Raw genomic sequence first — 287,243 nt, 5'->3', positions numbered from 1 at the left:
TTGGGGGCGTGCCAGAGGCAACCACTCACTGATGTTTCTCTCCATCTTTCTCCCTCCCTTCCGCTCTCTCTAAAAATAAATAACCCTGCCTGAGTTTCCAGCCTGCTGGCCTACCCTACAAACTTCATACTTGCCAGCCCCAATGACTACATAAGCTGATTCCTTAAAATAAATGTATATCTATATATCTCTCTACATATCGTATTGGTTCTGTTTCTCTGGAGAACCCTGCCTGATACAGAGTTCATCTCTCATGCCCATCTGTTGAGTAGCAGCCGCTTGAAAACTGTGTTAAGAAGGATTCTGAGACCCCAGCTAAGCTCAGCGAGTAAAAGTACAGTGAATGCAAGTCCCACGGAGCAGAGAACTTCTCTGTCTTGCAGTTAGTGTTGTGCCACCAGGGCCTGAAACGCCACCTGGCTAATTAACAGGTGACGTAGGCAAGTGTTAAACACACCTCTGCTGACTTTCCTGCCCCAAACTCTCTGTTATCCTGCCTGACTAGGGATTGGAAGAGGAACAGGAAGTTCTCAGGAGAGGAGAACCATCTACTGGACAAAGGGGTTCTGTCCCTTATCTGCCAGGAAGGACTCTGAAGAGCCACTTCCAGGGCTCCAGGGGGGACGGGATGTTCTTCCCTTGCCCCTGCACACTGAACCCTCCACACGCCAGAGGCCTTCCCTCCGACGCCCTGCAGGTCCACCTCACTCCCTCGTCCACTGGGAATCCCCTCCTAGGAACATTTCAGGGTCTATATCTGGGGTTGCTGCTCCCCTGGACACCAACAGGGCTTGGTCTTTGCATTGGTCAGCTTCAAACCTGGAGCTGCTCCTGGTGACTGTTAGGTGCCTTCTGGAGTCCCCCCACCCCAGCGTGTGCCACATTGCAGAGTGGCAGTGAGGGGTTCCCCACTGAGGGTCACGATGCCTGCCCCCCACAACTCCAGCTTTGCTCAAATCTGGGGGCTGGATCAGGGAAGTCCATCAGGCCCTTTGGGGAGTAGTGGTTGCCTAAGTGGGGGTTTCTGGTTGCAGCGATGGGGAGGGTACAGGTGATTTTCAGGGGTGACTGACTGCCCAGGGCTTACTTTGGGGCCCGGCATGCTGTGGGATTCTAACGGAGGTTTTTGAATGAGCATGTCCAAGGCAGATGGAGATGGAAATTGGGGGGAAAGAGATACCCAATGCCCACCTAGGGTCGGCACGGTTCCTCCTTCCTCTCCAGGCCTGGGTGTGTCTGGTCTTTGAGTGCATTCTGTCCAGAAGCAGATTTAATGGCGGGTGCACCGGATGCACGCCCTGGGCCCTGATTTCTGAAGGGCCCCACAAAACCCTGTATTTTTATTTTCCCTGTCTCTCTCTCTTTTTTTTTTTAAGGGGTCCAATATTTTCTTCTGTGCCCGGGGCCTCAACCGACCTTACTCCGCCTCTGTCCCTACCTCACCTGCCTGTCTAAGCATCCGGCTGTGTCCGTGCCCTAAGCGCAGCGCTGGCTTCTTGCTAGTGGGTGGCTCCTTGTCCCGCTTTTTATCCCTGTGTCCCTGCTGCACCGTGAGCCTGTGGCACGGCTGTGCCCGGGGCCCCAGGACCTGACATGGTCTCCAATTCTGGCTCTGGGGACCTGGGCATGCTTCGTAAGCACTCTAAGGCTGCCCGTCTGCACGAAGGAGGGCGAGAGTAACAACACTTGCGATAAGAGGTTGTTTAAAAACCCAGTGAGTTAGCGCGTGCAAAGTTCTACAAATAGGGACTTGTGTATAGTAAGTGCTCAACTAACATTAGCTACCATTATGGTGGGGGGTGACTGAGGCGATGCCCACAATATCTTCATATTCACCACCCCTCTTGAAGGTTTTCCCGCAACCTCCTGGTGAGGTAAGCAGACCAGGTGTTATCACCCAGTTTTCAGAAACACTGAGGCTCAGAGAGGTTAAGTGACCTTTTCCAGATAATCCAGCTAATACTGGATAAAGTTTTACCTCCAAGTCCTCTTCTGCTACCTAGAAGGAGGGAAAATTCCTAGTGGCCTGGGAGAAGACGCGAGAGGTGTGACTGGGAGCTCCCGTTCCTCCATTCCTTTGCGAAGTGCTAGGAATTCTGCCTTCAACCAGGGTTCTGAGAAGTTACTTCAGGTCTATAAGTAGCAATTTTGATTTTGATTATTATTATTATTATTATTATTTTTTTTTTTTTTGAGAAAAGCTTCCTATGTATGTGCTCTTGTGCGTGCTGCTGGTGGAAGGAGCTGTTCTTTGTTTCTCTGGAGGCATAGATGTTCACCCAGTGGGGCTTGAGGGCAGACAGCAGGTAGGCCTTTCCAGGGTCTATATCTGGGGTTGCTGCTCCCCTGGAGCCCCTGGGCCCCAACAGAGCCTGGTCTTTGCATTGGTCAGCTTCAAACCTGGACCTGCTCCTTGTGACTGTTAGATGCCTTCTGGAATGCCACCCCCCACCCCCACCCCAGTGTGTGCAGAGGGCTGGCAAACTCATTTCAATATTAGCTGAAGTAAAAGAGGATTAAGAAATAAAATCTGTGGTAGGGGGAAAGGAATAAGTTCATCAAATGCACTTCAAAGCCAAGTAGAAATGACTTCTGGATCCTCCGCTGGTGTGGGATTATCTTTGCCTGGATTCCCATCTGCCTGTGTGGATTATCTATACCTGCGTGGTTGGTGCACGTGGTTCTGGAAGGACTGGGGTGGGGGGCTGAGATGGGCAGGCCAGGCCTCTGGTTGAGGAAAGGTCAAGTTCCTCTGGTAGCCAAAATATGCCTGATGGGTTAGGGTTTCAGGAGGGACATCAAGGTCCTTTGATGACGCTCCAGGTGTGGCAGGAGAGGGACTGATTGGGAGGGACAAGGCATCTGCTCTGAAAGTCAGGCTGGGGAGAAGAGAAAGTGCTCATCTGGCCAATAATGCTGAACTCCAGGCTGGTGTTCACCACGGGGTGGGGAGGGTACAGAAGGGCAGGGTGGGAAGGAGGAAGTTCTCAGAGCAGAAAAAAGCCCTCCCCACCACTGTGGCGAATCCACTAATGGCCCAATGACTCAGGTGAGACAAGCAATTATTGCTTGTCCTGTTGTTTATTCACTCTCTTTTTCACTAGTGTCTATTTATATATCTGTGACAATGTGGCGGGTAATGCGTTAGTCACTGAAGATGTGAGAGTAAACAAGAGAGAAGTTGTCACCTCTGCTCTCAGGGATGAGAAGAGTAAATAGTTACTTCAGTATCACAGTGATGGGTTTTTACCCTAAACATGATACATGGGGCCACAGAGTAGAACAAGTGACTCTGACCTGGGCAGAGATAGTCAGAGAGGGCTTCCTGGAGGGGGTGATGTTTAAACTCAAATCCAAAAGATGATATGGATAATAATAATAGCAATAGCAAATTTTCTATGAGCACTTACTATGTGCCAAACAGTGTTCTAAGCACGGTACATGAAATTTTTCATTTAACTTCCACAAAAATTGTATTGTTACCTTTGCTTCTTGCACAGGAAAACCAAAGCAGAGGGAGGTAACCTGTGAGGGTCACAAACTATGAAGTAAGGGATGCAGGGATATGGTGCTTCAAGGAGAGGGAACAGCATATGCAAAATCATGGAGGTGAAGGGAACAGGGCTGGAATGGAGAGTGTGAGGAGGAGTGTGGTGAGTGGAGTCTGGGGCAGATCCTAGCTTGAAGGGGTAACAGTGTGGGGATTGCAGGGGGTTAGGGGATCTAAGTCCCAGAGATGAACCCCACTTAGGGAGGGCTGTAGCCTAGGAACCCAGAGGTAAGACCATCTCCAGGCCCAGGCCTTCTGTGAATGCCCTGGAGCCCAGGGACCTAGTCCTTAAGAGCATGAGGGTGAACCTCACTTCTACAAGCAGGGACATGTTGGGGAGTGGTTGAGTCATGAACCCCAGTGTTATTGTATCACTAGAGGGGTCTTGCCACTTGTCTGTGTCCTGGGGAGTGTAAAACACTGAACACACCCCTATCCTGGGATCTAAGCAAGCTGGGAGGGCTTAGAGCCTGGTCACCAAGAGGCCTGGAGTCAGAATGGTCTGGACTCAAATCCAGATGTCCTCACCTATGAACTCTATGACCTTGGGCACAAAACCCAACCTCTCAGAGCAGAAGCTTCCTCATCTGTAACATGGGGAGATAGCACTGCCATAGGCCTTGTAGGCTGCCTTCCCAATGTCCACGCCCCACTCCTCCTTCCTAAGGACACTTCTGTTTTGTTCAAGTGCTTACCCCTCTCAGATGCAACCCATTTCCATAAGGAAAGGGACCCTACCCCCGGGCTCATTAGAGTCATCAGACATGGTCATGGTTTCTAGTGATTGGTCAGGAGTCTGGGCTTAAGCTGATCAGCACATGGCATTTTGTTACCGAGCAAAATGGGGTTCTTTCACGTGGTGCCTTGGTGTAAAACCCAACAATTAGTGTTGAGGAAAACAGGTGTTTATTTATAATAGGTCCCACCTGGGGATGGCTGTGAGCAATCCTGCTCAGAGCCCTGTTCTACCATGGATCCAAGCACTTCCCGCGTTCCCCAAAAGGCTAGAAGCCAAAAACATGCCCAGAAGTTCCCCATTTCTTACCTTTCATCTCTCTCCTTCAGGATCTGGGGTATGATGTCATCAGCCTCCATGTAATAGCCCAGCAAAACATGTGCCTTGGGATCATGGTGAAATCCCAAGTTTCAACAGAGTCCTTTCTGCCTTCCCCGAGTTCCCAAAGTCCGCTTTGGAGTCCGCTGAAGGTGGCCCAATTAAAGCAGCAGGAGCAGCAGGCCAGCTTTCTTACTACCCCAGGCCGCATGGCCTCCCTTTCCTTCTTTCAGAATGCACGACTCTGCAGCCTTTCAAAGCTGCATGGTTCTCTCCCAGCAAATGGCTGCCGCCTTATTTTTAAATCCCTGACCGCGGCCTGTGACGCAATGGGCGTGGCGACTGGTTCTGACCATTCGCAGAACCTTGCGCAGGCTCTTTCCTCACCATCCTATTGTCAAAACCCCACCCATTTCCTTGGGGCTTTGGAAGAACCAAAGCCATTTGCATAACTAAGACATCAGCTTCCAGCCAAAGCTGGGCAAAGGCTTCTTGAAAGCTATCTCCTTCCTGCATTCCCAAACCATAGGCTCTAGGGAATTTGGGGGCCCTGCTTTGTAACAGTTTCAATGGGTGACCCAGGCAGCTGGAGGAAGCTTCTGTCTTCCTTTCTCTTCTGATGGGTGGAAACAGGGAAGACTCTTGTTTCCATTGCTCTGGGAAGCCATCACCTGCCTATGAAAGAAGCCAGTCTGAGGATCAATCCCACACTTGGGGAAGGGCTGAGCTGAGATGACACAGAGAAACTGAGCCAGGGCCTTGATCATACTATACCTGAAGCCCACAAAACCTCTGGACCCCATTATGTGAGATAGAAAGGCCCTCAGTGTTTAAGCCAGGCTGGGTCCATTTTCTGCTATTACAGCCAAATGGATGCAAACCCATTTTTCCAGGTCGCTCACTTGTGTTCTCATGTATTCAGTCAATAAGTATTCAGTGAGCATCTCTTAAGAACCAGACAATGCACCAGCACGGGGTGCAACATTCAATGAGGAAAGGAGGTCCCACATGGAACTCATTCTTTCATTGGGAGAGAGGCAGATGGAAAAGGAACAGTGAAACAGGAAAACATCAGTGACCAGGGATACAAAGACCACAAAACAGGGTGATCTATGAAAGATTGAGAGAGGCATTGAAGCAGGGGAACTGTCACCATCAGAGAGACTAACAGAGGAGGAGGAGGGTCTCCAGGAAGGCTTTATGATGTGGTTTTTGCAGGAAAGAAAGAATGAAACAGGAAGAGCAGGCTAAGCAGGTTTAGGACTGGCTAATTTGAATAATTTCACTGAGCTCTGGAGTGTAGGAAATGGCCTTGGTCTCCTGGCACCTGGCCCTGGGGTGATCAGGGCAGGGTGACATGGGAGGGCCTGCTGAAGGAGATGCCTGGGGTTATGGGCCCTGCGCGGTTGGTCAGTCTGTATGTGAAAGAAGCCCTTCAAGAAAGGCAGCTGTTTGCTATCTCTAGGAATCAGCTGGCCCTGGGAGGACCTGTCTGTCCCCTGCCAGCAAGGCTCCCACGATGTCAAAGCATCAAGCACATAATAAGCTAAAGAAAGTAATAAAATGTAGTTCATGCACTTTCTGAGCTGGGAAGCCCTTGCTTGTCTAGAGAGTTAGAGAAGGAAAAAGAAAAATGTTTGTGCTGTAAAACACCTGCCAAACAAGACACTTAGCAGCAGTTTCCAAGTATGAATTAGGCTGAGCTTAGGGGGGGAGGGGACAGAGGCGATCAACACCAGCAGAAACGGCAGGGGAAACAGAGGCACCAAGGGTTACCCCATTTCCACCCACTCTCAGTGTGAACCTGGCTACCAACCTCTGCTTCCTAAACCTGAGGCTCAGGTCAGCTTTGGCATCATGGTTCTGGATTCTGACCCGGATTGCCCTGGTTCAATTTTTCTCTCTGCTACTTGTTGGTATGGTGGCCTTGTGCGAGTTACTAAACCTCCCTGTGCAGCAATTTCCTCATTTGTAAAGTGGGAGTAATGATGGTGTCAATCTAATAGGTAGTTGTAATGAACACATTACAACTAGGCATGTCATGTACATATGGGCTATAAAACCCACGGGAGACACACGTGCAAATGGCTACAACCCAACTGCTATCCGTGGTTGCACCCCCTGACCAGGGCCTGCAGAGAATTAAATGTGGCAGCCAGGCACAGAGCAAGCACCGAATGCATGTTAACTAATTTTATTGTTATGGTAGTTAGACTTTACAGTTATTGTTGCTGTAGCAACAATGGAAGTGGTCAGTGTCCCTCCCTTAGTCATTCACGATGTTGGTGACTCGTGGGAGCTGCCATCTGCCCTCAAAGGAGAGAAAGGAAGGTAGAGCATCGGATGGGGGACAGACTCACTGGTGATGGCTTTGCCTTTTCCACCAGGAGGAACCACTCTAGGAACAGCTGTCACCGCCTTGCCCTGTGGCACCCTCTGTGAAGAAGGAGGGAGACAGGTGGGCGGCGAGGCAGAAAGGGCAGGGCTGGACCTGAGCACACTCCCTGGCTCCGGGCCTTGACCTTGGCACACAGCCTTTGTCTTCTCCATTCCCTCCCTTTTCCTTTTTATAATGCCTCCTGTAACTTGTTTTTAGTTTATCTGTTTGCAAGGCTTGTATTTCTCCATTTTAAAAAACCAAACAAGACATAAGAAAGAAAGAAAAACAATTTTCTGGAGTCCCATTACCCAGAAACACACACACACACACATGCACGCACTTTGACAGGAATTCAATCAAATTAAATACTCTGCTTTGCCATTTGCTTCTTTCATTCATTCAGTATCAGTGAGCACACACATGTATCATCCTGTTTCACGGCAGCGCAGGGCTTCTTGGCCACATCATTATTTATTTCATCCATGTTTGATCAATAGACATGAAGCTGTTCCCATTTTTTCACTGCTATAAACAACGCTCGTTAACTATTTTGCACCTACAACTTGGCGCACTGGTTTGGCACTGATTCTTAGGATCAGAAATAAAGAGTCAGTTTAGCCTACTCATTCATTCATTCACTCATTCATTCAAGACAGACTGAGCACCTATGATGTGCCAAGCACTCACTCTCTGAGGCGCTGGAGTCACAGCCGTGAAGAAAGCAGGCCAGGGCGCTAGCCGGTAACAGACGACACACAAAGTAAATGATCGAGAACGCGGCATTTGACATACATTGTCAAATTTGTCTCTCCCAGAAAGCTGGTGCCAATTTTCATGTCTACCAACAGTGAAAAAGGATGCCACTTTCCCCTGAACTCTTGTCAAAGCTAGACAATGTTAATTTCCCCCCATAAATCTGAGAGCTCCAAAAGTAGGAAATCCTTGCTGACTTTGTTTAACAGTTAATGAGCATTTATTTAGGTGTCAATTACATGCCCTTCTTTAAAGCTGTCATTTACTGCATAGAAGGCACTGGTCTCTGTGGGGCAGGTAGTATTATTACCCTGTTTTACAGATGAGGACACTGAGGCACAAGGTTACATGGTCAGACAATGTTGGACAGGGACTTGAACCTGGGGCTCTCCGTCTCCAGAGTTTAAAGACTAACTAACTCACTTCATAAAGTGCCTCTCACCACACTGCACTGTTGCTTGGGCAGTTCTAGTCCTTCATTAATCTATTGGCTATTCACGCCCCTCATTTTTTCATCAGCATAGAACCTTTCAGGCCCTCCCAATTCTCATTAGCAAGGGAGGATCAGAATGTCCACCTGGCCGGGGAACGAATGGTGGGGACTGAAGGGAGATGGCAGAGCAGAAAACACTCAGCCCACAGCCTGGCACATGAGGGCCACAGCAAGGAAAGGGAAAAAGAAAGACAATGCTTCAGAAGTGCCCTGTCAACAACACTTTCTCTGGCTGCAGAAGGGATTTCTATTAAGCAAGCAGAGAGGCAGGCTTGGAGGCCTTCCTGGGGAGCCAGGTGTGGAAGTTGGAGGTTCAGCTTTGGTTCTGGGATGTTGGGGGCTTGGAAAGAGCTGGAGTTGGCCCAGCTGGGGTGCCCATCTTTCTTCCAAAGAGGAAGGGCCTCCGCCAGGTAGCAGAGTCAGGTGAAGATCCCCACGTCCAGGCCCTAGGAGGCAGGGTGGCCTTGGGGCCAAGGCATTTCTGCATCCACAGACTGGGCACGGAGAGGTAGGGGACCCAGGGGTGGGGACCAAGACCTCACCATGACAGTGCTGCTGAGACAGTGGACTCAGAAGGGGACCAGAGCTGGGTGCGGTCACAGCTCCATTACTTACTTACAGGCACCAGGAAGATGACAGTGAACAGACAGACAGGGCCCCTGCCCACAGAAAAGGAAGATGCCCAGGTTCAGGCCAGGGGCACCTGGGGAAGGTGAGCTGATGCTGAGGCAGAGGGCGCAGGGCACTGGGGAGGACACGAGAGATATGAAGGTGGAAGAGTCCCCAGGGCTGTAGCCCGGATGTGGGTGGTGAGGAAGAAAGGCCAGGATGACTCTGAGCTGCTGGCCTTGCTGGCTGGGTAGAGGAAAGGCATTTTACTGAGACAGCACCTGGGCGAGGCGGGGCGGCTGGGAGGTGTGAAGGGCTTCAAAGTTGGACTTCGAACTAGGCTTGCCTATGGGAACATCCAGGTGGAGACGTCCGCCACTGTTTTCCCGGAATAGGGGCTTCTTCAACCCTCGGTGGTTCTGGGAAACTCCTGATATTAATCAGAGCTCCTGAGATGATCAGCAAGGGCCGAGGGCTTTCCGCAATGGGGCAAGACGGAAATGACTCACGCGGGAGGCGGGAGCATTACCAGGCTGTGCACCGTCCCCTGCTCACAGCAGAGACCCCCCCAACTATGGGTCTGGAGCCCCCTGTGCCCCTCTCCTAACATGCAGAAATCCTTCCTTGCTGGGAAATAAGGGGTGGGTGGTGGGTGGAAGGGAGCAGTTGCTGAGAAAGTCACAGGCTGTGGAGGAAAAGAGCTTTTATGGGAGAGTCAATCTGAGAAGCGTACCACCGCGCGAGTGGGCTAGGACAGTGGTAAGATGGGAGAATAAAAGGGTTGTTAATAAGGTTGGGGACTCACTTTTGGGTCACCTTGAATATGCTACGAGAGACTTCAGTAAAGAATGCAATTACTTTTAATGATCTCTGGCTGTTAATGTGAGTTTTTGGAATCAATATGACTCTCAGATTAGGCCCGGGAAGTAACTGACACACTTAAGAACAGAGCCATTTTTATTATAACTGCTTTCATTTATTGAGGGTTTTCTGTGGTACCTCTGTTTCCTCCACTAGGAGATGGAGGTGATAATAATACTGTTCTGATTGTCTACTGCTGTGTAACAAACCATCCCCAAAACTCCATGGCACAGAACGCCCACTATTTTATAATGCTTCTGGATTCCTTGGGGCAGAAATTTAGGTGGGACGGAAAGGGAACAGTCTGTCTCTGAGGTCTCAGCAGGGAAGATGTGAGTGTCTGGGGGTGGGACTCCTCTAGCACTGCCCACCGCAGCCCCTCCAGGGGGCTTCTCCATGGAGCTTGGGCTTCCTCCCAGCATGGCGGCCTCAGAAGAGTTAGAGTCACATGTGGAGAGTCAGGGTTTCAAGAGTGACTGTCCCCACCAACGAGGTGGAAACGGTGTCTCCTTTGCTGAGCTAGCACTGAAAGTCACACGGTGTCACTTCCCACTGTATTCTGTAAGTCGAAGTACAATTGTCCCTTCAGTCGAAAATCTCCATATTATGACAGTGGGTCCTCCACATATGTGGATTCCCTGCAGCAGAGTTGACCCTTGAACATCACGGGTGTGACCTGCCCAGGTCCACTGAAAAAATCCTCATCTAAGGAGATCCACGCTGTTCAAACTCATGTTGTTCAAGGCCCAGCTAGGTTGCAAGCTCACCCAGACTCAAGGGGGTGGCCGGGGACATATACCATGCCTCTTGATGGACTGAATGTCAAAGAATTCATGGTCAAGTTTAATAACAGCCGCTAGGACTTACCTCACAGAGTTGTTGCGAAAGATTAAATCAATTAGTTGATATATGGAAAGCACCCAGGGCAGGGCCTGGCAGCAAATAGCTGTTCAGTAAACACCAGCTGCTGTGATGATTGTCATTGTTGTTATTAGATATGCCTCGTCTGCACAGAGCGGGGAATGGGCTCTAGGTCAAGTGCTAGGCGTGCAACTGTCTCCTTCCCTTAGCCTGATGGCCTCAGTGCCCAATGACTCCCTTTCAGATGCTCCCTAATTTGTGCCCGCCTTGGGTCTTTTCTTCCCCCTCTCACCCCCCTTTCCAAGCCCTGGGGCAGAGATGTCCTGGGAACCACTCCTGGCTAATGCACTCAGCTCCAGGAATACCCTCCTATCTGCATCGTGGTCACCACTAATTTAGTGCCATTAAAACTCAATCATCATGTGTCTATGGACCTTCTGTATGTCCTCTTCGGGTGGGTGGGGGAGAGAAATTAGGGGAAAAGGGGACAACTGTAATTGAAAAACGAAAATTAAAAAAAACAAAAAAAAAAACTCAATCATCATTGGTAACTTCTCCAGCAGGTGAATGGTGCCGCTCCCATTTCAGCACTGAAGCTTCCTCCTCATGGGCTGCTCTTAGAGGTCCTTTGTCTTGGGCCTCCTGGACTTTGGGAGGACAGGGTGTTCAGACCCTGGCCTGAGCCTGCTGCTGGGGTCTGGGTGGTACCCCTTCTCACCCTGATTCTCCCTGCTGGAGACCACAGGCTCCTGACAGCGACCAGCAACACATCCCTGTGACTTAGGTATGTGGGAGCCTAGACTTTGTAGCTGAGTCTTAGCTACATAGCTTATGAGCTGGGTGACCTTGGACAGGTTCTTATCCCCTCTAAGCCTCAGTTTCCCCTGCTGTGAAAGGGGGAAAACAAGACCTGTCTGAGGTGCTTGATATTGTTAAAATGCAGATCACTGGCTCCCACCTTGTGCCAATGGAATCGGCCTTCTCTTGCCCTGAGGATGGGGGTGAAGAGTAAAGAAGCTGATTGGTGAGAGGGTGGGCAAATGATCAACTCCTGAAGCCTCAGCCTCATCGACATGCCAGGGGTGTGGCTCTAACAGTGCCTACCATGTTGTTGTGAGAATTATAAAAATAGTAACAGAGCCCTGGCTGGTGTGGCTCAGTGGATTGAGTGCCAGCCTGCAAACCAAAGGGTCGCCAGTTCAGTTCCCACTCAGGGCACACACCTGGGTTGTGGACCAGGTCCCCATTTGGGGGCATGCGAGAGGTAACCACTCATTGATTTCTCTCCCTTTCTCCCTCCCTTGCCCTCTCTCTAAAAATAAATTAATTATTTAAAAAAAAAAAAAGATGGAAGTCCATAGCCCAGTGCCAGGCACACAGCCTGTGCTTTATTCATGTTAAGCTGTAGCTGTGGTCGTTGGGAGGTGTGTGGGTTGGTTTTGAGAAGGAAGGGAACCTTCTGGTGAGCAGAGGCACCAGGAAGGGAGCAGAGGTCTAGAATTTAATCAACAGGTATGACGTGGCTGGGGACTTTGCCTCATTTGTGTAGCCACATGGCTGACCTCAAAGTGCTCCAATCATCTTAAATGAGCAGGACTAATTTTTCCAGAGAATTCCCACCCTCTCCCCAGCCTGGCCCTGAGGCCTGGCTAAGTCCTCTGCTGCCCGCCTTCCCCTTCACATAGAGCAGAGTGGCAAAGGCTGTGCGGTCCCAAGGGTTTCATGCAAACCACAGCTCTGCTACCTCTTAAGCTGTGTGACCTCAGGCAAATCACCTTGCCTCTCTGAGCCTTGGCCTCCTTGGTGATGAAATGGGGATAATTATTTCCGGCCTCCCAGCTTCTCAAGCTGCTGTGAGACCCATCAGACAATAGGTAGAGACCCGCTTAGCAAACCGCCCAGCCCCTTAGGATGAGGTTCAGTAGCAGGGACCTAGCTGTTGAGCAGAGGGGCAAGGTGAGGTGTCTTGTAGCAGAGGCTGCTCAGCAAACTGACAATGAGCAGAAGAGTGACATTCTGCAGGCCGAGCTCCAACCCATGGAAGCCCCAGTCACAGGGCAGGGCCCGAGCTCGGGGCCAGCATGTCTGGCTCTCTCTCAGGATCTCAACACACAGCACCCCGGCAGCATTAACCTGGCAGGTGGGGTTCAGCAGAGGCGTGAGTGATCTCCCAGGAACCTGAAGCAGAGGAAAAAGAGAGCCTTGGATAGCTATTGCAGAGGCCGGTGAGTGTAAGGACAGAGCTTGTAAACAGCTTCTTCCAGCCTTGAAGCAGCCCTCACGGGGCCCAGCAGCACCCTCATCTAGTAAGTTCCCACAGAAGTGCAAATGTTCCCCCAGCTGGTGTGGCTCAGTGGATTGAGCGCTGGCCTATGAACCAAACGGTTGCCAGTTCAATTCCCAGTCAGGGCGCATGCCTGGATTGCAGGCCAGGTCCCCAGTTGGGGGCATGTGAGAGGCAACCACACATTGATGTTTCTCTCCCTCTCTTTCTCCCTCCCTTCCCCTCTCTCTAAAGATACATAAACTCTAAAAAATAGTAAACAGAGGAAAATAGAAGAAATTTATTTTTTAAAAAGATATGAATGTTATACGGGGTGACAAAGTTGTCCCAGTTTTCCTGGGAATGTCCTAGTTTTGAAGCTGAATGTCCTCTGTCCCCAGTAAACCAGAACACTTGGTCACCCTAACCTCAGGGCATTTTGGTTAACAGCACAGCTTAGAAGCCAGAGTCCTGGGTTTGAGCCCCAGCTCTGCTACTGTCCATGTGATTTGAGAAATTTGTTTATTTTTTCTGTGCTTCAGTGTTCTTGTCTGTAAGATGGGGGGTAACGTATCCCACCTCATGGTGATCCTGAGCGTTTGGTTAGATCATGAGGGTAGAGCACTCAGCCCAGGGCCTGGCATCTGTATGAGTGTCAGCTTTGGTCATTCTTTCAAGTCCCTTTCCCTGCAGGAGAGATGATGTGTGTGCAGATTCTCTCTCACCTTGACCGGTACCCATGGGGTATAGGCCCTGCTAGTGGGGAGTCCAAAGATGAGGGTGCCCTAGTCTTGCTCTCAGCAGGGAGATGAGAGTTGTGTGTGTGAATAATGACCAAAGCTAGAAATCAATATATGTCGAGTCAGGGCATAAAAACACAGGCTTGATCATTGAATCATTCGCTTAGAAGAGATAAATTTTCTGGCATGTAAATTATAGCTCAGTAAAGCTCTTAAAATATAGCCAAAACCAAAACCAAAACCAAAACCAATAAACAAAAGTTCTAGTGGCCTTCAGAATAGGTAATGTCTGTTAGGGCCAGGGATGTGTTAGTCATGGAAGGCTTTTAGGAAGAGGTGGCAGTTGAAATGGCCCTCCAAGACTGGGGAGAATTTGGACCCTGGAGATGATGGGAGGCAGTGAGACTGGGCAGTGGGCCTGATGTGAAAAGTCTGGGTTGATATTCACATTCTGCTACTGTCAAACTATGTGAACTTGGGCAAATGGCTTTACATCTCTGAGCCCAAATTTTCCTCATTTGTAAAACAGAAAAAGTCTATAGGGAGTGCCCAGAATGGTCCCACAGAGCACCTGACACAACACAGAAAAATTTTCAGGGCCAAGATAAGCAGAGCCAGGCGGCCCATATGAATTTATCCACCAAACGTTCCTGGAACATTTGCTGTGTGCATGAGCCTCACTGGTTCATGGAGCTTACATTCTAATAAGCACCCACCAAAGAGGACCAAATGGAGCAGCGCCAGCAGCTCAGACTGGCTGGAGTTCAGGGGTATATGGGACGGGAGTGGGGGTGGGTAAAGGGAATAATGTTGGGGAGAAGGAGGGGTTTAGTGAAGGGTCTTGAAAGCTTTGATTTCTCTCTGCTTAGACTTGGGGAGCAGAGTCTGGAGTAGAGGAACATTGTAATCAGCTCAAGAGAACACCTTCCCCCCACTCCTCCCTCTTTGTTCCCTCCCTCCCTCCTAAAATGTTCCTGTCCTGGCCCTGGGGTTACCAGGCACAGTCTGTCTTCACCATGCTCACTAGGCAGACTTTAATCAAATGATTCCCTCGAAGAAATGTGAAATTTGTGAAATTGCAGCTCTGATTAACAGTAAGAGGAGAGGGGTCTGGTGCTCTGAGAATTCATTAGAGAAGAGGTCTCACCTCATCAAGAGGGTTGGGGACAACTTCTGGCAGACACGCTCACTGGGCCAGATATGAAGGATGAACATGAACACAGAGCAAAGGAGGCCGGGAAATAGGTCCCAGGCCGCAGGCACAGCGTGGGCCATGGCCCCGTGGTGGGACCGTCACAGTGGACACGAGGGTCCAGAAGGCAGGTCTGTGATGGGGGCAGGATTGGAGGAGTCAGGCGATACAGCTCTTGGAGGCCGTGTCTGAGGCTTTGCTTTTATCCTGAGAGTACCCGGAACTCTTGAAGGGTTTCTGCGGGAGGACGATGTGATTGGACGTGTGTTAGTGAAGATCATTAATGCGGTGGGACCAGTGCGGAGGGGAACAGAGAGGAGCAGGATGCCTTCACTTGGGATCGTTCAAAAGCAGAGCGGAGACAAGGAATTGGCGGGGGGGGGGGGGGGGGGGGCGATAGTTATTGGGGAGTAATCTCCCTGGGAGTGTGAATGATAAACTGGGGAAAATGGGTCAGGATTGTTGAGATCTGCTCTAGGGAACAGGGACTCCATCCTTGGGACCCTCTGAGAATCGAGCCCAAGGCCTCCCAGAATGGCCCATCCACCCTCAATGGGAGCCTGGGACCTCATCCACCAGAGGCATGGATGTTCCCGAACTTCCATGCTGAGCATGAGCACAGGTCCCCCAACATCATACAAGCCCCAGGGACAACCTGGAAAACAATCATGGCCCAACCTTGAGGCCAGACCCTGTCAGAGTCCAGTGAACCGAACCCCACAGGAACTGCCCACTCCAAGTTCAGGTGGAATGAGGCGAGGGGCTGAGAGAGTGAGGCCAGAGTCTGAAAGTATCTGACCCCTGTGCAGAGGCCACTGAAGTCACCCAGGGAAGAGAGCCAGGGGTATGGACCAGAATGGTAGCAGGGAGATAGAAGGCAGGTGGATTCCCAAAATGGGCAGGAGTGAACTCAACAGGTCTTGGTGATGGACTTGATTGAGGGCAGTGCTCTTGACTAAGAAGGAGAATCCTGGAGGAGGACCAGGGATGAAGGCAGGGAGGGTGGAGATGGTTGGGAGGTCATGTGGAGCTGGAGGTGCCTTTGAGACATCCCACTGAAGGGAGCAGCTGTCTATTTGGATGGGGAGAGGCCCAGATTGGAGCCAGAAGTGTGTGAGTCATCGAAGTCTAGGTGGTAACTGAAGCCATAGGTGACCATGAGATCACCTGGACAGAGAACAGAGCTAGAGTGAGGCCAGACTCCCAGAGCCACCACCACTGCCCCACGGCCACCTGCGGCCGCCTCCCTCCTGGACCACCCTCAGCCGGCTTTACAGGAGGGAGTGACATATCAGCACTTGTGATTCTAATTGAATTTAATTGTCTCCTCGGAGTTCCGCTAAAACCTTTTCAAAGTCCCCTGAAATTAGGGAGCGTCGATAACACCACTCCTTGGGGTTTTAATCTGTGTCCTCCCCAAGAACAGCGATTAATTTTTTACGAGCTAATCATATCTCTTAGGCAGGCTGTCAGCAGAGGCCCCGTCATCTCTCATCAATAATGAAGTGATCCCAGCTCCTGTCTCCTCAGCAGCCTCCTGCATAATTCACCAGGAGGGCTTCAGACAAGGAAGCCCAGGGGCAGGATCCTCTTAATTGGTGTCCTTGTAATTATACACAGGGGCTGAGGGCAGGGGGAAGGGGATATAAGAGCTGAGGGATGGATGAGCCTCCACCTGCCACCCCTATTCAACACATGTCACCTGCCTCCTAGGTCAGTCTGCCTTCTCTGCGCTTCTCTTCCAAATACCTCATCTAGATGCTTCTCACTCTTCCCCATCCTTCACCTTCCTCTTCTTTCTTCCTATGACTACCTGACATTATCATGACAGACGTCTACTTGACATCTGTCTTTTGGCCCCATAGCCAAAGTCCCATGAGATGCTATGTATGGGCTCCATTTGACAGATGAGTAAACTAAGGCCTAAGGAGGGAAAGCAACTCACATCAGGTCACAGAGCAAGTTGGTGGTAGTCAGAGCCAGACCTAGTGTGGGGTGCCCCAGACCTGTGCTCTGTGCCCCCAAACCTCAGGCCAGGTGAGTGGAGGGGCTGCCCCATTGCTGCCCCAATAGTGTTTCTATAACTTGGGTGCTAAAGAGAAATTTGTTATTTCCTCCCTATCAACACCTCAGGCGTCTCCTTGGGGACATACTGCCCCCTGCAGTCAGCGTTTGAGGCCAAAGGTCAAAAACAAAGAGCGGCCAGAGCCGGAGTGAGCTGAAAGTGAAGGCACTGCAGAAATGGAAACGGAAACAGAAATGGAACAGCTTTCCCTCTCTCCTCTTCAGTGCTCTTGTCATGACTGTGTCCTCTGGCCAGCTGAGCAGATTCCAGACACAGGGGACAGCCTGATGCCTTGCTCCTAAGCCTTAAGCCAAAGCCCTGCAACGGTCAGTAGCGAAGACAACGCAGAGAGGAGAAGGGTCTTCCTGGACCCCCCCACTTAGCTGGCCACTGGAACCAAGTCCAGGGCTCTCTCCGTGCCTTCTCTGTCCTGAGAAGGAAGATTCCTTCCTCGGGATGGACCCCTCTCTTTAGGCCTGGCTCAGGCCACTGGGCAGGTCCCAGGGGCTCCCCAATTCTTTGTTGGGTGAGCCCCAAATCCAGACCTCTGCCCTGACCTTGTCCCTTTGTCCCATTTATGTCTCATTGCGAGGGTGACCAATTGTCCTGCCTTGCTCAAGAAAAGAGTTTTCAGGGACATGAGACTTTATTTTAAAACTGGAATAGTTGTGAGCAAACCAGGATGAGTCAGTTGGTCACCTGTGTCCATCCCCTTTCTGCCCGGCACTCAGACTGGAGGCTTCAGCGTCGGAGCAGCAGTGCAGGGGTGGGGTGGGGCTTGCAGCCAGCGCCACCTCCCCTGCCTGGTGACCTTGCGAATGGTCCCTAACGCCTCTGAGCCAGGGTCCATTCACCTGAAATGAAGTAATCGTAATAAAATCCAACAAGGCTGCTTCGAGGAGGGAGTGAGATGGGCCGTGAAACTGACTCAGAGCGGCGCCTGGCTCTGCACTCTCACGACACTGGATCCCACGCTCCCCTTTCCCTACCCACCACGCTGTCTGTTGCCAAAGGCTGCCAGACGCATCAGTTTTCATCGCCTGCAAAATGCAGTCCCCCTTTCCCAGCTTGGAATTCAGGGCCTTCACGGCCCTGCCCGAGCTGACCTTTGCACCCTCCTGCCCCCTTCTCCTGTGGGAGCTGCCCAGGGTCAGCCTGGCAGGACCACTGCCCATTTCCTGACTCTGCCTCAGACTGTCCGGTTGGTTGTTCCCTCTCCTGACCCTCTCTCCTGCCCACCCCTCAAGGCCCATTTCAAGGGCTGCCTATTCCAAGAAGCTAACCTTGATTTTGTACCCATCATGAAATCTGAGCTCCCCTTGAACCCCACACAGTGGGCAGCCTGTTCCTCTCTTAAGGTTCTCAGCACCTTTTAAGTATAATTAATAGTAACTGTCACTAATATGCACTTGTTTAATTCTTTCTAAGCATCAGACATTGTTCCCAGTTCTTTGACTTATATTAACTCTATTAATCCCCAGATCCAAGACCCTATAAAGTGAATGTGATTATTATATCCATTTTAGATCCAGAAGCAGAAGCTCAGAGAGGTAAAGTCACTTACAAAAGGTCACACAGAAGCTAGCCGAATGGCAGAGTCCAGAGTGGTGGTTAAGAGCTTAAATGTGGGAGTCAGACAAACTTGGGTTCAAATCCAGACTCTGGTACCTTCTTCTTGAGTGACCCTAAGTCTCAGTTTTCCCCATTAAAAATGAGGATCCCAAAACCTACCTCCTAGGGTCTTGGGAAGATGAAATGGCACCGTCTCTGCCTGGCACATAGTAAGTACTCAATAAAATGGCCCCTGTTGCTATTAGCTTAATTTATGTGGTAGGTTCTTACTTGCTTTCAACTCAATGATAATTTCCTGGGTCTCCACCCAATTCAACTCATTTCCAGGCCTTCTTCCAGAGGATTCAGGTGGCACCACTCAGCATAGAATGTGGCCTTCCTAAGGTTCCAGAGCCAGGCAGACCAGGGATTTAGTCCTGGCTCCAGGATTTTCTATCCCTGCATGACCTTGATAAGGTCATGCAGCCAGGGGTCCGAGTTTAGAGTCTGCATTACCAGCTCAGGTCATGAAGGGCAACTGTGGATGAAGGAAGTCAGGGTATTTACTCACAGTCCATCACCTGTCCCCTGTCCTCCCCAGGCCTGGCTCCAGCAGCTGCCTGGGGCACCCCAGGGATTAAATGGGAGCTCAGAGTTGGTCCAATTGAGCGGGAGCTATGGGACCACGGTGACTTGAATGCCATTCAGATTCTTGGTTCCAGGCGACAACTCCATATTTGCATTTAAATGGAGGTTTGGAAGTCTGTAAATCTCTGTTTCCCAATCACCCAGGCCTAATGGTTAGATGAACCCCCTGGAGCACTGGGGGTTTGTGAATCTTAAATCGCAGCAGAGACAACCAGCAAATGAGGGGTGTTTAGGCAGAGGGCTCTTCCCTCACTTCCCAACCAGCTGGCCCAGCACTACCTTTGAGGCAGGACCACTGTTCCTTGCTCTCCACGGGCCTGGGTAGGTCCTGACCCTGCCTCTTCCAGGAAGGCATCCGGGACTGCTCAGAAGTCACAGTCACTTGATACTCCCGCAGCCTTGCCTTCACTTTGCCCTGGAGGACTGAGATGTGGATTGGAATCCTCACCTGCGGCTGTGGGCAGGTCACTCAATCTAAAATACATATGGAATATATTTACAAATTGTGTGTACACAGTCCCTGGCACACAGTAGGGACTTCCCAAACAGTACTCAATGTAGCTTCAAACTACCCTTAACTTGAGAAGCATTGGCCGTTTGGGAGCCCCTTTATGGCTATGATTCTCAGGCTTTAAGGTGAGTTGCTAAAGAAGTTTGTCTAAAACGGGTACTGACCCCATTCAGATTTAAACCCCAGATGTATCAAGAAAGGGAGCTTTGTCCTGGCCAGTGTGGCTGAGTTGGTTTGGCATCGTCTCGCAGAGCAAAGGGTTGCTGGTTCAATTCCCGGTCAGGACATGGGCTTGGGTTTCCCGCTCAGTCCCCAGTTGGGGGGCGTGCAAGAGGCAGCCAAATCCATGTTTCTCTCTCACCCATCTATGTTTCTCTCCCTCTCTTTCTTTTCTCCCTCCCTTCCGCTCTCTAAAAATAAATAATAAATAAAATCTAAAAAAAAAAAAAAGAACAAAAAAAAAACGGGAAACTGTATGGTAAGTGTTATCAACACGTATCTGGCCACTTCAGCAGCAGCACTGACTTGTCCTACTGTGTGTACATGAATTCAGGTAGTGCTGGCCCCTGATGACATACCATTAGCATGACACAGCCACATCTACTATCTAGTGAGATCCTTGTGAGAACCTCGCGTTACATATATCATTATCCCCGCATTGTGGATGGAGACAAAGGCTCAGAGGGAGCAGCGCTGTCTCGAGGTCACACAGCTGGGAGCAGAACTCAGGGCATGACGGATTTGCCCTGCTCCCCTCTGGGGTTGCTTCCTGTGCCCTGTGCAATGTCACACATTTCCTGGTCCGTGTTAATGGCTGTGACAGGGAGGGGCAAAAGTGCATTTCTGACCTGGCTGAATCTCAGGTTTTGGGCCAGGGCAGGGGACCTTTCCAAGATGGCATTTTCAGCTCTCCTTTGTCCCCTCAAATTCCAGGCTGGGCCTGCCAGCAACAACCAGGTCAGTCCGGAGCCTGGGTAGGAAAATTTCCAATTTCAGAGAAGTTATTCAAATGTTTGCCAGAGAAAGCAGCAGCATCTGGGGCACTGCCACCTGGCCCTGATACCTGCTCCACCCCCCTGCCCAGGAAGGGCGGGGGGACGATGCTGGGAGTAAAGTGGAGTGGTGGTGAATGAAGATGGAGTTTCTATCATTCTCCTCCCCGTCGCCCCCGCCCCATACCTCCCGGAACTTGTCCTCCTGGAATGCTCCCTGAACTTGAACCTCTTAAATGCTTCTGGAACTCTGCCCACAGACCTTCATCCAAGCTGCTCCTTCAGCCTGAGCCGGTCCCCAGTCCAATTCTCCAGCTCAGGTCAAGCCCACCTCTTTGAAGGAGCTTTCCCAGTCGTAATTCATTTTCTTTTTGGGGGACATCATAGAGTTGTATTTGTACATCTCTCTGCTGCCCTTATCCTATGTGGAGCCCTCAGGATGGGGAAGGGAGGTCTGACAGGGGGTCCCCAGGGCTCCCACCCCCCAGTTCAGGCAGACAACTCTGCTTTTGTCCATTCTAAATTTGGGGATTTGACTGCAGCTTTTCTTTCTTTTCTTTTTAATACTTCATTTTTTTTAGAGCAGTTTTAGATTTACAGCAAAATAGAAGGGGAGGTACAGAGGTTTCCCATGTACCCCTTGCTGTGACAAAGGTACAAACTCCCTCCTTGTCAACATCTGCCACCAGATGGAACATTTGTTACAACTGATGAACCTATACTGACACACAATCACCCCCCGGAATCCATAGTTTACAGCACGCAGGGTTCACTCTTGGTTACACTCTATGGGTTTGGACAAATGCACAGTACGAAGCATCCATCATACAGGGTATCATGCAGAATAGTTTTATCACCCTAAACATCCTCTGTGTTCGGCCTATTCCTCCCCTGCCCCCACCTAACAACCACCGGTCTTTCACCGTCTCCATCCTTCCGCCTTTGCCAGAATGCCATATGGCTGGAGTCATACAGCATGTAGCCTTTTCAGACTGGCTTCCTTCACTTCGTACTATTCACTTAATGTTCCTCCGTGTCTTCATGACTTGATAGCTCATTTCTTTCCAGCGCTGAATAATATTCTGTCTGGAGGCATCACCGCTGATATAACCATCCACCTACAGAAGGACATTTTGCTTGCTTCAAATTCTGGCAATTATGAATAAAGCTGCTATAAATATCTGTGTGGTTTTTGTGTGGATATAAGTTTTCAACTTTTCTGAGTAAGTATCTAGGAGCACGAAGCCGTTCTGCGTTCCCACCAGCACGTGGTGTTGCCAGCATTCCAGGTTTGGCCATTCTAACAGGTGTGCCATGGAATCTCACTGTTTGGCTTTAAAAAAATTAATCCAAGTTTTGTGGACTGTAGGATTTCCAGAGTCTCTTCCACTCAGGAGTTCTGTGATCAGAGCCTCCAGGGGGAGTGGGATTTCCGGCAGCCAGGGGCTGACACGCCTCTTTTCTGCCCTTGGCAGCATGATTCAGTCCCCACGAAGGGCGGAACCCACCCCGAGGAGCCGGGACCTGGAGAACGTTTCCTGAATGAGAAACCTCGGCGCTGGGGAGGGCCAGGGCCCTCATGCAGACCTGAGACATTGCAGCCGGACGTGCTTGCACTCAGGATCTGGTAGACGGGGGTCCGCACGTTGGCTCCTCCACCCAACGATGGAGACATCATTGGCAAGCTGCTGCTTCTCTGTGCCTCAGTTTCCCCACCCATGATGTGGGAGTCAGGGTACGGAGATTCAGTGAGATGACAGTCATCGAAGCCCCTCGAGGGGCATGCTCAGTGAGGACTGTGGTTGTTGTTATTATTATTGCTCCTATTGTTGCCGTCCTCTGGGGGAAGCCCACGCCAGGACTGAAGCCACGAGAAGCAGCAAGGGGCACCATGGCCTCTCCCTGTCACCCCCCCACCCCCCCGCTTAGGTATGCACAGAAATGTTTCCTGAAGGGTTTGCCCCTGGAACCCTTGTCCCAGGGGGCATGCATGGATCAGAGGAGGCTTCTGGGGTCAGACAGGTGTGGGGACAGCTGGGCTCTGCAGAAATAAGCCATCTTTCTTTACTGCAAGATTTCCCAGACATCTGCGCAGCTTCTGGAAGCATCCCAAGTGTGTGGTGCTCCCCAGGCTTCCTGGCCCATGGGACCTTCTGGGGCCTTCTGGGAGCATCTCGTTAAACCAGATGACGCTTTGATGCAGAGTGGCACTGGGGATTAGGAGTGGGCCTTTCCCATCATGATGGGACTCCTGCAGGCCTTCCCGCCGTAGTCCCCTCGTCCTCCTCCACGGGCCCCAGCGTCCTGGCCACAGCAGATGGCTTGGCTGGTCTGGAACATGCTAGCTACTGCCTCATGTGAGGGCCTCTGCATGCTCCCTACCACCCCTTTCCCAGTGAAATCCGTCTTAACTTCTGCAGGCAGAGTAAGGAGCTGCTGGTGCTCCCGCCACACCTTGCTTGCCGGCCCTTATCGCTACCGTATTTTGGGTGTGTGCTGCTCTTCCTCATTAAATCCTGGGCTTCTCAAGGGCAGGAACCATGTCTTACACCCAGTCTGGCATGTGGGCCTTGGGGTCCTGCCACAGAGCGAGTCCCCCACAAATAGGAGTCCTGACATGGACGTGTGCAATAGTATTCAGGGACACTGTCTAGCTTCATAATGAAAGACGTGGTCATTGGCATCAGAAAGACCTGGGTTGGAATCCCAGCCTTAAGCTTTATTAACAGCAGCTATTTGGCCTCTCTAAGCCCAGTCTCATCAACTGTGAGATGCGGGAAAGAACTCTCCTCCTGCGTTGGGTCACTATGATCTTTGCACGGGAAGCGGCTGACACAGAGCAAGGGCTCAGGAAACTGGGGGCTTATTGAATAAATAGGCCCTTGGGCTTTGGTTGGGCGAATGAACACTTTTCCCTGCATCTTCAGAACATTTAAGATGCATTTCTATTTGCTCATTTGTAAAGCAGAGATGATATTACTGTCACAGGGCTGCTGAGGAGATTAAATGGTTAATTCAGGTAGAGAACTTCGTCCATTGCCTAGTACATAGTCGTCGGCAGCCGTCCGTCTCGAGAGACAATGGTGTAGCTTCTTAAGAGTCTATCTGCACCGCCAAGAATGGCTGTGCAGTCCGACATAGTCGTCGTCGGCAGCCGTCCGTCTCGAGAGACGATGGTGTAGCTCCTTAAGAGTCTATCTGCACCGCCGAGAATGGCTGTGCAGTCCGACTCGGGAGTGACACGGTATCTGTCTCCTCCCGTGTTGAATCGACATCTTACGATGACGCTGGAGTGTCCTCTCCAGCGAAGCTGAAGCTACAGAGCCTGGGCAGGGTGATATGGAGGGTCTGCTGTTGCCCATGCAGCAGACCCCCCCTCTCTTCGCAGCTGAAGGGTCCCAGGGAAAGACGGAGTCGATACAGCTTGGCTTCAGGTGTGCCGCAGGAGTTGCCGGTGTTGACTACAACGTCAAACCGCCTTAGGGACTCCGGCTCCGGATTTCCTGTCGGGGTTTACTCCCTTAGCCTTTCCCTGAAGAGGTATGCCGCAAGGCAGCGGAGGTTTTTTGGAGCCAGAGTTTTCCTTCTCTGATGTGCCCTGACTGTCTGGTAAGTAATGTAACACTATTTCACTGTGCATTTGGTAAGTGCAGGGGTGCCATCACAAAGTACCACAATTTGGGTGGCTTAAAATAACACATCCATTGACTCAGTTTTGGAGGCTAAATGTTCCGTGAAGCCACTGTGTGGGCAGGGCCATATTCCATCTAAAAACCTTTAGTCCGACATAGTAAGCACTCAATAAATAAATGTGAGATAGCATTATTTCCATTATGATTGTTAAAGATCCAGGTGAGAAGCCCAACAATCAGCCCCCGTCTCCCAGAGTGGTTCAGAGTGTCCTGCACTTGACCAGAACCAACCTGAAGGACAGAGTGGCCCCCCTGCCTTTCCAGGGGACATCTCATGTCTCCAGCATCCCATTTCCACCGCCTGCCTCCACCCCTCCCCCCGCCCCCGATCAGAGTCCACTGTTACCCTCACCATCAGCTCAGCAGCCCTGACAGAGCCGACTGGGAATTTGTTTTATTTCTGTGCCTGCCCCCACCCCTCCTCTCCCCTCTGAAAAGGCAATTAAACTTGTGTTTACCAGCGTGGGCGGCTGTAATCTGCTGTTTGCCCATCTTATCCTGTTGAGCTTCCAGTCTGCTTTGCTTAGGTTGGGAGGGGAGATTTACATAATCAGTAAAAATGGAATTAGGAAGCGGGGGTGGAGATTGGGTTTCAGGCCAGCAAATTGTAGGCACAACTCTGGGGACCTAAATGGACCTAGGGGTCTTCCCTAACTGAGAGGTGCCCTTGTAGGGTCTTGCCTTTCTGTGCCTGTTGGGTCACGTCCCCATCCCTCACCCAGCCTGATCCACCCCTGGAAACCAGGCCAAGGCTTAGAGGGTCAGCAGTGTCTGTGACCATGCCCCTCTCTGCATACAGCTTTCAGTGGCTCCCCAGTGCCCTAGCTGGTGTGTTCCCATCTCATCTTGTCCTCCACCCCTACCCCCAGTCCCTCCAAGGGACCACTTTGGAAGAACTGAACACATGCTTAGGATTCCAGCCCCTGGCTATGTCATGGATCCTGTTCAGGTTTTCTCAAAGTGGACCCTGATCAAGGACTTGGGTGCAGGTAGCGTGGTGAGAGAGTGGGGAAAGTGAGCCAGGGAAGAGGGCAAAGTCCATGATTCAGGGAAACGGTAGTGAATGTGTTATATTTATGGGCAGCTGGGTTCAAGTCCTCTGGAGACTCTCTGAGAGACTGACATACACCTAACAATTGTCCTTGAGGGTTGAGGAACCGGCATACCCGACCACCAGGGTAGATTGCTAATTAATAGTCCCCATGGACCTCCTTCCCCTGTGTCCATACCCTGGCAGAGGCCCCTCCCGCATTGATGTAGGGCTGGGCCATGTGACTTGCTGTGGCACACGGAATGTCAGCCCATGTGATGAAAGCAGAGGCTTGATAAATACTTGCACATTAGGGCTCACCCTCCGGGAACTCTGCAGCCACCCTATGAGGGCCTGGGCTATCCTGATAGGGAGGCCGTTGAAGTGAGACTGAGGTACTGCAGTCTACCGCTGTATCTAATCTCCAGACATCTTGGGGTAATCCCATCCTGGTGACTGCAACTGCATGAGTGACCCAGGTGAGACAGCAGGAGAACCTTCCAGCTGAGCACAGCCTTGTTGCAGAATCATCCGCAGAAAAAGGATTGTGTTAAGACACTGTTTGGGATTGTTTATTACGCAGCAATGGGTAAGTGGAGTTGAAGTTGAGTAGAAATTGACCACATGAAGAGGGGAAGCAGGAGATTTCCAGACAGCACCCACCAAGGCCAGTGTGGCTGGAGCCAAGGTAGAGACTGTGGCAGGAAGTGAGACTTGGGGAGGCCAGATAGGACCTTGGAGACCCCAAGATGGCTCCCCAGAGGGGGCTTCACCAGACTTAGTTTAGGGATGATCTCTGACTGCTACTGTGGAGGGAGCCGGGGAGGAGCTGAGACGGGAGGCGGGAGACGGCACGGTCCAGGCAGGTGCACCCAAGAGATCCAAGATGTGGGAGAGAAAACCCACAGGCCCCGATTAGAGTAGCAGGATGTCAGCCAGGGTTCGCTTATGAGCTCCAGCCCCACCTTGGCTCTTGCCTGCCCTGCTCCCTGACTCATCTTCACCAGGAAGCACCCCCACATCCCACCCCTGGCCACTCGGGGGCAATCCCCTCTGGGTGCCCAGGGCGCTTCCCTCTGGGTGCCCAGGGTATTTTTTTTTTCTGACTTTAATCGTGACACGTCATGTTCTGTGGTCATCATTGAACAGTGCTGGGTTCAGGGTAACTACAGAGTAAATATCACCCTCTTCAGCTGCTTTTCTCATGTGCTCCTCCCTCCCTCCCCCACTCCCTTCTTCCCTTCCCCAGTCACCGAAGCTGGCACTCAGGTCCCCTGCAATATTAAACCGCCCCCATAGCAAAGGGGTGATATGAGAAAAGGGCATTAACATGGTATTTGGGTTCCAAGGCTTCCGAATTTGGATCCAACTGGCTGCGACCTTCGGTCTGGCTGAGCCTCACTTCCCGCTCCTGGAAGACAGTATATACATACACCTTACAGGCTGGTCCAAGGGGAGGCGAGATCGTCCGTAGGTAGCACGTGGTGGCAAGAGAGGCCTGCTTTAGGCTTGGCTCCCCACTCCCCTGGTGGAGAGGGGGATTTATCGGGACAGGGAGGAAGAGGGGCTCCCGCCTCCCCTTGCTTTGTGCCAGGGGTAGCCTGGTTTTCGGAGGCGGTGGCGCGTCTCCTTATTAACTGAGAAGCTGGAGTGATTAGGCTCTTCTCCGCAGCCTGGCTTCCGTCCTATTTTCAAATCTTTCATTTGTGAATCTTTGTACTTATTTATTTATTTAAATTAAATGGGGAAAACTCTGGAAATCTTTGACATGTTCAGAGCTGCGGCTTTCTTTCTTTCTTTTTTTTTTTATAAAAGGGAAGATAAAGGAAACTCTCCCCAGCTTTGGGTCACACAGGAATTGTGTGGCCCCAAACACTGTTTGAAATGACAACCATTTCTGTTATCCAGGGACCCACTTTGTTGTAGAGAGAACCTTAGGATTTGTTACAAGGGGCTTGCCCCGTCCCCTGCCACCCCCCACCCCCCAGCCCTCTCTGGAGAACACTTCCAAGGAGCTGTGCATTTTCTATCCATTAGAGCTTCACTTGTCAGATCAGGGAGGTAATAAAACCAGTCTCCGATGCTTCACAGAGAACGTTCTGGGAGGACGATTTGATAAAGTTAAAAGTGTTCTACAAATGTAAGGTATTATTAGTGGCGGCTGTGAGGCCCCGAGAGGGGAAGTGATGTTCCCAAGGTCACAGAGCGAGTTGGTAGAGGAGCCAGAAAGAGAAGCAGAGCCTTTCATCCTGAAGGCCGGGACTTTGTCTCGTTTTACTCACATGGCCTCCAGAGCGCCGAGAACAAGGGTAGGTAGAAACGAGTGCACCAGGAATGTGGTTCAGTGAATGAATGAATGCCTGACGCTGTAACGGGCCCCGGGGCAGGAAGGACCCCTGTGACCCATCCCTCTGGGACCTTCCAACCCATAACGGGCATCTGGACTGGCTTCCTTGTCTTCTCCTTCCTCTGTCCTCCCACCCCTCTCCCCGGTGCCCACCTGTGGGAGATTGTGATTTAATCCCACTACTCCAGCGCTCCCCACATCCAGGCCCTCTGCAGCTTCTCCCACTGAAAGGTGGAGCACAGTTTCCACCTTCCGACTTTGAGATACAGGAGATAGGACTTGCATTGGCCGATAGAATGAGGTGGAAATGACAGTGAACCTAATCGTGGGCTTAGGCCCTGAGGAACGTTGAGTAGTTCTGCTTGCCCTATTGGTCCTCTGCCATCGTCCCAAGAAGTACATGGCTGAGCTAGACCACTGGCCCCAGGAGGAGGACGAGAGCTGCGGGGAACAGAGTTGCTCTGTTTGAGTCACCCCTGGGGAGCCCTGGCCACTAAAGAGCCCCAGCCAGCTTGCAGATGACAGAGCTTAGTAAATGTTTTCTGTCGTAGTCACTGAGATTTGGAGGTTGTTTGTTACACAGCGTGACTGAGGCCACAGTTCACCAACGTACCATGGAAATCTTTCAAGTCTTTCCCGCCTGCATTAGTACTTACCTCTCCATGGAAGCCTTCCCCAATTAGATTCATTGATGCATTCGGTCATTCATTCACTAAATGCTACTTGATGCCAAGCCCAGTGCTAAAGGGAGGAGTAACAAGGAAATACAATCCGGTCCCCTGGGGATCTCCAGTCCAGTCGGGGAGATGCGTGCCAACAGAGGGCATTGCTATTACTCTAGTTATTCATGTGCCTAATATATTAGCCACCACTTGCTGAACATTTCCTGTACAAGGAACTTTATATACATTATTCTCTGTAATCATCTCAATAATTCTAGGGCAATCATTTGTACTCATTTTACAGCTGAAAATCCTGAAGCTCAGAGAACTGGACTGACTTACCCAAACAGTAAGTCAGTCGAGGAGCAGGGATTCCAGGCAGAGTCAGCGTGACCCCTGAGCCAGTGTTCGCTTCTGGGACCAGCGTGGTGCAGGTATGGCCAGGAGTGGTGCTGGTGGTGGCAGGGAGGGTGTGGCTGGCCCAGCCTCAGCTGGTCCCGAAAGGTGCACAGGAAATAGCCAGGCAGAGAAGGGAGGGCCTTGAGGTGGCTCCAGGGAGCTGACGGGGACGTGAGGTGGGGATAGGAAGAGACAGCTGCATCCATCCCCCGGGCAGCTTATTGAAGGTAGCTTCTGGGCCCTTCTCCAGGACAGCTTGGGGTGGACACCAGGCACCTGAGTTCAGGTTAGGGTCCCCAAGTAATCTGACGCTCCTCCGATTTAAAAACCTTCATCTGGTTCAAAGCCCTTCCACCGTCCCTATGTCAGACCCTCTTCTGGCCTCTCAGGACCCCTTGTCATCGTCCCTCAGCTAGACACAGATCTGGTTGTGCCTGCGGGCATCTCATCTGTAGGCAGATTGTGGGTCCCTGAGAGCAGCCTGGGAGACTCGCATTGCTTTGCAACTTCCCCAGGTACTCATGCGCAGGACAGGTGGCCACACATCTGTCAGTCAAATGCCGTAGCCATGGAGTTAGAAGATCCTTACAGGAGGCCTAGAGTCTGCACAAGCATCATTGTCCTCATTTAAAAAATACCGTAATTAGGAAGTGTATCCCTCCCTGTGGTTTGTTAGGTGCATTTTGCGGGTAACTTCACTTCACCCCCGCTGCAACCATGTGATGTGTGTGTTAGTTTCCACATCTATGAAATGGGGATGACGAAGCTCAGTGAAGGTGAGAGAGTCACCAGCCAAGGCCTCAGAGGGAGGTCGTAAACTGAGAGCAGTGTCTCTTATACTCTGCTCGGAGATGGGGGCTCCAAAGCAAGGGATGTTCTGAGAAACCTTCAGGGTCAAGTGCAATCAGCCCCAACACAGCTGCATCTGGGTCAGTGGGTAGCAGGGAAGTCACCCAAGTGGGGTCAGAGGCCTGTCTTCCAGTCCTGCTGGGGATCTTAACAAGCCCCTCCAGTTCCTGGCCTTGGTTCCCAAATCTGGGACAAAGAAGGTGATGATTCTGTTTCAAGTGCAGGGTCAGTCTTCAGACTCCACAGGAGCACCTCTCAGTCAGAGAGGAGAAGGGGGGTGGTCTACACTGTCCATCTCTGCACTGGACTTGGGTACCCCATCGCCCCCATCCCTCCAGGCCTCTGGCCTGGCCAGCTCAGTGTGGGGAGCTCCCACTGCTTGCATCTTCCATGTCACAGGTCCTGAGCCAGCGACTCTGCCCAGGGCATCACGCCCAGCCCACCCACCTGGCTCACCACAGCCCTTTGCAAGACAAGGGGCTAAGCTTGTACGGGGTGACAGCAATCACTTACCTTGCATGGCATGAGCCTCTGGGTGGGCCATCCTGGGTTCTCTTTGCAAAGGGTGGGATAGGAGCAGAGTGGCATGGATTTGTTGTCATTGTAATCTCTGTTTGCGGAGCTCCTCTGCAGGCATTGACTCAATGTATTGCTGCTGTAATCACGTTCCCTTCTCTCTCCTGCAGGCTCTCTGTCTTCCTCGGCTTGTTTCTCAGGTTAGGCCTGGGGTGCGAGCTACTGGGTCCTTAATGGAGAAGCCAAAGAGCTTATGTGCATGACCCATGGACATGAACTAAGGTGGGGGATTGCTGGAGGGAAGGGGGGGTACCAGGTGGAGTGGGGCAAAGGGGGAAAAATTGGGACAACTATAATAGCATAATCAATAAAACATACTTAAAAAAAAAAAAAGTGGCAGGGAGACCTCACTCCACCACATTACAAGGGCAACCTCCCCAAACTCCATATCCTTCTTCTGGGTTTTATCTTTCTCCATGGAAGGTATTTGCTAACATATGTTTTCTTTATTTATTGCCTGCTGCGGGACTAGAATGTCAGTTTCACGGGGGTGGAGTGGGAGGTGGAGTTTGGTTTGTTTTGTTCCCTGCGGCAGCCCCAGAATCTAGAACAGTGCCTGTCATGTAGCAGGTGCTTGAGGAGTATTCATTGAACTTATCAATGAATCTTCATTGGATTTACCAATGAATCAGCATTGCTCGGGGCGGGGGGATGGGGGGTACTGGTGCGGGTGCCTACTAGCCTAAGACTCACTGAGAAGACAGCTTAGGCTCATTAAGTTAGGGGATCGGGAAGAATTTTGGCACGCACAGAGGTCAGCTGCCATCCAGAGCAAAAGGGGACAGTGACGTGGCCATCTCAGGACTACTGTACATTTCTGTCAGCTGCCATTAGCACCTTGGGAATGATGCCCTTCAGTAGTCCCTGCCCCCCAGCCTGGCCACCACACATGGGTAGGCCTCCTCCTCTTGCCTGCTGAGAGGCTTGAAGAGGAAGCACCATGTCAGACCCCAATTTCCCTCTCATCAGACCTGTTGCCTTGGCAGCCGATGAGACCCCTCTTTCCTTCCACCCCACTCTCCTCCGAGCCTCTCCCTCTGAGCCTCTTCAGCTTGCAGGGTGTGATTACAGGGGCAATCCACGCACTACAGCCATAATGAAGAGCGGCCAGGGCACAGAGGCCATGCGTTCAAACAGCTTCAGGTTCAGGCTCCCGGGCTCTCCCTGGAAGAGAAACAAAGCAGAGAATTGGTGACCTGGTGCCCCAGAGACACCTCCAGCGTTTTGCGGTCCATCCCCTGCCCCAGGTCCTTCAAACACGGCCTCAGGGGAGTTTTCAATGGAGCCAGCTCCCCAGGGTAACCCTTTCCTCTCTGAAGGGTCCACCATCCCAGCGGTAGCGGTTAGCGCAGTGCAAAAGCAGGCCTGCAGGCTCCGGGTCTCAGAACCACCCAGAGTGTGTGCATGTCTGCAGACTCCTCCCCCCAGACCCACTGGGTCAGGATTCATGGGTGGCTGACCCAGAATTTGCATTGTAATACTCCCTGTGTCGGGAGCCCCTCGGCCACCTCCAGTGCGATCATTCACTGGGAGGAGTCATACCCATGGCTATGACTTGTTACAATGAGAGGATACAGAGCAAACCCAGCCGTGGGGAAAGGCAGTGGCGGAAGGCGGAGTCTGGGGGACACCAGACAAAAGCTTCTAAGAGCCCTGTCCCTGGGGAGTCACACAGGACATGCTTCGTTCCTTCATCAGAGTTGTGAGGACACACGTGATGTGTTGTCTACCAGGGAAGCTCATCAGACTCGGTGACCAGGGTTTTTACTAGGGGCTGGGCATGTGGGCATCTTCTTCCTGGTATGCCCCCAAACTCCAGAACCCCCAGCAGAAAAGCAAAGCAGGTGTTTAGCATAAAGCACATTGTTCCCAAACAGGTCAGGCACAGCAAGCCGCCCTTGTCGGCTAGGGCGGGGGAGCCTGCCCACAACCAAATCCCTGCCGGCAGGCCTTGCAGACAACAGCAGTCTCAGGTCTGCTATGCTATTGCTGTTCACACCACCCACTTCCTCCCCAGGGGTTCCTAGGCACTTAATGTTTGAAACTCACTGGTCTGGAGGATAAAGGCCCGGTTGATCAGCTTCATCTCTGGTTACTATGAGACCCAGGATAGGTTACGTCATCCCTCTGAACCTGAAACCCTGATTTGCAACAGCAAAGATATGTCTCCAGCCAAGGAGACGGAATCCAAATCTTAGGTAACCTCCTCCTTTGCTAAGCAAGAAGGAGGGGTCCTGCCATGGCTAGACTGCGGGAGAGGAATTTGACCCTGGCCACTGTGTAATGAGGGAAAAGAGAGATGTTGCAGGGAGTGGCACTTCCTCCCACGCATGAAGGTTTGAGTCCCAAATCGCCCCGTTAGTGCCCTCCCCTGGGGGACCTGCATCCAGAACCCGAGCTTCCCTGCGCTGTGGGGGCTGTGGGAGCACTGGACTGAGCAAGACCCAGGCCCTGCCCTTGAAGACAGGGGCTGGAACCTGGATAGAAAGCTGGCCAGGCCTCAGGATCTTGGGATACTAGGAGGGAAGTCACTGCTCTGCCATTGGTGGGACCTGAGACCTTGGACGAGTAATGTCGCCTTGTGGAGGCCCAGTTGCCTCCTCTTTAAAACAGGGCTTGAATGCCAAAGATTTAGAGAACGTTTGTAAAGATTAAAAATGACGTTGATGTAATTTTTTTAAAAGAATAAAGAATGGTTTTGAAAGAGCACTGTAAATGTCACAGGTGCCTTATAAAGTTATGTGTCTCTGCTGGGTCCTCCTTCCAGGCACGGTAGACAGTGTGGACATCCATCTTTCCCACCTCCAACCCCAGGAAATTGAGCAGATCTCCACCCACCTGACCCTGGGCGCATGGCTGGCTCTGTCACTCATTTCCCTCCCCAGGCCTCAGTTTTCCCATCTGCAAAATGGGAGAGTAATCCTCCTGCCTATCACCTCACCAGCACTGCACGTTCAGGTTCCTGTCTTTTTCATCCTGTCCCGAAATACCCTCGAGACACATCTGTGCTGATGGCCTTGGATCAGCATTTCTGAGGGACTTTCCAAAGGTCAGTGGGAAACGCTGTCTTGGATGGGCCCCCTTGGAGATTCGGGGACGTTAGCACAGTAAGGGCTCTGACAAGTCCTGCAATAAGGACATTGTCTGAAGCTCCTTCGGGCAGAACACCTGTCAGCTTCCTGCAAAGCATCCCATGGAGTTCTCCTGGTGGCTGTCAGGTCAGGAGGACCAGGGAAGCTGAGGCCCAGTTATAGTCACCAAACCCAGATCTCCGAACTCCCCAGCTTGGTGGCTCCTGTCTCACCCCAGGCCTCAGTCCACCTTAGGAGATGACCTTGGAGGCTGAGTTACAGCCATTAGCTCCAGTTCCTCCAGCTGTTCTTGTTCCCAGATGCCTGGTGGTCCCTGAAATAGCTGCTCAAGCTAAAATCCAGAGGATATGATAAACCAGATTAATTTTAATGCCCGTGGCCATGAACAGCAGTCCTCCTTAGTGGGTTGGTTGAATAAATGAGTTAATTTTGTCCAAACTCCAAGTGTCTTGGGGACTTTGGTGCTGAGGGTGTACACATGGTTTGTTGGGGGGAGTAGGATTGGCTTGGAATGCACTCTGGGGTCTGTGGGGACCCAAGGAAGGAGAGGGGCATACTCAGCAAAGCAGTAAACGGTGCCAGTAATGGTCTGGGAGTCCATCCCAGCCAGGGGGCTTGGCAGGTAGATGGACGTTCCTTGGAAAACCTCATGTTGACAGCTTTGCTGGTGGGAGCAGGAGGCGGGGGCCAGTTGGGGACCTCAGTGCCTCATCCTGAGCAAGGCAGCAGAGGTGGGGACAGGTGTCCTTCTAACTGGCCCAAGCATGGTCAGGGGCAAGCGAAGGACTTTGGAGGCAGACAGCATTGGGGCAGAAGCTTGGCTGAGCCCTAAACGAGCTGGCTGTCATCGGGCAGGACACTTGTCTCTCTCTCAGTTTTCTCATCAGCAAATGACATCGATAATCCCCTCCCCCTGCCCTCAGAATGATGAATGAAAGAACCTAGGACTACAGGGCCCATAATAGGTATCCGGCCACTTCTCTCTTTGGATAAGCTCAGGGAGATTGGCAGAGGTTTGTTTTTTTTTTTTTACTTTTAATTGAAGTATACACGAGGGAGTGTGCATAAATCTTTTTTATTCTTTTTTTAATTTAAAATTCATTTCAACTCTTCTGGGGCTGAAATGTTACAAAACCTTAAAATAAAATGTCTTGCTTTCATTGGGTTTTTTAAAACAGCATTAAAAAATTATTTTGAAATAATTTAAGACACAATGAGTTGCAAAAATAGTACAGAGCTCCCAGGGGCCCTTTACTCAGCTTTTCCCAGTGACATGTCACACAGCCATAGAGCCCTGTCACAACCAGAAAGTTGACATGGGTACAATATCATTAACTAAACTACAAAGTGTCTATATCTTAATGGATTTAGCTCAGCGGTCCCCAACCATTCTGGCACCAGGGGCCATTTTCGTGGAAGACAATTTTTCCACGGGCAGGGGGTTGGGGAGATGGTTTGGGGATGAGTCAAGCGCATTACATTCGAGTTCACCTCCTCTTGTGTGGCCAGACTCCTAAGAGGCCTGGACTGTACCTATCTGCAGCTCAGAGGTTGGGGACCCCTGGTTTAGCTCAGGAGTGCATATAGCTCAAAGGGTTCTCACAAAATGGTCACAGCTCTGCAACCAGCACCCGGATGAAGAATGAGAATGACCAGCACCCCAGAAGCACCCTGTGCCCCTCTAGTCAATGCCCCACCCCCGAGGTAACTACGATGGGGCCCGACTTAACAGCATGGATTCGCGTGGCCCATTTTTGAGCTTGGCATGCACAGAATCACACCATACGTGTTCCTCACGTTTGCATCTTCCGCTCACCCTCTTGTTTGGGGCTCCTTCATACTGTGGTGTGTAGTGGTGGTGGGTTCATGCCCACTGCTATGTAGGCAGAGTTTTGAGAAGGACACAACCCTTTGTGATCATAGGACAGAGCCCCTATCTCCTGTCTCCAAGAAGGTCCTTTAAGGCCCTCCTCCTGGGCAGTCAGAGTCTGAGGCAGCCAGAAGAGTGGCCTTAGGGTCTCTCAGTCTGAGAAGCATTGTTATGGGGCTGAGTTGTTTTCCCTCAAGAATCATATGCTTCAGCCCCTGCTGGTGTGGCTCAGTGGATTGAGCACTGGCCTGTGAACCCAAAGGTTGCTGGTTCGATGCCCAGTCAGGGCACATGCCTAAGCTGCAGTCCAAGTCCCCAGTTGGGGACGGGTGAGAGGCAACCGATCCATGTTATCTCGCACACTGATGTTTCTCTCCCTTTTTTCTCTCTCCCCTTCTCTCCTTAAAAAATAAATAAATAAATAAATGAAATCTAAAAAAAAAGTGGATAATCAGTAATTGTTAAAGAAAAAAAAAAAAAAGATTCATTTGCTTCAGTCCTACCCCCCAGTACACCAGAATGTGCCTAAAGATAGTCTTTAAAGAGGCAATTAAGTTAAAATGAGGTCATCAGGGTGGGCCCAAATGCAATGTTCCTGGTGTCCTTCATCTTCTCTTTGTTTGGAAATCCACTGGACAGGTGCCTTCAGATGACCAGGACATGGGGCTGTCTCCTCCCAGATCATAGCCTCCCTGCCTGTCCCCAAGCCTTGTGCAAATGGAGCCCAGGGGAGGTTCCAGCTGTTCTTAAGTTGGCAGTTTCAGCTCAGCAGAAGCTGGAGGAGTGCGAGCTTCTCATGTTCCCTCAATCCCACTCACAGGCAGAGTGTTGGGGGGGGAGCAGAGCTGCCCTGTTTGAGCTTTTGGAAGGTGCCTCAGTGGCATTGAACAGCATTTATTTCTTACTTTTGGTCCAGCTGATCTAGGCTGGCCCTGACCCAGGTCCACTCCAGGAGTCTCTCATCTCTTTGGATCTGCAACCAGGCGTGTCCCCATGGTGGGCACAAGTGCCAGCAGGGAGGAAGCCTCACGGGCAAGCATATTTGGAGGCCTGATCATGGTGGGTTCACTAACACCCCATCAGCCAAAGCAAGTCACGTGGCCATGTCCACCATCAACGGGGCACAAAGAGGAAGTCCACATCACCTTGGAGGTGGGTGGGGAGGGAGAGGATATTTGCTGCACAACCATCTAATCTATTACATTCAATATGCTTTTACCCAAGGAAGGATTTTTCCCCCTAAAAAAAAAGTCCTCAAAACTACTGTTAGGATGATTGCACCCAGTATCTATCTCTGCAGCATCATATTGGGACCTATGTCTGCCCATGGAATGTTCCCCAGGGACATTGTACCAGCTGCTGACACGAACTGACCCAGCCTGCCTGGCCCTGAGCTCCCTCCTCTCTCACTGCTGCCCCCTGCAGGCAGAGGAGGGCAATGGCGAGGCCTGACCTGGACTGGACAACAGACCTCATTCATTCCAAACGGGCTGTTAGGAAAGATAGCTTTTTTCGTAAAGCCACCAGGGTTCAAATACTGACTCTGCCACTTAGTGGCTCTGTGGCCTTGAGAAAATTCCTGAACCTCTTCAAGCCTCAGGTGCATCGTGTATAAAATGGGCATAAATCTAAAACTTTGGTCTTAGAGTTTTTGTAAGGATTAAGAAAGAAGAAGAAAGTAAAGCCCTTGACCCGATTGTGAGAGCTCAGTAAGCATCTGCTATTGCTGCGCCAGGGGGTTGCTGGGTATGATGATACAGCAACACACCTTCGTATCCAGGCCCACCCTGCCCTTAAGCCCAGGGACGGATAACTTCTGTGAGGCTGACATTCAGCCACCAAGGTAACTGGCTCCCAGGGGCTGCCCAAATCAGTCCCTGTCCTCTTAATCCGGAGCACTGACCCCAGGGCAGCCTGACTGTGTGAGTCACCAAAGCCTTTCCCTGGATTCTGGTCACCCATCCAGGGACAGAGCCTCAAATGCCATGTCCACTGCTGGAGCTGCCCCCCTCTATACTCATGGGCCATCTGGTCCCAGCTCAGAAAGAGAAAAGCTAGCTGGAGGCCTCCAGCCACTCGCCTGTGCTCTGTAAGCAACATGGCCTGCGTGCTGAAGTGGGCGGCAAACCCACGTGCCCGGCACGGCTCAAACCTGCTGGCGCACTGCAGTAAAACCGCCTTCGACTTAATGTATGCTAATTAGATTTTAATGGCATTCAGAATTCCAATAGTAGTGCAGCGTTAGCCATAGTAAGTTATAATCATATCTAATTGGTAATTCTAACATAACAAATTTCTTAGATAAATTATTCTTAGTTAATAGTCCCCTAGGAACAACCTCAATGTGCACACACACACTCTCTCTCTCTCTCTCTCTCTCTCTCTCATACACACACACACACACACACACATATATTTTAGGGAAAATTGAGAAAAAAGAACAAGGTGGAAGCAGGCTCCCAGCAAGGCTAAGTTGTGATTTAAAACCTGGACTCTCTCTCTCTCTCAGGACCTTGGCCTGAGCCTCCAGTAGAAAGCCTTCGGTGTGGTGAGACCCCAGAGCAGGGTTCAGAGCGCCCGAAGGCTGGGAGTGGCGACGGTGCATGTGGAAGTCACCACTGTGGTCTTTGAGGGTGAGGTGCCACCTCTGGAGACGGCTCCCACTTTCAGAAGGTGGCACCGGGCTCAGGCCTCTGCCCTTACTCAGGGAGTGGACCCTGTCCCCAGCGAGACCCACCCTGACTTCAGAAGCTCCTTCCCTTCCCTGCCAGATTGGTCAGCCCTGGAATTCTTTCCCAATACAGACTCCAAAGCTCCAAAGGGACAAAACGGGGCCCTACCGGCTGAGTGAATATTTTCCTGACCAGGCAGATGATTGAGTGTATTTTCAGAAAAGGGGATGGGGTCAGTCAACCTGACTCTGGTCATCGTTTTGCCACTAAGCTGCTGTAACCCTGGGCGGGCTGCTCAGGGCCCCTGCCTTCTCAGTGCAGCAGGGTTGAGACTCATCATTCCTTTTTCCCTCTCAGCTGGAAGGCAGAGGCCTTTTCCCTGGTGTTGGGGTGAAAGGGCGGACCTTCTGCGGCACACAGAGGGTCTGGAGTGTGGGCCTGCCCTTGTTCTTTCTCCTTACTCCATTGTGTCACTCTCTGTCCCCTTGAGGCTGTCACTGACCACGGATGCATATGGTTGTCTACTTGCGCTCATTCACCACGTGGGCATCAGTTTAAGGCTTGCAGCCACATCACCCCACTCAGTGGAAAGCAGGAAGGTGGGAGAGATGTGCAAAGGGCATAGGATTCCAGCTGGGTCCTTGCTTACCCAGAACTGTGTGATTCTGGGCAAGTCCCTCCTCCCCCTTGAGTTTCACTCCCCATTTTCTTTATTAAACAAGTACAAAAGTACCTCTCTTCTGCAGGTGGTGTGCGGACTGGTGGAATCAGTCATGTAAAAAATTTGAGTTAGGAAATCTAAGTTTCTCTCCCCTTTTTCTCTTTCTTTTCCTTCTTCTCCATCCTCCTCCCTGTAGGCTGAGATGATGAGGAGGCACAGAGTGATCTATGGATGGTGGATGACTAATGTCCGCATCTGGCGAGTAATAATGACAGGTGATATTTATTGAGCGCAGAATATATGCCAGCCATTTTTCTAAGTACTTTATATGTACTCTCTCATTCAGCCCTAAGAGGTGAGTGTGATTATTACTCTAATTATAGAGACAGGTTAGGCCACTTAAGCACAGAGAGGTTATGTAAATGGCCGGAGGTCACACAGCCAGCCAACAGCCAAGTCGGAATTTTTGAACCCTGAAGGGTTTGGCTCTAGAGCTCACCTCCTTAATTACTGTGTAGTACTGTCTCTTGGACTGACCATCTTGAGATTATGAGAATATTTAGGAGAACCATGTGCCATGGTGGAGGTTCCAGGGAGAAGAGAGGAAAAGGAACCAAAAGTTACTGAATTCTGGGTCTGCCCTTGACACTGTGCTGGGCTACTCACCCATGGAGGAAAATTACCTGGTGCATCAAGCCCTGGTCAGATCTCCGCAATAGGACTTATTTGCTGTGTGACTTCAGCAAGTTAAATGACCTCTCTGAGCCTCTCTTTCCTTATTTGTAAAATGAAGCTAATTCTTCTAACACTGGAAGGTTGTTGTGAAGATGCATGTAGCGTGTCTGACACATAGAGAATATCTGGAACATGGTAAATTCCTAACTACATGAACATTGATATTTATGTAAATTCTGATATGTGGAGCTAATGATATTTAATTTGTTACCCACATCCTGTAACTTAAGTGCAATCATCCCCATCTTAGAGCTGGAGAAACTGAGTTCAGAGAGGTTAAGCAACGCACCCAGGTCCCTCCGTGGGAATGCAGTAAGGCTGCAGTGGGCTATGCTAGCCTTCAGCCCAGTCTCCCAGAGCTCCAGCTGTCACTGCTGATGGGCTGCGTGTGACAGCCGCATCCTCTGCAGCTCATGGCCTCACCCTGAGCGGCTCTACCCAGCTCACCCTGCCTGCCCGCCTGCCTTTCAGCCTCAATGACTTCATCATCATCATGATGCCCTTTTCTGGGTAAGTGACATTCACAGTCCAGCCTGAACTGGGAGCAGGCACTCCTAATGGCCTCCCAGGTCTAGGCTTGGACTGGCCTCCAGGGTCAGGACCTAGTCTGTTGGTCCTCGGGAGCCAGTGCTCACTGGCTGTCCTTCCCCTCTGCCTCTCTCCTGGCACCTCATTCTTCGGTTTCCAGCAACCCCACCCCTTACCCCAAGGGCCCTTTCTCCCCTTCCACGGAGCCTCAGAGTTGACCACAGAGATCCTGTGAAGCCAGAAGACTCAGTCTAGCAGATGTTCTCCTTGCCCTAGTCTTGTCACCCAAGTGTCCCTGGGGGGCCACCTGCCATTTACCAGCCTATAGCTTCCTTGCACAGCACCTGCGTGTCTCTACAGGGGACTCTTTCTGGCTCCAGGGGTGAGCCCAGATCTCAGTGGGTCAGGCCAAAGGAGCTGGAATTAATGGTCAGACAATCAGTGGGTACTATTCCAGCTTCCTTTCCTTCTAGTGGGGCCAGTCTGAGGTCCAAGGTGCGCGGGCACCAGCTTGAGGGCTCCCCTTGGAATAAAGGCCCATTTGCCCAGGCTGGTAACTGTCCCATGACCCGTCCTGGATGGGTGTTCTTCCCCACCGCACCCCCTATCATGAGAGCCTGTTTCTCACTCTGCTTCCTGGGGCCCCTCCCAAATTAACTACTCACACCCAATCCTCGTCTCTGGGTCTGGTTTTGAGGGAACCCAAATTAAGAGCCTCAGCCACTTCAAGCATCAGATTATTTGTGACTTGGTACAATGGAAAGATTGTGAGCTCTTTATCCAGGCAGATGCAGGCTCAGATTTCAGAGCTGCGCCCGTAAGCTGTGTGATCTTAACCAAATAACTCACCTCTCAGAGTCTCTGTGCGCACATCTATGACATAAAGAACATCTGTTCATAGAGCCAGTGAGATGGATGGAGCGCCCGGCAAATGGTCGGTGCTTAATCAAGGCTGGTTGTTCCCGAGGCAGGTGGTCTCAAGTCAGCGTTTCTCCTGAGCCCCAGACCTGCTGGATGCCGGCATTGGCACGTTCCTCCTTCTCCAAGGTCAGCTTGTCCAGCATCAAACTCACCTGTCCTCTGTGTTCTCGTTCCTGAGTCTCCGATTCTGCCGGCCAAGGTCCTCCGGCTTGTTATCATGGCTTCCGCGCCCTCATGTCCCACAGCCACCATTCCTGGAGGACCGGGGGCCTCCTCTGATCCTGCGCTATTGCAGCCCCACTGTTGGCCCTGCTCCCTGTAATCAGATCCAGCACCCGGCCTGGTACGGCCTCACACAGAGGGTTTGTCCCTGCGCAGGTCACCTACCTGCTCTCCTCATTTGGAAAGCGGAGCACAGGATTGTTTTACAGGCTCAAGTATCCAGCACGATGTATGGTAAATAATCAGGGCCTGGCACACCTAGAGCCTTCTCCAGCCAGTGCCATTGACATTCATGGAGACTCTCACCAGAGGTGTTTAAGTGAGCAACTAAACTGCCTCCTTATGCCAAGAGCCAGCTCCTCACACAGATGACCTGGGATCTTGTTCAAATGCAGCTTCTGGTCCAGCAGGTCTGGTGTGGGGCCTAAGGCTCTATGTTCCTGTTACGTTCCCAGGGGATGCTGGGACCACACTGAGAAGTGAGGCTCTAGACCTCCCCACTTGGTCTCCAAGCTGCTCTCACCTGAAGCTGTTTGTTGCTGGCTCCCTGCTGCCTAGTAAGAACAAGAACAGCTAACAGAATACTTACAACCGTCCAGGCACCGTTCTCCAAGCTTTCGATACATTCATTCACTTAATTCTCTGACATGAACAACATAAACACCCATGTACCCATTTTACAGCAGGGAAAAGAGAGGCACAGAGAGGTTAAACAAAGTACCAAGACCCGGGCTGGCTGTGTGTGCTTGACCTTGTCAGCTCTTCTGGCTCCTCTTACAGAAGATGTCTCAACCCCTCAGCTGGGGATCCAAGGGACTTGAAGAAGAACTGTCCTTGTGGTCAGAGAAGGAAGGTCCCAGGGGAATATCAAGTTTGGGAAGGTGGAGTGGGGCTATGTGTTTAGGAAAGGACTCCTTCAAAACGCTTTTTGTCTGTGTTCCTGGGGACTCCAGGCTCAATGGAATTAGAGGCCAGAGGGAATAGCAGCGTTGGGCTGGGAGGGTAGCTAGCTGCCTGGGGCAGGGGGCAGGGGAGGAGGGGAGAGGAGCAGAGGGGAGGCAGGCCGGGCAGCTATCCAGGAAGCTCTGTCACAAGGTCCGATGCAGCTGGCAGCCCAGGGCTCTGCTGTGTGTGCTGACATTTAGGCCTGCCACTGATGATTGGGCCCATTTTGGAAAAATGCATGTACTTTGCACATCTATTTCTTTCCGCCCATCACTCAGGGCTGTCGTACCCCGAGGAGGCCAAGGGCGCAATCACAGACATAATAGCTAAGTGCCTTTTGGAAACTCTCCCTCCTGGTCTGCTTGGAGGCTCCGCCTCCCCATGGGCTGCGAGGCCAGTCTCTCCAGCTCCACGTCAGTCTAGGTCTCTGTCCCTCTCTTTGTCCTTACTGTATCTCTGTGTCCCCCCCCTCTTTATCTCTGTGTCAAGACTGGCTTCTCTCTTTCTCTATCTGCTTGGAGTGGGAAGTTCTCTTCCAGAATCCCTCTCCCTGGGGACCTTCTCTGTTCCCTCCATCCTTCATCTTCAAATCCCTCTGAAGAGCCTCCAGTCTCCCAGGATGTCTGATCCCAGGGTGAGCCTGACCTATAGTGCCCAGAGAGCCTTCCTTGGTCAGGCACCCCTTTCCCTCCCTCTCCAGGCTGATCCCTCCTCTGTCCCCTCCTTGCTCTTTTCCAGGCTCCCCTCCGCCTCCTCTCCTCCTGACTCACCTTCTCCACCCTCAGGACCACCACCCTCCCCACACCCCACATCTCCCTTTTATACTTCTCCCCTGAAATGGACAGGTGCACATCCAGGTTTGGGGCCCACTTGGGGCTGTCAGCTCCCCTACTGGGGCAGAGCCCAGGGGCCTTGTTTTGGGTTTTGTTTTCTCAGCTCTGTGTATACTTGTGCATTTCATAAAACCTGCAGTCTTTCTGAGTCAGGAGGGCTGGGCCCTTGACTCCATAGGACTGGAGCCTCATGTAGGAGCCATGATTCACTGCTCCACATCTCCCCGCAGACAAGGGAATCATGGCCTTGGGTGGAGCTGGATGCTGGCTTCACTGGCAACCGTGGTATAGCTGGGCTCCCAGATCTCTTCTGCTTGGCCGGTAACCTAGCCGGGGTAGAAACAGGAGGGGTGAATGTCTCGATTCATAGAGGGAAGTGGGGGCAGAAGAGCCATATGACTCCCCTCGGGGGTACTGTGGGGCCCCAAAGTTAAGGAGAAGATGGTGAGCCCAGACTTTGCTTCTCTTGCAGGGGCACAGGTCAAGGGACCCCCAGCAGAGTTGCCTCTGACCCTCCTCCCTAGAAGGGGCAGCTCTGGAGTGAATGTCATGTGCTTCCTCACTTCCTGTGACTTGACTGATGGGGGAGTCTCTAGCCGTTCACAGCTCAAATGCCCAGGCCAGAGAAGCATGGCCCATCTTGGAGCTGCCACACATGAGACTGCTAAGAGCTCGACTCACCAGAAGAGATGGGCTGACATCCTGGCCCATGAGCTGGAAGTACGGAGGTCTCCATGAGGCCCAGCAGGAGTCTCTGCATCTGCCTAGTCACCTGAGCACAAGAGTCAGTGGGCATCATGGCACAGTGGTCCAAGGGGCCATTGACCAGCTCAAGGGGCCTCAGCAAAGCCATTGTCCCATGGAAGGTGGGGTGTCAATGGATGGTGGGTGGGGATCAGGCCTCACTTGTGGTTGGAAAGAGTAGTGGGCAGAGATGGAGCTTCCATGGGACCGGGACTCGGTGGTCAGGCCCCAGACCACCCTGCTCTGGACACAGAATCCTCAAATTCAGAGCCAAAGCCGAGACAGTGGCCCTATCCCCTGCAGCACTCAGCTAGCTTTCTCTGGGAATGTCCCCTGCCACTCTCTGTGGTTCATCCACTTGCTGCTGAGATATTAGTGCACCTTAGGGGTCACTGGAGCCCAGTGACTGTGCAGTTAATAGGGCAAAGCAATTTCAATTTCATGCCTACATGGGCTTTCGTCTATTAAGGCAAAGAGAGGGAACAAATCTTCCTTTACTCCTTTTAGAAAAGTCATTGTGCAACAGAGGCTTAGGTAAGATTGCTGGCAGGCAGCAGAGGGGGCAGGAGGCTCATGTGAGACAGAGCAAGGATCGGGGGAAGCAGGAAGTAGGTTGAGGAGGCAGTTGGTAGTATGTGGTTGTTGCCTGCTGATCCAGCCTGGCTGTTTATACTGATGAATGTCTGAGAGCCTTCAGTACTTGAAAATCATCTGCTTCCGTGTTGCTATCAACTTCCAAGGTGCGGGCATGCAAATATTCATTGAATGAATGGATCATTTATTTGTCATATTCGTAGAAGAGAAATTGCTATAAAGAATCATTTGAGCTTCCCAGGTTCAATGAGAGTATGTGACATGGAGGGTGGAAAATCAAGACTCTAGAACATCAAGTTCAGAAGGCGGGGCTGTTGTGAATTGCGAAAAATGGCCCTAATTCTGCATCCTCCTGTAGCCATACATTATGCAATGAGACTCTGCAGCTATTCTCATCAAAAAGTGCGATCTTATTTCTTCACCCCTTGATTTTGGGCTGAACTTATGACTTGCACTGGCCAAAAAATAAAAAATAAAAATAAAAATAAGTAGCAGAAGTTACAGATTGCAAGTTCCCTGAGGCCACTGGAGGCTTCATGTGTTCCAGCTCTCTCTTGCTTCTCCATCTTCACCGAGCTCTTCTGCCGGAGGAGGAGAGACCATATGGGGAGAAAGCCCCGGGGGACTGACCTGCCCCCACCTGACTCAGCAGCTGACTTAGATGCAAGAGGGAGCCCAGCCAACCTGCCCAGATCAGCCGCTGACCATACCCTAATCAGCGATAATAAACAGCTGTTGTTTTAAGCGGCTACGGTTTGGGGATGTTCATTATACAGCATCGTTGTGGCAATAGATAACTGATGCAAGAGCCCTAGGACAGTGTTGCTATTTAGTCTGCAACACTCGCCACACTGCTTGACCCATGGTGAGTGGTTAGAAAATATTTCTTGAGTAAATGAATGGGCTGTCAGAAGTGTTGATAACAACTTGTCTTTTCCCTAAATATATACTAAATTGTCCTCTCTAAGCCTTTGCTTATGTTCTTCTATCTGTCTAGAATATTCTTCTCCATTTTCTGCCAGGTCAAACTCTAATTTTTTTTCAGAGTTCCTCTCATGTGTCATCTGTTCTCTTTGGTCTCCTCTGACATGCTCCTCCCCCACTGCAGAGGAATGAATCTCTTTCGCCCTAATCTCTAGAGCACTGGGGAGGCTTGTGTGCTGAACACTCATCGCTGTTTGAGGTTCCCTGGTTATAGCTGAATAAATGTTCTCCCCGTACTGGGCTGTGAGCTCCTTAAGGGTGGAGGTCACCTCCTACTCATCTCTGCAGCCTGGATGCCTAGCACAGAGCCAGGGGCTTAGCATGTCCTTGGGAGTTGCTTGCTCATTCATTTCATTCATTTACTTACTCACTCACTCACTCACTCACTCACTCATTCATTCGCTTAATAAAACATCGTCGAGCACCTGCCCTGAGCCACATCTGGCCTAAGCACCGAGGATACAAAAGTGGATGATACAGATGTGCTCCCCACACTTACTGGCTGACATTCTGGTCAAGGGCAAGGGAAAGACTGTGAATAAATAAGTAAATGGGAAAAGCATCTGATAGTGATATGTGCTCTGCAGAGAATGAAATTAAGCATGGCCTGATGGAGAGAGGGACGTGGTGGTCAGGTAGGTCCCTCTGAGGAGGGGATGGTTAAGCTGATGTCTAAGTGGAAAGGAGGATCAGCCCTGAAAAAGTCAGGGGGACGTGCATAGAGAATTCTGAGCTGCAGAAACAGGCAGAGCAAAGGTCCTGAGGCAGGAATGGGCTTGGAGAGTCTGAGCAATGGGAAGAGGACTGTGAATGAAAGAGAGAGAGGGAGGGAGAGTGAATGAGACAAAGTCAGCAGCTGGGTTCCATCCCATATGACTTGTAAGGGGTTTGAATTTGTTTCCTGTGTCTCAGACTGTTTGGGCTGCTCTGCCAAAACGCCACGGACTTGGTGGCTTATAAACAACAGACATTTTATTCTCACAGTTCTGGAGGCAGGAAGTCCCGGATCAGGGAGCCAGCGTGGTCAAGTTCTGCGGAGAGCGCTTTCCGGTTGCAGGTGGCCGACTTCTTGCTGTGTCCTCACATGGCGGAAGGAGTGAAGGGGCTCTCTGGGGTCTCTTTTATAAGGGCACTAATCCCATTCATGAGGGCTCCACCCTCATGACCTCAGCATCTTCCAAAGGCCCCATCTTCTAATATCATGACACTGGTGGTTAGGCTTCAACATATGAATTTGGGGGGAACACAGACATTCGATCTACAGCAGGTGGCAAACCATTGGAGGGTTCTGAGTTGGGGGGGCACCACGGAATGATTGATGTTGAAAAGGAACTCTCTGGCTGCTGTGGGGGGACCAGGTTGTTGGGGGTGGCAAGAAGGCAATCTGAAGACCAGAGAAGAGGCGGAGGCAGTTTTCCAGGTGAGAGGTAGCTTTGGGCAGGCTGGTGGCAGTGGAGAAGGAGAGAAATGAGTAAATTCAGGATGAGTTTTGAGAGTAAAGTCAACCAGCCGTTTGATTGGATGTGAAAGGATAATGGAATGAATGAAAGATAATATCTCAGCGTTGGGTCTGGTCAGCCGGGCTGGTGACGGTACTGTTTCCTGAGAAGCGGAAAGAGCATGTCTGGAAGGGAAAGTCAAAAGTTGGGTTCCACCACAGGAAGTTGGACGTGCCATTAGATATCCAATGGGAGAGGGGAAACAACAGAAAGCTGGGCACCTGAGGCCAGCGTTCCAGGGAGAAGCTATGGAGTCAGAGAGCTGGGAGCCAAGGTGGAAGTTTGTTGAATGGGTCATCCAGGTCCTGACTTGGGCAGAAGCCAAGGGGCTGTGACGACAGCAGGAGGACAGAGCCGCTGCTTAATCCCCAGCCGGACATGCCTGGGGCTTGGAGTTTTTGCAGGGATGGGTCCCTATTTCCCAGGGCATCTGCGTGGACCGGGACAGTCACGAAAGTCTCCATGAGGTCCTGTGTCTCCCAGCTGGGGAGGGAGAAGTCCAGAGCACTCTGATGCGGCCTTGGTGGGTGAGGGGCCTTCCTCCCAGCCCTCCCTCCTCTGGCTATCCTGACCCGTGCCTCTCCACGCAGACACAATGCTCCTGTTCACCAGGGAGACTGTCTTTCCAGCCTCCCTTGTGGTTAGGTTGGGGCCTGGGACTGCTTCCAGTCATGGGATGTGGGCGGAGGCGATCTGTGTCACCACCAGGCTTGGCCCTTAAAAGTATCCTGTCATTGTGTGACTTTTGCTGCTGTAAGAAATTGCCACAAATTTAGTGACTTAAAACAATGCAGATGCACTTCCTTAGCGTCCTGGAGGTTAGACGTGTGAAATGAACTTGCGGCGCTGAGAGTGTGGCAGGGCCAGCTCCTCCTGGAGGCTCCAGGGGACACTCCATTCCCTGCCTCTTTCAGCTTCTAGGGGTGCCTGCCCTCCGTGGCTCGTGGGCCTCTTCCTGCGTCACCCCAAACAATCTGTTGCTGCTGTTGTCACATTTCCTTCTAGTGCCCCTTTCCTCCCTTGTATCAGACCCCTGTGATTACATGGGGCTCACTGGGATAATCCAGAACAATCTCCCCATCTCAAAATCCTTAAATCTCACATCAGCCAAATCGATTTTGCCATGTAAGGTACCATGTTCACAGGTTCTGGGGATTAAGACATGGACATCTTTGTGGGGGCGGGGAGAGGGTGTTATTTATTCTGCCCACCCCAGTGGGCAGCCCTCTTTGCCCTGCCCTGGAGAAGATGCTAGAAGCCACGTGTTCCAGCTGGTGTAGCCACAAGATGAAAGAGGGCTGTTCAATCTGCCTTGGGCTTTTCAAAGCCCCAAATAACGTTTTATGGTATTAATGCAGTAAGGCTCCGGGGTTGATGTGTCCCTCCGGCACAGCCTGTCTCATCCAGATATTAATACTGTGTTCCATGAACACTCCTTGGTGACTCTCCAGTCCTGACCACAGCTCGGAGAGGCCAACTCCACCCCTCCCAGTGACACATTCTTTCCCTCAGAGCTAATCATTGAATGACATGGGGAATTTAAAAGTGGTTCAATAGAAAGTTCTGGAACCTCTACCCCTGACTTACATGTGACCTTAATTGATGTTGGCCTTGGCCATGTGACTTGCTTTGGCTGAGGAGTGTTCATGGACATGGCAGGCAGATGCTTTAATGATGGGTGCAGAGTTTGGGTTTTTTTCCTCCAGCTTTGGTGACCTACCATTAGAGGATCAGATGTCAGAGAGCCACCACCCCTTTAGCCAGAGCCCCCGAGCAAACACCCATGGAGGAGACCGGAGCCCAACCCACAGCCTGGAGTCCAGCCCAGTCAATTTGTCACCTGAAGCAGAGCTGTCCACTAAGCCCAGACTGGATCAGCTTTACCACTTGATCCTGAATAGGAATATAATCATAAGTGCTTGTTGTTGCAGGCCACTAGGATGTAGGTTGGTTTGTTATGCAGCATTATCAAGGCGACAGCTGACCATTACACTTGGCCCTGAGGAACCTTTAATTTCCTGAGTCTCTGGCCACTTCCCACATCTCATTGTTAGGATCTGGGTGAGAGAGTGAGTTGCATCTCCACCCCTCATCCAGGGAGGAGCATGTCTTCCATCTCCTTCGTCACCCCCCGGCCCCTGACCCCAGTGCCTCTCCCAATGCTGGATACCAGGTGGCACCCAGCTGCTGTTACAGAACAAATGAAGAATACAGAGCCACAGACCCAGGTGGGGAAAATCATTCTGTTTGTTTTAATTAAACTGACTGAAGAAGCCAAGACACAGACAGAAAGACTCTAAGAACAAGACTGGAAATAGTTTAGAAAAGAAATGAAAAGCGTTCGCAGAGATGTCAGTGCTGGGCGGAGAGTCGGGAGGCGGGGCTTAGCCTTCACGTCAGCTCCAGGACCACTGTCAGGGTGAGCACCAAGGTGAGCCGGACACCAGCAGGGCCAGACGTGGAACCTGTGCCGGGCAGCAGGGAGTAGGATCAGAGCCTGCAGACCCACCATGTGGCTTTCTGGTGGGTTCAGCGGGTGTGGCGCCTGGGAACAGTAGTGATTCAAAGGGCCCAGCAAACAGTCTGGGCTTCGGTGTCAGGATGCACTGGGTTCAAATCCCGGGTCTGCCACCTGCCCTATCTGCGTGTGACCCCTTCTTTGCCCTGGACCTGCTGGGCTGATGCCGGGCTCCCTGGTGGCCATTAGGACCCTCCAGTGGGGACCAGGAGTTGGGGCCTCCATTGTGAATGGTGAGATGAGCCCCATGTAGGGACAGGGGGGCTGGTGGGCCTGGGAGCAGTATCTGGGTCCCTTGGAGAGGTGCCCACGCTGGCGGAAGCCTGGGGAGGGCAATGTGAAGGGTCCCGGCAGAGCCATCTGTGTCCCCAGCTGCCCTACAGAGTGGTCCTGGGCCCTAGAACACAACCCCAATTCCCTGGAAATCCCTGCCGCTACTTTGGGGTGTTGAGCCCCTTTATTGTCTCAGTGCCTACTCCTGACCACCCTGACCCAGACTCTGTGAATTAGAGGACCACCTCCTGCCTGAGGCTCGAGGGAGGGGCAAGGGTAGACAAATGGGAGGTTTGAGGACCAGGGCTTCCCGGAGCCTTGAAAATCACTCTCTTAAGCAAGGAGCCCTGAGAGTGGAGACTTACCATTGGAGTCCTCTGATCCTCGTGGAATATTTGGGTTTTCTGTTGAAGGAACAGAAAGAGAACCAGAGAGTGGATGGTTTGGGGACGCCATAAAGGAGCTCCCCTCTATCCGGAGGGCACTTGCACTGTCTCAGTGCAGGCCCACCTCTGGGCTGGGAGTGTCAGCCCCATTGCACAGAAGGAGAAACCACAGGACGTTAAGTTGTTTGCCCAAGGTTGCCCAGCTGCTAAGTGGTGGCCCTGGGATTTGAACTTACAGAACTCTGGTTTTAATTGCTGAACCCCAGTGCCTCCCTGGGTGGGGCGTACCTTCCCAAGGAAAACATAGGAGACTCAGATCCTCTCTGTTCCCCCCTCCTCAGGACAGTGTCAGCCAGGGCCCGTCCCTGGGTGGTTGTCCCGACCCCCAGTTGGGCGCAGCCTACCAAACACGATGAGCCGGGTGTGTGTGTCAATGGAGCCCAGCGGGTTCTGGGCTGTGCAGCGGTACATGGAGCCATTGAGCTCAGCGGGAACCCGCTCCAACACCAGCTCCTTCCCGTCGAACTCGGTGCTGCCGTCCAGGAGGCGGCTCCCGACCCGCGTCCATGTGAACATGGGCTCCGGGAAGACTTCATTCTGTTGGCCAGAGCAGGAAAGGGTCAGAGCCATGGCCTAGCCAGGCCTGGCAACACATCGTCATCTGGTAGGTTCGCATGGGCTTCCTGGAACACTAGGCAGACAAGGACTCCCGGGCTGGAGAGAATGTCAAGGCCCATGAGCTATGTTCCCTCCGAGTTCTGGATGGGTAAGCGAAAATGCAGGTGTGTCTTGTCATTCGTCATTGAAACCAATTTCGCCATCACCCAGATTAGCAGACTGAGGCCCACTGGCTGGGCTGGACATCAAGGACAGAGTCTCAGAGCATGCTGCCCGGGAGGCCAGTGCCTAGCTGGGCTTTCTCCTCCCTCCCATCACCTTCCCACATGCTCAGAGAGAGGCCAACCTGAAATCCATGGACCAGAATCCTCACTGTGTCCCCAACCCGGGCTCTGCTGGGCATCATCATGATTTTGGGTCCTTTGGGGGCAACTGTAGGGAGAGAAAGGCCAGGTCAGAGAGGTATATGTGTGTGTCGGTGAGGAGGCACTGGGCAGGGGGAATGAAAGAGAAAGTTCCAGTCCAGTTCTAGTCCTGTTCCAGGATTCTCACTCACTCATTCATTCATTCAAGCTTCCTGGTTCATTCACACACATTGAGCCCCGACAATGAGTCAGACCCTGGCCGGGACCTGGGGATTCAGTGGTGTACAGAACGTGGTCACTGCCCTGGGTGGACAAGGTGTGGGGGCATCATTTTTCCCCTTGGGTCTCTGTCCCCCCTGCCTTTCTTCTTTGTATGGCTTTTTCAAAGCCCCCTCACATCTCTGAGCTTGGGGGGGACAAGGCCCCCAAGGACATTGCGATCCTGTGACCAGACAATACCAGGAGTGATGAGCCACTGGGATCACTGGGTCCCTCCCCTCAGGTTCAGATTGGGAAACTGAGGGTCATAGGTAACGTTTCCTGAGTTTCAGGCCTGGACTCTTTTCCCCAGAACCATTCACTCATGCACTCACTCATTCATTCTTTCAACAAGTCATTATTGAGCCAGCCGCATGCCAGGCTTTGGGGCAGCGCTGGGGACACAGAGCTGGGGACCAGGTGTCTGCTGACTGAGCTTACAGTTAAGTTGGGGAGTATATGACAGGTGACCCTGGCTGGTTTGGCTCAGTGGATTGAGCGTCGGCCTGCGAGCTAAGTGTCGCTGGTTCGATCTTCCAGTCAGGGCACATCAGAGAAGGAAAACTCTGACTCCAAAAAACCTCCACTGCCTTGCAGCATACCTCTTCAGGGGAAAGGCTAAGGGAGTAAACCCCGACAGAAAATCCGGAGCCGGAGTCCCTAAGGCGGTTTGACGTTGTAGTCAACACTGGCAACTCCTGCGGCGCACCTGAAGCCAAGCTGTATTGACTCCGTCTTTCCCTTGGACCCTTCAGCTGCGAAGAGAGGGGGGGTCTGCTGCATGGGCAACAGCAGACCCTCCATATCACCCTGCCCAGGCTCTGTAGCTTCAGCTTCACTGGAGAGGACACTCCAGCGTCATCACAAGATGTCGATTCAACACGGGAGGAGACAGATACCGTGTCACTCCCGAGTCGGACTGCACAGCCATTCTCGGCGGTGCAGATAGACTCTTAAGAAGCTACACCATCGTCTCTCGAGACGGACGGCTGCCGACGACGACGACGATATGACAGGCAAACAAGGCCCTAGACAAGAAACTGTCAGAGAGTGTGTGTAGCGTTATGCACACAGTCACACCAAGGGTGAGCGGTGGTCAGTGTCTCTTCCAAGGAGGTGACACTTCAGCGGAGACGTGAAGCCCATGAGGAGGGTTCCAGGCAGAGGGGACAGTCCGGGCATGGCACCGAGGCTGAGGTCACAGGGTAGGAGCTGGGGACAGGCCCTGTAGCACTTTCTGGGCTAGAGGAAGGCCTCAGGGTTTGACCAAAGTGCCATGCTCTGTGGCACCCTCTGGGAACACCTTCCAGGGCTGGCACAGGAGAAACGCTCTGTCCCAGGTCCTGGGGCTGGCCTGGGACGGCCCCCATCAGCCCTTACCTGCTCACCTAGCCTCTCCTTCCCACTCAGAGCTGCTGGCAGCTGTGGGTGGTCTCCCCGGCCCTGCCAGCTTCATTCTCTGAGAAGGAGACCAAAGGACTATTAATTAAATCACAAGCAAGACCTCTGAAGTGGCACATGGGACAGAAGCCTCCGTGGGAAGAGCTGAGCCTGCTTCGAGGTGGCAAACGCGGGAAGGCGGTTTCCGCGGCTGCATCTGTAGTTCTGCTCTATCCTGTGTGCTGCGAACGAGTCACTCCACCTGGCTTCCCCAAGTTCAAAATGGGAACGATGATAAATAACAACCAGTGCCCAGCCGGTGCCCACCCACCGCCTTGGATGTGAGGACTGTCAAGAGGCGGAGGGTCGGGGGCTAACATGTGCCAGGTGCAGGAAGCGCTGGTACTATGTTCACACCTTGTGCATGATCCCATTTAACCTCCTGACCTTTTGCGACTGTCCACATAAGGACATGAAATCTTAGGGGGCTCAAGTCACCTTCCTGCCTTTGTTGGTAACACTCAAGTTCTGTGCAGGTCGGCTGCAGGTGGGAAGCCCTTCCTAGGCTGTGTGACCCTGGGTTATTTTGTCTGCTCCTTTTGTGCTGCTGGGCCGGCACTGTCCTGCAGCGGCCAGCAGAGGGCATGGAAGGGCACCCCTGTACCACAGAAGGGTGAACCCCTGGAGGACAAGGGAGACAGCTTTCCCCTTCTGGGTCAGATTCCTCACTGCCCTGTTTTCTAAAAGCCCTATCTACTTCCTTCCGGCTTGGGCCTGGACACATTGACCCTGAGAGGAGCGGGGCCCGACATGGATCGGGCACCTAACATGCTCTAGGCTACACTGTAGGACCGTCACACCCATCCTGGTGCTTAGTGGCAGGTGACCAGAAAGTTCGTTTCACAGACTTTAAAACTGGTCTTAGAGAGGTCAGTGGCTTGCCCAAGGTCACACAGCAAGGAAGCGGCAGAAGCAGGACTTACCGTCATGCAGGTTTTCAGAGGGAAGCCAGCAGCCCAGGGGTGGAGGAGGAGAGCTGATACTTTCTCCCGCCTGAGCTGCAGTCCCTGGAGGCTCCTGGGTGGAGCTGACCCTGAGACTCTGAGGGGCAGCGGGGGCAGGCGAGGGGTCTGCTCTGCCCTCACTTCTCTAAGCTCAATCCTGGCAGCTGCTGACCAGCAAGGGCCTTACCAGCAGATGGCCCCTCTGACTCCCGTCCTTACTGCTGCATCAAGATGTTGCTTCTGGAAGCTGGGCCAGCTGCTATCACCCTAGCACTTCTGCCGCCACCCTGAAACCCATTAGCAGCTGCTGGCTGTCAAATCTTGGCCCCCTGCCTGCTCCTAGAACACTCACCGAGAGCACCTGAAGGCCTGTTCTCAGCCCACCTGGCTCTCAGTCCTCTCAAGCCCTGGACATACAGAACGAGGAGAGCCCCGAAACCAGGACTGGGGTCTAGCCTTCTGCTCTCTGGCCACAGGAGCCGATTCAGCTTGTTGGGCCTCAGTTTCCTCACCTGTAAGTGGGGAGAATAGGCTACCACCTTATTTGAGGAGTTTCTCTGAAATGACAGTGGTGGGGGCAGATATGAGACAGTAAAGGGGTGTGCTTCTGCTCGGGGACATGCAAGGAATCCTGATCATATAACCTGCCCGCTTTACCTCTCCTGAGCATTCTGCTGCAAGGACAGACTTACGGAATCTCATGGAAAAGACTCCCTAGGCTTTCCCCAGCAACTCTGGGTGTTCACTGAGACCATCACTTACACACCCACCCACTCACCCATGCATCCACCTACCCATCCATCCATCTACCCATCCATCCATCTACCTATCCATCCATTCTTTCTATCCATATGTCCATCCATGACTCCATCGTATCAGCCATCCGTCCACCCATCCATCCATCCATCCAACATCCATCCACACATCCACCCATAAGCCTACCAGTCCACTCACCAACCCATTCATTCATCGGCTCTACCCACCTAGTTCTTTACTGTACACCTAGTGTGTGTCGACCATTAGGCAGGGCAATGTTGAGGACACAAGGTGAATGATGATAATAGTAGCTTATATTTACTGAGTATTTACTCTGTCACTATTCTAAGCACTTTCTATGCCCTGCCAGAAAAGTATTAATTGTTATTAAATAAGTGTTTATTAAGTATGTTAGGGATTATTCTGAGTCCTGTACCATGTGAACTTGGCAGGTAAAGATCCAGCCCATATGGCACTTGAATTCTGGGGTGGAGGTGGGAATCCACGAAATAAAGAACTATATAATATATACTTGTAGATGGAAATAAATATGATGCCAGAAAGCAAAGCAAGGTAAGGAGTTGATGGAGCCTGGAGGAAGGAGCTGTCTGAGATAGGGCAGAAGATTTGAGTAGAAGACTTGAGGACAGACCTGAATGTAGGAGAGATTGAGAATATTGGGGTAAGAGTATTCTAGGCAGAAAGGAAAGTCAATGCAAAGTCACTGAGGTGGACCTGAGCTGGATGTATTCAAGGACGAGTAAGGAGGACCCTGTGGCTGGAGCAGGTGTAGCAGAGGGGAGTGATGGATGAGCACCACCAGGACCTGGTTGTGAATGTGAAGGCGGTCACAGAGGGAAATGCACTGTTCTTAAGCACACAATTTGATGAATCTTAGTAAATATGAATAGCTGTGTGACTACCATCCCAAGCACACTCTAGAGCATTCCTATCCCTCCAGAAGTTTCATTTATACCTCCTTTCAGTCAATGTCCACTCTCCATAGGTAAGTATTGTTTGGATTTATATCACCAGAGATTTGTTTTATATTCTAGGGGTTCATATAAATGGAATCATGCAGTATGTACTCTTTTTAAAAAATACATTTTATTAATTATGTTGTTACAGTAGTCCCAATTATTTTCCCTTTGCTCCTCTCTGCCCAGTATCCCACTTCCCTCCAGCAATCCCACCCCCCTTAGTTCATGTCCATAGGTTGTGCATATAAGTTCTCTGGCTTCACCCTTTCCTATATTATTTTTAACTTCCCGTGTATATTTTGTATCGACCAATTATGCTTCTTAGTCCTTGCACCATTTCCCCATTTCTCCCCTTCCCCCCTCCCAGCTGACAACCCTGCAAATCATCTCCATACCTATGATTCTGTTCCTATTCTGGTTTGCTTAGTTGGATTTTGTTTTTATTTTTTAGATTCAGTTGTTGATAGTTGTGAGTTTGTTGCCATTATAATGTTCATAATTTTGATCTTCTTTTTCTTAAGTAAGTCCCTTTGACATTTCATATAATAATAGCTTAGTGATGATGAACTCCTTTAGCTTTACCTCCTCTGGGAAGCACTTTATCTGACCTTCCATTCTAAATGATAGCTTTGCTGGATAGAGTAGTCTTGGTTGTAAGTCCTTGCTTTTCATCACTTTGGATACTTCCTGCCAGTCCTTTCTTGCTTGCAAAGTTTCTTTTGAGAAATCAGCTGATAGTCTTATAGGCACCCCTTTGTAGGTAACTCTCTGCTTTTCTCTTGTTGCTTTTAAGATTCTCTCTTTATCTTGAACCTTTGGCATTTTAATTATGGTGTGTCTTGGTGTGGTCCTTTTTGGGTCTAGCTTGTTTGGGACTCTCTGTGCTTCCTGGACTTGTATGTCTATTTCCTTTGCCAAATTTGGGAAGTTTTCCTTTATTATCTTTTCACTTAAGCTTTGAATTTCTTGCTCTTCCTCTTCTCCTTCTGGCACCCTTATGATTTGGATGTTGGTATGTTTAAAGTTGTCCCAGAGGTTCCTAAGCCTCTCATTTCTTTTCAGTTCTTTTTTCCTCATTCTGTACTGGTTGACTGCTTTTTTCTTCCTTATGTTCCAAATCACTGATTTGAACCTTGGTTTTCTTCCCTTCATCATTGGTTTTGTGTGGATTTTCCTTCCTTTCATTTAGCATAGCCTTTGCTCCTTCACTCATGTGTCTGCCATACTTAAGCATATCTGTCAAGCCTGTGACCATCTTTATCACCAGTGCGTTGAACTCTGCATCTGTTAGGTTGGCTCTCTCCTTGTCACTTAGTTCTCCCACTGAAACCTTGATCTGTTCCCCATTTTGGGCCATACTTCTCTGTCTCCTCATCTTGACAGGCTCCTGTGTTTATTTGCCTCCGTGTCTTAGGTAGAGCTGTCGCACCTGTTACATTGTAAGGGGTGGAGCCTTAGGAATGCATCAGTACAGGGCGACCAATTTCACTATGTTGTGGCACTGTGTGTGGGGGAGGGGTCTCAGGGAACAATGCTGCTTGCTCAGCGCTCGCCCCTTTTCCAGGAACTTCTCCCACTTCCGTATGGGACTGGCGCCCCTCTAGTTGTTGCCCTGGCCATTGTTCCCAGGGTGGGTGAGTATGCAGATGTTTTAGGACTGTGGGGCCCTTTAAACAAGCAAACTCTACTGAGAGACCAGCAGTTTCTGCCTCTGCCACAACCCCCACTGGTTTGCACAGTCAAAAGCAATGAGGCTTGATTTTCTCGGTGCTGGGACCGTGAGCTGTGCGGTCTGGTCTGGTGCTGGGAACACTCCCCAGGTGTTCCTCCCCACTTTTTAAAACATGTGACTGTGCTTTCCTCTGGCCTGCCGCTGCCACCGCCGCTGCCGCCACACCATGTCCTTTCTGCCCTGGCTCTGCCCCTTCTACCTGTCTGGGTGAGTATTTCTTCTTTATATCTTTGTTTGTTGGACTTCCATACAGCTTGGTTTTCTGGAACTTCTGGTTGTCTCTAGTTTTGAGGTAGTTGTATTCCTTCTTAGTTGTGGAGGGAGACGCAGCATGTTTGTCTAAGCCTCTGTCTTGGCCAGAAGTCCCAGTATGTACTCCTTGCTGTCTGTCTTCCTCAGCTCAGTGTTTTGGGTTCCATCCACATGACTGTGTGTATCAGGAGTTCATTCATTTGTATCGAAAAGAAGTATAGTTCATTCTATGAATATACCACAATTTTTTCATCCGTTTTCCTAGTTATGGACATTTGCATTTCTCACAGTTTCCGTTGTTGCTATGAATAAAGCTGATGTGAACATTTATGTCCAAATCTTTGTGGGTGTATGTTTTCACTTCTCTTGGGTAAATCTTAGGAGTGGAATTAGTGGATCATAGAGTAGGGGTATATTTATCTTTGCAAGAAACTGCCAGTTTCCTAAGTAGTGGTACAGTTTTATACTGCTACCAGCAATACATGAGGATTCCAATGGTTCTACATTTGTGTCAACATTTGGTTCTGTCAGTCTCTTCAATTTTAGCCATTCTAGTGGTTGTGAAATGGTAACTCACTGAGGTTTTCATCTTCATTTCCCTGATGACTAATGATGTTATGTACCTTTCTATATACATATTGGCCATTTTTAGATCTTCTTTTTAAAAATAATTGAGTTTTGTTGTCATTATTAATCTGCAGTAGTTGTTTATATATTCTGGATACAAATCCTTTTTCATATATCTATAGTTAGAGTATTTTCTCTCAGTTTATAGTTTGCCTTTTCATTTTCTTAAAATTGTGTTCTTATGAGCAGAAGATACACATTTTGATTAAGTCCAATTTACCAATTTTCTATTTTTCACCGAGTGCCAGTTGTGACCTCTTTAAGAAATCCTTGCTTACCCCAATATCACAAAGCTATATTTCTATGTTTTGTTCTAGAAGCTTTATGATGCTGTGTTTTACATTTAGGTCTATGATTCATCTCAAATTAAATCTGTGTATGTGAGGTAAGAGTCCAGGTTCATTTTCTCCTTATGTGTCTCCTGGGTCATTTGTTAAAAAGACTTCTCTATCCCCATCGAACAGCCCAGGGTCCTTCGTCAAAAATCAATTGAGTCTATATATGAGGGTTTATTTCTGGACTCTTATTTTGTTCTATCAGTCTATTTGTCTACCTTTAGAGGATTTTTCGGTGGGTGGGGATGTGATTCATGATCTGATTTATAGTAAATAGATCAATCAGGGTGAAGAATAGAAGAGGGCACATGGGGAAGTAGGAAATTCAGTTTGGGGCCAACTGTAATAATTTAGGTGCCTTGCTTGGGTGGTCAGAGAGGAGACCATGAGCCATAGCAGATGTAAGACATATTCTGGTTGAGTTGCCAGGGCGTGGTGATGGCTTGGGTGTGGGACATAACAAGAGTGGGGAGAGGGGGTGACCCCAGATTTCTGGCTTGATGAGTGGGAAGAATGTAGTTATCATCTACTGAGATGGGTTCTGGTACCTGGCTGGGAAACTGTCTTCCTGGAGGAGGGGTGGCACCTGAGCAGGGGAGAGCACCCTTGGCAGAGGGGACAGCAAAAGCAAAGGGCCATCACAGGGAGACATACACCAACCCTCATTGGCATGACCTTCAAAGTCCTCATCAGATGATTCGATTCTGTGCCCAAGGTCATTTCGTCCATCCCACTGTCCCCCTCCCACGCCAGAGCATGGGTCCTCTGACTGTGTGAGGTCCAGACTCTCACTTGGGAACCCCCACAGCTCACACCACTCTCCCCCGGTTCTCTCCACAGCCCCTCCAGGAAGACAATACAGCTCATGGGCTCTGGGGTCAGACTGATCTGGCTGGGTGATCTAAAGAGAGTTACTCTAACCCTGCGTCCCCTCATTTATAAAATGGGAATAGTGATAGCATCTCTCACTGCCTCATAGGGTCACCGCCCAGTTGCAAGAAGATATTGTGGGGAAAGCATCTTACATAGAGCCTAGCTCCGAGCACATGCTCCAAACATTAATGAGGTTACTATGGTTTCCCCCATTAAACAGGTCAGACAGAAAACTGAGGCTCAGAGACCTAAGAGGCCTGAGATCTCACCAGCTGACAGCAGCCGAGGTAGGACTGGGAACCAGCCTGGGGTTCTCTTACCCACCCAATTTGGCCTCTTCACCTTGGTGGCCATGCTATGTCCCCCCACCCCCTTCTCTGGTGTGAGCACACATGTCCTGCTGGCTTGGGGCGGGGCGTGGGAAGGGGTGGAACAGGCCTTTGGCAGTACCCTCTCTGAGGCCAGAAGATGTGAGCTGAAGCTCATCTTCCAGCTTCTTTGAGTCCTTGTCTGGTCTCATTTTTCTCACTCTTGGTCTGGGCAGGGCAGGGAGCCGTCCCATGGGAAGTCAGTGCTTGACCAAGAGAGATGGGTTGGTGGCTTTCGTGGGTGAAGCAGCCTGATGAAGGGTTGAGGCTCCTTCCAGCCTTAGAGCAGATTGTATCTTGAGGATGAGATGGAAGGAGCCCAGGAAGGCTGGAGGGTCCAGAGAGAGGGCTGGAGGGAAGTGGGAGGGCTGGCTCTGGGCTGAGAAGTCCCAGCACCTAGCACAGGGTCTGGCCATAGTGGGTCCTAGTGAAGTCTCTATGGAATGATGAGCAAATGGTACCTGGGGGTGGGAGCTCATGGCAAATGGGTGTCATGAGGAAGCACAGTGACCAGGTCACACTGCCTGCCTTCGAATCTGCTCCCACTTACCTTCAACAACTTACTTAACCTCCCTGGGGCTCAGTTATGTCATCTGTGATATGGGATAATAACAGTGCCTCAGTGAGCTATCGTGAAGATTACCAATTGGGTAATTGGGTTATGGTTTGGGTTACTATGAGACCAGCAACAGTCTGTGGTCTATAGTAGGTGTTCAGTAAATGTGAGCCCTAATTATTACTTTCTATCTGGGCAGGTGGCCTGTGGGAATCAAAGGGCCATTTAATGGGTTTTAAAGGAAGTAAATCCATAGCCAGCTAAAGATGTCTGCTCTGGGGCTGGTGTGTTGAGTTGTTGGTATTGTGGGAAGTGGAGAAGGTACTGAGAGAACTGGCTGGAAATTCCAGCTCTGCTTCTTACAAGTTGGTGACTCAGGGACTCCAGCATCCTGAGCCTCAGTTTTGTTCATCCACACAGTGGGACTACCTGGTAAATTTCTACTTGCGAGGAATAAATGAGATAATCCTTGCAAATGTTCCTGGCATATAGTATGTGCTACATATCCATGAAATCTTTTCCCTTGGTATTTGGTGTAGAGTTGGTGCTGGGCTTTATGGCAAACCAGCAGAAAATAGAAGCCCGTTGGTCCCCGTGAGGTAGGCTACAGTCCCGTCAGTCATTGCTATCTGCCCTTGGCCACAAGGGGCTAGGGGCTGGGAATGGCTCCATGCAATCCCATCACTGCGGGAGATGCAGAGGACAAGACCAGGCATTCTGGGCTCCAGGAATAGCTTCTGGGTGCTGTAGGTCAAGGTCCAAAGGGTTTCAAGCAAAAAGAACCAGTACAGCCCCACAGTCAATACAAAACGTGGCTCGAGGGGTCTCTTGTATTTCCGGAAGAGAAGATGCCACATATCGCCTCTCTTTGCCTTGACCCAGATGGGAGGAGATGTATAAGGGGGAAGGAGTCAGATCTTAAGGAACTGCTCGGGGATGCCCCGAGCTGGTGCTTTAGGGGAGAGGAAGCAGGTTCTCAGGCTGAGCTGGCTCTGGGCATCTAGTTTCCAGTTGTGCCCACCTCCCATACCCCACAGATGACAGGGTTGTCATTATACTTAAAAGTGTTCCTGACCCCAATGTGGCAAAGCTTCCTGACCTGATCCAGCAGGCCCCTGACCTGCCATGTCAATGGGTCTTTTATTTCATATGGAAAATCTTTGTCACCTCCTATGTTCCTGACTGTGATGGAAAAAAAACCTTCTATGACCTTCCTGTGATCTGACTCAGCAACACCCCCTGAAAAGTCAAACTCTGTTCTTCACTCATCCAGCAGGCTCACTACATTGTCCATGTTTCATTTCGAATCTGGAAAACCTTCCATGTTTTTTTTTTAACACTGATCCATATTCTTTTTTAAAAAAAAATTTTACTTATTTATTTTTATAGACAGAGGAAGGGAGGGAGACAAAAAGGGAGAGAAACATCGATGTGTGAGAGAAACATCTATCGGTTGCCCCTCGCATGCTCCCAACGGGGGGCCTGGCCCACAACCCAGGCATGTGCCCTGACCAGGAATCGAACTGACAGCCTTTCAGTTCACAGGTGCACTGAGCCATGCCAGTCAGGGCTGATCCATATGCTTGATCCTGATGGACCAAACTCTCATGACCTCTTGTGTTCCTGACTTTATCCAGCAAACTCCCCTGCCCTTGCTGGAATCTCCCATGTCTTCCTATCGAGCTCTGCAAACTTCCTTAAGAACCCAGACTCTGCCCTTGCTGGGGTGGCTCAGTTGGTTGGAGCATCATCCCATACACCAAAAGGTCTCGGGTTGGATCCCTGGTCTGGGCACATACAGGAGGCAACCAATTGATGTTTCTCTCTCACATCGATGTCCCTCTCTCTTTCTAAAATCAATAAATATATCCTTGGGTGAGAGTAAAAGAAAAAAAAAAAGAACCCAGACTCTGACCTTTGTGCCTGCCCCTGACTCCAGTTTGTCCCTCTCCCCGCTGTCTCCACGACGACCAACATCCCAGGGCCCTTATCCCAAGGCTTCCCCCACCCCAGCTCTGCAGAGGGCCTGTAGATGGGCACCCACCAAGCCTTACCCAGCGTGACCTCTGCCTGCATGGGCATCGACAGCGCTGGGTGCTTGACCTCACAGCTGAAGAGGGCTTCGCTGTCGATCTGCGGGTTCAGTGTCCAGGTGAGCAGGGCACGCACCTCCACAGTGCCATCGCTGCCCGGCGTGTGGCTGTGGCGCAGGAAGTAGACAGGTTCGGAGCTGTGGACCCAGCGGGGGAACTCGCGGCTCACCACCGTCTCTGGGATGTTCTCGGTGGTTGGCTGGAGGAGGATGCTGGGATCTGGGGTCAGGCCGCGGGAGGGCCGCTCAGTATAGGGATGCCCACCCCGGTTCTCAGTGTCCATCAGGGAGAGTGACCTCTGCACCTTGGTGTCATCCAGGTCACGATGCAGGAGGCTGCGGAAGGGCCTGCTGTCCTGGAGGGGGCCGGAGCTTGCAGCTGGCAGCTCTGATAGGGGCACCACGTCAATTGGTTCCCCATCTCTTTTGAAATAAACCTGGAATCACAAGGAGGGTATGCGAAAAGATTTTGTGCGGATGACCTAGACCTCCCAATGGGTTCTCAGAGGATATGGCTGCAGGAGGCCAGTCCTTCTGAAGCCTCCTTTCCTTGGTAGCCTTCCTGATGGATCTTACTCATTCCCCCCCAGCACCCCAAGACTGAGGTCAACTCGGTTCAGTGAGGACATGCAGACCCTAGTGGCAGAGGCTTTAAGCCTCAGTTTCCTTATTTGTGCAGGGGAATAAGAGCACCTACTTCATGGGGCTGTGCAATGCCTAGAACCAATGAGCAGACAGATGGGCCAGGGACACAGCGTGGCAGCCACCTGGGCTCCAAGGGGTGGTCCACACCCACCTGGGGAGAGCGAGCGGATGAGAGAGAAGGTGGAGAGGGGCTGGGATTAAATGAGACGTCAGAAGAACGAGGAAAGAATCTCTGAGTGTGCGGTGGCTGTGGAGGTTTTGGAGACAAGGCAGAAGGCAGGTGTGTGTGTGGGCGGGAGCTAGGTGTGGGGGGATGAGGCGAAAGCGAACGTCTTCTTGCTTTCTCTGCTAGTGAGCAATTTAAGTTTTGAGAGGCGGCATTTAATTTAATTTGCTGTCTTTTTATTTTGGTACAGGCGCCCAGAGGCCTGTGGGGATTGGGTGCATTTTTAATAAATCAGATAAATAAATAGAAGGAAGACGGGGAGAGCGGAGGGCAGGAAGCAGCTCTCAGGATGCTGGTACAGATGGGGGGAGGGCAGAGGGGGCCGGAGGAGGGTGACGTGGGGGAGGGGGGTTGGTCTGGGGGCAGCAAATGAAATGTGCAGCGCAGAGAATCTGTCAGAGTTTATAGCTCTAACGAAAAATCTCTTATGCACATAATAGCCATAGACTGCCTTGGCTTTTTTTCTTTTTCTTTCTTCCTTTTTTTTTTTTTTTTTTTGAAAAATGCTTCAAAAGCACGTTTGTAATTTATATCAAAGAATTTTTTCAAGTTCTGACCTTCCAGGCAAATGTAAAATGCCTGGAATGTGGGGAGATGAGCATCCCATATATATGTCCTTTACTATATATATTTGAATATTTTAGTGTCACGTCTTAAATGGCAGAAGTAGGCGGGCTGGGGGAGGGGATTTTCCCGGCAGCCCCAGGGCTATGAGGAATCTTTCTTTGGGTCCTTTGGAGAAGGAGTTTTTCTTTGGGGGAAAAAGACCAACTTGCTTGATTTTAGGGGGGGCAGACCTCTCAATGGACTCCAAAGGAGGAAAGCTTGGGGCTCTGGCCTGCTCTCCCCAGCGCTGGCTCTGAACTCTGGAGATGTCCCTTCCTTTCTCCTGTGCCTGCATCCTGCTCCATAACTAGGGTGGGGTGAGCATGATGCTGGGCTCCCCTAAAGACCACCGCCACTGTGCTGTTCTAGGATCCCAGGGTCCAGCAGATGTGGGAGGTCCTAGTGCTGGGATATTGGGAGCAAGACAGACGTGTGGCAGCCTGGGCAGGTCGCTGAGGGGACAGGGTCAGGCCAAGGCCGGTGGGGCAGAGTTAATTGCAGACCATGCCCTCCTCCCTTCCTTACAGCAGAGTGCGTGGGTGTGGTGATGACACCTACAGCTGAACAAGCCACGCAGGAGGTGATCCTGCAGGGATGGAGGCAGGGCTGGGCGCTCCAGGGGTACTCACCGTGGGCGCTGGTTTCCCTCCGGACACGATGCAGACCAGCGTGAAGTTCTGGGCTTGGTAGCGGCTGAACCGGGCTGGCGTGTCCGCAGCTACCACCTCGATGGAGGTAGGAGGAGCTACCCAAAGGGAAGCACAGAAAGAAAAAGGCTTACCTGGAAGGTTCAGGAAGAATTCACTGCTTACCTAAGGTGGGCCAGGTTTCATAACGAAGTGCTGGGCAGGGATGGGGTGGGGGGCAGATGTTGCCCAACTCCTGAGGGTGCCAATGTCATCAGCCACAGTGAGACTGACGTCCCTGCTGGGCGTTCAGAGAGCCCCTACCTCACGGGGCTCACAGCCGGGTGGCTAAGACAGCATGAATCAAGAGATCACGTAGTTAATATGCTAAGTACGCCAGGTACTGGGAGGTATGACAGAGTATAAATGGGCCCTGCCCAAGCCTGAATAAGTGACCTGAGGAAGCAACGTGTGCAGGACGAACATGGCAGGTGGCAGGAACAGCATGTGCAAGAGCCTGGGGGCAGGTTGGCCCGGGGCAGGGGGATGGAAGGCAGGGGACATGGTACCCAGCGGGGCTGGTGGATCGCCGCTCATTGGCTCCGGGTACTCCTGGCTCCTGAGAGCCTATGGTGCCATTTTCAGGAATTTCATGAACCAGTTGTTAAATGGTGCTGGCTTGAAATGGGCCACAGGGGGCACGGACATCAGCCACAGCTACAAACCGGGGCTTTTTTGCTTGTTTGTTCCTCCCCCCACGCCAGCCCCCAGAGAGTGGGGTTACTAGCACATCACTGTTCTGAGTTTTCCCCCTTTGTCCCGAGAGCAGTGGGGAGCCACTGAAGGCTTTAAGCAAGAGCGGGGACGTGATCCGAGTTGCATTTTGAAGAGACTGGAAAGAGAATTTAGGCCAGAGAGGCTGATACCTTAGGCCATGGTGAGGGCAGCTGAGAGAAGCCAATGACTCTGCGAGGCACTGGCAGCCAGGAAGCTTCCCACTTCCTTTATTCTGGAAGCCCACTTAACACGGCTGGTCCTGGCTCCACCAGCTCACCTCTCTGCTCTCCTCACCGGGTGCCACGGGCTGCTTTGCCAAAGCCTGTGCTCCAGGCGCCATGGGCTATGGGAACGGGCCCACGTGGAGCCACTGGGCACGCCTGGGTCCAAGTCCCAGCTAAGTCACCACCCCCTCCACGTCCTTGGGTAAGTTACCAGTCCCGCAGTCTATGAAACGGGAATCCCACATGGCAGACATATTTGAAGGACCAGCTCATCGATCTAAAAGGGCTACTTCAGTTGAGAAAGAAAAGCTATCCATTCTAGCTTATCCGGCCTTGGGTCCTGAGCGTTGAGGGAAGCAGAGAAAATGAAGAGGGGTGGGCTTTTCCTTCCAGCTCGGGGTTTTCACCCCCGTTAAGTTTAATTAAACTCGACAAATATTTCCTGACACCTACTAGGTGCGGGGCATGGTGCCAAGTGCTTGCAGTTGGCCCCCCGTGATGGAACAGACTCCACCACGAGCAGCTCACCGTCTGGCAGGGGCGGCAACCGCCTGGCAACTCTATTTTAAGGTCTGGGGAACCGAGGCCAGGTAGAAACAGCTCATTCATTCAGGCAGCGACCACGTTGCATCAGCAGGAGAAGCAGACAAACAGGAAGCAATGGGAGAACAATGGATGGAGAATTGTAATTAAGTGTAAGATGGGTTGGAACAGATGGTAAGTGGGGTAGGAATTCTGAAGGGGAAAAAGACACCAGAACACTTCAATTACCCAGAAGTTGCAGATTCTACAATCTAACTTCTCTAAGATTCAACTGAAAAGCGGGATCCTACAGCAGGAGCCAACAGGGGCTCACGTTTACCAGCCGGGAGCCGTTCTAAGCCGTTACCTGTGTTAATAATTCACGTCATCCTCGCCGATAGTCTATGAGGCCGGTTTATGTGTTCCCGTTTTACGGATGAGGAGGTGGAACAGGTGACGCAGCTGGCCTGGGTTCATGAGTCAGGATTTGAAGCCAAGCGCCCCAGCTGCAGAGCCTAAACTCAGGCATGAAGCTGTGCCTTCCAGATCTTTGGAAAGCAGGAAGGAGCTCATACCTGTAGGCACGGGAGCCCTAACTACACACTTCAGCTATGGGGAACACACGTTCACCTGGCATCTCTCAGCTTCCACAGATACCTGAAATCTTGGTCCCTTAACAGCGGCTCCTGCGGTGGCTCTATTAACTTGTTTGCCCCAAAGATCAAGGGGCCATGCCAGTTAGAGTTTAGCACAAACCTCTGGCATTGCTCATGGTGGCAAATGTACACGCTCCAAGAGTCCCAGAGGCTGAGAACTAGGCAGGCGGCACCTTCAAAACCACTCAGTCATGCTTCCTTACTCTCATTGAGCCAACGGGAAGTAGGCACCTAGAACCTTCCTTATAGGGTTACGGTGAGGAGTACATGAGGTGATGTTTACAAGGTGTCTGGCATGTACCAAGCCTGCGATACAGTTTAGCAATGTTAACTAATAATATTTGTGTCCCTAACACCAGAGCGGAGCCTAGAACAATGGTTAAGAGTATGGGCTCAACACTCAACTACCCAGAGTTCAAAGACCAGCTGTACCACCACTGGGTATGTGACCTGGGGTATGTTTTCTTAACCTCTTGGAACCTCAATTTCCTTATCTGCAAAATGAAATTATAGGGTACCCATGAGGATCCAATGATATAGTACCCCAGAGTGTTTTAAGAGTGTACCCAATACATGTCAGTTGCATTTATTAGCAATATCACTACTAACATTCTTTCTTTGAGGCTCCTTGCTACCAGCTGGCAGAAGGAAACCTGGTCTCTGCTTTTGGGGTGCTCACAGTTTAATGAGGAGACCAGAAAATGCCCTGGACTAGCACTGGTCAATACAGTGATCACTTACTCCATGAGGCTCCTGAGCCCTCAAAATGTGGCTTTTTCAAGTTCAGACGTGCTGTAGTATACAATACACACTGAATTTTGAAGACAGATATAAAAAGAATGTTATAAAGAAAGTTTTTAATGTTTTATATTGGTTACATGTTGAAATAACATTTGGGCTATGTTGAATTTAATAAATAAGTTATAAAAATTGCTTTCACCTTTAAAAACATTTTTCGGTGCGGTTATTGGAAAACTCGCAGTTACATATGTGCCTTGCATTGTAGTTCTCTTGCCCAGCCCTGGATTAGGTCTTCCACTTACAGGTAAGCAAACTGAGGTCAGAGAGAGGGAGAGATTTGCTGGTGGTCACACTATGAGTCAGTGGCAGAGCCTAGATGGGCACCCTAGGTTTTACAAATGCAGGCCGGAGTTCTGTGTGCAGCACAGATGCCCCCAACACACACGCACACGCACATCTGCGTGTGCACACATCCCCATTCTGCAGATCTGCACCCAGGGCACGCATACCACCCACACAGACCCTGATTGGGAGCTGTGTTCCTGTCCCTTGTTATATTTCTGAGCAGGTGTTAGCAATATATACAGTTAATCAAGCTCATAAGACAATAACAGATTTCAGTTGTATGGGCGATGACACAGCAGAGCTGCTAATATCAGCACGGACAGCCCAGGCTTCCCACTCTCTCCCCATCAACATGGTCTTCAGAAAATTGTCACTCTGCCATCTCACCCAGTGCAGGGCTCTGAGTGCACGGTCAGGGAGCTGCTTGCACCTGGGAGTCCCTGGCTGCTTGGGGATGCTTCACCCCACACATCACTATCACCCTCTCCTCTTCCTCCTTCCTTTCCCTTCCTTCAATTGAGGACAGCGCTCTTTCTCCCACAACCCACTGCTTCCTAGGCTACAGCCTTCCTTCACTCCTGCTATTCCCGACCACATCTCATCCCCACCTCCATCGTCACCTCCGCCCCATCTCCTCTCTATTTCCTTCTCCACCCCCATCCTGACCTCCATCCCCATCCCCCTTTCACCCCATCCCCACTTCCCTGCCCTTCCCCATCCTTATCTCTACCTCCATCTCTATCCCCACCCTAACTCAGTCCTTATTTCTGCCTCCATCCCTTCCCCAGTCCCAACTCCATCTCCATTCTCACCTCCATCCCATCCCTGTTACAATTTCTGACTGAGGTCAAAGTGAGCAGTCCCCTTACGTGCCCATCCTGACATAGGTTCCATGGCCTCGGGAGCAGTGTCCTGGCAAAGGCAGATGGCCAACTGCAGGCAGGCATAAAGTGACTTCTTGGACAGGAACACAGCAGTCCCTCTCTACATCGCAGTTCACTTATCGCGGCCTCACTGTATCACGGGATTTTTAAAAACATTATATTTAATTATTTATTGTGGATTTTTCGCTATATTGCGGGATTTTGCGGTACTGTATACGTATGTTGTAAAAGTTACGTAGGCTTAAGAGTGTAGAATATGTTTAAGAACATAAGTAGTGTTTTTAAAAGTGTGGAAAAGGTTAATAAGGGAGTGAGAAAGGTTAATAAGGGACTGGGAACGGTTTATAAGTGTGTGGGAAGGGTTTATAAAGTCTTAAAATATATATAAATACTAAAATAAATGTAAGGTGCCTACTTCGCAGATTTTCACCTATCGCTGGGGGCGGGTCTAGAACGTAATACCCGTGATAAGTGAGGGAACACTGTAGTTCTAAATTCAAAGTTGGGCTCTGGAATGAGCAGTATAAAGCAGAGCCACCTGGCTGTGATCTAAGTGGCATAGAGTGGCAAAGAATCATCAACCAAGACCCCTGGCTCCCTAAGCCCTCCTTGGTTTGTCTGTGACAGTGTCCACACATCTGCTATTGGTGCCTCACTCCTGTGAACTTTGAGATTGTGTCTTCAGAGATGTCTGTGCTAGAATAAGGCTCTCTGGTGGAGGGAGTGTTGCATGCGGTGCCCCTGAGATGACCCTCAGGTGAAGAGACAGTGGGCAGGTGTATGTGGCTTAGGGAAGGGATAAACAGTAGTGAGCCATCATAGTAACAAGAAGAACCTACACTGGGCAGAGTTTCAAGAATTACCTGCCATTACTGGGCACATTCTTGCACTGTGCAACCCCAGTCCTGGGCAATAGGAAGACACCCCCAGCCCCACCGCGCCCCGTTCTACAAGTCCACCATCATGGTCAAACAGAGGTCACCGCCATTGACCCCAGTGACCCCAAATCAAGCGAGTGGACTTTCCAAGTTATTTTTGTCTTTGACGTCAAACAGAGAGGGTTGCTGCTGGAAGTTGCTTTGGTTTTGTCGAGTGTCAGGAAAGGGAACATGGCTTTACAGCTGCACATCACAGCTAACCTCTGTCATGTCTGTCCCACAGCCGTCGGGGAGGCAGGAATTGGTATTTCAGACTCCACAGTTCAGATCGACACAGTGACGTAATGGGTGGGTGATCAGTTTTATGAAGTTTACTCTGACATATCGCCCTGCCTTTCTCTTGAAAGCAGAACTTAGTTTCGGTCATCGTAATTCACTTTGGAGATAACATGATGGCTCTTTGCTCTATAAATCATCCCATGGCCTTTGCAACTGGGGAGCACAAACCAGTTCTTGTATAGACCCTCGCATTCTTGGAAAGAGAAGTCTGCCCCACGCCTGTGTATAAGCGTATCTACTAGAATTAAATTCTCCTCCCACCATGAGGTTCACACGGACTCCACTGGAGTCCTGGCTCTGATAGAGTCAGACCAAGTTTCCAGCCCCAGGCTTGGCTGCCAATCCCCCATGAGAATTTGGGCAAATCAATTGACCCCTCCCCCAGCTATCAATCTCCTCAACTGTGAAATGGGTTCATTAATACATGCCCTGCCAATCTTTCAGATTCTAGAATTTTTGAGAGAAGCAAACGAGGAAATGAACATAAGCCTTTTATAAGGACAGCAAAGTGCTGCGCCCACAGAAAGGGATTATTAATATCACCTGTTCGATTGCCCACACCCATCCTTCGGCTTAGAGGGAAGCACGGGGGAGTTTCGTTCTCTCCCTGGAATGGCCACGGTCTGCAGGAAGGGATAATCTGTCCTGTTCCTTGGGTACCACTCTTTGGTGGTGCTTAGCACACTTCTGCTCTGAGTGTCATTTATCACAGGGTGGTAATCAGTTAGATTTGGAGGAGGGGTGGGGAAGGGAAAAGACAAGTTCAAAATTATATTATTTGCAAAAATCCATTCTTTCCTCTCAGCGTGCCTGCTCTATTGACTGCCTTCCTTTTCAATCAGCTCCTAGTCATTACACTATATTTCAAAAAAGAAAACCACCCTCTTAATATGAAAGTGTCAATGAATATAAATGTGCCTCCATGTTCCCTGTGTTAATTTCTTTCAATTTTCTTTTTTTTTTTTTTATTTTTTTATTTCCACATCTCAGTTTTTCTTTCCCATCTTCTCTTCCAGTCTTTCTCTGCTTCTTTCAGGTACTGCTCAAAGGAGCATCTCCTCCAGGAAGTCTCTGCTCCAGCCACACTGAGCTTTCCAAGGTTCCTCCCTCACCTTGCTCACATTCTCTGTGCCAAGCACATATGAGTCTTTCTGCTAGTTAACTCTGCCACATCCTTTAGGGCTGGCCCTAGGTGATGCCTCCTCCAGGCAGTCTTCCAGGACTTTGCTATGCTCCTTTAGGGCTTTTTCTCTGGGTTCTGGGAGCATCCTGCTCTTGTCCTACTTACAGGTGCTTGTCATTCGGTCCTAGGTCCATGCCTATTTCTCTACTAGACTGTGTGCTCCCTGAAGGCTGGAGCTTTGTCCTTCAGCCTAACCTCAGAGTTCCTGCAGGCCTGCCACACAGGAATTCAATCTCAATTTCTGTTTGTTTCCCTTCTTCCTTGCACAGGCAAGTTCACGGCCTGTTTGTTGAGGGAATCCCACAAGACACTGAGATGCTGTGGGCCCTGCTGCCATATCTAGCTTTGTCTTGATTCTCTCCACATCACCCTGCTGCAAACACACTGATATTTCCTGGGGGGCCCACGAACACCCTAAGGTTGTTCCAACCCCAGGGCCTTTGTGTCTGTTGCTTCCTCTGCAGAGTCCTTAACTCAGCTTTTCGCATGGCTGGGTCCTGTTCATCCTTCAAGTGTCACCCCGCAGTCTAAGCTAGGTCCCCCTGTTATTGTCTGTGACAGCACTTTGTTATTTCTTCATAGAGGTCATCACAATAAATATATAATTATTTCATGCATTGGTTTGCATACTTGTCTTTTTCGCCAACATCCGCACTAGAATGGAAGCGCCACCGGGGCAGAAACTCTTCATGTCCATGGTCGAATCCCAAGGCCTGACACACAAGACTTTGCTCAATAAATACTTGTCAAGTGACTAAGTGGATGAGTTGGGGCGGGGGGGGGGAGGCGGGGCAAAGTGTCCTGCCCTCCAATCTTGCCCAGTTTGGAAGGGCTGAAACCTCCAGCCCCGCCCAAGCCCCTCCCTCCCAACAGAAGCCGGAGGAGGCAGATCCCACAGTGGGAATGGGACTCCAGCAAGAAATAGAGAGAAAAAGAACAACTCTTTGCTTTATGGGAAAATTAAATATTGGACTGAGTAGTAACAGCAGCCAAGGGGAAAAAAAAAACTGACAAAAAGCTCCCAAATGGAGCCGCTATCAGTGACAGGAAAGATAAACACAGCGTCTGGGCTTCTATGGGCTGCAACGGGCTCTTTACGTGACAGCTGCTGAGCTAAGCCCACCGCTCCCTCCAACCTGAAAGCAGAGGGAAGCCTCGTGCTGATGCAATGGTGAGGGTGGGGGATCTGGGGTCTAGATCATGGCCACTGCCCAGGACCCTCCCCGCCAGGAGATGGGAGCCTTTCTGAGTGGTGTAGGGCCACGAGGGAACCCAGTGGCTGCGGGCTAATTCATCCTCCACCTCCCACTCCACGGGAAGCTGGCTGGAAGCACACACTCACCTGCCTCCCTGCCTCGCCCCTCCCCTGACAGCTGTTGTGCTTTTGCAGTGGTGAAAGATAAAATTAACAACCCACTGGAGGCTCTGGCTGACTGCTCTGGGGGAGCAGGGCAGCCGCTAGAGGCGGGCGGGGGGCGGGGGGGAGTTAGTGTGTGAGGTGGTGAGTTGGTAAGGCTGAGCAGAATGGGATTCTACTCAGGTTACTGCTGATGAAGAAATACAACCCTACACACACACACACACACACACACACACACACACACACACACAGTTCTAAGGGGGAGGTGGGGATGCCAGGCTGCAGGTTCTGTGCTGGGCCTGGATTGGTGCTCCAGCACTATTTTGTAGACTATGCCTTTGATCTGGTCAGGACCAGCCTTCCCTAGGAGCTTGTTTTACATGCAAATTCTTGAGCCCCCATTCCAGACCTGCTGAGTCAGAAACCTCAGGGGAAGGTGGGGTGGGGTCCAGCCACCTGGATTTTAACAAGCTTTTTAGGAGATTGTAATGCAAGTGCAGTGTGCAAACCACTGCCTTCACTTCTGTAAGCTGCAGTGTGCTCATCTCTAAATTAGGGATGTGATGGCGGTGTTATGTGAACTAAGGACGTGGTCCATAGTAGGTGCTCAGTAAACAGCAGTGAAGATTATTACTGACCAAGGAGGGCAAACCTCCAGGCCTCAGCAGAGGGCCTTAGATAGATCTCTGTCCCGAAACCCTCTGACTCTCTGCACTCATTGGGTCCAAGGACTTCAAATCCCCAAGGCCACGCTCCCACAGCCAGACAATTCCTCTCTCTCTCTCTCTCTTCCCCTCACCCCCAGTTTTCTGATTGGCCTCCTAGACTGTCAGTCCCATATGGACCCACCCTGCACCTGGGGTTTGCTGGCTAGAGGGAGCCTGTCTATGGCCACCACAGGAGGCTGCCTCAGCCCTTCCACGTCATTGTAGTTTATGTGGCAATAGAGCGAATGTGTTCAAGCCCAGATAGGTGCCGTTTCTGCAGAGATGAAATCTATGGGGTGTGACATGAACTGGTTTTAAATAGCAGCAATGCTGGCTATTTGGGGGATGTTTTCAATGCATCCCAGAGGTATATATTACACACATGGGTGATTTTATCAGGTGCCATAGTTGTAGTTTTGTGAAAGAAGCCTCCGGAAGCCTGCAGAAGCCTGGAGAAATATATTTGAGATCTTGCAAGAGGCAGTGGCACCCAGTCAAGTTCTTCCTGCTCAAGTTCAAGTTCAGGGCTGCTCTGTATTCCCCTCCCACCCCTCAAAAAACAGAGTGCTGAAGCTTGGAGACTCTGGGTGGACCCTACCCCTTCTTCCCCCACCCTGGAAAACTTCTGTGTTTTTTAGCAGAACTTTGTCCCCCTAAACACTGGGCCTTGGTGTTCTGGGGCTCAGAACAGGACTTACCCCTGAACTTCACCACCCAGGACCTGAGACACGTGACTCCAAGGTCACTGCCTTTTTGTTCACAGGCAGTGTGTCCCTTAGGCAGTTGCTAGCCTTCTGAGCCTCACCCATAGAGTGCCTGTCTCATGTGGGGTGCCTGTGAGGCCTGAAACACGCAGCAGGGGCCACCCCTGCCAACCTTACAGCAGAGCCCCCAACCCACACCCCAGGCTCAGAGCCTCCCTTCCAGAAGGAGATTTCCCAGGAGTCTCTTCGTCTGGAGTCTTTCCTGTCCAATCAGCACTTTAAGATTGATTTCTGAGTCAGAGGGCAAGTAAATCATTTTTGCCAATTACTTCTCATAAAGCAATTTCTAGGGGAGATGGGAAGGGAGTAGAGGAGAGAAGCCGTGGGAAGGGGACTTTTGGAGGAAGAGGATTATGCTATTTTTTTCTCTCCCCAACATTTTACAATGAAAATTGTTCAGCCTATCTAAAAGTTGAGGTCATCAGACAATGAGCACCCCTGTACCTGTCGTCCAGTTTCTGCGATGACCATGTCAGTCTCCTTGCTTTGTCATGCCATACATCTATTGCACTGTTTCATTTTCAAGAGCTGCGTGAGACAGAGCCAAGCTTCATTCCCAGTGGGATCCAACTCCTGGCCAGGGCGGAGGGGCTTGCTTTGGGGGTGGGTGTCTCAGAGATCCAGCACAGGTGGCTTCTCACCCTGGCCTTGCCATGGCCCCATGTGCCAGGGCCTTGGCCACCTGTCTCACCTCTGACCTCTCTGGCCTCGTGCGTCGTCAAGTCCACCCCAGCGTCAGTTCTCTCATGTGTAAAACGGGGACCCAACAGTACCTGTCCCACAGGGCTGTTGTGAGGATGAACTGAGCTTACGTTTGTGAAGCTCTTTGCAGGAGGCCTGGTGTGGTGAGTCCACGTAGCTGTCAGCCATGAAATTTGTGAACGGTCATGTCCATCACTGGTCCTGGAGCAGTGTCTGGCCTTTGCCTACATCACTCACTCTGGCTGCTGGCTCCTCACACTAGGGACTCTGGTTCGTTCTGCTGATCGGGACCCAGCACAGGGCAGCCCAGGGAAGATCTCAGTGTGTGCTGGGTTGATGTTTGCAGGGGTCACTGGGGGTGTGTGTGTGTATTTGCTCAGTGAGTGTCCTTCTCTGCACCCTGAGTCTGGGACCCAGTGGGTTCCCAGGTACACAGTGGGCAGGATGGGGCTGAGGAGTGGAGAGATTACCACCCCCTCTACCTACTGGTGGTCACTTTAGGGAGGGTTCCATGGTGCTGGACTAGCAGATTCCTAAAGTCTTCTCCAGGTGCAAAGTCTATTGCCCTGTGTGGGGAGGTCCGGAGGGTTCAAGGTTAGGGAGGAGGCAGACCTCCTGACCAGCTATCAGACAGTGGGATCAGTCAGCAGAAGAGGGCCCAGGATCTCCCTGAAACACAAGAAGGCCCACCAAGAACTTGGTGCAATGCCTGACACATGATAAGCACTCGATGGGAGCCGGCTTTTTGTTATTAAGGGTACCATGATTATTGAAATTGTTGTTAAGGTGATCACTCCTAAGGAGTGAGTGAGGTGGTCCTGCCCTTTCATGTACAGATGAGTCCAGGGGTGCGTGGCAAGTTGGCAGCAGAGCCAGGGCTGCTGACTCTGGGGCTGAGCCAAGCTGGGGGTGCTCTTGGCCTCAGCTTCCCCTAGGGTGCCTACAGGCAGCAGGCCCTTCCAGGGGCCAACTCGTTGCCTCCCATAGTGGCCCTGTCCCTGTTCCCCCAGTTCCTGGCACAGCTCTGTTCATACCTGTAACCTCAGTGCCTGCTTCTTAATCACTGGGCCCGAGGCGCTGCAGTTTCAACAGCCACATATCACTTGTAATTAAGGTCCCTGTCCCAGGGAGGGAACGTTTACCTTCTGCTGGAGACACTAAATCCAGCTCCCAGTGGTGGAGAGGATAAAGCATAGACCTGACCTAACACTTGTCAAGGTTTAACGATGCCCCTGCAAGCCTGCTCTGGCGGAACCAGGGAGACTGGAGCCTAGGGGGTGGGAAGGAGGTAGAGGGAACTGGCGAAGGTCTTGGGGGGCTATGGGCAATTCTAGAGAGCAGATGAATCTACTATAGTTTGACTCAGGAGGGCATGATGAGCTGGCCATTCCATGAGAGGCTGTAGAGAAGCACCTTAGCCAGACAGTCTGGATTTAAAAACCAGCTTTGCCACTTACTTGCTGTGTGACCTTGGGCAAGTTACTTAACCTCTCTGGAACTCAGTCTTCTCATTTCTTAAAATGGGAATAATAGAAGTGCATGTCTCCTAGGGTTGTGAGTATTAAATGAATTAATATATTTAAATTGCAAAATTCACTAATATCGTATGTCCCGACTGTCCCGTATTAAAAGAGATCTCTCTCAGTCGTCCCCCCTTAGCAGGCACATAATAGGTGCTGATAAATACTAGTTAGATCAAGAACTTGATGGTGTGAGGAATGAATGAGCAAATGGTCCTTCTCAGAGGAGGGCTGGTGACGTCTGCTCTGTAGCCCCAGGGACGAGATGCACAGAGCAGCGGGTACTGCTTGACTGAGCTGCCTGCTCCTTCCAGTCCTGAGTCAGACAGGTTCCAAATCACACCCGGTGTGCAGATGTCCTTTGGAAGCCTTATCTCCACCCCCAGCTCAGGGCCTCAGGTCCCCACGGAGGGAGGGCGACCATCAGAGAACGTTCAGGTTCATACTTTAGGCTTCTCTTTAAAAATATATATATATATATATATTGTTTGTTTGTTTATTTCTATTTAGAGAGAGGGGAAAGGAGAAGGAGAGAGAGCAAAACATCACTGTGTGGTTGCCTCTCACTCGTGCCCCCAACTGGCAACCTGATGTGCAACCTAGTCATGTGCCCTGACTGGGAATTGAACCAGCGACACTTGGCTTGCAGGTCGACACTCTATCCACTAAGCCACAGTGGCCAGGGCTAGGCTTCTCTTGATTAGTAGGCTCAGCTTTCTCTTCTGTAAAATGGGGGTACTGATATTGCTGACTCCCCAGATGGCTGGGAGAAGCAGCTGATGGTGCAGCCCAAATGTTCCAAGCTGTCAGTTGAGAGGAGCCCATCTGGCTGCCCTATTGCCCCACACTCGGAAAGGAACGAGGTCCCTCCATCTTCCTGGCCGCCTAGTGTAGCAGGAGAACAGAGGGCTCTGGCTCCCAGCAGACCCGGGCTTGAATCCTGGCCCACTCCCTGCTGTGGGGTGCCGGGCCTATTCCCTGATGTCCCCTAGCAGGTGTTGGTGAGTAGCCTGGGAGGGCTAGGGGGCCTATTGCTGAGCACACAGCAGGCTGCAGTCAAGGGCTAGGTTAGGGTTAGAGAGGGTGGGATGGAAGATTCTAGAAGCCTGTCCAGGCCACAGTTAGTAGGCTCGGGCCTTTGTGGCTGAAGCTGGGAAGTGACTGTCCTTGGTAGATGACCCAGGTAGCTCCAAAGTGTTCCTCTGAGCCCCCAACCATCTGTCTGGCTCCTCTCTGCACTGGCTCTCAGCTCGTGACTTCAGCTGGCTGGGGACCCAAGGGGAGGCAGGAGGGCAGAGTGGGCAGCCTTCCTCCAGGTCCCTAGCCATGTCCAGGCACGGAGGACGCTCTTATGTCCGTCTTGGAAGACCCTGACCACTCCGGCCTCGGTCACTGGGCTGCCAAGTGATGCCCCCAGCAGCCAAGCCCAGCCATCTGTCTCATGTCCCTTCTGCCCATCTAGCTGCCCCCTTGGGGGCTCTGACTGGTATGGAGGAGGCCTGCAGAGGGCATTGGCACTGCAGCCCTGGCCCCTCCATCCCAGTGGCCCATTTTCAGTGGTCACCTCTGCTGAGCGAGGTCACGTGGTTTCATCGGTACCTTCTCAGGGGATTGTCTCATGCCAGGTCCTGCCAGGTCCCTCACATCTGCTCCCATCTTTTCAATTGCTCCCCATGCCCTATGGCTTCTGTGTGGAAACTCCTGTCATGTTCCGCTTCTCCTGCCAGAGCCCTGAGCTGGCTTCTGTCTCTCTTCCCTTCCTAGACCTTTCTTATTTCTATATACCATCTTATTTACTCTGCACAACAGTTCTGTGAAGTGGGAACCTCTATCAACCCCAGTCTCCAGGTGGGGAAACTGAGGCTTGGAGAGCAAAAGTCACAGTCAGACTGTGGAAGAGGTGGGGTTGGACTCAGGGCTGCTGGCTCCGTTCTTTCCTCATTCCGTCTACCAGTGCCCAGGGTGGGAGGCCAGAGCAGTCACCGCCTGGCTTAGGGATCTCCCACCGGACAGATGTCCCTTCCTGCAGTGCTGAACCCTAGGCCCACCGTCATTTACAGGGTGAAGGTTAGGGCAAAGTGGGTGAGAAATAAGAACAGCTACCCTGTTTGTGAGCTCACTGAGAGCTTGGGACACAGGCCTCTCCATCAGGGGAGCTGCTCCTACAACCTCACCCCACCCCTAATGAGCAAATAGGGAAACTGAGGCTCAAGGAACTTCAACAACCTGCTAGTGTGCTCTCTGGAGCCCAACTGCATGGATTTGAGTCCTAATTCTATCCTTCCCAGACCTGTGCCCTTGGGCACCTATTTTAGCATCCCTGTTTCCCACTTATGAATGGGGAAGGGAACTGCAGACCCTACCTTAGAGGGTTGTTATGACAATTAAATGTGTTGACAGGTGCAAAATATTGTAGAATGGTGCCTGGTGTATAGTAAATGTGCAATAAACATTTGCCGCTTTTATTGCTAGTAGTTGCAAACTGGGTTTAAAATTCATGGCTGAATGCAAGGCTCATACCCTTAACCACTCCTCAACTCTCTAAGGAAGTAAACACTGTTTCTAGTCAACCTATTTGGATAGAAGGATAATTCTTCAAGTGGTGACTACCCAGCCCTGTCATTTCCAGTCTGGAGGACCTGGGGTACTTGCTGTGGGCACCCAGAATGGGTGGGAAGGAGGAGGAGGAGGGAGGGAAGATGCTTGAACACGGGCCTGCCCAGACTCTTGCCTAGGCCTGGCCCTCAGAACCCCAGGGCTTCTGGAGTGGGAAGCGCAGTTTGCACTCTCCGGCCCTCAGTGCCCTGGATGCGTCTGCAGCTCTGGCCTGGATTCTAACAGGCCCGCGCCTCCTCCCAACACGTGCTTTCTAGAGTCTGTGGCCACTACAGTCGCCTGGGGCCAGTTCATGTAATTAGTTCAAGCCCAGCAGGAGGCTGCTCTGCTCAGGCTCCAACACAGGGGAAGGAGCTGCTCCTTTCCCACCCAGCGCTCTGGAGAGGGCTGGTGGCTGCTCTGAGTCGTGCCTCCCAGCTACCCTGCCTGTGGGCCTCTGGGATTCTCATTCATTCAAGCAGCCTCGTTCCAGGACCTCACCTGCCCCCTGGGTGGCCACATACACCTGCAATGCGCTGGTTCTGTCTGGGCGCCTCCCATCCCCCGCAGCTGCCCTGTGCTCAGGCAGCCTCCTTGAAAGAGGGTCCTGCAAATGGAAGCCCCTTTCCACCGGCATCCTTCGGACACTGAGTCATGTTCTTCCTGTTTTGTTCAGGCTTGTGGGAGCATCAGCGGGCCTTGGAGGGGCACAGGGTCTCCCCTCAGCTCTCAGCCCTCAGAGGTCCCCGTTCCATGAGGAGCCATAGACATCTCTCCTTCGCCGGTCAAGAGAGGTCCTTGGCCCCCCAATGATTCGTTCTGGGAATGTGCTCCTTTTTCTAGAGAGGAGCACTGGACTGGGAGTCCAGAGAATTGAGTTCAAGAATCTGGTCTAAGAAAGCAGAGCTCCAGGTCTCTCAAAATCCTAGGTTCCTGGCCCGGCCACGTGGCAGTGGGGCTCAGCCTGCCTCACCCCCCAATGTGTGTGTAGCCTCTCTCCCTCCGGGAGCACTCACCAGCGAGATTCACAGCCATGGGAAAGCTGGAGGAATGGGTCCCAGCAGGACTTCCTGTGAAGTCTTTGTTCAAAAGCACACAGCAGGAGCGCAACAGAGCCAGGCTGGAGGTGGCCAGATGGCTTCACAAAGCACCACAAGTGCATAAGGATGGACATATAGATCAAGGGAATAGAATAGAGGGTCCAGAAATAAACCCTCACATTTACAGTCAATTGGATTTCAGCAAGGATGCCAAGACCATTCAGTTGGGAAAGAAGAGTCTGTTCAAAAATCGGTGCTGGGGCAACTGGAGAGCCCCATGCAAATCACGGAGGGAGATGCCTCTCTCAAACCATGTACAAAAAGAAGCTCGAAATAGGCCATAAACCTACATGTTCAAGTGAAAGCTACAAAACCGTTAGAGGAACGACAGGAGGAAATCACGACCTTGGGTTAGGCGAAGCCTCCATAGATACAACACCAAAAGCACAAGCTGCCAAAGAAACAATATACAGACTGGACCTCATCAAAATGAAAACCTTTTTTCCTTTAAAGGACATCATCAAGAAAGTGAAATGATAACTCAAAAAGGGGTAAAATATATGCAAATTATACATCTGAGAAGGCCCTTAAATCTGGGATAAAGAACTCTTACAATTTAATGATAAAAAGACAAATAACTGAACTGAAAATGAGCAAAGGATCTGAAGACATTTTTCCAAAGCAGATATCCAAATGGCCCATAAGCACATGAAAAGATGCTCAACATCAGTAGCCATTAGCAGAATGCAAATCAAAAGACTACTTTACAAGAAAATTAAAAATATATGTTTACACAAAATCTTGAATGTGAACGTTTATAGTACAATTATTCACAATAGCCAAAAAGTGGAAACAACCCAAGTGTCCTTCAACTGGTGAATGGATAAATAAAATGCTGCCTGTCATACAGTAGAATATTATTGAGCTGTAGGAAGGAATGAAGTGCTGATACATGCTCCAGTATGGATGAACCTTGAGGACACAATACTAAGTGAAAGGAATCATAAAAGATCACATATTGTATAATCTCATTAACATGCGATGTCCAGGCAAATCCATACCGGTAGAAGGTAGGCTAGTGTTTGCCAAAGACTGGGGGGAGGGGATCGGATCTAGGATAGGGGAGGGCAATAGTTAATGGGTACAGAGTTTCTTCAGGGATAATGAAAATGTTCTAAAAGTGGTCACACAGCTCTGTGAATATGCTAAAAACCACTGAACTGTATACTCTAAATGATTGAATTATGTTATGTGAATTATGCCTCAATAAAACAGTTGATTAAAAAAACAAAGAGGAAAAAGCACTAGATGCACTTAATAAAAACGCAGTAAAATGTTTTCTCAGAAAGACGAGCTGCACACAGCTCATTACCAACTGCTTCCTGGGGTGGAGGCTGTGTCCCTTGGCCTCAGATTTGGGAAGCACATGGTGTGGTCTGATGCCATTGCAGCCTCACACTCCAAAATTCTACCTTCCTCTGCCACCCTCGCTTGGAAGCCCCCTTAAGAGAGATGGAAATCCCGAGATAGGACATTTTATTAATGCTTATCAACACTTTGTGACTTCTAGTAGAGCTGAGTGGTATAGGAGGCATTTCCCCCTGCTCTGCCACTGCCTGGCTAGGGGCCTGGGCAAGGGATAGGACCTTGGGTTTCTTTACCTGAGAAAGGGGAAATGGTAGTACCCACCTAATAGGGCTCTTGTGACGGTTCATTAAGTTAACTCACGAGGAGGTTGGCACAGTGCCTGGCATATTAGTAAATGCTCAGTGAAGGGTGACCCGCATGGCTGGGAGCAGAGAGCATCAGATTCAGAGCCAGACAGTGAACGCTGCTCTGCTGTGGCATAGTCCAATGACTGCTGTTGGTTGAATTGTCCCCCCACCCCCCCAAAAAATGCTGAAGTCCTAACCCCCAGTGCCTGTCAATGCGACCCAATGTGGAAATACGGTGTTTGCAGATGTACCCAAGTCATACAGTTTGTGATCATGTGTGATGGGCAGCCCTGGGATGGAACACAGTTACCAAGCCTCAGTTTTGGCATCAGTACCGTGAGCTATCTCCCTCGATAGCTGTGCCCTCATCATCTAGACCTGTGCTCGGCGTGGGGAGATGCTGAAGCAGTCGTGGCTGAATCAGATGCATGAAGCCATGACGTCAAGGTGACTCAGGCCTCACCTTCTTTGAGTGTCACCGTGGAGCGGCCTTGCAGACCACATGGTTTAAAACAGCCCCATATGTCCTGACCGGTGCAGCTCAGTTGGTTGGGCATCGTCTCGCAAGGCAAAGGGTGGCTGGTTCAATTCCTGGTCAGGGCACATGCTTGGGTTGCAGGTTCAGTCCCCTGTTGGGGCACGTACAAAAGGCGACCCATCGATGTTTCTCCCACGATGTTTCTCTCCCTCTCTTTCTCCCTCCCTTCCCTTCTCTCTGTCTAAAACATTAAAAAAAAATCTAAAATAGCCAACTAGGCCCACTTCCCTCTGGTTGTACCTGCTTCAGTTTGGCTTGATGACCACCCCTGATATGTCACAGGTTCCAGCTGTCTACCTGTCTGTGTCTGCCTCCCTTCCGGCACCATGAGTTCCACGTGGACACAGAATTTGTCTCATTGCTGAAGCTAAATTCTAGTGCATGCAACCGTGCCTGGAATGTACTCCGTGCTCGATCAGTATTTCTTAAATAAGTGAACAAATGAAGAATGAATGAATGAGATTTAGAATGCTCATGTGTGTGGGCATCCAGGTTACCTTCTAATATGTCTAAGTCTTCATTACCCCCCTGTACCTGTGAATGTGACCTAATTTGGAAATAGGGTCTTTGCAGATGTAACCAAGAGGTGGCATATATATATTCTGCTGGACTCCAAGACCAGTGCTCCTTTCAGAGGGTTTGAGTAGTACTGAGGGATCCTGGGTAGTAGAGGATGGGAGGAGCACCCATGGGGACTGGGGCACAGGAATGGAGAAGGGCTCTTTGTCTTCCTAGACTCCTACAGAAAGAAAAATAGCCACGCTCAACTGTCTCTCGCCTGTTTGGGTTTTCCAGAGCCAAGTGCTCCTAGTGAGGCCTCACCAAGGTGAGGTCCCCCCTCTCTCCACTCTGCGCTGCCCCCCCGCCCCCCAAGCTTCCTGACGTTTGCATCATTGACAGCCTTGTGTCAAGGGTAGGGATGTTTCCCTTGGAGTTCAGAGTTGCTGTTTAGGAGCCCCAGCTCTGGTCTCAGGCAGACCTGGTGGGACCCCATCTTTGTCACTCACGTGGGTGAGCCCTTTAAACTCTCAGAGCCTCTGTCCCCTAATCTGTAAAATGGGGGTGGCAACGCCAGAAGGTCACAGATTAACTTGGTTGACACTCAGCACCCAGAGCTGGGCACACAGACCATGTCTGATGGAAAGTGACCTTGTTTGTTAGCTGTGGGTTGGAAGAGGCCCCCTCTGTGGTGATAGCTCTGTATGGCGCGGGTGGCCGAGGATCCCTGTGCCTTGGTCTTCTGGTGGCACCAGAAGAACCGCATCCTTGGCTTGGGCCGGGTGGGGGAGTCTGAGCCTCACAACATTTAATTGATTGTAACATCGCACCCTCAACATGCTCTCCCACACAACCTGCACCCGCAAGAAGAGCCTTGCCGTTGCTTCTCTGACTGTGTATAATGCGTTCCCGGGGCCCAGCATGCAACTTTGAAATTGGCTTACAATTTATCTGCAGCTCGGATAGAAGCGTTTTAATGACTGCGTGCAGCAAGAATCCTCAGTGTCACCCACGGGGCTCCCAAATGTCTTTCCCCACCACAGAGCAGGGATGTTATAGGCGTGAAATTACAGCCACTCTCGCATTTTGATCTCCACCCGGAGGCCTCTGGAAACAGCACATTAGAATGTGCTGGATGCAAACGCGGTGATGGGAGACTCGATGCTTGATGCTCAGCTCTCCAGAACTGCTCTGTGCTTCTGATGCATGTGGGGCCCAGAGCTGTTCCCAGGTCACCGGCTCCCCCTTCCCCGCTGTCCTGGGACCTTCCTTTCGACCTCCAACATAGACAGGGTACACTTTGCCCCACTGTTGGCAGTCACGGTCCTTCGGATGCCTTGTGGCACAAAGGAGGCCCCGGCTTTCGATGACCTCTCCTTGCTAAGAGGGAGGGTCTTTGCGTGTGCATGTGTGACAAGAAAGGATCTATGCAATGTCACAGACAAGCCAAAACAATGAAGAGATTTTAGTTTTGAAACCTGCCTCGATGTATGTTTAAAGGAGAGAGTCACGGAGGTGGGAGAGAGGGTGGCACAATGTTTTACCTTCCTAATTGTGCCTTCTTTTTAACTGACATGCTTACTATTTGCTGCTACTGTAAGAGATGCTACTGCTTGAGCACTGGAACTTGGCCCAGGCTCAGAGCATTCCGTGCTGTGGATGATCTCATTTAACACCCCCAACCTTGTCCAGGCACTCCTTCTCTGAGCCTCAGTCTGCCTCGCTGCTGACGTGGCTATTGGATTATGGGAGAACCATTCCAGACTTGGTGAGCCAAGGAGCCATGCTCCTCTGGGACAGGGGCAGCCATGGCTCTGTGAAGACCCGAGAAAGTCCTTTCCTTTCCCTGAACCTCAGTCTCCTCCTCTGTGAACTGGGCATAATGGTACTGCCAGCTGCCGTGAGAATCAGGTGAAATGCTCTGTTGAAAGCACATTGGAACTGACACACGTCAGCTAAGTGGGAGGTGTTACTGTCATTACCAAAGTTGGGACATAGCCTGACTCCTCCCCTATACACACGGTGCCAGGACAGGCAGACCTTTGGAAGGAGGTCAAGGAGGCCAGAGGGTCAGGTAGGCAAAGGCCAGCTGCCTGCCACTCCCAGAAATAAGACAGAACTGGGTCCCCTTCCAGGGACCCAGTTGGCATGAGGCTGTGAACATTCATTTCTCAGACTGGCTTAAAGATCCTCAAAGTCATCAGTGGATGAGACTTCTCTGTGCAGAGGCTGAAACCAGGGGCATGAGGCAGTCAGTGATAATGAAGGCAGGTGGGGAAACTGAGGCCCAGGGAGGCTAATGGATGTCACATGGTGGATCTGGAATCTGAATCCAAACCTGTGGGTCCTTAATGTTGTGCTGCAAGGATGAGGCCATTGTCCTGTGTCTGAGTGAAGTGAGGCGAGAATTAGAAGGGTGCGGGGAGGAATACATAGCATACATCTATACATTGTATAGATACAAATGTTGATATTTGTATCAATATAGATAGTACAGAATTAGTATTATTTTTGAATACTTAGAGGTTTAGGTCAGTGTTCTGAAAGTGTGGTCCCAGCACTGAACTGCCTAATATCATAGGAAGATTGTACAGTCCTGGCTGGGTGACCTTAGGCAAGTTGCTGGCTTTCTCTGTGTCCCCAAAACTGTGTCGGTAAAATGGGGATACCGATACTGGTTCCTCCCCTTGGGTTGGTGGTAAGGACGAAATGATGTAACATGGAAAGCACTTAGCCCAGCAGCCTCGGTGGGGTCTTCTCAAGTCCTCTCCCTAAAGGAGCTGCCACCCCACCTGCGGTCACCTGATTGTCTTCCCCGGTACCTATCGCCATCCTCGGCCACCTCACTTATTCATCTTTGCGTGTGTTTTATGCTTGTCTCATGCACTGGATGCAAACTCCTCAAAGACAGAGATGTTTTCCTTTTGAAGGTGTGTGTCTGTTACCTGGCACATAGTAGGTGCTCAATAAACATCTGATGACTAAATGATTGCTTTCATGTCCCTCATGGGACTAGGACCCCCTTGATGGTGCCAACAGAGGATTGTTCCCTGGTGTGATCTGCCTGGGGCCAGGCACCAAGACTGATCCCTGTCCATGTTTTACAGGATCCGATCAATGAATGGGTGACTGCAAGAGGGGAGGTTTCCCTGGCACTGCTCCCCAACACACACAGACCATCCCCCCAGGAAGCCAAGGTGCACCACACGCTGCTGCTGCTGCAGGAATCAATGTCCTTCTGGAGGTCTGGCCTTCGGAGATTTTCAAGTTCCCCTGAAGCAGCGGCTTTCAACAGGGCCTTTATGTTTTCATTGATTGCCCTAGTACCCCAGCTTTGTTTCCCTGATAAATATCAGTCAGTAAGAAAATCAGAGAATGCTAGAGCCTGGAGTTGAGGCCAAGGGCCTGGAGTTCTGGAAGCAGAACCTGAGAGTGTTCCTGGCAAGAATATCCATGCTAAAGGGGCTTCAGCCACCATGGGGAGCAAGGTCCTAGCTTTTACAAAGGGGGGACGGAGGGCGGGGTGGGGATATAGGCAGCCAGAGACAGGCTTGAGCACGATCGTCCCTACGTTGCATATGTAGAAACAGAGGCACAGAGACAGTGTCGGAAGCCAGGAGCCCCGACATCAAGTCCAGTGTGCTTTCCACCTCATTGCTAATGCTCGACGTCTCAGCAGAGGCCTTGGGGGGGGGGGGTCCAGGGAGGGGACCTGCGGCCAAGTCAGAATCATTCTGTCTGCAGCAGGTGTGCATCACCGCTGAGGCTCCTGGACTGTCCTGCCCCAGAGAAGCACCCACCCGACTGCGCTTTCCCCACACGTGTTTCCATGAACGTGGCTCTTGGCTTCAGCATGGGAAAGGTGCCTACACAGCTACTCCCACAGCGCCCTGTGCCGCCTCCCTGTGTCCTCACTGGGTCACAGAGCCCGGAGCCGCCTGGTCTATGAGTGATCCCTTAGGCCAGCACCCCAACCCCATCTTACAGAAGGGGAAACTGAGGCCCAGAGACTGCAACTGCCTCTTGCCTCACGGGAAACTCTGATTACTCCTTCAGTTCCCCATTTGTTCCCATCAACATGCCCAGTACATGAGGACACAGGGAGAGGTGCAGCTCTGTCTTCCTGAGGTCAGGGTCTCAGGGAAGAAGGGGACCCTGAGAAGAAATCCTTAGTTGCAAGGACATACTGGTCACACCTCAAGGGCAAGGGTGGGTAAAAAGAGAGTCTACTTCCAGGACAGTGGGCACTTTGGCAGCCGATGCCCAGGATAGCACCTCTGCGCATGCATGCCCACACACACGCGCGCACACACACACACACACACGCACACACACAGCTTCCCATTGGGATGCCAGGCTCAGGGCCCTGCACTCACCCATGACGTTGAGGAAGATGTTGCCTGATGCCAGGACCACCTTCTCCCTCGTGGCGCGGTCATAGATGCCCACGTGGCACTCGTAGGGACCGTTGTCCGAGACACGGACCTCGGGCAGCCTGGGGGAGGCAGAGGAGCAGGGTGAGGGCCCCGTGATCTGAAGCTAGAAGGCGCCACCCTCAAAGTCTACTGTTCAGCCTTCACTCAGCAAACATGCCCACGTCCTGTGCTGAGAGGAGGAGCACCATTACAGAGCACCGACTGTATACCAGGGCCTGTGCTCAGTGTTGCAGAAGATGGAGGTGAGGGCTGTGTGTTCAGCCGAAGTGAACTCTCTGCCCTTTTTGGCTTCGTGAACTTGGATGGCAGTGGTGCCCATTGCCCCCGGGGACCCGGGGTTGGGGGGGTTGTGAAACAGACAGTGTGTTAGCAAATCAGTGTGGTTGTGTCCCAATAAAACTTTATTTATAACCATTGACATCTGAATTTCAAATATTTTCATGCACCATGAAATCTTCTTCCAGTTTTATTTTTTCCCAACATTAAAAAGAAAAGGTAAAATATGTTCACAGTTCCCAGACTGTTGAACCACAGGTTGGATTTGGCCCACAGGCTGTAGTTTGACAATCCATGTTCTAGATCTTTCTACAGGGGTCTGCAGGTCAGACCACAGTCAGAATGCATTGATAAGTTGTTCTCTCTCCCTGTGGAAAATGCGGACAGGGCAGCTCTTTCCTCACTCCTGCACTGAAGAGCCCTGACCTGGTGTCAGAGAGAGCCAAGTTCAAATCCTGCCCCTGCTGTTTGCCTACTGCATGACCTTGTGTGAGTCATGCTGTCTCTTTCTGAGCCTCCGTTTTCTTATCTAAAATATGGAGCTAATGCTTCCCAGGACTTGGAGGTGGTGTCACTGCAAGACATCTGTAGGCATGAAGGTGTCATTAAATGGAGGAGGCACCATCACCTATTGTTTCTTCATCCTTTGCTGCCCTGACAGCCTGACCTGGAGTTGCAGAGGCCGCGTGGCTGCTGCATCAGGACATCCGCGCGTCCTCCGTCAATTCCAGCCTTGCCTGGGTCTGATCATGCAGCCAAGGGGAGCTATTCTGGCCACGACTTAGAAGCAGGGTCACTGTGATTGGGTCACAGAGGTTCCCACGCTGCAGCAGAAAACTGGGGGAAGAAGCTCAGATTTAAGGATCGCCTAGTAAATGCCAAGCATGGTGCCCTCCCCACCAAACTGGCTCACGGATCTGTCAGAGACCCTGCGGGCAAGGAAGGGGCAGGAGTTAAGAGCACAGGCTCTGATTCTGTCTTCCAGCCCCGCCGCCATGAGAAGGGAGGTTCCTCAGGTCCAGGTCTTCATCCTCACCCCTCCTGGACACTGTCCACTATGTTCAGCTAAGCTTCACTTTCCCATGTTCCTGCTGAGCAGTCTAACCTCAGCTTTACACCTGTTTTCTCTTGTTTGAGCCGTACCACCTCCCTTTTTTGTCTTCCAGCTCTATTTCCTTATGATTCACTATCCTCCACCTCCCTCCCCCTCGCCACCCCCACCCCTGGGCCCCCAGTCTGTATTTCCATCCTGTGGTCTCACTGAGCGGAGCCAGCCCCGCCTGAAGCTCCCACTCCCTCCTACCACCCAGCACACATCAGCATAAACAAATACCTTCATTTACATAGAATGTACAGAGGTTGACATCTGGTCTACCAACTGTCATGAAAGACTCAGAGAACGGGGGAGAGAACAGGGAGCTTTTCATCAGGGAAACTTTGTGGGGAAGCGCTGCCTCCCGCTCCCTCACGCTCTTGGATGAGCACAGTGACAAGTGGAAACAGCAGGGAACTGTCTCCCCTCCGGGAAGGATTTTCTTTGTTTGTAACTCAGCTAGACAAAAAAACAAAAAACAAAACAAAAGAAAAACCCACAAAACCCTCTTGACTGGGTGCTGTTGACAGTGACAGTCACCTCAAGTGACATGTTTAGGTGACACTCGTAGGTGTCAGTTATAGAGGCTACCTGCTTAAGCGACTTGTGCAGGTCACTGCGTGCAAGTGACATGCTCAGGTGCCAGCTCTATAAAGAGACAGGCTCAGGAGACATGTGTAGCTGGAAGCCACCCAGATGATGTATTAAGATAATAACGACATGGTTGACACACAGGTGGCAGTGTTTAGGTAGCCACCACATAGTGATATGTGCAGGTCTGTTTTTGTGATAAGTGCTACACTGATGACATGCTCAGGTGACAGTAACATAAGCAATATGTCTGGGTGACATGTACAGGTGACACAACACAGATGGCATCGAAGGCAGCTCAGGGGACATCGGGACTGGTACTTTATGAAGAAGGCAGCATCTCACTTAGGACTATTTCTACAGCCCCAGGTGTTCCCTCTCCTGGATTCCCTAGCTCCTGCCCCTCCCCCCACCACGGTCCAAGTCACACTCCTGGGCACCATCCTTGACATCTTCCATGTCTGTACCCCCCAGATAGTCAGTGACCACATCCTGAGTGTCCTGCCACCTAAATATACCCTGAATGACCCACTTCCCTCTACCTCCACTGCCTTCTCCTTTCTCACTGGGAGTATGGAATCTTTATCCTGGCCAACAAGTGGGTTCTGCCATGACTCCAGCTACATCTCAGCCTTTCCCTCTGTCCAGCTAGCTACAATGGTGTTCTTTTTGCCCCTCCTGTGTGCCAAGTCCCTTTTTAAAAACATAAACCTTTTATTTTGGAGTTATTTTAGGTTTATAGAAAAATTGCCCAGAGTCGAGAACTTCCCCTGCCCCCAATTTCTCCCATTGTTGACATCTTACATGACCCTGGACAGCCATCAGACCAAGAGACTAACCCTGACATATCACTCTTAACTAGACTTTACCTGGATGTCACCAGTTTTTCCACTAAGGGCCTTTTTTTTGGTCCCAGAATCCCATCAGGGTCCCTGGGAGGTGAACCTCATCATAGGTGCCTTTAGCCAAGTTCCTTTTTTGATTCAACACGTTTGCTGGCAATATTCTCTTTTTCTGAGATTAGGGCATTTTCTTCCCCCGGCACAGGCTTCAAGTTACAAAGCAACAGTCAATTTCTTAGTCATCTCCTGGACTAGGAGGGCATGGCAGACTGATTGCATCGGTGGCCTGGTCCCTGTATCCGTGCCTCCTGGCTTATGCCATTAGAGTTTGTCCTGTCTAGGGGTGGAGTCTATTTCCCCGCACTTGGCCTTGTGACTTGCTTTGACCAACAGTATGTGTTGGAAGTGATGGTGTGCAAATTCCAAGCCTAAGTCTCAAAAGAACACTCCCCACCTCCGCCCTCTTCCTCCCTGCCTCTGCCCTGAGAACTAGCCTCTGACAAAAGGTGAGAACGAACACATGGAGAGAGGCCCCCGTTGGCCCAGCCCTCCAGTCAAGGCCACACTCAGGAACGTGCCTAGCCAGCCCCTAGACTCAGGAGCAATAGTGTCTAGTTGCCGCTTAAAACCATCCTGGTTTGGGATGGCTTGTTATGCAGCAATAGCCAGCTGATACAGCAGTCTAAATTGTAATTTAATCACATATGCTGTGATTCGAATGTCCTCCTCCCCCAGCCACGCTCATTAAGCTCCATGAAGGCAGGGTCTGCATCCACCTAGTTGACCAGTGTATCCAGGCCTTGCACAGTGCTCACCCGCATGGTAGGTACTCCATGAATATTTATTAAATATATGGGTGGTGGCTGTGGTGTGAGCATGGAGAATCCTGTAACCCCACCCTTCCACCCTGTGCTGAAAACCAGTTGCAGCCCTCTACCCACCCAAGGCCAATTCTAGTTCTTATCTTCAGCTCCGGCAGCTTCCAGGTCACAGCTTTGGTTTGGACCAAGCTGCTTCTTGGTGCCTCCTCGGAGTTTGGGCCTTCAGTTTTCTTCCTCCAGTGGATTAAGCGGCCCGAGACCCCCTTCCCCTAGACTTGAGAGGCATTGATCTGCACGCAGACTGGAAGGCCTTCACAGATGGTGGGGCCCCGAGGGGGCTGGGGCGAGGACACCTACTCTCATCAACAATGGGCTGCGGTTAATACATGCAAAGATTTCCGGTGAGATCAGTGGAATGCAGTTTACTGGCTGCAGTTAACCAACCCTGACAGTGGCTCTGAAGGGCAAAGAATTGTGTGTTTGACAAGCTGGGCACAGAGATAGCAGGGCCCACGGATCCCGTGGCTCAGGAGGGTCCATGCAGGTGCTGGTCACTGGGGCTCCTGCCAGGCCTGGGGCCAGGGCTGTGGGCTGCCCACCTTAGGCACAGGTATTTATGCCTATTGGGAGCCACGCCCTATGCTGAGCCTTGGTAGAGGTGGATACAAAGATACTGAGGATTTGATTCCTGCCTCCATGCCTTCACCTCGGCTGTTACCTCTGCTTGGACCACTCCCCCTTTCCTGTCCATGTAGCATGCCTCTAGCCATCTTCCAAAGCCTATCTGTGATCCCACCCCATCAGACAGTTGAGAACATTATATGAAATAATTCAAGGGTTTAGCTCAGAGTCGGTATGGTGTGAGAGTCCAATGAGACTGAACTCACGAGATACAAAGCGGTCTGTAGCCCTGGCTGCTGTGGCTCAGTGGATTGAGCGTCGGCCTGTGAACCAAGTGTTGCTGGTTCGATTCCCAGTCAGGGCACATGACTAGGTTGCATGTCAGGTCCCCAGTTGGGGGCGCCAGTGAGAGGCAACCACACAGTGATGCTTCTCTCCCTCTCTTTCTCCTTTCCCCTCTCTCTAAAAATAAATAAACAAAAAAATAAATTATTAAAAAAAAACCAAAGCGGTCTGTAGGCTCTACACGCAGATGCCGCCTCTGCCAGGCAGGCTGCCCTGACTGCCCACCCCTGTGAAAAGAGAGGTCCTCTCCACCTCCCCAGGGCTGAACTTGTCTGGACCCTCCTACCGGTCAGTTCCATGCTACATTGTTGTCCATCTGTCTTTTCTCCCAGAGAGGCATATCAGCTCCCTCGAGGGTGAGCCTGGTCACGTGGTAGGTGCTCAGGTATAGCTGCTGTGTGAATAAGGACAGTGGAAGCAGCTAAGCCTGGTCAGGCTTTCAGGTGCTCTGGGCTCTAGTCTGGGCTCTGAGCTCGACCAGCTGTGTGAGGTCGAACGAGGTCCTTTGGTTTCTGTGAGCTTTGGTTCTCCATCTGATGAGTTGGTGTTATAATATTCGCCTTGTGGGATACAGCCTTTGGGGAAATGCTGATATTTATAGAGATTTACAGTGAGAGGCCTTGTACTAAGCATGTCACCCTCTCTCACTGGATCCTTGACACTACCCTATGATATAGCACAGTATCTAAAACATGCTCTAATATGCATTAGATTATAAACATGTTCTAATATGTATTATGTAGCAATACTAGTATTATTATACCCGCTGTATAGATGAGAAAGCTGAGGCACCCAGGAAAGAGGTATTGAGACTGAGGTCAGAGAGTGAGTAGGTGGGTGCCATGACTCAAAACCAGGCCTGGCAGATGCGTCTCCCACACTGCTCCTCCCTTCTTCCTGTACCAGCAACTTCATTTGTGCTCTCTGGTTCCGGAATCTGCCCGCGCTGCTCTTGAGTGTATTTCTATTCTAAGCCCCGCCACCCCTCCAGGTAATGAGAGCCATCTGCTTCCTCCCTGCTGGGAGAAACAGGATGGTCTTTTATGTTCCCGAATTCCCTTCCTCTGGCTTCCAGTGGGCCCCTTAATTCTGATGACTCGAGTTTGCTGAGCAAGTCGTGTTCACATTCTCCACACCTGACACGACTTAACAGCCTCTGATTGTCTTTCCTTTCCTGACTCTGTCTTTCCACTGGGAAGAGTCCTACATTCTCATGGAATCGGGATCGCGGACTTGAGCACAGAGGGTGGGCGGGGAGGACCCAGGGATGGATCTTCGAGTTACTCTTCCGTACCGTTGGGGAATCAGATGTCTCACCGGTGACTTTTGCTGAGAACTGAAGCCTAAATTGAGGAACATACGTAAATGCACTTAGAACAGACTGTGCTGTAGGCGCTTGTCAGTTTCATCCCCCCACGCTGTTAATTGATTAACAATGTTCCAGACGTTGTGGTGTTGAGTAGTCAGCAATCCTTTTAAACCACAACACTTAAATATGCCTTTTCAAAATAAAATAAAATAAAGTAAAAGTGCCTTTTCTATGGAGTCTGCATATATCTCTCCCTCCTCTGCAGAGGAAGTTGGCTGGACATTAATTCAGTTACCTCAGGTTCAAGGTCATGAGAAATACCAATCTCATCCTGCTGCATCTTAGGGGTAGTGCAATGTGTTAGGTTAGTTTGCCTCTACGCTATACGTCTCCCGGGATCTTTGTTTTGTTTTGTTTTTTTAAATTGTTTATAACATTATTGAGGTATAATTGACAAACAGTAGACTGTGAATAAAGTGTACCCATTTGTTGGCTTTTGACATATGTCTACACCATTGAAACCACTGCCACAATCAGGATAATGAGCAGATCACCTCCCCAAAGTTTCCTTGGGTTTCTCCCCACCCCCCCCCCCAACCCCAGGCAACCACAGTTCTGCTTTCGGTCCTGTAGACCGTGTTTCCTGGGATTTTGTAGGGACGAATCATAGAGTGGGAACTATTTTACTTTGATTTCTTTCCCTTGCCTTCATTATCTTGAGATTCGTCCATGGGGTCACCTTTATCAAGAGCTGGTTCCAAGTAGCATCCTCTCGCATGCAGGCACCCACCCGCTTTTGTCTATCGGTCACCTGGGGATGGACGCCTTTGGGGGGTTACAAATAAAAGTGCTACGAGCATGTGTGTACAAGGCTTTGTGGGGACACATGCTTTCATTCTTCTGAGGTGAATACCAAGGAGTGGGACGGTTGGGCGAATGTTGAACTTTGTAAGACATTGTCCAGCTGTTGTTAACCGATTGCCTTGTATCCGTTTTTGTCTTTACACACGCGGCTTGGCTCGAGGTACCTTCCTGCAGAAGCATCTCACTGCACGTTGCCACTCACCACCCTACCCACACACCCTATTTCTGTTCAGTAAAGTGTGGCTCGAAATTGGCAGTGAGCTTCAAATCCCAATAGCAAGTCCCGTTGGAACAGGGTGTGCACTGTGGATAAAAAGACTTGGGGGGAGGGGTGGGGGCTGCAGGATTTCTCTATGAGAAGAGTGTGCATGACATTTGAGGGGAGGGACTTAGACCCTTTTTTCCATAATCCTCTCTCTGGCGAAGGGAGGTTGGGGTCAGGGGACACAGGTCACCAGGACATTTCCTGCCCCCCACTCCACTACCTCTGCTCTTTTGGGAAAATCTCTCCACTTGTTTTCATTTTTGCCACCTCTTCTTGTCCTGGGTCCCCCTCCAGTCTGTCTGTCCCTTCCCCGCCCTGCTGCCAGAGTGACCCTATCTCATTGAGGATCTGGCCTGTCCTTTTCCAGTTCAAAACTTTCCCTTCCCGTGGCTTCCAGCCCCTGGAGAGTCAAGCCAAAACTCAGTCTGACAGCAAGTCCTTCCCAGATCTGGTCCTGACCCAGAAAGGGAGGGAGAGAGGGAGGGAAGGCAGTGGGGCCGCAAATCTCCTGTGAAATAAAGCAATCTAATCAGAAGTTTTGTCAGAACCAAACTTTTATAATCCACCCTATTGAAAAAGCATTTTGTAATTCAAACATCTTCATTTATATACATAGTATCTCCTTCTGGGCTAATGGAGGAGATTCAGGTAGCGATTGGTCCTTTGAGGCACTGCTTTAATGAAGAGACTAGAGAGCCTTTTCATTTGTATAACCATTGTTTGCATGGAAACGGAGCTTCTAAAGGGCCAGGAAATAGTTCATTCTTGCAAGTAGGTTAAACACACCCCCTGCAATCTTATTAGCCCGTCGCCTGCTCAGCTCTCCTCTCCCTCATCCCTGCTGGAAAGAGCTCAAGCGGGAAGTAATGAAGTTTTACTGTGTATGCATCTGTCCTGCTTCCCTGCTTGGCTGCACATCCCCTGAGGCCTGAACCTTGTTTCTCCCTCCCTCAGACACCTGCTCATTCTCCACGTTCAGGGTCATGCCCCTTGATGCTGGGGCCACATTCACAGAGGTGCCCTCTCCACCTCTGCCGAGCCAGGAGGCAAAGCTAATAAAAAAAAGGCCATAAAGTCTCTGGCGGCGGCCATGGGTGCCATTGGAATGTTTGCTAATAAGACACTTGAAAAAGGATTGCTGCCCTCTGGATAAAGGGGGGCGGGGTGGGTGTTGAGGTGCCTGGCCCTCCTCCTCACACCTACGCAATTTGCACAGCCTGGCTGGGAGCCAGGCCTGTTCAGCCCGGGGGCCCGGGTGTACACATGCTTAGCCAGCCCGGGTTGTTCATCACCCAGCTGCCCTCACTGTCTTGCTTTCCCCTCATAGGCCCTGAGAGGCTGCATGAAGCCTCCAGTACTAGGAATGGACTAGGTATTGGGGGCAGCCTTTGAGGCAAACGGCAGATCTGGGGAAGCTGGTGGGGACAGGTAAGAAAGGGCCTTGTCTAGACCTAGACTTGTCTTGGGATGGGATCCTCTGCAGGAGACCCTGGGAGGGGCTGGGGAGCATGGCTCCAAGTCAATGCGCTTAAGAATCCCTTGGGCATCTGGGCTTCAGTCCTTCTCCCTTCCCTGTGGGTCCATCCATGTGGCTAACTTCCCCCTCTCCTTCCAGACACAGGGTGGTCCCTTCCCGTTGGTATCACCAAATCCCAACTCCAGCACCTAGAGCTTGGAGGACTCTGACACATGGTATGTCCCTGGTGAGAACAGTGGGATGGAAGTTATTTAAGAATAGATTTTGCAGCTTTGAACGAGTCCTTTGAACCACCCAGGACTGCCACAAAGCCAGCCACACACAGACCGCGGCTTCCCTCACTCTCACGCTGCCCTGACTTAGTGCCCTCCAGGACCTGCCCTGCACCTGCTCCTGGTCCTTCAGCTACTGAAAGAGACTATGCGCTCTTAGTCTTTCCAGGCCCAGAGGCAGTTCTGTGCTCCAGCTCACCCCAGAACGGGGCCCAGGCCCTAGACTTAGACCAAAGGCAAATGGTCTCATTCTGCTTGGTGTGAACTTGGCTAGTCACGTGAAAAGGTGAGACCCGAGCACCTCTCTAGTCAATACATTCTTGGGGAAGCTGCCTGTTTCGACCCCAGTGGAACAGGGACAGAACAATCTGAAACCCAGAAACGAGCCCCCTGCCTCCTTATGGCCAATCCTTGGATTTTCTCCTTCAGCGAGCCCTTTGCAGGAGCAGACTGGTGAGACATTTCCCCTAGGGAGGTGTGGAGCCACGGGGACTGTACCAGGCAGAGATGCTGGTGGACAAAGGAGACCCCTCCCTGAGCTAAGGGACAGTCCTTTGGGCATAGGATGTATGTAGAGTAGGTCAGTTCTCCTTTAATATCACCCCCCAGCCTAACCTGGTTTATCCAGGACTTTCCTGGTTTTGGCACTGAAAGCCCCATGTCTCAGGGACCCTTCAACTCCAGGCAAATCAGGATGGCTGGTCACCTTATATTTAGGAAATGAGAAAACTAAAGAGAGAGGAGTGACTGGCCACAGGCCAGACAGCAGTTAGCAGCCGATCAAGGATAACGGGGCCAGGCCACCTGTGCCGTGCCAGGTGACCCAGTGAGGGCTCTAGAAAATGGGCCAAGGACAGCCCCCTGCAGGTGGTTTGAGGACTGGTGTTGGTGTTACAGAGCCCCTCACCCAGGATGGGGGTGGGGGCGAGGGCACATAGTAGGTGCTCACTGAACTGGAGCTGTGGTTCCTGTGAGCCAGAGGTCTCATTAAATTGGGGTCTCAACAAACCAGAACTATCTGGTGTTCTTTTCACAACACAGAGCTAAAGAGTTTGGGTCCCCCTTCTCCCCTGAGCCACGCAGAGGGACATGCCAGCATCGCTCCATGGCCTGTGCCCACAGCTGGGGCCCCCACCATTTTCTAGCTGTCCCACTGGCTGGGGAGCTAGCCAAGGTCCAGCCAGTCTAAATGTGGCAGGCTTATCAGAGAACTCTGGGCAGCACCAATTAGAGGTGGACAGGCTGTCTGGAACTGGGGCCGGGGACCCAGGGAGGGAAAGAGAGAAATCTCCGAGCAGGGGGCCTGGGCAGCCAGAAAAGCCCCCTTATCTAAGAGGCCCTCCTTCAGCACTAAGAAGTTTATTACCTTCTTCCTTGTGTGTTTTTCTTTTTCTTTCCAGAAACTGTCTGAACTCTTTGTTGTTGGTTTTTTTTCTTTTCTGCTGGCACCTTTAAAAAGCCATTAGCGTGATTTTTAGCCCCTTTTCAACCTGAAAACTGTTTCCATCATAAAACTGCTCAGTGGATGCAATATCTATCTGTCTGTGGCTTCCAATCAAATTCAGGGCTGGTAGAGTGGGCTCACGGAGAAGGGTGGCCAAGAGGGGGAGAAGTTCCAGAACATGCCAGCACCCTTCCTGCCCTGCCTCCCGCTCCCCTCCTTTTGTCTTCCCCTCCTCTGTCCAGGGATCCTCAGATCCATCTCCGGCCCTGCCCTGCCCAGACTCTGTGATTGGCAACGGCATCCCTGAGCAAAAGCGTTATTATTAGGGTTCAATAGCTGCAGCTCCCTGACTGGCCAGTAGACAGTGAGGACCCAGGCGAACCCCATTCTGTCCATCTGTTACCTTTCCAAAGGAGAGGCTCATCTCTCCTGGCCCCTCCTCTCCCCCGCCACCCTGAGCTGCACTCTCCTACATTCTAGCATTTCACTCTGAGAGGGACCCTTCTTGCTGAACTGGAAGGTATGGGGACTCATCCAAATCCAGCTCAGCCTCCGAGGACTATGTGATCTCAGGCAGGTCACTTGCCTCTCTGGACCTCAGCCTCTGCAGGACGGCTGTAGGGAGCCTTTGTTCTGAGGCTCAATGACTCCTGCTCAGCAGGGAGCTTCAGAGATGGCAGTCATGATGTCCCAGTGGGCAAACTGGGGGGTCAACCTGATTCCAGTGTGGGAGAATGTCTCTCAAAAGTCAGATTTTTATCTTCCAGTGATGAATTCCCAAAGAAACAAGGAAACACAGCCTAGCCTGAGGTTCCTAGATCATCCAAGCCCAAGAAGTTAGGAACTGGGCCCCAGGAGGGTGGCAGATTTGGGATCACTGGCCTCTGCCACACTGACCTTCTTGATGCCCACCTGGTGGAAGATGGGTGTCACCACACCATCCATCCTGGCCCTTCCCACTCTGTTTGGCTGTTACCCTGAGCCTCAGGCCCCGAATTCCATTCCTATCCTATCCTATCCCATCCTCCATCTCTCTCTGTGGGCCCCAGTCCCCTGACTCACTGGCTCCCTGCCGCCCCCTCCCGTCCCTCCCATTCTGACCCCTGCCTCTCTTCTCCTCCTCCCCTTACTCCCGAGGCCTCTCTTCTCCAGTCTCTTGCCGCTGCCATGGAAACCACTTTCTCTTCCACATCCTGATTGATCCATTTAGCCCTTCATGGTCAGTCTGCTCAACTCAGGGTCTGGGTTGGGAGGTGGACTATGGGCTACTCATACCATCCCAGGCCTGGCAAGCACAGGGACTGGGGCATGTGTCCCTTGGAAGAAGCCACTGGGTGGTGGGGAACTAGAAACCAGGCAGCGGGCAAAAGGGAACTCAGACCAGGAAGCACAGCAGTGAGCCAACCAGAAGTGAGGCAGAAAGGCTGAAGGCATGTGGCTTTGCCAGCTGCCTGCATTCTATCCCCCTGGGTGCTTTGCTTTCTAACAGGAATCTCTCTGTCTTCTCCTCTCTACTTGGCAGTGGGTGAGAAGTAGCCTCATGAAGACCTTCAGCCCCTTGGAACCAAGCATGCCTCCAGCAGAAGAGGGAAGGTATGGAAGGTGGCTGTCCCAGGGCTCCTGCACCTCCTAGCACCAGTGATCACTCTGATCTCATTCAGTGAACATAGCCGTTTCCCTACTGTGTGCAAGGCCAGAGTCAGGCCACTGGACCAAGAGATTCTAGGGGACAGTGCATGCTTCCTTCATCTCTGTACATCAGTGGTTCACTGAGCACCTACTATGTGCAAGATCCTATGTGAGTCACTTTGAACAATGATCTCTTTCAACCCTCACAAAGCTGTCTGAAATACTAATACTAATGATAGCAATAATATTCTCAGCTGAAGCTATGGTTGATTGACTAGGGAGCAAAGCTCAATCTTCAGAACAATCCCTTGAGGTAAGTATTAGTTTCATCATCCCAACTTCACAGATAAGGAAACTGAGGCATGGGACATGGTTTAGAACTTGTTGACAGTCACTCAGCTAGAGGATGTTAGAGCTGGGATTTGCAGCCTGGCAGCCAGGCTCGAGTCAGTGCCCTGAACCCCTATGCTCTTTGCCTTTGAAGGTGGCCCAGACTTCTGCAAGGTCACTAGGCAGGGGCAGGCTGGAAACAAAGGCCCACAGACTGGGAAGTGTGGACAAGGGGAGACAGGATTAGGGGGTGCTTTGGGGTCGGCAACAGTTCCAGCTCTGGGCTCCCAGCTGGGTTAAGTGACGTGCACCCTGGGTGCATAGCCCGGCTGTGCCTTCTGGTGACCAAGAGCAGATTTCTTTAACAGCAAGGACCCCATTTTTCCTTGAAGTAAACTCCAGCAAGAATCCATCACCTGGATCCCTCTTGGATGAGACCAGAGCTGTCCAGGGGCCAATCCCTTCAATCAGAGTTTGACAGGAGGATCAGAAAGGAAGCTTAAAGGGATGGTTCTTGACCCTTAGAAAAGCAGGTGGCACATCAAAGCATTTCAGTTCGGAGAAGCCTCCTCTGCCGGAGCCAGCCTTGTCTTCAGGGTGGCTGTCAATCAGCGCAGCTTCACGCAGGGAGAGAATTGGGGGAAATAGCCTCAAAGTCTGAGCTGGCATTCTATCATTTAGTACCTAAAACTACCCAGTGAGATCAAAATGACAAACCTCGTGGAACAGATTAGGAAACTGAGGCCCAGAGAGGCCAAGCGATTCGGACAAGGTCACGCAGCTGATGTCTGGAAGAGCTGGGGCAGGAGCTCAGTGCTGTCTGGTTCCGGGAGTCCATCAAGAGGATGAAACGTCTGAGAGCGGCCTAGAGCTCGCTCTCTCCCTTGGGATGGCCTCTGGCCGCTTCTGAGCAGGACCAATTACCCCGGTTGAGTAAAGCGAGCCTTAACATTCCCTGCAAGCCGGCAGCTGGGCCCGGGCCCCACAGGAGGCCTTTCCTAACCAGGTCAGCTGATGGGTGACCCGTGGCCGAACCTGATTCCCGCTGTTTCATCAAAGCTGAGCTAAAAACAGCCTTGCTTTGGCAGTGGAAAATTGAAACTCCCGGCTCCCTCTTAAGGCTCTTAAACAGGTCAGTCCACCAAAAAACCCAATCCTTCAATCTGGGTTCTCTTTAAAAGTAGGGCAGACCAATTACATTTTACCGTCCTGAGCTACGATGGGCTGAGAGCAGGGAGGGTCAGGCCAGGGCGCCCGGGACCACGAGCAGATGGAAGACAGAGGAGCCAGCCAGCCTCTCCCATCAGCCTCTTTGTCAAAACAAAATTAAAATGCCTGGACTCTTGCTGGTCCTGAGATCCCATCCAAGGTAATAGGTGTTTATCTTAGTGTGCTCAGCTTTGGGCTCGATGCCACAGAATGTGAAAACTGGAAGGTATCTTATTCTATGCTCTGTCTCTTGCACCTAGCACAGTACCTAGCATGTGGGAAACACTCAAGAAATACCTGTTCATTTGTTCATTCATTCATTCATTCATTCAATGTATTTTTACTGAGTACCTCCTATGTGTTACGGCCTATCCTGGGTGCTGGGACTATAACTGTGAACAATACAGACAAAAATCACTGTCCTCATGGAGCTGATGTTCTAGTTGAGGGAGACAGACCATAAGCAAGACAAGCTTAAAAAAATAAATAAAGACAAGGCAAGGAGAGAGAGTGCTAGGAATGGAGGTGGGGTGTTAAATTTTAAATTGCAGGGTGGTCAGGGGAAGGGACTTTTGGCAAAGACCAAAGGAAGGGAATGAGCCATGTAGACATCTGGGGGAAGAATGGAAGAGACTGACAGTCACTGAACTGACATTAAGTGCTATGTACTTTGCCAGGCACGTTGACATCCATCATCTCCTTGTGAATTCCTTAGACTTTGTAAGATGAACATTAGCATGAGAATCATCAATGAAGTAACAGAAGCTCAAAGACAAAGTCAAAGACAAGGTCTCCTTTATATGGGTTTATGGTCTGTGTAAGGAAGTTAAATAATTCAATAGCTATATACTCTTTTCATACTAATAGAACCCCTGACAGCTGGACATATGGCTGCCTGAAATAAAGGCTACATTTCCCAGCCATCATTGTAGCAGAGATGGCCACGTGACTATGCTCTGGCCAATGGGATGTAAGTGGAGGTATTATGTACAACTTCCCGAAGGATCTTCAAGGGAGGAGGTGAGTCCTTCTTGTTCTCCTCCCTCTTTCCCCCTGGCTGGAATGTAGTCCTAATGGCTGGCGCTGCAGCAGCCATATTAGACTTTGAGGTAAACTTGAAAATGGAGGCTATGCATAGTGGACATCAAGAGGGAAGGAGCCTGACTCCATGGCACCAAGGAGTACCCTACATGCTACGTGGATTCTTAGGAGAAAAAAGAATAAACTTTTAACTAGTTTAAGACACATTTATTTGTTTTTTTTTTGTTGTTGTTGCACACAGCCCAAACTAATTCTGACTGCTATAACTTCAGACAGCAGAGAGGGGCGTGGGCTGTGGGGAATGGAAAGGTCATTCCCCAGGTTGAATCCAGTCACTGCTTATGGCAGTTGTTTGCTGTAATTTGAGAATAAGCAGCAAAAGAGTCACATCTTCAGCCTTTTAAAGAAAAGCCAAAGGTAAAGATTTGTGTGCCCTATCTCCTGATTTTCAAAAGTTTGTCATTCACTTAACTGAAAACTTTTTCTAATTAAAATTCAGTTTTACAAGCTTTGACCTGTAAGTCCCTGGTCTGTGAGTGAGGTTTCTTGAGAGGAAGGACTCATGGGAGAAACTGAGCCAGGGAGGGGCAGAGATGGGAACATCAGGTGCTCAAAGTTGATCCTTCCATGGAAGAGTAAGGGTGGCAACCACCTGTACAGGTGAGTCCTTACTCTGAGCCCCATTGAGTTTAAGTTCCTAAACTGAGCATCTTGGATTCTCACCAAGTCCAAAACAAAAACAGCCCTGTTTAACCAAACACACACACACACACAGACACAGACAGACGCGTGTGCGCACACACCCCTTATCGGTGGAGACAAGGCCAGCAGAAATGAGCATGGCTTGGCTGACTGGTGCATTTGAATGGACGGATCCTCCGCTGTTGTTTCTTCTGCTAGTTGCTGACATGAGGAGATGTGGTCGTGTCGGGAAGGTGAGAAAGAGGAAGGAGCAACTGTCCTCCCACCCGTGAGTTTGGGAGAGAGGGCCAGGAGCCCCCTCACAGCTACAGCAGAATCATTTCACAGTTGCACTGACCTGGGGAAATGCCAACAGCTGACAGTGGTGGGGCCCACGATCCTGGTTTGGGGCGCACCATCTAGAGCCTCTGGCTCTGAGGAAGATCTTTCATGTGGCAGGTTCCCATGTCTCATGCATTCTCCAGACCTACTATGAGTGTCTGGGTGAAGACCCACTATGAGTCCTTAGGTGAAGACTACAAATGCCCAAGGCAGTGGTGTCAAGGGCACAGACTGAGGAGTCTGGCCTTGAATCCTGAGCAGCTGCATGACCTTGACCAAGTTCCCACTCTGTGCCTCCATTTCCCCACCTTAAAATCTGGGATAGTAATAGGACCTTCCCTGGAACCACTGAGAGGATTCGATGAGAAAACACGGGATGTGCTTAGGACAGTGCCCACTGTAGTTGGGTTTTTGTTTGTATCACTGTGATTATGGTGTTTACGTGTCTTCTGATCAATAGGCAACCCTCTGCTATTTTTTGAGAGGCCTGGGTAGGGGATGTGGATTGATGCCCAGAGACTGGGTGAGGGAGAGGAAAGAACCAGGAGGTCCCAGGAACAAAAGCCCTCAGATGCCCACAGAGGGGATGTGGGCAGGGTCTGGTCTCAGCCACACTCAAGACCATGCACCGAGAATTCACATGTTCCCAATGAGCTGTGGGTGTTGGAAACACCGGCCAGGCTCTCAGGCCTCTTGGGTCCGTTGGTCCTGATTCTCGGAGCCAAGGTGTGGCTCTGGTGGGGAGAGGTATGTCTCAGTGGCCAAGAGTGCAGGGGGTGGCATCTGACAGTCTGAGGTTCAAATCTCAGCTCTGCCACCTATGAGCACCGTGACCTTGGGCAGGTTCCTTAACTTCTCTCTGTGCTATGCCTTCTAAGCTGTAAAATCAATCATATAATGCCCACTTCCCAGGACTGTGGTGAGGCGTGGGTTCACAGTATGGAAAAGGTTGGAATATTCTTTCCCTGCTAATAGACCTGGTAGTAGAGGGGTGACTTGTGGTCCTTAAAAAAATAGCATAAAAAATACTAACCACCACTTACTGAGAACCCCTTGCTTCCAAATCCTCTCCTCATTCCATCTCTAATTTTCACCAAACCCCAGAAGGGCGGACACTGTGTACGTGGGAAACCTGAGGCTCAGCAAGGTTACGTGACCTACCTGAGGTCACAGAGAGGGAGCAGTAGAAGGGGTTGTCATCAGTTCTGCAAAGTGGAACAAAGGCTGAACGCTGTCCTTTCAGGTTAGCTGAATGAGCCAGTCTGTCCACCTGTGCACCTAGTACCTAGAACTTTGCTGGGCACATACTGGAGTTCTATGTCTATTGTTGAATAATAATAATAATAATAAACAACAACACAATACTTAGTGTGTGCCAGGCACTGTTCTAACACTTTACATGTATTAGCTCATTTAATCTCCTGACAATCCTGTGGTTGTTATTAAACGCTGATACTATATTATGTATGGCTATCATCTTTCCTTTTAGCTGAGAAAACTGAGGCACAGAGAGGTTAAGTGATATGCCCTAGGTCACACTGCAAGACTGGCTATTCCACCATCAATGCAAGAGGCAAGATCAGATTGAGGTGTTGCCTGGAAGGAATCAGCATCCTGGGGAGGGAGGGACTGTGGCTGGGACTTAGGAACAGAGGTTCAATTAGAGACCCACTTATAGAATGGAGGGCCAGAGGCTTGCACGCAAGACAGTAGGAGAATTATTCACACCAGTGTTTAAGGTGAGAAAGGAGGAACTGATAAAAAGAATCCACGTGGGGACCTGAGCAGGAGTAAGACCCTCTGAATCCATGAACAAAGGGCACAAAAGACCGGGCAGCTACGGTTTCTGAAATGCACTGAGGGACCGTCGATCCATGGCAGGAGGGGCCCTATTCTTCAGTGTTCAGCTTTGGCGCTCATTCTCTGTGGCCCTGCAGTGGCCAGGACCATGCTGGGAAGGAGGGCACAGATGACAGGACTGGTGTGACAAAGCCCAAGGTCTCCAGGGCTTCCCACCCCCTGTGCTCTGCATCACTGTGCCCAGGCCCAGTGGCTGGCACAGGCCGGGGACCACATTTGGCCCCTGTCACACCTCTCTCTTGGCTGGCTCTGGGTTTCAGTCTCCCATCAGGAGCTCTGCCTTCCAGAAAGTGAGCCTGAGAGGCAAGTTGAAATCTTTGCACTGGAGCAGAGCAGAGCGTTAATTTCCAAGCTAAGAAACACTAAGTGACTTATATGCCAGACATTGCTGGGAGCTTCTACACAGGACCACATAAAAATATTCAGTGCTTCCATCCACCCATATTCATTCACTTATCCATCAATTCAACATCCATCCAACTATTCATTCATCCGTCCTTTTGTCCATCCGTCCGTCCACCCAACTGTGCATCCACTCATTTATCCATCCATTCAGCTACCCATCTATTCATCCACCCACCCGTCATCCATTCATTCATCATCCATTCATCAACAGTTCTGCACTGTGTGTCTGCCACGTTCCGCTCAGTGGTACATGGGGTAATTACTAGAGAGATGACAGTGAACCAGGTGGGCATGCTCCCTGCTCTCACGAAGCTTACTTTCTAGGGCTCCAGACAGGGATGGAACTCACCACGGAAATATGTGTTTACTGAATAGAGCAATGACTTCTATGAGTCATCCAGGGCTCTACTAGAGTTGACAGTGGGGAGGACCTAACCAAACCGCACTGAAAAGTCAGCTTCCCTAGAAAGATACGTGAAAACAGAGGACAGAAGGAGAAGCAGGGTTTGGCAGGTAAGGTAGTGAGTGTGGGGAGACAGATGGAGAGGGTTCTGGGCAGAGGGAACCAGATGTGCAAAACACCTGGGAGAAGTGGTCAGTGGAGAAGTGAAGGAAGGTTCAGAGCGTGAGGAGCAGTGGGACAGGATGCAGGGGGGGAGGGGGGGTGGGGGGAGGCAGGCAAGGGTGGGGCCATGCAGGCCTCCTGGGTCATGTTAACGAGTTTGGTTTTTCTCCTAAGAAGAGTGGCAGTCACTGAAGAAATGTGAGGGGGAGAGAGGACAGAGGCATCTTAGCCCTGCTGAGTGGAGAATGGGATGCAGAAGGGCCAAGTGGGCCTGGGCTAAGCAATTAGGAAGAGGCTCCTGCACTGGCGATGGATGAGGAATGCTGGCGGCTTGGTCTAGCAGGGAAACAGAGAGAAACGAACCACCTTGGAATCATTTCAGGAGGTATCGGGCATGGGACACAGTGACTGAGTGGGCGTGGGGAGGGAGGGAGAGAGGCGTCTGAGTGACTCCTGAGTTTCCAGCGCGGGCAGCTGGCGGGTGGCTGGGTCCTTCCCTAAGAAGGCCAGCAGCAAGGAGCAGCTGACAGGGGACCACGTGAACTCAGTTGGAGTGTAAGTTGCCTGAACGACAGCCGAAGAGAAATGTTGAACAAGGGGCTGGGCATGTGAGTCCAGAGAGATTCTGAGCTGAGGATCAAAGCCCCAGGATGTAGGTATCACCATACCCATTGGACACATGTGCCCAGGTGCTGGGCCTCTTTGAGTTCATCTCTGGGGAGAATAACATTGTCAAACCCTGGATTCAAATGTGGTCAGGCTTCCCTCTTTTCTTGGTTCCATGCGGGCCAGCTTATATCGGCACATGTCAGCTGACAGTGGCATCATCTCCACAGGGCCGAATGGGAAGAACCCCGGACAGTGGCTGGACCAGGGTAGCCACTCCTACGCTCCCCTCCCTTCACTCCGGCCACAGATCTCTGGATGTACCGCCTGGCTTTTGGCCCCGCTGTACCATCCCCCTGGAATGACTTCCTCCTGTTTCTTTGTCTGGCCCTATCCCCTACCCCACCAATCATGATCTTTGATACATCGTCCACGCCCCTCAACCTGCTGTACACCAGCCAGGCTGCACAGGCTCCTCCGGGCTACTGAAGCCCCTAGAAAGCACTGTCTGCGTGTCCAGCTCTCCCCGCCTACACACACCAGGTTGTGACTGCCTCTCACAGCTCAAGAAACGTGTCTCATTGCAGTAGGAGTTCCTAGTGGCTCCCCCAGGCTGAGACACCGTGGGCATCAGTGCTAATTTGCTGAGAGGTAGGAGAGCACAATGGTGAGGACCAAGACTTTGGCCTCGGACCACCCTGACTGGGTCCCAGCTCTGTGTGGTCTCTGGCAAGTCCCTTCCCTTCTCTGATCCCATTTCCTCCTCTGCAAAATAGCGCTCATTAAAGATGCCCTTGCAGGCTTATCGTGAGGATTAAGCAAATCCATGCATACGAAGGCCACAGCAAAGGGCCCAGCACAGCCCCATCACACACTCACAAACGTTAGCACCATTATTATTATTAATTAGGCACAAATCATCTTTATACAGAAAGGATGACCTCCATCAGCCTCCAGAGAGTGAGTCAAATCTCTAAAGCTGGATTTGTCGTGTGTGAGGAACAGCCAGGCCAGGCTGCAGGAGTTAAAACAGACTAGATATTGTCTTTGTTTAAAAAAAAAAAATCATTGGGCTATATGTTCATGAGAATAGGTTTATCAAGGTGGTTTTCAGTTCCACTGTAATTTAAAATAAGTCAATTTAATGTTGATAGAGTGAGTTATGCCTTATTAGGGACACGGTGAGCTGAGGAAACTTGGCCGAGGCAAAATTTGAGAAATTGGCACTGGCGTGAGAGTAATTACAGCAACGCTTTAGTGTGCAGTCTTGCCCAATGATATTTTCATTTTGTCTAATTTATTAGTTTATTAGCTTTATGGTGGGTATAGAAAGTTATGCCACAACAGAGGCTTAATTTGATCAGAGCCAAATTTTCACGTCCTCCCCTGATGGTCATAATAAGGGAAGAGACCCCTGCTTCGGAACTATTTCCAAGATTTCCAGAAATACTCTGGGCCGAGTGCCAGGGCTCTGGGTCCTGGGGCTGAGCTAGAAAGGCAAGAGAGAGGACAGCAGTCCAGCATGCAGGCGGCCCGGTTTTAAACACCAGTTCCTCTGCTTTCGAGTTCGGCAGCCCCAGGTTCTTAGCTAGTCCAGGTCTTGGTTTTCTCGCCTATAAAACGGGAGCAATCGTAATTCGTCCCCAGGTGGTCATCGAGAGCCCTGGGTAATAGCACCTGCACCAAGCTGCTCACCACTGTCTCCCTAACCCAGCACCCTGCCTGGCTGGTCGCCGGCACCCAGTACATGGTGTCAGACGAATGTGACTGAGGCCAACATCCACGTGAGGTGCTCAGCCCCTTGTCATCACTGCCCTCCTATTGCGCGCATGTTGTGCCAGTTCTGAGAGCTTTACCAGCTCCTTTAAGCCTCACAAGCACTCTACAAAGTACGCACTGTTATTACCATCTTGTTTTAGAGATGGGGAAACTGAGGCACGGAGAGGCAGTGACTTGCCTAGGGTCCCATAACCCCCAGGCTGTGGCAGAGCTGGGATTCAGATACCAGGAGCCAAGCTCCAGGGTGACTCTTATCACGTCACCTCCTGGCTTAAGCATCCCTTATGTTTGAGCTTTATGATTCATAACGAAGGTTCAGTTCCATGACACCATGATGGTGTCAAATTCAAGTCTTTTTATTGGGAGCCCAAGCCCTCTATGACCTGGCCACTCCTTCCTCTCCGTCACCTGCCTCTCCCCAGTCTTCTCACTGGTCCCACACAGCACCCTCAGGCGACCTGCCAGGCTCAGCTCTGGACAATGGGAGCACCGGGATCGATTACAGGGGATTTTGCCCTCAAAGAGTTCACGTCCAACTCCTGAGCACCTACTGTGTGCCAGACCCTGGAGACAGAGCTGAAGACAGAGAAGGAAGAAGGGGATGGTGCCTTGCATATGGCAAAGGGAGCTTTGCAGGTGTGAGTAAGGATTGTGGGCTGAGGGGATCACCCTGGACTTGCCGGGTGGGCCCAGTGAAGTCACAGGGTCCTTCCGAGAGGGAGGCAGGAGGGTCAGAGTTGGAGAAGGAGATGTGACGGCAGAGGCAGAGGTCGGAGTGGTGCCGTTGCTGCATGGAGCTCCAGGCCACGGCGTGTGGGCACCCCCAGAAGTTTCAAAAGGCCAAGAAACAGACTCTACCTGGAGGCTCCAGAAGGAAGTCAGCCCTTCTAACAATTGATTTGAGCCCAGTGAGGACCATGTCAGAATTCTGAGATATTAAACATATCTCCCCTTACCTGAGGATATATTTATTGATTTTTAGAGAGCGTAAAGGAGGGAAGGAGAGAGGGAGGGAGGGGGGCAGAAAGAGAGAGAGAGAGAGAGGGAGGGAGAGAGACAGACAGACAGACATCAGCGTGAGAGAGAAACAGTGATTGGCTGCTTCCTGTACCCACCCCGACCAGGGATCAAACATGCAACCCAGGTGTGCGCCCTGACCACGGATCAAACCTGCAACCTTTCGGCGCAGGGGATGACACTGCACCCAACTGTACCACTCAGCCAGTGCTAAACTCATACTGTTTTAAGCCACTAGGTTTATGGTGCTTTATAGCAGAAGCAATAAGAAATTAACAGAACAGCTAACACTGAGGGAGTCAGCTCCTGCTGTGCTGAAACCTAACTAAGCACAATCACATTTAATCTCCCAAGAACCATCCTGCCCCGGCAAGCAGATGCTCTTCTCCACATTCTACAGGGCCAATTCATTCATTCATTGATTCATTCATTCAACAAATATTTACGGACGGCCCCAGATGACCTTGCAGGTGCTGGAGATGGAGCTGTGGGCACGAGATAAGAGGAAACTAATTTCTAGTAGGAGAGACGGTGAACAAGCAAACACATAAGCACACAGCACCGAACGCCAGGGCTGATGCATCCTATGAAGAAACAAGGAGGCAGGGTGAGGATAGTGATGCGGAGGCTATTTCAGAGGAGCCAGAGAAGGTTCCTCTCCAGAGGTGACAATAGGACAGAGACCTGGACAGACCAGAGGAGGGAGCCCAGGAAAGAAACCAACTGCAGAGAAATGGGGCATTTGTTCCTGTGGGTGTGGAGACCAGCTCTGCCTCTCCTGAGCCCACAGCCTCACCTCCACATCATGCCAGGAATCAGAGGGGTCTAGTATGAGCAAAGTGCCCAGGAAGCCAAGGGAGGACTGATTGGTTCAATTTGGCTCAGGCAGAGGTCTCAGAAGAGGTTCCAGGGTGGGGGGGGGGGCAGAGGTGCGTGAGTTTGGTCTACAAGGAGGGGAGGGTTGCAACAGCCAGAGCTGGTGGGTGCCTCTTCTGCAAAGTCAGGGGGCAGAAAGGCAGGGGGGGGGGTGCTTGAATGCTTGAGGAAATGGGAGTCACCCTTAGATCTGAGCCAAGAGGAGGAGCACCCAGGACATGGAGCACCCAGCACTCCCAGTGGTGAGAGTGTGGAAGGGGAAAGGCACCTTGGGAAACCATTAGGCAGTGCTGTGGATTGAACTGTGTCCCTCCCAAAAGATATGTTGAAGTCTTAACCCCTGGTACCTGTGAATGTGACCTTATTTGGAAATAGGGTCTTTGCAGATGTAACCCAGCTAAGATGAGATCAAACTGGACTAGGCTGGGCCCTCATCCCATGTCTGATATCTTTATAAGAAGAGGGACATTTGGGCAGAAACACAGACCCACAAGAGGGAAGATTCCAGGTGAGGATGGAGGCAGAGATCGGAGATGCAAGCCAAGGAGCACCAAGGACTGCCAGTAACACCAGACACTAGGAAGAGGCCAGGAATGATCTTATCTTGGACTGTGCAGAAGGTGTACGGCCCCGTTGACACCCAATTTCAGAAGTGTTGCCTCTAGAATTATGAGAGAATAAATTTCTGTGGTGTTAAGCCACCCAGTTTATGGTATTTTGCTACGGCAGCCCTGGGGAACCGAAACAGGCAGCCTCTATGAAAGCTGAACACTCACCTCGCTGTGTTCCCTAAGTTCCTCTCCCAGGGATACATATAAGAGAAATGAATGCTCATATTCAAAGCAACTTGACTGGTCATTGCTCAAAACTGGTAGCAGCAGCCCCAGTGTCCCTCCACAGGAGAATGGACAAAGCAGCTGTAACAGAGCCATACAATGGAGTACTACACAGCAATGAAAAAGGACAAGCCATTGACACATTGCAACCATACAGACAGCTCTCCCAGGCGTTATGCTGAGTGAAAGAAGCCAGACACGGAAACTGTGACTCCATTTGTGTGCAGAGCAATGACAGGAAAAACTAGTCGAAGCTGATTCAAAAGTCAGCATCACGTTTCCCTCTTGGTGGACGGAAACATCGTGAGATGCTGGAAGTGTTTCATATCTGGGGTGTGGGTGGGCAGCTGGAGTTGTGTGGCTGTGTAATAATTCCCCGAGTTGGACCTTTAGTTTAAGCACTTTCCTATGTATCTGCTAGACCCTAATGTAAAAGGAAAATAAATAGATGGGGATTTCCCAGTGGAGAGCCTCAAAGACTGGCAGAGACATCTGGAGTTGGTTCCGTTGGCCTCCGGAGGCTGGAATGTTGAGCCGAGGATAAAATGTGTGCAGCCATGGGCAGGACTGGGGCATTTAGCGACATCTCAAGAGACTTATCATGAGTCCAGGGGCCCCCAGTTTCATCAGCAGCTAGGGCAGCTGGCAGGGCCTCCATGTGGCCCTCCCCAGCCCGGATCTCACAGGCTGGCACCACCGCCTGGGCGAGTAGGGAGGGACACAGTAGGGAAAGTTAATGGTGCAGAGACGCAGCCCAGGCTGTCTCTCCCTCCCTGCCAGCCTCTCCTCATCAGCTCACTCTGCTGGACCCCACTCTGTCCTCATCAGTTCTGTCCCTCCCGGGGCACCCTGGCATCTGCTCCGTCAGACCTCAGCACCTCCACACTGACTGTTCTGGTGTCCAGACCTCATTACCCACCTCCTCTGCTGGCACACTGCAGAGGCGAAAAAGGAGACAGACCTCCAGCTGCAAGCTAGAGGCAGTAGATGGAATAGCAGCATGCAGTAGGACAGGCCCCTGTCCCAGGAAGTGGGGTACAGGGACTCAGAGAGGCCAAGTGATCTTCCCAAAGTCCCACAGCTCTGAAGGGACAGATTTGGGCTCCTCGATCCTATCTGCTTAACCCTAAAACCTGGCCCTGTCCTCCATACTCCCTGACTCTCCAAGCAAGTGAATGAACTTGTGGGCCAGTGGAGCCCAGAGGTGGTGTGGTCTAGTAGAAAAGCACAGGTACCCTGGCTGCAGGCAGCCTGGGTTCAAATCTTGGCTCTGCCCCTTGCCACGCACTTAACCTGGGGCAAGACACTTAATGTCTCAGGCCTTCATTGTTCCCTTCCGCAAAATGGGACAAATAGTGGTGGTGTCCTGCCTACTTATGAGTTTTTACCTGCACACAGTGAGCCCAGGCAGGTGCTTGCTCTTGTCATTAGTGTTGATGTCATTGGCCTGAGATGGAGGCAAAGATAAAAGGGAAGAGGTCCCATTTCTGCTCAAAAGCCCTTTGAGGGCATCAGACCCGCAGACAGACCCTCTGCAGGCCCCTCCTCTTTCTTCTCAAGGACTCTGATGGGGAGGAGCTGGGGAGAGGGCAGGGTACAGTGAGGGTGGGGGTGAGCTCAGGGCTCTCAGCAGAGAGGAGCCCCTCTCACTGGCTGGTGGGTCTCCAAGGCCAAGCCCAGATCCAGATCAGCCTCAGTGTGGCAGCATGAACATGGGAACCAGTACGCCCGGGCACCGCGGGATCCTGCAGAAGTGGCTCCAGACCTGTTCATGAGCTCTGAGCTCTGGCCACTCATTCCAAGCTGCCTTCTCCTCCTTGATGCCTGCCTGAAATCGTGGGTCTGTCCTGCAGGGTCCTGGGCATAGATTTGGGCTCTGCTGGGCCCATATACACCCTGGGATCATCTGGGCCATCCCCCTGTCTTCCCTCAACACTCACATCCAGGAAGAAAAGGGGGGTCTTGCCCCTTGTCTGAATCCCCAGGGGAGGGCCCATGAGGGAGGTGGGAAGTGGGGACCCAGGACTGTGGGACGGGCACGTAGAGGTCAGGCTTGCCAGGTTGCTGAAGGAGACAACAGAGCAAGATGGAGGCTCCATGTGTGGGGCCTCATACCCCGCAGGTCAGAGCTCACAAAGCAGGTGACCACCTCCCACAACTGGCCCCTGACTTAGGCCGCCCCATCTGCCCTCTCTGCAACCTTGGCACACTGCAGCCTGGGTATGCAGAGACCCCACCCACACGCCATGTGCTCCAGCCTGTCCCGGGGCTCCACACCTTGTCCTCTACCTGTCTCTGTACACGTCTGTCTGGGCCTCAGTTTCCTCATCTATAAAATAGGACATGGGCACAGCCTACCACATGGGGTGTTGTGGGGCTCTGCCAAGAGACAATCCACATGAAATGTTTAAAACCACCTAAGTGCTCAACAGACAGAAGCTCTTCCTTTGGGGGACGACGCTTGGCTTTCTCCTACGATCACATCACCCTGCTCTTTCTACCTGGCAAGCGGCTCACAAGAGGCAAACAAATGAATAAAATAGCCAGCGACTGTTTTCCCTCAATCACTCCTGGAAAATCTCCAGACCAGACTGGGGGTAGGAGGTTCACTTAGGTGGGTCTCCCAGGGGGAGGGGCCAGGAAAGGGTTCCTCCTCTCCCGGGAAAGCAGAAGGGAAGAGCCAGCTCCTTTATTCACTTCCTCTGTGCTGAGCTCCGCAGGACCTGTGGTGGGGGCGGGCGGGCGCCCATGTGGTCCATCCCTCCGGGAGTGATGGCCAAACCATGGGAGAGGGGCGAGAGAGGCTCCTGAGACCACGGGAGGGGGATGTCCTTGCTGGGGCAAGAGAAAACAGCCCCCTGAGACTCAATGACCTTCCCACTCCATTCTTGTTATTACGTGACATTATGGTATAAAATCTGTCTCATATGGAAGAATATATATAGTAAGATAGATAGATATACATTAGAAGCATATTACAAACAAGCACCTGTGCGATTCGGCTGTTTTTTACTTGGCACCTCTATGTGCTAGACGTTAGGCATTTTGCAGATAAGCATTCCTACAGGCCGCACCACAGCTTGGGGAGCTGAAATCATTATTCTTTTCTTACCCATGAAATAGCTGAGGCTCCAAGTCCTGCCCAGAGTCACAGCACGTAGCATCTGGCAGAGGCAAAGCATAGTGGCCTACCTGCCTGCACCACAGCCCAGGGTGAGGGACGTCCCGTATCCCTGTACCCTGAGCCGGTTACAGAGCAGTGACTGAGAGCCTGTGTCCTTCCTGCCTCTCACCTCGCTGGTGGGTTTGAATCCCAGGGTTTGGCCCCTGGCTGGCTGTGCAACGTCAGTCAAGTCACTTAACCTCTCTGAGCTTCACTTTTCACCTACAAATGGGGGAAGAAAGAAATAGCACCTGCGCTGGGCGGATTTATGAGCCCATGCGCATGAAGTGCTTACAGCAGGGCATGGCATGTAGTAAGAGCTTGATAAACACTGGCGTTAGCATTATTATGAGTCCTCAGCTCTCAGGGCTCTGACTATATCATTACTCTCGTGGGGAAGCAAAGGTCCAGGGAAGTTAAATTAAAGTGCTCAAAAGCCCCTGGCAGCCCTGGTGAGCTGGGGGGAGAGTTATGACTTGCTTTAGTCCCATGGTCCCCACAAAATACTCAACATGCCCAGGAACATTAACCTAGCAGGGGGAAAAAAAATAAAAGACACGACTGAACAAATGCCCTGTCAAGGAAGGAAATATGTAATCAATGAACTGAGCCTCCCCAAACCTTTCCAAATAATAATTAGGCGCGCCAGCCCAGCTCACGAGGAAACGGCCACAGCAGGGGCAGGCTGCTCCCCTGAGAGGCCAAGCGGAAGTACCCAGAACCGACTGGCAGGTCCCAGCTTGTTCCAGAACTTGGGGCATTGGTCTCCAGGCCCCAGCCCTGGCTGTGCACGGAGCCCGGCCCCCTCGGGGCTGAGTCCGCTGCCTGGCCCCTTTGATAATGCGGTGAGGAAGGGGCAGATAGGGTTAAAGCTGAGAGGGCTGTCCATCACCCAGTACCCCTTCCCATTATAGAGCATTGGACAAAAGGAAAACTGAGGCTCAGGGAAGTTGGGTGTCTGGCCACATCCCCCTGCAGAGTTGGGACTGAATAGACTCTAGTGCTGAAACCCTAGGGCTTTGGGCTCAGTACTGGGCAGTGGTCTAATAACCTGGCCCTCTGACCAGGAGTTCACTTATCCACTGATGTGGACAGGCCTGGTATCATTCTGGATGCTGGGGAAACAGAAGAGAGCCAGAGGGGCAAAGTCCTGATCCTAAAGGTTTCATAGGAGAAGAAGAAAGATAAAATATTCAGGTACACAAATGAGAGAGTCATACTAGACAGTACTAAACGCTGTATCAAGCAATCAGGTACAAAGGGACAAGCGTGCCTGGGACAGGTGTGGGGACTCCTCCAGATGAGGGGTCAGGGAGGCCTCTGTGGAGGTGACATCTGATTGCAGACCTGGAATGGAAGAAGAGTGTACCTAGCAGAGGAAAAGCATGAGCAAATGTCCTGAGGTAGGAACAAGCGTGGCAACAAAATCAGGGTGACCCGAGGATGGTGAGGGGAGGGCAGAACGGAGGTTGAGAGGTCATGGGACTCTGCAGGCCTGGAAGTAAGTGAGGATTTTCTTGAAAGGGGGGCAGGAAGCCCTTGGAGGGCTTCCGGCAGCAGGTCCACAATGTAATTTTACTTGAGAAAACTCCCGCTGGCTGCTGGGTATGGAAGGAACCCGAGCATCTCGGGACCTGATGTGCAGAGAAAGAACGTAAGCTGTGGGGAGCTGGGAAGAAAAAGGTAGCCCGAGACCGAACATCAGGGAGCCTGGGGCCTGGCTTCTCCACGGCTACTGAGTTGTGTGACCTTAAGCAAGTCACTCAGCTTCTCTAGTTGCTTCTTTGCTTTTTTGTAAAGTGAGGAAGACCTCCCGGCCCCGCAGCTGTGGGAGGTTGCTGCATCATCTCAGTCAAAGTCTGTGTCACTTGCAAATAGAGGGGACAAGCGTCTATTTTGTACAAAAGGCCAAAGGCCCACTGGCCTTTTCTCCTTTAGCCTATCAATAGCAAGTTTTAGGCGATTCCTTTTCCTCACTAAGCTGTGCCACAACTTGGTGGTTGAGCTGGGAGCTCCTCTTCCATTCATTCATTCATTCATTCATTCACCATCCATCCATCCCTCCACCCACTGTTGAGAGCCCAGCCTGAGCTCAGCAGGGCACTCACATCGCCTGCGCTATCCCAGGTGTGTTTTTCCAGGACCCATAGGCTCGCCAGATAACCCCCCCCCATTCTCCATCAATCCTACCCCATCCTCACCTCCCAAAGCATGATTACCTTCCAAGGTGAAGAAGAGACTCCCAGAACCTAGGAACTTGATTAGGCAGCAATAATATAGGAAAGAGGAGATTTGAATCAAATTCTAATGTGGAGAAATATCACAGTGACGAATACTTTGTTCTGAACTGTTTACTAAATTAAGTTTTTCCCAGACATTTTTTAGCCTTCGTTTTTTTAAATACCAGCAATAAACTAGTTGTGTAATTAGTAATAAAGCTGACAGCCGGCTACTGATTTTTTACTTAGAAGGAAAAAGATAATGTGTGTGTGTGTGTGTGTGTGTGTGTAGATAATTTCTAACAGTTGTGTTTTCTGGCTGCGGATATATAAATTATTTTCCATCTCAGCAATTCTGTCCCTCAGACTGTGGCTGGGGCAGGCAGTTGGGGAGCTGCACTGAGCTCTGTGGAGTAGAAATGATTCTGTCTAGAAGTTACACGTTGCGTTTTGGTTCCTTAGCTGACTTGCTGTGTGGCCTTAGTGAAGTCACCCACAGTCTCTGGGCTTTGGTTTTCTCATTTGGGAATGAGAGAAATGGCCTCAGTGAGGCCTTTTAAAGGCTGCAGGCTGTACTGTCCCAAGTCTGGGAGGAGACAGTGACTTAACATGACATCTGTGTGTTGGTGGCTCCCACATTTGTATCTATGACCACAACCTCTCCCTTGCCCTGTGTTTCTATCAACCTACTCACCATCTTTGCTCCAGTGTCTAATAGACGTGCCTTAACCTAGTTCAGACAGAACTTGAGAATTCTGTACCGCCCCACTCCCAGCCCTAGCTGGTCCTCATTGGCCTCCCCATCTCAGGAAGGAGCTCCCCTCTACTAAATGCTATGACCTGGCCCTAAAGGTCATTGTCAACTCATCTCTTTCTGAGATCCCTCCACTTCCAGTCCATCCGTGAATTCTGCCAGCTCTGCTTCCAATGTCTCCCATCATGACTAGTGCTTGGCCAGCCCATCACCCCCTCTCCCCCCTGGTCTCCCCGCCTCCACCTACACATTCTCCCCAATAGCTCCAGTGAATCTTTTAACAACATATAAATAGAAACAAGATCAACGTTGGTGACTCCTCATCAGTCCTAGAATACAATTCAAGCTTTCTTGAACAACCCAGAATGTTCTACAACAGTAGTTCTCAAACTGGCCTGCAGGGCTTTGAAAAACTGATGCCTCTGTCCCTCTGCCTCCCCTGGCTCTACTCCGCCCTGTCCCCCCCACCCCCCCTGCAAAGTTCTGCTGAACTGGCTGGGGCTTGGCTGGAGCATGTGGGCTTTGTAAAGCTCCCTGGGTGTTTTTGTGTAGACCCCAAGCTGCAGCACTGGCCTCGTCTGGGAGATGATCAGAAATGTAGTCGCTCAGGCCCCAGCCCAGACCCACTGACAGAATCCGCATTTTAACAAGGTGACTTCTGTGCATGGCCAAGTTCAGGAGGCCCATTCCATGACATCTGGCCTGTGCTGACTTCTCCCTTCCCCACCCCATACTCCTTACAGGACCCATCCATTCCCCAGGCCCTCTGTGGTTTTTTCTGCTCTCGGCTGGCAGATCGAGTTTACCCCCATCTCAGGTCCTTGCTTTCTCCTCTTCCAGAATGCTCATCCCCTGGCCTTTGTGTGGCTGTTTCATCTCACCATCCAGGCTGCATGGAGCCCCCTCCCCAGACTCTGCCTAGGTTGCTGGCATTGCTCTGGGAATGTCACCTCCGTGGAGACATGGATCTTACCTCCCTTTGGTACCCTTGTGTCTCGAAGTCCACAGTTAACAAAGAAACGCTTTTTAAATGGCAAGTGAGTAATTAGGGCAAGCACTCAACTGAGGGGCTGACACATGTCATGGGACATGGGACATATATCAGAACTACCTCCCCCAACCCTGCCAGATTGCAGCCTGATGCTGGGCTTGCAATTCCACGGGGTGATTCTGGGTGAAGACATGGTCTCCAGAAGGCCCCTGGTAAAAGGCAAACAGCTACCCAGAGGAGAAAATGGATTACTTCAGAGACCCCCACATTCTGTCAGCACTGGGGGCTCCGCCCACTCACCAGGAAGGCCCCAGGGGAAGAACAGTTCCCAGCTCTTGGGCCAGTCACTTTTCCTCTCTGGGCTGAGCCTGAGCCCCATAAATAGGGTCTGAGATCTGCACTTCATAAAATTGTCATTAGGGTTTAAGCAAATGATGGATGGGAAATTTTGCTGAACGTTTGAAATAATAATTCCACATTTGGATAACCTGTCAGCTCATTAATTTAACAAATCTCTACTGAGGCCCTTGCTGGGCACTGAGGCTCTAGAGATAAAGAAAAGAAAGTCCCTGCTCTTGAGGAACAAGACCCATCCTTGGTGAAGGAGGGTGGGTGGGGCACAGGTAAGGGATGCCCCCCTAGTTGCAATACCCTAGTGTATCACCAGAGGGCAGCAGACAGCTTTGCAAGCACTTCCCTCCCCAGGGCAGAAAGACCAGAGAGAGAGGGTGAGTTCTGGAAGTCCTAGACGCCTCCTTGTGGGCTGGAGGGCAAACAGAGAATGAGGACGGTGGGTGGAGGAGGCTGCTTGGTGACAGCTGTGGACCCAACAGAGTACATCTCAGTCCCCTGCATCAAAGGTCTCCACTAACCCAAGACCCAAGGATGGAGAAGTGCCCCGACCCACCTCCCCCACCATGTGGAACAGGGACATCCTTGAGGCTACTGGGGCCTCTGGGGCTTCGAGATCCAGGGTCTGTGCTGGGCCATAGAGGGACTCCAAGCCCAGAGGAGAAGAGAAAGCCCCAGGAGGGGAGTGTGAGACTGAAAGGGGGAGAAATAAAGAAAAGAAGAATATGGCCCTAAGAAAGGAAACCACAGAAGCAGAGGAAAAGACTAAAAATCAAGGAACTGAAGGAAAAGAAGATCGGCCTTTACTGGTGGGCAGGGAGGGGACTCGGGAGGAGGGGAGGCAGTGCCCACCCCTCGGGAACGTGCGGAGAAGCAGCCTGTGTGAGTGAAACTGGGCCCTGCCCGGCTGGGCGCTCGTGGCCTCCATGGGGACAGCATTCCTGGGAGTGGGTCATTGCACCCACTCGAGAGGAGCAGAGGCACAATGCAGACTGCTCCCGGAGCAGGAGGGATCCTGGGAGGTGGGCCATGGGGGGCACTTGGGGACGGCTGTGCCTAGTGGGGCATTTGAACAGGGCCCCAAAAGGCAGAGGAGAACAGGCAACCACTGGGGAAGGAGAGAAGTGGGAAGCTGAGAAGTGAACAAGAGGAGGAGGGTCAGGGAGAGGAGAAGGTGCTGCAGAGTGGGGGGGCTTGGTGGGCGGTGAGGGAGGCAGAGGCCGTCCTGCTCAAGGGGGAGGTGGGCAGAGCAGCAGAGGCAAGTGAGGTTAACTGGTGTCTCAGCAAGTCAACCACATTCAAGCTGGTAGCTGAGGTGGCAGAGGCTCCAGAGCCTCACTTCTGGAGCCAGGATCGGGCGTCATTTGGTCTCCTTGGCCAAGGCATCCAGGGGCCTGGGACTGCCAGGTGGTGGCTATTTTTAAGGTGGGGGCTGACTTTGGCAGCCTCCTACCTGGAGGCACCGAGCATCTCAGGCCAGGGATCCTGTGTGTGTGTGTGTGTGCTCATGTGCACATGCGTGTGTATATAGGAATGGAGATACAAGGTCACATGCCCTCACTAGGCCACCTAACTCTCCAGTGCCTGGCACAGGGTGGGCACTCAAGGACTATTGAATGACCCTGCTCCCAGTAGTCCAGGAACCCAATACGGTTCCACAGCATGGGGACAAACCCAAGCTTCACCGTGCACACTGTGTGACTTCAGCTCTCTGTTCTTCCCTGTTGTCATCTATACAACAATGCAACAGGATTCGATGAGTCTCAGCTCTGCACTCCACTGGATGGTTGGGAGGGTTAAACCAGATGACGGATGGGAAAGAGTTTTGCTGACTGTTTGAAATGGAAATTCCACATTTGGATAACCTGTCAGCCTATTGATTCAACGAACTTTTACTGAGGCCCTGGGCTTCCATCCTAGGCCCTGCGCCAGCCACTGAGGACCTAAAGAAGGGAGGGTCCTGCCCTGACAGACAAGACCTAGGGCGGAAGGCTGGTAGTCTGTGCGGAGCTTTGCCTGCAGGCCTGACACAGAGGGGGTCCGATAACCCTGCATTCCCTAAAGGGTCCTCTGGGGTGGGAGGCCCGGGATTGGGTCCAGCAAGTCTCTGGCTCAGAGAGCATGGGGACGTTCCACCTTTGGGGGAAATGCCTTGGCCAGGGAGTTGCATTATGAGCATCTTGTTCCTGGGCTCCCCTGACTCCAGACATGCCCTCACTTCCTGAGTGGCTCTGCCCAGGGCCTGGCACACATCAGCTGTGTCCTTCTAATGACAACTAGTGGTGGCCGGGCATGGGGGGTGGCCCCGGCTCTGGGACTGGTCGGTACCTGTGAGGTCACTCTGGACTGGGAGATCACTGGCTGGCCCAGCTATTTTTGTCATCTTCAACCCAAACATGTCTGGCAGGGGCGGGGGGCCGGGGGGGGTGTCCCGGGGGGGGGGGGGCCTTAGAATAATCGTCTGTCAGGTACTGGCTGCCAGCAGCACTAGAGTTATCTGTGCCTTGCAGCTTCCCACCGAGTTCTTTGGCCCAAATCTGCACATCAGAGCAGATGGAAGGTGTGTGAGCAGAGCTTTCCAAATCTGGCTGCCAACATCTTCACCTGGAAGACTTTTTAAAAGACTGATTTTCTAGGCCCTGCTCCAAATCACGTGAATCAAATTTTGTCTTGGTGGGGCCCAGGAGTTGGTATTTTTAAGCCACTTTCAAGGCGGTCTTGGGACTGGCCTGTGGGATAGAGGTGTAGACACCACCCGACTGTGGCTCCTTGCTCAGTTAATGAACTTGCCCCCTCTCCTTGCTGAGAAGGGCGAACTGGACTGAAAACTCCCCCAGTGGCTGGAAGGGGAACTGCAGTTCTCGCTCTTTAAGTATCCCCTGGGTTTGAGATAAGGACCTGGCTCCCACGTGGGGTGGAAGACGTGGGGTGTTCAATTCTGATGCGACTGAGAGATATAATCTGTTAGGCACAAAGTGCTGGAAAGGGTTCAAGGTTATCCTTACAATCTCACTCGGGCTCATTCGTATTCCTGGATGATTTTGGGGTGGGGGAGACAAGAAGAGCTTTACAGTGAGTCAAGAACAGGGGCGCAACCTTGACAGTCAGTTCTGCATAGATAGGGCCCATGTTTGTTCTGTTGCCTAGTGCCTAGCACAAGCCCAGCACATAGTAGGTATTCAATGTGTGTGTGCTGAGTGGTCGAATGAATGGAGAAATGAATGGCAATTTCATGCACCAGTAGCATGCATTATGTATATTTTGGAGGGGGAAAAAAAACGTGTATGGTTCATGGCAATATGAAGAGGGAGTAGGGTGCTGTGGAATTCAGGCTTTGAAATCAACAAGGATCAGACGGCATATTTCTTTGTACCAACAGTGAAGAAAGAGTTGGCTCTGCACGCTAATGGATGAGACTCAGAAGGGACATTTAACTTTTCAAAGGGAAACAACCCTCTCGGCTCTTTGGACCAGACAGTTAATGTGTCTGTTTAAAAACCAACTACATTTTTTTTCCCGTTTGAACCGATTCCAGAGGGCGTCTACTTTGAAAGCTCTGTCTGCCTGCAGGACTTCGGCACTCCCCTCCCCGCACCCCCTCCAACTTCGCACATACAGTGCCCTCCATCTAAAGGATCTGCTCCCCGCTCCCCTTTGTCTAAAACCTACGTATGCTTCTAGGGCCACTTCAAATGCCACCTTCTCCGTGATTTCCCCCGTCTCTCCTTCTCTGATTCATCACTGCATTCTATCTGAATCTTTCCTGTGACAGCTATCACTTTATTACTTGAATTGTTTGCTATTTATCTCCATGTTTTATCTCCCCTTTTCTCTCCTTTCATTTCACAAATATTTATTGTTCCTCTCTAAATGCCAAGTCGGTTCTGGGGTTACTAAGATGAAAAAGATATAGGGCAGCTTTTGGAGGAGCTTATAGGTGGGTGGGAGAGGGGGCAGGCTGTGCACTCCATGGAGGCCGGGGCTGCATCTTTAGCCCCCACCCCCACCCCGGGTACGGTGCCCCTAGGTCTGAGCCATGAATGCCACAAAAGCTCAATATGGGCTGTTGAGGGAATACGTGAATGGCTGCATCTCAAAGTAATAAAGGAAGTGGCGTTTCTTTCCATGTCTTCGATCCTCAAGGCTCTTTTTTCATTTACTTGATTTCTCCCACACCTCCTTCCCCTGATCAGTGTGAATTAGGAAAGTGTAATGGTGTTCTCACATTCTCCAGGAAACCCCCAGGCTCCACCCGACCCCACTGTTCTCCAGCTCAGTCAACTTTTGGGAATGGTGTGTGCGCACAAATTCCCAGTCTTGGCAACCAGACCACCCATGAGAGCTGTTTCTCCCACCCCAACCTGCCGGCCCAGGTGGGCTTTCAGCCCCTTGCCCCCCAGCTTCACTCAGATCTGGAAACTAAGTCCTGAGGCCTATGAAGAATCCTCTCTGCCTTCCCAGGCTCCTTTGCAGAGGGCTTTGTCCTCCTTCCTTGTCACCTCCTACCCCCCCCTCCACTCCGAAATCTGGGTGAACTTTATAAAACACATACCACAGTGGCTTCCAGGGCGCTAAGAATAAATGCCAATTCACTTCCTGAACTCTGGTCACGCTGGCCCTCTGGCAGCTCCTAGATCATGCCAGCTCTTTCTCACCTCAGGACCTTGGCACTTGCTGTGCCTTCGACCTGGAGTGCCCTTCCCCCAAACCTGGCAGGCTGGCTTCTTTTTATCCTGTAGATCTCTGCTTAAATGTCTCCCCTATGAGAAACCCTGCAGCCCCCCCCCGCCACGCACACACACATTATTCTCATTCTCTATTACATGACCTTATTTCCTTCACCACACTCATCACCAATTATAAATAGCTTTCCTTATTATTCTAAACATATTTTTATAGTCTGTCCCTACTCACCCGCTACATCGTAAAGCTCACAAGAGCAGGTCTGGTTATGTCTTGTTCACTATTTTATTTCCAGCACCGTCCCTGACAGATAGCAATTGCTCAATTCCCTGTGATGAATGAATGATGCAAATGTTGGGGGAAGGCTCTGAAGCCTGACTTGCTGCTTTGTAATTCACCCAGCACCACAGCTTCCACCACTAGCTCCTCCACCCGACAAGTGTTTGTGTGGGGGTGGGGGCAGTGTGAGAGGAAGGTGGTGATAGGCTGGGGACCGGGGAGACAGTGATGAAGACGTCAGGCCCAGTCCTTGTCCTCATGGGACTTTGGTCTAGTTGAGGAGGCAGGCTATGAACATCTAGTGTCAGGACAATAAGTGTATAAAGGGGAAATACACTGGGGTATCTGACCCAGTGTGGGCAGTCAGGACTGGCTTCCTGGAGGAGGTGCCATTTAAGCCGAACCTGAAAGAATGAGTAGGGCCTTGATAAGGAAAGGTGGGTAAAGTGTGCAAGGGGCAGGAGCACACTTAACTGCTCCAGTCTAGATTTTCCTTACCACCAAATTAAAGCCAGTGAATCCTGCCCAGTGCTCCTCATGACACCTTGAGCAGATGAAAGGGGACAAGGGACTGCAGAGGGCTTTGGGAAATGGAAGGCACAGCATGCAGGGGGTTAGGGTTGGCAGGGGTGGTTGAAGGTTCATGGTGATTCACCATGACCTCCAGAAAGGTCTTGGCTGCCATCTGGGGACAGCCACATTCTGCAGGAATGAATGAATGTTGCCTACACAGGTGAATGGAGGTGGAGGCAGGGCTTGAGAGGGCAGGTAAGGGCAGCGGTGTGCAGGTGGCCAGCTAGTGGGACTGCTGTCCATGTCATGCCTCCCCTCTTAGGAGACCCCTGAGAAGCAGAACCCGAGACAAGGGTTCTGAGTGAGTTGTTTATTTGGGAGGGTGTCCCAGGAAGCTGGGAGTGGAGAGCGAGCAGGAAGGGAAGGATGCCCTACAGGCGCATCATTCAGGTAACTCTTTGTGGAACGTGCAGTGGCATGTTTATTCATGTCCTGCTTTCCCAGATTGCTGCCTGTGTCCCTAGGAAAGTAGAGAACCCTGCCTTTCGTGTACCTCTGGGTCGCAGCACCTCGCATCACATCAGGCTCCAAGAGATGCTCAATTAAATACCTTTTGAAGGAATAAATTACTGCCAATTTCAAGCTGGGAGTTCTGGATTCTGAGGCTTAGAACTAGAAATGCCTTTGACAGGAGGCCTCTGGGGTGCTGGGAGGGGCAGCAACCTGCCCAAGGTGTGCCACACCTGCACCCTCCCCTTCACTGGACTCCCATCCCTCTGGGGACCCCATCAGCAGGAGGAAAAGCTCGGGGAGTCCCTGCTCTCTGCCAGTTCCTGGTAATCTTCTCAGCCTCCTTCTCTCCCCCTTTCCCCAGCTTAAGAGGAAGCTGCTGAGACAGCTGTGGAGCTGGGACTCTCTTTAGTTGGTATGCATTAATTTGTAAATATCTTCATTTATATGTAAATGTGGAGTCCTAAGCCCCTCCGCTAGCCCTAACAGGGCCCTGCAGCCTCAAGGAGCAGCCCCTTACAGCGTGGCTACTCTGGGGAGCGAGCAGGGGATGGGGGGGGGGGGGAGTGCTGGTAGGATCAGATTAGACTCCTATTGAGAGGGTCTGCTCCTTTCTTCCCTTCCGCCCAGGCCTCCTCATGGCTGCTCTCCCTTCATGCTCTCTTCCTGAGACACCAGCACTGAAGCCCAGGCTCAGGAAGAGGAGCCATAGAAAATAATAATAATGCTTGCTTGTGTTCACCAGGTGGTTTGTGACAATCAAGAGACAGAGGACACGTGAGAAGGCTTATGAGATTCATTAGAAGGAGAGGCTTTTTTTTTCCTATGGTGAGGGAAGGAGGGATGTTTCTGGGTAATAACAGCAAACAGGCACCCCCCCGGGACTGTGGTGGCACTTTATGTGAATTAACTCATCAGATCTTCACCAGGCAGCAATGAACTTCTTACTGTGGTCATTCCCTTTAAAGGCTGGAAGCTCAGACACAGTTACACCCAAGATTACACTAAAGCAAGGGGATGAGGAACCAGGACTTGCACTCAGGCCACTGCGCATAAATCTCACCTAAATCCCACAAGTGTACGGAGCAGATCATATTCAGTAAGCTTGCTGAGGAAACCCACCCAAAGAGAGCTTACGGCCTTTCTCCGAGGTCACTCAGCAGGAAGTGGCTGAGCTAGGATCTGAACCAGGTTTTCGTGTAGCAGGGTGAGCACAGGAGGGCGGGCAGTGCTCGGGGGTGTTCTAGTGATTTCTGGGTTTCCTTCCTGGCTTGGGAATCAGAGCCAAGGAGTCATCTAGGGGCCCTACCTGCGGCAGGGGTGAGGCACTAGAAATGATGGGATAGGCTGGGACATGGGAGGCTTCTCAAAGATCCTGCTCACCATGCAGGGCCAAGGAGCAAACCTATCCCACCTCTGCTTCTGACCTGGGGTCCGCTTATTTAGGGTCTATTTTCCTTGCCACATCTGGGGCCCTTGTGGGCTTGGAGAGCTGGTTCACACCCCAACTCTGGCATGCCTGGCTGTGTGACTTTCAGCACATCGCCCACCCTCTCTGGACCTCAGCGTCCTCACTTGGAAATGAGTGGGTTTCCCAAACCCACCTGGCAGGACTACTGGAGGAGCTGTTTGGGGAGGCCAGGGCCAAGGGTCTGCTCCACGGGGCAGACCTCTGACTTGGCCCCTTCTTCCTTCCTCCCTCCAGGAATGGGTCCCACTTCTGCAGCGGAGTCCCGAGCTCTGCCTTCCAAGCCCATGGACGGCGATTCTGGGAACCCCTGAGAACACTGCAGGATGGATGTCAAACGGCCGCGGATGTGGCCCTCCCGGTGCTCGACCCGCAGCCCCTCACCTCACGGTGGACTGATACACCAGGTCCTCTCTCTTGCGGTAGTTTTCCATGTGTGAGTAGTTGGTGGAGAACATGGCATCGAAGGTAAAGATCTTCTGCTTGATGGTGCCGCCATCCATCACCTGCAACAGAGCACAGAGGCACCCACAGGTGAGCATCCTACCAGCGCCAGCTGCGCCTTTCCTTCCTCCAGGCGGGGCGTGGGCTCCAGGGACGCAGGGGAGATGAAGAGGCCAGAAAGCCCATTGTCCCGCTGCCACTGGAGCAGCCTCATGTGGGAGATGTCACAGCTGTCACCGCAACCTTCCCAGGTCATCCCCGTTTTACTGATGCGCCAACTGAGGCTCTGAAGCGAAGAGACTTCCTGAGGTCCTACAGCTAAGAAGCAGAGCTGGCTCTTCTCTCTGTCTCTTTCCACTGCACCTGGGCTCCCACTTCTGTGATCCCACAGGTCAGCCTCGCAGAAATGACAGGTCAAGCTTGGGGAGCTGCAGACAGAGCCAGAGACTGTGAATGTGTTTTGCGGAGTCAGCCACAGAGTCCCTGCCTGAGAAGAGACCGAAAGGGGGAGGAGGCAGGCTGCACAGAAAGAGAAGAGGGGAACTGGGGGCCAGTCACAGGAGCAAGGACAGCATGGGGAGACAAAGAAGCCACCTTGCCATCATTTCTGATAAACCCTGCGAAGGGTGGGCCCAGAATGGCAGGGGAATCACAGAGGAGGAGGGCCAGCCCCATCCTGGGGATAGGGGAGTCAGAGAAGGCTTCTTGGAGCAAGAGATATTTAAGTTATCTTCCAAAAGGAAGAGTAGGAAACAGCTTTGCAAATGGTGGGTGTGCTTCCGGGCAGAGGGGAGAGCAGGAGCAAAGGCCCTGGGGGGGGAAGGACAGTGAAGGTAGGCTGTTCAGAGCGCAGTGCATTGAGAGGCGCTGGGGAGTGAGCCGTGTGCCCGGTCCTGGAGGCAGGGGAGCTCAGATCCCAGGAAGGGTTTCAGATTCTCCCTCTGGCTTTAGTTTAGGGTGAGGACTGATTGAAGGGGCACCTCCGGAGCCAAGGGACCAGGGAGGAGGCCGAAGAGAACCCAATCTACTGACATGCATGATGGAGAGAAGGGGACAGGGCGGTGGACTCACTCTCCTCTGGTTGCCGTCCGGACCGGCAGGCCAGGAGGTCCCCGTTTCCCCTAGGAACACGAAGGCCCAGGGAAGTCCCAGGGGAACCAGGCGGTGGCCATAAAGCCTGCGCTGGAAGACAAAGCTGCTTAGGTGCCCAGCTGCTCACAGCTGATTAAAAGCCGGGCCCAAGTGTCCTGGACTCCCCGCTGCAGGCGCCTGCCTGCTTCCCCGCTGCTGCGGCCGCCGCCGGCACCCCCAGGCCTGGGCTGCCTCCTGCTAATGAAAGTGTTACTCCACAAAGCAGCAAGGTATGTGTTGTCACTGTTTCAATTATTTATCTGTTTACTCGGCTGCAGTTTTCCGCTTGTCTCAGCAACTCTATTATAGACTGAAAGCTTGCAGCCTCTCGCCACCCAGCTGGGCTCCAGGCTAACAGCCTGCGACGGAGGCCTCATGCCTGGGCCTGGAGAAGTGAAATTAAGTCCATTCGGCTGTGCGTGGGGAGGCGGGGTGGGGAAGGGGGTGGGAGCGGGGAAGTGGACTGGGAAGTTGGTTGCCAGAGACGGGCCTTCTCCAAGGAGCTTGGGTAGGGGAACGAATGCTAAAAGCCACTGTCCCCCCTGCCCACCTTTGCTGGGCAATGAGCTTGGATCTGTCACCCTCCTTGGGAGGACTGGCCTGGGTGCAGCTGGGCTTCTCTGGGTACATCTGGACTCAAGGTGACTTGGACCACATCTGGCTGGCCTACATGGTGCTTCTACTCATTTAGAGGACATACATGCCATGCATTTATTGAGCACCATTGTGTTCCAGGCACTGGCCACATCGGTACAGATCACCGTCCCCAGGATGCAAGTTCATCAAAAATAAGGAGGCCCCCGCAGGTACCACGGTCCCTGGGGAGCCTGGACTGGGAAAGGTCAGAATGGTGATAACTTGTTCACAAGCTCCAGGACTCTAAGGGGGATCAGCAGTGGGACTTCCCACTGCAGTTTCTCCTTACCCCTCGCTAAGCCCACAACATTGGTCTCTCTTCCTCCTACACTTCACTGTGGTCCCCTTTGGGGACCTGGTGCTTTTGGACTCTGCGTGCATGTGGTTGGAGAGCAGGGAATCATGTCCTCTTGCCCCTTCTGCAACATGGGGGACCAGTATCCCAAATAGGGGACAAGGAGAAGAGGGAGGAAAAGGAGCAAAGTACCTTTAAACCATGGCCCTTAACTAGGCAGACATTTGGCAATGTCTGGAGACGGTTTTGGTTGTCACAGCTGGGGAAGAAGGGTAACTGACATCTAGCAGTAGAGGCCAGGGATGCTATAACCATTATATGATGTGAAGAACAACTCCCTCCCACTCCGCCACCCCCAGGCAAATTATCTGCCCAAAATGTCATCAGTGCCAAGGGCGAGAAATCTGCTTTAAGCCCATCACTGTGTGCGGACCCACAACGTCCCTGAAAAGTGAGAAGACAATCATTTCCCCATTTTGCAGATGAAGAACCTGAGGTTTAGAGAGAGGCAAAGGGATTCAGCCGAGGTCCCACACTGGGCTGGGCTTGGTGGCAAAGCTCTGGCTCCTAGACAAGAGTTCACACCCCACCCACTAGGCTCTAAAAGGCTGTGAATGAACTCACCGCCTGAGCCCCACCTCTACTCCAGCTGCAGGCTCCTTACCCTGCGGACTCAGAAGCGCAGAAGGGGAGGTTTGAGGGATTTTCTCCTGAAGTCTTGATAGCAGGGGGTTGACTCACAGCCTTGCCTCCCTGCAGGTATTGGCTTTTTATCTCCTCCTAAAATTCGGCAGCCCTTAGAGCCCCAATCTCAAATTTTCACTCTGTTTTTTTATTATACAAAGGAGAAAAAAATCTGCCAGTAAAACTGTCTGCTCCAATTTATTCACCAAGACTAAGGATTTTATTGCTAGAAAAACACACCCGCACCCCTCCACGCACACACATGCCCACGCAGCCCAGATAAAGCACCAAAGCATTATCTGAGTCATAAATCCCTGTTTTGGGCTGAGGGACAGGCAGTTCAAGGGCGCACCCAGTTTTCCTTTGGTTTATTTACATCTTTTTCTCTGAGGCCATGTCTGGGCTTCACTGCCAGTCCCCGGGAGTAAATCACCACTTCTGTTAAACCAGTCTTGGGGAGTGGAGACATGCATTTTTCTCCATTCCAGTGTGACATCCACCATCCAAGTTCACTGCCCTGGCTCGGACCTCTCTCAGCCTCAGGGAAGGTAAAGCAAAGGGAGAGCCTTGGAATTCACTCCCTGTCAGGCCAGGCCAGTGGGAGAGTGGCTATTTGAAAGGAGATTATTCTGTAGGTCCTGGTGGTTGGATCCCCTCAACCAGACAGAAGCTGGGTGGGGGTGGGGGTGGGGGGTTATCACAGGCTGTGGGCAGAGGGCGTGGTATTAGGCTCTGAGAATGCTGGAAGACACCTTCCCTTTAATGCTGGGAACATTTCCCCAGGCTTAAGACAAGCAAACACAATTCTAGGCCCCACAGGAGAGAAAGAATTTCAGACATGGTTGCAGGCCCTCACGAGCTTATATTCAGTCTGGCACAGTCTACAGGGCCCACGATGAACTGAGAGACCAGAGTCGGGAAGACATGGCTCTAGCAGCAAGTATTTGCAAGTGTTATCTGAAGCTCCTGGTGGAGGCAAGAATTCCTTTGGAGGGAGGGACAATCACTGAAGGCTTCCTGGAAGAGGGGCGTCTTTTGAGCAAGAAACAAGACTACTTTCTTCCACCCCAAGTAACAGAATTCTTGATTTCTGTTACCAACTTTGTGCTCTTGAACAAGTCATTTCATCTCTCCAAGTCTCGGTTTCCTCATCTGTACCATGTGGATAAGGGGATCTAGCTCCTTGTGAGGATTAAACGAGTTGAGAGCCTCTGGTGTGTGGTCCACACATTCAATAGAGACAGCTATGTTTTGCACACTTTACTGGGCCACCTCTTTTTCTATGTCCCCTCCCACTGCCCATGGCAGGGGCTGCAGTGCAGAATGTCTTCTACTAAAAAGCCAGAGAATGCAGAATGTCAGTAAAGGAAAGAATGGGGGGCCCATACTTGGGGAGGGCTGCAGGTGGGGAGAGCCTGAACCCTGTGTGGACAACAGAGGTCTGGAGGGCTGGAGTGCTAGGGGTGTGTGTCCAGGGAGTGGGAGGAGGGAGAGCAGAGGCCCAGGCACCTGCCAGTAGTCACTATATCAGCCCAGAGAGGGAGCTGGAGGATGCTCTGAGCAACTTACTGGAGGCAGGCTGGACCCAGTGTCATAGAGGGGGGTGACTGCTAAGTCACAGCAGACAGAGGAGGGCAAGCTGGTGGGGCAGACACAGTGCTGTTCTGGAAAGACAAGGCCTCCGAACGTATGGATTTTCCCTCTCCCAGAGGAAGATACACTTCTATGGTCATCGGTCAAGTGATTTTTACGAAATCAAGGAGGCTCTTGAATATGAGCTAAACTAGAAAACAAGCATTATAAGGGCAGGGTCTTCATCTGTCCTGTTTGTTACTCTGACCCCAGAGTTGTGCACATGGTGTTCATTCAATAAATCTATGTTGAATGAATAAATGAACAAGTGAATTAATTAATGAGTGGAGTCCTTATCACATGCCAGGCATCGGAGGTGCCACGAACCATAGAAAAATCACTCCTGCTCTGCAATAGGGACTTGCCCCAGGCCAGCCCCCTGCCCCCACACCCCAACCGGGCTAGGCCTTCTCGGCAGGAGCAGCCTGGCCCAGCCGGGAAGGTGGCTGGACCCGTTCAGGCAGCGATGCTCCAGGAGGAACCAGTGCGAACCCGAGTTGCTCTTCATCAGAGGCCTCAGCATTGATCCATCCACTGCAGGAAAGCATACTAATCATGCAAAGGGCACCCCTGGGCCAGAGAGAAGAGGCTGTCTGTGTGCTCATGATAAAGATCCAAGTCCTAGAGAGCGATGACATGGACTTTCCCGTGTACTCGGGCCCTCCCTCTGTCATGTCATTTGGATTCTCAGGACCGCGGGCTCCAGGAGCTGGGTCTGCCTGTGCCCGGACAGTGCCCGACATGGGTCAATGAGCTGTCCTGGGAGACATGTGGCCGATAAGCCAGGCCAAGAGAGAGGCAAGTGAACTGTCCAAGGTCATGTGGGCTGCCCCGTCAGCCTGGATTAGTCAGAAAGGAGGAGTAGCGGACCCCTTCTGAGGTGGCAGACATGGGGGGATGTGCAGAAGCATTGGGGGGTCACACAGCTTTCAAGTCCAGTTCCAGCTCTGCCACATTTAGCTTAAAGCTGGGTGACCTTGGAGAGGTCTCTATGCCTCTGTTTCTTCATCTGCAAAAGGGGAACCGTGTCACCTGCCTGTAAGGTGTTTGTGTGAGCATTCAGCCCATGAATCAGCCTGCACACAGACAGCGCCTGGTGGACTGCTTGGCACATGCTGACAACGACGGTGACGAATGTGAAATAGGTAGTGTTTATGGGGTGCCTACTGTGGGCCAGGCATTGTTCTCAAACGTTAACTCGGGTAATCGTAAGGGGAAATGGCTGGTGCTATCAGCTATTGCAGGAATCTCCCCCTCCCTGTATCTTCAGGTCTGCTTTCCACAGTTTCAGACTATGGTCAACCATGGTCTGAAAATATTAAATAAAAAATTCCAGAAATAAACAATTCATAAGTTTTAAATTGCACTGATGTTCCAAGCGGTGTGATGAAAGCTCTCACCGTCCCACTTCATCCCAACTGGGATGTGCATCATTCCTCTGTCCAGGGTCTCCACATTAGACACATAGTGTGACAGATGTTTTCAGAGAGAGAGAGAGAGAGAACATTCACATAACTCATTACGATATCTTGTTAATAATTGTTCTGTTTTATTAGTTGTTATTCTCATTAGTCTCTTACTGTGCCTAATTCAGAAGTTAAACTTTGTCCTGGGAATATGCTCAGAAAAAAAACCATATGCCTGGGTTTCAGTTCTCACCATGGTTTTGGGCATCCACTGGGGGTCCTGGAACATATCCCTCGTGGATAAGGTGGGGGGAAGCTAGTGTGTTTATTTTCACTTAGGTCCAAAGTAGGAAGGTTGGTTAGGGTGGGCAGACTCTGCAGCAGGTGCAGAGTAGGTGATCAAGAATGATCACCCTGTCCACATCTCGGCCATGACTTCCTGGAATGATCGGTGAGTATACTGTGTGGAAGGAACTGAGAAGGCGGGGACCTGGGTTCTAAGTCTCACGGGCTGTCTCTGCCCTGCTCCCCTCTCTGGGCCTCAGTTTCCCTAAATGCTCAATGAGGAGATCTGGGCCATTTCTACCCTAAATGCCCACAATATTCCCATTCTAGAACAGCTGGCCTAGAAGCCACAGCTACCCACACTCTGATCTGGCCCACCAGGGCTTCACCCGCTGCCCCCAGCCCCATGGCTGTCAGACCGCGTCCCAGAGCCCTGGCTGTCTCTAGCAGCAAATGTGGCTTCAGACAGGTGGGGTTGATTTTCAAGTGGGGCCACCAAAGCGTGGCAAACAGACTGAGTCCAGTCAGCAGCTTGAGAGAGCCTGCCAGCTGGGTGTTTCATTTGAAAAACAAATAAGTCTCCAATGCCAGCCTCCTCACCAGCAACATCCCAGGGTGCCATCATCCAGAGGAGAGGGAAAAAAAAAGAAAGGGGGGAAAAAATCACCTCTCCCACTCCCCAACCTCCTTCTCTTTGTGTTCCACAAAACCAATTACAGATTGGAAATAGCTGTAATAAACTTGATATCCCACTTAGGGGCCAATTCCGCTGCGGCTGGAAAGTGTAATAGTGGCAGAGAGTGAAAAGTGCTGGTGTATTTTGCTGGAGCTGTTTAAATTGCCTGCCTACATTATCCCAACTCCTCTCCAGCCGGGAAGGAATTTGCTGTCCCGGAAATGGAGCAGCTGAGGTCTCCGTGGCCGGACAGAGAGAGGGAGGGTTTGCAAGGAAGATTTTAATGAACTGATTAGACATGGGAGAGTGGATGGTGCCCTGGCTCTGAATCAGGCCGGCCCAGGTTCAAAGCCCAGCACAAAATAGGTCCTATAGTGTTGTCGTTGAGGGCAAAGGGACAGTTAATTAGATAACGCTCGTGACAGACGTTGGCTAGGAACCGGAACAAGCATTAGGAGATTCAGTTCTGCTGTGGGTGCTGCCATTTCCTGACCCTGGGTTCTCAGGCAAGTCACCGATTGTCTTGGTGCCTCAGTTTCCTCACCTGTAAAAAGGGGGCTCTTAATCGAATCGACACCCCAGAGTTATGAGAAATACTAAAAGGAACCAATGTACATGAAATCATCTTGTAAAATGTGAATTTGCTGCTCTGTTCCTAGTATCGTGTAAGTGATAAAAAGCTTGTCTAGAAACTTCTGCCATGCCACCATCTCCTAGAAGTCCCTCACTCAATCCTGTGTGCCTGGTATGGGGACTTGCGCACAGTGTGTCCGTAATGTACGACTGTGGAGAATGAAGGAATGGACAGAAGCAGGCCTGTCTCCATCCAGCCACGCAATGACACCGAGGGCGCTGCCTCCAAGGCCCGGCGCAAAGATGGCACCAGATTAACTAGTGTTCATAAGGGCTTACCCAGACCAAGTCAACCTCAGTGCCAGGGCTCAGGCCGCCCGTGCTTTCGCGCATCCGTTTCCTGACCAAGCCCCTTCCGCACCCTGTGCTAGATTCCGGGCGTACAGCGCAGACACAGTGGATGAGACAGGGAAGAGACCCGATCTCCTCACTTAACCTCTGTGGGGGGTGTTTTCCAGCTCTTCCACTAAACGCCTAGAGTGGAGGTTGGCTGCATAGGGCACTCTCGGTCCACATTTTTACAGAAATCAACATCCTTTTTACAGGTGCAAAAGTTGGGACCAGAGAAGGGCTGCCACTTGTCCGGGCTGCCCCGCAGGTAGTGGAGGAGCCGAGATTTAAAGCTGGGTCTGCTTCTGAGGTCCAGATAGGAAGTGGCTCAGGCAGTTGATCTGGATTAAGTGTTGGGTAGGGGGCAAAGAAGAGAGTGGGCATTCCAGGCCGAGGGGAATTTGGGCAGGGGCACAAGGCATGAGACCACCTGCTAAGGGAGGAGGAAGAGGAATGAAGGTAGAGAGGAAGTAGGGGATAGTGATGCAGCCTCTCCGAGGCCTGCTGGGGAGAGGGAGGGGCAGCCACAGGGTTCCTGCCTGCCTTGTTGCCATGGTGACCCTGGACCACTCTTCCTCCAGACCTCCTGCCCACCTGTTCTCCACCCTGGGTCTGGGAGCCGGGCCAGAGGAGCAGCCACACAGAGAGCAGTGCAGGCTCCCCTGGGGCCTGAGGAAGGAAGAGGCCCGATTTCCAAGGACAGAAAGAGGGGGAAATCCTTGAGCCAGGTGCCACCCCTGCCATGTCTCTCCTGTGAGTCCCGCCTTCTGGCAGGGCTGGGCTCGGGGTAGCTGGCTTCCCCACGTGTGTGTGTGGGAGATCCGGTTTTGACAGAGACAGCTGGTGTCGTAAATTGCCTTGTCTCATCTGGTTACTTCGTGATGGCAGACAGCAGCTCAGGGGAGGGGAGTGGGGAGGGCCGGGGCCCCGGGGGCTGGAGAGAATGACAGGCAGGAGAGGGCCTGCTGGCTTTGTGGGTTCCACACATGTGAGCCGGTGCTTCTGCAAGTGTGGGGAGGTGTGTGTGCAACTGGTGTGAGCACAGGCCCCGGGAGCGGCTGGCGTTTAGGGGATGTGAGTGCGTATGTGTGTCAGCAGTGGTGAGTATACACACCTGCGTGATTCTGGGCTGCATATGGGTGTGTGTGTGTGTGTAAAGCAAAGTAATGGTGAGAGTGCTTGGTGTTGTTCTAGATGTTTGGGGAACAGCATGAGGGTCGGGGGTATGTAAGATACTGTGTGTGCATGTTGAGGGTTATGTGTAGCATGCGAACTTGTGGTATGTGTGGATAGGTGCCTGCATATGTGTGCATGTATGATGCCTGCTCCTTTGGTGTAGGCTAAGGCTACACACCCTGTTCCCCACTCCAGGCCAGAGGGATGGAGGATGTCAGCTAGGGTGCCTGCTGGGGGGTAGTTTTGTGGCAAATGCCAGGTTGTCTCGTCACCTCCCAACCCCACGCACACTCTCATTGGTCAAAGCCACAGTCAGGATCCAACCTCCTGAGCTCCCCTAACTCTACCATATATAGACTTGGATGTTCTAGGACTTCATTCCCCATTTCTTGTGCATCCCCTCAAAACCATGCTGCAGGGGCTGCAGTCAAGAAGCGGTGAGACAGGAGGGACCTGGACAGATGCTGGACACTCACACTTCCATGCACATGAAGATCACCTGGGCCAGGAGGGAGTAGGGTATGAAAATGTCACTTTCCCTGGAAGCCCAAATGGAACCCAGAGGTTCCATTTCAGTGAGTCCCGGGTACGGGTTCAATTCTGCATTTTTAACAAGCCCCACCGGGGCAGCTGGGTACAGGCGTTGGGGACCACAATGGCAAGACACTGCCCTAAGCCCTCTGGACCTCCCCCAACCAGAGCGTCTTTGCAGCTTTCCCGGGGCCCGACCCTTGGTGCCCTTGGAGGCCCAGCCTTTCAGAGCAGGAGACCCTTGACTGTCCCATCTAGACCTGTCACCTTACAGAATGCCAACCTGAAGCCTGAAGACAGGAGGTACGTGCCCGGGGCCACACAGGAGGGAGGTGGCAGGGCCAGAAGCCAGGTGTTCAGCTCCAAAGCACCTCTTCTCTACTCCACGTCCTTTTGATGCCTGGAATCCATACCTTGGAAACCATGGTTCACCATCGAGTGTTGCACAGCTAAGGCACCAGGGATGCTGGTTTCCACTTTTGGCTCAGGTTGGCCATGTCTGGCTTCCTGCTGCCTCTTCTCTGCCCCCTGACAATGATCCTCAGCCCCAGAGATAGGCTCCACCCCAAAGGGAGGGCCCTTCTCAGCGTAGCTAAAGCTGCCCTTGTCACGATCTGGATGTGGTGAGGCTGAAATGGAAGGAGAGGAAAGAAAGCCTTTTTCACCCACCTTCTAGCTCCCTGAAGGCCGCTCCTCATCACTCGCCATCAGTCTTCATTCCTCTAATCCAAGTGACCTCAGCTTCTCATTCGTTCATTCATTCATTCATTCAGTCAGTCAGTATCTCCTGGGGGCCAGTTCTATGGACTAAGCCTGGCATCAGCATGATCGTGGCCCTCAAGGAGCTCACAGAAAAGGGCAGTTCAGGGGACCACAGAGGAAAACATTAGCAACACACGCTCATCCTCTCCACCCGGTATGGAATGGTCATGACACGAGGCAGGGCAGGGGGCAATGAGTCCTGCGAGGGATGGCTCAGGGCGGACCCTGTACAACAAGGCCCACTGAGCTGTGCCTTGGAGGTTGGAGAAGAGTCTGCAGGGAAGACAAGGAGAGGGAGCAGGGCCCTCCAGGCGTTGAGAACAGCAAGACAAAGGCCAAGTTCAGGCAAAGAGCGACCAAGTATTCAGGATGAGTTCTGTCAGATGCTGTGTGTGTTGCAGGGACTTGCAGCCTGGCCATGGGAACAGGGCCTGCTGTGAAGGGTCATGCTTCACACCTAGTGGCATCAAAGCCCCAAGGTCAGATCTAATTCAAGATCTTGGGCAAATCACTCCATAGCTCCCTGCCTTAGTTTACCCATCTGTAAGTGGAGATAAGAATAGTGCCACCTATAAGTGCTGAAGGGTGAATGTAGTTTTCCGCATACAGTGCTTAGAAAAGTGCCTGGGATACAGTACCCCCTCTATAATTGTGTGCGATTATTATTACTTGTAAGATGCTCAGCACAGTAGATATGACACAGTAGATATTGTTATTGTTATTATTCTACAGGAGGGAGATGGCAGCCATCGAAGGCTTCAAGAGCAGAGGAGAGACAGTTCCCACTAAGGTCACAAAGATGTCCCTGGCTGCAGTGTAGATCATCAATCCAGGGGCAAGTGGGTCTGGACTTGGGAAGAGGCCACAGGATGAGAGGAGGGCCCATTTCAGAGCTTCAAGTTGATTTTTGACTCCAACGAGCCTGCTGAACAGGGGATGGGGGCATGGCGGAGTCCTGTCTGATCTCAGAGTCTGTGTTTCTGTGTGCAAGGCTCTGGCCCAATCCCCTGCCTGTGATGCCTCCCATGACGTCCTGCAGTGGCCACACTCGGCGTCTGGTTCCATTGTCGCCTCCCAGGCTGCCCACCAGCAAGTACACCTGCGTGGACAGGCTGTGTTCAGCAAGCACCCGTCATGGGAACAGATGCCCAGCTTGTGCCAGTCTGGCTGACCAATGCAGTCAGGAGGGGCTGCCAGTCTGTGGGGAGGGACCTCACTGTGCCAATCTGCCTAGGTCTGCACCCTCGGCAGGCTGTGCGGACAACTGGCTCGTGTCAGCATGACCGGCCACCAGCAGACCTACGGACATGGCCCATCAGCCACCTGCGCCAGCCTGCCTACCTGTGAACATTTCTAGGCTGGCATGTCCTGTCCCCTGAAGTCAGCGCACAGCATCCCAGGCAGCCCAGCCCTGTGGAGCCTGTGTGTCTGTCCATCTGCGGCCACCCCTGGGGAAGAGGGGCACTTCACCAAGAGCACCAGCAGCCGGCTGGGGAAAAAAAGAGTACTGAGCTGAGGTCCAGAAGGCTTGGGCCCCATCTCCACTCAGCCACTCCCTGACAGCGGATGCTGGGAACTCTGCATGTTCTCTCTGAGCCTCAGTTTTCTTGTCTGTTCCATGAGGATGGCCAGTCCTTAAATTCACTCCCTACTATTCTGTACAGGTGATGTTAGCGACAGGCACACTCCAGGAGGCAGAATGGTGCACTCAGGGGTTGCACTGGGGCTTACCCAGCCCTGTTCATTCATTCGTTCCTTCAACAAAGACTCACCATGTCCCTCTATGTGCCAGAGACTGTTACCCGGTGCAGGGCATAAGGCTATAGACTCCTGGAGTCTACATTCTAGTGGGAGGAGACAGATAATAAATCATATTAAGGAAGATCGAAGGAATGCTGCGAATCGGGAAAACTGTTATGCAGACAATTAAAATAGAGTGAAGGGTGGAGGAGGTGGAGGCCTCAGGAGGTGAGGCAGCCAGAGGAGGCCCCGCCCAGGAGCCCACATCTTAGCTGACATCCCAAGGAGGAGGCGGGTCAGACTCTCTTGGAAAGGATCAGTTGCTCTCTGCCAGATCCCTATGAAGTCCTGCCTGTTCAATGTTTCTGGCTTCCCATTTCATTCCAGTGACACCCTCTGGGCAGGGCTTCCTGCGTCCTCCCGAGTGGGATACAGAGTCTCAGAGAGGTGAAGAGGTTTGCAGATGTGCCCACAGTCCAGATCCAGCTCGGCAAATATAATCCAACTTCCACTCTCCCGAAAACTGCTGTCACTGCTTGTGAAAGACTGTGTGACCTTGCACAGGTCACTCCCCACTGCCATGGCTGGGCCCTGCAGCAGCATCTTTTATTCCTCCACATTGGCAAACATGCAGAACAGTGTCAAGAATTTAAAGCAAACAATAAAAAAAGCGCCCCCCCCCAAAAAAGAAAAAATAGTTTTTCTACCTGTGAAGTCCTAACAGTCCCACCATGAAAATCTGATTTTAAAAAGAATTTGAAAGCAAACACCTGTAGACTTACGACCTGGCTTCTACCATGGACATTTGCCATGTCTGTGGTATCACGACCCTCTCCTTCTATCCACTCCTTTATCCACCCACCCGCTCGTAATTTTTTGATGGATTCCAAAGCGAGTTGCAGATGCCAGAACACTTGACTCCTAGATGCTTCAGCACGCGCATCATTAATTAGATGTCAATATTTACGTGCAATTCTCTCTTTGAGGTAAAACTTACATACCATGGAAGGCGCAACTCTCAAATGTCCTCCTCAATGAGTTCTGACAAATGCATATACCTCTGTAATGCAAACCCCTCTCATGATACGGAACGCCACCATCACCCTCACTCCGGAAAGTTCCTTCTGCCCCTTCCCAGTCAGTTCTTGCCCCGCGAGGCAAGCGTTATTCTGATTTTTCTCCCACCACTTTTTTTTTCTGCTCTAGAGTTTCATATATGTGGAATCATACAGTGTGTTATTTTGAGTGAAGGCCCTTTTCTCCCCACATAATATTTTTTTGGGTTGACCCATGTAGTTGTGTGCCCCCAGAGGTCATGCCTCTTTATAGGTAAAGAGTATTCCATTGGAAGGAGACGTTGCAGTCTGTTCAGCCTTTTTTTGTTGTTGTTCTTAATAGACACGTGGATAGTTTCCCATTTGGCTCTCCAATGCGTAGAGCTGCTAAGAACGTTCTAATACACAGGTTTTTTTTAAAAAAAATGGGCATATGTTTTTATTTCTTTTGCTAGTGCTTTGTTTGACAAAAAGGCAGTTTAACTCAACGAGTGTTTCCTGAGTGCCGACTGTGTATCCGGACCTGTGCTCGACGCTGAGCTGAGGGGCTCAGCCTGGGCTCGGGGCGTGGGCACTGAAGGCTCCAAGCAGGCACAGAAAGCAGAGGGGTACCCGCTAGGAACCAATGCTTTGTGCACCCTCAAACTAGCCCAAGAAATGCTCATTGTGACCCCAGTTTTCAGAGCAGGCAACTGATGCCAGCGGGATGAAGTGAACTGTCTGAGACAGGTGGCAGAGCTGGCCTCCAAACTAGGGGTAGCTGCAGACCATGCACTTGCCTCTGCCCTGCACGATGCCAGGGAGGCCAGCGACCTGTTGAAGGTCACTCAGACAGTGCTGTGACAATAACACAAGCTCCTGGGGCTCCCATCTTGGGCCTTTCCCTGACACTGATGGCTTCGTCTTGAGGACCTTCAGAAAAGATCTCAGTGTTTGTTGGACCAACATTTCCTTCCGGAAATAGGATTGGGAGAGTTGAGTTATAGAAAAGCCTTGATTATTTGAATGTGTCTGTGTCCCAGTGCATGAGGCCATCAGACTAAACTTGTCCCCTGTGCCTCCTAATCCAGGATTGTGATCTTATGGGCCCTGGCAGCCAGGCCGAAGCCTGCGTGTGAGCCTCTGGCAGACAGTGGGAGGTGGTGGCTGCTGAGTTGGAGAGGCTATGCAGGGCCAAAGTCGTTTAATTAAAAAATAAAACCCCAGTGTGTATCAAATTAGCACAATCTGTGAATTTGGCCTCAGACATTAGTTTTGGGAACACAACATTTAGCAAAGGAAGATGGGGGAATGATAATTAGCGGAAGAATGTGGGATGGATTCAAGGTGGTACTACATTCTTTGACACTGCCACATTGAGAGATGGGGGTCTAGGCCCCTCCCTTTGAATTCAGAGACATTCTGTGATGACCAATGGAATATGCTTTAGTGGCAAAGGTGTACTGCTTTCCTGTCCCAGGCCTTAGGACGCTGGCAGCTTCTACTTCCTGTTGCTGACCGTGGTGCTGGAAAGAGTAGTTCTTGGTGGAGCCCAGCCTTCCAGCCCTGCCTGCACACGCATAAAGCTGCCTTGACCCCTGCAGATCGGACCAGCCACCAATGAGAGTTGTCACCATTTGAAGCCCGAGAATCACCGAGCTGAGCCCTGACCACATACTTGTGCAATAGAATAAAACAGCTGTTGTTTTACGCCACTGAGTTTGGAGGGAGGGTTGTCGTCGGCAGCCGTCCGTCTCGAGAGACGATGGTGTAGCTTCTTAAGAGTCTATCTGCACCGCCGAGAATGGCTGTGCAGTCCGACTCGGGAGTGACACGGTATCTGTCTCCTCCCATGTTAAATCGACATCTTGCGATGACGCTGGAGTGTCCTCTCCAGTGAAGCTGAAGCTACAGAGCCTGGGCAGGGTGATATGGAGGGTCTGCTGCCCATGCCCGTCCATCTCGAGAGACGATGGTGTAGCTTCTTAAAAGTCTATCTGCACCGCCGAGAATGGCTGTGCAGTCCGACTCGGGAGTGACACGGTATCTGTCTCCTCCCGTGTTGAATCGACATCTTGCGATGACGCTGGAGTGTCCTCTCCAGTGAAGCTGAAGCTACAGAGCCTGGGCAGGGTGATATGGAGGGTCTGCTGTTGCCCATGCAGCAGACCCCCCCCTCTCTTCGCAGCTGAAGGGTCCAAGGGAAAGACGGAGTCAATACAGCTTGGCTTCAGGTGCGCCGCAGGAGTTGCCGGTGTTGACTACAACGTCAAACCGCCTTAGGGACTCCGGCTCCGGATTTTCTGTCGGGGTTTACTCCCTTAGCCTTTCCCCTGAAGAGGTATGCCGCAAGGCAGCGGAGGTTTTTTGGAGTCAGAGTTCTCCTTCTCTGATGTGCCCTGACTGGAAGATCGAACCAGCGACACTTAGCTCGCAGGCCGACGCTCAATCCACTGAGTCAAACCAGCCAGGTTGGGAGGGTTGTACACAGCAATAAATAACTAGGTGGTGCGTTCAACTTCTTTCAAGGAGGAGTGCCATGCCAGCACCCACCTGCACACACAGGATGGCCCTGTGCATGCTCTGGTCATGAAAGCCTCTGTGTGATTGGAACCACATCTGGGTGGCAGGAGCTGGCTGTGCCAGGCAGGGCCCATCAGGAAAGAGATGGCTTGTGCAAAGAGGATAAAAGTAGAGACCTCAGCACTCGGAATATTTGCACAAGTGTGAGCTGGGCTGAGGGATCCCAACGAGGCATGGGTGGTACCTGGAGCAGGGTCCAGTGAGAGCTGTTACTCTTCTAAGGAGCAGAGGGGAAGGGACAAAGACTGGGAGTTTTACCTGGACCTGAGAGAGGACAGCAGAGAAAGGAGAATGCCACCCAACAAGAGCTTGGGCAGAGGGACACAGGAACCCAGCAGAGAGGAGCTGGAGAATGAAGACCCTGACTTCATTTCCACCTGTCTCCCCATCTCCAGCAGGGGCCTCCCAGCCACCAGCCAAATACAAGGGGAAGCCAGAGGGCAAGGAAGTTTATTGATGCCACCCATTCAGGTCAACCTCTGGGCACAAAGGTGGATGGAGAAGGATGAGAGAGGGTCTGGAGGCTCAAGAGAAGATGTTCCCATAAGGACAGATGGCATGGGCTTTAGGACACCAGGGGCTGAGTGTGAGTGGCCACCTATCTTGGGAGGTTTCCATTTGGCACTGCTCCTTGTCTGCTTGTCCCATGGCTGAGTGAAGCAAGGTCCCTTCCCCCAGAAACCCCCTCTCAGACACTTCCCATGAGCATGTGGAAACAGCATCATCAGAGAGAGATTCTCGTTCAACAGCCGTGTTTCTTCCCAGGGCTGCCTTATGTCTGATCATAGGACAAGTCTGGGGGTAAGAGGGCTCAGCCCATCTCTGCTTCCTCATCAGAGCCAGGCTCGGTGAAATGGGGGTGCAGGGGGACTGAGGAAGAAAGGCTGGTCCTCCACTCCCTTGGCCTGGGGAGTAGGTCCCAAGACTGGTCCTCCTGGGAAGTTTGGCTTGAGGCTTGAAGACTCTGAGCCCCAACACAGAGCCCAGGTGGGGCATTCTCTCCATAACTCTGTTCCCAGGGCAGCTTTCCAGGAAAAGGCATGACTCTCCCCGGGGCTGGCTCTGCCATCAGCATGCCACCTGAGCCGTCATATAGGGCCCTGTGCCTAGACAGCCTCATGTTTGGTTCAGTGGTTTGCTGTTGCCATCTGAAATTTGTAATCATTTTTGAAGGAAGGACCCCACATTTTCACCCTCACAAGTTAGGCAGCTGATCCTATTTCCAAGCAGGCAAGAGGCCGGTGGGCCTTTCCTTGGTCTTATTCCTTTGTCTTGATCAGGACTTGGCAAACTTTCCCCAATAGTAAATATTTTAGGATTTGCAGGCTGTACAAACTCTCTCATAACTAATCAACTCTGCTGTTAGAATGTGAACCAACCAAAAACAATCTATAAACAAATGAACATGGCTGTGTTGTAATAAAACTTTATTTGCAAAAACAGGTGGTGGGCCAGATTTGGCCCCTGCTCTGCATGGTAAGCCCCTCCTGTCCTGATTCTGACTAATTCTTTATGACTCAGCTCAAAAGCTTTTCCTAACATCTCCAGGGAGAGCTGAGCTGCTCCTCTTCTGCCCCCACCTGCACCAGCACCTGCACATATTAATTTATGGAGCCTGAACTAAGAGGCTTGAGCAAGAAAGCGTGGTTGCAGCCTTCATGGGGCTTCGTGGTAAATCCTGTGGGAGTGCCAGGCTATCAACTGTAGAAGGGCAGGACTGGGAGCATTTTGTTCAATACTGTCTATCCCTAATCCCAGGATAATAATGTGATGACAGAATGATGGACAAATACCAAAAAGCATGGCCATATGCTCACAATTCTTTCTTTCCAGTTGGACCACTTGAGCCCCTGAATCATTTCTAAGGTGGACCAGAGAGACTGAGCAACTTGCCCTAAGACACACAGTAGCAGACTAGTGATGGAACTGAGATTCCAACCCCCTAGGCCAGGCTCATTTCAGCCACATCCAGGAATTAGACTTATACACTAGTTTCCTAATACAGCCACAAGAGGTGACATGGGCAGCTGGTATCATGGGTCCCCACAAAGAATGTGTACATGTCCCTACTCCCCACTGGGTCAGCAGGAAGACTGGTTTAGTTCCTCTGAGGGAGAGAAAATTGAAGAGGCAGGTGTTGGGTCCTATTACAAGGAAACTGTCCAATAAAAATCACCTGGTAATATGGAGCGAAAAATGACCCCGAGTAGCTTCAGTAATCTTGAGAAAGAAAAACAAAGTAGGAGGAATCACAATACCTGATATAAACTATACTACAAGGCCACTATAATCAAAACAGTCTGGTAGTGGCATAAGAACAGACATATAGATTGATGAAACAGAATAGAGAACCCCAAAATAAACCCAGATCTATATGGTCAATTGATATTTGACAAAGGGAGAAGGAACATAAAAGGGAGTGAAAATAGCCTCTTTAATAGAATGGTGTTGGGAGAACTGAACAGGAACATGCAAAAAAAAAAAAAAAAGAAAGAAACTAGACCACCAACTTACGCCATACACCAGAACAAACTCAAGATGGATCAAAGACTTAAATGTAAGCCATGACACCATAAAAGTCCTAGAGAAAAACATAGGCAGTAAAATCTCAGATATCCCACATAGCAATATTTTCACCAATATATCTCCTAGAGAAAGAGAAATAAAGGAAAGAATAAACAAAGGGTACTACATCAAACTAAAAAGTTCCTGCTCAGTGAAAGAAAGCATTAGCAAGATGAAAAGGGAATCAACCATATGCGAAAACATATTTGCCAATGATACCTCAGACAAGGGATTGATATCCAAAATATATTAAGAACTTATACTACTCAACGCCAAGAAGACATACACCCCAATTACAAAATGGACAAAGGACCTGAACAAACACTTTTCCAAGGAGGAAACACAGAGGGCCCATAGGTATATGAAAGAATGATCAACATAACTAGCCTTCAGAGAGATGCAAATTAAAACCACAATGAAATACCACTTCACACTGGTCAGAATGGCCACCATCAACAAATCAACAAACAAGTGCTAGTGAGGATGTGGAGAAAAGGGAACCCTAATGTGGTGTTGGTGGGAATGCAGACTGGTGCAGCCACTATGGAAAACAGTATGGAATTTCCTCAAAATACTAAAAATGGAACTGCCTTTTGATCCAGTGATTCCACTGCTAGGATTATACCTGAAGGATCCTGAAACCCGAATTCAAAAGAACCTATGCACCCCTGTGTTCATAGCAGCACTATTCACAATAGCCAAGCGCTGGAAACAGCCTAAGTGCCCATCAGTGCATGAGTAGATCAAAAAACCGTGGTACATTTACACAATGGAATAATATGCAGCAGAAAGGAAGAAGGAACTCCTACCATTTGCAACACCATGGATGGAACTAGAGAGAATTATGCTCAGTGAAATAAGCAAGGTGGCAAAAGACAAATACGATATGATCTCACCTAAGACAGGAACATAATAAACAAAACTAACAAACAAGCTTGGCCTGCGAGCCGAGTGTCACTGGTTCAATTCCCAGTCAGGGCACATAACTAGGTTGCAGGCCAGATCCCCAGTTGGGGGCGCATGAGAGGCAATCACACAGTGATATTTCTCTCCCTCTCTTTCTCCTTTCCCCTCTCTCTAAAAATAAATAAATAAATAAACAAACAAATAAATAAGTAAATTAGTTTAAAAAAAAAAAAAAAAAACTAACAAGCAAAATAGAACCAGAGGCATGGAAACAAGGAACAGACTGACAGTGACCAGAGGGGAAGGTGGAGGGAGAAAAGGGGGGAAAGAAGCAGAAGGGTCTACTTAAGGAACTAGTATCAATTACCCATGGACACAGACTACAGGGTGGGGAATGACTGTGGGAGGGGGGAGGAGGGCGGGACAGGGGAGAGAACTGGGGGAAATAATGGGACCACTGTAATAGAAGAACAATAAAAAAAAAAAAATCACCCAGCATATTATAAAAATCTCCACCTGGCTTTGAACGGCACTTGGTGTTATTACAACAACAAAATCCCATTTGCTTTGCATTATAGATCTGGGTGTATTTTGTTTTCTTGTCCCCAGAGAGCAATGGTTTCCCTGGCAGGGTGATTACTAAAAGAAAAAAAGAGAAAGAAAGCGGGCTTTGGAGTCAGCCCATCTTGGGTCCAAATCCCAGATCAACCACAGGCTCACTGAAGACTTAGACAGCTCCTGGACTCTGTGAGTCTCAGTCTTCTCGCCTGTAAATGGGCACACCCCCTTCCCAAGGTTTCAGCAAAGATGAAATGATGATGTAGCCAATAGCTATGACTCTGTGCCAAGCACCTTTATCAGAGACCCGGCCCCTGCTCTCAGGGGGCATGCGTTGTCCCGAGAGACCACTCACATGTAGCTTAGAAAATCAAATGGCAAGGTGATTTTGAGCGGCGATCATGGCTATGAGGCAAATAAAACAGGATGTGAGGGGCTAGAGATCAACCTGGGAATTCGGTTCAGGGCCAGAGGAGGCTTTGCGGAAACCTGAATGGCTCTGGGGAGGCCGAGGAGTGCCACGTTCAGTTCGGAGGCTCTGTGATGGACTTGAGGTGGTTACGTGAGGAAAAGAAAATGCAGCTTGAACAGCAGAAGTGGAGTGAGTGGGGTACAGAGGGGTGGGCCCACCGTTCAGAGGTAGCACCGGTGGGTCTGAGCCAAAGATGGTGCCTGGTCCTTTCACACTGCTGCTCCTGCTACAGACCCGCCCCGCCCTCGTCGTGACTGGTTGACCACCGCCTCTCGGCGTGCCTGGGGCCCTGTGGCTGCCTTTGAGCCTCAGAAAGTGGTCAGGCAGAGAAGGAAAAGTGGACGCAGGCTTTTTCTGTGTAGGGTGACCACTGTCCAGGTTTGCTTGGGATTGAGGGGGCTGCCGGAACGCAGGACTTTTGGTTTTCACACCTGGCCAGTTGCAGGCAAACCAGAGGTAGGTCTTTCTAACCAGCTCAAACTGGGGAAGTCCGGGCGAACTCAGATGAGTAAGCCAGCCTGATTCTATGTCCCCTGTGAAGCAGATAGAGCACTAATAGGTTGAAGTGATGGGGTGGCAGAGTCCATCAATGTCAGCGTAGCACTTTTAACTGCCAGAGATTCTCAAAGATGCAGTGGTGGGTCTGCAGTGGGTGGTGAGCTCCCTGTCGTCAGAGGCATGTAAGCAACAATTAAATGACGCTTGGTAGAGAGTCCCCAGAAGTCCATCCTCTGTCTTTAACTCTATGAGTGGGACAGAGGAGTGGTCTCTCTGAGCTCAGCAGGGCTGTCACCACATTTGAACTTCTTTTGGGCCTGCTGTCCAAAGTCGGCTCTATCCCTGCTTCCCTCCATGCCCCTCCGGCCCGCTAAGTGAGGGCTGAAAATGACTTGCATGCTCAGGTACATATTACAGCAGTCAAAGGTGCAGCGTGGGTGGGGAGAACGATGTGTAATTTGCAGAAATGCTACCAGTGCATCAAATTACACACATGACCTACAAGTGAGGAACAGTGATTGACAGCTTCAATGGCTCTGCTTTGGGTAATTTTTTTTTCTTTTGCAATCTTTGATAGACACTGATAGAAAGGAGTCTGAAGGTCGCCCCCTCTGGTGGTGAGGTCTGCCTGGAGCACAGGAGCCCGGTCTGTTTCCGGGGCAGCTAACATTGTCCTCTCTGTGATCATGGTCAGACAGTGGTCTCTGGTCAGTGGTGGGCAATGAGAAATTTGGGAGAGGGGTGCTCCAGAGGAGTGAGTTCAGGCCTCGGTCTCTATGGCCCACCGAGTATGTGCCAGCTTGAGCTAACATGCCTCTATTTCAGTCACAATACAAAAGGGCCCCTATTGCACCCAGCTGCCTTGGACAAGAATGAAGCTGAAGCAGTCCTGGCAGGACCTCGGGGAACTTGAATTATCCAGGGTGCCCCTCCATGGTCTTCTCTGCCCATTCTTCCCAGACCATCTGGGCTGGGGAAGAAAGCAGAACCAAGCGAGTGGGCTTGATAGCTCAGGACTGCTCACTCTTATTTCCATTGGTGTTTTCAAAGGAGAACTTCCCTGACCTTTGGTGGGTGAGGGGACAGAGGGGGTTCGGAGTCTCTTAATTCTTGTCCCCTGCAGGGCTGGCAATTCAGCCACCAGGTGAGCACAAAGAGGTAGGAAAGGAAGCTGCCAGGAGCTGGCAGGAGCACAAAGATGCTGCCTGGCTCAGCTTCAGAGCCAAGGCCTTGAGGAGGAGGGACACAGAGGGTGGCAGATAGGGGGTTGGTGCTGAAAACAGGTGCCTTCAGAATGTGCAGGGTGGGAGTTCGGAGAGCTGGAGGTCTGCTTCTGAACTTCTGGCAAGCCTCTTGGTTTATGTATGAGGGAAACTAAGCTGCACAGAGGGGAGCAACTTGCCCAAGGTCACTTGACAAATGACAGTTGCTAACTCAGTGGCTGCCCTTGCCTTCCTGGGAGACTCAGCTCTTCCTCAATGGTCCCTGTGGCCTCCCAAGGTGAAGGCCTAGAACCATCAGTGGAAAGCCAGGAAGGCTTCCCCAGGTCGCTGGAGTAACGGGGGAGACATAGCCTCAGACTGGGGAGATACAGCTTCTGCCCGCGAGAGCTGCTGGTCTGACAACACATACCTATTGCCTCATCATGGGGACTCGTCAGACTGATGGTGGAGACAGCTCCAACTCTCATGGCACTCCCAGTCTGACGTGGAAGACTGAGCCCTGTGTGAAGAGGAGCAGCCTTTGGGCTCTGGGAAGCATCTGTCCAGGCCACTCCTTGGCTGAACAAAGCCCACAGTGAACTCTTTCCAGTGAACTTATCACTCATTCAGGGATGCTGACACTACTCCTCCTTCTCCGCCAGGAAGTCCTCCCCAAGACTTAAATGCCCAGGATCAAGGCATTCTAGATCCTTCTGCATCCACTAGGAAGGGACTGAAAGTCACCCAAAGCCTTGGGCAAATGCCCAAGCAGTTCCTTGGTGTCACACTTGTCCCAGGGATGTCCAGGTCTGTTGCCCTGAATCTCAACAAAATCACAGTTTCTCTCACCCACACATGATATTAGAGCCCATCGGAGGCTGCAGGCACCCCAATTCTGTCTGAGACTCCCTCTGTGGAGCTCCCCTGCTTCACGTGGGCCATAAAGAGCAGCTCCTCTCCCACCCTGACTTGTTTATTTAGAGCACATTTGCTTCTGGACTGAAAGGTTTGGTGGAAGAGCCGGGACATCGAGAAAGATCGACCAGCGCAGCAAAGAGACAGCACTGAATTGACGTGGGCTGAAGTCATTGCAAAGAAGACCCTGGAGCTACTGCAAGGACGGAGTGAGCCTGTGTGTTTCAACCTGTTGAATCTGCTGAGCACAGGGCTCGGGGGTGGGGTGGGGTAGGGGGGGACTTCCTGCCTTGGGTGGCACATGTGTGACAAATGACTGTCCCCCTGGGTAAACCTATGGGACAGTTGTCCAGCTGCTCCCCTTGCCCCCTCCCAGGAAGTCCCAGGATGGAGGCCAGCCACAGGTTTGGCACCTCCTGTACTTCCTTCTGCTTAGAGCCCTGGGAGGCACTAACTGGTTTTTGATTAGCAGGTGGGCACACCTTCAGGGCCTGTCTCTGCTTCAGCTTCACTCCCCAGGGACACAGGAGTCCCTAAGACCCCCATCCACAGCCCCAAAGTACTTGCACCACGTGGGAACCTCCTACAAAGCCCCAAAGCAGGGAACCTCAGTGCTGATTGCTCGGCCACAGTGGTGGGGGGCGGGGCGGGGACTCTGGGGCATGTGGAGTCAAGGGGCCTGGGTCCTAGTGCTGGTTCTGCCGAGAATGAGCAAGAGAACTAAGGCTGCTCACTCTCTGAGCTCTTTGAGTTCTGTTTTCTCATTTAGATGGTCAACCAGGGGGGAGAATAAATGAAGGAGCAGAGGGATGTTGCTCTATGTGGTGGGAAAGCAGTTCCTCCCTCCACCCTGGGCACAGATGCGGGAAAGGTAGAGAGGCAGGGGTCATTCCTGCGTTCAGTGTGTGCGGGTGAAGCACCTGCCTCGTGCAGCTCTGGGTGCTGGGGAGACAGCGAAGATCCCTGCTCTTCTGCCGCTCACCTTCTAGAGCAGGGTCAGCAAGTGGCTTCAGGACAGAACCATTGTAACTATTTAAAGCTTTGCAGGCCGCACACTTCCTGTTGCAACTACTGAGCTCTACTGTTGATCGGCGTGGACAATACATAAATGAAAAAGCACGGCTGTGTTCCAATAAACTCATTTACAAGAACAGGTGGTGGGCCGGATTTGGCCTGTGGGCTGCAGTTGCATCTATTCAGAGGCTCCGGGCTGGAGAATTAGCTATTCTGTCTCTATGACGGAGCCAGGCATGGCCCAAACAATGGAGCCCCCGCCCTCTGAGAGCTCAGGGTCTTGGAAAATCCACGGGTTCTAGCTGTAGGGCTTGCTAGATCTACCCTCCTCTCTCCTTTCCCCCATCCTTTCCTCCTTTCTCCAAGCTTCATGAAGGGGCTGGGGCCTCCTCCAAATCCTTTTGAGCTCAAGGTTTTCCTTCTTCACGGTGGTTGCTGTGGAAAGTGGGAGACAGAGGCAATCCAGAAGATTCTCAGAGAGTGGGTCCTGGGGGCAGGTTAGATAGGAGGCTTCACAAAAGGCTAAGAAGCTAGAAAATCAGCTCCCCACATCCTCTTCTCCTGTTTTGTGTGACCCCCATATTCTAATCCTTGCCCAGCAGGGAGCTTCCTCTTCCTAACTGTGGCCAAGACTCACCTCCTCCAGGATGCCCACCCAGGTTGAGTCTCTTGGATTGGGTCTTTCCTGTATCTTTCCAAATTAGCTGGCCCTCAGTGCACAGTAGCACTTGTTTTCTAATTATATGGATGCCCCACCTCACCCATTAGACAATACGGTCTCATCAGGTGAGGGCTATGGCTAGGTCAGTCAGCAGTCACCCAACCCTCAGACAGGTGAACACAGCCAAGAAAACACAGCCACCTAGTTCATCACTTTGGATATGTGAGCAAAAAGTGCTTACTGTTGTAACCACTGAGATTTTTGTGATGATTTGTTACACAGCATTACTGTGGCAATAGGTAACTGATACATGTATGGTTAAGAACTGCGACTGTAGGATTCAATGGTCTAGGATCAGCTCCTGGCTTCACCATATACTAGATGTGTGACCTGGAGCAAGTTACCTAGCCTCTCTGACCCTCAGTCTCTTCATCCATAAAGTCAGGGTAATAATAGAAGTCACTTCATAGGATGTTGTGAAGATTAAGTGGGGTCGTTCATGTAAAGTGCTTAGCACACATAGCACGGGGTCGATAAATATTAACTCAATATTGCTGTTCTAGGGCTGAACCAGAGCCTGCAAAGATAAATTTCTTGGTCATTCTCACCTCTGCACAGTTTGATTGAAGGAAACTCCCACCCCCTGCCCCTCCTGGCTCCATCACGGTTTCCTTAAATCCTTGACGACTCCCCTCAGTGGTCACCACCAAGTTCTAAATCTCCAAGGCTCAAAAGAAAAACCTGCTGAAGAAAATGCCAGCGGGAGGTCCAGAACCTTGGACAGAGTCCTCTGTCCTAGAGCTTAAGGAAGAAGCAGGCTTGCCTGAGAAATGCACACTCCCGTTCTGAGATCTGGCTGTGGGGGCCTGGTGCCAAAAATCTCTATGAAGAGTGGAGAATTCAGCCAGCGGCACAGTGCGGGGGAAGGCAAGCACGTGGACATCAGGCGGGGTGGAGGCCTTCCTTCCAGCTGCCTGGTGGGCACAGACATCGGCATGAACAGGGGTGACGAGGTACAGGATGTTAAAAGGGAGACTCAGCATCTGAAGGAGGAGCTGACCAAGAGTGGGGGTTGCTGAGCACACATCAGTGTGTGCGCCTGCTTGTTGTGTGTGTGTGTGTGTGTGTGTGTGTGTGTGTGGCAAGAAGATGTGTCCTGGTGGGTGAGTTTGGGCTGGATTTATGTGCACATATGAGTGACAGGGCTGCTGGATCAATGATTTTCCAAGCATGGGGCCTTGCAGGAGGCATGCAGAGGGCACACAGAGGTGAGAACCTTCCAGGAACACACCATCCACACCCAGGACTCTGCAGCCCGATATGTTTTGGAACTCAGGCCTCATTCTCCTTCTGGAAGGGGATATGGTGCTTGTTCAGTATATTCCATAACCCACCCAGGGGGCTGGAGAATCATTTTGTAATCACCCACATCAATATTTCTGCAGCGAAACGTCTGGATAGTAACACTAAGTGAGATCAATAAAGACCGTAAATAACCTCCATTGGCTCAGGCTGGGTTTTGCCTCCTAGTCATTTCAAGTTAGGTCCAGTTTGGTCAGCAGATATATTATTTTTTTAAATAAAATTTTTCAATTTTTGGGTCTCATTGGATTTCCAGGTTGCAGGTGAGGTGTTGTGGGCTTGTGAAAAGAGACTAAGAATTATGCTTAATGACCTCTACAATAGCTGCCAGGTGTGGGGTGTCCATCATGTGGTTGGCCCAGTTCATAGGTCAGCTGGAATAGTCCTAATGACCCGAAAAAGTGGGCACAGCCTTTTCCGTTTGGTAGAGAAGGAGAAATGCCAAGGTTACAGGAACACCCAAGTCACCACAACAGGTAAAAAGAAGCAAGAACATAAAAGAGGCAATTTGCCCTCAGAGAATCATCTGGAATAAAGTGCTAGGAAGAGAGAGGTTTAGTTTAAACTAAATGGTCCGAAGCTGAATTTGCACCTGCTGGTCTGTTTCTGTTTCTATGTGGAATGAGGGAATGATGGGGCCTTGAGGACCACTGACCCTTTGCCCCAGAGGCTTCCTAGTGCAATGTCCTCCCAGAAAACAATGTCAGCATCCTGCCCCCTGCTATGGGCTCACTCTGTGCACACCCTCTCTCTGCATTTCATGGCTGAAGAAACTGAGGCTCAGTGCATGGTGACCTGCCTGGAGGCACATGTTGTCTTAGCATGACAAGAATCACAGTGTTCAAATGCCCCATATTCAATATTATTGTCAATAACAATTAACAATATTATTAATGCTAGTTGAGCACTTGCTCTATGCCAGGCCTAGCTCTGTGTCCTTATGCATGGCATCTCATTTAACCTAAGTCAGGGTGTTGAGCTGGAAGCCAGCTTGCGAAGAGAGGCTCATAATGCTTGGCTCCCTGCTGGTGGGTGTCAACAGGATGCTGTTGACATGGAAGACACCAGAGAAATAAGAGACCCCCTGGGGGACAGTAGGAGAGGACAGAGCATGCTGGACAATGCCCTGATTCAGGGGGAGAAAGGTAATGCAGCTTCCTGGGAATTTAAGATAATAAGCAAGAAAAACAATCCCTTTATTTAAATGAATGGAAGAAGATTTGGCTTCAGTCTGTAAGAGGAAGCAGTTAAGGGGTTTTATTTTATTTTGGGCCCTAATAATATTACCATCTCCAGGCTGGTTATTATCTGTCACTTTCCAGGGAAGATTGAAAAGAAAATAGTTTTATCCCAGGCAATTGCAAACCGCTCCATTTGATGAGTTGTTGTTCCCACTTAGAAATTACATGCACCAGCGTCAGGTGACAGGGCCCAGCTGGGTGGCTTTAACTGGTTACAGGAGAGAGAAGAGGAGAGAAAATTCTCCTGTCTTTCCTACAGGATTTCTCAAAATGCAGTGTGTGAGAGAGTCCCCAGGGGAGGGGGAAGGTACTCACGCAGGGAGATCCACACATTCCCAATCTGCTCAGCAGATGCCCCACCCCAAACCTCGGCAGGACCTAGGAATCTGCGCTTTTAACAAGCCCCCTCACTGCTGCTGCTGAGGCTGCTGCATTGTTTGAAGGGGCTGCATGGGGGTCTGCCTGAGCCCGCTTGGCTGGGGAAGCGGAGGGTCCTGAAGGACTCCTACAAAATGAAGAGTCAGAAGCTGTCAGAGCAGCAAAGGATCTCAGAAAGAACCTGATAAAATCACATTGCAGACAGAAACCAGTGCCGCAGGATCCCACAGCACACAGTAGGCACTCAATATAAGGCTCACTGGCCTTAGGCTGGGTACCTCTGCCACATAGTAGGTAGTTGGTGTTTATTGATTGGAAATGAGGTCAGTGGTTGGGTGTCAGAGAAACTGGAATCAGGTGTCCCCATTTCAATCCCATCCATGACATGACATAAAAACCTCTCCGAGTCTCATTAGTCTGGACTGTCACTTGGGAAAAATGCCTGTCTTGGCCACCTATAGTGTTTCATGGGGAAAATTAGATGACATATAGAAATGTACCATAATGAATTGTGATTACAAGGTGCTTTCTTCCACACACATTATCAGGAAGTTCTTCCTTAGGTCTAATTTCCATCCTGTCTGCTGTGGTTTGGTAAAGATCAGGAAACACAGGCTGATGCCCCCCAAACTGGGATGGAACGATATTGGTCAGAAAGACTAGAGATAAAAATAAAGTGTGTGCCTTCTTTAAAAAAACAACTTCCTCTGCTGCTAAGTGTAAAGAGTATAATTTGTTTGCCTTCCCCTGGCCCATCTTCTTATCTCTGAAGGCCTAGCAACTCGGAGAGTGGAGGATTATGCAAATAGAAATCAGCTTTCAAGAAAGTGGGCTAATCCAATATTACCAAGAGGGCTGAGTCTGAGAGGAAAAGGGGAAGCCACTGAGCGGGATGAGCTTCGGAGAGGGAGCCAGTTTGTGGCAGGACATGGAGCAAAGAAGCTGGCTGGAAAGGATGCTCTTGCTATTACCTGAGCCAGGTACAGTGATCCCTCACTTACCGCGGGTATTATGTTTTAGAACCGCCCCCCGCCCCCCCCCCCCCCCCCCGCGACTGGTGAAAATCAGCGAAGTAAGAACCTTACATTTCTTTTAGTATTTACTGTACAGTACCGCAAAATCCTGCAATACAGCAAAGAATCCGCGATAAATAATACAATATTTAAAAAAATCCTGCGATACAGTGAGGCTGTGATAAGTGAACCGCGATATAGAGAGGGACTGCTGTAGGAGGAACGGGGTCCTGGTCTCCATTGCCTTGATGCTCTGAGAGGAAGGGGGAGCGAACTAGGCTAGCAGGCAGAGAAACTCTTTATTAAATTATTTGTTGCTGGGATGGCCCCTCCTTCTTCCCAGAAATCTGGCCCCATGGTGAGAGGTAGGTGTGGTATCAGAGGCTTGAAGGTTTCCCACCAGAAAGGCAGACCCAAACCCACCAGGTGGAGCAGACTGCAGATTCAGAAGGTCAAACCGAGAAAGCCCTTCCCCCTCGGGAAATATCCGAGGAGCACAGGACCGCTGAGTGAGGCTGCACCTCGAGGAAGCAGGGGCGCCGACAGCGCCCAGAGAGGGCCCTGGCAACCAGCCTATTTATTGTACGCTAAGCCCTTGTGGCTCAGGCAGCGAAGGCAGACAATGAAGTCAGCAACTCAGATGCACTTCGACAAGCGCTTTTGTTTACAGAACGTGGAAGGGACTGTGGAAACTTCGAGCACAAACCTGTAACCCATATTAGGGAGTGAAGAAATGATTTCCAAACTGAAGGCTGAGACAGAATAACCCCGGCAAGAGAGGAGGCTGAATCTGTGCCAGGGAGAAGCACAGCATAGGCAATGGCCCAGAAGTAAAGAAGGGTGTGGCCTATCTGAAGAGCTGTCATCTGGCTGGAGCGGGGCGGGGAGGGGGGTCGGGTCAGAGGAGTAGGGAGGGAGGTAGAAGCCAGGTCCTATGCCTATAGATGGGATGGAACAGAGCTGGACTCCACTTTGAGGTCAGAAACAGACTGCTTTGGGGCTTTATGCAGTGAAACGACATGATTAGATTCACATCTTGAGTTTCCATTAGCTGCAGGATAGAGAATGGACTGGCGCCAGGCGAGCCCATACTGCTGGGGAGGTCAGGATGTGACAGTCGTCCTGACTTAGGTGATGGTGGAGTGGACTACCAGGAGGGGCCTCGGGATGAAGGGCAGTGGGCACATTCGAGAGCAATTTAAGAAATGGAATTGATGGGACTTGGAGAGAGATTGCTTGGGTGTGGGGAGTGAGGTGGGGGTCAAGGATAACTCAATGTATGGGAGCATGTATAAGGAGCAGGGAGGAAGAAAAGGAACACAGGACAGAATCAAGAGAGAGTTACAGGGAAAAGGAGAGGGAGTGACTTCCCTCAGAGATGGGCAGAGCCACAGAAATGAGGGTGAGGAGCTTGGAGAAAGGGGAGGGCCATGAGAAGGTGAGGGGCATGATAGCACGATCACGATAAATGATTCAAGTCTTTATTCTGTCACCTGTGTGAGCTGTCAGGGTGTGCCAGTGTCACCCACAGCAGGACTGTGGGCGATATTAGCTGCTCGGCTTGAATGGCTAAGCAAACCCCCACAGCTCAGCAGGGGCACCAAGTCGGTTGGGAACTGAGCAGGCAATCAGGGAAGTGGAGAGCGAAGTGTGGCACCTGGTTGCCATGCATCTGAGGCAGGCTCAACCCCCCTCCTACCCCTGGTTTCTTACTCTGTACTATGGGCACTGGAATACTTCTCCAACCCCTTCTCTGCAGTAGAAGGGGCTGGGGACTGAAAGACCATGTCTGGGCAGGGCCAGGCCTGTCATTTGTCCTGGAGTCAGCATATTTCACTTTGTGGGTTCAGAGCACCTATCACTTCACAAAACATAAGGTTATTGGGGTGGATGAATGAACCTCTCCATTTCCCAGAAAGTCCCAGCCTACAGTGCTGAGGGCCTGGTGTGAGGAGGAAAAGGCCACAGCCTCAAAATAAGTACAGAATGGATATGTGAGTGGGTAGATGGGTGGATGGATGGATGAATGGATGGATGAATGGATGGATAGGTGAATAGGTGGTTGGATGGATAGATGGATGGAATGGATGCATGAATGAATGGATGGATGGATGGATGGATGGATGGATGGATGGATAGGTGAATAGGTGGTTGGATGGATAGATGGATGGAATGGATGCATGAATGAATGGATGGATGAATGGATGGATGGATGGATGGATGGATGGATGGATGAATAGATGAGTAGATGGATGGATAGATGAGTAAACGGATAGATGGATGGATGCATGCAAAAATGGGTAGTTCAAGAGATGAACAAACACTTGAATTATTACCATGCTCTAATGGATTGTAGGCTTGGACAATATCTCTTCTGAAGCTTCCAGAAGTGGGGCAGAGCCACCAGCCTTGAGTAGCCTATGCCCAGAAGTAGTGCAAGCATCAGCCTATTTGGTGGTTGATGAGGAATTCAAAACTATCAGCCACAACCCAAGGAAGCCAGCTGATAGACACTCCTTTGAGAGTAACACTTTCCCAAGGCACCAGCTAGAATAGAAGGAAAGAAGACAGCTGATAAAAGGAAATGGGATCTAGATCAGGTCAGTTTAGAGGTTGGTCTAGAGCTGCTGAATGTGTAGACAGGGCCACTGTCCTTGAGAGGCTCAGAAAGAGGGGAATGGGGACCTGTGGGCTTCCAGTAAAGATCAACTCTACCAGCTTGACAACCCCCCTCCACAATTCCCACACTTTTCATCCCAGGAGTTAAAAGTGGATGCACTGGGGTCACCGGCCTGGGTTTTAGTCCAGGCTCCAGTACTTACTAGAAGCATGAACTGGACTAAAGTACCTAAGACTCAGCTTCTATACCTACAAAATGGTGACAGTAACAGAACCTGTGTCACAGAGTTGTTGGACAGATTAGAGATCATTTCTAAAGTGCTTAGCACAGTTCTTGGGACATATAAAGGCCCCTCCCCTAAACATTATTGATTAGTCCCCATTAACTCTGCCTTCGCTCCTGCAGAGCTTCTCACCCAAGAGGCCCTCTCTTTTCTCTCCACTGTCCCCTAACTTTACCTACCTTTCAAAGCCCAGTTTAAAGTCTGCCCCTTTCAAGAAGCCTTCTTTGACCAACCTCACTCCACTATTTCATTTCTCTCCATTGCCTTGTGAGTTCTTAAGAGTAATGGCAAAGGCAAAGGAGTCCTTTGGCTTCTCCCTGGAGCAAAAAGGCACCTATTATTGTAGATGATTGTCCCTGTCAGAGGAAGCTGAGATAGCTGTCCCAGAGCCTTCCTTGCTTACACCTCCCCCATGTCTCCTTTTCCAGATAAAATGCTAATAATAAAGTCAAGTTGAATTGGCCTGTCCTTTTAATTGGTGATTTGGCAAAGAACAGATTCCCTACTAAGCATTAAAAGGTTTTAAAATTCTCTTTATTGAACTACCTCTGAGAGCCCATGTTGGATCCCAGGGATGGCAGGATACAGCCTGGTGGTTCCCTGGGCAGGACCACGGGGAGATGAAGGGTCCCCTGCACCTTCTGAGAGGCTGATGGGCTGGAACCAGAGGTCTGGGATCTGGCCCAACCCCCAGTCCTCAGAGGAGTTGGTGATCTCTCTCCTATACCCTCTAAATATGATCCAAGACAAACAACAGAAACCCACTTAAGGACATGTGGGTGCCAGGAAGTAGTGCAGCCCCTCATATTTGCTGTGGTCCCTTTGATTCCTGGGCATCCTTACTCAGTTGCATCTTGTGACAGAAGAACATAGGTCGGGGGGACCCTAAATGGTGATGAAGATGCTAGGAATGGCCTCCTGCTACTTGGGGGGAAAGGGAAGCATTCATTAGAATGAGTTCCTAAATTTGACCTGATCCAGGAGGAGCTTTGACAAGATGATACACTGTCAGCACACAGGGGCATGGGAAGGAGGGGTAGGTGTAGAAGGTAGCTTGGTAATTCTTCCCAGTCATTATGCCCATGGGCTGAGCACTTCCTAGGTGCTAGGCTCTGAGCTTGGGGTTTTTTCCCTATACCTTTTCCTTCAGTCCTCATAACAACTGTGTGAGGCCAGCGTCATTAGCCCCCATGTCTAAAAAAGAAGTCTAAAGTTCAGAGAGGTTAAGTTGCTAACTCAAAATGTAACAGTGGGGAAATGGCAGAGGTGGGATTAGAACCCATGATCTCTCTCATGCCACATACATTGTTTCTCAGGAGCATGGAGACAGGAGAGAGAGCAGCAGGGTTGGGCGAACAAGCCTGTCCCCTTCTCCTCCCTTCCTCCCCATCCACTCAGATTTCACCCATGTGACCAGGAGAGGAACTTTGCCCGAGGGAATTCCCCAGTGGTTTGTAACCTTGGACTTTCTAGGGTAGGAGAAATCCAGAAGTCACTCAATGGCACAGAGAGGCACATGGGGTACGCAGACCCGCACCCAGGCTCTGGTGGTCTCTGCTTAGCCAGTGTCTACCTTGATGACTGGGGCAAATGAATAGGCTACTCAGGGCCACTCTTTCCACCTGGACTGGGGTGTCTCTAAACACCATTCCAAGGCTAAAGCTCCAGGATCTTATGACCATGTCAGAAAACATGGTCAGAGAACATCAGATGACCTTGGTCAGAGAACATCTCAGCCTACTGACCTTATGGAATCATAGAAAAAGCCTTTAGGGAATTTAACTTCATCCTGCAAAGAAAAATTTAAATGTTTGAATTGCAAGGGATTGCAATGGGAGTGATGATTTAATGGGGCCCTGCCAGTCAGGCACTGTACCAGGTGTTGTATGAATGTTATGACATCCTACCACTTCTCTGTGTCCCCATTGTCACCACCCATGTACAGGCCACCACATTTCTCATCTAGAAGACTGCAAGAGCCTCCTGTCTCCCTACCCCACCCCTGTCCTTAGCACGGGCAGTGCTGGGTGAGCACTAAATTTCATTTTGTTATCTTCTTCCTGGGCATCCAGTAAAACTACATTTCCCAGCCTCCCTTGAACTTGCAGCCATGTGACTGGGTTCCAGGCAACAGAATACAAGCAGAATAACTTAAGCCACTCCCAGACCGGCCCATAAAAGCAATCACACGACTTTCTTGATTTTGTGCCCACCATGCACGTTGACGGGATAGAGCCATAAGATGAAATGAGCCTGGCTCCCTGAGTCACTTCATGGAGGAGAGCTGTCCTGGATGACTTACACCCAAATTTCTGTGAACAAGAAACAAGCTTTTGTTGCATCAAGCCACTGGGCTTGGAGGGTTATTTTATTAATGCAGCATAACCAAGGCTATCCTGACTCATCACTCACCCGTAGTCCAGTCTCTGCACAATAGCCTGAGAATTCTTTTCAAAACACAAATTAGATCATGTTACTCCCCAGTTAAAACTCTCCACTGAGTCCCATTACACTAAGAAGAACACGGACAAGAGCCTCCATGAGACACCCTGTCTCCCTTCTGACTATTGTTCTCTCTTTCCCACAGAGGTGTGTCAGACACACATCTCATCTCTGCCCAGTGGAGCCACGCTCATTCCTTCTGTAGGCGTCCTCCCTCAGACCTTTGCGTGACTCCTCATTGTCATACAAAGCTCAGCTTCAATGTCATTTCCTAACAGGCACCTTTTCTAGGTCGCCCATCGAAGAAGTCCCAGTAACTCTGTCATATCATCCTAAATTATCTACCCACACTGATCACTGTCTGATATTTTCTTGCTAATTAATTAATTAATGGTCTGTCTCCCCACCTCACCCTACTCAAGCAGGGATGTTGTTTGTCTAATTTATTATCTGTCCTGGTGCCTAGAACAGTTCCTGGCACAGGGCAGACGTCTTGTAAGTGCTGTGGATGGGGAACATTAACTTTTATAGCTCTGTGAGATGGGAGTTACTATCGCCATGTAGCATAAGAGGAAACTGAGGCCCAGAGAGGTTAAACCAGTAAATAGCAGAGCTTGGATTTTACCTTGGCTCTGTCTAATAATTTTTGCCTCTTTCGAAAGTATTTTTTAAAGATTTTATTTATTTATTTATTTATTTATTCATTCATTCATTCATTCATTCATTCATTGTTAGAGATAGGGGGAGAAATATCAATGTGTGGGGGAATTGCCTCTTGCACACTCCCAATCAGGAACCTGGCCCACAAACCAAAGATGTGCCCTGACCGGGAATCGAACTGGTGACCTTTTTCTTTGCAGGATGATACCCAACCAAGAGCCACACCACTCTGGGCTTGAAGGTATTGTAATTACACGCTGCTTTGTAGTCCAACACAAAGAAGGAGAGGGGCTCTGTCTAGTATTATCTTTTAATTCAGCTCTTGCCCTAAGGGGCTCCTAGTCTGATGGGAGAGGCCTGGTCCTTTTCCCCTGAAGGAGCCCACAGTCTGGGGCTGAGTACAGAATCCCAGCCCCTGGGAGAATCACAGGAGCATTTACAAGCAACACTGAGGTGAGTGCCCATGGACAGAGCGCATGCGAATTCACCTGGGCCTCTACAAAGTCGGAGCTGAACCCAGCAGAGGAGAAAGTGTGTGAAAGGGAGGGAGGGAAAGAAAGAGACAGAGACCGAGAGACACACTCCAAGCCTGAGCCTGAGCCCGAGCCAGAGTCAGACCGTGCTGTGAGCACTGGGGCATCCACACCTCTCTCCCCCGCGAGAGGAGGGAGCAGACCGGCTCATGGACCAGCACGCAGAGATGCTGCCAAGGCTTCCCCTGGCAACAGGAAACGAGTCTGAGGCCACACAGCATGTGTCAGGGAGGGTGGTCAGGAGCCAGGACCTGGGGTGCAGATTCTGACAGTCCAGCTCCCGCACTGGTGGCTTTCCATCTCTGTGCCAACTGCCCCAGCCCCTCCTCTGTGGGCCAGGTGGGGGAGAATGGGAGGTGAAACTGAGAATGAAGATGAACATGAGCAGTTTTCATGTTTTAAGACTAGAACTTCTATTGCCATGTGGCTCTTGGCCATGTCTCTGGCCTCAACCAGAGAGATTTAGGGGTCCAGGGTGTGGAGAGATGCTGCTAGAATAAAACTGGGCTTGGGTTTTGGAGTGCTAATCTAACTGTACTGGCCAAGTTCTTCAAGCTCAGAAAGGCTGCCCGGATACCCATACTGCTTTGCACAAAGGCCGCCCCCGCCTGGCCCACCCTTCTATCTTCCCTCACCTTCTTCATCTGGTGAAATGATGAAGACACTTGCACCTCCAGCCCACCTCCTCTGTAAAACTTCCTCATCTTCCCCCCACTCAGCCTTTTGGTCCCTCTGCTGGGCATCTAGCAGGCCACCTCTGGCCACTAACCCATCCCCCTGCCCTAACATCCTCCACCCCTGCCACTGTCAATTTCCTAACCTGGGTGGTTGCCGCAGCCTCCAACCTGGAGTCTCTAACCTGCCCATGGGCTCCCTAACCTCCACCCAGTCCTACTTCATTGCCCTCACAGCTGCCAGAGATCAGATACAACGGACCCTCTGCTCCTCTGTGTAAAAAGGTGAATCCCCTTCACTCCAAGGGTTAAGTTCGAGCATCTTATCAAGATGAATACCTGATCAAGGCCCTACTCAATGCCCACTGCTTTCCGCTTCTCCTCTCCCTGTCTTGGCCCCCACGAGATGGCCCACTTTAATTTTCAGAGGTGCCACCCTTTCTGTCATTTTAGAAGGTCTGTATAGGCTCTCCTCATTCTTCAAACCTTAGCTTATACTTTCCTTCCTTGGGAAGCCAACCCTGACCACACCAGTCTGGATTGGGGCCCATGCTATGGACCCCCCTCCATCATTTGTCAGATGGTTCTGGTCTATGCCCCTCTGTGTCCCCCAGTAGGATGTAAGCTCCTTGGGATCAGAGAGAACCTCCCCATCTTGCTCAATGCTATGTTCTCAGCATGCAGCACAGGGGCTGCTTCCCCGAGCTTCCCAGGAAATATTGGTTAAGTAAATAAATGACTCGGGGAAGTTGGGTAACTGAGTAATTTTGCCCAGAGCACCTTGCACGGGAGAACACGCCATGGACCTTCTTCAAACCATGTCTTACCAATATCTGTGTCCTCAGGACCGTGGCAGACAGAAGCAAACACACTGAATGAACTTCTTGAGGCCCCAGGAAGGAGGCTGTCTGTGCTTCAGAGGCATTTTCCAGCGCCCTCCACCACAGCATGCTGCCCTGTTCTAACGAAAAATCCCAGCACCGCTTTCCTACCAAGACCATCTATAAATCACGCTGCAGAACTTCGCCAGCGCCCCACAAACCAGCCTCCGACGGACTGCGAGAGCCCCCCACGTTGTGCAACGCTTTGAGGTGTACACAGGGGTTAACTCCAGCTGCGTGACATGAGTTCGATACCTCCCTTCAAAGCCGGATTGGCCCGTGTAGCCCGGGCTCCCACTGTGCGCGCAGACCCACGTGGGGAGCGTGGAAGAGACAGAAGCAGGGAGAAAACCGGGCTGTGCTTGCAGGAGATCCATAATCCCAACGAGCTGGTTGTGCATCCCCTGGTGGCGTTCAGTGGGCCTCCCTCCACCCCCCACTGGTAACAATCCTCCATGCTGTATAGATGCTTCTACTCCTGGGCCTTTTTCATTGGAGTGTTCACTCCTCTTAGCTCAGGGCTCTATTAGCCTTAGGAGATGCTGTGAATGTTGGGGGTGTAGGGGGGGCAGGGGGAGGAAAGAGCTAACTTTTCAAAGTACTCACTACATAGGAGTAGAGACCCTGAAGCCCAGCTGCCAGGATTTGAATCCCGCTTCTTTAATGTACGATCTTGACAAAGTCACTGCCTGCCTGTGCCTCCATCTCCTCATCTATAAAATGGGAGCAATGACAGTCCCTACCCACAGGGTTGCCCCAAGGATTCAATGAACCAATATGGGAAGCGCTTACACAGGGACCCCAGGGTCTGTTCTATGGTCAGTGCTCAGTATTAGCTTTTCTTCTTGTTGTTACTGATATTACGTGCTAGACACTATGTAAGTACCTGCTGGAATGATCTAATTTTATGCCCCAAACGGCCCACAGGAGGATGCCATTTCCCTCATCTTCCAGATGAGAGAACAAAGGCTTTGGGCAGCCAGGGACCTGCTACAAGCCACAGGCTCGCTGGCTGGACCACTAGAGCCGCCGCAGGGAGCTCCTGACACCCCCTCTCTGCCCAACGCTCTGGAGGCTTACACTCAAAGGATGACGCTCTCATTCCCTGCCACCACCCAGGGTGGCAAAGGCAGGCCGTAGGCGGAACTATGATCGTGGGTCCCTGGTGGGGTTTTGATGGCCCCGGGGAGAAAGGGGATGCACTTGCTGCTCCAACCCCTGGCACAGGCTGGAGCACCAGTCTTATGTCTGGAAGCCGGACAGGAGCCAGCTCCAGCCAGGCATCACCCAGGCCGGCGGCCCCTGTGAAGTGCTAGAGTCAGAGCCACCGACGGTCTCAAGAGAGCAAGAAGATGGCCAGAGGGGGGTTCGAGTCAGAAGCACCTGGGCTGGAACTCCAGGCCTGCAACTTTTGGAAAGTCACATCACATAGCTGAGCTTCAGTTTTCCTATATATACAATGATGCTGCACACAGCTCCTGCTTCAGGTGGTACACGGACAGCTCTCGGCTTAGAGCCTGGCGCGGGATGAATAATCAAGGAGGATTTCTTCTCTCCCCCTTGAATCCCAAGCAGCTTCCAAACTCAGCCTCAGCGGGGGATGAATTTCACACCGTCCCCAAGAGCTGGGATCAGGGGCAGAGCCAGGGCTTCCTGGGACCCCGGGAGGCTCCCAGGCCTGTGGTTTCTGTGAGCAGGGCAGCTCTTCGGTGCCACAACGACATGCTAGACAGGCTGTCACAAGCCCACACGGCGACTTGGTGTGAGTTAATAACTAGTGTCCCAACCATGGGGCGTGGTGATTAGAACACCGGCTGAGCCAGCCCTGCATTGCCTTCCCTGTCCCGCACCCAGGTAGGGCATTATTCTAGGGACTCCGCAGCAAGACGGCAGCTGCCATCTTTGCAGGAGGCCAGAGGAAGCCGGAGGGGACCAGACCGCAGAGGGTGATTGTGTGAAGAGCCTGGAGCTTCGAGCCCTAAACTCCACAAGGATAATTAAGTTGACTGGTGTTAGGTGAAAGGAGATTACAAGATACACGCTGCTGGGGGTGTGAGATGCTGGGAGTAGGGGGGGGGGCTGTCTGCACAATGATGAGCTGGAGTAATTAGCTTGAAAAACCAGAGCGAGACGACAGGCAGCAAGCTGTGGGGCCTGAGGCAGCAAGAGGCATGGCAGGCAGGCATGGAGCCTGCTGGGCTCCAAGACGCCGACAGGAAGGGAGCAGGAGAGCATGGTCCCTAGGCTCAGGGGAAAGCCTGGGACCACGGCTTGCTGCAACATGACATCCAAGCCCATCAGAGCTGAGATGCTGCTTGAAAGAAAAAAACTAGACCTGAAACATTAGCTCCTTTTTAGTCCAAGCAAGTCCCAGATTCAAGGGCAAAAAGGGGGACAGAGCTGGACAGTTCAAGGTCAGGGTTTAGTATCAGGGCAGTCAGTTTCACTTTCACTTCGAAAAATGACGAGTGCATATGTCTCAGAGTGCATCTTGACCCTGCCTTTCTCTTGGGGTCAGAGTTAATTACTCCTGCCCCTGAAATGTCAGACTCATCAGTTGGGAAATAGTCTGGCCTGAGGGTTCACAGTGTTTGAATCCCAATCAGAATCTAAGTGGCTTTGGGACCTGGAGGGATTCCTTCCCCTTCTTGGTCCTCTGTTCTCAGTATATCAGCTAAGGAGAGTACCCCAACTACCTCACCCTGCCAAACAGCCACAAGAGTAATGAGGAAGTGCCCGGCACTTGGTAAGTACCCAATGCACACTTGTTTACTGTTTAATGCATATCTGGAAGAGAGAGGAAAGAAAGAAAAATGCCAGCTGGGAAGACCGAATGCCCAGACAATATAAGGAAAGCCACCACATGCTTATTAAGTGAATTCATCTAATTTGTAGGATGCAAGATAAAGCCACAAAAAAAAAAAAAAAATCAATTGCATTGCATTCTTACAGCCCAGAGACCCACAGAAAATCCAGCAAAAAAGATTCCATTTATAATAATAAAAATAAGTACTTGAGAGTTCTTTTAATTTGGGGCACAAGATATTAGTTTAAAGAAATTATAAAATCCCATTGGAGGATCAATATTAGAAAAATAATGAACATAACTCATTACATTAGTAAATTAAAAGAGAAAAACCATATGATTACTTCAATAGATTCTTAAGAAGCATTTGATTTATTTTTCTTTATAAAAACTCTAGGTGAAATTGGAATAGAAGTAAACTTCCTTTACATGAAAAAAGAATGTATCAGAAACTGGCAACAAATACCATATGCAATATTAAAATAATTGTAATCTTACGAAAAAAGAAATAAGACAAGGAAACATTTCACAAGCGTTCTGGACGTTTTAGACAATGGAATAAGGCAAGAAAATATAATGGGTTCAATAAGTAATAACAACACCAACATTTATATTGCCAGGCACTGTTCTAAGTTCTTACGTAAGATCAGAAAACTGGGGCACAGAGAGGTTAAGTAACTTGTCCAAAGTCACAGCTTCTAAGTGGCAAAACTAAGATCTGAATCCACGTAATCTGGTCCCACAATATGAGCTTTTATACATCACAAGATACTTGGGTGTTCGAAGAGAACAGTTATCATTATTTGCAGATAATATAACTGCATAAAAATCTGAAAGGTTGAAATTTATAAAACCTATTAGAATTGATAAGTGTCCATAAGATGACTGCCTAAAAAAACACGAGATTATCACCAGTTTCCTTTATTCCATGAGGCCAGAACCTCTACCGCAGCTCCTAGCACCCTGCCTGGGGCATGTGGGTTCCCGATACCTATATGTTGAACGATAAATCCATAGAGAGTGCAGCTGGATTTCTTTGTAGAATCCCACAAGGGACTTCCCTCCAGCCTCCAGGGGTCCTTCTCCAGCACGTGTTCCCCGATGCAGAAGAAGGTCCCCAGAATCCCTGCAACAACCCACCCAAACCAGTGATCACTCCTCTGTCCCATCTCAGCCTGACAGCTGGGTGAGATCATGGCATGTTGTCCATACTGGGAAGGGAGAGGGACTTGGAGTCAAGGTCAGGGTTCTCTTAGCCCAGGGGGCTAGGGCCCCCACCCTCTTTCCTACAAATACTCAGTTTTACAGGACTGTTGGCAATGGATGGAGCGCTGCCCTTGAACCTGTCCCATAGCCTGTGTTCACAGAGAACTAAAGTGCCATCGTGACAGTTAACACATGAAAAGCCAAACTGGCAACATCTATCATCCAGACCCGTACACTTTTTGAGACTGAAGAGGGACGCCCTTGACAATCACCCTCAGATAATAAGCACGACATGGACTCTTCCAGGCAAACAGGATTGCAGACTACTCTCGCTTGCCTCCCATGAGGCCCGTATGATAATCACCAGCTCATTTTACAGACACAGATATGGAGGCGGACAGAGGCGATGGAGGAAGAGGCGGGGCCTGGAATTGAACTCAGATCTTTCTGCCTCCAGCATCCTTTTGGCTCAGTGGTCCCTTCACTTCTGAGCCACACACTCCTTGGGGCATAGGCTGCTCTTCTTTGAAACCCCACCTTAACGTTCTGCACATCAGGAATCGATGGGACCAACTTGGACTCTTAGGAACAGTGGGCTGGGGGTATTTACACAACACTAACAAGGCTGGGGTGGTGGGAGGTGTGGAGGGGCAGGGCCAGAGCCACCCTCAGGGGGTTCGTTCTAAAGTATTAGTCAGAGTGAAAGGATGACCCGGCCTCGTTCTGTTTCTAAAAGGTCACTCTGGCTGCTGCACGGACACGGGCTGGGAAAGAGGGGGGACAAGAGTGGAAGCAGTTAGGAGGCTGCGAACTTCCAGCAGTGAGAGAGACATTGACCGGGAGATGGAAAGAAGCAGGCAGATTCAGGGCATAAGTTCTGACCAAATGGAAGAGGAGGAGGGTGGGCAAGGGAAGGGAAGAGACAAGAAGAATCTGCAGGTTTTTTGCTTAAGTAACCAGGTGGATGGCAGTGCCATTTACTGAGATGGGGAAGAATAGAGAGGAGCAGGTTTTGGGGGAAAAATACAGAATTTCACTTTGGCCATATCAAGTTGAAGATGTTTATAAGACATCTCTAGGGAAGGGTCCAGAGACTTGTGAAATTGGATGCAGCTGCTTTGTTTTGCTTTGGGGTTTTTTTTTTTTTTTTTTTTTTTTGCTTCTGAAATATAATCCAAATTCCATTGCATGAAACCCCAGACTTGGCACGTTCTGTTGGATTTCTGATTGCCCTCCTCTTCCTCCTCCTCTCATCCTTTACCAGCACCTGTTGGGATTTTGACGGGACATCCCCTGGGTCTTTTCACCTGTTCTCCCCTCTGCTTGCCATGCCCTCTGGCCCCTCCTCATTCCAAAACAGTTCCAGACTAGGGTGGGGGCTCCTCCTCCTTGTGTCTGTGATGTCTTTTCATCGAAGCAGAGTGTGGGCTAGTGATGGTATCTCTGCCTTACACCCTGGAGCCCCACATGGGTTTCCGTAGGTGTTTCGTTCTATACATAAAGGAACAAAGGCATGAACTGGAGACTTCACTAATTCAGAGCCCACACATCCAAACAGGCTTCACATCTCTCTGTCTCCAAAGAACGGGCCCTGAGTGATTTCACATTCATTGAATAAACAGGGTTAAAGGGGAATGTTTAAACCACTTAAAGAAATAAACAGCTTTCCAACACTTTCAATTATTTTGGAAGCACCTGCTCACATATAATTAATGTGCCAATTAAAATGATTATTATAACCATTAAAGCAGGTCCCCCAAGGACCACTACTTGACAACACATGTTTAGACTCATTTGAGTTACTCCACCACCTTGCAAAATAGTAATAATAATAATAATAAAAAACTCCACTTCTTAAAGAATGGTCTCCACTTCAGACTTGCCATGAATCCAGGCTATCCCTCGCTCTCATTAGCAGGCTCCCAAGGGCTGCGTGCCATGGTTTGAAGAATACGGTATCACCAAACATTTTGTAACATTCACCAAAGGAACCAGGGCAGCTGCGCAGTGTGAGTGGAGCATGCGGGGAGGGGTGGGGAGGGGAGGGGACAGTCCCTTCTACCTGCCTGCTCTGTGTGTTTGTTGGGGTAGGTGAACCTTGTTGCCTGTGTCGTCTCTGCGGGGCGGAAGCTGTGTTTTCCCTCTGGTCTCCCTTTGACGCTGACAGTGCGTTTGTACGCTACCGCATCTGCAGACAGGTGGCCCTGGCTGCGTGATAATGAGGACAGCCAGACACCCCCCCCCCCCCCGCTGGCCCTCTCTACCTTTCCCCAGTGGCGGAGACTGTGGAGCTGCCCAAAGTGGGGCCCAGACGGCCCCTGTCGGTCTGTGGGCCAGGCTGGATGCTGAGAAGTTCAGCTGTCAGAGGAAGTCAGACAGACTGGTGTACAAACCCTGCCCCACGTTACTGGCTGTGAGGCTTGGGGCTAATTACTTTACCTTTCTGTGGCTCAGTGCTCCCAATTCTAAAATGGACAAGAGTGCCAATATCAAATGGTCTCTGTGAGCATGTGATAGGTGATTTCATAACATCCCTGACCAAACACCTGACCTATACTACAGCGACGGCATTAACAATGATTATGGGGAGGACACAGGCTTCCCAAGCCAAAGTACAGCCCTCCTGAGGGTTCCACCCTCAGGGTGCCTTTCGCTCTAGGGGAAACCCCTGCCACCCCTCAGGATGGCACTGATGGCCTTCAAAGGAGCCTGCCATCAAGAGCATTGATTCAGGCCGAGGGTCACTGGTTTGATTCCCGGTCAGGGCACATGACTAGGTTGCACATCAGGTCCCCAGTTGGGGGCGCGAGTGAGAGGCAACCACACAGTAATGTTTCTCTCCCTCTCTTTCTCCTTTCCCCTCTCTCTAAAAATAAATAAATAAATAAACAAACAAATAAATAAATAATTTTTTTAAGAAAAGAGTATTGCTTCAGAGTCAGACAGCAGGGTTCAAGGCTTGGCCTGGCCGCCCTTTAGGAACGTAACTTACAGCAAGTTGCTCAACTCAACCACACTTCAGCTTCCCTGGCTCTAAAATGAGAATAACAGTGTTCATTTTGCAGGGTCCTTTCTCCCCTTCCCTGGGCCTTGCTCTTCCTCCTCCCAAGGCTCTCCTAGGTCTCTGAATACCCACAGCTTCTTCATTCATGGGAGCACACAGACCAATGAGCCTGGAGAGGCAGGCAGCGGCCAGACCATGCAGGTGACACCAGGGATTTGAGTCTGTATCCTAAGAAAAATGGGAGGCTTCACTGATAGGCTTCAAACAGGTGATATGGACTAAGATATCTTTTACAAGACCTTTGGCTGCGCGGTGGTTTTCTGGACCTGGTCTTACCAGCTTCCTTCACATTCTCCCCCTCCTCTCAGCCCTCAGGTGTCTGTGACCTCATCTCCTTTGAATGTTCACTCAAGAGTGGGGCATCCCCGTGAGTCATATTCTCAGAACACTCACAATCGCCCCTCTCCTGGGGAATATAGAACTTTCTAGGTCCTGGTGTCCCAGCTTGATATGGGGCTAGCCAAGTTAGCTGGATATTCCATCCCTGCCTCGCCACGATGTCACTGCTGGGCAGCTGGACTGGATGCAGCATAGAATTCCAGAGCAGAGATGGACCGAGTCTTCCTGCCCTGGGCTCACTTGAACTAGGAAGCCAGAAGTCCTTTCCATTGCATTTGTGACATTTGCTTAGACACCCTCAGCAGTCCCCAAGACATCCCATTCATTGTTGAAAAGCTTTAATTGTGAGAAAATTCTTTAACTCATCAACTAAGAGTTTACATTTATGTTCCTCCCAACCACATAAGATATTCATTCATTCATTCATTCTCTAAGCTATGTGCTTGGATACAAAGACCAACAGGACACCTGCTCCTTACCAACAAGGGCCTTGCATTCTGGGAGAGACATGCAACTATTGTAATCAATTGCCCTGTTATGAGCTCTCAGCTAGCAGACACTCATCCATTTTGGGGAAGTTAACACAATTTTAAGGAGGCATTTACTTAACAATCTTTTCATGTCACACCTGTTCCCCTGCTTAACTACAAGCTCCATACAAACAAGGCCAGGTTGTTCTGATTCAGTGCTCTATTCCCAGCATAATAGGTGCTCAAGAAATAACCGCAGCATTAATAAACACACGAGCCCAGTGCGTTAAGGCATAGGGGAGAGTTCTGAGTGTTTTGAGGGAATTCTGAGACTCTAAGCCAGCCTGGGTTAGTTGCATGAGGGAGAAGATAGAAGGGGGGAAAGGTCTCTGGGGGTGACACTGACCTTGGAGGGCACGTTTAAGTTCAACAGTGGTGTGGCAGGTGGAAGAAGCAGCATGTGCATCAGCGTGGAGGCAGGAAAGAGGGGCTGGCAGTTCTGAGAACTGCACATAAGCCATTTGAGTGGCGAGCCCATTTGAGAATGTGGAAGAAAACAAAGATGGAGAAATCAAGAGCGACTTTCTACGCTGGTTCAATGACCTCAAACTTGGTCCTAAGGTAATAAGAGTTCTTGTAAAGCATGGTGCCATCCCAAGGTGATACGATCAGATGTGTGTTCTTTAGAAAAGCACCAGGCTGTGCCCATCTGCAGCAGGGAGACTGTGTGACTACCCCGTGAGCATCTCTGAGTCCCCTCGTGAGAGGACAGAGTCACCCTTCCTGTGAGGACGATACGCCCAGCACAGAAAACTAGAAAGAGGAGGAGGAGGAAGGATTTAGGAAGGCAGAGGATTCTGGGAACCAGCCCTCATTTCAGTCTTGTTATCTTATCACAGTGGCGGATTGGAGTGGAAGTTCACCTTAAATCTTTCTCTGACAAGTTAAGTCAGCCCCCTTGTCATTTAAACCCAGCAGGGCTAAGTCAGGCAGTCTTCTGGAAATCACACTCTGGGCTTAATATAGCTCTGGAGTCCACTGGCTCAGAGGCCCTGACAGCAATTCAAGCTGGGAGCTCCATCCTTGATGAACAGTCCAAGTCTCACCCTAGGGAATGTCCTGTTAGGGAAGCACCAGCCTCTCCCCGCAGCCTGGGGTCCTCTGGGGGAAAGGAAAGGAAGCAGGGAGGTTGGCTGCAAGGTGCAAAAGAGACAGAGCATTCTATAGAGATGTCTAACTTCAGCCTTTTATTTTATGGATGAGGATCCTGAGGCTCAGAGAAGGGAAGTGATTTGCCTGCTGTCCACACAGCAGGACATTTTGCCTCCAGGTTCCTGCTCTTTCTCTCTGGTGCACTTGGTAAGTGGGGACAAACTTAAGTCATTTACCTTCACGAGCTGCCAGGATACGGTGTCTTTCACAATATCCTACAGGTCAGCTTATTCCTGGTGGAGTCCACATGTGGCCCAATAGCACGTCTCAGTTGGGTGTCCACGGCCGCTGTTGGCTCCCCGTCTCAACAATTTGGGAGCTAAGAGCTCTTATCCGCCCCACATGAAAGCCTCTGGGCAGAGAAACGGTCTCATTGCTGATATGAGAAACCTGATGTTAATTCCCCGAAAGAGGATGGATGCCTCTGGTCAAAATATCTGCCCAGGTGCCCGGCAGAGCGCTGATGTGCCGCTGAAACAAGCTTCTCCTCTTTTCTCATCTCCTTTTCCGTTTTCCCAGCCAAGGGCACATCCCTGCTGACTGTCCTGTGGCAGCCGGACAGAGCATAACTGCACGCCCGCCGCCCCCGCTGCTCCTCCCACCTAAGGCTGCTGGCAGCACCACGTCTCCCCATGTCTCCGGGAGGCTTTCTGATGTAGCCTCGCAGCCCCTTGGTCTCCTCGTTCCATCCTGAGCATGGACTGTGAGGAGCCACAGGTGGCAGCCATGATGCCCTGCACACTGACAGACACCTGGGCATCTGCTGCCGCCATTCCTGAACTTCTCAGGGTATCACAGACCCTTTTGAGCATCTTCAGCCCCTCTCCCCACTACCAAATGCACACAACACATTGAGCTCACTTTCTAGGGTTTCATGCACCCTCAGGAGCCTATCCATCTACTTCTTAGGGATCCAGAGACCCCACATAAGGACCCTGGCCTGGGGCTTGCTGGCTCCACGGCACCCATTGGATAAGCAGATAAATAAAACTCAGCCACAGATGCAAAGACGTATAACTGAAATACAGGTGATAGCTTTCTAATTGAAGTGTGTACGGCACGCTGAGGGAAGATAGCAGGAGGATCTCTAATTCCGTCTTGGTGATCCATCTCAGAAGGCTTTGCAGAGGAGAGAATGGCTAAGGCAAGGCCAGGTGGGAAAGAGAGATGCAGTAATTAATCTAAGCGAAGCCTCTCTCCCCTGCACCCGCCCGTGGGTGATGGGAAATGACTTGTCTGCAGGGCGCCTCCTTTGATTCACACAAACCTCTGTGAGAGGCTCAGGGGAATTCCGTCCAGCCCGCTGTGCAGATGAGGAAACAGACCTTTACAACTTAATGATACCTGGCTGGATGGGAACCTCCCCCTCTGCTCCGGAGCTCCATGTTCAGCACCAAGCAGGGTCTTACAGAGGTTGTGTGAACGGCTGTGGTCCAAAGGCCGCCACTGAGGTCATTGGTAGAGCTGAGATCTTTCTTCCAGATACCAGATGTGTAGCTTAATCACTCTAGAATCCCCTAAACTCTCTGGACAGCCCCTCTCACATTCTGGAGGAAGAGAGCAAGGCTGCCACCACTTCCGGATGGCAAGGCTGGGGAAGTTTGGAATAGATAATGTACTTGGGAGCTTATGAAGGGCATGCAAGTGGAGATGAGCCAAATAGAAGCAATTGTGTCTTTATGTTATCTGCAGAGCTTTGTCTAGAAGTTCAAGGTCAAATCTCTTTGATCGTCAAAACCTCAAGGCTGTGCCACAGCTAGTCTCAGCGCCTCCTTCAGTTCACTCCAGCCAGACTTCTGCCCCTACTAACCAAGGAGGTTATTCTTATCTAGGTCCCCAGAGGGCACCATGTTGCCAAATTCATGGTCAGGTCCCTGTTTTTATCTTAAGTCATCTCACTGCAGCATTGACTATTCTCTCTTGGATCCTAGAACACCTCATTCCCGGCTTTCTTCCTATCTTGCTGGCTGCTGCTTCTCCATCTATAAATCTTGAGCAACCAGGGTCCAGCACTGGGTGCTCTTCTCTCGCCCCTTCCCTGGGTCATCTCATCCAGGCTCATGGTTTTAAATCCATCCATACTCTGAGAACCCCCAAGCATAAATCTGCAGTGTTGACATCTCCCCAGAATTCCAGATTTGTAGCCTCAACTGCTGCTCTGACAGCTCCCAGCTCCACCCCCATGTGTCGGAACCACTTGGAACGTAACATGGCTGATGGAGAACCCTTTCCAGCAGTTTCTTCCCTCCTCTCCTTTGAGTCTCAGCCCACAGCACTGTTCCCCCACACCCAGCTGCTCAAGCCTGACCGCCAGCAGTCGTCCGGGACCCTCCCCTCCCCTCATCACTTTCACATGTTAGCAAGCCCTTTAAACGCCACCTGCAAGTCATAGCAGAATTTTTCCCTCCCATCATCTCTACCATCCTAGGCCTCACCCAGGCCACTGTCGCCTCTTGCCCACACTGTGGTCTCTCTGCTTCCAGCCTTGCCTTCCCTACACCCAGAAGTGACCTTTTCATTAAGTAAACCAGGTCCTGTTAGTTCCCTGCTTAAAACTCCCCAAAGCTGCCCTTAGAATAACTCCGGGTCCAGTTGCCTGAGCATAGGGCCTGGCATGAAAAGTCCTCCCCATCTGTCTCGTCTCTCTCTCTCTCTCTCTCTCTCTTTTTAACTGTTGTTCTGTTACAGTTGTCCCATGTTTTCCTTGCTTCATTCTGGCCACGTGGTGGGACCTCCTCCTGTTCTTTGAACATGTGAAGATTATTCCCAACACAGGCCCTTTGCATTTGCTCCTCCTCCTGCCTGGAATGTCCCACCTCCTCCCCTTGACATGGGGAGCTCCCTGTTGCCTTTGAGATCTTGGTTTAAATGAGTCTTTTCCTGCTGACTCAACCCCTTTCTATCCCATCAGCCTATTTTAATTATATGCACTGACCATCCAATCCCTTTCTAGCTCATTAGCCTATTTTCACTTTATGTACTGCCCTTGTCATTATCTGATATTTTTCTTGTTTGTTTCTTTTTGACTCCTCCCCCCAAGGTCAATTGCATGACTTCAGGATCTTGTTTTCTTGTTCCTTGGTGTGCCCCCCAGTGCCAAGAACCATCTGACTTGGTAATTAAGTGCCAAGTTAATGTTGAATGTATGAATGGAGCAGTTCTATGTATCAGTTTTCCAAACATCAGAACCTGGTCTCTGGCTGGGCCAAGGGTATTAAAATCACCTGAGAGAGCTGGTTAAAAGTACAAACACCCTGAGGCTCCGATCCTGGAGATTCTGACTCAATAACTGTAGAACAAGGCTCGGCCAATAGTGTATTTTTACAGGTCCCTCTGAAAATTCTAAAGAGCAGTCAGAGTGGGCAATCCCTTTACAACCAAACTTCCATTAAAGACCAAAGATGGGGACAGAAATAATTGCAATTCATACTCTGACCTCTAGGGGGAGCTTAAGGTTTTTCCCCATCACTCCATCCCTAGGAGTAGCTGTGTGATATGGGTTTGGAATGGATACAACCTATGGCTGAAGGTGGAATAATAGAATTGCAATGGAATTAGACTTAGAAACTTATTCTTATTTCTCCTTTCTGTTTTATTACATTTATTTTACAGTCGACTGTCCTTTGGCAGGCCCTCTCTCTGGAAGTCTCTTTCCTTTATGTGACTGCTATAAGATTGAGCATGGAACAGTGCTCATCATAGACCTTTGGAAGGTCAGGGGCAGGAGATGGACAAGGCATCTTGGGCCTGCTTGGCTCTGGCTTTGTGAATAAGATCTCTTGTCTTCCTCATTCCCTTCCTTCTCCAGATCTTGGAGCTGTAAGATCTGTGAGCCCAAGATCAGGATGTGGGTCCAGGAGTGTAGCCAGGGGCAGCCAGGTTGAGTAGCTGCCATGCTGGGCTCCCAGCCAGAGGGGCCAAAGGGGTGGTCCAGGTCAGTACTCCAGAACTTGGGCCTCGGCCTATACTCATTAGCAAGAGTGTATCTGCCTTCTTGCTCTCATGAGGTCATTGGACTGTAATGCCCCCTTATAACCATTATCTTCTATTTTGTTTCAGACAACAAAAGGACTGAGTCAAGGGCTGAGATTCAGAGAGCCAATGCCAGTAAAGCCATTTTGAAATAACTCCTTGCTTCAGAGAGAGCTAAGATCCATTGAAAAGGCTTAGCTATGTAATGATAATGCCAAGAATTGAATTCCAATGAGTTCACCAGCATAACCACATAGAAACAAAGAGTACCAGCGTAAAGTATGGTCTCTGCCCATCTGCCTTGGAGAATGTAGGTGGTGGGATGGAACCCAAGGAGAGTGATATTAGTGATCTTCCCAGAATATACCTTTCACTCTTGTTTAATAATTTTCCTCTCCGGATCCCTTAAGCTACCAAGAACATGATAAGACAAGGGCTACCATTTGTTGACTAGGTGCCATAATGAGCCAAGCACTGGGCTTGTTTGCTTGCAGACATTACTTCATTTATGTCTACAGTGTAGGTGTGTTCATGTCCAATTTCAGATGAAGTGTCTAAAATGCAGAAAGTTAGGCCACTGTCCAAAGTCACACACCCTGAACTCATATGCAGGTATTCTGATACCTAAGTCCTCTCTTTTTCTGCCTCACCCTTCCCAGCCTCCAGTCTCGCCCCTTTCTCTAATGGTCCAAAACAGCCACAAACTCTCACTACAAAGGCATCCAGCAGAGCCCCAAAGTGGGAGTTTGCCATAGCCACGCAGCATTGTGGGAGGCCTCGACACCACAAAACAAACGCCCAGGCACACGTTCCCCACAAGGGAAAAGAGACAAGATAAGGGGCTCCCAAAATTGGGGATCTCCTATCTCACTCTGTGGCGCTCATCATGGTGACCTTGTATCCAGCTCTTGGGAACAAATTGCGGAGGAGGGACAGAACAAAGGAGGGATCATAAAAGGTTAAATTCCCATGATTCTCTGTGGTTGTTTAATGGGTTTCTATGATATAAACAGACCCTTGGCTTTGCCTGCTGGGCAGGTGACCTCCAACTAAATGAGTTTAGACACTATTCCCCAATAAGAAATGTCTCTTTTTTCCATACCCCACAAAGCACTCCCCCAACTGAGTATTCAAACACTCACACTCACCCTCAAACAGAATGATGCTCTCAGCTGTACACATGTGGCCACTGGAAATAGAAGTGTGTACATGGCATGGTCAGTCAAATGTGCACATGCATTTATATTTACAGCTCTACCATTTGTTCACTTAACAAAGGTTTGCTGAGGTGGCTACTAGGCATACCTAGTAGGACACAGTGCGGAAAATATATGGCCTTTGTGCTCAAGATGCTCACGGACCAGTGGGCAGACATGCATTTTGACATGATGAGATAGGAGCTGGAGTGTAGAGGAATCACAGAGGAGGGAGTCTCTAGAACTTTCTGCAAAAGTCAGGGACGGCAACATGAGCTGAGGTAGTCTGTTTGAATGATCTCAGTTTCTTCATCTGAAAAATAGGCTTAACGATAATACCAACCTCACAATGCCAACAGGAAAATGAACTGTAGTCATGTATACATGGCATACAGTAAAGTTTCAAATGTTAGCCACTCAGATTAGTATTAGCAGCATTACTAAATGAGCCCCCAATTATAAGTGTAAACGAATAGAAATGATTAAGTAAAGGATGTTATTTATCATTCATTTTTCCAGAAGCAAGTCCTGACTTGAATGCTAGGGAAGTTGGGTTATTAGGTGAGAGCCTCCTACTGGCCAAGTATGGAATTGCACCTCTACTCTATTAACCAGTTTTTTTCTAGGGGAAGAGGTGAGCTCCGTGCCTGAGCTGAGAAGACAGAGCCTGGGAGACTCAAAATGAGGAGAGGAACCTGGGCAACAGGGAAGAAAGAATCAGGAGATGGTGAAAAGTGTTCTGAAGCATCCTTAAGTTGAATAGGGCTTTGATAGACTACTGTGATAACCAGAACTTTAAGGGCCTGACAACTCTCTTGACATGTTTTCAAAGAAGTCTTCTTAGAAGAGGATCCATCTTCCCACCCCCACATCACGCCCCACAATCTAATGATGGCAGGTTACAAAACAAATACAATTTATAGAGTGAGCTTTCCTGGAAAGCTGGCTCAATGAACATTCACTGTTATTCATTTGACAGGAAAGCACAGTATATTCCAGAAGCCACATTAAAAAGTTTTCAAATATCTACAGTAATCTGTCTGGGAGAACTTGCAATAGAAATGTTCCATACCTGCTGCTCTGTCTAATACGGTAGCCACTAATTATGTGCGGCTAGCGAGTGCTTGAAATGTGGTAGTCTGACTGAGGAAAAACACTTAATTTAATTTGATTTAATGTAATTTAAATTTAAATAGCCACGTGTGGCTAATAGCTACCACACTGCACAGCACAGACCCAGCGGCACCGATCAAGTTTACTTTCCTGAGTCTGGTCTATAGTTTGGCATCTTCTACAAATTGTCCAGCGACGGGGCAAAGTGTCCAAGGTGTAGACTCTGGCCACCTCCTCCTATCCTTCCTGCCCTCCACCCCACTCCCAAGGGGTCCACAAGGCAAGAGCTTCCTGAATGTTCAGCCAGAGGTCTTGTTAACCACAAGGAGGCAATCCCTTTTGCTTCAGATAATTCCATCAGCTTCCCCAATTTGCACAAAGAACCCAATCTACTCAGTAAGTTTCTGAACGCTTAGGATGACCCCATTACTAAGATAATGCCTTTAGGATCAGAGGGAAGACTGCTGGGCTTTACACATGTTTTGGGCCACTTTGTGCCCACTGGGCTGAGCGGGCAAGGGTGGCCCCTTCACAATGCCCTGCTTTTCCCTTCTAAAGGCATTGGAGACACAGCCCCGACTGGGCCTGTGTAATCTATTCATTTCCTTCCAAGCCTGGCTCTGTAAGCTCATTCATGGAAGATGAGGAAAGGAAGCTGGGGAGGCAAACACATGTACAGAAAACAAACACTGGCTCAGCAGCTCCTCGTTGGGGGGTGGGGGCGGGGGGCGGCGGGGGATGAAGCCTGGAGATGGGGGTCTGGCCGGAGAAGGAGACTGGGGCTCCTATTGCTGCTGTTCCCACTTCCCCCAGAAGCCTTGCCCAGCAGTGGTTCCTGGTGCCCCCATCTTGGTAAGCTCTTATCTCCCTCCGTTCAGTTGGCTCCTTGGGAAAAGAAGCAATCAGAGAGGAAAGGCCAGAGTGACAGCAGGCAGAGGGAGCTGGCGGCCGGGAGCCATTTCCCTGTAATTTCCTCCCATCCTCCAACTCCTTCCTCACCATCATAGACAGAGCACTTGGGGCTCGTCTGCTTCCAAGGAGACTCCCAAGTCAGCTGAGCTGCTACCTCAGTCCAGTTACAGAAGCAAAAGGGCCCAAGCATTTGGCTCCGGTGGGCGATTTGCATGTGATTTGCATACATCTGCATACCCCCCTCCAGAGGCCCTCAGTCAAACGATGTGAAATGAAATAAAATAAATTAATTAGTGCAGCCTACCATAGCTTGATATGCAGGGCCTGACACCCTTAAGAGATTCTTAAAGCAATCAATGTGATCACAGGCTAGGGTGAAGAGAGATGGGGCTGGGGCGGAGGAGCGGGATGGGGTAAACGAGTTCTCAGCACTGGGGGTAGAGAAGGGGAAGGAAAGTCTCTGTGTTAACTGAAACATGGGCATTTTCCTCCTGCCCCATCCCCATCCCCCACCCTCAGAGACCACAGAGTTGAGCCACGTGGAGGCCTGTTCCTGGTTTCCTACACCTGGGCCTGGCACTGGTATTTTCCCCACGCTGGCAGCGACCTCTGCAGAGAGACTGTCACTACTGTGATACAGTGACATTCGATTTCAAACAAGAGTGAGGATACTCCCTCCAAGGGCAGGAATGGCAGCGAGGTGCCCACGGGTATTTTCCTGTCTCCAAGCTCCCTCACGCCTTCACCCCCATTAACTGTTCCCGTTGGGTGTCCATAGTTCTCTCTGCCAGCTGGGCAGGTCCCCCACGACTCCTTCACTCCGATCCTGTCTATGGATGGTTGAGGGAGAGATGTGGTCCCATCTCCCAACGTCAGCAGTGAGCTGGAGTTAATTCATCCCAGTCCTTCTGCCAGGTGCTAATGAGATGCTGACGGCGTGTGTCAGCCAAGCAGTTCCCATATCATGTAAATACGCCTCTTAGCGATTCAGTTCAGGGCACTATTTAACATACGCCTCGACTTTCGCTGGGCCCCTTGATCTACCCAGGATGGAAACCTCCTCTAAAGCCCGGGCCCTGCGGGGTGCCGCAAGTCAGGCTCACACCTGCAGGGCCTGGGCCTCGTGGGTGGAGGGCCCTCGAGGTGAGTCCCAGTGGGACAGGCTACCGTGCGAAGATGGAGAACAAGGATTTTGGTTCAAAGGAGCCCAGGTCACAGCCAGCAAAACAGCAGCCAGCAGCAACGGATGGATCAAAGAGCCGAACTGCAAGAGGGACGCGTGAGGGCAGGTTGGTTCAAAGCAGGACCGGGCCAAGCAAGAGTAAGGAGGTGATGGGGGGTGGGGGCGCAGTGCTGAGGCACAGCTGTGAAGGGTGAGTGTGCCCCAGCAGGTGCCTCCATGGACGTGGACAGAGCTTAAAGGGACAGAGGAATCAGTGTTAGATGCCTGATCGCCGAGGAGTGCCCACCTCCCGCACCTCCCACCCCACCCCCACTCTCTCCTCTGTGATGTGTCCACTCCACAGAAAGCAACTCCGTCTGACGCAGCTTGCAAAGGCTAGAGAAGTGCTATTTTACATCAAGGCTGAGTAAACTCTGACCGCATCAGACCAAATCAGGCTGTCACCTGCTTTTGTATGGCCTCCAAGTCCAGAATGTTTTTTCACCCTTTCTTATGGTTGAAAAAAAAATTTTTTTTTTAAACAGTATTTGGTGACACTTGAAAATTATGGGAAATTCAAATTTCAGCCTCCATGAGTCAAGCTGTATTGGAACCCAGCCATGCCCTTCCATGGACATGTTGTCTGTTTTCACACGACAACAGCAGAGCTCAGTAGTTGTGACAGGGACCACATGGTCACCAGAGAGGAAAATATTTACTCTCTGAGCCTCACTGAAAAAAACTTGTCAACCTCTGTTTTAGATCATGGGAGAGGAGCCTCCACCTCACCCATTGCCAAGACAGTGGTACTTGGCTCTGTGCAAACCTGACGTTCATGGCAAAGAAGAAGGTCAATGGCAACTGGACCTTCTCCTGAGCCCAGCCAGCCCTGGCTACCTTGTGGCAAAGAGAGACCAGTCTGGGATGCCCAGTCCAGACACATGAAGGATTCTGTCAGTGCTGGAAAAGACCAACAATTGTGCCCGAGACCGCGAGCTGGTCCTCCTGTTGCCAACACCTGCGCCCTGGACAGGTGGGCACCTGCGTGTCTCTAACAACGTCCCTTCTCAGACCTAAACCTAGGGTGCCAGACACCGGGACTAGTCCTATATGGAATCGCATTAGAAGGCAGACTAGCTCTGTAATTTGGTTTTTAAGAAGGCAGGGAGCTGTCCTGTCCTGCTCTCGCCCCTTCTCTCTCTCCCCAAAACTTCCTGCCTGAAATCCCACCCTTCGACATGGCTTGGTTGTTACACTGCACCCAGGGCCCACAGTGTGCTTGGCAGCCCCACTTGGTACTGGTGGAGTTTCCTGAGTGCAGCATCCTATGAGGGGCACAAAGAGACCAGAATAAGACAGATCCAGAGAGCAAAAGAAAAAGCCAAGCTTAGCGTTCTTGGAGGAGGTTTTCAGTGTAGGATGGAGACCTGCAGGCAGCACAGGACAGCCCAGAGCTACCTTAGTGCTGAAGACATAGCCAAGCCAGGGAGGATCTCCAGACAGGTTCTGGAACTCTACCCTTAGCCTTGGCTGTGGGCGTAGAGGGGACAGTGATGGCGACTTACCCGGTACCACACGATTTCACGCATGCGACCATCCGTCTTGAAGTTACACTTCAAAGTCACGGCATCACCAGCCACCACGGGTGGGAGAGGCTCAATGTTGACAGTCAAGTAGCCTAGGGGAAAAAAGGAGAATGGGGAGGTGAGCGTATGAGCTGATCAGAAGGGCTGGCTGACTTGGCGGTGGGGGGGGGGGGGGTGAAGTTGTGGGGGCACGGAGAGAGACAACACACACAATTGTGGGGGGCGCTGTTCTCACTGTTGTCTTATCTGGTCAGTGGCTGAGCTCAATGGAGCTCATCACCCTCTTCCTCCCTCTCACTGATGTCTCCCTTTTTGGGAACCTCCTTGGCTCCCGTGGGTCCCTCCAATCCTGAAAACACTTCTTCTTGGGATGAATTTCCCCTTGAAAAGTAAGACCAGCTGGAACCTGAAAGAAGGGCCTCAGAGGAATCCTTCTGTGGTCAAACACTACACCTCCATCCCCCCTTTTAGAGATATGTGTTAGCCTGCTAAGCCCTGCAGGAAATGAACATGCTAAAAAATGCATTTAATCTCACGTTTCCAAATCTAGTGGACTGTGGGTCCCTTAGCCGGTCCCTAAATGCCATCAGCATTCTGTGCAGCCAGGGTCCCGTGAAATCCACATCAGGCTATGGAATCCTAGGCCCAGATCCCTCCAATCCAAGCCTCATAACCAATTACTCCTGGTCAAAAAGGAGGAGAGCCCTGGTTTGCTTCCTGGACCCCAAATCTCCCATTACACACACCTTGCCACCCAAGGGGAGAGGCAGTTGCAGCCCTGGGCCTTGGGGGTGGGGATGGGGTGGAAGGTGATTATGGGCAGACTGCCTGGGAAGAACTCACAAGCCTCTGCAAGCACCAGATGTTACTTCTTGCCGACAGATGTCCCCAGGGATCTCTGGGACCCTTACCCTGGTGTCACGCCCTGGGGATACACTGCTGCCTCCACAGCAAGTCCAGCCTGGTGACGCCTCCGACCCTCTTCCCTGCCTCCCAGAACCCCATCCAAGAGGCTGAGTGCCCATTCCAGCTCAGTGGGGGACCTCCAGGTGCCTCCTCCAGGCTCATCTGATTGGCTTCCCACCGGCTGATGTCCAGCCATCGATCTAATGGATCAATCCAGTCCAATCGTCTTAATGAGAAAACTAGCCAGGATGGGCTCGGGGATTTCAATTGTGCAGACAGCCTGAGCAGATTGAGCCCAGGGGCCTGACCCCTGCCTGGAACTTAATGGTTACAACACCCCAGGATAGAAAATACAAAACCAAAAATCGATCCTGGGAGGATCAATGTGGAAGCTGAAGTCAGACTCGAGCTCCGTGGTCCAAGGCTTCGGGTGCCAAAGTCCAGGGTGAGAGGAAAGATGTGGGGCTCGCCGCTGGGCAGCCTCTAACTTAGGCTGGAAGTCAGGCTCACAGGGAGCCCCAGAGCCGCATGGTCTCAGAGAGCTGTATCCAGGGCCCACTGGAAGAGCCCAGATTCTGCCTCCTCCTCTCTCCATTCATTTAGCCACAAAGTTTGCTCCCACTTGCTCTGGGCAGGCGCCGGACTGGATCTGAGAAGCAGGGAGGCTCAGGCCTTGCCCTGCCCTCCAGGAGTGCACGCTGGGGACACAGCTTCACACTCAGGAGGTGAGGGCAATGGTAGGATGAAGGCAGGGGGCTGCGGGAGGGGAGAGGGGCAACTTGCCCAGCCTGGACAATCAGGGAAGTCCCCAAGCCCAGCCAGGCCCCAAACCATGACAAACAAGGCTACCCTCAGGAAGATGAACCCTAGTGAGAGGGAGGATTCTGGGGCAAGTCATGCCAGAGTGTGAATTAGTAATAGTGGCTCACATCCCCACGGCGCCCACTCTGAACCAGACACTGGGCTACCTGCTTAATATACACTCACTTGTATTGACATTGTACTTGTCATGACCATTTGGGAGAGAGGAAGAAGAGAGGGACAAGAATTATTCCCACTTGCCACCAGAGAAACAGAGGCAAAGTTACCTGACAAGATCACACAGCTGTTAAGGGGCAGAGGTGGGATTCGAACCCAGACCTTCAGTTCCGTTATGACCACTGTGCTAGGTACAGGTTCTAATGATGGGTGAGGGGAGGGAAGGGATGGCAAACATCTCACACCTGACTCAGGGGAGGAGCGGGTGTGCTGCTTGAGGGTCATGGCAGGAGCCCACGACCTGCTCCCATTGGCTACCATTCCCAGGTTAGGGCTGGACCCCAGCTCACGTTTCCAGTGGGGCTGCCTTCCCCTTGAGAGGGGTCCCACCTGTGATGCTATAGCTAAGAGCTGGCTGAGTATCATCAGTCCAGATGGCTGACCAGCTCAAGACCAGAGAAGGGCCCCCTCCCACTGGAAGGAGGTGGGAAGGACACATTCTCAGACAGCCCGAGGTGGGTGCAGGCAGCACATGCCTGTGAGGTAGGCCAGGGGATGGGGGCATTGGCTCTGAGTCATCACTTGTAGGAAGCCCCAGGGGAATTACAGAGGTGAGTCTGGTGGGGTTGGGGGAGCGGCTGACTTCGGGTAGCTGGTGGTAATGTCAGTAGCAGGTGTCTGGGGCAATGGGACTTATGGGGGCATGTCAGGCCAGGAGCAGAGAGCAGCCCACTGCACAGCTGAGAGAGGGGATCCCGGGGACACCAGAAGAGGGGGATTAGAAGGTGAGTCCTTGAATATGGTGGTTCTGATGCCTTAAAACAGCATTTCCCGGATTGTGTAGAGAATAATGAACTCCTAACGGATGCTTCAGATTTCCATGATCAACCACGTATAGGAAATATTGGTTTAAACACATTTAGACATGTTCCTTCCTTTCAATACTTCTCAGAACCTTTCTCTCCTTCCTTCTTCCTGTCTTGCCTTCATTCATGAAAAAACAGCTTTGGGGAATCTATTCAACATCAGGCATTGTTCTAGGCATGTCCTGCCCTCATGGAGCAGAGGAGACAAACAAACAAATAAACAAACAAACAAAGGATGGGAAACACATCCAGGGGTGATAGCGTAAATCAGGGGAAAGCAACGGAGAGTAATGGGGGGGGGTGCTTTGGACAAGGTAATCTGAAGAGGCCGGAACAAAGGAAAGTGTGAGCCACCTGGGTATCTCGGGGGAGAGCATTCCAGGCAGAGGACACCACACATGCAAAGGCCCTGAGGCTGTAGTGTGGTGGAGGACTCGGTCATTCTCCCAACTTGGGCTGTGGTAGGACATTTTTCAGTATCATTGTACACTCTGGAGCCCATCTTCGGCCGAGCATCTTTGTAGGACTACAACCAGGACCAGGATGAGGGTGAGGCAAGGGAGATGCCTCGGGTGCAAAATTAAAAGAGGCCCCCACTCCCCCTGCAGGACCCTGAGTCGCGCTGACGACCCCTCGTCCCGGTTCCGCTAGAGTCCCTTGGAGCAAACAGCAGGAAACACCTCTCTAAGCGGAGGCAGCAGTGACTGTGTCTCTGGTTCCCGACACCTCCTACTCGGAGCCACAGAGGGTGGAGGACAGGGGGAACCGTTCCTGGCTGAGGCTCCTCCTCCTTTCAGCCCCCCGAAGCTGACGGAGGCCTTGGTTCTAAGGACTAAAACCCCCTCCCCTGGTGCACGGCCCTTCCAGTGTTCCCAGCGCTTTCGCTCCTGGTTTCTCATCCGCTCCAGAAACAACCAGCACACACCTCGCGCAGTGCTGCAGTCGCTGTGTATGCCACACGGGAGCGTAATTGTCTGTTTGCACATCTGCCTCTCCTTCTGGAACGCGAGGTCCATCAACATCAAGAGTATTAAAATCAGAATTGGACAAGTGCTGCTTTGTGAGCTTTCTTACATGCGCGGTCCCAGTCCTCACACCGCCCTGGGGCTAGCCCCTGTCACAGGAGGAGCTGCGGTTCACAGCCACGGGCTGCCTCGCTCATTACTGCTGCCAGGTGAGTGGCAAAGCCGGGATCTGAACCCCGATCTACCGACTCCGAAACCAGTCTTGTTCCACCACTTACTGCTATCACTGAGACGAGTCATGCGAAGTGCTGGGGTCACGTAGGAATTCTGGGGGGAGTTGCCTCCCCCCACCCCCCACATTCACTGCTCCATCAACTGCTCTTGCACTGGAGGCCTGGCTCTCAGATGGGGCAGGACAGTCATGCAGGGGCTGGAAGGGCAGACCCCAGGACTGCATGCTGAACAAAGGAGACTGCAGACAGGTCTGGGCATGGCATCAGGTGCCCACTGCCCCAGGGCTTGGTATCGAGCCTCACAGTGAGCTGTGGGCCCCCAGACCTCTCCGGTCCGAGGCCTCGGGCCGTGTGTGGGCTCTGAGCCTCAGGTCTGGAGGAGGGAGCCCCAGCTGAGCTAGGGAGGGAGAAGGCAGGAGGAAAGGCCATATTCTGACCCATGTACCAGACGAGGATCACATCAGTGCCAATCAACACCTGAAGCACAGGTGAGAAATCACCTTCCCAGACACCGACGCACACAGGAGAGGGGACAGCAAGGGGTTGTGGTCAAGGAACACAGGAGCGTTCTTCTCGAGGTGCGACGGACATACCTCCCGCTGCTATTTCCCAAAATTCCATCCTCTTCCGAGTACCTGGCACTGCTTCTTTCTCTGACAATGCCCTCCCTCGCTTTCCTTGCTTCTCCCACACACATGCCTCCAGCAAATCTGGAGTCAGTTACCTGGTTCAAGTTTCTCGCTCAACCCCTCAGTAGTGACCTGGGCAAGTGAAGAGTCCTCCGTGGGACTGAGTCGCCCCGGATGTGATGTGGCCATGAAGCGTGTGCTCACCATGAGTTCTGCCCACGCAGGGTGAGGTGGTGCCATGCTTCCCAGCCCCCCAGGCCTCTACTCCCTCCCACTTCCCACCATCTAGCTGAGGAAGGGCAATCTGGGATCAAGGTAGGAAGAGGGGGTCTGACCTCTGGAAGCTGGTCAGAGAGAAGATCCAGACATGACCAGCTCAGCCAGACATACCATCTGGACTGGGACCAGAGCCAGGAGACCCAGGTGGAATCCTTCCCCCAAGGCAGAGGGCAGGAGGCCAAAGAGAGGAGATCCGAGATGGCTGCCTGCTGCCAAGACCCCTGTATGGAGCCTCCGGGCGGGTGGGCAGGGGCAGCTGATCAGGCAGGGGGTTGGAGAGACGGGCTCGTCTACCGGCCAGGCGTCGGTGAGCTCCGGTCTCAGCTACATTGCCAGCAGCTCTGGAACCTCAGGCAAGCTGTCCCTCTCTCTGGGCCTCAGTTTCTTCATCTGTAAAATGAGGATGAACTGGATTCTTAGGGTCTTCCTGCGCCCATCAATCCCATGTCAGATATTAACTGAGCCTGAATCTTGCCACCTTTGTTTCCGATACGACTCAGCACCGTTTCTCCGAGAAGTGTGTCTGCCAATTAATCAGGCACCAGCTAAAGATCGAGGTCTGTCTTTTTCAGTGTGAAATTTGCCACCAATCAGCTACGATGCGTAACCCACCCACCCGCCAGTGTGGTTTCAAGAAGCAGGATCAGGAATGGCATGGATTCATCTTAACTAAGCAGTTCATTACCCCGCACGCCGCCATCACTCTCCCCCTTATCTCTGACAGCATTTATACCACTCCCGTTAAGTTACATTTAGCAGCCTCGCAGGCAATATGTAGGAACTAGGTGCCCTCCCGATGCGGTAATGACAAATAGCTCCTCTGTCCAGAAACGCGACTGGCAATACCCCAGCATTGCCCCCCTCCCCAGCCCCCACTCACAGGGCCTGTTTCTAGAGGTCCAGCTCGGGTTTGGCCCCATGAATGGACAGCAGTTGATGAGGGTTTCCACGGGAGGGGTGCAGTGAAAAAGGACACAGCTTATATTAATGTGACCAGATGTCTCGGCCTGTCCAGGACCCAGAGATTTTCTGGGACAAGGATGGCAAATTAAAACAAGTTAATCACCATCGTTATCATCGCACCACGGCAAATGGATGGCGCTGGGTAACTCAAACCTCTCTCCCGCGTTCAATAGGAAGGGCAACTAACCACGCCCCCCCCTTGACCAGCCATAAGGACTGAGCAAGGGAAGGCTGGCCTCCTTCCGGAGCTTGGGGAGCCAGTGGGTAGTCAGGAGATGGTGGTGGTAAGGAAGTAACTTGCGGGATGAGGGTTTGTCTTGGACTTCCTGTCCCCCTCCATGCCATCAATCATCCTCCCCCAGCAGCCAGAGTGCTTTCTCTAAAATGTACATCCTTGGCCTTCTCGGGCCTCCCAGGGCTCCATAGAAACCGTTGCAGGTCCTCTTGGGTGACTGGGCCAAGCCCAGCTCTCCGGCTTCTCCAGCCCCTCTCAGCTCTCACACCCATCCAAGTCCCGCTGTGTTCTCCTCTTCCTCACAGGCAGCTTCTTTTTGGACTCCAGGCCCTAACGCGGGCTGTCCCCTCTGTCCCAGGTCCTTACTCTTCACTTGGGTAACCCTTGCTCATCCTTCAAAAGTCAACGGCCATCTCTCTTCCTCAGGAAAACTCTCCCTGACTCACGAGGCCATCAAAGTCCCAAACACCCCTCCTTTCCGACCACGTAGAACACTGTCAATTACCTGTATGAGGTGCTCAGTGCGCAAAGCCACGCTTGCGCTGTTTGCATTTGCTGCGTTACCCACGTGCCCAGGACAGTGCCAGGATCGGAGCCCATGGTGAGTGCAGGAACAAATGAATCCTGCCGATCCCCTAGACCCTTCCATCATCAGAGTGGGTGGTATTCCCCAAAGGGCCCTCTCAGAAGCACCTGCTTCCTGCGGGCCTTGTCCTAGGTAGCCCCAGCGCCCACCTTGACCTCCGGTGCCTTCTGATCCTCCTGTCTGAGCACATCTGCTTGGATTGATGCTGGTGCCCACCTTGGAGTATCCAGGGGCCTCTCACGGAGGCCAGGCAGGAGAACTCTGTCCAACAGAGGAAATCAGCACTGGGTGGTGAGTGGCTGCCCCATCAGGGATGGTGGGATGTAGGATAATAGTGAGCTGGCAGCAGAGCCATGAATAGAAGCAGCACTTGCTGAGCTGCTGCAGAGCAGGGCCCTGGAGCAGGAAATAGTGGGTGTCCACCGGGCTTGGCAAGCAGGTCCATTGATTCTGAATCTAGTCCTCCTCCACCGGTCTACGGGAGCCCCCTGCCCCTTGCTTCCACATAGAGAAGCTGAAAAGAGGAGTGAGTGGGTGGAGGGTTAGATACCCAGAAGAACACAAGAAATCTTGGCTTGGGGCGTAGTGGGATCAGATGGATACCAGGTGAGACGGGCAGGACACAACACCTCCACAAGGGGGAAGCAGAATGACCGATGATGGAGGCCATGTGCAAGTTCAAAGCCGCACTGGGTGCTAGGAAGGCTAGAAAGATGAGTCTGATAACTTTTCCGGGACCTTGAGAGACTCGGGGCTAGGTCGGTGAATGTGTTCTATCAAATCCCTGACGTACAGTCCTCTGAACCCAGCTCTGGACAGTTACCTTGGTCCAAAAGTCCCTGCCCTGTGTCACCCAAGCCATCACTTGTTGATACAAAGTATCTAGAGGAGAATCAAAAGCAGGGGATGTGTCTGCTATCAGAGTAGGAGCTCTCTGAGGACAGGGACTCCTGTGTCTGGAAATGCAGAAATGGTGCAGAGAGCTCAAGGGCCTCTCCCTCCTGGGCATGGACCACACCAAGACTTGACCTGGGGCAGACAGGCAGTCAGGGGTGGCATCGGCTCCACCACCTGGATAATAAGGCCCTTCCAGGGTGATGCTGGGTGTCAGGGCCACCTACATCCCTCATGCCACCTCCCCCCTCTGGGGGTCTAGAATTTATCTCCACGTCATAACAGCAGCTCCATGCACTGCCACTCATGAGCAAGAAAGGTCACCCCACCTCATGAAGAAAAATACAGTAGCATGGCACTGCTGACAGCCTCCCTGGGCTCCCTGTGCCGCATAATGACTATCGTAATAAATATTATTACAAGAAACCAATTACTGGAACCATGGCTTCAGGCAGGTACAGAGGGTTCTGTGAAATACATCCTTCCATGCTGGGCTAACAGGTGTTCCAGCCATTGCCTCCTTGTTAGTAGAAACTGGGGTGAGAAATGGGGCAGAAGGTGGAGGGGGGCTTTTAAAACAAGGAAGCCTGTGAGCGAAGAGGGAAAGCTAACAGCTCATCTGTGTCTAAGGTGATCTGTTCTTCCTCTCAAATAGCTCTCTACACTGCCTTGGTGTGGGCCCTTATGGTCCTCCCCTGGGACTCTGCACCGGCAGCCTGCTGGGCTCCAACCTCCAGCCTCGTCCTTCCAGCGCTCCCACCAGATCGGAGTCTCGGTGACATTTCTCAAACGTAAATACAATGATGCCACCTCTCTGGTTTATGCCATTCAATTTCCCCACCCCATTGCCTTCCAATTCAGAATCAAGTTCAGACTCAGTCATGGCCAACTGGGCCCCTAATGCTCTTGCCTCTCTTGGCCTCTCCAACGCAGTCTCGCACTGTATTTGTCCTGCCCTGAAGCCTTCCCACTGACCCCTCCAGACCTGAGGTTCTCTTTTTTTCCTGTGCTATTTCCTTTTCCTGGAATGCTTTCCTCCTTGGAGTTCACCTAGGGAAATTCTCACACGTCCTCTCAGGTTCAAAGTCACAGTCACCCCATCCGTGATTTATATGAGTCTGATACTCCCTCTCCTGGGCTCATAGCCCCTTGTGAACATCTCCGTCACTGCCTGTCCGCATCACAGTGTAATATAACATATGGTTCTTTCTGTGCGTCTCCCCCATCAGACTGGGAGCTTCTGAAGGTCAGGAACCTGGTGTGCATTTCCAGTTCCCTGTATAATCTTTGACACATGGTAGGTGCTCAGCCAGTGTGCTGTATGAATACACTCATGAATGAACCAACCCCGGGGCACTGCATGTGACGAATGTGGATCACGCTGCAGCCCAGGGTCCTGAGGTTGCCCCTGGATCCAAGTCCTTCTTTGTCTTCCCACTGCTTTTGGCTCAAAGTCTCACACTCATGGCTTATTCCTCTTCAGCACATCTGGGGTCCCTCTGCCTTTTGCATGCTGAGCCTCAGTCATCCTGAGCTCCCCACATATGCCTGGCTTCCTCTGGCTGCTGGGTCTATGCACCTGCCATCCTTCTGTCTGGAACACCCACCATCACCTGACGTCTATGGCTCTGATAAACCCTTAAAGTCTTAGCTTAGACACCATTGATCTGAGAGACCTCTCCTAACACCTACTCTATATGCAGCACCCACAACCCTGGGTTAAGTGACCCTCTCATAGTATTTACTGTGGCCCTAACACATTGCGTGGGGACACCCATTTTTTTTTTTTTTTTTGCCATCACCGTGGAGTGTTAGCATCTAGAGGGCCAAAAGCATGCATTCTTAGTGCTTAACATGCTTCTGGCCACACTGTTGGCACTGAAGGCATATTGAATGAATAAATGAATGAATAAATGGATCCATGGGTGAACACATAAGTTCTACAGATATCTTCATCTGGCCTAACATTAGCCATAACATCCCATTCTGTTGGGGCCGGATGTAGTTTACCTTATTGGGGCATGAATTTCCCACCCTAAATTTGGGCCATGGGGAGGCCCCGCCCTCACTCCTGGTTCTCATCTCCACCAGCAGAGGGTCAGGACAGATCTAGGCCACCAGGGACCTCAGACAGTTTGCAGCCTTTGTAGGGAGATGTGCCTGTCCCTTTCAGGTGCCTATCTCCTGCCCCGATCTCCCAGGCTCTTCTGAAATATACCCACTCTGTGATCTGCAGCCAGCTAATCAAATTCCCGTCTGTCAGAGGCCATGGATGCTCAAAAGCCTTGTAGTAGTAATGTATTATTCATGGCATATGTATTATTTATCAACAGTTTGTTTATTTATTATTAATTTGTGTTTCATTATTGATAATGATGTGGTTATACTATTAATAAGCTTTGAGAAGGCCGTTCTGTGGCCCTTTGTGGACACCTGCTGCTCCTCCAATTCCCTGGAGAGCCATCATGGGGCATTTTCACCCCACTTTATGGATGGGAGACACTGAGGTCAGAGAAGGGAGACCTTGTTCAGTCAATGCCTTCGCCTCTGAGATGTCTGCAAGGAAAGGTGATGCGACTGGGGACAAGCTTCATTAGGCAGCATGTCCTAGGTTGACAACAGGGTAAAGGGCATAGATTCCTGCGGGAGACTGATGCTGGACCTGCCAGTCACGTCTCCAGCTGGACCCTGGTGTTCTGCGTGTCCCAGTGCCTGCTCTGTGCCATGTGTTCTCACCAAACTCCATTCCCTTTTCCTGTAGATACTCAGTCCGACTCCATTTCCCAGCCTTCCTTACAGTTTGATGGGGCCAGGTGACTAAGTCCTGGTGGGTGGGGGTGGGGGAGATATAGCTTCCAGGCCTGGCCCCTAGAAATCTCCCATCGCCCACATCCCCTCTCGCCACCTGCTGCCTGGGTGGAGAGGGCTCTGAGGACCTGGAAGAGGGCAGAGCCACAAGACAGAAAGAACCTGGGTACTTGAATGACTGCAGGGATCGATGTCCTCCCATGGCCCCTGATAGACAGTGATAGGAGTGAGAAATAAAATATTGTTAACCACTGAAATTTTGGAGTGCTTTGTTACAGCACTTCTTCTACTGATACATTGCACACAGTAGGCACTCACTAGGTCCTTGCTGGGGGAAAAAAGGGAGTGAACAGATGAATAAATAGGCAACAAAATAAATCAGTGGTCAGGCTACACTGTCATTGAGTTGGATTCCCGAACCATGGTTCCCTGTCACAGGATATCCTAGGGAAGCGGCCTTCATGATCTTGAATTAAAAAGCTTTTGTTATACAGATGGGTAAACTGAGGCCCAGAGAATGGAAGGGCCTTGGCGAAGGTCACAGAGACCATGAACAAGAGATTTTAATACCAGGACACAGGTGTCCCAAAGTATAGCCCTGTGACCCTTCTGCCACACTACTGACTTGTCTCTGACTGTCTTACACCTGACAGCCTATTGTCATGCTCTAGAACTTTCTCCCTCTGGCCAGCCATGGTCTCTGCAGAAACTCCTCCGGGGACAGGGCCCACTGGGGGTAGCCAACATTGGAAGAGTGGCAGGCAGCAGCAGGAAGGAAAGGAAACAGCCCAGACCTTGAAGCCAAGGACCTGGATTCCTCCTTCTGCGCTAAACATAGAGGGAAAGTCCCTCCCTTTGTCATCTCATCTGAAAAAGGGGCAGTGGTGACAACAGGATGAGGAGATAGCAAGGAAAGTGACCTGAGAAGCAGACAGGTGACTGGAAAACTTGTCCTCCTTTCTTGTATGGGGATATGGTCAGGGACCACTGGTGCTGAGAGGCTATGACCTTGGAGGCCAGACAGACCTGGGGACAGCTTCTGACTCTACCACAGCAACCTTGATGAAGTTGTTTCACTACTCTGAGCCTCGGTTTCGGCCTCTGCCAAATGGGGATACTTGCCCTTACTTCTTAGGGATGGGTAAGATGGGGGACGTGGGTGCAGGGAGGTGGCCCAGGCAAGTGGCTTAGAACAGTGCCAGGCACAGGGGACAGTGCCGACCTAGAGCCTGGCCATCCCTCCCCTGCCCCAGCCCCCTACTTCCCCATGCCCTCCATCCCCTTCTACCAAGCAAACTGCTTTAAGGACTTCGCTAGAAAGTTGGGAGGGCAAATGGTCTGTTTTTTGTTAGCAGTTTCAGATAAGCCTCAGAGGCGCAGAGGCTGAGAAGGCAGCAGTCAGGCAGTTTTGTTCCCCCTCAGAGATTTTTAGAGCAGGCACACAGATGTCCAGCCGCCCTGCGTCCTCAGACATGACTCAGAATCACGGGGACAGACGCACGAGCAACAGGGAGGCTTCTGTGACTTGGAATAAAATTTAAAATATGGATGAGCGCTTATTAGGGGAAATTTTCAAAGAAAAATCGTTATTACTCGGGGACACAGTCTAAGCTAGATTATAAACTGGTCTTAATCAGTAACATGAGGCGACTTAATGAAAAAAATCGCAATTTAAAATAGGCCTCCCTGAAAGGATAATGCCTCATAAACACAGAAGTCCTTTCGCATATAAGAAGTAATCACTGGGTTCAGATGCTAAAGGCCCAATAAAGGAACCCTTAATTTTTTGCTCTTTTATTTTTCTCTCCTCCAAAGGCAGCCCACGTTAGACTGGATTTTCTCATGTTGGCACCAAAGGGCATGGAAATGTGCCAAGAGGATTTGCTTGGTGACCATTCTATCTCCTTCAACCTGTTATTTTAAGAGGTGGTCTGAAGGAAGTGTGGCTTTGCTCTCCGGACCTGCGTCTGTTTTAAATAAACTCCTGTGACAGGGTTTTCCCACTGATGGATTAGGGAACAAGCTCATTTTGCAGAACGGAAGTCCCTGAGTTCAGACTCATCAAACGCAGCAGCTCACTTATCAGGGTAGCAGGCTTATGGGCCCAGTGAGATTCTGCATTGGCTTTCTAGCCGGTGTTAGAAATAGTCCAATAATAGCAGGGTGGTCCCAACCAGGGATGACTTTTGCCGCGCCCCCTGGGGGATGTTTGGCCGTGTCTGTGGACATTTATGGTGGTCACAACTGGTGGTGCGGGTGCTACTGGCATCTCCTGGGGATGGACCAGGCTGGCTGCTAAACATCCTACAATGTATAGGACGCCCCCTACCCCACCGACCAAAAACCATTCAGCCCCCAATGTCAGTAGTGCTGAGGTTAAGAAACCCTGCAGTGAAGAGAGCAAAGTAAACTTCTGGAAGGTCTGCATGTGCACTCAGGAGTCCCCAAACTTAAGAGATGGAGAGTCCCCACACACCAGGAAGGACCAGCTATCAGAAGCCAGGGATGTAGACGGCTGAAAAGTTCTCCCTCCACATCACCCCAACTGTGCCTAACACCTGACTTCCACTCCAACTTATTTGCCACCAAAATGTATCACCTCTCTCCCTGGCTGGTGTGGCTCAGTGGATTGAGTGGCAGCCTGCAAACCGAAAGGTCACCGGTTTGATTCCCAGTCAGGGCACAGGCCTGGGTTGCAGGCCAGGTCCCCCACTTGGGGGCATAGGAGAGGCAACCAGTCATTCTCTCGGGCATTAATGTTTCTCTCCCTCTCTTTCTCCCTCCCTTCCTCTCTCTCTAGAAATAAATAAATAAAACCTTTTAAAAAAAAAAAAGGATCAACTCTGCAGGAGGGCATCTTTCCTGCCCTTGAGGACCCGTTTTGCTTTTGTGACAGGAGAATCCTAGGAGAAAGTTCTCTTTTACAGCCACCTTTGCAGAATGTGTTTATTCTGCAAAGCAAAGGCATCCCAGCTCACAGAGGAGCGCCTCCAGGGCTCCCCCATCCCCGGGGAGCATCTCCGAACCTCCTTCCTTGCTAATCTCGCTCTGCCTGCCTGGCAGGAGCAGCAATCTGGCCTTCATATTAATACTTTATTAAATGCACACACCCTGAAAGATAAACATCAGCCTATTACGGTTGCTCGGTTAGAGTGCCTGCTAGTCACCCGAAGGCTCTTTGGGCCTGATTGACTCACCACCTAACTTCTTCCTGCTGGAGGCCAAGGTGGAGACTGTAGACATCTTACTGAGCGGAGGGGTTTGGTGGGGGAGCAAGTGCACTGGGCGGGGTGGGCTGAGGCGGACGCATTTTATTTCCATCCTCCAGGGCCCAAGGCTTCCTGCTGGCTTGTGAAGACAGAGGGGCATGGGGCCTCTAGGCAAAGGTCACACAGACTATGTCTGGGGTCAGTTTGTCACCAGGAACTTGTGTGTAGAGAGGGGACACTCCAACAACTAGATACCTCCAGTTTAACTTAGAAAACAATGGTGTGCCTACTGTGTACCTGCAAGTATTGGGTAAGTGTGTCCCCTGCCACCCCCCACACCCCCACCTCCGCTGGACCAGCTGCTTTTCTGATAGGAAAAGGTTTGAATCAGACCGTGAAAGCCGGCGGGAGTCTTGCCCTGCCACTTCCTAGCGCTATGCTCTTGGAAAATGAAGCTTCAAGTCTTTTTATCTGTGAAGTAGGACTCCTGATGCCTACCTCCCAGGGTCGGAGATAATAGATGTAGGGTGCTAATGTATCGCTCGATACACAGTTGATGTTACCACTGCCGGAACGATTCTATTCCTTTTTCTAGGTATGATTTAAAGCAAAATGCACAAATCTCAAGGGAATAACTCGATGAATTTTTATATTGCACACCCATGGAACCACCACCCGGATCAAAAAAACAGCACATTCCCAGCACCCCAGAAAGCTTCCCCCTGCCTTTCACCAGTCACCAGCCCCCCCCACCCCCAGAACAGCCTCTGTGCTGGCTTCTCCACCATGGATTAGCTTTGCTTCTTGACCCTCATATAAATAGAATCATGCAAGATGTGCCATTTTGGCTCGGGCTACTTTTTCTCAACATGATGTTTTTGACATTCAGCCATGTGTTGCATTTATCAGTAGTTTGTGCTTTAAAAAAAAAAAAAAAAAAAAAAGGTTCCCGGGCAGTATTCCATTATAAGAAACAACACCTTTGGTTTATCCTTCCACCACGGAGGGCTATTGAGGTGGTTTCTAGTTTAAAGATATTATGAATAAAGCCCATTGTTGTTGTGAAAATATTCCTAGGCCCAAGGGACAACTGGCTTTCTTCAAGGGCAGGATGGATGCCTGTCCTGAGCCAGCTCTAGGCAGGGAGGTTCTCTGTTAGGTTTTGAAAAACATGAGTTGCCTTCAGTATGCTCCCCCAACCCTAGGGGACCCTTGTCCTTCTGGGCATCCCTTAGGAATGCTGGCTATGTGTTTGCCTTTGATGAGAACCCAACCCCCCATCGCTCGCCTCAGAGCATGTCAAAGACACCCCCTGACACTCCTCAGAATAAATGACACTGATGTTTGAACCTGCTTTGCTTTTTACCAAATGTGCACATCCCTCCATATCTGATCTTCCCACAACATCCCTGTTTTTTAGGTAGAAAAATGGAAGCACATTGATTCATTCCCTTGTTCTCTTACTGGACAAATATTTACGAAACATGGGCTAGCTGCTGGGCCAGGCACCTGAAAAGAGCGATGAACTGGTCTGGGGGGGAGATGCGTAAAGAGAATCATGCCCCAGCCAGATTCTTCCTGCTTTGCTGCCTTTAGCACTGAGCACTCTTGTATTTTTACCAAATCCACTGCCTGCTTTCTGCATCATTAGTCTCAGCTCCCCAGTGAGATGAAATTTTCTGTTGTTGTTGTTTTTTTTTAATCCTTCCATAATACACGACACTCTTAGGAATACAGAAGTGCTTAATAAATGCTCCAAAAGAGTGCAATGGAGAATGGTATTGTCAGCTTTATAACTCCATATTTTCAAGTGTCATGTAAGAGACCCGCACGTACCCAAATAGCTTTCCCGCACATAGAGCCAAACCATATGTCATGTTGTGTAGGTGAAAGAGATTCAAGATCCAAGAAGGCCTGACATGCCCTTGCTGGCTTTGAGAAAGAATATGGGGAGCTTACAGGAGCAGAGAGCGACCGGGTCGACAGCCAGCAAGGCTGTCCTCAGTCCTACAAAGAACCGCAACAACCCGAATGAGTTTAGAAATGGATTCTCCCCCAGAGGCTCCAGATAAGATCCCCATCAGCCAGCACCTTGGCTTTGACCTTGTGAGACCCAGAGCAGAGAACAAAGCCTAGCCTACTTAGACTTCGGACATTAAGAACTATGAGATTAGAAAAATGGGTATTTATTAAGTTTTGAAGTCTGTGGTAATTTGTTATGCAGCCATAGCAGACTAATATAAGATGTTTATCTGAGATCACAGCAGCCAGGATGTCCTTTTGAAGCATCTATCAAATCATGCCATCACCCTGCTGCCAGCCCTCAGTAGCTCCCATCCCAATGGAAGGTGAGAGGCAGAGCCCTCTCATGGTTCAGAAGACTGGCATGGTCTGGCCCACACTCCAACCTCGCTTCTTACCACGCCCTCTGGCTCACTAAGTTCCTGGCACACTGGCCTCTCTGCTCTTTCCTAAACACCCCAAGCTCATTCCTACCCCAGGGCCTTTGCACTGACTGTTTCTTCTTCTGGAACACTCATCCCAGCTAGGCACATGGCTTGCCCACTCCTTGCATTTCGATCTCTGCTCACTGTCTTGTCACCACAGAAGTCCTCCTGGACCACCCAGTCTAAAATTCTCTAAAATTCCCAACTAACTTTCCTCTCTGTCCTTAAAATAGCTTTATTATACATACCAGTATTTCTCTGCCTGACACTAGAGTTTACATTTATCCATTTGTGTACCAGCAATTCTCCAAAACCTCCCACCCCCCTGACTAGAATGTCAGCCCCATGAGGAATGGCCTTTGTCAATTTTGTTCTCTGTAGTGTCCCCAGCACTGGGAATGGTATCTGGGAATCAGCGACATTTTATGGTATCCACGATGAACTAGGCATTGCATCAGGTGCCGTCCGTCTATTGCTTTAATAAAGAGGACAAATCAACACGCCCATTCAACAGTAAAACAGATCTTCTTCCAGAGCAAGACCCGCCACAGGTAGGATTCTGCAGCTTTCTCCCTAATCCTTGACAATTCGCATTCATGGCTTTCCTTCACTTGATTCTACTTTTTTTTCTTTTAACAATGCAAACCATTTTTGTAAATTTTTGTTTATTATTTTACAGTTGTCCCAATTTTTCCCCCTCTTCCCGCCTCCATCCAGCCCAACCCCAACTCCCACAGCCCATCCCCACCCCATCATCCATGTCCATGGGTCATTCATACATGTTCTTTGACTAATCCCTTCCCCTTCTCTCCACCATTCCTCCCTCTGCTTTAAAAAAAAGATTTTACTTCTTTATTTATTTTTAGAGAAAGGGGAAGGGAGGGAGAAAGAGAGGGAGAGAAATAGCGATGTGAAGGAGACACCCATCGGTTGCCTCTTGCATGTTCCCTGATTGGGGACCAAACCTGCAACCCAGGCCTGTGCCCTGACCTGGAATTGAACTGGTGACCTTTCGCGTTGCGGGACGCCACCCAACCCACTGAGCCATGCTGGTTGGGGCTGATCCTACATTTTGATTAGAATCCTGCAAACAGGTCACCTTGAGTCAGTTATCCCTGGTTCACCGAGGACCCTGGGGTTTCAACAGAGCTCAGAATCACGCTGCTCAGGTGGCATCTCCTGGCGACAAGACCCGACGTTGTATTTCATCTCCCAAACTGATCCTTGTGATTACCTCCCTTCACCACGCTCCCGTAAGCTTCACTCGCTCAGAGTCCCCCTCTCCATCCTTCTCTTTGTCAGCAAGATAAGAGGAAGTCGGGAAAAGACCTGGATGACAAATGTCCTCGGTACAAACAGGATGGTTTCTCCACTGAGGAGGTAACTTCCCATTGGGTTCTGGAAGAAGAGACACAGCTCCACTCTTATCAATATTTTTATCTCTAATGACTTCTCCCTTTGGGGATTTCAAGATTAGTGTTTATGATAGAAAATAAAAAATGATACAAGTAATTGTACAGGAAAATAAATTCCCTCCTGTAAACCGCCACAGAGAGAGAAAGTCACTGCTAGTGTTTTGAAATTCTCATTAATTCTCTCTCTCTCACATTAACTTTTAAGCACAACTCGGTGATCCTAGTTTCACTGGACATGTCAGAGCAAACCCTCTTCTGTCCATTTGTGTGGGTTAATTTTATGTGACAACGTGAAGGGGTCACGGGGTGCCCAGATTCAACATCATTTCTGGGGGTGTCTGTGAGGCTGTTTCTGGAGGAGGTTAGCATTTAATCGATGGACTCAGTGAATCAGGTTGCCTTCCCCAGGTGAGTGGGCACGATCTGATCCACGGGGGGCCTGAACAGAAGCAAAGGCTCCACTGCTGAGCTGGAAACACCTCTGAGCATCCTTTTCCTCCTTGGATGGGGACTTACGCCATCAGTTCCCAGGACTCTCGGGTCTTTGGACTTGGATGAAACTGCACCCCTGGCTTTCCTGGGTCTCCATCTTGCAGACAGCACATCACGGGACTTCTCAGCCTCTCAGAAGCCATATTTATATACTGTTTCTCTGGAGAACCCTAATGCAGATTTTCATGCCTCCTCTAAGAGAGTTTTAAGCATGACTTTTCTGAATCGGTTCTGTGGTTTCTGGAACTGGCTCTCTAACCTGTTTAAATTTAAAGATGCTAATGACTCCATTTATTCCTGTCTTGGTCAGTTTGGACTACGGAACACCGTAGACTGAGAGGCTTATAAACAACAGAAGTGTATTTCTTACAGTTCTGGAGGCTGGGAAGTCCCCGATCCAGGTGCCGGCAGATTCAGTGTCTGGCGAGGGTCCTCTTCCTGGTGTGTATACATGGATGTCCTCTCCCTGTGTTCTCAAAAGGGTGAAGGAGCTGTCCAAGGGCACCGGTCCCAGTCGGAAGGGTTGAAATCTCATGACCTCATCACTTCCCAAAGGCCCTACCTCCTAATACTGTTGCATTGGGAGTTAGGATTTCAGCACGTGGATTTGGGGGGACACAAACATTGAATTCTCAATAGCAATACCATAATAACCTAAAACTTTTCCAGACTACTGAGCTTTTAAGTCCTCTCAGATCCTGCATCTCCAACCTCAGCCCACCATAAACAGAATCGCAAAAGGGGTTTTTAGCAGCTCAGTTGTAAAGGAAACATTTGCACCTATGACATCATTTCTCTGGAAGACACCCCCCTCCCCCAGCTCCACAGGGAGGTAGGATAAAGCCCCGAGAGGTCAGCTTGCCTGCTCTCCTGCCTCCCGGCCAAAACCGGGCCATGAAGTAGCAGTGAATTCCACTCTTTTAATGATTCCCCTCTACTTCCTGCTCCTGCCCTGCCTGAGTCCTTCCTTCCAGAGTGAAGAGAAACCAATTCTCCTGCTCCAAGGGCAGTGAGACATGAACTGCTTTGTCTGCATGTTTGTGAATTGGGTGACTCTCTTACCCACCACAGCTGTCTCTGGTCTCCGGACCGCCTCCACTCCACCTCCCCTCTGTCCCCGAGCCTGTGCTCAAAGATGTCAAACCAACAGACCCAAGCATGTGTAACTCAGGAGGTGAATTATTGGCCACATAAAACGAATGAATGGGTGACATACCCAAAGAGGAGCCTGGGTGTCATCTGTTGTTTAGGGACGATCTGGGATGTCTTTGGATAATTGAAAATGAGAATTAACAGCAGCAACAAGGACCACGAGAGCAGCTGACCATGGCGGTGAAGTGCACGAGCTCTGGAGCCCGACTACCTGGGTTCAAATCCCACCACTGCCTTGGACAAGTGACTCCAACACTCTGAGCCCATTTCCTCGTCAGTAACATGGAGACCATAACAGTACGTACTCCACAGGGCTAGCGAGTTCATGAACGCATGTTCTCAGAGCGGTGCCTCAGACCTGCTCCTTGCCACACCATAGCGCTTTTAAGATTGTGCTGTCATTCTGTGCTACACGCTACCAGATGCCTCATATCTGGGGTGGGGACTCTCCACAACCCCCGACAAGATAAGGGTGGGTCACAACTTACAGGTAAAGGAGCCAAGGCTTAGAGCAACGTTCGCCAGACTGTGACCTCCAGGGTCCAATCCTGTAGGGCCCGCCAGCTCAGAAGAACTTGAATATTTTCAAATGATTACATTTTAAATGATTATAAAAGTACCCACATAGTAGCTTCCGTCTTTACCTCTGGGCCTCCAAAGCCATTTGGCCCCTTTTAGGAAATGTTTGTCTACTCCAGGCTTAGAAAGAGTTAAAGGCTGGAGGCAGGACCCTGACCCCAAACTTGCCCCCTTTCATACAGACTCTGCTGCTTTATTTCTAGCCAATGTTTCTCCTTTAGCCCAAATGAAAGGGTATTCGAACACCACTCATTCATTCGTTTATTCATTCAACAACTATTTACCAAGGGCCAGAGGCAGAGCCAGCCATGTCCCTGCACTTACGAGGTATGAGATGCTACTGGAGCCACCCCAGTGAGCCCTGCAACAACCAGGCTCTGCAGGGATGAGCCCGAGGCCTCTGGTAACATGAGATTGATCAGAAAACTCCTCTGGGTGACTGATGTCTGTTATCCTCCAAAAAAACCAAACCAAACCAAAACAAAACAACACTCACCCACCCACCACCCAGAAGCTCAGGGACATCAAATCCCACTGTCACACCACTGACCCAATGCATCCTGTTCCTTCCCCAGAATCCTATTGAGCATGAGGGTGGTGTCCCTTACCCAGAGCCCAGCCCAGCGTGGGTCCCGCAGGCCAGGCCAAGGCATCTCTCCCTGGGGACCAGGGCTTGGGGCCGTGTGTGCTCTATGTACGCCATTTTGGTGTTTGCCCATTCCCTTGACTTGGTGGCCTAGCAGGTTTTAATGATGCCAAGCATAAATAGAGATCGTACGGATTTAGGTGTGGAAGGAGGGCCGCCCAGTTGTGGTGGAGGTGGCCACCCAGTGAACAATAAAGGTGACACCGATGAGTGTCAGCTCCTAGTGTTCTCCCTGGGCTGACTTCCTGGGCCAGCCCCCACCCCCTCCCCGGTCCCCACCAGCCCACCCAGCCCCAGGAGTCTGAGAGGGCACATCGCTCATCCATATTGAATACACGGCGAACTGTAATAGGCTTATGAAAATATGGGTGTTTACAGCCTTATTCTCATCATGGGAAAATTGACATTAGGAAAGTACATGATAGAAATCTTATGTACTTTCCAGAATGTAAATAGAGTTAAAAGTGAAACTGTCAGGAGAGGCGGGCAGGGTACTCGGCGGTGGGAAATGAGAGGAGCAGGCCCAGAATAGAAATTTCCAATCGCTCGGTGCTCTCCTGGACGAAATTGGCCACTCTTGGGGTGAAAAGAGGGAGAGAGGGTCAGGGAGGGAGGGAAGATTGAGGTCATGGATTTAATATCTGGCTCATTTGCAGGTGGGTTTAATCAAGATTAGAGGACAGAAATAAATGTTTCCACTTACAGAGTGCAGAAAAAGATGCCTGGGCCTTGTGGGGCCTCTCACTGCTGATTTCTGGGAAGTTCTACCAGAAAAGCTTTGTCTTAGATGTAAACGTTGAAATCTTGGAATTGGGATGGGGGAGGGGTGCCAGGGAAGCAGGGCAGATCCTCATGCCCTAATCAGTGCAAAGGGGGCCAGGTCCCAGGGATGCATGCCCCCTCACACCCCCATTCCCTTGTTACTTCCCTGAGGAGGGAGAACAGCAGGGTCCCCTCCCCTGGGTATCCTGAGCCAAAGCCGATGTCCTACATCCACATGAAGAAGAAATCAGGACCAGAAAGCTGAGTCAATGTGACTGCTGTCTGCCCATGCGGGCTGAAGACCCCACTGGGAAATTCTGGTTGACAGAGTCCTCTAGCTCTTTAAAATTCCGGTGATAATTGTGTCACTAGGTAGAAAAGCCTTCCCTTCAGCAAGAACCTTAGAATGTTCTTGCTGCTGGATCAGCCCTCTGAACCACCGATCTGAGCCCACCATTTTCTTTGCACTACAACCTTCATGGGCTCCCTAGTGCCCAGAGGATCAAGTCTGTATTCCTAACCTGGCCCTCCCAGCGGCCCCTTAGGGATTCATCTCCAAGCCTCCCAGGGCTGTCCACCGACACTGGGACAGCCCAACAGCACCTTCTTTTGTCCCCTCTGCCCAGAATGCCCTTCTCACCTCTGTGTCCTTCCAGGCTCAGCTCAATTGAGCTCCCTGGCTTCGGACAGGATGAGGCATCAGAGGAGAGAATGGGGACCCATAACAGCATGGGGCTGTAGTGGGATAGATGAGATAAGGCACGTGACACTCTGGGCAGGGTGAGCTCAATGACAGAAGCTGCATCCAAGGGCAACAAGGACCCCGACTACCTGAGTTGGAGGGCTTGGCCGAAGGGTGGGATTGTGGGGTGAACTGTGTCCCCCCTCCAGAAGATATGGTGAAGTCCTCACTTCCATTACCCGGAATAAGGTCTTTGTAGATGTAACCAAGTTAACGTGAGAACGGGCCCTAATCCAATAAGGCTGGTGTCCTTGTAAGAAGAGGGGAATCTGGACGTAGAGACACAGACGGGCGGAGGGCGGACACCATGTGATGACAGAGGCAGAAATTCCAGTGATGCCGCTACAAGCCAAGGAATGCCAGGACTGCCGGCCGGAAGCACGGAGAGGCAAGGCAGGATTCGTCCTGGAGTCTCCGGAGGGAGCGCGGCCTTGGCAGCTCTTGGCTCTCGGACTTCTACAGCCTCCGGAACTGTGAGAGAATAAATGTCTGCTGTCTTCAGCCACTTTGTTACAGCAGCTCTAGAAAACCAATATAGGTAGGAAAGAAAGGAGAACAGCTATCTCCCCACTAAGCTCGAGGCAACTGCATGTCCATAATCTCATTGAACTTCACTTTGTATAAGAGGCAGATGGCTGTTTTCTTTATACAGAGATGCAGAGAAGGGACGCTGTTTGTGCAGACTCCGGGTTAGGAAGAGGCAGAGAGGGGATTTGAACTAAGCCTTCCCCCGCTGCCCCACAGCAAAGAGAGTCTCCGGGGGTCCCTAGCCAGCAGGGGAAGCAGCAAAACCCATGAATGGGACTTCTTCTGGCTCCCTGGGGCCCCTGACACCGGCTGCCCCACCACCACACCTTGCCTGTTATTCTGCGGCAGCAAGTGCAGCGGCCCAGGGATTGACCTCCCGCAGGAGCAGCTTCCCAAGCACGAGCCCAGAAAGAGTGAGCATCTTAACTGACAAAACAGGGAGGGGAGCCTAGCGCCCGATAAAACTTTGCCCATTTGTTGACATGTGTTCCGAGCTGCGATTACCCTGCGTGGAGCAGACAATAGAGGCGATTACATACAGTCCTGAGGCTTTGACTGCTGGAGGCGAGATAGAGCGGAGGAGGGAGGCCTGAGGAACGCAGGCGGGCGGGGGGCGGGGGGCGGGGGGGGGGCGGTGCTGCTTTCCTGCTTTCCACGTCCCCTGGGCTCTGTTACCGCAACCACAGGGAGGGCGGGGCCCGGCACAGTTCCCAGCGCTAGCGGTGAAGTCGCAGGGCTGGGGTGCTGCAAACTTGAGAGGCAGATGATGCTGGAAGGGACAGGCTGTCTTGAAGATGTTTCCAGGGCGTGTGCCCAGCCGAGCTGAGGGATCTGAGGGCGGCCTAGGTGTGAGTCCACCACCACCGTGGTTGGAACAGGGACATTTTGGGGAGTTTTACTCTGGATCAGGCGCATCTTTTGTCTTCTTTTATCTTCCCTGGGTAAGATAGGTTCTAGTACCATTCCCATTTTACAGATGATAAAACAGAGGCTTAGAGGGGTCAACTCATTTAAATACATTACCCATCCAGTAAATGGCAGGGGGAGCATTTCAGCTTAGGGGCATTTCATCAATGGGACACAGGGTCACCAACCCCCACCCTCCCCCTTTTAACCAGAGCAGCAGCTCCGCGTTTATCTTCTCTGTTTGACATTCAGAAGGGCCTCACAAAGCTGTGTACTAAGACGTTTACTTTAGAAGGACATAGGTCTAGTTCATTTGCCTCATTTACAGACCCAGAGGCATGGGGCATCTGCGCCAGGTTTGGGCCTCCTTCCTCCCCACAGCTGAGGCGACAGGCATCCCCAGAACTCGGCTGCTGGGTCCACCCTCATGCCAGGATTACCCATCATCTGCTGCAGGCTATCCCGGTCCGCTTCTCTGCCCTGCATGCCGCTGCCTCATGCCCCAGGCTCCTTCTCTGCTCAGCCCCGTGAGACACTCCCAGGGATCTCGCTACTGCTCTTTCTGAAATGCTCCTGACTGAATGTCTCCCTTGGGTCCCCTGGCACAGGCCACCAGCTCTGCATCTGACCCCACACCTAACCTCAGTCCAGGACCCACTGGGGCAGGGGACCAGGCAGAGAGAAGGGGGAAAAGAACTGACCAAGGGCCCATCAAACCAGCCTCTTCTATCCCATGGAGCCTGCCGCTGTCCCGGGCTCCTGCTTTGGGTGGGCATCTGTGCAGAGCGGGGAGGGAGAGGCCTTTCCATGGTCTTTTTACGCTATGTCTTTTAAACAGCAAAGCTTTTTACGTCCATGATCTCATTAGATCCTCACAACACCCCAGGAGTTAAGTGGGGCCAGAGGGAGGTGGCAGGACCTGGGGTCACTCACTATCAGGTGGTACCCAGGCCTGCGTTCTGCATGGCGCTGAGTCTGGGGCTCTTTCCTCAGTTCTCTGCTCTCTCTCTCTCTCTCTCTCTCTCTCGATCCTTTGCATTTTATAGTGCCAGCCTGCTCCCTAATTTTAGAATTTTTTCTGGCCTGGGGAGGGCCATTCGTTTTGCGATAGCAGGAGGAAAGCTCCTGGCATTACAAACTCATCTGGAGACTGTCTGTATTTTTAAAGGCCTGGCCATGTGGTTTCTCTGTGTTTTATAGCCAGGAAGATAAAGATGGGGAGACAAGTGACAAATGGCCCCCCAGCAGCCCAGGAGCCTGGCTTGCAATCTCTCTCCCTTCTTTCTCTGGCAGCCGCTCGGCACAGGCGGGGGCACGTCCTGGCCCACGAGATTCCAGGAAGTAGCGCAGGTGGGACCGCTGCCCAGGGCACAAGAACTGCTGGCACCTGAGACTGGGGCATGTGTGACCTCCTGAAGCCCTCTCTGGGCACTGTCCCCCAGCCCAGACCTCCACGGGGTTCTTACTCTGGTAAACACTCTCCCCAGGAGACCCCTGTCACACCACTCAGGAAATGGGACATTCTAGTCAATCCCGGGTTGAAACTGAGATACATTTCATCAGATACTTCTTTGTTATACATTTTCAAAGGATTGCAAAACATCAGCTACACTTAAAAACTAAAATTGTATTTAAAAATATCTTTCTGCAAAGAGGCAGAATAACATCCATGAGTGATTAAGAGCTTACTATGTGCCAAGCATTTTAGTACTTTGATCTTTTAAATCCTCATTCTCTTTTTACAGATGAAGAAACCAAGGCTTGGGGGGAGGAGGGGCTGCATAATCAGCACAGCTAAGAAGCAATCACCATGACAAGACTGACATTTGCCGAGGATGGACACACGGGCCAGGCATCCTTTAAGCCCTTCACTTTCACCAGAGCCCGCCTATGAGGTAGGCTAGCTTCTTTCTCCAGTTGGTAAATGAGGAAACTGAGGTTCAGAGCGGGTAGGCCACAAACCCAAGGTCACAGAGCTTGAGTGGCAGAGCCAGGTTTGAACCCAAGCGGTTTGCCCAATCCAGAGCCTGGATTAAAATCTCTATCTGGGGTGCTCCAAAGTCCACCCTCTTCCCCTGCTCCCGGGGACATCTCAGTCAATTCCACTGCCTGGGAATCTCCAAGTGTCTGTCAGCACCAGGCAAACCGAGCTATGTGAACTTTCAGCTGGATGAATGGCATAGCTGAAGTCACAGTTTGTGGGACCATACATACATCCACATGGAGGAGCACTGCCAAGGCTCAGAGAGGGTAAGTAACTTGTCGAAGGTCACACAGCTTCCTGCAGGCTGATGTAGACTTGGAATCCCAGTCCAGCCTTCCAGTTGGGCTCTCACACCTTCTGCATCCAGGAGACCCCTCCTGGATTCAGGTCCCACTGGGCTTGCTGTACGGGGTCACATCACCTCTCCTCTCTGGGCCTTGCTGCCCTCCAGGCACCGACAAGGCCAGGTTGCCTGCCCATGACCTTGGGAAGGGACAGGGGTGGTTTTAACAATCTAAACACACTCCTTCCTTGCCTCAAGACGCCCGAGCACTGAGTGATTTGTATGCTCCAAGCACGTCACCTCTTTTCAGGAGACAGAGAGGCTGCCTGAAAGTCATTTTTCAGCATTTGACACAAAGTCTCTTTCGCTCTCTCTCGAAGCCAGATAACCATCAGCAGCCGGGCCGATTAGAAAAAAATATATACTTGGTACCGGGAAGCCAGGAAAAGAAAGGAAGCCAGCCCATCAGTCTTCCTTCACTCAAGTGGACGAGGATGTGGGGTGGCTTTCCGCCCAGCTCTGCGGCTCAGGGGGAAGGTGAGAGCAGCCTCCAGGACAAATGGCACCTTCCTGGGATGGCGGCACAGGCCAGGCTTAGAAGTCATGAGGACAACGGTTCCAGTCCCAGCGCTGCCAATTCTGTGAGGCGTGATGTTGGGCAAGTCACTTCCCCTCTGGGAGCCTCAGTTTCTTCACCTGTCAAATGGGAGTAATGAGTACCCACCTGGTGTGACTGTTATGGGACTTGGATGAAATAATGCAACAGGGTCCGGGTAATAGTGAATCATCAGTCAATGTCAGCCCTGACAAGGACTGTTTTGGGGTGGCACCTTTAGGACCTGTCGGAAGCCCGTGCTAAGCCTTGGCTGTGAAGACAGACCTTGGGCTCTCTAGCTGACATCTAAGTGTATTGGTTGTTAAGCTCTGGGCCATGCAGGGTACGCCTGGATTCTGCAGACACGCTGAGCCCTGTCTTCTGGGGGCTTGTGGGTAGGAGAGCATCACCACACAGGAAATGGACAGACCTGCTTCCTCACTAGGTAGGGCTAGAGACTGTTTGTCTGCCTCCCCTGCTCACCCCAAACTCCCCCTCCCCATCCAGCAGAAGGTGTGGGAGAGTCCTTCCTGCCTGTATTAGCTCAAATCAAGCCCTGCAGGTCAATACTGAATCCAGTTCAATGAGCATTTAGTGATACCCCAATCTCTCCCTTCTTCAACATCCCCCCACACCCCGTACCCCTGACCACCACTGAATCCATTCAGCCCACTGGCATCCTTCTCCTGAGTCACAGGATGGACTCCTTCCTGCTTTCCTGCCTCCAGCCTCACTCAACCAGGAAAAGCCTTCTGCCACGTTTGGTCCCCTACTCAAAACCCTCCAGTGTCCCCTGCCCCCTATCTGTCTCAAAGGAAGAGATATCCCAGGAGAAAGCCCCAACCTCCTCATCTGGACTCCTCCATCAACCCTTCCCCAGGCTACCTTCTCTCTGAATGCAGCAGCCAGCCTCACCAAGCTGCCTGCAGTTCCAGAAGGCTCTGAGCCCTCTCCCTGCCTATAGGGCTCATCCAGCTGCACTGACCTTCCTTCTCCTTTCCTGTCCCTGCACCCGTCACGCTCCATGTCACCTCTTCTGGGAAGCCCTCTCAGCCTCCCTCCCACTCCCCATTCTGGACTGGACCTCTTGCTGGCTCCCATGATCCCTTGCACTTCCTCCATGCCAGTCTGTTGCATGTCTGTCTCGTGTTCCTCCCTGTGTTAGGCATTGGAGACCCAGAAGAAGACAGTACAGTGCCTGGCCTGGAGGAGGTCAAGGTGGATCTGAGTCAGAATATATAAGGTGCAAAGAGGACAGGATTCATTCCAGAGAGACACAAGCAGCAGGGCTGGGCCAGCTAGGAGCCAGGGCTGACACATCCTGACGGGGCAAGGGCACCTGTGAGGCCTTAGAGGGCAGGTGGTCTCTGGTAGGTTCAGAAGGACTCGGGAGATGAAGGAGGGGAAGGGAGGGGACCCCTTCGTGACCGTTCCGATCCTCATTCCAATTCCGTTTCAGCCCATCTCCCACCAGGGCACACTCCAGCCACTCTGATCTATTTGTGGAGCACTGGGCACCCCAAGTTACTTGGCGTCATTCTACTGGCTCACATGCCAGTCCCTCCATGGGAGGCAGCTGGTGGTTTGGCAGGAGAGTGAACCTTTGTCAAAGACATTCAGGTTCGAATCCAGCTTTGCCACTTTGTAGCTGTGTGACTTTGAGTGGGTTATTTAATCTTCTGGAGGTTCTGTCAAATTAGGGTGACATTATTACCCCATTCTGGGTTGAGTAGTGTATCCAGAATGTGATCTTATTTGGAAGTAAGATCTTTACCGATATAATTAGTTAAGGTGAGGTAATATTGATTTTGGGTGGGTCCCTAATCTAATGGGACTGGTGTTCTTATAAGAAGAAGAGAGACAAAGGCAGGCACGCAGGGAGAATATCATGTGGTGATGACAGAGGCGGAGACAGGAGGGATGTGCCTACAAGCCAAGAAATGCCAGGGATTGATTGCTGACAACCCCCAGAAGCTGTAATAAACAAGGACACATTCTTCCCTGGAGCTTGGGGAGAAAGCATGACCTTGACAACACCTTGACCTCAGACTTCTTGCCTTTCGAGATGCGAGGGAATAAATTTCTATTGTTCTTAGCTACCTAGGTTGCTATAATTTGTCAGGGAAACCCTACCAAACTAAATAAGAGTGCCAAGAACCAAAAGATGGATTTCATGTAGCATGGTGAGCACGGAGCCTCCCCATCGTGAAAGCCCCAAACGCATTAGCTTTGGTCACTTTCTATTAATTCAATATTCAGGTCTCCATTCTCTTCCCTGCCCCAGAAGCAGAGACCTCCAGTTCTCTAGAAACGGGATTCCAGCAGCTTCCCCTGCTGACCTGTTCACTAAGCATCTTCCGTGCCCAGCTTCTTCCTCAATTCTGCCTATTATCCTAAATGCACTCATGGTCTGGGGACTTGGAAAACAGGCCACATAACTGCTTCTTCATAAAATCAGAGTCTCTGGGTCAAGAGGAATCTCAGCTGCTGACTCATCCAATTCTTTTCTGGCGTCTGATTGTTGTCTGGACCACAGCACCATCCCCGCACACTCACAGACAGCCTCTGCGCTTGTGCGGATAAACACACACACCCTCATGGGAAAATTTGTTTCCCTCCTGCTTGGCCCATCGTTGGCTAATTAATATTTGTATGTTACACGAGTGTACTAGACAAACACCCCACCAGATCCTGTCCCTCCCCTGTCCACGCCCCCCATCGATCGTATTTCCCTTGGAATAGATTCTGGACTCTGACCCAGCCCACAAGGCCCTGCAGGGGTGTACCGTGTCCACACAGCCATACTCCCCTTGATATCCCTTGAACGACACCCTCTTATGCTGCATTTCCCTCTGCCCATGAGTCCCTGGCCCCATATGAGTGCAAGTTTGTCCCCACTTCATTCAGTTATCATGCCAAGTGCCACCTCCTTTCACTGCCCTTCCTGATGGCCCCCTGACCCAGCTGAGCACTTTTCTCAGCACCATGAACCTGGAGAGTTCATTCCACTTGGGTGGGGGGTGCTGCCTGGCTCCCCCTCAAGAGTGAAGGCTCTATGAGGACCCGATCGGGTCTGTCCCATTCACCCCTGACCCTAGAACCAGGACAGCACTTTCAACTCAGCAGAGGCTCAATAGATAAATGTTAAATAAACGCATGGGATCAGTCCACTGCAATTTGTTTCTCAAAAAATGTTCACATTTATTTTCTTGTTTGCTTTTCACAAATGCTTCAGGGGTGAGATCATCCCAGTTTTCTGGGGAAACAAAACAAAAAGTAAAATCATAACAGAACTCGGTAGGGAGGTAACCCGCTTTGGCCACCCAGACAACAGTGAGGGGAGAGACTCGAACGGGAGTCTTCTGATTCTACCCCCAACACGCACACAACTGCACACACAGATTCAGCCCAGGTGCTGAACCCCGTTGGTACTCAGTGTCCCCCGCTGCTGACCGGCCATGGCCTCTGTCCTCTCCTCGGCCATAGGCAGCCCCATGACAATGTTCCTGGGCATGAACGATGCTGGTGGCTATGATGAAGCATCAGGCGCGGTTCTAAGCACTTCACAGATACATACCCCACTGATGGCCCCCATCAACTCTACAAGGCAGGTCTTGTTCCCATCCCGTGGATGAGAAGACGGAGGCACAGGGAGGTGTTGACTAACGTGCCCTGGGTGAAGCAGGACGCAGCCTCCAGCAGCCTGGCCCAGAGCTATGCGCCTCCCACATGCTTATCCCAGGCCCAGTTCCTTCGTGCCCTTGCGGGATCCCCAAGCACATAGGACTATCTCCGTTTTGCAGAGGTAGGAAACAGGTTCCTGGAGACAATGAAGGATGCTCAGCTGTTAAATGACGGAGCCAAGGGACAAACCCAGGCTTGCTTGACCCCAAAGCCAGTGCTGGAAGACCAGGTTCTTCTGCTGTTGGACACCGGGTGTGGGAGAGACAGATGCGCATGATGGAGAAAGGGAAGCCCATGGCAACCTGCCGAGATGCCGGGGGGTGGGGGGCGTGGGGAAGCTGCTGATTCGACTCTCAGAAGAGGCAGGTGCCACATGCTTGGGGTCAGGCTCGGCCTGCACCCTGAACAAAGGCCTTCTGCTCTCACCCCGCCCCCCATCTCTAGTTCCAGCTCCAAGAATTGCTGAGGGTTCCAGAACCACCTACTGCCCTAAGACCAGATGCCCAGGTTGCAAACAGTTCTGAGCATCAGAACTAAGGAGGTGGGGAGCCCATGGAGCCCAAACAGATGCCAAGTTCAAAAGAGAATCACAGGGAAACAGTGACAAACGAGGAATTCAGCAGAAAAGCATCCAAATGACATAAAAAAAAAACAAAGCCAGATGGGCCCAGCCTCCCTGGCCAGCAAGGTTGCCACTGGCCAGCACCATGAGGGGCTGCCCCAGTGCCCTCTGTCCAGCTGCCTTTGTGGATGTCATGCCCTTTGCCCGGAATGTCCCCTCTCTACTTTACCCCCTTCTTCCTCCACCCTCAGTGCAAACCCTAGCACAATCTGCTCCCCTCACAGATTCCTGCTCTGGCTCCTGGGATTTCCTCACTCCACTCTTTGCTATTCCTCTTGGTGTGCAATCCACATGCAAGCTTATCCTCTGATCACGTGCTTCCCAGGGGCACAAGACTTCAGAGGTTATAGGTTATAAGGCACCACCCTCAGCTGGGTGATAGTGGCAACAGTGGGGGTAGCTGATGTACTGGGGCTTCCTACATGCTGGACACTGTACTGAATGCTTTATGAGTGTTAGCTCCAGTTCTCAAAAGGAAGATGACATTATTATAGTTCTCAGTTCCAGGTGGGAACTGAGGCACAGAGAAGTAAAGTTACCTGGTGAGATGGGTACTATTATTCCCATTGGATACATGTGGCTCAGAGAGGGCAAGTGACTGGCCTGAGGTCACACAGCCAGAAACAGTGAGAAGCAGAATCAGAAGTCTGAGGTTAAGTCTAGTGCTCTGGGTAGCCAAGTACCCAGCACACAGTAGGTGCTTAACAAGGAATGGGTGAATGAAGGGGGTCACTGGGGTTGATACCACCATCCTTTTTTTAAACCCAGAATTTTCTCCTTCTAGGTTCCTGGGGCTTCTCGGGGTCACCCCACAATCTGGAATCCCTCTTCAGGGAAGAGGAGGAGGAAAGGGGACATGCACACCACTTTGTCCACTCCGATGGCATGCCAACCCCAGCAGGCCAGCCCCCATGCCCTCTAGCCTCCCCAGCGGACTCAGCTGCCACTTGCCAAGGATAACCCAGCTTTCCCCTCAATCACAGTCCAAGATCACCCGCTGACAGACCCAGCAGAGAGCACCCTCGCCCCAGGGAGATGACGTGATAGCGCCATGTTTTACAAGCTCACAAATCCCTGATAAGAGCGGGCCAGTCGGCTGGCTCCAGAGAGATAAGGGAATGCCCCCCTCTCCCTCCCTGAGCTCTGGCTGAGCACGGGTGCCAGGGGAAGGAGTCTGATGAGTACCTGCTCTGGTCCCCATGACCCCTTCAATGCCCCAACAGACAGACATTACAACAACCCACAAGACAAGCTGATGGGCCCCACTTTACAGATGAAAGGAGGTGACGTGAATTGCTTCCTTAGCTGTGGATCTCCCTTCAGGGATTTTGGCAAGTGTTTACCAAATGCTTGCTGTGTACCAGGGCTGTGAGCATCTCTCTCTCTCACTCTCTCTCTCTCTCTCTCTCTCTCTCTCTCTCTCTCTCTCTCTCTCTCTCTCACACACACACATACACACACACACATGCACACACTTGCCTCCAGCAAACCCCAGGGTAGCTATGTTCATATCCTCATTTTATGCAGAGAAACTAAGGTATGGAGAGGCCAACAAGTGTCTGCCATGGGTTGGGCTCTGAGGAACAGACTGTGAGACCAGAGTGTGTGCAGAGATTTCTTGGGGGTGTCTGGGGCCGGCACCCATGCAGGAGCTCAGAAAGAGAGACAGGCAGAGTGGGGAGCTAGGCTGCGGTGTTTCAGCCCATCCCACTAGATTCCTGGAGCTGAGATGACCTTTCACAGGTGCCCTGGCTTGAGGCAAGAAAACAGGGCTCCTCTTCCTATCAAGCAGTCATTGGACAGGACTGCCTCTGGGAAGACATGGCATTGTGTTAGGAGAAGGTCTTCCGGCTCAGCGGTGAGCAGCACCTGGGGGAGGAGGGGCTGGGCCCCTCAGAGTCAGCCCAGCTGATTACAAGTGTGAGCTGAGAGTCAGACTCACAGGGGACGGTCCCGCCCAGCCTCTGAATTGTTATGCTAAACCATCTTGCTGAATAAACTCGGGATCCAAATTTAGTTTTCTGCTCCTTTCAGAGAGAGAGAGAGAGAGAGAGAGAGAGAGAGAGAGAGAGAGAGAGAGAGAGAGAGAGAGAGACTTAAAGAGCAAGTGGGAGATATTCGAGTGGAAGGCAGGCGACTTTGGCTTCTAGGCTTGGCCCTGCCCCTGTCCAACACTGGCCTAAGTTTCTGGTTAAATGCTGGGATAGGCCCAGCAGGACCCCCTGGTTCTCCGTCCTGATCCTCACCCAGGGGGACCCAGGGGCAGCACTCGCTGTCTCTGACTCTTGTAGGGACCCCCGCCCTTCACCCCTGCAGCAGCAGAGAGCCTGTGCGGGCCACATCACCCCAGCTCCAGAGGCCGGGCCAGGGGTTGCGTGAGCTCCGCCGACCAAAAAGCAGTGGTTAAGGGTCAAGTCTCCAGGGGCAGACGACCCAGGTTCAAATCCCAGTTCTGACACGTTCCAGCTGTACATCCTTGAGCAAGCAACCACCTCTCTGTGCCTTGGTTCCCACGTGTAGCTGAGGACCATAATAACATCACCTTCCTTCCAGGAACCTGAGCTAACACTCATCAAGCATTCAGCCTGGTGCCCAGCACACAGGAAGCCCCAGTACATCAGCTATCCCCACCATCGCCGCTGTCACCCAGCTGAGGGTGGTGCCACCATCACCTAGGTCTGTCCCATCCTCTCCCCTCACACTGACAACTTCCAAGAATGCCCAGGTTCTAAATGTCACCATTATCAATTTACCTTCTCTGCCCTCGATTCCTGTCCATATATTTATATCGTATTTTGTGAGGCTGTGGTAAAAGTCCCCACTCCCAGCCAGCGACTCAGCCTTCCCTGCAGTGATCTAATCAAAAGTCATATTTTACTGGCATGCACGAGCCCAAAGGCCATATTTCATGGGGGCGATCTAATCAGCAAACTGTATTTCCAAGGTGGGGGATCTAAATTCATGGTTATATTTCATGGCTTGAGATCTAATCTCGGGACAGTATTTTACAGCAGGGATCTAATCCCAGGGGTATATTTCCTGGTTGGGAGATCAGAGCAGTTCAAATGTGACTTTCTCCTCTTTTCCTTTTTATGTTTCAAGAAATTATCCTAGCAAGCCAGAACTTTGCCAGCAGCTAGGTCACTGCTCATAAAAAGTAGCATCTTTGCTACATGCTGACTCTTCCAGCCTTCTCAGGTATCACAGAAATCTCTTGGGACATAATTAGGTTTGCAGAGTCCATCTCAAATCCAGGAGGGATCTCCAGATTCAGTGTCAAAGCAGGACTGTAATTCCTCATTCATTGATTCAACAAATATTCTGAATGTCTGCTTAGTGCCAAGAACTGGTCTTGGAATAAGTGATTCAAAGGGGAACAAGGTATTTACTACCTGTTACAGACTGAATATTTTTGTACCCGCCCCCAAATTTCTATGTGGAAGCCCTACCCAACCCCCCCCCCACCACCTGCAGTGATAGTATTTGGAGGTGGGGCCTTTGAGAGGTGATTAGGTTTAGATGAGGTTGAGGGTGGGGCCCCATGATGGGATTAGTGTCCTCTTAAGAAGAAAGAGGACTTCCGGCCAAGATGGAGGCCTAGACAGACACACTGGGTCTCCCTCCAAAACTAAGAAGGAATACAACTACCTCAGAACTAGAGACAAGCAGAAGTTCCAGAAAACTGAGCTGCATGGAAGTCCAACAAACAAAGATATAAAGAAGAAATACTTATCCAGACAGGTAGGAGGGGCGGAGCCGGGACAGAGAGGACATGGTGTGGTGGCGGCAGTGGTGGCAGCAGCAGGCCAGCAAAAACTGCAGTCACACATTTTAAAAAGTCGAGAGGGACACCTGGGGAGCATTCCCAGCTCCTGACCAGACTATGCAGCTCATGGTCCCAGTGCCAGGGAATATCAAGCCTCATTGCTTCTGACTGTGCAAACCAGTGGGGGTTGGGTTGGAGGAAGAAACTGCTGGTCTCTCAGCAGAGTCCACTTGTTTAAAGGGACCCCACAGGCCTAGAACATCCGCAGACCCACCCACTGTGGGAACAACAGCCAGGGCAACAGCTAGAGAGGCACCAGGCCCATACAAAAGTGGGAGAAGTGCCTGAAAAAGGGGCAAGTGCTGAGCAAGCAGTATTGTTCCCTCTCTGACTCCTCCCCCATATACAGCACCACAACGTGGTGAAACGGGTTGCCCTGTACTGACGAATACCTAAGGCTCCGCCCCTTACAATGTAACAGAAGTGACAGCTCTATCTAAGACACAGAAGCAAACACAGGAGCCTATCAAGATGAGGAGACAGAGAAGTATGGCCCAAAAGAGGGAACGGATCAAGGTTTCAGTGGGAGAACTAAGTGACAAGGAGATAGCCAACCTAACAGATGCAGAATTCAAAACACTGGTGATAAAAATGCTCACAGGCTTGACAGATATGCTTGAGTACAGCAAACGCATAAGGGAAGAAGTGAAGGCCATGCTAAGTGAAACAAAGGAAAGCCCACACAAAACCAATGGTGCAGGGAAGGAAACCAGGGTTCAAATCAAATGATTTGGAATGTAAGGAAGAAAAAAATAGTCAACCAGTACAGAATGAGGAAAAAAGAACTGAAAAAAATGAGGAGAGGCTTAGAAACTCTGGGACAACTTTAAACGTACCAACATTTGAATCATAGGGGTGTCAGAAGTAGAAGAGGGAGAGCAAGAAATTAAAAGCTTATGTGAAAAAATAATGAAGGAAAACTTCCCAAATTTGGTGAAGGAAATAGATATACAAGTCAAGGAAGTACAGAGAGTCCCAAACAAGCTAAACCCAAAGTGGACCACACCAAGACACATCATCATTAAAATGCCAAAGGTTCAAGATAAAGAGAGAATCTTAAAAGCAGCAAGAGAAAAGCAGAGTTACCTACAAAGGGGTGCCTCTAAGACTATCAGCTGATTTCTCAAAAGAAATTTTGCAGATAAGAAGGGACTGGTAAGAAATATTCAATGTGATAAAAAGGAAGGATCTACAACCAAGATTGCTCTATCCAGCAAAGCTATCATTTAGAATGGAAGGGCAGATGAAGTGCTTCCCAGACAAGGTAAAGCTAAAGGAGTTCATCATCACCAAGCTATTATTATATGTAATGTCAAAGGGACTTGCTTGAGAAAAGGAAGATCAAAACTATGAACATTAAAATGACAGCAAACTCACAACTATCAACAACTGAATCTAAAAAATAAAAACAAAATCCAACTAAGCAAACCAGAATAGGAACAGAATCACAGGTAAGGGGATCATTTGGAGGGTTATCAGCTGGGAGGGGGGAGGGGGGGAAATGGTGCAGGGACTAAGAAGCATAATCAGTTGGTACAAAATAGACAGGGGGGAGTTAAGAATAATATAGGAAAGGTGAAACCAAAGAACTTAGATGCACGACCCATGGACATGAACTAAGGGGGGTACTGGGCAGAGGGGAGCAAAGGGGGAAAAATTGGAACTACTGTAACAACATAATCAATAAAATATACTTAAAAAAAAAAGAAATAAAAAGAGACCAGAGCTTGCTCTCTCTCTCTCTCTCTCTCTCTCTCTCTCTCTCTCTCTCTCTCTCTCTCTCTCTCTCTCTGCCATGTGAGTGAGGCTGGGGTGAGAAGGTGGCCAAATGTAAGCCAGGAAGAGGATTCTCACCAGGAACCAAGTCTGCTGCAAGCCTGGTCTTGAACTTCAAGCTTCTAGAACTGTGAGAAATGAAGGTCTGTGGTATTTTGTTCTTGTAGCCAAACTGACAGGCACCATCCTTGCCTTCCAGATAATTCCTCTACTAGGAGACGTAGGTAGCCAACAGTCACAGAGGGATAATACAAGTAGGATCATGCACTGAAGAAAGGGAGAGGGGCTGTAAGCATGAAGACCCCAGGTCAGCAGAGAGACCTCCCTTGGCAATTGCTGTCGAAACGGGGACCTGAAGGAGGAGCAGGAGCCACTCAGGCAGCATTAGGTGGGCTAGGGAGACAAGGAGGGGAGGGAAGTGAATTCTAGGTAACAAGAAAAGGTTAGATTGACTCTGTTCAATCAGAAGGATAGAGAGAAGATCACCAGCTTGAGAGGAGACTAGAGAGGCAGACAAACCCAGGCTGCTGGAGTAAAGATCCAAATCCTGACACTTCTGAGCTATGGGACCTGGGGCCAGAGTTTATTAGCTGGATTGGGCTATGGTTGCCTCATCTGCAAAACGGGATCATAATAGGATTGACCTCAGAGGATTTTGAGCTTTTTTATACTAATGAAAGGAAACTACCAAAGCTTTAGGGAAGGATAAGATTGTTTTATTTTATTTTATTTTATTTTATTTTTTAAGATCCTGCTAGCACCTGTGTGGAGAATGGAGTCTAGGGGGATGGGAAAGGAAACAAAAGCTCCAGCTATGATCCTACTGCAGACATTCAAGGGACAGATGCCAGACCCTGTGGTCGAGCAGGGGGACAGAGGGAGGACATTGCCCAGTGATATTTTTTGGGGGGATCTTTTTTATAGTCCACGGAGCATGAGGGAGAGGGAAGTAGAGAGAGTAGTTTCCAGGTGCTTGGCTTTCAGACAGATCGTATCCATTTCATTCCTCAATAGTTCTAGGGAAGGAATGGGGGTTGGGGGTGGGGTGGGGGAGGGAGAAGTGCAGAGAGCGAGAGATTGACATTCTACAATTCATTTCGCAATCATCCAGCAACTCACTGTTGGGGGATAGATTTACAGGCTCCCCTCCCTTCCTGCCTTACCCCTAATAGCTTTCCCTTCCCCAAGCCAATTTTGAGTGAATCAGTCTCCCAGGTAGAGAACGGGAAGATGTTCCAACACAATAAGTGTTTGGGGACAGGGAAATGAAGGCTTCTAGGGAGCTTAGAAATTCTCATTTAAATATCACAGCTCATCACTCACCTCATTGCCAGTACATATACGCAACCATCTCTCGGATAATCTTTCAAAAAGCGTGATGCGTTGCCATTTTGCAAAGCACTTTCACCCACTTTATTTCACCTGATTCTCACAATAGCCCCTGGGGGACAAGCATGCCTATTTTATGGATGGAGACACTGAGGCTCGGAGGCGGGAAATGACACACCCAGCTACGGAGACACAGCAAAGTGGCAGCAACTATAACGGCAGCAAACGCATACTGAGCCCTTGTTCTGTGCCTGGACCTCTGAGAGACAGTTTTGGATATTTTGGTTAATTCACCCTTACAGAAACTCTTTGAGAAAGCTATTATTATTATCCCAGCTTTTAGAGGGGGACATAGAGGCACAGGGACACAAGATCACATAGCCAGTAAGTGATGAAGCTGGGATCCTGACCCAGGAAGGCTCACCCCCAAATCTGTCTTTAGCCATCAGGTGATACGTTCTTGCAACTGGGAAGAAGGCATCTGCTCAGATCTGCCCAGTGTCCATGTAACAATACTTCAGCTGCATGTGGGCTACACGGCCTGCAAGTTCAATGCCTGAGAAACTGCTGGGAGGAATTACAAATCTACGTGGGTCCTGCTGCCTGGAGGAACTCAGGCTGGAACCTGCTTTGTGTCCTGTTTTGCCTTGATCATTGCCTTCTATATTTGGGAACCATTCCCAAGCTTGGTCAGGGACGTATTTCCTAACAGGTTGTAGCAATAAGCTTCCAGCTTCCCAGCCCACATCCCAGAGATGGACAGAAGGACGGCCTGGGTGCGTACCTGATATTCTGCTGGTCCCCAATCATGGGTGCAGCCCTCAAAGGGGCCTGTCAGTCCCACATATTGTCTAGCCTGTGGGGACTCGTTAATCCCTTTCTTCAAGGGTGAGCCAGGGAGTGGGAACCACCCTAGGCTTTGGAGCTATACAAAGAGATAGGATCTAATGTCTTAAAATTAGCAAGGCAGATTAGGCAATTAGACACATTGTGCGTAAGATGGGACACACATCCCATATAAGGAATAAATAGATGGTGGCTAAATGCCAGTGGGGACTGGGTAAGGTGCCCAGTCACCCATCCGCACTGCAGAAAATTCACCGACAGAAGCAAGACACCGACAGGAGCTTGGGCTGGCTCTTGCGCGAGGGTGAGTTTCCTGACATCCCAATCCTCTTCTCTCTGGGGCAGCCTGGTGTCCCTTCCTTGCAGGACAAGAAACCTGAAAGCCTGTCCCTGGACTGCAGCCTGTGTACAGTGGGAACCCAGAGATGTGTCTCATTTAAATCTTGTGCGAGGGAAATGATGAAAGGTTCAGAGGGCTTAATGTATGAGGAAAGGTTCAAGGAACTAAATCTGTGTAGCTTGGCTTAACCGTGTCTGAGATTGGGGACTTCAGAGACAATGTCCAAATATTTAAAGGAAGGGGAGACCCTGGGAAGGGGGAGGGCAGAGGAGGTTGGTTTGGCCCTGAAGAAAGAAATGAGGGGGAGGGAGACCAGAGATGATGGCAAATGAAATTGGAATATCTTGTGTCATCTTTGAAATAATGGCTGACGTAGGTGCTCGTTCTGTGTGAAGCCCGAGGCTAGGAAGCTTGATGGACATAGCGTGATTTAATGGGCTATGCCTGATATCTGCTTTTCAGCTGGGGAAACTGAGGCACAGATAAGGACAATTCTTTGCCCGAAGTCACATGGCTAAGGAGGATCAGAAGGTGAACTGCTGTTGGTCTGCCTCTTCACCATTCCGCTAAGTTACTTTACAGCCTCTTGGACTCTGGTTCAGCAAATACCCACTCCCTTCCCTCTTTCTCTGTGGGCAGGGCATGCTTCCCCACCCATTAATCTAGAGCATGGTCATGTGACTTGTTCTGGCCAATGGGATGTTAGGTGACAGCAAATCTCGCAATGGGCTTGCACAATGGGATTCATTCACTTCCTTGCACTCTGCCTTCCCCATGAGAAGTGCTTTCCTCAGGAGGTGCTGCACCCTTAGCTGGGACCCTACAATGAACACACATGGGGCTGAGTTGATCTCAACCTGAACCTGGAGCCAAGCCCAATGGGCCTGCAGAACTGCCCGGCAGAGTCCCGCTCAGCCCAGACCACTGACCCTCACCCACCCACCCACAGATCCATGGTCATGAGCACAGATGCTGCTGCTTTAAGCCACCAAGAGTGGAGCTGGTTGCTACACAGCGATCGGAGTTATGCATCTCGTGACACTGGCATGCTGCCCTAGGCCTCCTGTGGCCAGGGCTCATGCTTGTTATCCGGGCTCCTCTCTGACCTCATGCCCATTGGTACTGGAGGCACGAGACTCTCCTTGCTTCTAGAATCTTCTTTTGACTGTCATGTATCTGATTCATGTGCATTCACTTTGTGTTGCCCCTGGTGAGGTATAATTTATATAAAATAAAATTCAGCAATTCACGGCTATAGTCTGTGCTCATGGGGAAGCGAGAGATCCCAGATCTCAGAGATGGATGGGGCCTCAGTGAATGGAATGAAACCATAGAATGAAGCAGCTTTATTTTATTATCAATGGGGAGACCGAGTCTCAGAGAGGGGGTGTGCAGCAGAACTAGGTGGCTTGACTCCTTAGCTTAACACTCTGTCCCCTGCCCCAACGGCACCCCTCAGACCTCCAGGGGAGGAAGCCTCGCAAGCCAGCCGGCAGGTTCTGACTTGGAGTTCAAGACAAGACCATGTTCAGCCGGGGAAATCCCCCAGCTGCCTCTCAGGCGCTCTTGAGATTACAGAGGTGAGGAAAGGGCGCTGGGGTGGGGGTGGCAGGGATGGCTTCCTGTAATCTTGGACCTCCAGTTTGCAGCAGGTGGAGAGGGTGATGTCTTATCTGCTGGATGAGGACAGTGATGACAGTGATGGCCCTGGGACCCCTGCGATTCATCAGTGGGAGGAGAGGTGAGGGCATGGGGGCCTGGAGCCCGGGTCAAGTGGATGGACACAGACATGAAATCCACAGGCAGTTTCCCCGTGGCGAGGCCTCCAACCGTATTAGGCACATTGGCCTGGTTTCCACCTCTTTGTACTGAGAGCCCCCTCCCAGGCAGTAACCAGGGGACAGCTCAGTGGGGAAGAAGGAAGGATGGAATGCAGAGATGAGTCTCATGTTTCATTCATTCACACATGCATTCATTCACTGAACAGTGATGACCAAGACAGGCAGAGTCCTTTTTCTGCTGAGACTCACAAGTTACTTAATTACAGCTCTGGCAGCTGCTCCCAGGGAAGACTGGGGCTCTGTGACAGCCTGTCATGGGTAGACACGACCCAGGCACAAGTTCAGAAAAAATAGAAACAAGTTACCCATGAGAGACACTTTCTGGACACTGCAGGGAGCCATTTCACTTCCCGGCGGGAAGGCAGTGTGGCCTGTCAGACACTCAGGGCTCTGATCCCATAAGGGAAGGGCTCAGACCTGTTTTGAAGGACAGAAAACAGAGGTTCCTGGCATAAGACAGACATTCACGGATCTGCGTCTCAGCCCAGCTCTGTAACTTTGCAGCTGGGAAACTTTGAGCGAGTTTCTTAATTCCTCTGAAGCCACCTCCGTCCTTGATAGCTGAGTCACCAGCCACAGATGGGTGTAAGCCACCGTCCTGCTCATTGTCTTGTTAAAGGACAGCAGTGGCATCACGTTGGGAATGTGTGCTTACTAAAGGCCCTCACACTCCCCCAGATGCTGTCGGGCCCAGGACCCCACCTTGGGTGGCCCAAAGAAGCTGCCAGGACAGACATGCTCCTGGAAGTAACAAGGAAAGGTCAGTATCTCCAAAAGTGCCCCCTTATCACCCCCCCCCCCAACACCTGCAAATACTTGGAGGAAAAATTCAAGAGAGAACAAGCTGACACCTTTCCATGGCAGGGTAGGCCCTCTCTGTTCGGAGTAGGAAGGAGCTTGAAATCAAGGGCAGGACTCTGAGAATCAGGAGAGAATATTCACTCTCACCGAATCCTCACGACAATCTAAAAGGTCCTTATTATTGTCACAGACAGAGTTTGGGCTGCTCAAGCCAGAAAATCCTGGGCCAAAGCAGTGGCTGAGTCAGTGTGTGTGGTCCTCTGGGAAAATGCACCTTGTCACATCGATGTTGCAGCCATAATTAGACAAGAGGCTGAGCGGGGCCGTGGCTGCTGTCTATTCGATGTTGCCAGAGCATGCACTGCTATGTGAATGCTAGGCAGGTGCTAAACGGAGCCAGCACACATCCATTCAGCGGCCGAGGACCTACCCGCTCCTGCAGCAGACCCGGAGGAGGAGGCAGAAGCGAGGAGGGCATTGCCCCTTCCCTGGGGAGAAGCCTGCGCTCCAGTAGAACGGAGGCCCCAGAGAGTGCAGGAATCCCAGATGAGGGGACTGTCACCCAGAGGGCAGGAGACCTGCCCAGGTTCCACAGGCAGGCGTTTCAACCAGGGCCCCGCCCCTGGTCATCGCTGCCTCCCAGCTTCCCAGTGAGAGCCTAGGAGACACACTGAACGTCTGAGCCTGGGGTCGGCCCCCTGTGCTCTCACCCCTCCCTGCCTGCACCTTCCAGACCCCTTCTTGGCCCACACCTTGGACCTTTCCACACTTGGTGTTATCACGGGACACCATTAATCCGCTAATCATGTAATTTGGGGGCAAGCTTGTTTGTCTTTCCAGACATCAGCATCTCCTTGTGTGAACTGGCGAGGACTCAACCACCTAAGGTGCCAGGTACGGTGACTCATACCTCCCAGGTGCTGGGAATGTCTCATTCGTTCATTTAACAGCTATTTGCTGAGCACACACAGTTTGCCAAGCACTGTTCTAGATGATAAGACAGAGGAATGAAAGAGACATGGGCCCTGCCCTCCTGGAGTTCACAATCTAGTGGACCACAACCAAGTAAGCACCTATGACATATAATAGGTTTGGTATATGGTATATTGTATGTTTATCTTTGTATCGTCAGGAAGTGAAAAGTGCTAGGAGAAATTACGCAGGGTAAGGGGACAGACAGAGAAAGGGGCAAGAGGGGCTATTTAGATAGAAAGGCCAGGATGTAGTGACCAAGGAGGTGAGGGAGGGAGCCAGACACATGGATACCAGGGATGGGAGAGAAACTCCAAGTCAGGGCAGCTAACACAAAGGGAGTTACTCATAATTATTATTATTATTATTAATAGTAATTATTATTATTCATTAATATAAAGTGTGATCTGGGCCCGAAAGATGGGATCTGAGCTTCTAAGTCATCACCACCTTTCGGTGGTCATGCCTCCTCTGGGACCCTCACCCCCAGGCCCTGCTTCCCAAGATCAGCTTCAGCACCAGCAACCCCACCCCACCACCGCCAAGGGCACTGACTCATCCATTCAGGCACACTGCCCAAGGCCCATGAAAATGTTCTAATTTTGATTCTCTTACAATTGGGGGAAAATAATATAATAAGAATGAATATATAACCATGAATCCAGCCTAGATTATATTTGCTTTTATTCCACTGTGATCCTAAAATATGCATTGTAATCAGTTTTATGGAGGGCAGGGCCCAGGATTGCAGTGCAAGCCCACCCCCCTTGAGAGCCACACAGGGCCCCCTCTACGGGGTGGAGGGCATGCTGCGACTATCCTCAGGCTGCTCCGTGCTCTCCAGGACCTGGGAAAGCTACCTGTTGAGCTGCCACAAGCCTCTGCCACCTGCCACACACCCTGACAGATGGAGCCCCCGCCCAGCTCAGACAGGAACTGGGGATCAACGGCCTGCTGCTCCTGTTTCCCGCTCCCAAGTCTTACTTCTGCGAACCACGCACAGTAACTGCTGCCTCCATTTCTCGGTGAGCCCCCCTTCCACCCCTTAAATCTGGGGAAGCAGTGATTTAATATTAATATTTATTCATGTACTCAATTCTTTCCCTGTTAAATAATTTCTCAGCTGTCGGAGGCTTCTGAAGGCTAATTTAAAACAGGTGTCACGGTTATCTAACTTATGCCCTTAGATTCTCGGAGAGAAGGGGTGGGGGCACCCTGGGTAACATTGACAGACCTTCTCCAAGAGCAAACCCCCAGGGTGGGAGGCGGCAGGGGCCCACATCGCTGGCTTGCTGGAGAAGCTGACACCAGGCTTAACTCTAAAAGGGAGGGGGAGCGGGCAGGAAGGGGAATTAGGGAGAAAGAGAGAGAAAAGGACTTTTGAGGTCTTGCTGATCAAACTACACATGCAGAATAGTAATAATAGAATAATAGCTAACACTTGTGCAGAATATAACATGCGCCCGGCAGTGCTTCGTGCAATTTACATATATTCACCATTTAATATAGAACAACCCCAGCGAGTTCCGAGGTATTATCCACATTTCACAGGTCAGGAAACTGAGGCAACACGAGGTTACCTAACGTGTCTGCTGTCACGTGATAGCAAGAGGCAGATCAGGGGTGTGAATCTGGGGGGACAGACACGTGGCTGAAACCCAAGTCTCCCTCTTGATGGCCAAGAGGCCTCCAACGTCCCTTTCCTCATGTATAAAATGCAGGAAATACAGCTTAATGGCAAAGGGTTATTAAGAGGGTAAGAAGACCTGGGGAAGACCCAGTTGTGTGCATTTTCGGGGGGCAGCGAGAGATGGATGAGGTTTGATACATAGTAGGTATCCGGGAGGCACATCCACCCCTCTGCTCTCTTTTTAGGCGCGGGTTTGTTCTTTCTTCTCTGCCTTCCCACCCCCACCTCCCACGCAATTTCCCTTCTTCTCTTTCCCAAGAACCTCCCACTTCAAGGTTATGGCTGTTCCAGCTGATTGCAATCTAAGTGGTGGCTCCAGCCCTGGTCAATGAGAGCTTGCAGAACAAACGAGAGACCTGTCCCTTCGTGGCTACCTTTGCATCCTGCCGACTTGCGATTCCTGGCATGCTGACGCTCTGGGAGGCTTCTCTACTGAAGCTTCTGCCACTTTAGATAAACTCACCCACTTCAGGGCCTCTCCACCCACCCACCACGAGGTTCACATTTCCATTTCCATCATCTCCTTCACCCGCCAAGAAGCTTGATTTGCTGTAGGATACATGTTGATGACAACAGGCATATCGAAGATTGCTTTTAAAAGGAAAGGTGCCGCCTACCCCAGTCCCATCTCTAAGACACAGGCCTCCTCCCTGGCACAGGGTCATTGCTCTAAAGGGAGGGGATCCCCAGCTTGCACGACAATGATGAGAGAGGAGTAAGACATTCAATCATTGCTCGGGCACTATGCAAACCCGTGCAAGCTGACAAAGCGCAGGCCACATGAATGAGTGTGTTTGTGAACAGAGATGAGGTTGGGGCAAGGCAGTAATCAGCTGGAAAAGAAAAGTCATCTGAAAAAGCTTGTGAGGGGGCAATGGCCTGTGTTTATGTTTTTTGCATGCGTGAGGTGAGTACAGACAGATTCATGGGTATGCACTAATGTACGCATGCATGTGCGTGTGTGCGCGCATGCTCTCTCTCTCACACACACACACACACACACACACACACACACACACACACACGTAGTTCTTACCAGTCATTTCTGGTTATGTCCTCTGAGCTCTGTTGGACTTCTCTGGGCAGAGGCAAAACCCTGAGCCCTGACCCTCCTGCCCTGTGGCCTGCGACCGTCAGAAAGTGCCCACTGACTTGATTACTGCTGGCTCTTGATCCTCCAGGCCGAGAGCGCGTGCCATCCTTAGTTTATGGAAGGCTCTGTCCCCAAAGTTCACTTACAAGTTAGCTTCTTAAATCAAGCAATACATCTTCCCAGGGGCGCGGTGTCACCGGATGCCATAAAGCCATGGTGAAAAGCAGACATTGGGAATGGCAGGCTTCAGCGGGTAACTGAACCACACTGCTTCCTCGTTGGTAAAAGGGAGGAATAAAAACGTCCGCCAACCTCAAACAGGTTGAAAAATTAAATGACATAATGCATGTCCAATGGCCAGCACCCACTAAGCACTCAGTAAACCGTGGGGGTGGCTATTGGTGCCATTGCTAATGCTGTAGCTGCAATGCTCTCATTATTGATGGCAGTCAGAGTCCCAGGGTGGCTCCCCAAAGCACCCTCAATGGAGGGGCGGGTAGCTGACAAAGTTGTTTTTTTTTTTTTTTTTTTTAAGTATATTTTATTGATTATGTTGTTACAATAGTTCCAATTTTTCCCCCTTTGCTCCCCTCTGCCCAGTACCCCCTTTCCCCCAGCAATCCCACCCCCCTTAGTTCATGTCCATGGGTCGTGCATATAACTTCTTGACAAAGTTGTATTTGTATTTGTGGCTACCAATGATTAGAAATGCAATTTCCTTGGGAACTGCTCTTTGTTCTAAATGCTTTGTTGGGACCCACAAAGTCATCCTACCTCACCCAGGAAGGGGAAGCAAAGCTCTCCAGGGCTTGGTTTGGTGGTGGTGGTGGAGGTGGGGGTGGGAAATATGGGGAAGGGGAGAATACTCCTCAACTCCAGGACATGCAAACTGTCCACCTCAATGAAACAAAGGATTTCTCCTCTGGAAATTAATTCCTGAGGAGCATCTACCATGCGCCAGGAGGTACCCTAAGTTCATGGTGTCCTTCAGTCTCAACAGCAGGTCTGGAAGGTGGGCATCAGGGCCCCACTTTTCATAGGGGACTTCTAAGGCTCGGAGAGGTAGAGACAGTGACTCTCAAGATCACCCTTCAGAGCCTGGTGGAGCCCAGGCTGGAATTCAGGTCTGTTTGGCTTCAGAGTCCATGCTCCCAGGTCCTGAACTTGGCCATGCTGCCGCTTCTAAAACACGAAGCCTCAGGTGTCTGGCTGTTTAGAACTCAGGTATTTGTAAGCTGAGGATGCCTCCCAGGCTTCCTCCTGCAGTTATCTGATCAAACAAAGAGTTCTGTCTTTTCTAAAGTAGTTCATGCATTTGTGGCTGCCTCACAAATCCACCTTGTCCCCGCGCTCTAGACATAGCCCCTGACCTGAGGAGCAGGGCGTCTGGCTCCCAAGCAGGCCCGTTGCTGCCTGGCCATAGTTAAAGCCTCTGACGTCTCTGAACCTTGTTCTGCAGGTTCCTAAGTCCAAGTCAGTCACCAGCCCTTCCTCCTCCACAAGGTGGGGTGAGGGGGGTACATGGCCAGGGGGATGAGCCCCACCATAGGGTGCTCAGGAATTGGTGGAGAGCCAGCACCCTACAAGCGCAGTGGTCTATCAGACATGATCTAGCACCAGGAGCAGGGAACGGGCCCCGGGGCCGCTCTGCCAACGAGGCTGGAAGAATTAATATTAGCACAATCATTTTAATCAGGGTGTGATTAACAGATACATGCATAATTCACCCGGCTCTCCCCTCTGCCTTGCTCTGTGCTTGCAGAGGTGGACAGGACACGGCACTGGATCATTAGCTCTCTCTCCCCTCATCCACCCTCCTTTGTGCGTGGGGAGTCAACCTCCCGAGGAGTGGGCCTTCTTGGGAAGTAGGGTCAGGAGCATCCTCTGCTCTGGGAACCCCACCTAAGGGACAGTACAGGGGGAGCCCTCTCTCAGGCCCTTCCCAGAACACTTCCAGCCAAGAGAGAAGGACTCGGAGGAGTGATTCTAGGCTGCCATCGCTGCCCCGCCTCAACCCAGGCCATTAACCTTGGACTTGTACACCCCACCCCAGCCTCCCGATGTCCTTCTAGAGGCTGCCTTTTTCCTCCATGGCCAACTTGCCCTGAATCCGCAGAGGTTCTTTCTCTTTTCCCTCTCTAACATCCACTGAGGCTAACTCTACATACCTACTCCCCCTGGGTAAAATAGGGGCCCTAATATTTGTCTCAAAACCACCTCTTCAACCTGAGGTTTTACCAAATGTGAGAGCTAGCAAGGCCTATTTACATCAAGCAATCCAATCCCTACAGACTGTAATGATGAAACAGAGCCCAGATAGGTCGAGCAACTTGCCTGAGGCTGCGCAGCACACGTGTGGCAGAGCTGAGACAGAGCACTGATTTTTGGACTTTACTCATACTCTAGATGAGGGTCATACAGATATTTGGGGGGGGGCAGGGGAAGAGCAGGGAGGTTGAAACCCAGTTTGGTGACTTATTTTGTGACTTCCAACAAGTTACCCATCCTCTCTGAGCCTTGGTCAACTCATATGCAAAATGACAGTAATGGGAGGGTTCCCACCTCAGGGGAGTATGGTGATAAGAATAATGCAAAAAACATCTAGCCCAGAGCCTTGCAACCACAGGTGCTCAGTAAATGGTACCATTGGGCTCAGAGTGGACCCCTCAGAAGCAGACCTAAGACAAGGATTCAAGTGCAGGTAGTTTACTTGGGGGAAAAGTCCAGGAATCACTGCCAGGGCCCTGGAGAAGCCAGATGAAGCGGGCGGCCGGGGGCTGAGCATCCTGGGCAACAGTGGGAGCCAGTGTCGAACATGAGCCTCCAGGTCGTCCCGTCAGAGGGGAGAGGGCCACGGGGTACTAGTGGACCAGTGGGCTCTGTTGGGCACAGAGTGGACCCGGGCCCAGAGTGCTGGAGCTGGTGGGTGGGATCAGGCAGCGTGCCCTGCAGGGAGCAGAGCGAGGGGACCTGCGAGGGTCCTAAGAGCATCTGCTGCACCATGCACCAGCTTTGTGAGTAACCAGGGATGCAGGGAGGGCCTCCCAGCTCTTCTTATCCGTCTCCTTGTGCCTCAGACTCATCCATCTCCCTCACTTCAAAGCCTTCATTTCATCAGCAGCAGGAAGGGTGGTAATGAAGCATGAAGGTTTGGGACGAGATGAAAGAAGAACTGCCCATCTGTGAAGATGCTTAAACACTGGCTACAGGGATTTGAGGAACACGTGCGATGCTTTCTCTGGAGCCCCTCAGGGGGTCTGGTGACACAGGGGAACAGGCACTGTTCAGATTCGGAACCTCAGCAGCACAGACCCTATTTCCTTGGGCACTTCTGTCTTCGATGTGTATCCCCGGCTGGAACACCAAGGTGACTGGGGTTCATGGAGCCACAAACAAACGGGGCTAAGCTTCTGGGAGCATCCATGTGTATAAGGCATTATTTTTATATTCAAATGAACCCAGAGCTGGTATATCTTTGTAATAGAGTATTACTCATCAATGAAAAGGAACAAACTACCGATACCCACAGCCACAGGGGTGAATCCCAAAAGCATTATGCTGAGTGAAAGAAGCCAGAACCAGAAGATACAAACTGTGGTTCCATTTATGTGAAATTCTAGAAAAGGCCAAGACACAGCGACTGGGAGCAGATCACGGGTTGCCTGAGCCCAGGGAGGGAAACAAAGGGGCTTGAAGGGACCTTGACTGTGGTAGTTTTTGCATGACTACATACATCTGTCAAGTGCCTCTCATTGGATGGTTAGAATTGGTGACACTTTTGTAGGTAAATTATACCTCAACTGAAGCTGATCTCAAAATTAAAAGACAGAAGAAAACTCAGTGCATCTCAGAGTGGGATGATGTGTGGATCAAGTCACACACACACACACACACACACACACACACACACACATCCCAGAGCTGCTTGACTAGTAGACAAAGTACACACCTTAGAATTCAGGAAAATTTACTTTCAAATCCTGGCTCTGTCCCCTTGCAAGTTATAGCACTTGGGCAAGTCATCTCACCTCCATAAGCCTGTATATTCTTGTGTGTACCACAGCGCTATGGACCGAATTGTGTTCCGCCCAAATCCATATGTTGAGGCCCTAATCCCCAATGTGACTATACTTGGAGGTAGGGCTTTTAGCAGGTAATTAAGGTGAAATGAGGTCATAAGGGTAGGGTCCTAATCTGATAGGACCGGTAGCTTTATAAGGAGAGAATTCTCTCTCTCTCTCTCGCTTCCAGACTGAGCAAATAAAAGTCTGTTGTTAAAGCCACCAGTCTGTGGTATTTTGTTATGGCAGCAGCCCCAGCTGACTAAGACAGATGGGGATGCCAATTCTGTAGCATCATTGTATATATTATAATATGTGTCTTGTCTACATTGTGAGGATAACTGAGATGACATGCACTGGTGTCTTCCTCCAGCACACTCAGGTGCTTAGTAAACTTTAATTATTTAATGCAGGGCTTTAGGTAGATACTTTCCAGCTCGGGTAACAGGAAACCTCAACTCAACTTGGCTGAAACAATTGTTGAAAATGTATTATCTCACGTAGAAAATCCCGAGGTAGGGGGACTCTAGGGCCGATTAATTCAGCAGTCCAGGACTTCACTGAGGTCTCAAGTCTCATTTGTCTCTTTCCCTGCCATCCTCAGCCTGTTAGCCTAGTCCCCCTCCTGGCTGCAAGATGGCTGCAGCAACTTCAGCCATCGGCTCTGTCCTGGGAAGAAGAAGAGGGACCATTTCTGCCTCTTTTCCCAGAAGCTCCCTCGCAGACTTCTTCTCACTGGCCAGAACTGTGTTAGGTTCTCCACCAATCACTGGCAGAGGGAACAGGATAGCCAAGATTGGCTCGGCTTTAGACCAATCATGACTGAGTCTTTGGAGCTGGAGGAGGTGCTGCCTCCCTCGTTTACATGGAGAAAGGTGAATTCCTGAACAAAATTCACCTATTATCAGGGAAGAAAAATGAGCAAGAATGGCTGTTCGGTAGATGACCAAGAGCATTTGTGACAAGAACTAATAATGGCTTGTGTTTGCTGAGTGTTTTTGGTGAGTATTATGAATGATCTCACCCTAGCAGGTTTCATGAATTCCCATTTTACAGCAGAGGAAACTGAGGCTCAGAGAGGAAAAGTCACTTGAACACATCACATGGCTGCGGAGTGGCAGTGCCAGAACTTTCCATCTCTGAGGACTGGGCTCTTCACCACTCGGCTATGCCACCACTTACTCGGCATGACTATGACTTTATCTAGTATTATTTCTACCCTTGCCGGGAACTCGTGGTCCATCAGCTGCTTCCTGGTCCAGAGCAGTGGGGAGAGCGATTTCCCCTCCAGGTTGCTGTGGGAAGCCTGGGCTCCGCCATTCTGTTCCACAGTCCCTGACTCAGGGGAGTCCAGCGAGTCCAACCAAATCGTTTCTAAGGGAAGTGACAGGCGCTCCCTTTCTGAGCTGTTTTTTATACCATGGACAGATTCTTGCTGAGCCTGGGAAGCTTCTAGAAAAGAAGGGGTCTTGAAGGCCTATGACCCACCAATTCCTCCTCATGCTCCACATAACAGAAATCTCCCTGGAGCCTCCAGAGTCCACTCCATGCACTTAGCGTCACCTCCCTAGGGGCTCCCCCATGCAGCCTCTCCCAGGTTAGAAAAAAATAAAATACATAGAATAAAGTCAAGCAAGTAGAAGATTTTTGATACATATTAAGTATTTTTACCTATTGAGTCACACTCTCTAAAAATGAAGCCCTGGACTCTGTATTTTTTATGGATCGTCCCAAGTGGGGTTTCTTTTTGTAGCCAGCCAGCCAGCCAGCCAGGGTTTTAGGTTGGCCATTCGGGAACCATTGGCCTCATCCCACACTGGATTCCAGAATCCCTGCTCAGAAATGGCCATTGGCTTCCTTTGGCCCATAGTACATTCCTTGGCTAGACATTTGGTCCCCAACCTCCTTTTCTCACCTCGCCTCTGTCCTTTGTCCCCTGCCATTGATTGTATCCTTTAGTCATGGTGTAGCATTTCCCAAATGCATCATCCAGGTTCAGTTATGCCTTTGCTCAGGCTGTTCCTTCTAACTGGAGTGCCCTTCCCTGCCTTTCCCACTGTGACAACATCACCACCACTACTGACTGGGGGTTCTGACAGAGTCTGGGGTAGAACACAGAGCTATGTGACCCCCAGACACATGTGCTTGAACATCAGCTGCACTGCATCACTGGTACATCATCTGCTCTGTTGAAGCCATCCAGGTCCCATGTCCTACAGAGTAATGTATCCCCCACTCATGCTTATAGATACCCTGCTCCACTCCTGGCTGTAGCCCACGCATTTTCAGGCTTGTCCGCCACTTCTACCAGTTGGGTTGCTTATCTTTATCACCAAGCACCCACACCGTGGACCCCCAACGCTTCAGCACCAGGAATCCTGTTTATAATCCCTTTCCCCCTTTCCAGGACTCTGAGATTTGAAAGCTCGATCTCCCTACCAAATAAGCAGCACAAATTCCTGGCAGTAAGCTCATCTTCCATTTGTGTTAATCAGGCGTAACTAACGGCCAGTGAGGAAGAACTCCCTATCCTGAGCTGCGGGCGGGGGAGTTTCAGCCACAGCAAAGACACTGGCTAACCTGGGCCCCTGGGCCACTGTCCTCAGGCAGTAGAAGGAGCAAAGGAGGCAGATGACTTCCCTGAGGTCTTAGGATAAAGTGGAATTAGCCCTTGAACCCTGGGGCATCTTTGTGACTCAGAAAGAGCATCAGACCTCCAGCATAATGGCTGGCATCTCAGTCAGTGTTGGAAAGAGGGGAGGAGGACTGAAAAAAAGGAAGAAGGTGCCCTGGCTGGTGTGGCTTCGTGGACTGAGTGCCAGCCTGTGAACCAAAAGGTTGCCAGTTCAATTCCCAGTCAAGGCACATGCCTGGGTTGCAAGCCAGGTCCCCAGTTGGGGGCACGTAAGAGGCATCTATCAATGTTTTTCTCTCACATCGATGTTTCTCTCCCTCACTTCCTCCCTTCCTTCCCCTCTCTCTAAGACTAAATAAATAGAATATTTAAAAAAAAAAAGAAAAAAAGAGGAAGGAGGAAGAAATATCATCTGGACTTTGTCTTCAACTGCGCCCAAACAAAAATGGCATTTCCCAGGCACAGTGACTTCCCAGCTCTCTGCTCTTCCCTCAACTCTGGGGCTAACACCGAACCAGGCTCCTGAAGCGGCAGAATGGGTGCCTGCAGACAGGCCGTAATGTGAGTCCTGCCATGGAGACCTGACCGGGGTGGGAGTGGGGGTCGGCTTGTGCCAGTAGGACCCTACCTGGCTTCTGAACCCTCTGCTGATGGCACCTTGGAGAGAATCACTGAGTAAACACCAATTCCCCCACAGCCGCCATCAATACTCATTAAACACTAACGCCATCCATTTGTTTGTATGCAAGGGCACCCGCCCCGGGGAGCACTGCACCCCTGTCTGCAAACCCACAGAAAAGCTCCCAGCTCTCCCTTCCCTGCCCTCCTGTCATCATTCTTATAACCCCCACGGTGCTGCCTCAGAGCTGCTCACAAGCGGTGCCAGGACCAGCCCCATCCCAGCCCCAGCCCCAGAGCATTGTGTTTCTTACAGAGGACATTTATGCAAGGCACAGGGACAGGTTCAAATCCCAGCTTTGTCATTTACCAGCTGGGTGACCTTGGGCATGTTATTGGATTTCCTCAGCTGCAAATGGGCGAAGCACAGTACTGTGTCAAGGATCTGATGTGACCGTATGTGTAGAGTGCTCGCACATCGTAAGTTAATTATGATACGTGACCTTTCAGGTTTCATCCCGTCTCTCATGCAACATGACAGGGTAAGTGATGAAAAGACTGAGTGAAAGAAGAAAGGGGGGCAGGGGACATAAAGTCTCAGGGTTTCCTGGTGCATCCAGCTACGGTGACATCATGGGGATCCAGTCGTCCAGCTCTGGGCCAGTCCCTCTGTCCTCGGTGCCCCTCACCAAGCGGCGATGACTCAGGGTGCGGGGGGGGGGGGGGGGAGTCTGTGTTGCTAAGAAGCCTGAACACTGAGCTGAGCTGAGTGATGTTTTGATATCATAGCGATTCTTATTTATGCACCAGTGTGTGTGTTCAGCGTGCTGCTAAGTCCTTAAGCTGCCCGGTACCAGCCATAAAAGCCTCCATATATCACCCTGAAGTCCCTTCCTGGGTAGTTTAAAAGAATGAGAGGTGCCTTAATGGCAGTGTTTAAGGATTATTATATATAAGTTAATGGCCGCATGCTCCTCCAAGGTGTGCGAGGGGACGCAGAGGGGCACTGGCAGCAGCAGAGACCCTCCTTGGAGTTCAGAAAGTTCACTACCTCTCCGCCCCACTCCCACCCAAAAGCAGCAGGGGGCCCTGCGGAATCTGCAAGGCGTCCTCAGCCCTTGGGGGACATTTTGGACCCTGATGTTAAGCTGACTGGTCTCCTCTCATGGATGTGATCTTTAAACAGAGTGCAGACGTTCCTACAACAGGTAACGATGAGGTGTTCGGCTGCCTTGGAGCAGGGAGAAGAATGAGAGATCTCTGGGAGGAGACCCGGCCCTGGATTCCACAGCCACGCAAGATAATCCAGAGGGACACCTGGAGCCCCATGGGAAGGCACAGCGCCCTGGCCACTCAGTCCCTCTTGTGATGGGTAATGAGAGCATTCACTGCAGAGGGTGGCTCCCTCCTCTCCTCTGAATCAGCAGGTGTGGGGAGCCAAGCTGAGGCTCAGTATATGCTCCCCCCTACCCCCACCTTGGTCACCAGGGTGAAGGTACAAAGTGAGGTTCCAGCAACAGTTAAAAGAAGGGGTCCTTTTTTTCCTGAGAAAGGAGCCATGGGAAAGGGCACGTGGTTGGTGGCGGTCACTGAACCCTGACATGGGGACTGCTTTCACTAGCATCACCCTGTCTGAGGCCTTTTCCACCCAGCACAGGGGGCCCGAGGGGGGATGTTGGCACCCTGGGCTCTCAGCCCAGCCCCTCCCCCATAAGTGACCTTGTGCAAATGCTTTCACCTTTTCGACTCTGTTTCCTCCTCGGCATTGTGGGGCCAATAATGCCCCCACTGCAGGCCTGAAGCAAGACTTCGATGAGATAAAGTGCCAGGCACTGAAGTCCTTTCCTCTGCGCTGTCTCATTGTGCCACTTCCATCCAATAGGGCGCCCAGGACCGAGCCCACCATCTGGCTGACGTCTCTAGGCATTCTTCGCCCCTGCTCAGGACACACCTTCCTGGGGCCTGCACCAGGCTGGGTCCCCTCCCTGCAAGCTCAGCCTCAGCCGGGACACCTGCGGTTGCTCAGCAGGTGCTGATGTGGAATGCGACTGCTTTTGCTTGACGGTGTGGCTGCTCCCTTGGTGAGCACATAGGGTTACGGCCAAACTCTGTCAGACGCTCGTGTGTCTGCCTGTTTCCAGTGAGGCGGGTTCTGTTTGCCAAAAAGATCTGCCACACGACCTTCCAATTCCAGCCACTTCCCTCCTTTCCGGGTACCTCGCAGAGTGGAAGGGGATACCACCCCATGAAGGTGGTCTCTACTTTCCTGCTCCCTGCCCAAGAGCATACTGGCCCTCCTCCCAGCAATGCCCTCCCCAGCCCCTCCTTTCCACCAGTAGAGACCCTCCTCCACTTCTCGGACCCAGATATGAGCCAGCATATCCTGTAATGCCTCCCTCCCCCATTTCTGCTTTGTGGAGCAGCGGGGCCCATCTCTTCCAGCTGCCCCTCCAGACCCTGAGCCCCCGTGAGCAAAGACCCGAACACACTCATCTCTGCATCCCCTCCCCTCATGCCCTCTATGTCCTGGCTGCTTGATAAATGGCCGTTATTCATAAACTCACAATAGCTACAGAATACCGAGTCCCCGTTGCCGGCCAGACATGGAGCTCCATGTTTTATAGACATGGGCTCATTTTATCCCAGAGCAACCCTGCCAGCTAGCTCTCATTAGCCTCATTTATAGAAGTGTGACTTGCCCAAGGTCATCCTACTGCCATGTAAAGTGCCAGGACTTGATCATGTGGCCATTTAGAGTGACCCCCAAGCCTGCCACACTCCTCCCTCTGGACCGCACTGTCTCTGAAGACAAGTTAGGGGAACAGGGCAAAGAGAACACTCGCTTTTCTGGATCAGACCAGATTTCAGATATTCAAATTCAGGAATTTAAGGAGGCTCTACGACATAGTGAGAAAAAGAAACAAGTAAGGTTAAAAAAAAAAGCAACAGAAAAACATATGAGACTGTTAGGGGCTGAACTGTGTCCCCCTCAAATTCATATATTGAAGTCCTAACCCCCAGTACTTCCTAATGTGACTGTATTTGGACACGGGGTTTGGGAGGAGGCGATTAAGGTAAAATATGGCCTTTAGGGTGGGACCTGATCCAATCTGACTGGTGTGCTTATAAGAAGAGGAAATTTGGACCCATGGGAGACACCAGCAATTCGCACACACAGGGGAAAGACCACAGCACACACAGAGAGAAGACAGCCAGTTGCAAACCAAGCAGAGAAGCCTCAGAAGAAACCAAGCCCACCGACACCTTGACCTTGGACATCCAGCCTCCAGAACTCTGAGAGAAAAAATTTCTGTTGTTGAGACACCTAGTCTGTGGTACTTTGTTATGGCAGCCTGAGCAGACAAATACAGTCTCCTATTATAAATAATATCCTTAATGTATAAGATTTTATAGCAATCAGCAAGACCAACAAACTGATATTAACAGTGGGCAAAGAATATGATAGATAGTCATAAAAATAAATAAATAAATAAATAAATAAATAAATAAGAGCCCTGGCTGGTGTGGCTCAGTGGTTTGAGTACTGGCCTGAAAACCAAAGGGGCGCTGGTTCAATTCCCAGTCAGGGCACACGCCTGGGTTGTAGGACAGGTCCCCAGTTGGGGGTGCATAGGAGGCAACCACATATTGATGTTTCTCTCCCTCTCTTTCTCCCTCCTTTCCCCTTGCTCTCAAAATAAATAAAATCTTTTTTTAAAAAAAGAACATACAATGGCTCATAAATATAAGAAAAGATGCTTAGCCTCATTCCTGGTAAAATAAAACTGTACATCTTTCACTCATCAGGGGAACCGAATGCCCAAGGGTTTGCTGATGCTGCGTTTGGCACGACTGGGGCACACAAGGGGGGACTCTCTAATAGTGCCAGTGGGAGCGTCAATTGTGCAGCCCTAAAGGGAGGGAAAAATCTGTGCTCTGCAGTTGGTCAAGTCTGGGTTCAAATCCCAGCTCTCCCACTTTTTAGCTGCATAATCTTGGGCAGTCCCTTCCCCTGTCTGTGCCTCAGTTTCCTCCTCTATAAAGGGTGCAGGGAGAGCACATTCCTCAGAGAGTGCTCCACGGATGGGCCAGTGTCATTCTATTATTGCTGTTATCACCCTCACCCTTCAATGGGCCAGCCACAGGGCAGCCTCACTGCGGTGGATTCTGAAATGCTTTCCACGTCCTTCACTTCTTTTCTGTACAGTGATTCACCAAATTAAACTGAGCTGCATCTGATAGAAATGATGGCTATTATTGTATTGCACTTGTCCTATAATCACATTTCAGGAATCAGAGAACACCCGTTGTTAGACCCTGAGCCCCGATACTGGGTTTGCGCGTTCTGATCTCCGTACTGAGCGCAGTAAGCACCCCAGGTTAGCATCACACTATGAAGTCAGAGAAGACCTAGGTGCACACTTCTCTTCCCTCCCGTCTCCCACCTTAAGGGGGCAGGGGTTGAGGGGGGGCCCGTGGGGGAAACCCCGCCCCGCAAAGCTGGCTGCACCAATGGGGTTTCGGGGAAGCTGGGAATGGCAGGTCTTCAACACAAACCTAAACGGATGGAGAGTACAGGTTTGCCTCAAGATGTGCACCTCCTGCCAGGGAAACCGAGGCCCAGGTGCGTGAAAGGTATCTGTGCAGGCTTGTCCAGAGCCAGAGAGCTGCTCCTGCCCTAAGTAAAGGTGGCACGTTTGCATAAAGAATCTTTTCCCCAGTGCCAAGGAAATGAACGTTTAGATACCGGTCCTGCTCCAGCTCCTCCGCCTGCCCTCTTGTCTCACTCATTCCTCCGCCTGCCCTCTTGTCTCACTCATTCCTCCGACTGCCCTCTGGGACATCAACACCAGCAACCCAGCAAGAATCCCTCTTTGCTGAGCACCTACCACCTGCCTGGCACTTTACACTTTTTGTTTGGTTGTTTGTTTGTTTTCGCAACAACCCCACAAGGTAAGTATTATGATCTTCTTGATACAGCTCAGGAAACGGCCTCGGAGAAGTGAAGCGAGCCTGTCCAAGGTCAGCAGGTAGTAACTAGCAGAGCCAAGCTTGGACCTCAGGCCTTCTGACCCCAGAACGCAGCACCCAGCCCCGGCCACGGTGCCCTCACGTGCCATGAAGACCACTTCAGTTCAGAAGGGTTGCTCCGGAGTGATGGAGGATCTAATTTAACCTCCCCTCTCCACATCCTACATGGTTAACTTCAAAGCACCCTCCAGCTACCACCCTGACGGGCCCCTCCTGCAATGGGGCACCGTCATGGGTCTGCCACAGCCCCTGACTCCCCAAGTCCAAAGACTCCTCTGGGGTGCAACCCTCTTGCCTCCAGAACCTTGAATTCTGTCATTGTTCCCAAGGAGTGTCGCCTCCCATCAGTGTGGACTGTAGGGCAAATACTGGTAAGTTTTCATATCTTTGGCCTCCCAAAGCTTCTTTAGTAAGGAGAACGGAATGAGCATTTATTGAGTACCCACAATACGCCAGGACCTATGCTACATCCCTAATATACTTATATTAATTAAACCCTAGAAGGTGAATATGATGATTCTCCTTTGCAGCTGAGAAAAGTGAGGTTCAGAGACAGGCCCGAGGTCACGCGGCAGGGGCTCCAAGAGGAAGCTGGGATTCAAACCCAGGAATGCTTCCTCTGCTTGATCCCAAGGCCTTGGTGCCTTCAGTCCCCTCCCTTTGCCTCTAGCAGCAAACGCTTAGTAAATATTTGGCCACAGAACGCAAGGATAGAGCCTCCTTCCACCACCACATTGGATGGTTGCAGTGTGGATTGGGAACGCATCTGTCTGGCATCTGCTTTCCTTTGAAGCAAACGTTTTGTTTTGTTTTTAATGCCCATTTCATAGCATTTCTATCCCTTAAAACTCTGGCAGGCCTCTTGGCCAGGGGATTCCTGAGGGTCCTGTCTTCAGGGGCACTTGGAACAAGCACTTGTAGTGTGACCAGCTGCATTGGCCTCTGCCTGAAAAGTCCCAGGAAAGTGGGCTGTGAGGAAGGTTCATAAAGCTTCTAGTGGCCTAGGGACACTTTTGGGGATCTAGCAGGTGTCCACAGGCCCAGAGAAGAAAGCTCAATGCTGGACTCAGGCAGGCATGGGCTGGCATCGCAGCTCAGCTTCTACTCGCTGCCTCAATTTCCTCCCCTGTGGCACGGGGGGTGTTAATAGTGCCAAGAGGAGCGTCTGCTGTATACAATAGGTGGCCGATAAATGCTGGTTGTCCTTCCTCCTTCATCCCAGAGGGGTTGGGAGGGACCTGCAGGGACTCTGGGTGAAGGACAGCAGTGCTGAGAGGAGGGAGGACAAAGTCCTTTTCTATCTAAAGCCCCGAGTTTGAGGAGTTTGCTCAGGAGGTAAGGAAGACCTTGACCCAAGAGGGCCCCTGCCAGTCTCCGGCAGACTGGAGGCCCACGGTTTTGAAGAGGTCTCCTGTGCCCAGGCTTGCTCTGGGTGGCCGTCTGGGCGTGGAGGGTGCGTGAGGTCCCAGCCGCCTCCCACCAGACCCAGCCCAGTTATCTCACAGGAACCGCTCGGCAAACCTCACCCCCTCACACACCCAGTTTAGGAAAACCGCGCACAGCGCCCTTCTCCTGGCTTTGCAATGATTCTGGGTGGGCATCCGTGCAGGGACGGGGATCCCAGATAGAGCACAGAAGCCAAAGTTCCCAAGGGCACAGCCGCTTGCTTAGTTCCCTTGTATGTGGGTTGTGACCACTAGGACAGGCACACAGGTGGCCTGCGATGCAGCAACAGTAGTGGGGACTTGTGGGGTGGGGAGCAGAGGCAGGAGACAGAGGGAGGGAGGAGGCCTCTGGTCCCCTGTTCCCTCTCCCGGGACATCCGTGAGGCCCTTCCCATGGATTCCCTTCCTGAAAGCTCTCCAGACCCTGCGAGTGGGATCTATGATTCCCATTGTGCCAATAAAGAAATTATGTCTTAGAGAGTGGGACTGAGGCAAGGTCAGCCAGCTAGAACACAGCAGAGCTGGAGGTGCCTTAGATCAAACACCTACCTGTGCTTCTCACCAGGAAGCTGCACCCTGGAGAGCAAGTCCAGTTCTCCCCACCTCCACTCCCCCTAATAACTATAATATCTACCATTTGTTGAACACCTACTATGTGCTTGGCACTGTGCTATTTGAAATAATTTGTCATTTATTCTTTCAACATACCCTATAAGGTAAGTTTAGCCCATTTTATTGAGGCTCAGAAAGACTACAAAGCTGGTTAGTCTCAAAGCTAGGTTCAAACTCCAGGGTGTTTATCCAAGGAACCCAGACTGCAGCTTTTTGACCTCAAAGCTCCTCAAGCCAGTTCAGTGAAATTCCTGATTCAAAGGACTTTCTTGTCTCCCTCTAGACCCGCCCTCCCGGGTCTTGCTCCTACTCTGCCCCTCCTGGAGGATCCATACATGCTTCTGAATTTGTCATCTGGAGACCTGGGATCTATCAAAATTTGCATGTTCAATGAGAGCGGAGGGAGTGGGGAAGAGGCAGAGGGTACCCACGAAGATGCCATTTATCACAGCATTCTGGCAGCGCCCCATTCACAGTCCTCATGGCTCCCTAGTGCCTATCTTCTCCAGAATCTAAACGACACCCTGGTCCCACACACTGATCATTCTGCCATTGAACAAATTCCTCTCAGATGAACAGAGGTTCCAGAGCCGTGCTGGACACCAGAATGCAGGCTGAGTAGACAGAGCAGCCTGTCCTTCAGACAGCTCACCGTCTGGTGGAAAGGGAGAGGGGAAGTATGTGGAACGCACAGTGACTGACACTGTATGTGATGAAGGCGGTGCAGACAGACCATCAAACCCAAGGCAGAGACCCTCAACCCCGGGGTCCCCAGGGGCGGGGCAAGTCCTGTGGGGAGGGGCTGCCGAAGCAGAGCCCTGAATGATGAACAGAAGGGGATCGTCCTCATCACCCCCTAACTCTGGGGTAGTGCCCATCTCTCCTGAGCACCCCACACTCTCTGCCTGGGCTACCCTCTCTCCATCTCTTGATGCTACATAGGTCTCAGGACCTCCCTGTTTTTGGAAAATCTCTTTTAACTGCAAATTTCCCACTGCCTCTCAGCCACACACCTGAGCACCTGTAGAACATGAGAATCAGAGAGGCGAGGTGACTTGCTTGGTGTCACACAGTAAGTGGCACAGTGGAGTTTTGAACATGAGCCTTAGGGCTCTGCACGAGGAAGAGAGAGCGAGAGATTACAAGTCTCCATGGGGATGCCAAAGGCAAAGGCGGAGGGATGCTCTGCATGACCCCCTAAGCAAGGGCGGGCTCTGTTAGCCTAGGCTGCCCTGGGGTGGGGGGTGGGGGGACCAGCAGACACCTGGGCCTGGGGGGTGGGCAGCACCGGCTCAGACGTCCTGTCAGAAGGATATTATTAACAAGCCATCCATCCAATTAGGAGCCAGTAATTAAAATTCATCTTCCTTCCTACTGCACAGTATTAAACCACAAACACTTCATTATCTGCCTCTTACCTCGCTGATTTGCATAAATGGGAAGAAGCACTTAACAGCGGCAACACTAATTAATGCCGGGGGTGTAGTGTGGCTTTGCGGCCAGTTGGCAGCTCCTGCTCAGGCTGGAGGCGAGTCCTGTGTAGGACCTGGCCAGAGCCAGGGGTGTCTGTCACAGACAAGGGATCCTAGGATCGGGGTGGGGGTGGGGAGGTAGAGGGCATGTGCAGAGACACTGAGGGACTTCAGACTCACCCCTGTCCCCAGAGAGCTCCCCGCCTGATGGCGGAGGCACTGAGCTTGCCCTTGGGACGAGCCCAGTCTGACAGGGAAGACACAGGCCCTACCTTTGGAGGATCCCAGGATGATGGGAGATACACAGCCTCCGCCCTTGGGAAGCTCACAGTCCGGTGGGAGAGACAGGCTTCCTGCTCTGAGCAAATGCATACTCTGATGGAGGAGACCCAGCCCTTGCCTTGGGGAGCCCTGCATCTGATGGGGGAATCAGCCCCTACTCCAGAAGACCCATCCATCAAAGAGGCAATCTGATGAAGTGGAAAAAATCATGGTTTTGAAGTCAGGCAAACCAAATATGTGACCCCCCGGGAAAGTTACTTAACCTCTCCTAATTGCAATTTCCTCATCTGCAAAATAGGTACTTAGCATCCCATTAGGGCTGCAGCCGGGAGGAAGAAGAGCCGACTGGCAGCGCTGCTGAAGTTGAGTCTTAATGTGCGTACCAGGCTAGGCTGGAGGCAGGAAGCCCGCGCAGGCACTCTGGGAAGATGACGACGGAGCCCCCGGGCTGGGGGCTGGAGGGAATGTTCCGGGGTGTCCTGGAAGGACGTGGAGAACCAGGGCTTCCTGGAATTGCCATTCCATGAATCACCATGACGACGTCCTGCTTTAGCCCAGGCTGGGGACAGATAGTGAGGCAGCATTAAAGCTCCCAAGAATGTGCTTTAAAACCAACCCCCTGACACACACCCCAAAAGTCCTTGAGGGGCAGAGAAGGGTGGAGGGCTGAGGGTGTCTGGGAAGGCGCAGCAGGTGGCCAAGACTGCTGAAAGTTATTTTAAATCTGAATGTTGTTTTGACTCTGGGTCTCACACCCACCTTGCCCCACTCCTAGCGCCACACCCACGGCCCTCACCTTCATGTCACCTCCTGGTCATGCGGCATTCCCTGGGCTCTACAAGCTCAGGGACAAGAGCCATAGCTGGCTGTTAGGGGAACCTAGAGTTGCTGGGGTCTTCCCCAAACTCCTTACAAAACCAGGTTTCTAAACATTCAAGAGAAAGACCCAGGATGCTGCACACCTCCCTCAGAACCCTCCTCGTAGAGGACTAAGGTGGGGTGGGGGTGGCCTTGGTCTTGCCTTTCCCAAGAAATAGCACTCAGACTTGAAGCCAGGTGGACCTAGATTTGAATTTCAGCGCTGCTACCCATTGGCTGTGCATCCTTCAGCAAGTTACTTACCCTCTCTGAACTTGTTCCTCTTCTGCAAAGAGAATGAGATGCAAAAAGGAACATGAGGTAGGATGGTGTGTGCATAGTGTTTAGCCTAGCTTGGTCTCCATAGTTTCCTGACTGCCGACTCTTAAAGGTGTATGGTACCCAAAAGCCCTGGAAGGACCCCTCCTGCCCAGGCGGAATGGTTCCTGGGTGGTCGACAAGGCCAGCCAGAGGCCAGCCCCTCCTGACAGCAGGGTGGAAGCTGGCCTGCTGTGTCTGAGAAGGGCCTGTAAGCAGTCCAAGCCCACTTACCCAGATTAGTTCCCGGCCAGGTAACTATTTGTACAGGCTGCCAGGCCACTGGTATATCATAATTATATATTATATGTATTAATCCTTCCCCTTTCACCATCTCTGCGCCTGGGCCCGTCAAAACACATACTAACATTAATCAGTTAAGTGCCCAGCCTCCCCGACGGACTGCAGTTATTAGCTTCCCTTCCTCACTCAAGGGGCTGGGAGCAAGGCTCACCCAAGGTCACCACCACTGAGGCCTCAGGAGAGGCTCAGCTGGCTATCTGGGCCTTGGGCACAGACAGAGGAACACTGCTTGTCCTCCTCTGGCCTGTCCTTGCCCTGCTAGGGCTGCACCAGGGGCTCATCAGCCCTGATTGCAGGGTTGTCAAGATGGCCTCTTGTGTTCCTATAACTTACTTGGGCGGGCTGGGTCCCTCTCTTAGGAACCCCAGCTCTGGACACCATATGTCCTGCGCCCTTCTCCTGGTGTTCAGCAGCATTGCCCCCGGAGAAGGCAGGTGAGCTGGCCCCTTTTCCCTGGAGCTACAGATTGACAAACCTTTAAGAAGTGCCAAGCTCATCTTGTACGAATGCCAGGTTCTTAATCCCATGGCGACCCTACAACGCAGGTATTATCTCCATTTTACAGATGAAGGAGCAGAGGCCCAGAGGGGCCAACTGTCTGTCCAAGATCACAGTGGCCAAGTCGGAATGAAACACAGATGACTCCTCAGTCAACCTCCTGTGCCTGCCCTCAAGGGGACAAAGGTAAGAGATGACATCCAGGTGCATGCAAAGTCCCACAGGACCCAGGGACCACAGGGAAGGTAGCAGGGAGGCAGAGCAGTGGTTTCTGGGCGAGAACTTGAAGGACAGAAGGAGGGGTGGGGGTGGGGCACATTCCAGGCAGGAACAACAGAAGCTAAGCCATTTAGGCTCAAAGAAAATGAAGTAGACTTTCCCCTCCCCTCCCGTATCTACCTCTCCCCATTGGTCCTCTTCCTTTCCCTCCCCTCCTTTCTTCTCACTTCCTTAGAGGAGGAACTCCCTGGGGACTCTTGAAACTGCTTAGAATTTGGAAAGGTCCTAGAGGGCTGCCTGGAGGAAGACTGAATCTAGTAGTCCTGACCCCTTAACTCTATGAGCCTCAGCTGCGACCTGCAGGAGGCATGAGTGAGACTTTTACTTACCCAGCACCTGCCCACCCCTCACCCCTCACAGCTGGCCAGCACCTGCCCACCCCTCACCCCTCACAGCTGGCCCTCCCTGGGGTCAGAGTCCCTCTCTCTCCCCACTGACTCAGGCCTCCCTGCCTAGAAGGGACGTGTTCTCAGCACCAGATGCATGGTGGCCAGGAACACATGTGCGTTTTCTCAGGGCAGGACCCAGCCCAGAGTCAGGGAGGAGGCAGAACTGATCCCAGCCTCCCCAAGCCAGACTTGAAGGCCAGAGGAGAGAAGGCTGAGCCCCTGATTGCTTCTCGATCTCTTCTTTCTTTTACTTTCCTTCACCCTGGAGCAGAGTCTGAGAAAAGTGAAGGAGTGTGACTTTGGTAAAGTTTTTGTATAGGAGGGAGGTTTGCAAGGAGGTACAAAATGGACTTGAAAGGGGCTCCAAAGAAGAGAGAAAAATACCAAGGTCAGATTCTATCAAAGGACCCTGTAGAGTGCAGGCAGGAAGGCAAATGCTGAGGGGATCAAACAGGAGATACGAATGAGAGAATTCATGCTGGTGAAGGCAATAGGGAGTGGTGGGGACTGCGGTGATATGGGGGATGTATGCCATGAGGGCTAGAAGCAATAATGATGTGAGATGGGGCAGTGACAGTTCTGGGTAAATGGTGACGGATTACATGTGCTGTGTGTAGTAAGTAGTCAGACCAACGGGAACTTGAGCCCCGGTCCCCCATTTTCCACAGCCACCACCCTTTCAACATCCTTAGCTGTACCTCCTTAGCTGTATCACCTTAGAATATGGTTGCTTTACTTCTCTGGACCCCAGGAGCCTCATCTATAAAAAGGGGATCATAACATGTAATCCACAGGGCGATGAGAATTAAAGAAGGAGATGCCCAGTTAGCACCTGGTTCAGAGGAAACGTGTCCCTCCCTACAGTGAGCCACATTACCAGGGCCTGGCAGATGGTGTGTCCAGCCCTGGGCTGGGGTGCTTTGATTTCCGGGGCTGTGGATGTCTGAGTTGCTCAGAGCCCCTCTCCCTCCCTCCGGCTGGGCCTCTGTGCTGAGTAAAGGCGAGGATGTTGGCCTACACTTTCTAAAGCCCGTTACAGCTGTCTGTGGACGGTAATGTGACAGAGAGCTTGGGAGGACGAAACCATCTATTACGGTTACCCAGCTTAGGCTGAAGCTGAGGCAACGCCCGGGACCGCCTTCATCACTCTCCTGGGCTCCTCAGCATGGGCCCCTTGCTCTAAGCCAGCAGAGCACACGAGGAACAAACCTCAAGACACCACTCCCCTTTGGTGCCACAGAGCCCCGTGACTACGGCTGCCAGGCAGGAACTGGGTGCCCTTGGGTGCTCATCGGTGGAGCCCCTGGACCTGGGGACATCAGCATTGTTGGCCAGCACCCTGAGAGCAATCAGCGTCGGTCCGGTGCTATTGCACCATAGTTACGGGGCAGGATCTGTGCCACTTTTAATCCTCACTTTAGCCCCATCAGAGTGCTTTTCATTTCCCTATTCCAAGGAAACTGAGGTTCCGAGAGGCTGAGTGGGCTGCACAGGTTTACACAGCACTAACCGGCCGTGCTGAAGCCGACTCCACCCCAGCTCAACCTGGTTCCAAAGCCTACATTCTTGCTACCAAATAAGTGAACATGTGACTTAATGTAACCATAATGAGCATATAGTGAAACCTGAGCCATGCGTTCCATTCAGTCTTGCATTCATATTATCTCAAGGATCCTCAAAACTGACTTCGATTGTAGGCATTGCAGCACCCATATTACAGAGGAAGCACCAAGCGGGGCGGGGGGGGGGGGGCAAATGACTCATCCAAGGTCACACAGCTGGAACATGATGGAGCCAGGATGGAGAGATGGATTTAAAAAGCCAGTGTCCTACCCTGGAGAGACCCTCAAAAAGACACCCAAGATTTTCATGACCTGCCCATGTTACTGTACAAAGACCTACTGGAGCCAGATGTGGGGATCGCCTGTGGCCGAGAATCCATGGGTTGAGCAGTGCTGGGGAGTCAGGTCTGCCTGGGCTGGGCACCCAGCCAGGGTAATGGAGTCAAGATATATCACCCTTATTATTAGCGACATTAGCTCCGTGACTCACAGTATTGACACTAATGATTAGCACAGCAATGAGTCTGAGCCTCTGAACCGTGCCAGAGTTCCCACTGTGTATCATCCTTGTCTTGCAAGGCTCTCTCAAGTCTGTCCCTCATCCCGAAGCCTCAGGGATTGCCCCAGCACCGGTGGTCACCCCTGAACACCAAGCTCTTCTACTATAGCCACCCCCACCCCAGGCTTTCCGGTCCTGAGCCATGTTTCTGGTCCTGTCTCTTAACATCGACGGGCACATGGATGCAGGCATGTGTGGGTGACACATACCTGGCCTGGCTGTCAGTCCAAGTTGAGAGAACACAGGCCCCTGAACCCTCACTGTGCGCTTAGCCTGTCACGAGTCCCCAGACACATGCTAGCGAGCACGTCTTGCTGATGCTGTAAGAGCTCATGAACACATAGTTCAAGCGCTGCGTTTATGCTCTGGCTTCTTGAATGGGTGTAAAACATTAACTTGTTTGCGTGGAGGCGGGCAGGCCACTCTCTTCTTGAATAGAAACAACCTCCCTCATTCAAGGATGAAACATTCATTCTTTGAATTATATAGGCTTGTTTTTTCCACTTCTTATTCTTATTTCCTCATTTCTTCTGAGCATTGCAATAAGCTATAATATGAGATCTCTTGCACATTGTGGTCCACACTCCTTTACTCAACAAACATGTACTGCACACCTGCTCCATGTCAGGCCTTGCACCAGGCCAGGCACCAGGGACGCAGTGGGGAACAAGACAGACTTGGCCCTGCCCTGGCGTAGCTTGCAGTCTGGTGTTACGGTTGAGAACCTGGATTCTGGAGATAGCTTGCTTGGGTTCAAATCCCAGTTTTACCACTACCCAGCTGTGTGGCCTTGGACAAGTTACTTAACCTCTCTGGGCTTCAGTGTCCTCATCTGTAAAATGTATAGAATAATAGTACCTCTCTCACAGAGTTATGAATTCAAATGAGTGATGTGTATAAATACCTAGAAGAGTCTTGGTATGTAGGAGGTATGAATTTTTAAATAACAACACCAACAGAATATATTCTAGAGGAAAATCAAATGATGAAGAAGCAAATGACTAGACAAAATTATTAATGGTAGATGTGTCCTGAAGGATGGCTCAGATGCGTTTGTTAGTGGAGAGAAAAGGCAGGAAGAAGACAACATTTTGATGGGGTGACAGGGAAGACGTCTCCAGTTCTCTTTGTACTTCGGTTGAGCCCTGCAGGAAGGGAAGGTGGCAGCTGTGGAAAGATCCAAGCAGAGGAAACTTCAAGTTCAAAGGGCCACAGGCTGGACAGCTCATAACCTGTGGAGAAAGCGAGGAGGTCAGAGTGGCTGCAGCAGCGTGAGCATGGAAGACACAGGACCAGGTGAAATCAGAGAGGGTGACCACTTCCAGAGTGAGGAGACACAAGAAGGAATGGGATTCGACTTCAGGTACAATGGCCAACCTTGGATGGCTTTAAGCCCAGAAGGGCTCTGATCTGATTTACATTTTAATAACATTTCTGGATGCAGTGAGAAGTTGAGTACAGGGGGGTGAGGGTGCCAGCCACAGAGACCTGCTGGGAGGCTGGGCAGGCCCAGACAATGGTGGCCTGGACTGGGGGTGGCAGTGGCAACAGAGAGAAGCAGCCAGATTTGGAAGATGTCGCGGGCAGAGCTGCCAGAACTTGTTCTTAAACTCGTTGCAGAGTGAGGGAAAAAGAGAAATTGAGGGTGACTTTTCTTTTCTTTCTTTTTTTTTTTTTTTTTGGCATCTGCTAGAAGACATCCAGCTCATTTCTGACCCTGCCATTAACTGTGTGACCTTGAGTATGTCACCCAACCTCTCTGAGCCTTGCTTTCCTCATTTATTAATCAGGGTAATGTTACCTGGCTCCTTACAGAGTGCGCAGTGAGGATCAATTAAGATAAGACACAGAAAGTGCTCTGAGTAGAGGCAGGAAAGAGAGCTGGGGAGAGGAGGGAGATGTTGGACCAGATTCTGCTCCCACTTGGGACCCTCTTCGTTCTGACCTTGGCTGGAAACCAGCTCCAGTTTCCTTGCAAATCCAATGAGGCACAAGATAATGATTCTCTAGACTACCTTCTCCCACATCTGGCTGGACCAAGAACAGCTACCTCTACCCACCAACGGAGTGGGTGTGGCAGGGGTGTGGCCAGGCTGATGGGAGGGGAGATTGTTCCTTCAAAATCAGAACTGCTCCCTACTTAGGAGCGATATCCCTTGGAGGGTCTGGGAGAACAGGCACTGGCTCAGGTTCAGCCTCTCCTGACAGGAGTAATGACTCAGCCAAGGTCACCTGCTGAGTCAATGAAGGGCCCAGAATAGATCAGAGTTGCCCCACCTCCCCACTACACACCCCCCCAGTCTCTTTGTCTGAAAGACAGGGGAGCATTCTCCAAACTGACTGAAGCCAGCTAGGCTCAGGGCTTCCAACTGGGCATTCTGAGACATATGGCAATGGATCTAGCCTCCCCTCCAGTTTGCGAGAAATCAGGAAACTGATAGAAGATGGGGAGAATCTACCATTTATAATGCACTCCCTCTGTGCCTGGTTCCTTATAGTATGGCACTCAATCTTTATAATACCCTTGCTTTCTCTAGAAGATGGATATCTGAATGGGATCAGAGAGGGCAAGCGACTTGCCCAAGGTCACACAGCAGAGCCTGGTTCAGTGACAAGTCCATGCTTTTTTCACTGCCCTGGCAGAAGTCATACATTTCTCCTCTAAAGGACCAAGCCAGGTTTCTGTCCCTTTCTGCCTCGGGGAGGGTGGGGTGAGGGGAGTGGGCTTGGACAAGAAATGGAACAGAGCCTAGAAATATTTATTGAAGGGATAAATAAAGAAGTGGCTGAAGTCCTTCCCAGTCTGGGTCCCATCCCCTGACAGAGCCTCAGCCTCAGTAGGGGAGCTCAGGGACAGCAGCTGGATTCATCCAACCTCCATCCTCAGGTTAGCAAGTGTCCCCACACGTTATAAACCTGCTGCCCTGTTCCCTGCCCTGGGAAGCTGGTATGAGAGATGCCATTTCCCAACTCCTCGGTTTGGACTGCAAAACGTTTACATAAATTACAGTCCCCATATTTATGGCTTCTGTGTTATGCCAGCAAGGGTGTGTGCACTTCATGTTCTGGGGACACAGGAAGGTCACCCCTAGGACTCTATCCCTGGCTCCCTCCCCCCGTCCCCTGTCCCAGGGCCTGGCGCCATTGGGGAAGCAGGAAAGGGGCACTTGGGCGCTGGGGAGGAAGGGAGGTGGGTTTTATGGCGGGGTTTTTGCATGGTTGGTTTTTGCCATTAACTTTGAATGCCTTTGCGAGCCTATAAAGTTGCCCAGGGTGGTTTATAGGGAGTATGAACCGAGGAAATTGGTGGCAAAAACAGGGTAATGGGCGGCTTTCAGACACACACATAAGGGTCGGGGGACAAAAGCAAGGAGGTGTCATCTCGCCACGCAAACTGCTCCGATGATAACTAAACACACACACACACAAATTCCCTTGTCCCCCCCCCCCCCCCAATTTTCTGTCTCCACACACAGAAATAGCTGAAAGAATCGCCACCATGGAGCACACAGCAATCACCTCTGAGTGGTGACATTTTCTTCTTTGTGCCTTGCTAACTGCTCCAAATGATCTCCAGCTCTCGGGTATTACTTTCTCAATTGAAAAAAAAAGCGATTTTTTTTCAAGTCAGATAATTCAAAACAGCGGGAAGGCATGGCACCCGCGATGTGCCCACGACAACAGCCCACTGCCGCGGCTCCTGCTCTGGCATCTCGTTTTGTTTTCACCGTGACCCTCCAGCTTGACAGATGGAGAAAGTGAGGCATTAGAGGTCTTTTTCAAGGTGACCCAGAAGAGAGGCCTCGACAGGAAGCAGCACTCTGCCCCTCCCAGCCTTGCATTCCCCCATCCCCTTCCCCCGTCCAGGTTTCCTGCTGACCCAGGACAAGGAGATTAGAGCTGATGGTCTAAAGACGGGGTGAGGGGTCCTCACTTTGGAGGGTCCTGGGCACTCTTTTTGGTGGTCTGAGGTGAGGGCTGTGTTAACTAGAGGTTTCTCTGGTCAGACTTAGAACATCAGGTGGTTTCTTCCAGGGAACTGGACCTAAATTTTGCTTCTAGAAGGTTCTAGACGCAGGCTAGGCTAGGTCAGGATTAAGTAGACACAGAAATGGGTGTGGAAGAAAAGGTCACCCAGGTTCCCTTAGGTGTGGGGAGTCAAGCCAAATCAGCTGCTTCGGTCACAGGCCATGTGGGTAGGGGGACAGTAGGAACAGCGCCCCCTCTGATAGGATCTGGCTGGTGGGGTGCAGGGGGTGTCAGTGCTCTGGGCTCCCCACCTGGAGCAGAGATGAAGTCTATGAATCACCTCTAGATCCCAGTACTTCCCACCCAGTTAAGACTTACTGAGAGGCTGCCCTGTCCCAGCAAGACACTGTGTGTGGCCCAGGCCCAGGGAGGGCCTGTCCTCCTTCCTCTGCGTGTGTCTTCCAGACACGGCCATGTGTAACACCATGGAACAGAAGTGGAGACAGAAGGGACACTCATGTTCTCCTTGGACTGAAATGTGATAAGTGTCTCAGGACCCTGCCCCTGCCCTCTGGGACTCCCACACTGATGTGAGGAGACAGGGCCCCTGCCATCATGAAGCTGTAGTGGGAGGTCCCAAGTCTGATGGGGAGACGCACCCCTGCAGTACCTGAGAACTCCTAATCTAACAGAGAAGACAAGACTCACTCAGAGAAGGAACTGGGAACCCTTTAATAAAGATGCAGTAACAAGGGCACAGGCCCACAGGGTTGTCGGCATTGGAGGAGTTCCCAAGGGACTCAAAACCCAGAAAGGGGGGATCTCCCAGAGAGCATCCTGGGACGGTCCCTGAGCAAGGAATTCATGGTGTATGTGTGTGTGTGTGTGTGTGTGTGTGTGTGTGTGTATGTGTGAGGGGGATTGCTAAACATAGAGAGCAGGAATTGGAAACCCATGTGATGTGTATAGGCCAGGTCAGGAGTTTGGACTTTACATCTGGACACTGGGGAGCCACGGAAAGTTGTAAGCAGATGGGAGGGTGATCAGATTTGTCATTTGAAAAAACTGACTGGGCTGCCGGGAGGAGGAAGGAGCGGGGGAGACATGGATGCAGGAGACCAGAAACAAGATGCATAGGGCCTGGCTGTGGGGTGGAGGGACAGCCTCCTGGCAGTAGACGTTGGACAGAAGTCTCAAATCTCCGAATTCCGAGCTCAGCCTGGCAGAAGGGCTGATGGAGTTCAATGACATCTGCACTCCGAGCAGCTGCCTGGTGGGGCTCAAGGACACAGACCTGGGTCCTCCTCTGCAGATGCCCATTGGTCTTTGGGAGCCCTTGCAGCTGGATGGCGGGCATCTGCCGCTACTAGGCATGTATGGGGCCAAGGTCAGGTTCATGAGTCCTATCCCTGAAAGAAAAAGGCCCAGGGCAGACCAAGGGATCTCCTGGGGTCTCCCAGATTGAGAGAGCCAGGGAAACACCAGACCACAGTCTCCAGTTCCCCCATCAAAACACTCAGGTCCCCACTGGACACTTCAGCTGTCAAGGCCACAGGCCCATCACTGCCTGCTGGGTCCTCCATCTGGATGGGCATCTGTCCCATTGGCTAGTGAAGTCTTTAAACCAAGCAGTGCAGGGTTCAGGCTGAAGCCATAACTGGCCATAACTCCTCCATCTTGGAGAAGAGTGAATAAGCCCTCCTAATTTGCATATATGCAAACAAGGCCCACAGAGCAATTAGCATAGCCTGCTGCCTGGCTAGGCTGCCAGGACTGGCTGCAAGGCCTGAGAACTTATCCACTGGGCTCTGGGCCCAGTTTCTCCCAGCAAAGCCTGGTTAGGTGAAGGATGATATCCCAGATTGGGCCAGATGCCCCCTTCCAGAGGGCAGGGGACCTATGCAGGGCTTTTCGGGGAGGGACTGGAAGGACCCAAGGGCCTGAGAAGATATCCTGCATCTTTTTACAGGAAGAAGGGGGAGAAGGGCCATCAGGCCATCAGATGAATGTGGGACTTCTGACCATCCCAGCTCTGACAATACAGCCAAGGGGAACCTTTGACTCAGAGAAACCTGAATTCTAGTCCTGATTCTACCACTTGCTGCTTGTGACTCTGGGTAAGTTAACTGACCTCTCTGGGCCTCAGCCATCTCCTTTGTAAAATGGAGACAATGCCTCCCGCACAGGCTATTGTGAGGATTAAGTATCCTTCAAGCTCAAGTGCTAGGTGTAAGTAGCTGCTCATGAAATGGAATCCCCATGCCACCAGACATGGTTTGCAAGAGAGCAAGATGCATATACTTGGGTCTCTTCTGCTCCTCCTCTCGTCATCCTGCTGGTTTTGTTCTGTTCATTTTTCATCTGAACTGTGCTTTAAATTCCAGAAAACAGATTTCCATCCAATAGCTTATGAAATAGCTGGTGAAATTGGCTGGGGATATATCCCCATTTTATGGATAAAGAACCTGAGGCCCAGAAAGATGAAGCGACTTGTCTAAAGTCATCCAGCAAGTTAGCAGGAAAGCAGAGAATTCAGTCTCCAGCCTCCCCTCACGTGCCCTACCTGTCCTTCAGACTCCCCCTTCCTCTCTCCTATCTGTCATTTATTGGATCTTCATTATCTCCTCACATCTTCGTGTTCCAGGCTGTCTTTTCCCTGAGCCTGTCATTCTGCTGATTGCCTGTTGAGAGCCTGATGACAGCCAATTCTGCTTGTCAGAGAGTGGGAAGTTCTTTCTTGTGTCTGACTGCAATTTCTCTTGCTTTAAAGTCAACCTGTATCCTCATTTTTCATCACTGACAGATGGGAAAAACTTTGACTCACCATTCTCCTTATGAAACCACCACCACCACCACCATCATCATCATCATCATCATTATAAATAGAAACTAAACAAAATAGGCCTCAAAGCTTCTCTTTCTTTCTCTCTCTCTCTCCTTCCCCACCTCCTCTCTCCCTCTCTCTCTCTACTGCACACACACCCCTCTTACTTCTCCTGATGAAAAGAGACCTTGACCTTAAGGCCCTTTAAGCCTTCCTCCCCAAAGCCAGTTCCGATCACTTTGGATGCTCATCCTTCTTCAAGGTCCAATTGCCCCAGTGCTCTGTTTCACTGGGTGCCCCCAGGAGGTGGTGAGGAGAGAGTAAAAGGTGGATCTGCAGTCCTGCACTGAAGTCCCACTCTCCTGGATGGGCTGTACGCCATCATCATGCCACATCTGCTGGGTGCCTAGCATGTACAGCAGACATGTGTCAGGGGCCAGAGGGAACAGAGGGAGGTACATGACACACACATGTGCTCCTCTTTCCCCCCAAAGAGACAGAGGGAAAGAAGATAGTCTCTGGCCTCAAGGAACAATTAGGGCAAAGGGAGAGTCAGCAGGAGATTGATTATAATCCTGGGTGTAACAGTGACAAAGGAAGGAAGCCTGCAGAAGCACCATGGAGAGACCTTGGCCCAGCCAAGTGCAGCAGGTGGTCAGGAAAGGCTTCCAAGAAGAGGTGATGTCTGAGCTAAAAATCCAGAAGCACACATTGGCACGAGCCAGGTGAAGAAGAATAGAAAGGCAGAGCAGGCAGATGGAACAGCAGGAGCGAAGGCAGAGGCCGTGCAGAGTGAGGAGTGTGTAATGAACAGGAGAATGAGGGATGGGAGTGTTTGCTCCGATGTCACTAGCATGTATAGGACTGTTCTGTGCTTTGTACATACCCACGTAGTCCCCACAGCTGCCTCTAAAGTGAGGTTCCATGGCTTGGTTTGGACTCCCCAGATCAGAAAAGAATCCAGGTAGCTTCTTCAGGAGGTTACCCGGGAAACCTCAGGGAGGGAGCAGGGAAGAGAAGAGAGCCAATACGGTGTGTGGTCACACAGCTGCCACTGTGGGCAACCAGAGCTCAGTCCCACTGGGGATCTCCAGGAGCTAGTGCAGAAGACATACCTGGCAGGTTCACCTGAGACAAGGACAGTGGGGCTCCATCCTCCAGCCCCCTGTCCATCCTGGGTGTCCATTTCTGGGGACACCAACTCTCCACAGGGTGGCTGGCCCTGTGCCTGGCTGAGGCCACTGCCCCCAGACAAAGGGTCACCGTACTCACAGTGAGCAGACATTGGCTCTCTGGTCAACAGAAAGGCCAAGGGGCTATCACTGGGCACTGACAGTATCGGTTACCATCTTAACCCCATCTTGCCGATGAGGAAACTGAGGCCCAGAACATCCAGGTATCTCCGGTTAGTCACACAGTCAGGACACTGTAGAGCTCAAACCCAGGGATCTGCCCCAGAGCCTGGGATGATAACCATGGAGCAACACACTGCTCGATGGCAGGGAGACGGTGAAAAATGAAGACCGAGAGGAAAGAGGGCAAGGAGTGTCAGAGGCTAAGACTTGCTGGGAGGAGAGTGGATGGAATGCATCCCCAGTGATCCCCAAGATGTTCTGGGAACTGGGGACCCCCACTGACCTCATAACCGATGTAGCCCAGGCAGTGCCTCATGGAGCCCTGGGTTCTGAGGCTGTATTGGGCCCCCTCCCTCTCTGTCTGATGACCACATTTTCCCAGCCTAATCTAGAGCGTCTTTTTAGACACAGCTTTCCCAGTGGGCAGGGAAGAGTACATGTACTCATGCAAAAAGCCTTCCAATGGTTGAAACATTAGTGTGCATTCAGTTATATATATCACAAATTGTCTTTATTGAAAAGCATAAAAATACTTGCAATTGGGGCCATCCTGCAGAATCTAGGGAATATAGTCTGTGCCCTGGAGAGACAGGAGCCTGCATTCAGAGAAGCACAAGGTCAATGATTACAAATGGAGGTTTTAGATTATGACCGAGAACATGGTAGGTGTCTGTTAAGTGCTTGGTGACTAAGTGACTGGGTCTGAATCTCAGCTCTCCCACAGACTCTGTGTATGACCCTTTCTGTGCCTCAGTTCCCTCATCTGTAGGAAGAGGTCAATAATATCCATTGAAAAGGGATTTAGGTGAGATAATTCAGGGAAGGCCCTTAGCAGAAGCCTGGCTTATAGTAAGTGCTCAGTTAACAGTGGCAGAGGCAGCGGTAACGCAGTAATGGGAATGAAGAAGCCAATGTGGGGCTGGTGTCCTGCGTTTCTCCACCTAACGGTAGAGTCCACCGTGGCATGCTTGGCCCGCACGTGGCAGGCCAGAATAGTAACGCCCCAAAGAGATGCTCAGTCAATGAGGGGTGAGGATTTGTGGGCAAATACGCCAGCTTCCTCCCCTACAGGCGGCCATCTTGAGGTATGTCCCACACTGTCTCTCTGCTGGCTGAGTTCCAGCTTCCTTCCTTCTCCTGGCCCACTGGCCCCTCCCCTGCTGGCGTTTCCTGGGGTGGCTCCCCAATAAACTCCCTGCACCCAAATCTTGTTTTAGGTTCACTTTGATGAGATTGCCCCAAACAATTAAGAACAATAATAGTAGTAGAAGTGGCCCCCGGCCCTAAGGGGCTGAGGCATCAGTGACCACCCAGTACCGCCCTGGTTCCTGCTTACTTCTCAGGCTGCCATGAGAGTGGATTGAGATAAACAGCTGGACAACGCTGAGGAAGGGAAGAAAGTGAGGCCATGGACCTGCGAGGGATTACTACATTTCAGCCACGAGATAAAGATCTTAAGGCTCGCTGACTGTGTAGCTGGTGTGTGGGGCTCAGGCACAGACTGTCTCCAGCTTTGTGAATCCCGCTTGTCCCTCCTGTCACTTATGGCTGTCTTCTCTTCAACCCCAGTGCTGGGGTAGATAAACGCTTCTCTAGAACTGATCCAACTTCATCAACCTTGGCCATGAGACAAAGAACAGCCTCCACATTGGGGACCTGATGGGTCCACGGGAAACAGGGGACATCCCTCAGCTCCTGTCCCCAAGTCAGGCTCCCTTCAAGGCTCAGCCCTGCCACCTACCCATTGCCCTCCCTGCTCTGAGACGAACCCTTTCTCCTCTAAAATGCAGGGGCAAGACAGCAGCAAAGTGAGGGATAGGAACCAGGAGCTAGACTGTCCAAGACGGAATCACGGCTCTGTCACTCACTAGCTGTGTGGCCTTGAGTTAGGTATTTAACCTCTCTGTGCTTCTGTTTCCTCATTTATAAAATAGAAAAAAATAATAGTGCCTAACTCATAGAGTTCTTAATTCAGGTTAAACACATTAATAATTATAAAGGGCTTAGAAGATGTTCCGTGCACTGTTCATACTACATAAATATTTGTTATGTAAACACGTATATTGTTTACCTCAAAGGGTCATAGTGGAACCACCAGATGATAGGTATCTGAAAACCCTTTGTAAGTGGCAGAAATCCATGCAAATATATTATAGTTATAAATTTTCTTTTTATCTCCATTTCCCAAAGTGGCTTCCTTGGGTGGCTTTGTGGTGCAATACACAGAGAAGGGACTTGGAGGTTTCCCGGAGCCAGGTGTGAGTATGGCACTGCCTCAGTCTTGGGACCTCGAGTTAGTGATTTCACACCTGAGAGCCCCAGTGTCCCCATCTGGAATAATAATGGTGGCCATCTCTTAGGGTGAGGTGAGCATTAGGGGGACACAGGTAAGGGAGATACCTGGTCCTGGATCTGTGCCCCCAAGGTGCCTAGTAAATGTCAGTTTCACTCCTCAGTTTCTGGAAGGAAGTCACTTTGCTTCTTTGAGATTCAGGGTCCTCACTTACAATGCAAGCCCAACACACAAGTTCACTGGGCTAGCGGAAGGGTGTGTGGGCTGGTGCACGTGAAAGTTTGAAGCCCAGATCTGATGGAGAACATATGCTCACTGACAGCCTCCTTCCCCCCACCTCCCCCAAAATCTGTTGATCAATCTAAAGCACAGAGAATCCTCTAATCTCCCAGGCATGGCCACGAACTCTGTGCAGCATTTCTCCCCCTCATCATGATTGACTGAGGCCCCGTTGGAGTGCCCCTGCTCACGGAGCAAGCTGGCAGGGGAGGTGACCAGGCCAGAGCTCAAGCTTACTGTCAGTGTCTGGGATGGAGGACCCGAACTTGGGTGCCTGGAATTTCCAGGATCTGCAGGTTGATCCTGAAGACATGGGATGAATGGGCCTTTGGAGGCAGGGGTCATTGACAGGCACAGGACGAGGTCTGCGTACACCCTGCATGGCCGAGAGAAGCCCAGAGTTATTTGTCAGAAGGCTCAGGTTCCCAGGAGCCTGGCCTGTTTGGCCTAATGTGTTTGCCTAAAGGCCTATGTCCCAGATGAGAGGTCTGGGAGATGAGCAGATAGCACCTGTGAGTCATCAGCCCTCACCCTGAGAGCGGAACTGGCATCAGCACCTGACCTAGAGAAGAACCAGAGCAGAGGAAAGGTGTGGAGACAGGATTTCTGCCCCAGATGCTCCTGAGGCCCTCCTACAAGATACCAGAACATGCCTCCCAGCTCAAAGGGAGTTTGAGATGACAGCCCCACTCCCTCTTATGGATTAAAATATATATGTAGATATATCCCAGACAAGGCAAGGGACCCAGAGGGGCAACACAGGCCGAGTGGAACCAAGTCTCTAAACTGTCAGCACAAAAGTGAACTCCCTCGGATAATGTAAGTGGAAATGTTACAGGTGAGAGTTAAGGGGAGTCACGGGTGGGCGATGATTTTCCTTCCATTTGTTTATTCATTCAGTCACTCATTTATCATTCAACTAGGAGGCATGGGCAGGGTGCTCTCCAAGGTGCTGAAACATACATTGCCTCTCACTAGTTTGTAGCTTCTGGAAGGTATGGACCACTCCTACGCTGCTCACTGCTTTATCCCCGAAGCTCAGCATGTAGCAAGAACTTAATAAAAATCTCCCAAATATGAGATTTATCACACTTAGGTCTCCCTCAAAAAGAAAACATTCTCATTCTCATTTTAGTTAGAAAACGAAGACTCTAGAGGTAAAGTGACTGGTCAATGTGGCTGCCATAAGTATGTCTGGTCTAGAAGTAAATGTTGTTTGTGCACATATGACGTGCCAGAGGTGAACAAGCAGACAAGGCCCCTGGAGGCTTCCGGCCCAATGGAGGAGTCAGCTGTGGTCAAATAACAAATATGCTAATGTGTGTCATCATAAACCAAGGCAGGGGTCGTAGGAGGAAGGGCCATATTTCATATTCCGAACCTGTGTCATGGCTGGTCAGGTGGTATCGGGAAGGTCTGCAAGTGAAAGGGTGGCATTTGTCTGACACAGAAATCAGGGACTCAGAGAGGTAAAGTGACTTGCCTAGGGCCACCCAGCGGCTGTGTGGTAAAACAAGTTCAAGCTCACTCTGCAAACCCACTCTTTTTCTACTATATCAGGAATGGAGAAATGCCTGAGACAGGGTTTGGACCGGAAAGGGTGTTCTGGTCAGCATAGCCAAGATGGGGCTCGGGGCTTTGGCTCCCCTTGACCTGGGCACACATATGGGCAGAGGCCTAGCTTCACCCCAACCTCAGTGAATAGATATCTTGAGGCCAAATCCAGCTTCCTCTCCCCCCTGCTTCCCCTTTATGGAGACACTAATTTTAGCCAGCCAAAAAGTCAGCCTGAGCTTTTAAAAATGGACTGATTTATGCCTTTCTTTAATTGCTCCAAAAAACCACTTTGCATCTAGTGGGAGAGAGAATAAATATAACTCTATTTAGGTTAAAAAATTAAAGCCAAATTCTCACGGGTCTGGCAAGAAGAGAGGGGTGCAGTTAACCCTGTCTCTTCGCCTCCCCCCACCTCCCTCCTCCATAGGCTCAGAGCCTCGTTGTCTGCCCCACAGCCCCAGACCCCCACAGAGGAGATAGCAAGGAAACATCAGGGGTCCTCATCAGTCACACAAGTGAGGACAGGGGACTCCTTCAGGATGCTCTGGAGAGATCTGTTAAATCTCCCTTGACAGCCCTAGAGGCTGCCTGAGCCCAGAATCCACCAATGGGGTGGAAATCTGCAGTCATTTCCCAGTTTGGGGAATTAGTACACACCCAGGTCATCTTGTACATCCCTCTGCCTAAAAGACCGGGGCTGTCAGCACTCAACCCAGGTTCAGATACTGACCTTTCCACAGGGTCTCTAAGAATTCCATTCAACAAATGCTGAAAACCTGCCATTTGCCACATACCATGCTCAGTGGTGGGACTCTAACAGTCATCGAGGCTGGAATGCCCACAGGGCTACCCATAAATCTATGAGCTCCCCTACTCATAGGTCATCGTGGTTTGATTCACTATCATTTCATCTATCCACCTATACATCTATCATCAATCTATCCATCTTCCACCCACCCATTCATCCATCATTCATCTATCCTCCATTTATTATCTATCTACCCATCCATTTGCCACCCATTCTCCATCCATCATCCATTCTATTATCTATTCATCCATCTATCCATTATCCATCCATCCATCCATTCATCCACCCATTGTCCATCCATCTTTCGCTCACCCATTCATCCTTCATTCATCATCCACCCATTATCTATCCATCCATCTTTTATCCATCCTCCATCCCTCCCTCCCTCCATCCATCCATCTGTCCATTTTTTTAACCCATCCATCCATCTTTAATCTATCATCGATCTATTACCTATTACCCATCCATTTTCCATCTTTTCTCCATCCACCACTTAACTATTATCTATTCATCAATCCATCTATCCACCCATCCATCAGCCATCTATCTTCCATCCATCCATTCATCCTTCATTCACCAGCCATCCATTATCTATCCATCCATCCATCTGCCATCCATCTAACCACCATCCAGCCATCTTTTGTCCATCTATCCATCCATCTTTCCATCCATCTTCTTCTCCCACTCACCCAACCATCTTTCCATCCAACCATCTTTCCATCCACCCATCTATCCATCCATCCATCCATCAACCCAAATATTTAATAAATACATACTCTGTGCCCAGAACAGAGCTAGGTTCTAGGATTATAGAACTTAATTAGAGAGGGTAAATAAGACAAACAAAAAGACTGCCCTTATTTATTTCTTAGAGTGGGTGAGGCAGGCAAGTAAATATGGCATTTTTTGGAACAGAGACATCAGCTGGATACCCAAAATCCATGCACAAAAAATACACACCCCACCTCCACCCCGCCACATAAAATGGGGTTGTGTCTAAGAGGCCACTGTCACCCTTCCCCTTCCCTTCCCGCATGGATGGCATTTCTCAGATGCTTCTCTGCTCTCTCTTCTCTTCCACTGGCTGGATAGGAGGACTCTAAAGCTCCTAGGAGATAGCAGAGTCACAGATGAAAGGAGCCTGGATCCCTGAGTCTCCACATGGAGCAAAGTCACCCATTTACAAAGATACCTGCAATGTCAGCTAAAAAAAACTACCAAGCTGTGCCAGTTAAATTTCAGAGTTTGTTTATTACAGCAGCAACTGCTACCCTATATAATTAAGTTTTACAATGCACCATTCTGCAAACCCATGCTCTTTCCATTATAATAACGTAAAGAAAGGGATAAAATCATGTCATTTGATTCTTATAACAACTACATGTGGTAGCTAATTGTTGCTCTCATTTTTGGATGAGAAAACCAAGGGTTGGAAAGGGAAGTTAAATCGCCCAAGGTAACACAGCTGGAAGGTGGTAGTGCCAGGATTTGAACATGCACTCACTTTGTATGGCAGTATGCTCCTAGCTGGGGATACAGATAGCAAACCACAGCATGGAACCAGAAGGCCTGATGTCTTCATCTGCCTCTGGCTACAGAAGCTGAGGTTGGGCAATTATCCTTGGGCCACCAGTGTACTTTCTGCTACCAAATACATGGAATAGGAAAAAAAAAAAAAAAAAAAAAAAGCTGACCCTGGGGACCCCCTACCCCAAGCAGGGACAAGAGAGCCCCAGGCTGGACCTTTTTCCTCTGGGAGTCACTATCTTTCTGTCTTTCTGGGAGGGCTTTTCTTTCTTTCTTTCTTTTTTTTTTGTCCCATCTTTCCCCCGTTGCTCTCCTCTGCCCCATCCACCTCCCCCTTCTCCCACAGTCAGTCCCCACCCGGGCTTTTCTTAATCCATAGGAACCCCTTTCCCTTCTCCCAGGACAAAAGGAAATGAGATTGTTAAGACACTGGGTTTCCACCCCTGGGAGGCTGCCGGCTCCCTTCAAAGGCCTGGCCCAGTCCTCGGCAGCCCAGGCAGACCTCCAAGACATCTTCATTCACCACCTAGGGCTGCCAGAGCTCAAGGTCCTCTGTCCAGGCTGTCAGAGCCATATACACAGGGCTGGCTCAGCCATCAGACCAGGTTGGCTGACAAAGGACAGCCAAACATAGCCAGACCCTAGAGGCAGGTAGGTGGCAAAACCCCCACTGCCACCTTCACAGAAGGGCTGTTGCTCTCCACTGAAGGCCTGAGGTCAAGTTTCTTCTCAGGCAACTTTTTTTATCTCCAGGATTTTCTGGCTATCAGACAAGGAGAGGGTACCTTGTGATGAAGGGTGCTGAGCTTTTGAGGGCAGACTGATCTGGGTTTGAATCCAGGATCTGACACTCACTAGCTGTGTAACCTTGGTCAAGTAACTAATCCTCTCTGAGCCCCACAGTTTACCTGTCTGTAAAATGGGGCTACTAATGCTTGCATCACAGGGGCTGTGGAGAGGAGTAAAGGACACCGTAGGCAACTGATAATTTAAGAAGGGAGAGGCACAGAATCAAATAATGTTCTAGCTAGAAGAACCCCCAGAGATCTGGTAGGAAGAACGAGGCCCAGAGAGTCTGGCGCGAACCCTGGATGGGACAAGAAGGCAGATATGTACTCATCATCTACCCTAGCTGCTCTGTTTTGCCCACTTTTTCCAGTCTGGGCACTTCTTATCCTCGTGTGGAGTGTGGAACTGAGGAAGAGAAAAGTGGAAGAAGAGGTCCCATCCCTGAGCCCCTGGTCACACTCAAAGGCTGGATCTCATGGGTTTTCCCACATTTTTGCTGGAGCTGGTCTGGCACTATAGAAGAGGTGATGCAAGCTTTCGCTATTCAGAGATGGGTCAAATCCCAGTGCTGCTATACCCGAGCCAGTCCCTCCACCTCCTGCACCTGTTCCCCTCTGAATGGGGACAAGCCACCTGTCATGATGCTTGTTAGGAGGACTAAAGGCCACGTTGTTCAAGGTGCGACACTTCCTCACCACTTGGGGGGCGCTCACGGGATGGCTCCCCAATCGCCATCCCACTCTGTCCCCTTCCCCACACCCTATAGCCAACCAGACATGCTGACTCCCGCCCTCCACCTACTGTCCTATTTCTCAGCCTCTGCACCTTCACCATGGGTGGGGGCATGGCTTGGCCAAGAACTCAAGGGTCAGAACCCCACCCAGGCCCAGCAGTTGAACCACTGTCCAACCCAGAGCCCCCCATTCACAGGGAAGGACTGGAGGGGCACACAGTAGGACTAAGTCAATGGTGAAGACCCTTGGAAAGACTGGAGGGTCTCCCCTTCCCTACTTCTCACCCCTCTCTCCCACCTCCTATCCCCCTGCCTTTTCCCAACAGAGGTAAAAATTCTCTGTCCTGATGTGTGCCCAGATGGTCCGAGCCCCTGTCAATCCCTCTTCCTCTTTCCAGACCCAGGCCTGGCGAGTGAGGGATTCTCCGGCCTCACTCCCGTAACATTACACCACTAATAAGATTAAAACATATCTCCCTCTTACAGCATCGATTGATAGCGCTGATTTACTGTTGCTTCTCAGCTGCTACAAAACGGATGCGCGGGCCGCCTCCTTAATCTCTATCCATCTCCTCACTGCGAGGGAATAACTGCTAATTAATACCTTTCTGCCTCCCAACGCCTGCCAGCTTCGAGGGCATCAGCACTCTGTGGGTGCCCAGCCTTCCAGCCCACTCACCCCCACTTGCCTGAGTCGCCAGCCCCAGCCTAGAAGCACCCTGAGGATTCCAGGTAGAACAAGAGAAGGTGAGGGTGGGCTTTTCCGCTCTGCTTGTCCTCCCACTAGACACACAGACACACGCAGTGAGCAAGCAAGAGGTGATGGCTAGAAGAAGCAGAGGAGACACACCTTGGTTCAAATCCCAACTCCTCTTCCAACTATCAGATTTTTCATTTCTGAGTCTCAGGCTCCTTGTCTGCAAAATGGAGAGAGGCACAGGGAGATCTGCAAGATTCCCTAGAGATCTTCAAGCATTAAATGAGAACAGGCAAGAGCATACCTGACACAGTCCCTGGCCTCCTGCTTCCCTGAGAAAGGTGTGATCACAGGTTTGAAGCACTGGTGTCAGGGAACAGCAGGTGTCCCATCCCCAGTGATGGAGCAGTGTCCTCTCAGGAGTCAGCTACACACATGCAACCTAGCCAGGAGATGCCAATGTCAGAGCTGAGTCAGACTTTCCCTGCTTCTTTTCTTCTCCATTTTCAAGTCAAAGACACCTCCTCCAAGAAGCCTTCCTTGACCACTCAATCTAGAGAAGCTGCTCTGCCCCCAAGCTCCTCACTATCCCACAGCTCTGCTTTATTCTCCTCCCAGTATGGCACCATGTAAAGTTAGGTTATTTACATATTTGTTTATTTCTGCCCCATCCATCAGAATGGCAGCTCTTGGCAATTTTGTTTGGCATGATCTCCTTGGGTACATAGTAGGAGATCAATACGTATTTGATAAATAAGTAACAAGTTCTCCATTAATATTAGCAAATAATAACACTGATAGCAATAAGCAAGATTATCCCTTCCTTCTTCCCTCAAATGAAGATCGGATCAAAGGCCTCTCTTATTAAAAAACATGGCCACCATGTAGTAAATGTCCACTACATGTCAGTTGCCTTACCTGATGTCCTCAACAAGCTATTGTTACTCCCATTTTACAGACGAGAAGCTGAGGCTCGGAGCATTCAGATCTAGGTGAGCCACACCTCCAAGGACTCCATCTGGCCCCTAGATAAGGCACAGTACCTCCCATTGGGATGGAAGGGGGAGCTGCTTCTCCCCCAGAAGTATCTGGATGCAGGGGCTTTCCTCCTGGCCCCCAGATTGAGACCAAGGGCCTGTTGAGCGCAGCGTATTCCCCGTGGTCGCCAGTGGATATAACATGACCAGTCTGAGGAGGGACATCAGCCTCACCTTGGATCTGCACAGGTACATGGGGAGGGTCAAGACTGTAGGACTAGGTACATCTCATGTGCTGTGTGACTCTGGACTTGCCCTCCACCTCTCTGAACCAGCCCCCTCCAGGGGTAGCTGCAGGACCAGATGGGGTTAGGGATGTGTGAACACACAGGATTATCATCCTAAATCTCCAATCTGTCTGCACCTGCAGGGACAGCTGGGGCATGCTCTGTGAGGGAAGGGCGTGGGGGTGGAGTGGCAGCTGTCTGCCTCCCTGGCACTGAGAGGTGGGGGTAGAGAGGGAAGGAAGCCCCAAGCCTGAGCCTGGCAGATGTGCCAGTGGAAGCCAGCACAGGTACTTTTAATAAAAGATAACAAAGCATGGGACCATAAAATATTTCATTGAATTCCAGGCTCCCATGAGGTTGGGGCAGCCCAGCAGGGCTGGCGAGGGAGAAGAATTTCTGGGGCGGGGGTGGGTGGGGGGTTGCTGTGACTGAGCTGGGGTGGGGCAGGGTGGTTTTCTCACAGGCCTCTGTTCCAGCTCAGAAAGAGGGGGAAACCAGAGGCTTTGGTCCCAGATAGGGTCCCCTCCTGCTGGTGACCTGGGACAAGTCACTGGCCCCTCTGGGTGTCAGTTTCCCATATATAGAGTGAAAGGAGGGTTGAACCTAAACAGAAAGGCACCAGAACCTCCTCCAGCCCTGACAGTGGAGACGTTCTCCCCATCGTCCAATCCACTCACTTTCACATCCTTTTCTTGGCTGGATGACCCTACAGTCAAAGTACAGCTTAAGTAGAAGCGCAGTCTGTAAAATAGGCAAAGAAGGGCTCTTGGCTTGACTGGAGACAAGGGCCCCTCAACCATAACCTTCCCTCAAATGCTGGCCTCTCCAAGTGGTGTGTATATGGGAGTACCTCCATGAGAAACTGGGGTTCCAAGGAGCACAGTTTGAAAACCAAGAGTCGGCCAAGTCCTGCCTAAACTTTCTCATTCTCCATGGCCCAGCTCGTGTCTCAGGATCGTGAATTTCTCCTAGTCGGTACCAAATGTATCCTGGCTTTCTCTACCCTAACATTTACTGGAGTCTGTGACTATGCTGCTTGGCTGGTTTGCAGCCCAGAGCCTGCACAGGGCTGGGGACATAGACGTTCAATGAATAGAGACCCTCCCTACACTTTGTACACAGCATCTCTCCACTTTGCCATCACTCTGACCAGGTCTTATTCTTCCTCCCTTTGCATTATATATTCATTCCTGTGTACTATCTATACAGTCATACACTCTAGAAGGTAAGCTCCAGGAAAGCAGGCTTTATCTTTATCTTTTTCTACTCACCACTGTATCTGCAGTGCCTACCTCGATAGCTAGAACCTTGTAAGTGTTCAATTTGCTGGACGGGTGGCTGGATGGCTGGATGGATGATGGGTGGATGGTTGGATGGATGGATGGACTGATGATGGGTAGATAAATGGATGGATGGATGAACAAATGGATGGATGGATGGATGGCTGGATGGCTGGATGATGGCTAGATGGATGATATGTGGATGGATGAATGATGGGTAAATGGATAGATGGATGGATGATGGATAAATAGATAGATGGATGATGGACGAATAGATGGATGGATGACGGTTGGATAAATGGATGAATGGATATGGGTGGTCAAAAGAAGGAAGGAGGGGTGTGGCCCTGCCAGGTCTAATAAGCTCATTCAGAGATTATAATGTCTTTGGTATGAATCCCTAAAGAGTCTCTAAGTTCCTGGAAAGCAACCGTATCCTTCCTCCAGATCCCACAGCATCTGCATGGGTTTTTATTAGTTCCATAAACACTCAATGATGCCTGCTCTGCACCAGGACCTGTGCCAGGCACAGAGGACATAAAGATGAGTCACAGATAACCTCTGTGTCTCACAGGGCTGAGAATGCAGTAAATGCCCAAAAAATATTTGTTGGATGCATGGATGAGTGAAGTGATATCTAAGGTGAGACCTGCATAATGAACAGGACTTAGTCCAAAGAAGGAGGTGGGTTCCAGTAAAAGGAACAGCATATGCAAAGGTCCTGGGGCAGCTAGGAGCACCGTGTCTTCCGTGATAAGGTCTTGTGTGGCAGGGTGATGGAGCTTTTCATCCAGCTTTATGCCTTGCCAGTGATTCGCCTCAGGCGGCACCCATTCTCCTCCTCCTAGAGCACTGTGCACAATAAGGCTCCTCTGTGCACACTTCCTGGGGGATGAGAGGAAGGAAAGACCAGCTGCAGACTCTCCTGGTCGCTTCCATGCCCACTGAACCCCACACTCATCTGCTAAGACCCACGCACTGCACTAAATATAACTATCGCATATGCCTCTTCTGTCTCCTTTCCAAGGGAAATAGCATTGTTTAAGTAAAGCCCTTTAAATTTTAAAGAACTGGGTTGTGTGCTCTCTGTGGGAAGCTTTTAACAGCATGCTGGAAAGAAATAGTAATAATAACAAGACCAGAGACAACAGAGCAGAACCAAGCTGCCACCAGTTACTGCCAAGGCGGGAGGGGCCAGGCCTACAGCCTTCTACAGCGACACAGCCCTGGGGCCCGCAGTCAGCTCCAGCTACTGCTGTAGCTTCTGAGCCCCCACGAACCACATAGAATCAAGAAGGGAGGTCCACAGACCCCCAGAACCACAAAAGGTCAAGTCGAAAGGGTTCTTCGGCATAGAAAGCAGTTAAAATGTGGGACCTCTTGGGTTCAAAACTCAGCACAGCCCCTTACTAGCTGTGTGATGCTGAGCAAATGGCTTAACCTCTCTGTACTTCAGTTGCTTCTGCTATAAAATAAGGATACTAGAAGCACATGCATCCTGCGGGTTTGTGAAGATGGTGTACAGTGGGCAGCTAACGCAAGCAGGAGTAAGCCCAGAGCCTGTGCCCACCCAGCCGGTGTTCAATAAATGTTTGTTCCCACTGTTGTTACCACTTCGCAGGTGAGGCCCAGGAGGCCCAGGCAAAAAGCTTGGACCTGTCCACACACCTCCTGACTTCAAGTCCAGAAACCTTTCTCTCAGTCCACATAGCCATGCGGCTGTCCTGGCAACAAAGCCTTTAATAGAAGGGAATAACTTTTAAAGAGACCAACGTGGATTAAAATTCACCTGTGATCCAGCCTTGAAATCCTGTCCCTACACCCACCCCACAGCATTTTCCTCTGGCCACAAGGGGCAAATGGCCCCGAGGGGTCTTTTCAGTGGGAAAGGAGGGCCTCTTGCTTCCCAGGTCCCGGACAGCCGGGTCTGGGCTGCTATGAGTGCCAGTGAGCTTGGGGGGTCCAGACCTGGGAAATCTATCTCATTGCAAGACTAACTCACCTCCAGCAAATGCACTTGACCTGTCCCTGTGACAGCTCCAGCCTGGTTGCTTCTTCCCTGCAACACCCACCCTCTACCCCGCCACCCAGATTCCCCTAGATGCCCCAGGCCCCTTCCAGCCTATGGGTCTTTGTCCTTGCTGTTACCCCCTCTTTAAATCCCTCCTTTTCCTTCTCAGCCTGACAAACTCCTACTCATTCTTCGAGGCCCAGTCAAAGGTCACCCCTTCTAATGATATATAACTTCTCCCAACACCTCAAGCAGATTCATTATTTCCTCTTCTGCTTTCCCACAAGGACGAGGTAGCTATTTCAACTTTAGAATTTCCAATATTATACCATAATTTATTTGTTTGCTTGCCTCTCTGCCCCAGGAGACTGTGAACTCCTCAAGGACAGGCACTGGGTTTTATTTATCCCTATACTGCCAGCCCTCGAACAAGACCCAACCCCAAGCAGGTGCTCAATAAATGACTGCTGAATGGGATTGAAATGAGGCCGTGTCCGGCTCCAGGGAAATGAGTGGCTATCGGAGTGTCCCTGGCCACTCTCCCAGCCGCCCTTTAGCAGGGTGCTGCGTCCCAAAGGTGGGAATCTGGGGGCATCAAATGTGTCTGAAAGGAAATGTTTTGGAATAGATGGGACTCTCCTTCCCAAGTTCACTGTACATCAAGGACTCTTAGAACTGACTCACCCAGTCCCCTCTTTGTTTTGTGGACCTAAGGCTCAGAGGAGGTATAAGCCAGCAATGTCGCAAGTTAGTGGAAGAGTGGGAATCAGATCCCGGGGCTCGTAACTCTGAGGCTGGTGCCCTTTCTTCCAAATGGTGTTTCCCTCTGTGGCTCAGGTGGATGCTGGGTGGCATGGGGAAGCTTTTTTAGAAATTCAAACAGTCACGTGTTTATTTTATTATGAATTAAGAAAAAATAGACTCACTATAATAAACCTGTACATTATACCTTTGCATAAAGTAAATCAAAACAAAGGGGATCCATTTACATTTGATTTTAAGAAAGTTGTGATGTAACTAGTAGTACAGATGGGATGTAGATATGACAAAAGTCATGGAGGGGTGACTAAAGTTTGGCAGTTTCTGCAATGTGCCCAAGCTGGGACAGGGCATGGCTCAGAGCTGGCCAACCAGAGGGCGGCACTCCCCTCACCCAGGGAGCTGAGATTCACAGGTGACAAAGCTACCATGAGACCCAGGACCCTGCCCAAGGAGCCAGAGGTGGCTCCTGCAGTCAGCACAGAGGAAGGACCAGCCAGTTGGACGTAGTTCCAAATTCAGTAGGGACATGAGTCCTCATCAAGATCAATTTGAACACTTGGGTAGATGAACGAAGGAATGTCACCTTGACCAACATGGAAACTGAGAACCAAGAGGCCTTTACAGAGAGTTTTTCCTAAGGAATATCTACCCCCCCCCCCCCCCCCCGTGAGCCGTCAACACCCCTCCTCCAAAGGTTCACTCTGCCACTGAGCTGTTTGGCAGGACAGAGACCAACCTGCATTGAGCGAGGCAGGGCAGGTAGAAGAGGAGGGCAGTGTCACAGACGGCATGCTGGCGAGGGGCCGGGCCACTCTGTCTTGCCTGGAGCACTTCAGGGAATGAGCCAGGGAAGAAAGTGCTGCTGGTATTTGTCATGGCAATTTCAGCAAAGCACAGAACGTGTCTTATGAATTTCAACCGGTAAAATTAGTCCTCATCAAAGTCAATTTGAACATTCAAGGTGGATGGAAAAAGGGGCCGGACAAAGAAAAATAGAAGGGCATCAGGGAAGTCACCTCGGCCAATGGAGAAGCTGGGAGCTCAGGGCTGTTTGGTGGGAGTTTTCCCAAGGAAGAGTTTTCTCCGTTTAGAAGGCAGCCAACTCCCGGCACAGCTACAGCCTGCTGAGAAGATCTCTCTAAAAGTGGTCATGGTGCTTTTAGCTTTCAGGTAAAGGATAAACACCTGGTGGCCCAAAAGGCTAACAACTTGCTCACTGGTGTCCTTCCTTTCCCCGCACTTGCAAGGGTGGAAGCAGCCTGCTCTGGAGAAAGCAGTTAAGACCTGCACAACACCTGCCTCTCCACGTGGAAGGAGGAAGCTTCAGGGCCATTCATGACCGATGTGAACCAAGTTGCACATGGTAAAAGCCAGTGGGGATGGCAGGAAAGATGACCTAAATGGGTGTAAGGAGAAAGGACCTCTCTGTGGGAAATGGGGTGGAAAATAGACTAAGGGATAACGAATAGGTGTGCCCTGGGGTGGAACCATGAATCGATGAGATGGCCCAGGGGTGGGGGGAGGCAGCGTAGGGACAGTGAAGACTCTAGAGCAGAGATAACCCATGGCAAAGGTCAATACAAGCAGTGGAGGGCACAGAACGTTCCTCTGCAAACTGCACTGCTGTCCCAAATTCATGGACTCCTGAAAAGCCAGCCCCATACTCATTTCCTACTTTTTGGCTCAGGAAAATATAGCACGCAGCACGTTATTGGCCACATTTAGAATTTACTGCTATTGCTATTAATATAAATAGTGGCCAATCATTAGCACCATGCATCACCTCATTTCACCATCACCCTCACTCTGCTGAGCAGGTTCCACGATCCCCATTTTACAGATGGGGAAACTGAGGCTTAGCAGGATGGTGCAAGAGCTGTGCTGTTTGCTTGCCAGCTCACTCTCCGCCTCTCTCCACCTGCTCTGTGCCTGGCAGGCCGACCTGCATGAGCTTCCAGTTGGGTTTGGTCAACGGGTGATACCAGCAAGAGACTCAACAGCAGAAGAAGGGTGAAGTGTTTCTCTCTCCAGCCCCCTGCCAGGTCCCCAAGCATTGGCTGCACCCCTGTCCCCAGAGCCACAGTTCTGTCAGGCAGCCCTCTGCACAGCCCTCTTCCCAGTCTAGGGGTGTTAACAGCTCCCCCATGTCCCTAGCCCCAAGGGGCTGAGCCATTTCCTAAACTCCATGCCATTGGCCCCTCTCATAAGCCTCGCGCAGACTCCCCAGTGGGAATGGTGTCCCCTGCTGGCACCTGACTGATATGGAGGGAAGAAGAGCTTACCAAGCCACAGCGCTTACACCAGCGGGGCGGACTCACCCTCCGTCTGCCTCCACAGCCTGTGTGGACCCATGTGAACTGGGGTTTCTCCACGGCAGACACTCACACCCATCACCGTCACAGACTAGCGGCACCCACAAGCTACCCGCTCCGCTGTGCACTTTTTAACATTTCTCTTTAGCGTGACTCATTTTTTTACTTAGATAAGCCATTTCTAAAAAGAGAATTTAAATCACTGTCCCAAGTGACACACTGCCCTCACTTGCCTTAAACAGAGAGCAACTGAAAAAGAATTACAGTAAAAACAAAACAGTGTTTTCAAAAGTCCTGTTCCCTCTGGCTGGCTGAAGCCTTGTTGCCCAAGACTACAGGATATCTTTTTCTTTTTCTTTTTCTTTTTCTTCCTTCCTTCCTTCCTTCCTTCCTTCCTTCCTTCCTTCCTTCCTTCCTTCTTTCCTTCCTTCCTTCCTTCTTTCCTTCCTTCCTTCCTTCCTTCCTTCCTTTTCTTTCTTTCTTTTTTTCTTTCTTTCTTTCTTTCTTTCTTTCTTTCTTTCTTTTTCTTTCTTTCTTTCTTTCTTTCTTTCTTTCTTTCTTTCTTTCTTTCTTTCTTTCTTTCTTTCTTTCTTTCTTTCTTTCTCTTCTCTTTCCTTCCTTCTTTCCTCTCTCTCTCTTCCTTTCTTCCTTCCCTCCTTCCCTCCTTTCTTTTGAGATTAGCAAGTGCTAGAGGGTGTTGAAGAAAGGAGAACACCAGCCTGAGGCTTTCTCGCTGGCACAACAACAAGGACAGGACAAGCGAGATTCGGGGGAAGGCCCTCCCTCGGTGAGTCCTTGCAATTTTTTGCAAATGGGCAGGTCCCACTTCAAGAGGACCACTGCCCTGGGCCTGCACTGTCCGGACCTTCTGCAATGGAGAACTGTCCTTCTACACCTGTGCTTTACAACACAAGCGCCACTGGCCTCGGGTAGCTATTGAGCACTTGGAATGCGGCTGATGTGACTGAGGAACCACATTTTGCTTCATTCCGTTAAGTAAAAGCTGAGCCGCTTGGCTTGGCTTTAATGTGAATGTCAGTCTCACACACGGCCACGCGCTGGAGAGCACAGCCCTCGGCTGTGAGCCCCGTGAAGGCGAGGACTTGCCTGTTCATGCCCCTCTGAATTTCTAGAACACCACAGTGCCTGGCCCCAGGAAGCATCCAGTTAATATCTGCTGCACCAATGAGTGAGTCAGCAAATGAATGAAAGAAAGGGACTGCTTCCTGCAACAAGAAACTGCGCTCTCTGCCACTCAGACTGTCCGGGAACTGCTAACTCTTCCCCATCAGGTTTGCCTTCCTCCTACCACTGGGTCCCTCAGCCAGCGACAGGCCTGAGGAATCTGCCATCCAGTGATGCCTCTCCCCCCCTGCCAGCCAGCTCTGGCCCGCCTCTTGGCTGCCCAAGAGAACAAAGAAGTCTTTGTGATGTGGTTGCCTTCCCAGTCCCCCCACCTCACCCCCTCCTCAGCTGTCTGGGACATTAGGTGCCCAGTGACAATTAACAACTTATCACCTGCCTCTATGAAACCGGGCACCTGGCCTTGGGTTATTATGTAACCTGAATACCCACTTGACAAAAACCTGCTCTGGAGCAGTGAGCGCCAGCTCTAAACGCGAAGGCCACCCACCCTCCGGCCGCACCAGCCTCTGTCTTCACTCTGACAGCGTCTCTGAGCCCCTGCACTGCCCCCATCCCGGCCCAGCCCAGCGGTGCCAGGGTCGCCCACCACTGCCTGCCCGTGATGGACGCCTTCCTCTGGGGCGGCCTTAGGGAGCGGGGAGGAAGAGAGGATGCTGGGGAGATAATGGAGGCGCCAGGGATGGGTGACAAACAGCCCCATCAGAGGAGCGCAAGACCCTCTGCAGAAAGAGAAACGAAAGGGCAAAGGCAACAGCTTGGCAATGGAACAAACCCCCCCAATGGCTCAGCTGCTTCTCTCCCTGGCGACTCCCAAGCGGCTCCTATGATTTATGAGGCTGGAGGGTTGCTCCCCACTGGAGTGCCGCCAGGATCCCCACCCAAGTCTGGGAAACACTGATGCCCCCCTGACGCAAGGCTCTTAGGGTGGTGGGTCTGCCTGCCTGAGCCCTGGGATGGGCCCCAGGACCCCGAGGGAGGAGGCCTGTCCCCGACACCATGCAGTGTGTGTGCTGACAGAAGAGTCGTTCCTCTCCCTGGCCTCCGTTTTCTCAGCTTTAAAATGGGGGGAAGGAGATGGTGTAAATAATCTCTCAGCTCCCTTCTGGCCCTGGTGCTCTGTAATTGGGCCTGAGGACTTGCTTCACGCTCCATGTGGGAAACCTACAAGGTACCCCCGTGTCCTGGGCACTGGGGTTTCTTTCTCTTCACACTTGGGGCCTTCACCACACGCCCAGGAGCCGACCATCACTGTCACAGCAGCAGCCACTTTTCACACACCCACTGTACACAAGACATGGTGCACGCAAACCCTCATATCACATGACTCCCAGCAGCCCCCACCCAGACAGGCCACCATGACAGCCCCATGTTCGGTGAGAGAAATCAAGGCCGAAAACAATGAAGAGGTTACCTGAGTTCACATGCTGCCTAAGTGGTAGAGATGGGACCTGAACCCTGGTCAGACTCCAGAGCCCATGTCCTCCGGAGATCTAGAAGCTTCTTCCCAGGAGGGCTCCCACCTCCCGTGACTCCTGGTTCAATCCCAAGGCACATGTCCCGGTGGGAGCAGCCCCATTCCAGGCAGTGTGATATTGGTGGGGCCTGGGGGCGGGGCCTGGTTTTCCCTCCTTGCCAGGTCTGGACACACTGGACAGGTGGGCAGTCTCCACGTGATGGCATTTCTTCCTCGAGGCTGTTGTCTCTCTGGGAACCCCAGAGCAATCATTTGTAACTGAATGGAGGTTCCAAAGAGTTTCCAGCTTCAGGGGACCCAGAAAAGTGAAATTAATCTTCCTAGAGCACTGCACTGGGGGTAGCATACCTCCCTCCCTTCCACTGCTCCCTCCCTCCTTACCTGTCGAGGTCACTTCAATCTCTCAGTCTTCCTGATATCCCTGTACTGGCCATTTCCTATGCGCGATCTTTTATTACTCTCAATGAGTTTTTCTGTGAGAGGTTGCCAATAACCGGAAACTCCTTGGGGACGGTGTCTGCTGGTCCACAACAAGGCTGGGCAGCTGCTCAATTCATGGAAGTGACTGATGGGATCCCTGACTTGGCTCCGATGGAGAAGAAAGCGGGAGCATGCTCCACTTCTCAGAGAGACCCTGTGGTTTGCTGACCCCATTCTGGGGGCCGGGAGAAAGGGAGGGACTGATGACTAAGGGTCAATTACATGCCGGGTGTTTCCATGCTGAATCTCACCACACCCTCCATTTTCAGAAGACAAGGACACCGTGACTCAGAGAGAGACTGACTTGCTCAAGTACTTTCTGCTAGGAAGTGGCCATGCTAGGATTTGAACCCAGTTCAGATGGAAACCAAAGGATGTTAACACCAGGTGCAGAGACAGTGATTGAGGAAGGATGGGTGGGCCCAGTGGGGTAAAGGTTTAACAACCAGCTCCAAGGTGGGAGGAGTCTTGACCTATAGTGTTTGCTGATTGCTGTGGTGTAAATACCCCCACCCCTGGTCAATTTCAAGCTACCTATGGGATCCCCTCAGAGTTGGGAAGAGATGTGCAAATCCATGCCTGGGAGTGAATCCACCTCTGCCCGTCACTAGCAGTCGGACCGTAAGCAAATCACACAACCTCTCTAAGCCTCGGTCCTCATCTGTAAAGGGGGGAGAATATTATCTCCCAAATGGGAGTTTCTGGGGGGATTGATTACAATATTGCGTGGCTCAGGGCTTGGCACATGGTAGGCGTTTCGTGCATGTTTTTTCCTTCTCTCCTTCTCTTTCTTCCTTTCTTTCCCATATCCCATCCCCATCGCTAACCAAGGACAGCTCCCTCCCCCCACCAAGGAAAACTCAGAAGGTAGAGGAAGCCCTTTGGTGTTCCCACCACCTTCAGCTGTTGGCTCATCCCTCAGATGCCAGCCGTGATGCCAACATGAGTGATGGTGGGCAGAGCTGAACAATGAACACCTTCTCACACTGGGAAGGACTTGAGGTGACTGAGCAGGGCCAGGTAACAGACCCAGGCCTAGTGTCTGGACCAAATATCATGGTCAGAGGAGACCTCATTTATTTGTTCATTCATTCATTCATTCATTCATTCATTCAAGAAACACATCTTGAAGATCTGCTTAGAACCAGACCCATACTAGGGCTGGGGGTGCAGAGATCCAACCTTCAAGAGCTCTCTGTTCAGTGGGAAGACCAACCCATAACCATCTCCAGCCCCGGAAGAGGATTGTTTTAACAGAGTGTTGCCCGAAGTACCATTGCCAGCACACTTAGGGGACAGCAGGTTTACCAGGTTTACCAGGTTGTGAAGGGTGGGAAGTGGGCAAGCAGAGACTTGGAGGGAGGTTTACTGGGAGTCAGAGGCTGTGCTGGCTGAGGGCAAATGTCTGCTCTCTGCACCAAGAAAGAGCAGAAGTGGGGGAGGAGATGGAGGAGGCGAGGAGAAGAGCAGAGACTTCTGAGGCAGACCCACCTGTGGGCTGGGGAGACGGTGGGCCCTGGTCTCCATGCTTTGCGACCACAGGCCCACTAGTGTCCTTGCCTGTGGATTGGGGATGTGAACACCCATTTGGACGGCAGTCAAGGAGGGAGGAGGTCACATCAACAAAATGGCAAGGACAGCACCCAGCTCACAGTGCATGCTTTTTGGCTAAAGGTTCCTGGCTTCTGAGCTCATGGGGAGCTGGCCTGTCTCACTCCAGAGCCCTGTGGACCAAACAAAGCAGTGCAATGAGTGTGGGAGGACAGGAGGGCTGGGCTCACAGCCACAAAAACCCAGGTTCCAGTCCTGTCACTTCCAGCTACCATCTTTTCACCTCCCTAAGCCTCACTTTCCCTGGTTGTTCAATAGGCTCAAGAATAGCTGCCTTCACGTCTTATATGAGGACAATGTGGAACGACAGGCCTGGAAGCCTGTGGTCAGCTCTTGAGTGCTACCAGCAGATAGAGCGTTGGGGTATCTGGAGTCAGTATCGCCACCACTTTGATTATTTGAGCGTCTCCAAGAAAAACAGAAGCAGAACTTGGCCCACAGGAAATTCACCTGTAAATCCAGTCTCAGTTCCACATGCCATAGGCCTCTTCATACTCTTTTCTGTAGAAAGCTGTGGACCCACCCCTGTTCTAAATCAGGATGCACCTGTCTAAAGGCCAAGGTGGTTTATTCACCCAGATAACCAGCCTCTACTGAGCTGGGTTTCATGGGGAAGATTTGGTAACAGGACCGGACAGCATCCCTGTCTTCATGGAGCATCTAGTCTATGAAGGGCGGATACGGGAGGCTCATAGTGAGACTGGCTGCATCCCTGGGTCTAGGACTGTACTAGATGGGAGAGGGCAGCAATTCCTCAAGTTTCCAGGGAAAGGCAGGGAGCAGGTGGAATCGGTCACCCCCAGCCAGAGGGCCAGCCTCCAGGTACAAAGACTGGCTAACCAGCTAAGACTCATCACACCTAGGGAGACTGTCACGTGGGGTCCTCTTCTTGCCAAGTAGCAGAAATCAACTCTGGACAACTCAAGCCAAAAAAGGAACTGCTGGAATAGGATGAGTTGAAGCCCTTGGCCTTGGAGGACCCATGCTACCTGAGCTGGAGCAGCTCTGGTTTAATGGTGGTTAATACTGGTAAACCTCACTAGAACTCCAGCTTAACCATGGTTAATACTGGTAACCCTCACTAGAGCTAAGAGCTCTGCATGTGATGACTCATTCCATTCTGTCAGCACCCTGGGAGGTAGGTCTCATCATTATTTCTAGGGAAAGCAGCAAAGTACAGTTTACTGTACTGTCTTCCTGACACTCTGCTTAATATTCAGATTCCAGGGAGAATGTGTCTGATGGGTTCATCTTGGGGGTGCATTACCTGATCATATCAAGACGTTGTGCAATTGGGGGTGCGGGTTGCATAATTTCCCTGATGTTTTACCAGGAGTTGTAGGAATGGCTTGTGGCCAAGCCAAAGATAAGATTCCCTTTCTGGGTATCACACTCCTTTGGGTAGCTACTCTGCACACCTCTAGCTCCATACACATTGTATTTATTTGCTCCACCCATGGAATTGTGGGCAGTAGGTCTTGGTGATCATGGTCCCCTTCCACTACTAGACCTCACTGAATGTACAAAGGTGGATTCCAGGATCTCATCTATCTGCTTTGTTCCCAAGAACATACTAGAGACAGATACAACTTAGGAAGTGATGTCATGCGCCTCACCACCACCACCATCTGTCACTTAGAATGGAAGGCTTTGCATCCTCTTGCAAATGGTAAGGCTGCTGCATTCCCCCTTCCAAATGATGAAAAAATGAATTGTTTCTCCTCTCCTCCAGGAGCAGCAGTGTCTCTGGATTGCTTCAGACCTGGATTTGAAAGTCCCAGTTCTTCCACTTAAAGAAGGTCCTGAACCTCATTTATCATTTAAGAAAGAAGAGAGAGAAAGAGAGGAGATTCTGGGCCTCTTGTCCTCATCTGCAAATGTGGTTGATAATACGGCCTCATGGATTGTTGAGGGTATTTGCTGCATAAAGGACATCTCGTAGGTGTGCAATAAATGGTAGCCATCAGTAAGACCACGCTTCTCTCTCCCAGGCCTCACCTGGACTCTCGGGAGGCAGCCTTGAGTTGAACTAGTCCCACCGTGCATGCTTCTGTCTCTGACTCTTTGCTCACACAGGTTTCTGTTCCTGGCACATTTTTCCCCACAGTCCTTGGCTTATTAATGTCCCCCTTTTACTTCAAGGTCTAAATTTCTCCCTCTTCTCTGAAGCATTCCCTTAACACCCCAAGTAATCATTCTTCCCCCAAGAACTCCCCCTAGGAGACATCAATTCACTCGGCATCTAGCAGGTACCAACAAATGTCCACCTGGACTGTCGTTCATCTTTCCATGATCATGTCCGACCTCTCACCCCACTGGGACAAGGGTCCTGGTCTGAGGTCTTTCTCTTTTCAGATGCGCCCTGCCCACAACAGATGCCCATTCATTCTCTTGATGATGATGAGGGCTTCCAGGAACACTCCCTCTCCCATCTGTGCAGATGAACACACTGGGTAATTCTGTCTCAACGAGGGCTTGGGAAGGGGTTAAACATCAAGATGGGGAATCGGATACACTGCAACTGTCCGTGTGGCTAGAGCAGAGGAAGGGACTGAGGGCCATTCTCACTAGAAGACCACAGAGCTCAGAGGGAAAGCATCAGACAGTCCTGTGTCTAAATCTCGCCTCGCCACTTACTGACTGGGTGGCCTTGGAAAAGTCACTTTACCTCTCTGAGCCTGAGTTTCCTCGCCTGCAAAATAAGGCTGATTTTACCTCTCAGGGTGGTTGTAAGCTTTAAAGCAGACAAGAACATCAAAACAAAGGCACAATGTTTGAAATATAGTGAGAGCTCAGTTGGGGTGGGAGATACAGCTTCTTCCTTCCTCTAAATGAAGAATCAACTTTCCACAAAGCGGTAACCACCATAAAGACAGGGACTCTCCTCCCATGTTCAGGGCTATGTTTCCAATGCTTAGCACCGTGCCTTGCACACATTAATATATAATAAACTCTCATTGGGTATGTGAAAAAATGAATTTCAAGGGGCCCGAGGATGTAGCAGAAGCAGGCAGGATGATAAGCCAGGTTAGACACCTACCTGGATCCCAGGAAACCCAGTTAACAGAACTAATAAGCCTATTCTTTGTTCAGTTCTTCGTTTGGCCCCTACCTTTGAAGTCAGACTGCTTATCCAGAAACCTGAGCAAGTCTCACTTAAGCCCTGCCACCTCCATCCCCCACTACCCTTCCCCCTGACTATAGTAGGGTTCAGGTGTGTATGAGACAGACGCTCTGAAAAGTCTGGGTAGCCACGCCAATCTCAGGCATCACTGGTACCTTGCACGCTCCTGCCCACATGCCCCGCCCACGGGATTCTCTGCAGCCAGAGAGAGGGATCACTGGAAGGAACAAGGGAGCCTGGCACTGGACCAGATGGGAGCTGGAACGAGCCAATACTCCTGTCATGAACGAATCTTAAAACTCAGAGCCTCACAGGCATGAGGACTGTGAGGCAGCCAGCACGTGCTGGACACATTGCAGCTGATCCATGTAATCGTGGCTACTGAAAAAACAAAAGCCAGCTAGGATATAAGAAAGGAGCAATCTTAGATTGTTAGAGACTCATGGGGAAGGATTGTTAGATGCAGGGTCTCATCAAAGCATGCACCAGGGCAGCTCTCCTTTTGTGCCTAGCATCTCGGCTAAGGAATTCGGATTTGGGGGGGAGCAGAGGGAGGGGTGATATGATAATCAGTGCTTTCTCTAAGAAAGTTCTCCTGCTTAAAAAATAAAAATAGAAGTTTCAGAGCCGCTGAAGTAAGTGATCTCGGAGGTCACTTCCAGTTCTAACATTCTCTGCACTTAAAAGGAAAACTGAGTTCAACGTCTCAGGAAAAACTCCAGTTTGCATCTGGGGTGGGGCCAATCTGCCGGAGCAGGAGTGGAGCAGCCTGCCCTAGGCAGGCCGCTTAACACAGCAGCCCAGGGCTCAGAAGGAGCCCTTAAGTGCCGCTGGGCTGGTGCCGAGCCCCGCCCTGTGCCCCTGGCATGGGTTCGGGGTGGGGAGGGAGGATAAATATATAAAGTCATCCCACCAGCCGGAGCTGCGCAAGCCCCAGCAGTCTCAGTGTTTCAGCTGCCTCCCTAGCCATCCCACCCAACCCACCGGCTGACACGTGGTTATGAATAGAGATTGGCAGGGCCTCTTGCTGGGACTTTTGGCTCCACCTAACTGGGCCTGACCACCCACTAGCATTCTCTTGTGCCCACCCCCTAATCCGTGGTGCACCGCCCCCTCCAGGGCCATTGCACAGCCCCAAGGGCAGGATTTCCTTCCTAGAATTGCCCAGTTGAAAATGCCATTTAGGCGCTCCTGGGCGATCTGGGAGACCTGAGAAATGTGGGTTTCTCCTCTGGAGTCATATTTGGGGGGAACCAGAGGCAGGAACTTCCCTCCCAGCCAGTCCTGTGTGCAAAGGACTCAGTTCTCCCGACGCAAAGACCCACCTCTCCAAAGTTGAACCCCTTTGCTTTGGGACCCAAGCGGGTAGAGCAGGCCAGGGCGCCCTGGCCTTGCCCCTCCCTAGCAGTGACCGCCATCGTCCCATACTGGGCAGGCGAGTTTCTGAATGCTTGCTCTAGATTCTACCCTCCCCTCCCTCCAAGGCAGCCCCTGGCAGGTGGCCTGGCGGAGCCTACTGCCAGGTGCTAGGCTCTTGGTGACATCCAGGAGGAGCGCCCTCCCCCGGCAAGCCAGCGTCTTGCATCTCTCACAAACCTTTCTAGTATCCCCGCCCCCTCGTGGACACTGACTTGGAAGGGGGAAGGAGGGACCCCACCCACGCGCACCCTTGTCTCTTCTGTGGAGAAAAGACAGCTCCCGGGCGACCCCGGACACCCACCCGCGACCCAGGCTCGGAAAGTTTTGGGCCCGCGACCCAGGTTGGCACTCTTCTTTCGCCCTGAGCTGTGGAGCTCAGAGGCCATGCCGGCTCCGCAGCCCAGAGCCGCTGGGTCCCGACCCCACGCCCCCCGCCCCCCGCCCCCCGCAGCCTGTAGCGGCAGGCGAGAGGGCTCCAGGAGGCCGGGTCAGCGTTCCAGGCAGGACTCGCAGGGTGCGGTCCTGATGGAGTGGGTTTCGCACCAAAGCCTTTCCCACCACTCGCCGCCACCCCCTCTCCTGCCGCGTCTCTCTCTTCTGAGCATTCCGGAGAGGGAAGGAGTGCAACCCTCCGGCCCCAGACCCCCGACCAGTGCTTACTGCAATGTCCAGGTCTCCAGTGCCTTTCAACAAAGCTTGGTGCCCTCTCGGAAGCGCTGGAGCCGGGCAACCACCCAGACCCCGCTTTTCCCTATAACCTTTCCCTCTAGAGGCATCCGAGGGAGGGATCCCTCACCCCAAAGTTGGGGGGAGATTTTGACCCACTTTGAAAAGTCTCTTGCTCCAAGGGAAGGGGGACAAAGTACAGGGCTTGCATCCCTTCTGGGTTACACCAGCCTCTCCCCCCCTCTCTGCCAGGAGGACCACTATTCAGGTTCCAATTCTGCAGCTCTCCCATCCGCAGACCCAGCACTATCCCAAGAACCGCGGTGTAGCAGAGAGTGGGGTTATTTTAGGGTGCACCCCTTCCTGGCAGGCAATCTCTGAGCCTGGTTAGGTACCGTTAGGACAGGGCGGACGGCAGAGGACAGAGTTGACAGCCCCCCTCCACCACCACCACCACCACCACCACGACACACACGCACACCTCCATCATCCGCTTGGGCTAGAGGCTGAGACCCTACTGGTCACAATGGCTACTTTTTGGCACCCCATGTCTCTTCCCCTTCCATGGTGGAACCACGCTGTGGCTTCAGACGGGTTCGTTCTGGGCACCCAGTTTGACGCTAGGCTTAGGGGGAATCGAGGACGGGGTCCCCCTAGTCTCATCGCCCGTGAGTCTTCTCTGGTCCCGCCTCCTTCCCTCTGGGCTCTTAGCCAATACTTGGGCTCACTGACCGGAAGGTGCCGAGTCGCCAGGTTCAGCTCCCGCAGCATTTAGGACCCACCAGCCGGTGGCGCCGGGCGAGACCCTGAACCCTGGACCCTGGACCCTGGAGCTGCGGAGCCGCGGATCGCAAGCTCTGGGGACCCCGCTCGGCTTCATCCTTCTTCCAGCTCCTTCAGCCTAGCTCGGACCAAGTCCGTGCGGGACACACACACAGACCACTGCTCACACCCCCTCAGCACCCCGCAACCCTTTACGCGTCTGTACCCCTCTCCTCCCAGGAGAACCACAAGCTCCATCTTACCCGCGCGCACACACTCCGATCCCAGGAAGCAACACAGCCCCCGCGAGCCCACACCTCCCGACTCCCAACTGTCACCTTCTCACCTGCGATGCACGCACGCTGCTCTCCCCTCTACAGAAATACAGTCATCTGCCGTCACACACCCCTCAAAAGACCCGCACATGTGGGACACGCGTGAAACGCCACACCTCACACAGTCACCCACCCGTTAACACTCTCACACATACAATTACACGAGCTCACGCACCTCACACCCTCACGGAGAAGCTGGCACCCGCTCACACCCCCAAACACTCGCTCACACTCTCACACACCCACCTTTTCCGTGTAACCGACATCGACACTCGAACACCCCTCCAGACACTCGCTCGCTTGCACACCATCACACACACTCACATCTCTAAATGCACTCCCGCACCCTCTTCACACACAGCTCCTTCCCGGACACCCTTATACATAGACGAAACAAAGGCACACGCTTGTGTACACACACACACACACACACACACACACACACACACACACACTCGCACCCTGGCACAGACCCAGAGCGCTCTCTCCAGAGGAGACGTTCTCCCTCCCTCACCAAGCCGACCAGCTCCACAGAACCCCCTCCCCACCACCACCACGCCAAGACCGGTGCTCGGACCCCGAGCCTCTCCCGAGCGCCCCTGCGCCCCTCCCCGGCGGCCCGCCCCCGCACGCACCCCCAGCCCGCGCACTCACCGCGCGCCAGGTCCAGGATCGCGGCGAACAGCAGGCAGACGCAGCCGCGGAGGCTCGGGGCGGCTCGCATGGTGCCCGGGAGCTGGCGGCGGTGGCGGGGCGGCAGCGGCGGCGGTGGCGGAGGCAGCGGCGGCGGCAAGTCCCCTCGCCATGGGCTCAGGCGCGCTCCTGCCTCCGGCCGCCGGTCGAGACGGTGGCGGACAGAGAGGGGCGCCGCGGGGGCGCCCCCATTCCACCGCGGCCCGATTGCCCGGGCACCCCACACGACTCGCCTCGGTCTCAGAGGGGTGCCGCCACCCTCGCGCTCCGTGCGTCCTCCGGGTGCGCCGCAGCTGCTGGCTCCGCGCTCCTCAACTGCGAGCGGCACCCACCACGGCCGGGAGTGAGATCCGCGGCGGCGCTGGAGTTTGGAGCCAAATCGCTCTCTCTCTGCCTCTCGCTCGCCTCTCCCGGAGGCACGAGCGCCCCCCTCCCGGCGCCCTTCTTCCGTCCCTCCCCCTCTCCCCGCCCTCCCTTTGCCGCGCTCTCCGCTGTATTATACAGACTTTTCTTTAATCCTTTCTGGGCTGTTCGCTTCTCGTCCGATAAGCCGATTTATTGCAGGGAAAAGGAGAACTCCCCCCTCCTGGTCCCCCTCCCTTTCCTCCCTGCCTCCTACCCCCTCTAACTCCCCCCAGGTTTCCCCCTCATTCACAACTCGCTCGCAACCCTTAGCTTCAAAACCATCTCCCAGCTGGCCGAGCTCCCCTGCCGTCCAGAAGCCAAGCTCCCCATCTGATGCCCCTCCACCTAATCCCATCCTCAGGATCCCTGCGCCCCAGGCTGATGGAGGGAGGCAGCTTCCATGAGAGCCATGCCAACCGCGGTGGAGCAGAGCAGGCAGGGTGTGGCGTCTGCTCACGCCCTAGTGGGGAAGGTTAAGGGCATCAGTGTTCTGGCGCTTCCCAAATTAGGGATGCCCTCCCCAGGCAACCCTGCGAAATGGGATATGTTTTATCCCTTCTTCCATCCTTGTATCCAGTCAGACATGGGTAAGGAACTGGTTGTTTTCCTCCTGGCAGAGACCATGTCTTCACCTTTCTGGAAGGCTTGGCCCCCCTCCCCCCACCTGCCCCAGGTCTGAGGAGTGGGGTTTGGGAGTTGTATCTTAGTATTATTATCCTCCCACCAACACACACACACACACACACCACTGAACTTCAGGCCTGACGGTGGGCCTTGAGGTCTCCTAGGAAGGGAGAGGTACTCTAGCACTTGGCATGAGCTGGGGGTAAGATTAAATGGGGACGTTCAGAGCATGTAATGTCATCCATGGTAGGGACCCAGGAGAGGGCAAGCTGAGGCACAGAAAGGGAGGCACAGCCAGGGGCAGGACTGGGCTCAGAATTCAGCGTGCTGCCTCCTGACCCAGTGTTCTTTCCACAGCATTCTGGAGAGAATCCCCAGTTTCCCCAGCTCTGTCAGGTTGCTGCATAAGACTTCTGCACTATTTACTTAGATGGCCAGTGGGCACATGGCCAGCTCCATCTCTAGCAACCCTTTGAGGGAGTGTAGTGAGTACCAGGGGGCATTGAGAGGTTGCTAAGTCATCTCTTGGGGAGCCCTGTGCAGAGATGGCCCATGGCAGGGACTGTATCCTCCATCTGCCCTCTCCAAACCTCACTACAGGCTTCCCAAGGCAACCTGGCTGCAGCTCTGCCACCCCTCCCACCCCACCCCCAGCCCCAGAGAAGGAGCGATTGATTTCCATTTATGAAGATCTGAAAGCAAACATTCACCTGACAGGCTTTAGAATGATCTTCTCAGTAAAATAATAATAATGATCATAATAAACCCTTATAAATAGGTGTTTGATTACAGTTTGTGCCTATGTAGGTATTTTATTTTATTTTTTTGAATCAGACTAATTGGCTGCCGGGCTGATTGGGCTGGGAATGGCTTGAATACTGGAATCTTGGGCCCTTTTTTCCCCCCTTTGGCTGGCTGTTCTTTGCTCCCTCTCACCCGCCCCCTGCCCATGTCTCTCCAAGTTGCTGAGGGCCGTTTGATGGCACCTCTCCCCCATTACCTTCTTTTGGGGGCTGATCCAGCCATGCCACAGGGCACAGTTCCTGACTGTGTCCTCCCTAACCCCAGCTCTGGTCTAGGAAAAAGCCAGAAGAACCAAATCTCTCCCAGGTGCCATGCTATCTGTGGAAGGGCTTTCCTGACTGGTGAGCAGTGTCAAGCTGGGAGGACCCTCATGTTAGCAGGTGGGCCTGAGTTTGCAGGTCGATGCCAGGCACCGTGGTGTAGACATTCCTGCTCTGTGAGCCCTGCAGCAAATCAGAGCGCATACAGGCTGGTGGACAGGCAATAGCTCATCAGGTGAAACCTGAATATGTGAGGTTTCCTGTCTGCCCTCTCTGCAGCCTGGCCATTAGAAAGGAGAGCCAGAGATCTGGTGAGATTCCAACTCCCCTGTCACCCATGGGCCCACACCAGCTGGGGAAGAAATCCCCAGGTAGCAGCAGGAAGGGGCTAGAGGTTCACCTTCATTATGCCACCAGTGAATGGCATCTATCCGGGGGAGAACAAGAAGGAAACGAGGCCTGATAGCCAAGGGAGGGTTGCTTCCTAGGGCCAAGGATTGGGTCAGGAGAGGGGCTGGTGCTGGTGGAAACCTCGGTTAACCCTTCTTCAGCCCCAGGACTTCCAAATCATTCTCACTTTCTTGTAATATCACCCTGTATGATAACCACTGGTCTTCCTAGCCAGTTCCTGGCACATAGTAGGCCATTAGTTAATATGTGTTAGACGGATGGATGAATGGATGGATGGATGGGTGGATGAAGGCAGGGCACTTGCTCATAATCACTGCATTCCTCAGCTCTTAGTACTAGGCTGCCACTTGGCAGGTGTTAGCAGGCATCTTTTGACAGGGACATTTTCAGAGAACTAACGCCCCACTGGATTGCGTGTTCACAGAGAGGACATCCTGCCCAGGTGGTTTCCCAAAAAAGCTCAGCTGCCATGTACGTGTTTATACCATATGGTAATTGTTCATAGTAATACTTACACCTTCATACACTGTCTCTCTGGGGAGCCCACTCATCCTGCTCCTGTTTTATAAAACACGGCTTCAGAATCTTTTCTTTGGCCCCAGAGAAAGACACATTTGAAGCACTGAGAGGCACGGTTAGCAGAGGGCACTGAGTGACTTAACCAAAAGAAAAGTCACCCAGGGCAGCCACAGGCTTTTAAGTTGCTTAAGGTCCCCTTGGCGCCCGTCTCCTAATGGATGTGCCGCCAGCAGCGTGGCCTCCACGTTGCGGGCCTGGCACTCAGATCCATGATCGGGGCGGGGCATGCCTTCTTTGTGCTCTGGTGGAACAGGTGCCCTGGGCCTCCTCCCAGAGACCAAGGTGGGGCAGTTAGTCTCAAGCCTCCCTCTGTCCATGGCGCTGAGCTAGACTCTCTCCCAACAGAGGGCGCTATAGCACAAAACTCATTTCTCTTCTCCTGACCCTACGACACACCCCCAGAGGTCAAAGGACTCCTCTGTGATCCCTGGTTTGTTCCCAGGAGAGGGAAGGGATGCGGTATATGATTATCTTGCACCGCCTGGTTTCCTAAAGGATGAGCTTTCTTGATTGGAGGAAGAACCCCTGTGAAGTTTGATGATGACGCTGAGAGAGTAAACATTTATGTCCCGGCCAGTGTGGCTCAGGTGGTTGGAGCGTCGTCTGGTAACCGGAGAGTTTCGGGTTTGATTTCCTGTCGGTGTACGTACCTAGATTGTGGGTTTTATTCCTGGTCCAGGCACGCGCAGTTCCTGGTCTGGGTGCTGTGGGAGATAACCGATTGATGCTTCCCCTTCGATGTTTTTCTCTCTCTTTCTCTCTCTAAGAGCAATGAAAAAACATGCCCTTGGGTGAGGGTTTTTTTTTTTTTTAAGAGTAGTAAGCATTTATGAAAGCGTTTCTCCTATGATAGGTATCCATTGAATCTTCACAAAAACATATGAGGTTGCTACTATAATTATTCTTACCTTACAGATGAGAAAGCCGAGGTACAGGGAGGCTAAGCAACTTGCCCAGTACAACACGTGATAGAACCCTATTTGTACCCAGAAAGAATCCAGAGCCAGAGCTCTTACACGCTCTTCCAGGCCAAGATGCACACACTCTCACATGACATGTGTGTACACACACACACACACACACACACACACAGGCACACATACCTTGGAAGCCACTATATCGATGATAAATGAGATTTTAAAAACTTTAATAAGCTCAGTGTGGTCGACCTCTCTCATCTCATTTAATCCTCATCAGAGCCCTCTGTGGCAGCTTTATTTATGCCCAATCTACAGATAAGTAAACTGAGTCTCAGAGAAATGAAGAGAATTGTGCACAGCAGCTAAGGGAGAGGAATGGTGGATTCTGGGCCTGCCCCAGAGATCCACACACGTGGTCTCACTCTCGCTTCCCGCCCCCCCCATGTACACACACTCGCTCACACGGTCCTCTGGCTCCTTCCTGCCTTGCCCTGTGCCCCTCATGCTGGGAATTAAACATCCACCAGACCACATCTCAGACAGGATCGAGTCTTTTACTGTTTGTTTAAATTAAACACAACTGAAAGTGACGCTTTAACACCAGTGACCCAAATCGATATGGAGTCGGCTGCTTGGAATTAAGTCCAAACCGTGTCCTTAATGGACCTCAGTCCCATCTGGATGCTCACACTCCAGCTGCAGCTCATCTTCCCACAGAAGGAACCCAGCGGGTTTTCTGCGCGGAAT

The 287,243-nt window shown here is 51.2% G+C and overlaps 1 protein-coding gene across 1 annotated transcript; it reads right to left on the bottom strand.

The window, feature by feature from the left end:
* Window positions 1-48,607: 48,607 nt before the first annotated feature.
* IGSF21 (immunoglobin superfamily member 21) lies at window positions 48,608-282,918 on the bottom strand. The gene is made up of 10 exons (XM_090271464.1): window positions 282,455-282,918; window positions 180,479-180,591; window positions 124,990-125,111; window positions 86,219-86,337; window positions 63,858-63,973; window positions 61,714-62,188; window positions 50,520-50,605; window positions 49,960-50,152; window positions 49,535-49,573; window positions 48,608-48,843 (listed from the first exon to the last, which is right to left on the bottom strand). The coding sequence occupies exons 1-10, from the start codon at window positions 282,522-282,524 to the stop codon at window positions 48,770-48,772; spliced, it is 1,407 nt and encodes a 468-aa protein (XP_090127590.1). The 5' UTR covers window positions 282,525-282,918; the 3' UTR covers window positions 48,608-48,769.
* Between the last annotated feature and the right edge of the window lie 4,325 nt (window positions 282,919-287,243).

The sequence above is a fragment of the Furipterus horrens genome, unplaced genomic scaffold (assembly GCF_987537825.1).
Source record: "Furipterus horrens unplaced genomic scaffold, mFurHor1.1.pri manual_scaffold_3, whole genome shotgun sequence".
Lineage (NCBI taxonomy): Eukaryota > Metazoa > Chordata > Mammalia > Chiroptera > Furipteridae > Furipterus > Furipterus horrens.
Note: the sequence above shows the minus strand (reverse complement) of the source record. Positions and strands in the feature narration are given on the sequence as shown.

What these genes read in the sequence shown, in the direction of transcription:
- IGSF21 (XM_090271464.1), bottom strand. Translation starts at nt 282,524, where the DNA reads ATGCGAGCCGCCCCGAGCCTCCGCGGCTGCGTCTGCCTGCTGTTCGCC. An exon ending in GTGAAATCGTGTGGTACCGG is followed by an intron (nt 125,112 to 180,478) that starts GTAAGTCGCCAT and finishes GCTCTGTTGCAG; the next exon opens with GTGATGGATGGCGGCACCAT. An exon ending in CATCTTCCTCAACGTCATGG is followed by an intron (nt 63,974 to 86,218) that starts GTGAGTGCAGGG and finishes CCCTTTGGGTAG; the next exon opens with CTCCTCCTACCTCCATCGAG.